The 219,578-nt window shown below is 44.5% G+C and overlaps 26 protein-coding genes across 41 annotated transcripts; 12 read left to right on the forward strand and 14 right to left on the reverse strand.

Annotated features, from left to right (window-relative positions):
- Positions 1-8,460: 8,460 nt before the first annotated feature.
- LOC134036519 (uncharacterized) lies at positions 8,461-22,851 on the forward strand. Its single transcript, XM_062481504.1, has 35 exons — positions 8,461-8,652; positions 8,921-9,150; positions 9,257-9,421; positions 9,585-9,662; positions 11,073-11,444; positions 12,624-12,977; positions 13,086-13,442; positions 13,521-13,652; positions 13,782-13,934; positions 14,057-14,173; positions 14,266-14,439; positions 14,602-14,806; positions 14,908-15,062; positions 15,233-15,345; positions 15,460-15,541; positions 15,632-15,769; positions 15,885-16,041; positions 16,333-16,448; positions 16,526-16,672; positions 16,768-16,881; positions 17,519-17,644; positions 17,879-18,037; positions 18,121-18,282; positions 18,377-18,539; positions 18,678-18,865; positions 18,963-19,055; positions 19,257-19,461; positions 19,616-19,803; positions 19,925-20,022; positions 20,120-20,310; positions 20,699-20,898; positions 21,044-21,206; positions 21,302-21,411; positions 21,500-21,625; positions 21,895-22,851. Exons 1-35 carry the CDS (start codon positions 8,502-8,504, stop codon positions 22,051-22,053), a joined length of 5,841 nt encoding a protein of 1,946 aa, XP_062337488.1. The 5' UTR covers positions 8,461-8,501; the 3' UTR covers positions 22,054-22,851.
- LOC134036965 (V-type proton ATPase subunit d 1-like) lies at positions 22,539-26,580 on the reverse strand. Its single transcript, XM_062482178.1, has 8 exons — positions 26,385-26,580; positions 25,681-25,852; positions 24,595-24,773; positions 24,122-24,201; positions 23,727-23,804; positions 23,273-23,449; positions 23,022-23,099; positions 22,539-22,852 (listed from the first exon to the last, which is right to left on the reverse strand). Exons 1-8 carry the CDS (start codon positions 26,512-26,514, stop codon positions 22,691-22,693), a joined length of 1,056 nt encoding a protein of 351 aa, XP_062338162.1. The 5' UTR covers positions 26,515-26,580; the 3' UTR covers positions 22,539-22,690.
- Positions 26,581-27,226: 646 nt separating this feature from the next.
- Positions 27,227-30,718, reverse strand: asip2b (agouti signaling protein, nonagouti homolog (mouse) 2b). Its single transcript, XM_062481217.1, has 3 exons — positions 30,459-30,718; positions 29,377-29,450; positions 27,227-28,915 (listed from the first exon to the last, which is right to left on the reverse strand). The coding sequence occupies exons 1-3, from the start codon at positions 30,568-30,570 to the stop codon at positions 28,748-28,750; spliced, it is 354 nt and encodes a 117-aa protein (XP_062337201.1). The 5' UTR covers positions 30,571-30,718; the 3' UTR covers positions 27,227-28,747.
- A 3,518-nt stretch (positions 30,719-34,236) lies between these two features.
- On the reverse strand, positions 34,237-37,021 carry snx16 (sorting nexin 16). Its single transcript, XM_062482411.1, has 8 exons — positions 36,881-37,021; positions 36,439-36,791; positions 35,787-35,873; positions 35,522-35,670; positions 35,330-35,399; positions 34,944-35,080; positions 34,623-34,784; positions 34,237-34,490 (listed from the first exon to the last, which is right to left on the reverse strand). The coding sequence occupies exons 2-8, from the start codon at positions 36,766-36,768 to the stop codon at positions 34,409-34,411; spliced, it is 1,017 nt and encodes a 338-aa protein (XP_062338395.1). The 5' UTR covers positions 36,769-36,791; positions 36,881-37,021; the 3' UTR covers positions 34,237-34,408.
- ipp (intracisternal A particle-promoted polypeptide) lies at positions 37,020-42,128 on the forward strand. 3 transcript variants are annotated; one of them, XM_062482403.1, is made up of 10 exons: positions 37,020-37,058; positions 37,744-38,197; positions 38,282-38,493; positions 38,690-38,909; positions 39,018-39,173; positions 39,332-39,499; positions 39,606-39,743; positions 39,986-40,108; positions 40,258-40,478; positions 40,682-42,128. In XM_062482403.1, exons 2-10 carry the CDS (start codon positions 37,834-37,836, stop codon positions 40,904-40,906), a joined length of 1,827 nt encoding a protein of 608 aa, XP_062338387.1. In that variant the 5' UTR covers positions 37,020-37,058; positions 37,744-37,833; the 3' UTR covers positions 40,907-42,128. The 3 variants fall into 3 exon arrangements, with proteins under 3 accessions (XP_062338387.1, XP_062338385.1, XP_062338386.1); XM_062482401.1 differs by having other exon boundaries at positions 37,028-37,163; XM_062482402.1 differs by lacking the exon at positions 37,020-37,058 and adding an exon at positions 37,228-37,380.
- A 92-nt stretch (positions 42,129-42,220) lies between these two features.
- On the reverse strand, positions 42,221-44,288 carry LOC134037097 (transmembrane protein 69-like). Of its 3 annotated transcripts, none has more exons than XM_062482413.1 (3): positions 44,196-44,288; positions 43,293-43,338; positions 42,221-43,139 (listed from the first exon to the last, which is right to left on the reverse strand). In XM_062482413.1, coding segments are annotated over exons 1-3 (756 nt in total). In that variant the 5' UTR covers positions 44,198-44,288; the 3' UTR covers positions 42,221-42,431. The 3 variants fall into 3 exon arrangements, with proteins under 3 accessions (XP_062338397.1, XP_062338396.1, XP_062338398.1); XM_062482412.1 differs by lacking the exon at positions 44,196-44,288 and adding an exon at positions 43,695-43,864; XM_062482414.1 differs by lacking the exon at positions 44,196-44,288 and adding an exon at positions 43,462-43,660.
- LOC134037093 (vasculin-like protein 1) lies at positions 44,023-51,317 on the forward strand. 5 transcript variants are annotated; one of them, XM_062482408.1, is made up of 12 exons: positions 44,023-44,261; positions 45,623-46,959; positions 47,524-47,638; positions 48,323-48,452; positions 48,635-48,966; positions 49,119-49,194; positions 49,318-49,505; positions 49,633-49,776; positions 49,953-50,102; positions 50,364-50,488; positions 50,594-50,696; positions 50,805-51,317. In XM_062482408.1, exons 3-12 carry the CDS (start codon positions 47,579-47,581, stop codon positions 50,976-50,978), a joined length of 1,482 nt encoding a protein of 493 aa, XP_062338392.1. In that variant the 5' UTR covers positions 44,023-44,261; positions 45,623-46,959; positions 47,524-47,578; the 3' UTR covers positions 50,979-51,317. The 5 variants fall into 5 exon arrangements, with proteins under 5 accessions (XP_062338392.1, XP_062338388.1, XP_062338389.1 ...); XM_062482404.1 differs by having other exon boundaries at positions 44,024-44,261; positions 49,950-50,102; XM_062482405.1 differs by lacking the exon at positions 44,023-44,261 and adding an exon at positions 44,605-44,665 and having other exon boundaries at positions 49,950-50,102.
- Positions 51,318-51,544: 227 nt separating this feature from the next.
- Positions 51,545-55,404, reverse strand: LOC134037095 (nuclear autoantigenic sperm protein-like). The gene is made up of 14 exons (XM_062482409.1): positions 55,248-55,404; positions 54,776-54,889; positions 54,527-54,607; positions 54,324-54,430; positions 53,947-54,207; positions 53,762-53,805; positions 53,581-53,660; positions 53,422-53,495; positions 53,118-53,306; positions 52,806-52,978; positions 52,548-52,607; positions 52,375-52,452; positions 51,905-51,995; positions 51,545-51,764 (listed from the first exon to the last, which is right to left on the reverse strand). The coding sequence occupies exons 2-13, from the start codon at positions 54,874-54,876 to the stop codon at positions 51,942-51,944; spliced, it is 1,302 nt and encodes a 433-aa protein (XP_062338393.1). The 5' UTR covers positions 54,877-54,889; positions 55,248-55,404; the 3' UTR covers positions 51,545-51,764; positions 51,905-51,941.
- A 7,170-nt stretch (positions 55,405-62,574) lies between these two features.
- Positions 62,575-65,284, forward strand: prdx1 (peroxiredoxin 1). The gene is made up of 6 exons (XM_062481849.1): positions 62,575-62,689; positions 63,444-63,557; positions 63,708-63,861; positions 63,992-64,114; positions 64,204-64,334; positions 64,583-65,284. The coding sequence occupies exons 2-6, from the start codon at positions 63,452-63,454 to the stop codon at positions 64,666-64,668; spliced, it is 600 nt and encodes a 199-aa protein (XP_062337833.1). The 5' UTR covers positions 62,575-62,689; positions 63,444-63,451; the 3' UTR covers positions 64,669-65,284.
- Positions 65,285-66,660: 1,376 nt separating this feature from the next.
- zte38 (zebrafish testis-expressed 38) lies at positions 66,661-69,787 on the forward strand. Of its 2 annotated transcripts, XM_062480761.1 has the most exons (12): positions 66,661-67,110; positions 67,408-67,552; positions 67,654-67,717; positions 67,816-67,852; positions 67,954-67,974; positions 68,164-68,190; positions 68,337-68,404; positions 68,498-68,646; positions 68,875-69,119; positions 69,224-69,272; positions 69,379-69,419; positions 69,499-69,787. In XM_062480761.1, exons 1-12 carry the CDS (start codon positions 67,057-67,059, stop codon positions 69,553-69,555), a joined length of 957 nt encoding a protein of 318 aa, XP_062336745.1. In that variant the 5' UTR covers positions 66,661-67,056; the 3' UTR covers positions 69,556-69,787. The 2 variants fall into 2 exon arrangements, with proteins under 2 accessions (XP_062336745.1, XP_062336746.1); XM_062480762.1 differs by lacking the exon at positions 67,954-67,974.
- A 133-nt stretch (positions 69,788-69,920) lies between these two features.
- On the reverse strand, positions 69,921-73,849 carry aldh9a1b (aldehyde dehydrogenase 9 family, member A1b). The gene is made up of 12 exons (XM_062480760.1): positions 73,707-73,849; positions 73,346-73,534; positions 72,904-73,049; positions 72,678-72,807; positions 72,289-72,423; positions 71,933-72,129; positions 71,697-71,837; positions 71,286-71,474; positions 71,048-71,135; positions 70,794-70,935; positions 70,556-70,668; positions 69,921-70,441 (listed from the first exon to the last, which is right to left on the reverse strand). Exons 1-12 carry the CDS (start codon positions 73,789-73,791, stop codon positions 70,347-70,349), a joined length of 1,650 nt encoding a protein of 549 aa, XP_062336744.1. The 5' UTR covers positions 73,792-73,849; the 3' UTR covers positions 69,921-70,346.
- Positions 73,850-74,033: 184 nt separating this feature from the next.
- On the forward strand, positions 74,034-79,666 carry uck2b (uridine-cytidine kinase 2b). The gene is made up of 7 exons (XM_062480763.1): positions 74,034-74,184; positions 76,179-76,338; positions 77,028-77,124; positions 77,467-77,609; positions 77,737-77,834; positions 77,958-78,006; positions 78,254-79,666. The coding sequence occupies exons 1-7, from the start codon at positions 74,080-74,082 to the stop codon at positions 78,388-78,390; spliced, it is 789 nt and encodes a 262-aa protein (XP_062336747.1). The 5' UTR covers positions 74,034-74,079; the 3' UTR covers positions 78,391-79,666.
- A 193-nt stretch (positions 79,667-79,859) lies between these two features.
- Positions 79,860-81,716, forward strand: czib (CXXC motif containing zinc binding protein). Its single transcript, XM_062481113.1, has 8 exons — positions 79,860-79,910; positions 80,004-80,087; positions 80,297-80,353; positions 80,593-80,674; positions 80,749-80,780; positions 80,984-81,061; positions 81,249-81,314; positions 81,436-81,716. Exons 1-8 carry the CDS (start codon positions 79,905-79,907, stop codon positions 81,511-81,513), a joined length of 483 nt encoding a protein of 160 aa, XP_062337097.1. The 5' UTR covers positions 79,860-79,904; the 3' UTR covers positions 81,514-81,716.
- Positions 81,717-89,510: 7,794 nt separating this feature from the next.
- Positions 89,511-92,465, forward strand: LOC134036520 (cytochrome P450 2J2-like). Its single transcript, XM_062481505.1, has 7 exons — positions 89,511-89,567; positions 90,996-91,112; positions 91,334-91,510; positions 91,643-91,726; positions 91,815-92,000; positions 92,102-92,243; positions 92,377-92,465. Exons 1-7 carry the CDS (start codon positions 89,511-89,513, stop codon positions 92,439-92,441), a joined length of 828 nt encoding a protein of 275 aa, XP_062337489.1. The 3' UTR covers positions 92,442-92,465.
- Positions 92,466-94,565: 2,100 nt separating this feature from the next.
- Positions 94,566-104,195, forward strand: scp2a (sterol carrier protein 2a). The gene is made up of 16 exons (XM_062480632.1): positions 94,566-94,742; positions 95,310-95,364; positions 95,470-95,541; positions 95,634-95,765; positions 96,072-96,136; positions 96,249-96,375; positions 96,458-96,521; positions 96,600-96,686; positions 96,805-96,955; positions 97,064-97,211; positions 97,339-97,446; positions 99,223-99,376; positions 100,259-100,358; positions 100,812-100,941; positions 101,975-102,054; positions 103,125-104,195. Exons 1-16 carry the CDS (start codon positions 94,590-94,592, stop codon positions 103,218-103,220), a joined length of 1,722 nt encoding a protein of 573 aa, XP_062336616.1. The 5' UTR covers positions 94,566-94,589; the 3' UTR covers positions 103,221-104,195.
- Positions 104,196-105,362: 1,167 nt separating this feature from the next.
- slc1a7a (solute carrier family 1 member 7a) lies at positions 105,363-125,562 on the reverse strand. Its single transcript, XM_062480633.1, has 11 exons — positions 125,032-125,562; positions 121,153-121,232; positions 114,666-114,881; positions 111,273-111,315; positions 110,721-110,955; positions 110,405-110,504; positions 109,936-110,169; positions 108,908-109,102; positions 107,958-108,092; positions 107,574-107,673; positions 105,363-107,360 (listed from the first exon to the last, which is right to left on the reverse strand). Exons 1-11 carry the CDS (start codon positions 125,170-125,172, stop codon positions 107,103-107,105), a joined length of 1,737 nt encoding a protein of 578 aa, XP_062336617.1. The 5' UTR covers positions 125,173-125,562; the 3' UTR covers positions 105,363-107,102.
- Positions 125,563-133,452: 7,890 nt separating this feature from the next.
- On the forward strand, positions 133,453-135,246 carry LOC134036633 (protein shisa-like-2A). The gene is made up of 3 exons (XM_062481635.1): positions 133,453-133,634; positions 134,240-134,376; positions 134,466-135,246. Exons 1-3 carry the CDS (start codon positions 133,453-133,455, stop codon positions 134,651-134,653), a joined length of 507 nt encoding a protein of 168 aa, XP_062337619.1. The 3' UTR covers positions 134,654-135,246.
- A 10,238-nt stretch (positions 135,247-145,484) lies between these two features.
- On the forward strand, positions 145,485-147,496 carry LOC134037058 (type III endosome membrane protein TEMP-like). The gene is made up of 3 exons (XM_062482351.1): positions 145,485-145,677; positions 146,122-146,291; positions 146,560-147,496. The coding sequence occupies exons 2-3, from the start codon at positions 146,129-146,131 to the stop codon at positions 146,949-146,951; spliced, it is 555 nt and encodes a 184-aa protein (XP_062338335.1). The 5' UTR covers positions 145,485-145,677; positions 146,122-146,128; the 3' UTR covers positions 146,952-147,496.
- Positions 147,392-149,047, reverse strand: tmem125b (transmembrane protein 125b). The gene is made up of 2 exons (XM_062482350.1): positions 148,452-149,047; positions 147,392-148,353 (listed from the first exon to the last, which is right to left on the reverse strand). The coding sequence occupies exon 2, from the start codon at positions 148,343-148,345 to the stop codon at positions 147,638-147,640; it is 708 nt and encodes a 235-aa protein (XP_062338334.1). The 5' UTR covers positions 148,346-148,353; positions 148,452-149,047; the 3' UTR covers positions 147,392-147,637.
- A 325-nt stretch (positions 149,048-149,372) lies between these two features.
- Positions 149,373-160,122, reverse strand: LOC134036270 (cilia- and flagella-associated protein 57-like). The gene is made up of 22 exons (XM_062481131.1): positions 159,929-160,122; positions 157,904-158,217; positions 157,551-157,822; positions 157,285-157,465; positions 156,922-157,074; positions 155,811-155,950; positions 155,466-155,631; positions 155,179-155,292; positions 154,837-155,049; positions 154,483-154,656; positions 154,183-154,344; positions 153,950-154,105; positions 153,738-153,831; positions 153,441-153,631; positions 153,159-153,332; positions 151,844-152,002; positions 151,381-151,524; positions 151,050-151,166; positions 150,771-150,905; positions 150,235-150,378; positions 149,852-149,981; positions 149,373-149,723 (listed from the first exon to the last, which is right to left on the reverse strand). Exons 1-22 carry the CDS (start codon positions 160,080-160,082, stop codon positions 149,542-149,544), a joined length of 3,669 nt encoding a protein of 1,222 aa, XP_062337115.1. The 5' UTR covers positions 160,083-160,122; the 3' UTR covers positions 149,373-149,541.
- Positions 160,123-160,962: 840 nt separating this feature from the next.
- On the forward strand, positions 160,963-168,642 carry LOC134036701 (E3 ubiquitin-protein ligase HECTD3-like). Of its 3 annotated transcripts, none has more exons than XM_062481748.1 (22): positions 160,963-160,979; positions 161,689-162,183; positions 162,290-162,450; positions 162,566-162,658; positions 162,824-162,959; positions 163,090-163,211; positions 164,031-164,141; positions 164,294-164,376; positions 164,601-164,766; positions 164,923-165,004; positions 165,172-165,354; positions 165,457-165,509; positions 165,612-165,676; positions 165,777-165,880; positions 165,987-166,100; positions 166,200-166,289; positions 166,414-166,620; positions 166,740-166,869; positions 167,012-167,086; positions 167,186-167,267; positions 167,364-167,435; positions 167,534-168,642. In XM_062481748.1, the coding sequence occupies exons 2-22, from the start codon at positions 161,833-161,835 to the stop codon at positions 167,628-167,630; spliced, it is 2,577 nt and encodes an 858-aa protein (XP_062337732.1). In that variant the 5' UTR covers positions 160,963-160,979; positions 161,689-161,832; the 3' UTR covers positions 167,631-168,642. The 3 variants fall into 3 exon arrangements, with proteins under 3 accessions (XP_062337732.1, XP_062337731.1, XP_062337730.1); XM_062481747.1 differs by lacking the exon at positions 160,963-160,979 and adding an exon at positions 161,056-161,248 and having other exon boundaries at positions 161,678-162,183; XM_062481746.1 differs by lacking the exon at positions 160,963-160,979 and adding an exon at positions 161,056-161,248.
- Positions 168,643-170,265: 1,623 nt separating this feature from the next.
- Positions 170,266-177,514, reverse strand: hectd3 (HECT domain containing 3). 3 transcript variants are annotated; one of them, XM_062481726.1, is made up of 22 exons: positions 177,429-177,514; positions 176,292-176,797; positions 176,032-176,192; positions 175,822-175,914; positions 175,518-175,653; positions 175,273-175,394; positions 174,929-175,042; positions 174,721-174,803; positions 174,040-174,205; positions 173,802-173,883; positions 173,452-173,634; positions 172,561-172,613; positions 172,397-172,461; positions 172,193-172,296; positions 171,973-172,086; positions 171,784-171,873; positions 171,437-171,643; positions 171,189-171,318; positions 170,947-171,021; positions 170,760-170,841; positions 170,590-170,661; positions 170,266-170,488 (listed from the first exon to the last, which is right to left on the reverse strand). In XM_062481726.1, the coding sequence occupies exons 2-22, from the start codon at positions 176,640-176,642 to the stop codon at positions 170,404-170,406; spliced, it is 2,568 nt and encodes an 855-aa protein (XP_062337710.1). In that variant the 5' UTR covers positions 176,643-176,797; positions 177,429-177,514; the 3' UTR covers positions 170,266-170,403. The 3 variants fall into 3 exon arrangements, with proteins under 3 accessions (XP_062337710.1, XP_062337708.1, XP_062337709.1); XM_062481724.1 differs by lacking the exon at positions 177,429-177,514 and adding an exon at positions 177,283-177,422; XM_062481725.1 differs by lacking the exon at positions 177,429-177,514 and adding an exon at positions 177,291-177,420.
- A 611-nt stretch (positions 177,515-178,125) lies between these two features.
- Positions 178,126-180,457, reverse strand: LOC134036616 (bestrophin-4-like). Its single transcript, XM_062481615.1, has 9 exons — positions 180,250-180,457; positions 180,042-180,136; positions 179,739-179,972; positions 179,462-179,616; positions 179,197-179,274; positions 178,968-179,120; positions 178,805-178,885; positions 178,577-178,704; positions 178,126-178,467 (listed from the first exon to the last, which is right to left on the reverse strand). Exons 1-9 carry the CDS (start codon positions 180,399-180,401, stop codon positions 178,191-178,193), a joined length of 1,353 nt encoding a protein of 450 aa, XP_062337599.1. The 5' UTR covers positions 180,402-180,457; the 3' UTR covers positions 178,126-178,190.
- Positions 180,458-182,298: 1,841 nt separating this feature from the next.
- si:ch211-106k21.5 (leucine-rich repeat, immunoglobulin-like domain and transmembrane domain-containing protein 1) lies at positions 182,299-187,516 on the reverse strand. Of its 2 annotated transcripts, none has more exons than XM_062481910.1 (2): positions 187,294-187,516; positions 182,299-185,278 (listed from the first exon to the last, which is right to left on the reverse strand). In XM_062481910.1, exons 1-2 carry the CDS (start codon positions 187,304-187,306, stop codon positions 184,035-184,037), a joined length of 1,257 nt encoding a protein of 418 aa, XP_062337894.1. In that variant the 5' UTR covers positions 187,307-187,516; the 3' UTR covers positions 182,299-184,034. The 2 variants fall into 2 exon arrangements, with proteins under 2 accessions (XP_062337894.1, XP_062337895.1); XM_062481911.1 differs by lacking the exon at positions 187,294-187,516 and adding an exon at positions 185,374-185,610.
- A 536-nt stretch (positions 187,517-188,052) lies between these two features.
- LOC134036309 (SUN domain-containing ossification factor-like) lies at positions 188,053-198,761 on the reverse strand. Its single transcript, XM_062481191.1, has 24 exons — positions 198,489-198,761; positions 196,386-196,497; positions 196,095-196,229; positions 195,750-195,946; positions 195,461-195,538; positions 195,083-195,218; positions 194,688-194,805; positions 194,438-194,562; positions 194,247-194,314; positions 194,055-194,162; positions 193,827-193,932; positions 193,412-193,432; positions 192,924-192,979; positions 192,076-192,158; positions 191,907-191,972; positions 191,732-191,794; positions 191,497-191,578; positions 190,071-191,348; positions 189,780-189,867; positions 189,501-189,605; positions 189,193-189,332; positions 189,011-189,102; positions 188,859-188,914; positions 188,053-188,697 (listed from the first exon to the last, which is right to left on the reverse strand). Exons 1-24 carry the CDS (start codon positions 198,548-198,550, stop codon positions 188,272-188,274), a joined length of 3,801 nt encoding a protein of 1,266 aa, XP_062337175.1. The 5' UTR covers positions 198,551-198,761; the 3' UTR covers positions 188,053-188,271.
- Positions 198,762-199,134: 373 nt separating this feature from the next.
- dnm3b (dynamin 3b) lies at positions 199,135-213,904 on the reverse strand. 2 transcript variants are annotated; one of them, XM_062480862.1, is made up of 21 exons: positions 213,601-213,904; positions 212,989-213,291; positions 211,478-211,551; positions 211,238-211,387; positions 210,816-211,019; positions 210,430-210,528; positions 209,944-210,104; positions 209,524-209,666; positions 209,299-209,434; positions 209,005-209,072; positions 208,756-208,894; positions 208,429-208,515; positions 208,225-208,295; positions 207,878-207,929; positions 206,303-206,416; positions 202,719-202,828; positions 202,311-202,425; positions 201,843-202,007; positions 201,401-201,633; positions 201,108-201,281; positions 199,135-200,778 (listed from the first exon to the last, which is right to left on the reverse strand). In XM_062480862.1, exons 2-21 carry the CDS (start codon positions 213,147-213,149, stop codon positions 200,736-200,738), a joined length of 2,499 nt encoding a protein of 832 aa, XP_062336846.1. In that variant the 5' UTR covers positions 213,150-213,291; positions 213,601-213,904; the 3' UTR covers positions 199,135-200,735. The 2 variants fall into 2 exon arrangements, with proteins under 2 accessions (XP_062336846.1, XP_062336845.1); XM_062480861.1 differs by having other exon boundaries at positions 201,108-201,284.
- Positions 213,905-219,578: the final 5,674 nt, after the last annotated feature.

A 219,578-nucleotide genomic window follows, 5' to 3' on the forward strand; every position in this document is an offset into this window, starting at 1 on the left:
TACATCCCTTTGGATAAAAGCATCTGCTAAATTTATAAAATGTAAATCTCAAACCAACACTATTTGATATAACTGTCTCTGCCCCCAGGCCCTGTTGGATATCCCTGAGGTGAGATCCAAGGCTCTGCTGGCTGGTTCCTCACTGGTCCACCTGATGTGCCTGAGGTCCCCCTGCAGTCACATCCCCCAGGTCCACAGCTTCCTGTTGACCCTGGAGGACATCCTGGAAACAGACTGTGGAGCAGAGGAACCAGCTCAGCTCACAGAGGTATCTAAGAAACCGTTATGAGGAACAGGATGTTGATGATGGTGTTGAAGATAAAGATGGTGGTGATGATGATGATGATGATGATGATGATGATGATGATGATGATGATGATGATGATGATGATGATAATGGTGACAATGACGATGGCGATGATGATAGAGGACCAGCCATGATGACACCAATGTACAGGAGGAGTCCATATAGATTCCATACATGCTTCCCATCAGGTGCTCTATGCATTGAAAGCAGTGGGGAACGCTGGCCTCGTTGCCTCAGCCCTCACCCCCCAGTTAGCCCGCTGTGCTCAGAGTCCCTCTGCAGCCCTGGACCTGAGGCTGGCTGCCATCCAAGCCTTCAGACGCATCCCCTGCCATGCTGACGTGAGTGATGCCAGTCTCGGCTCGTGATACAAAACTGAGGCCACACAATGTTGATTTGTCTGTTTTGCTTACTGAGAACGGTGGTAGCAAGGTGTTCCTACACACTGCTTTGACCTTGAGGTGAGGTGGAGACTAGAAGGAGAGGGTTGGCGTGCCTGTGATTGACAGCCGTTTCCTCTCCAGAGGGGCCCCTTGCTGCAGCTGTACCGCTCCTTACAAGAGGATGGGGAAGTGAGGATCGCGGCCTACCAGCAGCTCATGCGCTGTCCTGACCAGGAAGTGCTCCAGGTGGTAAAGAGAACCCTGAGCAAGGAGACCTCCAGCCAAGGTATGACCTATGAAAACGTATGAAAAAATTAATAAGGATTGGATTGTCCTATCGTTTCCATATTTTGTTATGCATATGACCAGAAGGGAAGTGACAGTCGTTTGTTGTGTCTAACAAGTGGGCTCCTTTGTGTGGAGTCACCTGACCCACATCCTGAGGACTGAGGACCCCCTGAAGCAAGCCCTTATGGAGGTTCTTCCTGATGACATCATCTCCAGAGACTTTGAGGCAGAACCTTGGAAATACTCCTCTTATTCAGACTATACTGCCGACTCAGGTAATGGAGGCCATATTGGTTCTGTTGCCTGATGACGTGTGGCTATTTGTTTTAGCTCCGTCGTTTGTAATGATTGTAGGAGTGACGAGAGAGTACATTTCTCTGTCATTTGTGGGCTTTGTTTTCCAGGATTTGGAGTTGCAAACATTGAGGGATCCTTGGTGTTCTCTCCAAAGTCTTTTGTACCCCGCTCTGCAATGGCTAACCTGACTGTCTATGTCCATGGGAGAGCCTTCAACCTGCTGGAGGTGAGGAAACAGAAGATTTCCTGCTTCTGTAATGGTTTCAATACTAAAGTCATTCATTATTATAGCGATGTGGATTTATGGAACTTTGTTCTTTCTGATGTTAGGAAGGGAAAATGTTCTCATCTTCCCACAGGTGGACCTGCGTGCTGAAAACATTGAGCCTTTTTTGAAGCGGATTTTCGGTCACCAGCCAACCTCTTCAGATCAACAACCCACCAATCCTGATGGAGAGGAAGCCGATACCAAGGAGAGGAAAAGAAGGAGGAGAACAGCAGAAGGAAATAAAGAAGAGATAGAAGACAGGAGAAAAAGCGATGAAGATGATGGAGAAAGCCAAGGAGGGACAGACTGTTTATCCAGCATGTACCATTACCTCCACCAAGCCAGGACAATGGTAAGAGGCTTACTTTCTTTGGTGCTTTCTGGCTGGAGACAAAACACAGTTTTAGTGAATGATAGTGAGTTAAAAATATAATCTCAAAATGTACAGTGCATTTCTTCAGTTAGTTCATGGCTCTCTTTGTTTCAGTTTGCCGTAGGAAAGCCGGAGGAGGACAGGCCCAGGTGTTGGGTCGGTGTTAAGGTGTTTGGTAATGAGCTGACCATGTTAACCTGTGATGACCTCTACACTCAAGTGAAGCAGCTGTCACTCAATATGGCTGGGATGGCAGTCAAGCTGCTAAAAGTAAGATTGATCAGTTTGAAAGATTTCAATATATTGAAATATATTTGCCATAGAAGTACCAGCACTGTCCTCTCTCTCTCTCTCTGTGGACCAGGGCCAGGAGGTGCAGCTCAACCACAGGGCAGTGCTCCTGACAGAGGAGCTGGTTCTGCCCTCCCTCTCGGGTTTACCCCTCAGCCTGTCCATCAACATGACCTCCCTCCTCTCCCTGCGCCTGAAGGGCAGCGCCAACTACAGAGACCCCGCCCACTTCTCCCTGGCGGGCTACATCAAACCTAAGTAGGTATATGTCAGCTCTCATTCACAGTCTCAAAAGTCCATGCACCAACAGACAGACACAGGAGACAAACACAGATGCACACAACCTCACATATTAGCTTGTGATGTAGTGTTTCACCTCTGCGTCTGCACACAGTGCCTACGTGGGCCTCTCAGCCAGGGTTGGAGTGGAGGGGGCCCTGGGTGCGGCTGGGGTGGAGTGGGCGGCAGAGCTGAGGACCTCCAGCAGCCTGGACGGTAGCGTACACCTGCAGGATGGACAGAGCCTCAGGGTGACCCTCAACACACCTGAGGACCTCATGGAGGTCATCTCGCTAAGGTGAGACATGTTCTACCTGTGGAAGTCAAATCATTTCTCATCACATATAGGTGGGAGATTCAGTTATTTCTTGCTGGTCTTTGATTGTGGAGAATGCATTTTATGTATCCGCCTGTCTAAGAAGATATGTTTTATTCCTGTATGGCACAGTTCTAGATTCTTCCATACTAGTGGAGACCATAGAGAGGAAATGAAAGGTCCAAAGAGCCGGGTGGAGAAGACCACCTGTACACCACCGAAGACATGTGAGTCTCCACTGGCAGATAGATGACAAAACTGAACTACTGTAGGCTGGGGACACTATGCTCGACCCCAACTGGAGGGCTGTTTGAGATAGTGGCAGGGAATCAACTTATTACTGTAAAAATATGTGTTAACTGGTTCTAAAATTAGAACAAAGCAAAGTTGTGTGAAGTTCCTCAAAGCAAAGTTTGAGAATCCATGAGCCTGTGAATTGGGGTACCCCCTAATTCAGCCTGACACTACTGGTCATCTGTGGTCTCACACGCCATATCTTATCATCGTGTACAGAGTTCCATTGCAAGAGCCAACATTTTGTGTGTCCCTTCCAGGGTCTAAGATGGTGGGATGGCAGCTGTGCTCCAACACCTCATACCCCATATCTCCCATGGGGATTAGTCTCCCCCCTCCTGGGCCTGCTCACCTCTCTCTCAGACTCCTGAAGCTGGACAGGGGTCTTCACCAGTACCTTCTGGAGGCCTCCTACTCTCTACTCCGTCAGGTAGGTGCCCATCCAACCCTTTATGGTATGGGCTTGAGTGATATACTCATATCTGTCTGACTCCTTGTGAGAATCCCATTGGTAATGTTGTTCTTCATGGGCTGCATGTTCCAGAGGGGCTCCTGGCTTCCTAGAGACGCCTCTCTCCACCTCCTTTTGGCCACCCCTCAGTCCACCATCCCTAGAGACATCTCTCTGGACCTGGGCCTCAGCCCCCAGAGGCTGGTCCTCAAGCTGACCCACCTCCAGAAGACCATCTACATCCAAGGTGGTTCTGGAGAAACGTACTACAGTGTTTTTCAGCTGAATAAATCAGTATGCAAATGCAAACATATGACATAAGTGTTGTTGATTCTTGAAGGACAACTGGATCAAGTGAGAAACATGCAAACTGTAAAGCTGGATCTTCTCATAGACAATGTTCATCATTATTATATCATGGTAGGAAGGTTTCGCTATTTCATTAAAGAGCACTAAGAATCAGCCACCTTTTCTTGCTACTCCAGTATGCATTTCCCTCCCATAGGGACTGATTGACACCCAGACCGTCCAATTGGAGCAAAGGCTGCGGTATCACATGGAGGCCAAAATGTCTCCTGACGGACGTCCAATGATTCTCTCAGCTAACGTCACTCGCGGCCTCGGCAGAAAGACCAGCTTGTCTGCTGCTCTGAAGAATGTGTTCAAAGAAACTGCTTCTTTCTCTGGTATCACTGGGCCATTCTGGTTCATTACTGAATACTTCCTCAAATGATTTAACACACCTTCAGTTTTGATACTACCCTGTTGGTGAAACAGTTGATGTTGTAAAGGTTTGCAAGTGTTTCCAAAAGTCTTGGGCTGATTTGGACCATATTTCCACAGTGGTGTTGGAGCGAAGGCTGGATCAGGAACGCAGGCAGTATTCCGTGGAGGCGGAGCTTTTGCTGCCTGGCGTTGTCGGCAGCAGGATCCTGGGACTGATGGAACAGAAGGGCCCACGGTGGAGCTCCGCGTTGAGGCTCAAATACGGCCTGCGCGGTGAGGGAGACCTACCATGCCAAGCACAGTGTCACCCTGACTGGAGCTCCTGCCTATGGCTCTAGATTCGAATTGAAATGCCATTATCGATCAACCTCTCCAAAGGCTCAGTGTGTGAAACTCTAGCTGTGGTGTGGTGGATGCCAGTCATTTTTTCATTCGCTGACCTTTGACCTCCATCACAGAAGAGTCTCGTCACCTGCGTCATGAGTGCTACACCTCCCAAAGCCTGAGGACCGACAGAGACGCCAACCAGACCTACAACATCCGGGCCGAGCACGAGTTCTACTGCTCCAACACGGCCCCTTTCAACCACAAGGTAACCATGTGGAAAGACCTCCATGATGCGGGCTGGGGACAACATGACTTGTGGCAGGCAGACAGACATGTCCTTGTCATGGATTGGTTCTTGTCGGGCTCTCCACACCTCCAGGTCCTGCTGAAGCACGAGGAGGGTCCCAGCCACACCAGGTCCAGTCTGGATATTAGCTACGGCAAACACTGGGACGAGATCAACAACAAACGTAGACTTCTCATCAGCCAGTCCTTCAAGAACCAGTCGAGACATACTCTCACCAGCTACGCCCTAGAGGTAACAGACAATCCATACATCTATAGACCTCAACTAACTGCTAGCTGTCTCTACTGTATTTTGTAAAGTGAAGTACATCATGATGTGTCTAAATGAATGATACTGTATTGTTCATTCAGCAGTAACAGACACTTGTTACCCACCATCCTCCCCCTGTCTGTTCCTCCAGTTCAGCTTCCAGGTCCCAGAGAAGCATCTGAACTACAAGACCCAACTGCTCCACTCTCACCTGAGGCAGAGGGGGGCAGAGAGCAGCACACACCTCAAAGTGAACTACAATGACCAGATGCCCCTAGTGGCTGGACTACACTGGAAGGATGCCTCTAAAGCCACGCTGAGGAAATGGGAAGGTAGCACCAGACCCAAGTCTTAACCCATAGCTGTATATCCTATATAAATAGAAAAAAGATAGTGTTTACAATAAATGTTATTGATCCATGGTACACTGAAAGTTTGGATATGCCAGCCATGTACACTAATGCATATCTGCCTGCTGCTTGAGCAGGTACGTTTAACATGGACACACCCTGGCTGTACATCTACACCACCCACAAGCTGAGCCAGCCCCAGCGACACACCCTGCAGCTCACCTCAGAGCTCACGGCCCGCAAGTTGCTGACCGTCCGCAGCCTGGCCCTGGAAGGGCTCTACACGTCCAGGAGCAAGGAGAGGGAGGCCCGCCTGCACCTCTACACACCCACCGTCACATACCTCAAAGTAAGGGTCAAGCCTTTGGATCTGTCTGTGGGAACCAGCAAGGTCTGTTGTAAGTCAATCCACCCAAGACACATACACCCACCTTAGACAGAACATGACTCGTCCCAACATGGTGAGATTGGGATGTTGACCAGTGGTGTAGTCTTGTATGAACTACTGCCCATACAGTCAATTGACCCCTGTATCCCAGGTCACTGTACAGTATAGTTGGCATATGGAAATGTCCTTGTGGGCATGCATTCTAATGTATCACTACACCACTGATGTAGACGTACCAGCAGATGGCGAGGATGGTTGAGCAGCTCTGTGTCTGTGTGTTCCTGGGGGTGCCCTTTCCAGGCAGGGGGCTGGGGCATGGTGGGGAAGCGGGGTCTCAAGGCCTCCTGCTCCCTGAGCTCACTGTGGAGCCCCGGTCTGAGGGGAGACCTCTCTCTGGAGACCACCAAGCACAGCCACACCCTGCAGATGGCCTCCACCTATGGCAAGCACAACCTGACCCTCACTGCATCCCTCAACACTCTGGACAAGGTAGGTGGGAGGCTACACTATATTAGTGTTGGAGAACTTGTGTCAGTGTGCTCATGGAGCAATGTGTGGAATGTTCCTTAGAATCTGAGGAAGAGGCTGGTGATGATGAAGGTAGTCTTCTCAGAGCCTAAGAGCCCACCTATGGAGCTGGAGTTTGAAGGAGGAGTGGAGGAGCTCTTGAAGGAGAAGATGATGTATCAGAAGAGAGCCATGCTTCTCCTAAGGTCTGCCTTTCATCTAAACCTGCCTTGCCAATGATACGACCAGAAAATAAGGACGATAACATGATGATAACGACGATTATGACAATTATTATTACAGACAGCCATTCCAGAACTTTCTACAAAGCCTGCAAATCCAGGAAACCTTTACAGTAGATCTCCACAAACGTCTCTACATCCTTGAGTCCAAAGCCTGTCTCCCTGGCAACAGAGAGGCCATCCATACCCTCACCCTTGGGTACCAGCAACCCCGCCCGTTTGTAAGCCAACAATGTTATCATTACACTTACTACGCTCACTTTGTGTTTACTTTGACTCTCTCACCTCATTCTGTTCCTGGGTGTCCTGTATCTGTAGGTCTGCTCCTCCCTGACTCACCCATTCACCTCTCACACCATTCCTGCTGACTCAGAGGTCTGCATCACCGTGTCCAGCAACCAGGTGGGATGCTAGTCTGAACAGATAGACTATTGAAGTGCTTGGAAACTGAAAGACATCCTAATATCTCTTCGATACTCCGTCCACCCTCGCAGACCCAGCGAGACGTGCAGGGTAGGGTTCGAGTGGGAAGCAAAGACAAGCTGACGTTCCTGGGTCAGGTCCAGTCCAGCCCCCCGGACTCACCCCAACATGGGCTTAGAGTCAGGGCCAGGCTCAGCCAGCTGTTTCAGGTAAACGAGGCTCTGCTTGGTGAATTCTGACAATCCCCATGCATAAAAGGAGCATGGGTAATGCAGTTTTGCCTGTGTGTTTCCAGCTGCAGCTCCCTTCGTCTGTGGTAATGGAAGGAGATGTGTCCTGGAATACGGACATCAATAGTAGGTTTGATTACCTGGCCAGAGGCAAAGTAGGACTAGGCCGTCAGTCGTGCCAAGTAAGAGGATCTTGTCAACGACTGTGCATCAACACTGTTTACCTTTGACTCACTGCTTCAGTGGAATCAATAGAATGTTTGTTTCTCCCATCAGTTTTCAGCGCAGTTCAATGGGTCATCAGACACAGTCGGCCTGTATTCTTCTCTCAGTCATCCCTTCAAATCCAAGATCCCCAAAACTTTAGAGGTTGGTTGCCACTGTGCTTAGCCATATGCTGTGACACATAAGTTTGAAGTTTATGTTCATGCTTACCTTTGCATGTTGACTAAATGATTGGTGGTATCTGGTCTCCAGGCTCAGGCCACTGCTGCGATGTTTGGTCTGAACGGCAGGGCGAGCGGCGCTCTGAGTGTGAGGGCTGATGGGAAGGACCGGGCCGTGCTGGAGGCCCAGCTGTCCCACTCCCTCCAGAGGGGAACCACAGCCCTGGGACTCCACGTGAACCTGACCCAGAGTCTCCTGCCCACTGCTGCTCAGCTGTATCTGAACATGTCCGCCAACATCTCCTCTCACAGGTGAGCGGGCAGTCCTTGGCGAGTCAGCTAGAATACACTGACCAGTGGATGGACTTTGTTACCATGTCGGATGTGTTCATGTTTCATCTTGCCGTCCATCCCTCTGCTCTCTCTCCAGCCTCTCCATGCTGGGTGCCTACAGGCAGGGCAGGGAGGAGATGTTGGCTCAGGTGAGAGGCTCTTTGGAGCACACCCCAGGGCTCCAGGTGGCTTTCTCTGGGGACCTGAGGCACTCCTTGCCCAGCCTCGCAGCTCTGCCCCCGGCTCTGGGGCTGGACGGGGCCCTGGGGCAGTCAGACACACTCACGGAAGGTAATAATCCTGCTGACAGAGCTGACTGTCCTCTTCCTAAAGCTGGGAAAATGTTGATTGTGGAAAGCGCTTAGTTTTGTGTTTGTGTGTGTGTGTGTTGCAGGACAGCTGCGAGTGAGAGTTGGTGAGGCTGTGTACAGTGTAGAGCTGAATCACCAGGAGGCGCCCATAGACTTCCAGGAGGCTGAGGAGGGAATGCTGGGAAAGGAACTTGACGGAGCCCGCGATTGGCTGTGTGCCCGTGCAGGGGAGGAGTCACTGTGTTTGAACATCAGCCGCAAGCTAAGAGATCAGGGAAGAGTCAGAGCCCAACTCTCTCACTCTTCCTCCTGGCTTCATGCTTCAGGTGATGTCTTTCTCTCTCCCTCTTCCTCTCTCTCTCTCTCTCTCTCTCTCTCTCTCTCTCTCTCTCTCTCTCTCTCTCTCTCTCTCTCTCTCTCTCTCTCTCTCTCTCTTCCTCTCTCTCTCTCTCTCTCCCTCTTCCTTGCTGTCTCGGTCTCTTTCATTCGACACTTTTAAATAACACTATCATACAACCTATCTAGGGTATGTCTTACTACAAAAAAAAGTGTGTCATCATTCCAGAATTACATCATTTATCTCCACGCCCATAGGTATCCCAGGTAACAGCAGTGCTCAGGTGAGCTGGACTCAGGAGGAGAGCATACTAGCTGTGTTGGCAGAGTTACAGGCTGGGTCTCAGGCGTTGACTGTTGAGTTTGAAGGGGGCAGGAGAAACTTGGCTGCCCCACGATGGGAGCTCTACTCCAGGCTACAGCACAAAATCAAGGCTCTGGTTCAAAGAGGCCTTCCCAGGTCTTTGCAGGCCAACGCACACTACCAGGTGTTCATTTCCTCATCCTCTTCTTCACCTTTTCGCAGTCCTTTCTTCCCCTAGTTGTGCATTTGTTCCTTCATCCCAACATGACACATACCATTTTATTTTCTAGATGGAGATCCAGGAAATGAGTACAGGGTTGTCCATTCAGGTTGAAGATCAGAGAAAAGTTGCCATCCTTGTGGTGGGTGGTAGGAGCAACAGCACTGCTGACCTAGTGCTGTCTCTATGCCAACAGCTGAGCCTCCTCAAAGGCCTCGTTCCATCCTCTCTACAGGTGAGGGCTTGAAACGTCTCATTTCACATAAGTAACAGTAGCCAGAACCAGCTGATTTGCAACTCTTCTGAGCTTAGCTCTGTGTCTTCAAATATCTTCCATGACCTTCCCCTGCTCCCTCTTTGGTAAACAAACCACGCCGGCGGGGGTGGTGTTTTCACAGATGAACTGCACAGGAGGCGTTGCTGAAGACCGCCTTTCAGCCCAGTGTTCAGGAAGCGTGGCCGGCCGACCCATGGAGGTACGAGCCTTTCGCTCCCACAGACCACACAGCAGGCTATGCTACAGCCTGGCGTTAGCTTCCTCTAACCTCAATACACAGGCCAAAGGCTGCTACAGCCCCACAGGTCAGACTGAGCTCAGGGCTAACCTCACTCACTCCTCCAGGCTTCTGCGGTTTACCCTGGGCCTGCCCTTCAACTCTAGCCTCAGGCTTCTGCTCCGGCCTGGGCCTACAAGGTGGGCCCTGGGACTTAGGTTGTCTGCAGGCCCCTGGAGGGGGGACCTGAGTGGTGGACTGAGGCTGGAAGCAGCTGGGCTGTATGGCTGGCATGGGCTGGTTCAGTACGGAAGCCCTAGTGTCTCACACAAGGCTGAGGTCAGAGGTCGGGTGAGGGTGGAGAGCCGGTGTCACCTCTGGGCTGACGTCAGCGGGGTGTGGGACTCCGTCAGCTCCAGTCTGGTGGTGTCGTCCAGGTGTGGGGGGTTGACCAGGGTGGCCTGGGTGAAGGTGTGGGATGGGGCTGCCGCTGGTCAGAGCAGGACCTCGCTGACCGTACTAGGCAAGGCTGGTACAGACGGACTCAAGGGCTCTGTGAGTCTTCAAAACAACCAGGACTCCCTGCACTGTCTGCTCTCCCTGGTACTGAAGAACCATAAAGCTGAGCTGGGATGGACCCTCCAGCACCAGTGGGCCTCGCTCTCCACCACCATCCCAAAGAAGGTGGACGTGCACGGGTCCGCTCAGCTCCAGGACGCCTCACTCTCAGGCAGCGCCAGGGTCTCCCTGGACTCTCGTTCAGCCCAGCTGCAGGTGAACGCGGCCTGGGCCCCCCATCTCTCCATCAGGGCCATCCTCCAGCACAGCCTGGCCGCCCTGAAGGATGCTGGGATACCAGAGGACGCCATTGTGAGTGTGTCGGTGGGGTCCAGCCAGGCCCAGGTGGAGCTGGAGAGTGCTGCCTGTGCCGTATTGGCCCACGGGACTCTTCGTAAAGGAGAAGGAGAGAAGAGGAGTTGGAGTCTGACTGTCCGTCAACGTTGTGTTTCCCTGAAGGTCAGACAGGAAACATGGGGGCAAAGGTCATCCTGGAACATGTTTCCCAGCCTGAGGAAGGGAGACATCTCATCTTGAGATGACCCTCCGCATTCCTAAACATTCACTCAGCCATTCACACCCTGCAGCCACAACGCCGCACATTACTTCATCACACTACTTCATCAATAAGTGCTCAAATGTTACGTTTTTCATTCAAGAAATGAAGATACATTTCTCATACATTTCTACAGTTCTCATACAATTGTCCATTTCAAATCAGTACTTACTTCTATATCAGTGAAAGGAGGAATGGATTTTTACTTTATTTATGGTATATAACATGCAGTCCCTTACCCCAGCTTGTGACAGCTTGTGTCTCTGGCTTCTCCACAGACTCTCCTCCCTCCTCAGTTCTCCATGAATGCCTCTCTGCTCCACGCCGGCTGCTCCACCCGTCTGGACACCCACCTCCATGCTGGGGGAGAGGAGCGGGGGGCCCTGAGCCTAGCCACATCCTGCTACCCCCACCTCAGCCTCAAAGGCTCCGCTCAGCATTCCCTCGGGGCCCTTCGAACCCTGGGTGTCCCCCCTCGCGGTGCATTAGTCCTGGCTCTCTCAGCCGAGGGCCACCCTGGTGTGGAGCTGGGGCTGGAGCTGGGCCCGTGCTACACCCGGGCTAGCGCAGGGGACAAAGGTGGATCGGAAATAAAGACAGACCACTCTACCTGGTTTGTCAATGTGACCCACTACTGCCCAGCCCTGCAGGTAAGGCCTGAGGGAAGAAAACTTCGAGAAGCACTCACTTATTATCATCACTCTTTATAACTGTTATCACAATGATCTCCAAAGCCTTCCAATAACCCTGGATGTGTCAGTGAGTAATGAGCAGGCCCAAACGTGATACGCTGGCGCAGAATTCCGATGAAAACCTGCAGATTTTCAAATAGAACGCATTGGTCTGAGGCAAAATGTAAATAAACTTCTCAACTCATATTACATTTAGTCATTTTGCGGACGCTCTTATCCAGAGCGACTTACATTAAGTACAGGGACATTCCCCCGAGGCAAGTAGGGTGAAGTGCCTTGCCCAAGGACACAACATAATTTTGCACGGCCAGGAATCGAACCAGCAAACTTCAGATTACTAGCTCAATTCCCTAACCGCTCAGCCACCTGACTCCACATTTACGTCTCTATTATTAAAAAGTTAGCCAAAAATTCTAAGAATTGAAAAGGAAATACTTATCGACCAAAATGACAGCAAGAGACAGGGCCAGGGAGTTTCCAGGCGATCTTTATGAGGATGGATCAATACTTTTTTGCAAAGTGTGTCAACATTCAATCGATCATATTCAGCGTCAAACTGTTCGCTTCGGTCGCTCTGACATAAAAACAGGAAGGCTAGCGGAAGTCCACGTATTACGTTTGGGCCTGGCAATGAGTTAGTTTCACCAGATAAAACAAGAACACACTCCACTCCTTTGCAACAGCGAATCCAGACCTCATTTTTCATTAGTGACAATCTAGAAAATCCTTCCATAGATTGTGTGGCCATGTGTGTCCAGTGCAGGCCTGGTATCAGGGTCATGTTTGTTTTAACAGCGAAGCTCCCTCTCTCTGATTGAGGCAAGGGTGTGTGATTGACAGGTCTGTGTGGATGCAGCTGGGCCTATGGGTCTGCTTTGTTTACCATCTAAGGTCAGGGGGGGGAGAGGGTTGAGTTAGGATTGGGAGAAGGGATAGGGAGGTGTTGATGTTATTGAAGTTACAGTGTCAATGACTGAACCAAAGAAATATATAATTGACTTATGTAACATATTTATTGTTCATTTGTACACACAGTGCATGTTAAATAGTGTCATTAAAGAGTCAGATTTGTATATACAGAGATCATAGATTATTGGGATGTATCACTGCTGTTCCTCCATGCGTGTGTTTTCACAGGACACTGTCCTCCCTGAATCTCTGGTTCTCCAAGGCCTCCTGTCTGTGGCCCCCTGCCAGCTGGCCCTATCCTCGGCCCTGAGGGTCGACCACCATGACCTGACCCTGGAGCTGGGCCAGTCCTGCAGGCCCCCTCGCCTCTCTGGGACCCTCACACACTCCTTTCCCGGCTTGCGTATCCGGGGCCTTCCTTTAAGGACCAGCTTGGAGGCGTCGGCCCCGGGGGGCGTCGGCCAGACTGGGGCCCTGCTGATCAAAGCTGGGCCCTGTCACATCAGAGCCAGAGGCACCATGGGGCCCAAAGGAAGGACAAAGTGGTTATGGGCCACTGAGTCAGAATGCCCATTCCTACAGGTACCGTTTACCTATTTTAAAAAATCAACCTATCCTGCAAAGGACAAAGCATAAGTTACACAAACCACTACTCCCCCCCCCCCCCCTTCCCTCCTCCTCCTGCCCCAGACTCTCGGCCTCCCCACCCAGGCCCATCTAAATGGTTCAGTGGGGCAGGATGACCAGAGCGTCTGGACGGCAGTAGTGGATGCAGGTGTAGAAGGGGAGCGGGGTTCCCTAAGCCTGACTGCAGGGGCCAGGCCTGGGCTGAGGCTGGAGGGAAAGCTCAGTCACAACCTGACCGTGCTCAGGACCATACCAGGCCATGGCAGGCTGCTGGTGACGGGCAGGGCAGGAGCCCAGGGCTACAACACAGAGGCTCAGCTGCAACTGGGCCGGTGTGATGTGGGAGCCTCTGGGACTGTGATGACAGGCCATCGTCTGCAGGGGGTGCTGGTGTACCACAACAACTGCACTACACTACAGGTGGGCCGAATACTGCAGTTCTATATGCAGTTAGTACAAAGTCGATGTTTTAATTTACACTCGGTTCTTGCCTTATAGGAATGGGGTAGTCCTGGTACTATGACAGCTTCGGGGTCACTGGTCGTCAACGTGACCCTCCTGGAGACGCAGGTCTCCATGGCGATGGATGACAAGGAACTGCAGGCTTCAATGGCAGTGAGGACGAGTGAGGTACTTACATACAATGCTATTCTCACAGGCCATGTGGTGTGCTGAGAGGAAACCTTCCTTTCCGCGTTCAAACCCCCAACACAGACTGCGGTGTTCACATGCACCAATGTCCCCGTCTCTGTGTGTCAGGGACAACAGGAGGTGTCTGCCCAGCTCAACCACTCTGTACCCCTGCTGACCAGGGCAGGGCTCCCCGTCAACGCTGCCATCGCAATGCTGTCTGAACACCATGGCAACGGCTCCTACCACCAACTCCTCCACTGCAGCATAGGAAGGCAGCAGGTAGGGGGTGTAACAGACTGACACAAGTTTTTGTTTTGAAGTGGGGTATTACTATTTGTGTTTCGGCTCTCCTTTAGTATTTGTTGAAGTGGATGTTGTTGTTTAGAATCCTTTTTTTGCAGTTAACTGAGGTCCTGACAGTAGAGAGGACTGCTTGGATGGCAAGTGTGAAGAGTTACCTCAATCACACCGTCAGCTACCTGAGGAACTGGGGGTTTCCTGAGAACAACAGGATCCAGGTTGAATCTTCTACTGAGGCCTTTAGACAGAGTTCCCAATAAAACTGTCATTTATCTGTTGGTAACTGTAGTGGAATGTACTGTGTGTTCAGCTCGAGGTTGGTGCTGGGGAGGGGAAGAGCTTGACCCTCCAGTCCCAGTTAGGAGCTCAACAGGCAGGCCTGGGGGTGCAAGTGAGTGGCCTGCCCCTGACCATGGAGCTCCAGGGACACTTGTGGCATAGCTGGCGCTGGCTACAGGAGAGAGGCCTGCCACTGACCATAGAGGTAACATCTTGGCCCTCATTGTGGGTCAGGCAGCTTGCCACCCTTTTAGACCAGAACGGATCAGTCAAAGTAAACCCAGACATTTCTCCAGCTGTAAAAATAGTGCTGTGTGTTTCAGGGTGTGACATTGAACTTGAAATCATCTGGTCTCCTTTCCTCCAGGCCTTGTGCTCCATACGGGGGCCCCTGCCCCAGATGCGGTCCAGGGCTCGCCTCTCCTTGGACGGACACAAGCTGCTGGCCTCCAGCCTGAACGTTAGTCTGGCTGATGGACGTCTGGCCATGCTGCTCTCTCTGACTCCTCCTGCCTCTTTCCCAACTGGCTGGCAGCAGAGTGTGGACACAACCCTAACTGCACAGCTTACAGGTTCATTGTAGGGCTTTTATGGAAAGAATGACAACAAAGGCTGGTTGGCCTGCCTCTGTCTTCCACTACTCCTTAGTGTTCTAACTCTCGTCCCTCCACAGGGCCTCTTAAGAGTGTGCTGGCAGACTTCCGCCGTGGGGACAGACAGCTTCGTGTGTCAGGGGACCTGAGGGGATGGGGGATACATGGAGGGTCTAGAGAGGCCCGAGTCACTCTGCTGCACAGCGTACAGGGACAGGCCAGCCCTGCTCTGCAGGTGGGCTCCCCCTCACACACACACACACACAGACACACACACACAAACATGCACACACATGCAGTATAATATACTGTGTATATACAGTATCTATATATATTGTACATGTTCTGAATCAGATCTTAGCCTGTGTGTTTGTGTGTGTTTGTGTGGTTGTGTGTGTAATGTAGGTAGAAGCTTGGGGTAGACTGACTGATTCTCAGCTGAGGTGCTCTATGGCTGTGAACCCAGAGCTCAGCTCCTCTCTGGCCCTTATTGTCCAAGGATATCACCTACAGGACAGGTACACACACACACAAGCACACAAACACATGCAAACACCCACATACACACATATGAACATGCATGTTCATGCACACAAAATATGTAGTGTGCGTTGACATGTGCTTTTGTCTAGTAAGGAGTTAATGGTGAAGGTGGTCCAGAACATTCCAGAGCTGCAGCCCTACTTGCCTGCTCAGCTCAACGCCAGATCTCAGGTAAGCCGACAGGTATGCGTGTAGTTTCTCACAGATGAGGGAGATTCTCTTTCTTCTGGAATGAACCGTTCCTTCTCCCGTTGTGCCTAGTTAAACCAGTCCAGCTCCACTGTGAGGGGACTCCTGGAGCTGGCTTCAGGCAGCAGGAGGCTGTGGGCACTGGTGGAGTTAGCTGTCCTGGAGGGGGGCTTCAGACAAGCTGTGGAGCTCAACCACTCCTTCCCACAGGTACTGTAGGGCCTCCCCTACCACTTCACCAGAGAGCACCGGCAAATACGCTCACTGTGTGCATCCACTGTCATATGAGACCGAGTTGTCACTCCTCTGGTGTGTCTGTCTCCAGCTGAAGCCCAGGACGGTGGCGGTGAGGACGCTGTATGAAAGGGGGAAGTGGAGCCACCGTCTGCAGCATGGGACAGTGTGGGGGGGCCAGGAGGTCCGTGTGGCGGGGCTCTACTCTGCCCCTCCCCATCTGGAGTTGGGAGACCACTCTCTCAATGGTACTACTGTACACCACCACTCATTATATACACCAGGGTCTCCCTTTTGGGGGAGAGGGGGGTGGCAAAGATCTTTTTTGTGGCATTTTCTGCGTGAAATTTGCCCAGGGACGGAATTGAACCCGGGCCCCTGCAGTAAGACCTCAGCCCATGTGCTATGTTCTCTACCCAGTAAGCCACCAGGGTGCCCAACCAAGGTTTACCTTAACCTACACCAACCAACTACAGTGAAATCAGTGAGACTGCATTGCATTGCACTGTACATAATCCTATATCTTTCTTTCTGTGTAGTCCAGATGGCCCATGTTCCCCGGGGGAGCAGTTTAGATGTGACACTGGTCCGTTCTGTCCAAGGCAGCCTGGACAGTGTCCAGCTGGGCTGGAACAGGCATGGACGTCTGGAGCAGGTCAGACTCACCCCGGTCCAGCTACAGTATACCAGGAAGTAGGAAATGGTGTGTGTCTGATAGTGTCCATCATTCAGGTCAGGGTTGTGAGCTCGTGGAATGGTACAAGTGAGACCAGTGAGACCAGACTGGAGCTGAAACAGCCCTTCATCTCGACACTCTCCCAACTCCACCTCCACACTCTCTCTCACAGCTTTGCCAGGGAGCAGAGGAGCACCCAGCAGGTACACACCAGCCTAAACATGGATACACTGTCTCACCAACGCAGACACACACACGTACAACCATACGTTTAATTGTGTGTGTCCTGTGTACCCAGACTCATCTCTCCTGGGACAGTGGAGTGCCTATGAACGTCTCCCTCACCCTGAACAGACAGTGGCAGAACAACTCCAGCAGAGGGCAGGCTTGTGGCCTCTTCTCACCTGGACTGGTACACGTGTCAGAAATATTAATCTATCAAGCATTGCAGTCAGTCGGTGAACAAGTTTAAGAAAGCTTTATTACTTGCGGCCGGCCCACAAGGAGACAAAAACATCACACATCATTGTGCTACAAAGTTTGTCTGCTAGCATGTTGTGCTAGCTACCTATTTAAGCAGCCCCGCTCTTTACAGTCATTGGTTAAAACAAAGGCATGCAAATGTCCCATGGCTCTTCTTCATTGGCTCCCTTGCATAGACCTGGCCCGCGTGTGTGCGTGGAAACGTACAGAGTTCTCTGACCCTAGGCTTGACCATATGATTCACTCAGCACAGATAAGGTTAACAAATGTATTGCACCTCTAGTAAGATAATGGTCAGCCTAGGTCAGTTTGTTTACATAAGCCTAGTGTTACACAGAGTTCATGTTGGGAGAGGGCTCTCTACTGACAAGGAATGCTGAACACAGAATCATTCTTATTACAGGATAACAGTTACATCTTTAACTTTTCTAACAACACAGCAGATCGGTCCCCCCACAGAATCTGTGTGTGCTAAGCTGTATACATGCACTCTTCATTTCATCGGTTGTTCTTAATTTGTTTTGTGTGTGTGTGTGTGGATTTTTGTGTGCGTGTTCGACCACCAGGAAGTGGTCCCCTCGCCTGTGAACGTTGAGGGCTGTGTGTCCGTGGCCCAGGAGGGGAACTCATATTCCCAGAATGCTGTGCTGAAATGGGGTGACAGGACTGTCAGACAAGGCATGAAATATCAGGTACGAACTCAGTCAGTCAACCTCTTCAGTCGGAATTCAGCGGTGACACTGCATCTCATGTTGAGGTTATTCCTGATTTTATTTCCAAGTTTTCCATTTGGATATCAAGTCATTAACCCTACTTGACATTTAGACATGCATCATGTACCTTTCAGACTAACGAGTACTCAAATAACGTTCAGGTGAGGGATCTCCATGTTTCCCTTCAGCACGTTCTGTACTGTGTCTCTACAGAGGGTTCCTGGAGGAACACACACAGTCCGGCTGGAGGCCGGAGCTGACAACGTCTCTCCCGGCCCCTGTTCTTCTCACGCTCTCCTGGCCCAGGTCCACACCAACCTCAAGGACAGGATAGAGCACCACCTCCAACTGGACCTGTGCCCCCCACACCCTGTAAGGCTGACGTTTGCATTTTCACCGGTTTGGACTGTATGTCCTTCGTTAAGGCTGCTTGTCATTGTCATTGTCATTGCCAGTCACTAGCCTGGTCTGGGGACCACAGAGTGAACGTGGGGGCAGAGCTGTTGTACAGTCAAACCCGCCTGTCTGTGACTGGACATCCCGCCTACTGCAGCTTCACCCTGGGGCTCATCAACTCCTCCAGCGCCCACTCCACCAACTTCACCCTGTTCACTGAGGTAGGGACGGCTATGATATAGAGTTACGTTCAGTTAGCAAAGTGGGGCCATTAACGTGTGTGTGTATGTGTGTGTCTCTGGGTGTGTGTTGCAGTCCACAGTGGGTAACTGGAGTGCAGAGGTGGGGGGCAGTGCCCTCTCCTCCCCCCAGGGCCCCGGGGTCCAAATTCAGGCCAAACTAGACGGCATTGAGCAGGTGTGGCTGAAAGGGGCACTAGAGGGCCGATGTCTACAGACTGCAGCTGGATACCACAATGGCGAGTGTAGTTTCATCCAAGTACATCCTCTTTATGAAAAAATGAATGCTAACCAATTGTGTAATCTGTGTGTTTACTGGGCTTTGGTGTGTGTGTGTGTGTGTGTGTGTGTGTGTGTGTGTGTGTGTGTGTGTGTAGCACAAGGCCCAGATGAAGACCTATCACTGGCTGTGTGTGTGGAGGGTCGGCGAAGGTTAACCCTTAAGTCCCTGAGACGAGATGAAGGCGCCGAACCAGTGACGCTCACGGCTGTCACTCTAGGGATAGCCAATCACAGTCTGATCTTCAGAGCGAGGGGATGTGCAGACGACCTATGGGAAGTGGAGGTAAGAGAACCGCAACCAATAGAAAATGACTGACCCATCTGACAAGACATGCAATGCTATCGAGCTAGTCTGATGGTTCTTCCATTCATCTCCATAGAATCAGGTCCACCATCTGGGCTCCCTGTTGAGAAACAAGCTGCTGGAGAGAATTCAGAAGTTACATCATGTCCTCGTAGAGTTCAGACAGCAGGTATTCACCACTGGTCTCCTGGACTATAGACTGTTTTATCCAATGTTATTTGCACGCTCAATAGAGATTTCTGAAAGTAACATTCAATTTGCAGTATGTAATGTAAATCTAATTCGCTACTTTCAATAGAGGGATGCTATGTGTTTAAAATCAGAAAGAGGTCAGCGTAATTTTTTTTTACTCGAATTCGGCTCTCTCCAGTCAAGAGCCAGTAAATTGCTCCAGGAGCTGAGTGCCGTGCCCCTGAGGCTGACCCAGAGAGCAGAGGCCCTGCTGGGCCAGAGGGAGGGAGGAGCGTGGGCCGTCTGGGGCTCCAGCCCCCTGCGCCACACCCTGGCCGACAGCCTGCCACGCCTGCTGCTGCTGCTGGAGCACATCTCTCGCCTGGGACAGCAGGAGCTCAAGAGTAAGGCTCCCCAGCCAGGACACTGGGCCTAACTGACCTCATCTCTACCTTCATGGTGGAGTGTTGATATTTCAGGGGTTCCTTTATGTGTAACTGTGTGCATGTGTGAGCAGGGGGGGGGATAACCGCGAGCTCTCTGTCCCTCCTCCCCCAGGACCCCTGGCCACTTTGGCAGGGGCGTACCATGATGTGACAGGCCAGAGGGTGGAGGCTGTATGGCGGGGGGCGGTGGAGGTACGGACAGCTAAACTGGTGGAGCTCCTGTCCCCCGTCCTGAAGAGCCATCAGCTCAGACTGCTGGCCCAGATGGGTATCATCGCCCTGGGCAAAGGTCTGGACCTGGTGGGTAGCTCTGCTGGTTCTGTCTAGGTACTGATCTGAGATGCACGGTACATGAAATCTATTTGTAATCATTGTGTCTGTAAAACATTCCTCTGTGTGTATGTGTGTGTGTGTGTGTCAGGTAAGCCAGCAGACTGTCCATTGGGTTGAGGGGAGACTCGCAGCCTCTCTCGCCGGTCTGAGGAGACGTCTAGCCTCCATCTACAGACTCTCCCCCAGGTACAGTCTCACCCACCCTGCCTCGACCTCTATCCCAACAACACCCGTTGGTGAGTTTCTCATGCCTGTCCCCCCAACCCCCACCCCCCTCTCCCAGACAATGCTCTGTGTCCGTGACCGTGGCCTTGCCCCTGCCGCCGGGCTCCTGGTCCAGGGTGGAGGAGGCCGGGCTGGTGGAGGTGCTGCTGGAGGAGTGTCTCCTCAAGCCCCTGCAGGCCCTCTCCTCCATGAGGCCCAGCGCGGAGCTCTACCGCCTCAAGAGGAGGATCATGGACAGCCCCTTTGGACGTGAGGCCACCCCTCTCGACAGCTGGGCGTCTCCTGGGCTGTGGCTCTTGACTGCTTGGAAAGACTTGTTCAGCAGTCATTCAGGCTCTCTCTGTCAATGTTTTGGTCTCTGTGTTTTTGGTCTCTCTCTTTCCCAATATCTCTCTCTCTCGCTCTGTCTCTGTTCTTTTTCTTTCTCTCTCACTTCTGTGTTTCTTAATTGTATTTGTGTTCCTCTCTCTCTCTCTCTCTCTTTCTCTCTCTGTCTTCTCTCTCTCTCTCTCTCTCTCTCTCTCTCTCTCTCTCTCTCTCTCTCTCTCTCTCTCTCTCTCTCTCTTTCTCTCTCTCTCTCTCTCTCTCTCCCCTCTCTCTCACTTACTCCACAACTTTCCTTCTCTCTCCTCATTAGATCAAGCTCTCCTGGTGGCAGATCAGTTTGTAGTTACGTTTGATGGCCACCTGTTTGAACTACCAGCCCAGTGCCCACTCCTCCTAGCCTATGACGTCTACGACAGCTCTTTCACTGTGCTGCTGAACACAGACGACTTCCAGCACACCCTGGTGGTGGCGTCCAACAACAGCACAGCCACCATTCATCAGAATGGACAGGTCAGGGTTTTTATCCAAGGGAGTATTGTATCATAAATATGAATGAAAAAAACATAGATCAACAGTGTTTTTTTATGTTTATGAAAATAAAGATTTTTGTTTTTCACTAAAATGGCAATCCCTGATTAAACTAATACCACTGCAGGTGAAGGTCAACTGCCACGGAATTCAAACATCCTACAGTGACAACGGATTGGTCATCAAGAAGGACTCAAACCTTGTAGAAGTATCCAATCAAGATGGCATGTCAGTGTCATGTGATCCACTGCTTGGCGTTTGCAGTTTAACTCTAGATGGCTGGTTACATGGTGAGAAAACGGTGTATCCTGTGTTTAGTTCATCTATGATATTTGCATGCATCAATGCAAAGCTAATAATATATTAAATTGTGTTTTTTTTGCAGGTGTGTCTTCTGGCCTCCTGGGAACCAATGATAATGAAGCAGGAAATGACTTAACTTTTCCTGATGGATTGCAGGCTGACAACATCGCTGACTTTGTACACAGCTGGCAGGTTGGCAAAGACTATTTCTAGAACATGCTCTGTGTGTTTATCTTTCATGTGCTTTCATTTGTATTGTAAAATATATCTGTGTCTGCAGGTGAGGCCAGAGTGTGGTGGTGAACTGACGTTAGCAGAGCCCTGTGCTAAAATGGCGTCTGACCCAGTAAGCTGTGGTTTCCTCTTCTCCGCCCCTGACTCTCCACTGGGCTCATGCTTTAGAGTGGTGAGTACACTAGTCTCTCACACTCATTACATTTTCATTTGTTCATTAAGCAGACACTTTCATCCAAAGTGACATATAAAAAGTGCATTTAGGAAGTGCAGCAAATAATCATGGAATAGAAGTGCACAGTTCTAACTGAATGTTCAACCAGGATGTCAAAATGAAAAAAAAGAAAAAAGAAAAGAAAAGAAAAGAAGAATGGCCCCTTTCATTTAACGTTCCCACAAATTCATAATCGTATTTCATCTTTGTTTCCTCCTCCTTCTCAGGTGGACCCGGCCCAGTTCCTACGGGTGTGTGAGAGGAGCCATTGTGGCCCTGGCCCTGGCCCTATCAGAGGCCCCTGCAGGCTGGCGGCTGCTTTTGTCCACATCTGCCAGAGAAACTACGTTCCGCTGGAGCTCCCTGTTCAATGCTTCGCACTATAGCCACCGTTTCGTGTTCCATCAAGAGCTAGCATCAGTGCCAACACAAGCTGCAGTACTCTCGTGTCCTTGTCTTAGACAGGAGGGAAGCAGATAAGGGGCTTGATGGAATCCAAACCCATGTTGAGAGAGAGCTTGGCCCTGGACTGTGACGAGGTCAGTTTACAGCCTGAGAAACACTGTCCCACAAAGATGCAGTGTCAGACCACTTGTACTCCAGGGCTGTACTGCATTAGTGCTTCACTTTTCATTCCTACCATGTTCGTCTGACCATACAGACTGTTGTTATTCATTGTTTTATGCCTTTGGCTGTGATGATTTGTGGAGAATAGCCAGTTGCTATGTGTGGTAGTAATTAAAATATTGATCTGAGATCTGAGAGAAAAAAGGTGTTTCATTTGGAAGGAGTAAGAAAACTGAATGGTCAGCAGAGGATAAAAGAAAAAAGGCAGATATTACACAGATACTTTGGTTGAACTTTAATGTGATTGTCTTGAAATTGTTTCTTACTTTTGTGACCATTTGCATATATTACAATCAATGTATTATGTCCATCAATGACCAGACCATTGAAATAAAAACTTGTACTTATTTGAAGCTACCGCTGGCGTTCCTCTCAAACACCGAAAGCATGTTGCCTCTAAAAGATAGGTATGTAGTTGTCGATCTTGGACTTCTGCCTCTGCGTGACACACTCTGCGATCCAGATGACGTTGCGAGCCTCCTGCTCCTTCAGCTGGACGTAGGAGTAGAACACGCCCAGGTGGAACTGCTGCAGGAAGGCCAGCGTGTTCAGCTTCACCTGAGAGAGAGGGCACCAGGAGGGGGAAAACACATCGGGAATTCCCCTTAATGCCATCATCTGTTTAACCGATTAAACCGTTTCGGTATGTATTTTAGTTGAGATGTTTTGGGTCACTCATTTCCATTTAGTCAGATCAGGAGCTTGACGGCAACAGCATAAAAAGTACCTCACGCTCAAAGAATCTGTCCTCCAGAGTCTTGGCTTCAGACTCTGCTTCTGCGTCATCGAAGATGAGCTTATACTCCTGGGGGATGGATATCAGCTCAGTTACTACAACGATGCAGTCCAAGTACTATTCGTCCTGCATGGATTTGCCAAGTTGAAAACCCACTTGGCTCCAATATGTATCGACAGATTAATGTTTCAATTCCATAAAGAACTGTGGCTGAGGTGACTGTAGGTTATCACCAGTCTTACATGGTAGTAGTCCGCCACAGCCTTGACTTGTTCGTAGTCCTCTGCCCTTGACAGCATCCGGAGGCCCTCTGGGTGCAGTGTCCCACAGGAGGGGTAGAGGGCGCTCCTCTCCCCCCCTCTCAGCTCCGTCCCAAACGAGTTCACTGTGATGATGAAGGCTCGACGGTCAGCCTCAAACTGCAGCATGCGCAAACGTGTGCACACATACAAACACACACACACTGGATAAATAACAGGATACACAAAAGTGGTAATACATAATCATACATTACATCTATAGAGTTGTAGAATTCATTTAAATAGGTACAGAGCTCACATAGCTTACAACAGACATGTGAAATAGTTTACTTTAAAACTGACTTTAATTAGATTTAAAATTACAAAAGTTTGGAACTATGTGTGACTAATTGCGAGTTGAACAGAGGAAGCTACTGATTAGGCCTAATTACAGTACCTCCAGGATGGGACACATAATATCCTCAGTTGCTCCGCCAAGCTTACTGCAAAATGAGTGAAACGACTCTATATATGCCTGTCCACAAGACAGAAAAGACAAAATAATGTCAGGTTAGGTCACTGTCCTCTCATTTGCTGAGAACCCCTGGTCGTCTTCTAACAGATTTGTGGAAGACCCGGACCTCGGATTCTCTAGAACACAAACTGATCCAGAAAGCTGCTCCATCAGAGCAGCTTCCCAGCTGCAGTGGCCTGTGTGTCATACTATCACAATGTACATGCAGCAAAGGTTGAAGACATTAGTTTGAGATTACTTTGACATGGTCACCCTCTTTCTTCACTCCATCACACTTATTGGGACGAATGCTGTTTTTCTTTCCTTTTTCAACTCACTTTGTAGAGTTTGTTCCTGAGGATCTCTGCCCCCATCTCATCCAGGTTAGACTCAGACACAGCATCCTGGAAAAAAGGAGCTGCCAAGACCAATAGACACATAGATGACGGTAAGATAAGTGTAAGATGTAGCATCTATCTATCTATCTCTGGTAGAGAAGGTACATGTTACTTGACAGCATTGACAATTTGATTCATACTGCATCCAGCTCCAGATTATTTTGTGGGCAGCCCAAGGCCAAACCTATACATACGGTCAGGATCAACACTAGTATGTAAGGCACTTCATGGTCTGCAGACGTGCTCACCATCCCACCACAGACACACTCGACACAACCAGTCTGATCAATGTCTGATGAACAAATCTGATGTTGTAGTATACAGATTTATCTAGATACTATTTGGTACCAAGTTTCCCTCTAGCCCCTGCCTCAAGTTTTGAGACTGGCTTGTCGTACGAAAGTAGCATTTACCCAGAGGAGTGTCCACCAGGATGGTCCAGTAGAGCTCAGAGGGGGTACGGGCGATGCCAACCGCTGCCATCTGGTCAAACACTCCCAACGGGTGACACCGTGGCAACAGCTCAGATACGTCTCTCTTCCTCAGGACCCCAGTAATCAGGAGCACCACATTGTCTATCATGTAGCTATACCTATGGCAACAGAGAAGGAGGGACTCAAAATCCTTCACAGCCTTACATTGTTATCTTTTGCCCACTAACTGTAATTCAACCCTTAAACTGCCAGTATTTGGTTGATATATAAATGGTTTAAGTGATGGAAATGTCTGTAGTCATAAAAAGTGATATAGGAGAGAACAGAAGGATGGATTTACAGACTATTTTAAGTGGGCTGTGTTGCTAGAAAGAGGGATTAAGCACTGACATGCAACGTACTAAGTAATGTGTAACCCCTTGGGGACTCATAGCTTCCTAATTATTTACAGAAGCTACAAAAAGGTCTCTATATTTGGATGTCTGTTTTATGGGTTCCAAAAAATCCCTAGATTGATCTGGAAGTATCTACTTTTTCAAGTGGAAAGAATGCAGTCAGGTATCTATGAATCACTCATAGTACAATGACAACTACAGAGAATGCAGGGAGGATGAAGGGGAGTATGACCTTGGAGTGCTTGTTAGTTCAGCCCAAACTGGGATTCCTAGATTCCTAGACTTTCCATGTGATTCTTATTAGAAATCGTGCATATTTGACATATTTTGCAATTATAACTGAACAGTTTTAAATCTAACCAGTCAAAAACACCTTTATGAAGTGTCCTTTTACATACAGCCTGCACACACACACTCCAATTTTGAAACAGAAAACATCTATGATGGATTTGGGAAGTAATACAAGGGTTTCACTGTGTTGTGATTTACGTCGACTGTTAAGAATGTGTGAAAGAAACCTAATAATACGGTAATCTGCTATGTAGTGTAGCAAATTATTATATATCATCATGTATGGATATCATCCATAAATCTTTCAGGTCCTTTGGGAGACCTAAACATTTCTTGCACTCAGGGGTGGAATAAGGGCAATGGGAGTGTGTTGTCTTACGTTATGTAATCCAGGAAGATGGACAGCGGTGGAACAGAGTGGGAACGCAGGCTGCGGAACTCTACCAGTAAGTTCTCTTTCAATTTCTGGTCCATGAGGGACACGGTCAGGTGGTCGCCGGAGGATGACCACAGCCTGCCGTAGTCAGTGCTCTGCAGATGGAGCTTCATGTCTACAACGATAGAGGAGAAGTTCAGGTCATTTCAGGTGTCGAAAATATCAGCGTCCACGCATGCCACTGTTACTGGGCATGAATCCACACTGCATCCTGCATGTGAAATGTAGCATGCCAAGGGGCTGAAGATGAATGGGAATATCAAGAGCAGTGGTTATGTATCGAGACCATTGCTTCCTGATCTACACACCCATGCAGGAGCCCATACTGGAGTCTGCTACATGGTAAAACAAAATTCCGTTCCTGGAGGAGGTCATTAATGTGAGTTTGTGTGTGAGTTACGTCAGACAAGTTCAGGTCAGGACTGGAACTGACCTTTGTCAGGCTGTCCATAACTCTTTGCATTCAATCCACAACTATGGTTATAGAAAACACACAAACCCGTTTCAGTTCATGGGATTTCTTAATACAAAGTACTAATGAACAAAGTTGATGTTTTCCTCCACAGAACAATGTCCGCTCCTGAGCAAAACCTGACGTTACTCTGGATGACAGGATGTAGTCACAATTGACTTCGATACTTACTTACCCTCCAGAGTGTCACATTGTGTCAGGTTATGATAATCGGAACAGGTCAGGATCCCTGCCTTCAGTCCTCGTACCAGACCCTCCAGATACCCATGGTCCACATTGAAGCCAAGCTCCGGACAAACAGACATCCTCTCAGGCGATGCGTCTCCTTCCAAGGTCGTTCTCGGTGTCTCCGCCAGACGCTTTGTGTTTTTTGTCAACCTGTCACTCTGGACTTTTCAGCTTACTTCCTCCTTTACTTCACTGACTGTTCCTCATGGGATCTCTCCTTCCTCTTTGACTCATCTGCTATTATAGTTCTCAAAACATCTGTACAAAGGCCACATTTGCCTTCAGGATTTGAGTGCTTTGTTATTTCAAATCATTGGGGCTACATTGAACAATCTGACAATAATCCTAAACACATCTTTAAGGAACGCTTGTTTATAACTAGCATTAAATGCAGATGAATCCAAGCAGCTCCACAAACCTGAATCTTCTCCAGATGGACCTCACATCAGCAGACCCCAGCGGATGCAATCAACAGACCCTGGGCTCTAGATGGACTCCATGGTGTATAAAGCATGAAATATGTCACCTGACCTCTGGCTCTGTGAGAAGACTTTATGTCAAGCGTATACCAAGAACATATGATCCTAAAAACACTCTGGGACCCCTGAGAGTGTCTCAGCCAAGGTACAACAAAGACTAACCGTGGTTCTGTTGGGAACTAGAATCATGGTCATTTATCTGACTACAAAGTTGATGCGGAGAAGAAAAAAACAACACATTATTAATTTCTTTGAAATAGCCTGTAGCCTGACACTGTGGCTTTCTGGCACCTTGAATTGTGCATCAGCTATTATTGTATTACAACTCATAATTGATGCATTCCTGCGTTGTGCATTCATGGTTTGAGAAGTTAGCTATGGCTCCCAAGACACCATGGATCTACAACTTGAGCAGATGAATTTGGGCCACAATGTGTAGAATCTACTTAAGTCTAAGTAACTTACAATCTGCTGTGGCTGTGGTCTTTGAATTCATGCATATTCCAATCCTCCAATGAGCATATTTCACCATGTGAGGGAGTGTTGAGAGGCCCCTGAGTAAGGCTGTGTGACTGTATGTGTTTTATGCCTATCAGAGAGTAATGCTCTGGACAACTGGATTTTCCACTTGTAATTTGATATGTAGAGAAAGGGGGAAGCACAGAGAAAATCTAAATATGTGTCACCTTTAACGGATTAATCATGACTCTTCACTTTCTGCATCTTTTGTTTAATTTGCTTGTATGCACCTTTTGTATATTTATTAACCGACTTTATTTCCATGTTAAACCCCATAAGCTTGGATTACAGAGAGAAGTTACTGTAAAATGAGCATCCCAGTGCAATATTGTTTTGCCAACAGCTCGACATGAGAGAGCAGCAATACAATGAGGATAACAAAGGGATAAAAGGATACTTATTGAATAGCAGAAGTAAGTGATGCAGGTCTTTGCTACAAGTTGTTATGAAACATGAACATGAAAACTTAACGCAAAAAAACATATCCACAATGCCTCCACTGTGTCAGTATATAAAAGATTTAATCAAATCCATGTATATCGCCCTATTTACCATTAATGTCACAGAGGGTTTTAAAGTATCCCACAGATATCAACATCAGCGATCCAACCTTAAAACATAAAAAACTCCCAATTAGCTGTACATATGTAATATACACAAAGTGTGTATGAGTCAGGTGTGTTGTGTATAAGTGTTTATCCTATGTTCTTGTGTGTTCAGCATGGTTTGGGATGGATCTGCATGGTAGTCAGAATGTGTTTACCAGTGTTCCTTTCAACAATCATTTTTTGGATTGAGTCATAATGGTAGTCTTTTTCCACAGTCTGACTAATAGTTCTGGTCCTTTTTAACTTCTTTGTTTTGCAGTATGACTTGGACCGTAGTGATGTCAAAGATTAACAAACTTGTTATAGTCATGAAGAGTTTTGTGTTGTAAACTTAAAATGAAAAGATAATGAGTAGTAGTTTTCCATGTTGATTTATTCCATCAGCATCAGCCATTTTCTTGACAGTAAGAACAGGCTATTTGATTAATAATGTTTGCTGACGAAAGTAACTCTAATATTTACCATTAAGAATCCCAAAACTTTGAGTGTGCCTGGGGTTCTGCCTGTACAGGTTTTGTTTGAGGTAGATGTACAGTGTGTGTGAGCTCTGTGTGAGTTGCTGATTGTAGTTCTTGGCTGTACTCAGATCAGCATCCAGCAAGCAAAGGTCTGTGTGTGTCTCTGTGCGTGCGTGCATGTGTTCACTTTTAGTCTGTGGACTTGGAATGAAGAAGTGAGTGTGAGACAGCAGTCTGTGGGTGTGTCTAGGACTTTTTAGGACAGTGTGGGCTGAGTCTCCAGCAGTGGCAGATGGTGTTGAAGAGGCGACAGCGACAGGAAGAACAGGGGTCACAGCAGGCAGTATGAGGGGAGCAGTTCTCTGTAACTCGAGCACACCGACGAACAGGTGGTGCAGGCTCCAGCTTCAGCTTCTGAAGAGAGATGGATGGAGAGAGAGAGGGTTAAAAGGACTGAGAAGAGAGATAGAAAAGAGAAAAGAGAAAGAAGAGCGAGAAAAAGAGCAAAAGAAAGATAGCTAAAAAGATACAGTATAGATAAACAGACAGACAGACAGACTGACAGATACAAAGATAGAGCTTTTATTTATTCCTGGTGGGGAATTGCACCGACCCAACACTTAAAGCAAGATTCTCACAGAATCCTACATCAATGCCACAATGAGAAATGCCACACCACGTTGCACTACACTCAAACTGAAGCCGTGACCAATGACCGGCTCTACACATTTTATACATTTGAAATAGATTTGAAGTGACACCACAATTCCTCAATTATAAAGAACCCTCTGAAGGTACAGTTAACATGATGTGCCAGATTAGCAGACTAGGATCAGTGATAAAGAAAGAGTAACTTATTGGAACAAAAAACTTACTGCAACTTGGTGACCGTGACCAAGGAAAGTCTGCCTCCTAGCGAAAAGACGCCTGGACTTCCCTTGATTCCAAACTACAGATGCAAATATCAAACAGGAAGTTAAGGGTTAATCCTCTTTAAATGTTGAAAGTCACTGAAGCTCTGGTAGGATATACTTTCAGAAAAGATTTATTGACCAACAAGATTCAAAACTGAATTGACTTCGAAAATTGCTTTACACAGACTACTTTGAGGGTTTATGAGCTAAACCTACAAAAAAATACAGTATATACTGATCATCCTCATTTAGTACACTGTTCCTCTTCTTGAAGAACAACATATTTCATGAGAAGCTAATAGGATTTCATACTATGCATTATGTAAGTGTGTCTAATATCAAACATACATTTTTCCTCAAGGCTTTTCTATTCATGCATATTTACTTTTGCTTGAAATGATATGATTTGATTAGGTAAGTCAGCTGAAAAAGATTATAATGTCTATCAAGTTATCCATATGACAAGAACACCAATGACGGGAATAATTATTATCTTTATGGCTATATTAAAACGTTATGATGCTTAACTAGACGTAAATAATTGTTTCTCACATATTATGAAAAATATTTTGACTTGATGGATGATTTGATAAGGTGTAAGCGTTTACAAAGAATTATGTAAAGATTTCAATCAGTGAGTCAATTTGAGTAATGCGTTTTACTTACTCAAACGGCATCAACGTTCGATTAAGGGACTTATATTTAAATGGTTGGAATCAATTGTAAGCAATTTTCCTAATTGTTTTATTTCTTTCAGCTCTCAGCTTGTTTTGAGACCATTATTGCGCCATATTCCTGATCATACTATATGAAATAATTATTTGAGTGCAAGTAGCCTACTGATAATTTCATCAACGAGGATGATTTGTGACATTGGCCTACATTTAAAGGAGCTATCTAAATGATACAGCGTAAAGGGCTATGTGACCGGTGCACATATTTAAAGTAACTATATCAAAGAAGTAGACCAACGGCTATTCTTAAACATATTTTTTTATGCATCCCAGACAACTAATAGTCTAGGCTACAGACATTACCCTCACCTGAATCATTCTCATGCTCCTTACTTTGCGTCTCCCGCTTCATGTCCTCAGCCAGAACTAGAGGGATAGCCACAAACAGGAGACAAATCCAGAGAAAGAATCTATCCATCATCGGTGACGTTGTTGGAAAGCTTCAGGTGAGACAATTGACGAGTTGCCCTACTCTTGTTCTCCACATGAAATAAGTACTTTCCTTTGGATTTCGTAAAAAACTATCGATCCTGCAGCTCCGATGCTATTTATGTTGTGAGTTTATGGGGAGGGGGGCAAAGGGGTGAGTGGAGCGGGGAGGGGGTTCAAGTTGCTTACTCCACGCCCACACTTTAAATGAGGCTTTCAAGATGAAAATGTAACAGCTATTTTGTACATGCCCTATAGGATCATAATTGACAAGCTGGTTCCACTACAAGTATAGTCCACCACAAAAGGTGTGTATTCTGAAAACCCATTGCTGACTATCCTACATCCAAAATAAATGTCACAGGCATTGTTCAGTGAAAAACATCCCAAAATACCCCACTGTACAGTTTTTAGAAGCAAAGTACTTTGTTCTGTTATTAGGGTACAGTTTGCAACATATCGTGTGGTTGGCTTACAGTCGACGCAAGTGATACCCATTTTGTATGAGATTTAGTGCTGTTAACATGGACAGTTTGGACCAGACTCCAACTCTTGAACTTGAACTGTTGTCCAACCTTCTGCACTGAACTGTGATCTGCCTGCTGTAAAGCTCCAACACTGATATGTATGATGTGGAGTTCACTGCCTGTGGGGAGCCATCTAAATGATTTAGAATCCATCATTAGTCTAGGCAGCCCTTATGTACACAATTTGGGAGTTGCGCTAAATCTCTGAAGTCCATTTAATGTATATCAACAGCAAGGGTTTGAGTCTGGCCAAACATCAAACAAGATATACTTAAGGGGTGTACTAAAGCTGTGCTCTCTGGTCCACATTTTCTATTTCAAAATGTGGAATTGTTCAACTATCAGTATTTGGCTTGCTAGATAGCAGTTTCTATGTTGTCCTGAGCAAGAGGAATCATCACTGTAGGCGTGGATTTAAGTAAAACAGACTCAGCTCCAATCAACAGGTGTTGTCATCACAGATAAAATGTGCAGTAACAACATCCCTCATCAGCAAGCACCAACAAGCCAGCTAAAAGCTAACCGCATACCTGCAAATATATCCTGAATAGTTATCTAAGCCTAAAACTAAACAGCAAAGTGGCAGAATGCATGATAGGAATGGCCTCTTATTAAACAAACAGCTGAAGGCTGAGAGTTGTTTTCATTTCCTTCAATGCTTCTGTTGCCTTATTTCTGAAATGTTCAATTCACAACTTGGTTACACCCATGGCCGACACTTGAACAAACTATGGGAGAAGGCATTGTCTTTCCTGGGATAAGCCACTTGTGTGTCTCCCAAGTTGTTAGCAGGGGCCCCCTTAGAGGCTCCATTAACATGCCTCATCGCTTGTTGTTCCCTTCAAGGAGGCTTTTCATTTTGAAGGATGTTTAAAGGATTTATCCACAACCCCCACCCTCGCCCATAACCCCACATTGGAATGCCAAAAACGTTATGTAATAACTGCCATAAATGAGCCTTGATGAAAAGCTCAATATCATTTTCTTTGAATTACGCCAACCTGTCACTGGTGAGACCTATTTCTTGGATCTTCAGGCTCACTTGCCCTAGTCTAATTGTTTAATGTGTCTCTTTCAGCTGTGTTTCCTTCATTTTGTTGGATGAAATGATACAGTCCTTGTCTCTCCGAGTATCTTGTACTTGTTGTAAATTCAGTCTTAGCCTGACACCAAGCTTTTCAACACAAATCAAGAACCTGTCACTTTCTTAAACATAAACCCTTGACAACCCCATTGTAAGTGTTAGGTTCACTAGGTTTCCTTCTAACTTCAAGTTGGCTACAGTAAGTTATTAACCTCTTAATTCGTTGTTTAAAGGAATGCCTGGCCCAGTGATGGATCATATACTTCAAACATTTGCTCTTGTTTATCTGGAGTGGGCTTGGGCTAACTAGGCAGAAGGGCTTCCACGAGCCAAGAGCCTCACCAACACCTCAGTTGCCTCCTGGAACTTTGTCAAGATGCTTACATCCCATTGGTTGATGACATAAACTGTCATATCTAGCCAGCCTACCTGTGTTTGTATGAGAGTTTAACTGCTGTAGAGCGCTGCTTCATTTTGATGATTAAAACTTGGGGAAAGTTCTAAACAACGTTGTTCCTATAAAGACCAACAACTGACCAGGTTCTGACGGGGTTAGCCATTGCCATCTTGAGCTGAACGTTCCTCTTTTCCAGAATTTCCTGCAATTGGTTGCATTAAAGCAATTAATAAAACACAACCAAATACGACCAGCAATTATGACAGGCTTGATTGGACAGAATTCAAGTAAAAAAATATTCAACAAGATCAGGCCATCAGTTATCTGTTCACATGGGAACCTGTTTTGATTTAATCACCCCTCAGTCCAATATCTTTGTTGCAGAGATTTTCAACCCTTCATGTAAAACTGTGCACCAGCTTACACTTCACCAACATATGGGTCTTCTCACTCTTGGGGAGAGAAAATAACGTACTGCTTGGACATTGTGTTACTTTGAAACAAGGCTATGAAAAGAGGTCAGGCACATTCCGATTTAAAATGAAACAGAGGCACCCTGAGGAGTTTGGAAATGAATGTCTCCCGTCAAAGTGAATGCACTGTCGTTTTTTTGTGTTCACAAACGCACATCTTGGGAGCAGTTGTTTGGCAGTAACTTTCACACTCTGGTGAGAAAAAATCCTGACCACAGTTTAAGTTTGTATTTACATGTGTGTGTTTCCCTGCGCTCTCTATTTTTCAGTTGCCTATCGTCTTCCCTTTGGAGTAGAAGAGTTCGGTTCTCAAACCCATGCAGAGTCTGCAATGTAAAGCATATGGAGTTTGAAATATTTATTTAGTATACGGAAATGATCAGCAAGGTTCTCTATTACACTTGGCCTCATTTCTTTTCTGAAAACAGGAAATTGCCGGATGTCTTTTTTTATATATAAAAGATTTGGTTATGCTGTGCATTGTGCAAGTGAAGCTGCTCACACCCAAAAGAAAACACATTTACAGAAAACTGAGATGTATGGCTATAGGGCATGAAATGCCTCTATAGACTTTATAACCCCACTTTTACTCCTCTTCCCGATACACCCCGTGTCCCTTGTCACCCCCAGTATTGGACAATTAAGTCAAGAAAAAGAATCTGAGAGGAAAATTCAACAAGGATAATAACCAACAGTGTACAGCAACAGATGCTACAAAGAAGAAGTGTAGGACAGTCACAACAGGCAGGACGCATGTGACAGATCAAGCAGAATCGAACAGACAAAGCAATCCAGGTAGATGCAACAAGACAGATCTAGGACAAACCGAGGACGTTTTATTTAGATCTGACGCTCCAATCACAGCTCCAGGACGTGGAATGCAGAACGGTGTAGCAAAGCTCATCTTGGCAGGGCTCTGATGTGTGAAAAGCGGTTTAGAAGGTGTTGAGAACAGGGAACAGAACCTCCTGTTCCCACTGGTTGTATCGCAGGCTGACACAAGAACAAACATGCTTGTATTGCCTCCTTGTGGCCAAATGAGGGAATGACGTGTTATGTGCCTCGCCAAGGTTTTTGAAACTGTGATGTGTGTTGCATGTGTGTGCTTGGGCCAAAAAGGTTACATTGGGGACTTTATTGTATGTACTGTAGCATGGCAAGAAAAAAATCCAACAAATAAACAAATATACATTTTAATACTAAATACTATTTTGTTCTTTTACAATGATGATTTGCAATTACAAACAGCAAGAACGAGCAGCAGTAAAGTATATCAATTGTCAGTAAATGGGTATGTTCAAGAAATGAACTGAGCTTGAAATCATGTTCTTCAAAAATCAGGATGGAGTTCAGGAGGGTCCTGGGCAACCATTGACAACTGGAGAACACCATTGAACTCTGTGACCTTTGACTGTCCGCTGGTCATCGCAGCTGAAGAAATAGGTTCAAGGTCAACATTGCAATTACAGGAAGAAGAATAATATGCCGTTGACTTTCAAGTGTTTCATGGTCAGTTGGACAGTCAGTTTACTAAAACACCAGACTAAAATACACTAAGTGTACCTTTCCCCACACATTGTTTCTGGCCGAGCCTCAAATTCGGTTGATCTTCGGTCAGTGTCTCCATGTCCATCTGTGCTGGTACTGGTTTCAGCACTCTTCTCACTGCTCTCTGTTAATAGTCTGCATGGACTCTCAGGGCTCTCTGGGTGGGGGGAGTCACCACTAAGACAAAGAGCAACATCAACAAACAGTTCATCTAGTGAGCTGAATTCTTATAGATAAATCACCAAACCGTGTTGACTTGGCACACAGAGATGTGCTTCCCCATTCCCTGTTCCTTTATGAACATGGACAGGAGCCATCTAACAGCTTTCTCCTCACCTCACCCTCTGCTCCAGGAGTGCTATGGAGACCTCCCTCTCCTCCAGAGCTCTCCTGAGAGAGTCAATCTCCTTCTGTTTCTCCTGGAGCTCCTTCTGCAACCGGTGGTTGGTCTCCTCCAGGGTTTCACAGAACGCCTGCAGACAGGGAGACAACAATCATTAACACAGGCTGTATGAACTCTTATTTGCTTAGTTGCGAATACACTGCGATACCCCCACTGTAATGTATTGGAATAAATGTCTGCACCATGGGTTATTGGTCCTCTTGCAATTTCCGGAGTTTAACAGGACCGTATGCGTTGATAGTTACTGGGGCCCCGTTCTGAGAGGCTGTTACATATTGCACAAAAAAGAAGATTTAAGTTGCGTGTTTGTGGAACTTACCCGGCTCTCCTCTAGGCTGTCGAAAGGACCTGGAGGATCATCCAGGCAAAGGAACTGTCTGACCACTGCACTGTTTGTGAAGAATGTGTGTTCAGATTTAGTGAGCGGCGCCGGTTTGCCTGCCCACACACAGGCGTGCACACACACACACGTACTCTCTCTCTCTAACACACACACACACCCTGTAGGTACCTGTTAATAATGTCTTTGTGTGCTATCAGGTTCTGTAGAAAGGTCTGTAGGCCGATCTGTCTCTCTTCTAGAAACTCCATGTCATAGTTATCCTTAAACCAGCGTTTGGGCGGCAGGGACAACCTGAACCTTGGAAACAACTCTTTGAGCTGCGCGCACACACACACACACACACACACACACACACACACAGAGAGAGAGGATTAGTAGCAAATACACAACAAAACAACTCAGTTGAAAGTTTTTTTTAAATTCCCAATCTCACCTTGTCATTGAGCCGAGAGAAGTCTGTATATCTTCTGAAGATCACCCAACTATCTTCTTGATTCTTCTTAACCAGGATCTTATAAACCTGCAAGAAATCCATTGACAAACACACCCACAGTCACACACACATAAACAGTTTGTGTGTGTATGTGTGTGTGTGTCACAGTTCCTGCGGCTTGCCTTGAAAGAGTGAGTAAGACTGTGGAGCAGCTGCCACTGCTAAGAGAAGGACACCCTTCAGACTTGTGACTGTGAATCGCTCTATTCCAGTGTAGCACACATACTGATCAGGGACATTAGTTCAACTCCTTAGAAAGGGAGCCTCAAGCCATTCAACACATCACACAATACAAAACGCAACTTAATACCATGTAGCCATGTGTCATTTATGTTCACCCACATGATCTATGTAACAAATACAGCAACTGAAACCAAACAAAACAGTCTACAGTCTAATTTCCTCAATAAGGAAATAACCTTGTAGTATATTAAATTCAGCATAGATACGGTTATATACTAGGTTACAGTGAAACAAAGACATCTTGTCATCAGTCTTAAATGTTCTGAAATAACTATGATTTTGGATTGGGTCACATGATATGTAGGTGAAACTTCAACCTCCAGAGCAATGTCCCCTCCTCAAACCTCACCGTGAACTTGGCCCTCTCCTCCATGATCTCATATCCCAGCAGGGTGGGAGTGCTCGGTCGTTCTTCCCAGTCATCTCTGGAGGTCCCATCTTCCTGGACACATCTCTGCTTCCCTCTGCTGGGTCGTCCATGTCCCTCTGTTTGGGGAAGACTAGGACAGGGTAATGTCGCTCCTAAACATCCTGTAGATCTCTCCCAGGTGGTCTTTCCCGTGGGGGAGCTGTCACATGGACTTCCCAAGGGAGAAGTCCTCTTGGGCCAGGAACTGCAGGTAACTGGTTGGGTCTGCTGCTGCATGGGGACTGGCACGGGGACAAAGGGAGTGGCCATCCTCTGTTATCTTGCCTCCTTTGCTGTTTTAAGATTGTTGAAAATCGACCATTAGAGTGATTCACTTTCATCTATTCAGTGGTTGAGATTAGATAATAGTAATGTCGCATACCTGTTTTCCAGGAACTTCAAGATTGTATGAACCGAAGCTGCTGTTGTATCCTGCTCACGGTGGTTACTGTTCCGTAGGAAACAGTTGAAAAAACTGCTCGCGACAACCTTTAGCCCATGTGACGACAGTGTATGTGCAGCACTTCTGCGGTTCTGGGAAGATATTAGGACAAGCAAATGTAAACAACATCATGTGCTCTGCTCGGCATGGTATCGATGTCACACGTTGGACATTTGTGACACTATGTTACTTCTACTGCTGCTTTAAAACGTATATTCAAACGGTAGCTAAATCAGTAAAACTTTCATCCGTCATCGTGTAGTTATACGTTCTTTAAAAAACAGACAGTTCGACGTTTGTTTAATAAGGTCTAGCAGCTGCTTTTCAGGGTGTGCAGACGATTAGGGGAAGTAGATTCGACTGTCAGTCTGCAGACGGAAGTTTGTTGTAGCTAGCTATCGCCACTAACCCAGACAACAAGGATTCAGCTATCTGTTCTGGTTTGTGTTTGTCCTTTCAAGTCAAATAATGATACGTTTCGAATATGGCAAATGGATTATGGTCAACAAGTTTAGCTGCTAGTCTATAATTGCTAGATAGTTACAACTGAAAGATAAAATCAGTCACTTAACATTGAGCTTCTACAGTAGTAACGTTATCAGTTTAGTGCATAATGCATGTACATGCAGTACCAGACATATGGTTAATATAACGTTATTGAGCCTGTTGGAAGGATTTTAAGCTACCACCGAATGCATGGTTGCCTGTTTGCGTGATAGACATGAATAGGCTATTTGTAGGCCATTTTCATTCCTATTCATTGTGATGGTTCAATGTGTTCCTTTCTCTGCACACTGCTATAGGGTCAGACCATGTGCCTCCTTGGACAATCCCGTGGCATGAAGCTGTAAAGTGAGGAGGGGGAAAGTACCCCTGTTTGCTACAGAACCACAATGTCCTCTCTGAGTCCTCCTCGATTACCCCTTGCCTCCACCTCCATTTCAGAATACAGTGGTTGTGGTTACATTGCTGCTGCTACAGTTCAGTCTGCTGAGCAGACCCTCTTTGGCTCAGATCGCTATGCCCGGCTCATCTTGGCCCAGATGAACAAGATGCGCCTGCGTGCCGACTTCTGTGACGTCGGACTGAGGGTGGGTGGACGAGTGTTCCGTGTGCACAGGCTGGTCCTGGCTGCCAGCAGCCCCTACTTCACTGCCTTGTTCTCTGGGAGGATGAGTGAGGCTGACAAGGAAGAGGTGCAGATCCTAGGAGTGGAGGCCAAGGTCTTTGAAGTCCTGGTGGAATTCATCTACACAGGTGCGGTCCTCTCGAGCGCTTTTCTTTCTTTGGTTTCTCAGTTTGGTTGAGTCTTGCGCTACTGAACACCCTGATCTCCTTCAGGTACGATCAATGTGTCGGTGGAGAACGTTCAGGAATTGATAGTGGCAGCTGACATGCTCCAGCTGTCTGAGGTGGTGTCTATCTGTGGAGAGTTCCTGAAGGGACACCTGGACCCCTCCAACTGTGTGGGCATCTACCAGTTCCTGGAGCAGATAGCTTGTGTGGACATGCTGGAGTTCACTGAGGACTACATCCATGTCCACTTCCTGGAGGTGCCAGCCTTTTCCTCTGTCTCTGCTTCTATCATGTCCGGTCCCCCACGTTCTCTCCTCACTCATCTGTCGGTAGATCCGTGTTTCTTTTAGCTCCACCTCTGCTCTCTTCCCTCTCTAACCCACATTCTGTTGGTTTGTGTGTGTATGATGAAAAATTTGAGGTCATGTCAGCTTTCCGAACCACCCTTGCTAGGTGTGCGTGTCGGATGAGTTCTGGGGCTTGTCCAAGGATCAGCTGGTGAAGCTGCTACGCAGCGAGGAGCTGAGGATCGAGGATGAGTACCAGGTGTTCACCGCCGCCATGGACTGGGTCCTCCAGGATGTGGCCAGGAAGAAGAAGTACGTGGTGGAGGTCCTGGATCCAGTCCGCTTCCCCCTGCTCTCCCCTCAGAGGCTCTTCAAGTACATCGAAGGTGAACAGTGGCAGCCATTGTCATGCTGATGACAGTACTTCATGTGTTTACATTTTGGTTCATGCATTTTTGCATACCTTGTACTGATCTTCGATGGTCTCACCCAAGGCATTTCAGACTTCAGCCTCCGGGTGGCACTGCAGACTCTGCTGAGGGAATACACCGAAGTCAGCAAGTCTCCCAAGGAGAATAAGATGTACAGTCTGTTACAGCCAGCCAAGATGAGGCCCAGGAGGAAGGCCAGGAAATATCTTTATGCCATTGGTAGAATTTAGTTTTTTTACACAGTATATTACCCCAATGCATATTAATCCCCCCAAAATTATGTAGAATTGCACACAATGCTGAGGTCTTCAGACAGCACTGTCTCAGTTGTTCTGGATAGGTTTCATGTACCTAACACTGGTGGCTTCTTATCCCAGGAGGCTACACTCGGCTGCAGGGCGGCCGCTGGAGTGACAGCCGGGCCCTGAGCTGTGTGGAGCGGTTCGACTCCTTCAGTCTGTACTGGACCACCGTGTCCTCCCTGCACCAGGCCCGCAGCGGGCTAGGGGTGGCCGTGCTGGAGGGCATGATCTACGTTGTGGGAGGTGAGCCATGCATTATGGCTAGCACTTCCCAAGCAACACAGGAGGTAGGAAATTAGACGGTGTAATGCTATGTTCTGTCTATATCGTAACAAATAAATGTCCTTAGGTGAGAAGGACTCCATGATCTTTGACTGCACAGAGAGGTACGACCCAGTGACCAAACAGTGGGCGGCTGTGGCCTCTCTCAACTTCCCTCGCTGTGGTGTGGGGGTGTGCCCCTGTCACGGGGCGCTCTACGCCCTAGGTAAACCCCTCTTCCCAGCTTAAGGCTGTGATCACATAGTTAAAACCTCATACACTTCTCATTGTACCTCTTCTTATTTGCTGAAACAAATAAACCACTATCATCTTTTAACCAATCCGTTGATAGACCGGAGCCATGTTTTAAACAGAACAGAACATTTGAGTTGAAAAGCCTTTTCATTGGATAACCGGGGATCTGATGTAAATGGGTCTGCCTGTGACGGGGCCCCGTGGTTTCTGCAGGTGGCTGGGTCGGGTCGGAGATTGGGAAGACGATGGAGCGCTACGACCCGGCCGAGAACAAGTGGGAGATCATCGGAAACATGGCCGTTCCCCGCTACTATTTCGGCTGCTGCGAGTTACAGGGTTAGTTTCGCCTCATAGAGGTGGCTGTACTGCCTAACTAGGTCTATCTACATCTACATGCATGCCTGCACCTCTGCATCCCAGAGAGCAACGCTATGAGGTGAAAGAACCCGCTGTATGGAGCTAACCCAACCGTGACCGCCCTGCAGGATTCATCTACGTGATCGGGGGGATCAGTGACGAGGGGGTGGAGCTGCGCTCGGCGGAGGTATACGACCCCATCTCCAAACGCTGGAGCGCGCTGCCCGTCATGGTGACGCGGCGGGCCTACGTGGGCGTGGCCTGCCTCAACAACTGCATCTACGCCGTGGGAGGCTGGAACGAGGCGCTGGGGTCGCTGGAGACGGTGGAGAAGTACTGCCCAGAGGAGGTGAGGAACCTGGGCCGGGGTAGTGGCACTATTCTGCCTCTGCTACAGTCCCAAAAGTTCAAATGGGTCACGTCTTGTTTAAGAGCCATTTAGATTATTTAGATGATTTGGTTGATACAGTTTAAAGTCTGAATATATTATGTATATAGTATGAACTCAGGGTGCCAAAGATTTTTTTTATTGTTATTTATCTCTTTTCTCAGGAAAAGTGGGTTGAGGTGGCCCCCATGGCAGTGGCACGGGCAGGGGTGTCTGTATCAGCAGTCAACGGTCTGCTATATGCCGTCGGGGGCCGGGCCTCCAGTAGAGACTTCTCAGCACCAGTGACGGTGGACTCGGTGGAGATCTACGACCCTCACCTGGACACCTGGACTGAGATTGGCAACATGATTACCAGCCGCTGTGACGGAGGGGTGGCCGTGCTCTGAGAGCCCCCAGTGGAACTGTTCCCAAGTCAAATACCAGTCTTTCTACCCACTGTTTCAAACATGGCCTTCACCAGCTTTCGGTCTGTGTGCCAGCCATTGTAGGATCTACATGTCCACATGCTACATCCCTGGCCCTTAAACAGAAACCCAACATTTATCAACACAGTAGCTTTAGTTAGTCTTGATCAGGGCTATTCAGCCCTGTTCCTGGAGAGCCCCCTTTCTCCAACCCCAGTTGTAACTAACCTGATTCAGCACATCTATATTAGAATAAGGTGTGCTATTTTAGGATTGGAGCGAAAGTTTACAGAAAAGGAGCTCTCAAGACTAAGGCTTGGAGAAGCCGGATCTAAAGTTAGTCAAAACTCTGTAGGCCTGGATTGATGGATATCAATAGTACTCTACATTGTTATTAAGTGCTTGTTTTACCTTTTCACGTCATAGTACATTGAACACTGAGCCAAATATGACTGGAAAACTGCCAACAAACTGTTCATTTAAACGTGTAATTTATTTCCTTACAAAAGACTCCCACCAAACGTTCCAGCTTAAAAGTGTATAATTATTTTTCATTGTTTACTTTATCTTATATGGATAAGACAACATTAGTCATTCTAGGATGTATGGTAATTTACTACCATGAGGGCATTAGAACTGGTTCTCTATGCCCTAAGGGATTTCCTGATTCCTGTACAAAGAACCTGTGAGTATGCTGATTTACACCATTTGCTTTGTGTATGAGGTGTGCTCCAGAATGTACGAGTGGTTGTCACTGTCTTATCTGATTTAATGCTGCTAACGGTACACATTTCGGAGACTGCAGTACGTTTTCAACATTACTTGAGCAAATGCTCTATATACAAACAGTATGCTTTTAATGCTAGTTAGACATTTTAATTTGAAAGGTTTCTGCTGTAAATGAGTTCACAACTATAAAAAACTCATGTTGATTGCAGAGGTTATGTCCCTCATTACTGTTTGCAATCAGTCATTTTGTTCAGCGTGTCTGTGTCTTTGTCTGCTGCTGATGGGCAACTGGTTTTTAAATATTTACTGTAAATATCAGTGTTGGTTGGTGTAGCCACCAATTTCAGTCAAGTATGGAACTCTTGTCACCTCAAGCACCAACATAGGGTTAGTGTGTTTTAAAATGTCAGCGTTCTATTGATGGACGACCATGTGTAGACTTTTATTAAACAGAACAGATATTTCACTGGTTTATTTTTAAACTTTAAACTTTTATCACCTTAAATGATTTAAACAGTATAAAAAATATATGGTAAATGAGTCCTGGTCCAAGACAGCAGCCAGGAAAATGTTTCATAAGCTTTATTCAGAAACTTCCCCATCAATATCTTTGCCATAAATTAACAGTCACACATAATCAGACACAGATGTCTTGGCTTGGTATGTCCAAACACCTGATCCAACATGTTTTTCACTCCTAGAGTGAAAAACATTTTTAGTGTGAGTAACTGTAATTCTTAGAGTTTTCCTCCTCAACTTTTGAGTATTCAGAAGATAGTCAATTCTCAAGTACCTTGATCTTCTTCTCAGGACAGAACTTCTTCAGAGTCAGTGTGGCCACCAGGGAGAATGTAGCCACCAGAGTGAGTATTGCCCGCATGGCTTTAAACCACCCAGGGTAGCCGGGCAGCAGGGTCAGATCATAGTGCAGGGAGAGGCCCAGTCCCATGACAACGATCAGGGCTCCCTCTGTGATATTGTCCCTACACAACAGAGCCACCCAGGCAAGCAGCGAGGGCACCACACTGTTGCCCAGGTTCATCCAGTCAGGCTGGGCTGGGCTGCCCTCAGGGAGGGTAAAGCCCCAGCGAACCCCCCCTAGAAAGGACACAATGGAAGCCCCATAAACCACCTGAGCAAAGGCTACCTCTGGATAGTAAGACTGGGTCACAGCCATCAGAAGAGGGGCTGCCAAGAAAGGGGCAAGGCCAGAGAAGCCGAGGTACAGCGCAGGCTTGGGTGCTGTGACAAGGGCTTTCAAACTGAAGCCATTCTGCCCCTCCACTTTCTCTGGGCCTTCAGGATGCCCCTGGCAGAGATAGGAGGTAGAACAACTCAGAGGCCTGTGGCTACCCAGCCTGGTGGAGGCTGACCAGGAGAGCACTGATGTAAAGCAAGTTGTGTGGGAACTGGTGTAAATGACATGTCTCTTTGCTAAGCAGTTGGGCACTTTGACATCATGATTGAGAGCTCGCCATGCTGGACCCTGGGGACAGGAAAGAGGTTGTGTTAGTAACATAGACCTAATAGATTAGTACTGATTAAAGGTGAAAACCATTTTCCCAGATAACAGACAACCTAGTCCTTGATATAACTTGAAAAAACAATTTGCTGGAAGACAGAGTTGAACACTTCTTACCCCTCCACTCAAGTGCCTCCTCAAAACCAATGACATCATTTTCAACCTAAGAGAGATAAGCATGACGACGAGTCACATCAAGTAATATATGAACATTATTGTTATTATAGAGCTAGCTTAGCTTTGTCGCGGTAAAATGCCTCGGACATGTCAGGAGTTTAAAGGATACCTTACTAATCAACATTTGTCTGCTGTTCAAGACAATTCTAGTATCAGTATGGTGAGGGGGTTGTACCAATGTCGTTACACGGACTAGCTGTAATATCTAGCTACGTTTGGTTGCTACCACCAGCACTACTACTACCATCACGAGTGCTAACTAGAAACTACCAAGCTGACCCGTTACTGAAAGCTAGTAGCTGACTTATTAACCACTAACTTGAGAAGGTCGTTCACACCTACCCCATAGGCTACGTGTTTGACTTAGCAAGTTGTGCTACCCATGCCATGGAAGTTATGATTCGTGGATCGATTAGTGGGCCTGCAGTGGCAGCGGTGTGTTCAAGAGCGCACAAATGGTTCTGTTCAGTCTATACAACGTACTGAATATATGACCAGGTTTATATTCTAAATACAGGATCAACACAAAAGTGAACATTTGTATTACAATATCATATTGAGTAGTAGGCTTATATTCCCGATGTGGCCCTGATTATTTAGGAAGCATCATTATGAAATGAAGAACACCGATAAAGCCGTCGTGAATATACCCCTGATAGCTAGGCTAGCTAGTTACCCTTATTTCTAGGGTCCTAGTACATCAGACGATTTCGCTACATAGTCCGATCTGTCGGGCTCCAGAAATGTAAATAACTAGCTAACAACAAATGCTATTTTTTAGCAAAAGACACATTAAATCTATGAAAGAGAATATTATATAATATAATATCGGTTATATATTACATATTAACCGACTGGTATATGTTGTTGGGTATTGATCGTTCATAAAGACCATTCTCCTTCGATTCGGTAGGTTTTTGACGTTAAGGAATCAATGCTAATGATTAAGTTAGTTTGACCTAAGCTATTATTGCTGGACATCAATGGACCGCAAAGCGTGTACGTTCGAATTTGTCATGGGGCTATTTATATAACGGACCATATAGAGATTTGGATGTATAATATATATATATATCGTTTGTGAACTTGTGTCAGATTTTCGTAATGGCTTTTGTGCTTTACTTTAACTGGACAACTTTAAAATTAAGCATGTACCTGAGCTGAACCGGCGAATGTACACTGTGCAGCCCAGACATTGTAAAACGAAGTGCAGAATCCCTGTGTGGCGCTTTACAGTAGGTGGCCATTTTGAAACTGTGTTGTTCTTCCAACGTACCAGGTCTGTTTACCTTTGCAGAAAATTGACAGCAATGGTTAGAGGCCGTATTTGCTATCAAATATAACATTATAACACATATATGAGCTACTTTTTATTAACTCTATTGGAAATGCAAGGAACTAGTGTGTCCCAATTCATGCAGTTCTTCCTATAAACAATATTAGCTAGTTAGCTAGTCACGGTAAGGAATATTAGTGGTATTTATTGCGCTAGGTAGCTAAATAGCAGCAGCGTGCATTACTTTTAATGTTATCAAGCTGTCGTTAGCTGGTTGTGGTTGCCATTTGACATGGTAATATAAATCCTAAAGGGAGTTATTATGTAGGCAGATTAGATGGGAGTTTCACTTCCCGTGCCTGATGCATGTCCTCGGTCGTTGTGCCATGGTCATGCCATGCACCATTTGGCTAGCTATGACCATTTGACAGTAATGTTTCTATGTTACTCACGGTTATCAGGATAAACTATAGTTGGTGTATAAAATATTGTTTGAGGACAAAGTTGCGTTAGTAATGTAGTATTGGGATCTTTATGTCTTATTATGGTGGCTCTTATTTGTATTTACGCTATGACACACCCTTACTGGACTTTGTTAGAGGCAAAGGAGTAACGAAGAAGCCTAGCTGTTCATATCAAGGTTAAGCTATATGTATTGTAAGAATATTTCTTACAAGCTTACTCATTGTTGAAACAGGGGAATCTGAATATGATATGTGATATTGCTTGTCCTCAAAAGTATCCGTTTCTTGTTTCTGCCATCCTATTAAATGTGAGTTTATATTTGGCTTCACTAAATGTGTTACGCAAGTTAAGAGACATTCACTTTTTCTTATTCTTTCTTATAGCTACAATGTGCTTATCTATAAGCAGGTGTGCACCTGGAGAAATAGAGGACTAGGTTATTTAGGCAATTCCATATGTTACAGTTCTGCTAAATGAACCCTACATTCAGAGTAATTGATTGTCTACTAATTTCCCCCCTTTTTTGCAGATCTCGGTCTATAGAAGCCCATGTTGAAAACTTGGAAAGGTCTGAAAATACTCGGATTAGTAGGGAAAAGCTCAGCCTATGGGAATAAGGAGTGGGTACAGAGCAGACACATTGTATCTCCCAACTCCTTTTCTGCTTAAAAAAAGGAAAACATTTTCATTAGTTTTTTTTAAAGGAGTCCCACTTTATGGAACAGTTGTTTTTCAACAAAGGAGTCCCAAATGTTTTAGGACACTGGCAAGGGATTGCTACTGTTAACTCACTCATCTATGAAATCTGAACTATTGCACCTGCTTACTGCAAACGGACAACCACGGCTAAATCCATTGGCAGCAAGCAAATGTAAATGCAAGGCAGATGATGAAAACACAAGACAAGGGCCACTGAGGGATGCAGTTGTCTTAAGCACACGTTGAATGGCAACTTCATCATGCACTGTCCTGCAGTATCAAAGTTTCACTGACTACAACTGAAGATGACAGCAATGTAACAGTGGGTTGCACTTCCTTTATTGTCATGTGACTTTGAAACCAGGAAACTGTTTTTCTTCGACTTGGGACAGCCTTTTCACCAGTTTAATGAGGTGAGCTGTGGTATTCGGTGATCTCTGTTGGAAAGTAAAGACTGTCTTGAAACAGATTCTTTTGTGCACGCAGTTGGGCAGAGACAAAAATGACTCGGTAAGAGGTGGAGGTATACAAGCTGGCACTCTGGTGTAGCTGAAGAACACGCTGGAACCTCCCTCTCCCCTGGACGTGAAGGTGAACCAGTCCTGTTCACTCAGACAGATAAATCAATGCCCCAGCGCTTCCACAGACTGCTCCCTCATTTCACCCAACAACCTGCGTGGGCCTCTCCTATTGGACCCGTCAATCAACTGTGCTTGCCAATCAGTACACTAAACGGCCTGAAGATTTATCCTGACGGCATTGTGTCCGCCTCTTGAGTTGTAACAAAGGAGTTGGTGAAGAATCTAGCTTCAAGACATATTCTGGGGGAGTCCGCAGGCTTCTAAACAATTACAAAACATCCCCTTACTTGAGCCGCTCAGTACAATACTCTCCACAACCTGTCAAATCAGCTGCCCCTCCACCCCCATTCCAAAGTCCTCTGGATCACTGTTCCAGACCATTCCTGCGATCCAGTAACCTGCCTACTAACGCTTCACCCTGGACGACAGGGTCTGCCTCTGGGGAAAGGGGCTGTGCTGTCCTGGAGGAGGGGCTTGCGGCGGGCAACTCTCCATCCGCAGGTGCACTCTGAGGCCAGGGTCTGTGGGAGCACATCCAGAGAGATCCAGAGAGGAGGCAGAGGACATCAGAGCCCCTGACTCTGGGGTAATTTCTCCACACTTCCTCACATGACCCGCTGGTTCATACACCTTTTGGGATGTCCTCTGCTTAACTGGGAGCGCACACGGAGTCAGTTGTAATGTTCAATGATTTTTCCCTCAGAGTAGTGGCCACCGCTATCATAGTGATTAGAGTTCCCTGACATGAGTTACTGAGGATGCTATTTATTCCAGGACCCTGACAGTGTAGTTAAATGTCATTTTCAACCCTGGGTTGGTTGTCACAGATACTGGTGTCTTGCTTCAATAGTTGAAGCAAATGACAGTAAAGCTGCTTGACACTGAGTTGTTAAACTCTCCCCCTCATCCTTGTCACGCAGCCATCAACCTCATAGGCACCGCTGCAGCAGAAGTTTATCTTTGTTGTTCGGAGGCTAAAAATACCTTGTGGGATATCTCTGGGGAGATGATTCTAACGTTAAGAATCTGGGGAAAAAAGAACAATACTGATCTTTTTATAGAGTTACTGAATGCGTTCAGTATCGTAAGTGAAGAATGCAAGTGCATATTGGTGTTAAGTTAAGTAAAAAACATTTTTTTTCACTTTTAGATCCTTGCCATGAGGTTTGATGCCTCAATCCACTGACCGGAAACACTGGACCTAAATGGCGCAGCATGACTTTGTCCCTGCCTGGCTCAACTTCTCCACACCCCAGCCTGCCAAGGTGAGCCCAGCTTGTGCATCTTACTGGGACTTATGTTGACTGTGTGTACTGTAGGTAAGGTGTGTGTGTGTGTGTGCAGGCCAAAGTGCCTGCATGATCCCTCAAAGGTCATTTGTGGGATCAGGGACAGGTTACCTGCACAAACCAACAAAGATCAGGAGAAGGTTGCACATACTCTCCCGGAAAACAAATAAGGTGACTTATTTTGGTCCTAAGTTTGATAACACGGCCAGAACATTGAGGTTTTATTAGCTATGATAATTCCTCTGGGTACACATCTAGTCTAACTTCAGGCTCTGAAGTTAATCTACTGCCCAAGCAGAGTGGCTGAAGGACGAGGAGCTTATTTTAAAGATGTGGTTGGCCTCTCCAGCTAAATGAGATCAGTGTTTATATAAACTGGGTGTAATCTGGCTGTCAGGGTGGTTACCAGGTGACCTGTCTGGAAAAGAGACTTCCGGACTGTGCTCCTTCACCTCCTCTCAGGCTCCATTCACACATACTGTCCTCCTGTCTAATCATTTAGTGTTTGGACTGGGGGAAAGGAAATGGGGAAGAAGGGTTGGTTGGCTAGGTTAAGAGATTCTTAACAGAAGGCACATTTGTTATATCAATCGAAGCCACTCAGGAACAAGATTTTTTACACTCCTTGACACCCCGTTGCTTCCTTCCTACTACCCATAGTCCCCTTCTGCCAGCCTTGAGAAGCATGGCGAGCCCCATCACCACCGGGATGGTCGTGTCTCAGTGAGCCGACGCAGACACAACTCCTCGGATGGCTTCTTTAACAATGGGCCCCTGCGCGCTCCAGCAGGTAACCCCAGACACTAGCAATCAATCACATTCATATTTACAACAGCCCTTTTTTCATTTTTAGTGTTTACAAACAATATCATGACCGGCTTGACAGTTGCCGACATGTTTCAACCTAAATCCCCACAGATATTAAGTGCCTCACAGGCGAGAGATTAATCAATGGGCTTCCTTCCTGCTCAGGTGATGGCTGGCAGCAGCCTTCTCTCCTCCTGAGACATGACTCTGTGGACTCAGGGGTGGCGAAGGGGGGGCACGGGGGACTGGCGGGGGGGTCCAGCTGGAAGGAGGCGCCCAGCTGGCACGGCACCCCCCGGGGGCCGCAGGAGAGTCACCACCACCACCAGGGACGGCACCCCAAACGAGGGGGAGGGGACAGGGACAGGCAGGGGGGGCACCGGCAACGCAACGGCAACTTTCATCCCCGCAAGACCACCGCTTTTCAGGACAAGTTCCCCAATGAGGAACGCAAGGACAGCAAGGAGGACAAGCTGAAGTTTGTAGAAGAGGACTTTGTAAGTACTTCCACCAGTCCCTGACAAACATGTGGTGTGTGTGTTCTGGCATGGTAGTGTTGACTATAAAACCAGTGACCACAGATACACAAATCATCATTGTAGAAGCTACAATTATTAATTTTTCTTCTGCATGCACCTCCTTCCTACAGCCCTCACTCAACCCTGAAACAACTGGAAAGCCGGGGACCCAGATGAGAGCCGTGCCTCCCCATGCAGGAGTGTGGGGTTAGTCTTCAAACTAGTCCTCAAACTAATCGCTGGGTTCATTTACACCGTCCCTTAGCCCCTGCCTCTCCCCCCTCCCCTCCTCCAGTCTGCCTAATCGGCTCGCTTTCCGTATTTCCACAGAGAACCCCCCCAGTGGTAAACAGATGGTGTCTAAAATGCTGGTCATCAAGAAGGTTTCCAAAGAGGACTCCAGCACCGCCTTCTCTGCAGGCTTTGCCAGTGCTGGTGCCCTTCCCTCCAACGGTAGCAAAGCACCCATTGCAGGCTCCAGCGTCTACAAGAATCTGGTTCCCAAGCCTGTCACCAAGGTAATAGTTGGCTCCTATGGTGTCCATTTAGCTTGATTAAGCTGGGACAGCCAGAGAATTCTCAATGGCTAAACCGTAAATCGTCCATTGCTCTGTCTCATTGGGACCTGTACGTTTCTTGTGTCAGAGCGCCCAGTGGAAGCCCAGTGGGAGGGATATCTCCAAACCTGGCCTCCACCTGGCAGGCCGAGAATCTGTCTTCACCAGCCCGGTCTCTGCAACCAAACCCAGCCACGCAACCAGCACCCCACCACACAACACCCCCAAAGAGGTGAGGGCAGCACACTTTTAGGAAGCAATCCTTCAGAAACTCAAAGGAATATGTGCGCATTGTCCAGCTGTTCAAAACATTACCAGCAGTTCAACACAAAAGCATGGCCTCACCTCTCTCTCTAATCTCTCCCTATCCTTGTTCCTCTGTCTCCCATCCTCTCTCCCTCACAGCAGCATCCCTCCAGCACGACACCTCCCATAGACATTGCCCCGTCACGCCTGAAGCTGATGCGTCGCGGTCCGGACCGCAAGAGTGAGTTCCTGCGAGCGCTGAAGGACGAGGGCACCGGAGAGCTGACCGCCAGCAGCAGCAGCCCTGGAGAGGTGAGGACCACTACTGACCTGTAGCTGCCCCTGTAGCCTGCTAAAGCCCCTCCTACCTTGACTATAGGGAGAATTGTTGGAGTTATGGATGTATCCAATCATTGCAAGATAGACATGTATATATGTTATTAGTTGCCGTAGAGAAAAAAACGTTTTCGGTGTATTCAACAAAATTAGACTCATGTCGTTTTTAAAATATAGTGTACCGGGTGGGTTTGAGTCATGAGGGATAGTGAGCTTTGTGTATGCCGTGATGTTCAGGGTGAAAGCAGCACCCCGGAGCCCAGAGGCGACAGCGAGGAGCTCTGCCACGAGAACGGCCTGTCCCATTCCCTTAGTGACTCAGACACAGAGCACCTGTCAAGCTCCCTGGAGGCAGAACACAGGTGAGTCAGCACACACACACAGAACTCTTTCTGGATCAGCTTGCTACTCTATGGTGTAAAACCGATAGTACACACACAGTAAGTTGTATTTATGGCCTATTACAGGTTGCTGAAGGCCATGGGCTGGCAGGAATACCCAGAAAATGATGACAATTTCCTGCCCCTGACTGAGGATGAGCTTAGAGAGTTCCAGACTAAAACGGAACAGGTCTGTCTTTAGGTCCATGTAGACCGTGTTAACATTCCAGGAGGACAGAAACTATCCATCAAATCTGTCTGTATAACCAGGCTGCTTTGTAACGGTCTGATTTTCCAGATGAAGAGGAACGGTCTGCAGAGGAACGGAGTTCTCGTCCCGAGGGCGCGGTGTGTAACCCTCCACTTCACCCCCTGGAGGAGTGTGGCGGAGGCTCACCTGGAGGAGGGCTCAGAACCAGACACCAGTAGCAGCAGCCAGACCTCCGACGATGACGACTGCATCCACACCTGACGTAGCTTTACCCAACAACACCAAGACACCCTCCTGCTTCAAGTCTTCTGTCAGCTTCAGTTTAATAGCACCATTTTTTTTTTTTTTGTCGTTCTTGCACAAGGGAAAACCAATCATATCCCAGTGAAGGGGGAGTCCTCCTCCACCAGACGTCTTTTTCCCTGCGTTTCCACCTTCACTGCAGCCCCTCACCTCCCCTTGTTTCCTCGCTTTGTGGAACTGAGTGTTCAACAAAAGGGCAACAAATGCACACGATTCTGCTTTCAAACAGACTAACTCATTTCATTGATGATGCTGATGACAAATTAAGGATAATAAAATTGGTTCCTGACAAGCTGAGTTCTTTCCAAGATGAATCTGGTTTTGTTTCATGTTTCATTTCTGGTTCTAAATGCAGAAGATTTCTTTCTTACATGGATTGTATTCAAGTGAAGTGGTTAAGTCATACTGAGGACATAACTGTTCAGGCTAACCCAGAAACCCTGATGTGCATTCTCACATTATTTGTGGACTACTGTTACACCACAAGCTGCTTTTCACCATTTACATCCTGGATGTTGTGTCTTACCATTTCTAAGCCATTATGTGATTGAAGCTAACTTTTATTGACATACAAATCAAGCATACAGGTACACAATAACAGGTATACAAAAGTGGTAACGTACATAAATGCATATTTACAACCCCACACAACAGTAGATCAGCATCAGTATGAACGGTGGGTTGGCTTGGTTTGTTTCCAGGTGGCTACAGGATGCATCACTGTGGAGCTTCAGGATTCACTGGCTGCAGGTAGGAAACAGAAAACACTCAGCACAGTAGCATGGGGATTCAGGAATCTTTTAAATGAAGAACCTAGGGGTTTCATACACAAAAAAAGTAGGTGACCAGTTAAGCTTTGTGATCAGGTCTAATCTAGGCCTCACCTATTCACATCCGTCTTCTCAACCACTTTTCTGCAGTTCACAGGGGCCTGTATTTCTTGACGTCCTTAACTGGACTTTCATCTGGTTTCCTCTGACAAGTCATACACAAAAAGACATTGAGAAAGCAGTCTGTCAGTCTCCCTGGTTGTATGTGTATACACAAGGCAAGGTCTTAACCCTTGTGTTATCTTCGGGTCATTCTGACCCATCGGTCATTGTGACCCACCGTCGTATTGCGACAACTTTACCGCATACAAAAGCAAAGTGAAGCATTTTCTTTTAACCGTTGGGCTGTCTCAGACACCCCACATTGTTAAGGTTAAAATACATTTTTTTTTTTTTTTTTTTGTATTGGGTAAAAACAACGACGGTTCATTATGAACCTTTGGGTCATGTGACCCGAAGGCAGCACAACAAGAGCAGCTCATCGTATCCTCGACTGGCAGATCCACCACGTTATATGTACTCACCTTCTTCCTGACTAAGTGGGAGATATCAGATGCTGCTGACTTTGCGGGGGCATTTCCATTGGTGAATTTGACTGGGATCTGATTGGTGGAAAAAACAGGCAGAGACATTAATAGAGATTCCAGCTTGAGTGAGTGAAGAGCAGGGGTCACCTGGCAGGGAGGGTCTGACTTACCACTGATGCTGTGGCTGTGCCGTTTTGAGCACTTGGAGCTGGAAATGGTGATTCACCCGACTAAAAGAAAATGGAACAATCATTGTGACAGAGCTCTCACATCCACATAAGTCAAAACTCCCTTCAGTTTAGCATTCCTGTCACAGCTGGCACTTACAATTGTGTTATATACACTTCACCGCTAAGACCTAAGCAATCATATGAAGAGGTACACAACTCTGGGTGGAGCCTTCCCCCCCCCCCCTCAACTCAACTCACCAGTGCTCCCTGGATGGCCTCCGCTGCAGTGTTGCCCATCTTCAGGCCCTCTGACGCATCCTCAATCTTCTCCTTGATGTCGGGCAGCAGAGCCTTGAGCTCCTCCACCTCCTTCCTCTCCTCCGAGGCAGCCTCCGGTCCCTCGGCCTGCTCAATCACCACCTGGAGCTTGGCTGGAAGACACACAGCAGGCGTTAGCAAAAACAGGTGACACTTATCATGAGCCTTTGTGCCGTTCAGAATATCGACTAGCTGCCGTTTGTACGCCAATGCTGTGGTTTGTTCAAGAACTCAAGAAAGGAAGATCCTCACCCAGCCTGCTATTGATGACTGCAATGGAGCTGTTGAACTGCTCGATGGCCTGGCTGTACTGGTCGGTGAGGGTGAAGTTCAGGCCCAGCTGGCAGTGGGTCTCAGCCAGGAAACGGCTGTCATTGGGCAGGTGCTTCTGCTGCAGGGCCAGACACTCCTGGAAGTCCTCCACTGCCTGTGAGTAGTTCCCTGGGACAATCAGAAGACCAATGGTTAAGAACCAAGCTGTAGGAATATGTGTCTGAGTCTTCGAAAACAATATTTGACATCAGTAGGAGGACATAGCTTGATTCTAAAAGTATACCTGATTCAGCAGCAACTTCCCCAAGTTTTAGATGAGCCTGGGCTGCCAACAGCTGGTCCTCTTTACTTTCTTTCCTTTCAAACAAAAACAGGGATATATCAAACAAGGCAAGGTTTCACTAGTAGTTAGAGGCTGAAAGGTAGTAAGCTAGAACAGTACCTCTTGTAGATGACTTTGGCTATCTCCAACATCTCCCAGGCCAACTGTAGGTTGCCCACTTCCTCCTCATCATCACTGTCCTGATAAGAGTGGTGCATGATTGGTTTAGTATCATGACAACAACTGGACTACACAACAGGACCATGCCCGTGTTATTAGTTGAGTGTGTGACATGTCTTACTTTAATGTCTTCAATGGCCTCCTCTTCTGCTTCTCCATCCTGACCTTCAGAAAGACAAAATTAATTGTGGGTTAACCATCTGTGAACCATTGGATATGCATTTATCCTGTTTTGTATTTAAAAATGAATGTGCTATTACAGAGGCGTGTCCAAACTGTATGTAGGTGAGAACAGAAGTCCCTTACCCCCTTCCTTATCCTCCTCCTCTTTTTCTTCCTCCTCCGGGTGTTCCGCTGACGACTTCTCTGTAACACCGTTCAATCTATTTTGTTTTGTCTGTCCATCAGCTGGGGCTGCTCCATTAACGTGGCCGTTTGTCACTAGTTCCTTCTCCTTCAACCCACTCCCCTCTGAGTCTTCCTTTACTGAACTCTCCTCTGAATCCTTCTTCTCCTCCTCTGCCATGGCATCATAGACCTGGACCCTTAGCTCATCTCTGGTCTTCTCTGTCAAAACCAAAAAGACATGGCTAGGTTGGGGCATGGGGGGGGGGCGCCCCCCCCTAATATAATGGTAGGGGAAACACTGCACACGTCACATGCTAAATCATTTAAATGGTTACCATCAACATTTTCAGTGCTCTCAATGTTGGAGTCTTTGGGCTTCTCCTCCTCTGCATCCTCCTCAGGTACGCCCTCTAATGCGTTCCCCAGGACAGTGTTCTCCATCCTGTAACAACACGACATGGTTGTACCTTCTATAGCGCTCAGGTCCTTTGGGAAGATCAAAGTGTTGAGCACATCAAGGGTTCTCAAGACAACTCACCTGGCCAAATTCAGGAGAGCTTTACCACACAGGAAGAAAGCCTCTCCACACTCATCAGCAGTGTCTCCATATTTCTTGGCTCTGGAAATCACAGGTTGCAAAACAATTCGCCATTTCAACATTTACAACTCTTTCATTTCAAGGCCTTGTTGTGTCAACCCTGGCAATCTTGGGATGCTGTTGCACAACACAAACTATCCTAAATAAGTCCTAAATGAATTAATGCTACGTAGTTTGTAAAACACTCACAATATGCTACAGGCGTCCTGAAGAACGTTGACCGCTGATACTGCATCTCCCATGATGAGATGTCTCTTCCCAGTTCCAATCAATGTATTTGCTTCCTCCATTGTGTAGTTACCACTGAGGATTTAAAAGAAACACTCATTCCCGTTTCACGGTATCTTCATTGTCTATACTATGCGGCTGAATGAGGGATAGTATCTTCGACCTTAATCTTTGGACTTTGTCTGATTTTCCAGACGAGATTACGTTTCTTAAATGTAGATTACCTGGCTACTGTATCATAACGGTATCTAGCTATGCTACGATACTGAGAAATCGCACTATGCCTACAGTACTTAGTAAATTAGCTAGCTCTGTGATAGGTAGCTAGAGCTACCTAACACACAGGCTTATTCTACGCAGAACAAAAGAAAGCGATTGAAAAGTTTACATAGATTTAAAAGTTGACGAATATTAAATATATATAAATGTATACATACCGGATTTATAACAGAAAGTCTAATGAAAAAGTGCAATCACACGGTCAATATAATTCTGGATACACTGACTGCCTTCTTGCTACTCGACTATGCTTGTTGTAGTTTTTTCAATTTAGCGCGAAAACCTAGTTGTGGTTTCCGGTCTCCTTCGGGTCGATATCTACTTTGGAATACGTGGACGGTCGGGGCAATGCCAAATTTGTTTCCTTACTTGTACTTTGGGTTCACAGACATCCCAACCTTCAAAAACTAATTTCAGGGAGGTTACATAAGGCAGTGGTTCTCAATCCTGGTCCTCGGGACCTCGTGCCCTGCATGTTTTAGATGTTTCCCTGCTCCAACACACCTGATTCAAATGAATTTATATTATATTATTATGTATAATATATATAATATTAATTTATAGTAGCCTACCATATTATGTGTAAAATGTGATATAAAATGTGTTGTTTGGGGGTACCAACTCCCCAAAAGGCTAGGTTAATTTCACAGTAATTAATTGTAACATTGAAATCATATTGGGTGATATGATTTTATGAAAACCTTTACTTGGCTAACCATTTTTGTAAAGTAAAGGAAAACTGCACAGCCCAAGTTCAACGTTGTCAGACATTTTTGACACGCGTCTATGTTGCTTCACTCAGTGTATCGGCGCCTCGTCCATTACTGTTTATAACGTTAGCAGAACTACTTGGTTGGTGTTGCCATAGACATAATAATAATCTTTATTGTCTATGGTTGTTGCCTTCTCAGCGTGAGAAATACAACGTGTGGCGTGAGAGCGTGTGAACTGGTTGAAAAGCGTGTGTCTCACGGCCAATGCGTGAGTGTTGGCAGCTCTGTCTCAGCCTGGAAGACAGTACATCTTCATTGCGAGGAATGACAGAGTGAGAGTGTAGAATGATGGCCTGACATGCACTGTGGACAAGCTATTCAAGCTCAACTGGGTATGCAACTTGACTTATCCACCACAGCTCAGCAGTGTGTTCACCTTCTTTGAGTACATCTATTATTTGACCATTTCACCAACAGGAAAGCCAAGGTACTAGAGTTTATCCCAAAGCTTCAGGCTGCCCAGTAAATCAAAGGAGAATGTCTGACATCTGATTAATCAAATGAACTAAACTTCAGAGCCATAGCAACTAGGGTGACCAGAAGCATGACCATGACCACTTGGGTCCAAAAAGGAGGACAAAATGTCAAAAAGGTGGACAATCCCAAAAGGTTGTTGACCGGGGGGGTGGGGGCCATGAAATTAAAGATCCTGTAAAGTGGAATTTAAAATGAGTTTTAAGTTAATCACACCACAGAAGAATATGTTGTTAACTACCCATCCAAATTTGAAAAAAATAAAACAACGCCGGACGAAATCCAGACGTCTGGTCACCCTTTGCCCAGATGCTGCTCAAGAGTGGATTGGAGAGTGGCCACACCAAAAAAGACCGGCCAGCCCTGCATACAACTTTGCAATTCCAATCCAAAGTTTCAAAATCCAAAGTTTATTGTTAATTTGAATGAAATTGTTATTGTGTAGTCGCTAATCCTATATTTTAATTTTGAGGAAAATCAAATTACTATAAAGAGGAGTTGTATGCCAGAGATAAAGTTTTTATCACAGTGTTCCATGTTTCTCCAGACAAAATAAACCTGAGAAACATACACCTCTCACCAAATGATCACCATTACATATGCAGAGTGGATATTAGGACAGACAAAAGATTTCCTTTATATGTAAAATCTGAGTTCTCATTAACTTGGAGCTGTTTCCTCCAGATCCCCCATTGGCCAACCATACTTGATCGTGGGCGGAGACTAGACAGAGAAGACATCTTATGGCTCCAGAGAGACTCAATCAGAGAGATTACAGAGAGAGACTCAACCAGAGAAAGCAGTTCCCAGTGAGAGGATCAACCAGAAAGAGCAGTAACCAGAGAGAAACAAGCTTCTAGAGACTAGATCCAAGACAGAATCTAGAGAGACCAAACAGAGAACAAAGAGAGACCAGAGTTATGGAGACACATCACTGCGACTCTTGTGGGAAGAGCCTTTCCTCATACAGTAGCCTCAAGAAACACATGATGATCCACACTGGAGAGAAGCCCTACAGCTGTGACCTCTGTGGTAAAACTTTTAGCCAGGCTGGTACTCTCAACGTTCACCGCAGGATCCACACTGGAGAGAAGCCCTACAGCTGTGACCTCTCTGGTAAAACATTTAGCCAGGCTAAAACTCTTAACAGTCACTGCAGGATCCACACTGGAGAGAAGCCCTACAACTGTGACATCTGTGGTAAAACCTTTAGCCATGCTAATACTCTTAACAGTCACTGCAGGATCCACACTGGGGAGAAGCCCTACAGCTGTGACCTCTGTGGTAAAACCTTTAGCCATGCTAATACTCTTAACAGTCACTGCAGGATCCACACTGGAGAGAAGCCCTACAGCTGTGACCTCTGTGGTAAAACCTTTAGCCATGCTAATACTCTTAACATTCACTGCAGGATCCACACTGGGAAGAAGCCCTACAGCTGTGACCTCTGTGGTAAAACCTTTAGCAATGCTGGTAATCTCAACATTCACCACAGGATCCACACTGGAGAGAAGCCCTACAGCTGTGACCTCTGTGGTAAAACCTTTAGCCATGCTAATACTCTTAACATTCACTGCAGGATCCACACTGGGAAGAAGCCCTACAGCTGTGACCTCTGTGGTAAAACCTTTAGCAATGCTGGTAATCTCAACATTCACCACAGGATCCACACTGGAGAGAAGCCCTACAGCTGTGACCTCTGTGGTAAAACCTTTAGCCAGGCTGGCCACTTAAGAGGTCACAGCAGGATCCACACTAGGGAGAAGCCTAAAGCTCAAAGAGACACCTGAATATCCACAATAGAAAAACCCCAAAGCAGTGATGTCTGGGCCCAAGCTATCCCAGCAGTCACCACCTGAGAACATTTCTGTATGACCCACAGCTGGAAGAACTACTGGCCTACACCTACTGGGACAGCACATGCAGTAACACCAGATCTACAGTCCAACATGACTGCACACACACAGGAAATGATACTCTACCCCTGTAATGACGGAGGGAAGCTTTGTCATACTGGGTAGAAACCTGATGAACTCTGGCTGACCACCTTTCTGTTCTGAAGCAATTGAATTCAAGCACCTGGAATTTTCCGTTGATGATCTAATATTGTAAATATAGGAGGTGTTGAGGGGCGTGTGGGTCGTTCCAAACGCAAAATGACATGTATTAGCATTTCCTGTGATAGTAGACTTGGTGGTTCTGATTTAGAGGGTTACTGTGTCTCTCACCAAGTGATCATTTGCTATGGTTTTTCAGACCATATTGAATATATTTCAGACAATATTGACTGATTATGTTGAATCTGTCTATATTTACTCTGACTATATAGATGTCCTGTTGTTCTATGAACATTTTTCTGCTGTTCTTTATACATACCCTAGTTGTTGCTTTGGATAAAAGTGCCTGCTAAATGAATATTCATTGATTCACATCGATACTTCATTATCACTTGGTGTCAGTTTGTTAGCTTTGTTGGTAAATGTAAAGCATTTTGTCAAACTTATTTGAAAAGTGATATACAAATAACGTTTTCTGAAATACCTTCTCTATCTTGGTTGATTTGTTTTGTGACAGTTCACCTAAATTGGGTGAAGTGTGTTTCCAAAATACTTGTGAACATAGGACAGAAGTTATTGACATGTTTACAGAAGTATGTTATTCTCAGCATTGGATGTCCATTCTGCTCATGAACAATAAAACACCATTTAAGCTTACTTAGATGGGCTTGTAGATGTGAAGGAATTCACCTATACACTTCAAGTATCATAGAAATCTATTTGCTCAATTGGATACCAAAATAGGCAGAAGCTATTTCAATAATTACTTGTCCGAAACAAACATCCTGAATAATGTTGCTGATGACCAGTCCAATGCACACTGATCTTCATCAGAGTAGGGACACACATTCTCTGTATTTACATTCGCAAGTCAAGGGTCATGAGACTGAATGGTTGTAAAACAAAGGGGTTAATTGTCCTATTTACCAGATGATAGCCTGATAACAGGGCAGTTTACACATTTCTCTCCTACATCACTGGAATCTTCTCATACAAACTGTATTTTACCCTCCAAGTTAGTTTAGATTTGATCTCATTAGACTATTGCATAACCTTCTGTGTGTCTATAATATAAACGTAGATAAAGTTCCTCTTTGTTTGGGTTAAATGAGTGTCTTCAGATGTGAAATTTGCATCCGGGACAGAAGTTACTCACAAACAAGTGGAAACTATGAAAGTTTTCTTATTTGAGTCAAGTTCCTCTAAGGATACAATGTTTCTCCTTATTCAACTGTCTATGGCTGTCTGCCTTCTTGTGTGTATGGAGACAAAGAAGACTGTGGAACAGAGATGTGTTAAACACCAACTTTATGGAAGAGTTCTGGGTACATTGGGAGCTTTTATCATCAAAAGGGCAAAGCTGCCTCAATTAACAGGGCGAGGGAGATGGCCATAGGCCTAGTCTAGGCATGTAGGGCAATTGACAAAAACAGACATAACAGCAATGCTGTTCATTAGCCAAATTGGATGTGGACCAAGTGAAGCCTTTCTGACAGTAACCATTGGTCTGTCCTCTCAGCAGGAGCCATCTCAACATCCAAAAAAGAATGTGGCAGCAATTAAAACTGTATTTGGACAAAAACACTGTAGAACATCTTTGTTTGGATGGGGTCAGATGGCTGAGCGGTTAGGGAGTCAGGCTATTAATCAGAAGGTTGTTGGTTCGATTCCCGGCTGTGCAAAACGACGTGTCCTTGGGCAAGGCACTTCACCCTACTTGCCTCGGGGGAATGTCCCTGTACTTACTGTAAATCGCTCTGGATAAGAGCGTCTACTAAATGTAAATGTAATAAGACAACTCTCCCCGGTCCTGCCCTGGGGGGAGCCTGTGGCCGAGCCCTGGGCAGCGGTTGTTTTATCTTCCGCTTTGTTGTGTTCAGAGCAAAAAATGATGTTAAGGATGAGTGCCCGGCAGAACTAGCATTATCCTTGTGCCGTTCTGTAGTAGGGTGACCAGACGTCCGGATTTCAAATTTGATTGAACTGCAAAAGCATTACAGATACATGAGATGCAAGCCTCTGGCCTACAGAGTGTTTAATCTGAGTCTACACACTTTGTATTGTGAAGCCGTTGGGAAGCTTGGATCATTTATATACATTTGCAGGATGTCCCATTTTATATATTATGTGTAAACGTATATTAAACTACATGAACATAAACTCCATTATTAAACTCTACACACCTGCGTCCAATTCAGTTATTTTAGACAACCCAGCCAAGCTACTAAGATCCCCAAACACAAGCTGACAACCCAGGTAACAGAGAGCCTCCTTGCTGTCAGTGCCTGCTGTGAGGGGACTGATCATGTGAGCCTCCTGCTGGCTGGCGCACTGTGACAGCCCTGTCTCTGCAGGCCTGGACTTGGCATCCAATCAAGCTCACACTGAGACTGATTACACTCTTGATCTTCCATGCTTCGACAATGCACTCTGTAGACCATATACATCAAGCCTGAAAATAATATTCTCAACAGTGTTGAGAATATTATTTATTCTTATTTTTATATATATTTTATTTTATATTTAAATTGTTGTATTCTTAGATTGTTTAGGTCTTAGAAATAGTTAAACTTTTGTACTTTTACTTAATTTAAGATCTGTATATGTTTAGTGTTTTGCACCTCCCTGCCACAATAAATTCCGTGTTTGTATAACATACATGGCGAATAAACCAAATTCTGATTCTGATTCAGAATGTCTGTTCAGTTGTAAATGCATTTGTTTGGAGCTTTCAGGAACAATTGTGTTATTCTTAAGAGGAAAATGGACTTGTGAATGTCGCAGTGTGACATTTCCTGTGTGAATATAAGGTTTTTCATATTGATTTCTTGTCCCCCCCAAAAATCCTCACAGGAAATTGAATTAATTTGCATTTTTGTGTAGGGAGGCTTCCTTTTTATGAGGGCAGTAAAGACAGGATGCACACAAGCGCTCTTCAAAGAGCTAATTACTGTGGAATTAGTGGTGGGCCTGATGTTGTATTTATGGCTATGTTGTGTGTTGAAAGATGAGCACAGAGGCAGCAGGCCTCGTTTGATCTGAACCTCACCGCTGCAGTTTTAATAAGAGCTTATTGTGTGTCCCCTCTTATCAAGCCCTTCATGTGGTGTCCATAGCAACAACACGCAAAGACATCACTGGGCGACAGCAGGCAGAGGTGGAGTGGCAAGCCCATGCCTAACAGTGTGCTGCAGATGACAATCAATGCGCTCTTCCAGGTCCAGAGAACATAGAAAAGTACACTACCCATTCTATACTCTTTCCAGAACACAGAAAAGGAATGGCAGGACCGTTTTTATTTTAGTAGTGCAATAAATATTAGGTGCAGCCGTGAAATCTGGAGTATTGTGTAATGTACTTGGGTGTGTTGGCTTAAAGGGCTTCTAACCTTCAAATACCAAACCAGGGAACAAGGAAGTAGACCAGAAATATACTACTCAGTGTACTGTGTTGCAACTATGTACCACACTCCATGTGAATCGCTCCACATGAAAGGAAACAGTTTCGGCTATTGACACATTACTGGTATTCCCTAAAGGAGAAATTAAAACCTATTTTTTTCTTTTTCTGGATTATGCTTCTAACACTGTAGTATGAACTATCATTCAAGGGGAATAGCCAAAACACAGATGGTACATTTTGAGCCTTTTCACTATTGAGTGGTAAACAAATATTTGCTGAAGTAGAATGTCTATATTTGAACGGCATAACCATAATACTTCACAAACAACTTTACATGAGAGGGCATGTCATAAAGTGGATTAGTTGAGATGGTTTAAACTATCTTTGTGGGTCTGTGAGTCACATGCTGCTGAACCACATGCCTCTGTGACCACTACATGGCTATTGACCTGGATTAGGATGGGTTTTGTCAAGGGTAGTTTATTGTTCTCTAATTCAAAACATGGCTATGTGAAGGTAATCATTTATTACTGGGCAATAAAGTGATAGAGACTGACTGTTGCAACAATCTTAATTTATATGACTGTAACAGAAGGCTATCATTTTGATGGTTGTGAAAGTCATGGTTTGGACTAACTCATCATACCACCACCCATGTCTTGATCCTGGTGAATTGAGAACACTTTTTACACCACTGGAATGTTGAGAAAATGTGCTAAGTCATGCTTGTATGAGGTAGCCGAATAGTCCAATAGACTGAATGAGTGTGGGTCGTGGCTATGTCAGGGTTCTATCATCGCGAGAATTGAACTGGTCTTATATATTTTAAACCGATTCCGCCCCTTTCTCGTACTTCTTTCCAAAGCTACAACTGACGGACAGAAGCTGAGGTAGGTCACCACACATTCAATTTAAAAATAAAAAACATAAAAATAACATGTTTTAGATATATTTATCAATCAATACATTTCGTAATCAGACTAATTGTGTACGTGGAAGCAGCACTTCCACGTACAGCACTACACATCTGTCAATTTCATGATCATTTGAATAATTTTTGTGCAGCTTCTGTAAATGGCTTGTTCTCGGCATTTCCTTTTCTTCGTACTCAATGGAATGGTAACTTGTTGCTTAGAACAATGCTTTTCGCTTTCACTTGACATGCAGGGTTCAATTTAACTCAGTAGCCTATCATAAGGAACATGAATTATCTATTTATGTCTAGAAAATAAAGTTTTGCGAAGAATGTATACAATTATGCGATACCACGGATTTATGAGATTCCAAAGTGCAGTCAAGCGATTCAATAGGACCTTGAACATTGAACGCAAGTAAGTGCAGGACTTTGGTTCTCATCAGTTACCTTTGCCGATGTCCCCCAATTCTCAGGGTAGACGAGATGTCCTATTGCTGAAATGGGTTCCCCTTCCTTCGTCAACAAACATCAGCGTGTGCAAATTAATGTCTGAGTGAAACTTGCGATGTTTTCAGTTCACTTTCAAAGTCTTCCTGATTTGGGCAATACAGCTCCCAGATCACCTAATGCAGAGCTTTTCTATGTGTAGATGGAAAATCATGTAGTATTACACTGGTGTGCAGCCTAAACTTGTAACAGTGTTATTAAATAGAAGGTATTGTCCCCAGAGTCAAAAATGGCTGCAGGCAATGCACACATTGGAAAACTGGCACCTGACTTCACAGCCAAGGCAGTGATGCCTGATGGCCAATTCAAAGACCTCAAGATCTCCGACTACAGAGGTACCAAACAGCATTTAATACACCAGTTGGATCCACATTGTACAATGCAATATGCTTGAATGTGTAATATGTACTGTAAAAAAGCACAGGAAGGAGAGATGTGTATTTTGCTGAGAGATGTGTATTTTACATACTTCCCTGCTGCTGCAGGGAAGTATGTGGTGTTCTTCTTCTACCCCCTGGACTTCACATTTGTGTGCCCTACTGAGATCATCGCCTTCAGCGATGCAGCAGATGAGTTCAGGAAGATTGGCTGTGAGGTCATTGGCGCCTCTGTGGACTCCCAGTTCTGCCACCTTGCCTGGTAATCGAACCCTGATACTTTAATCAAACAGCCTTGACGCAGACTGTTATTGCCTGTAATGTGTGTCTGAGTATTTAGAAATACTGAGCTATGACAGTCTCTGCCTTTTGTGTGGCTACGCTTCTGACAGGACAAACTTGCCTCGCAAGCAGGGAGGTCTGGGTCCCATGAAGATTCCTCTGGTGGCAGACACACTGCGTTCCATCTCCCAGGACTACGGCGTACTGAAAGAGGACGAGGGGATTGCCTACAGGTGGGGATCAGAGTGTAGAATATAGGCTAAACTGCACTCTGTGTGTTTCTGCAGCCTGACACTGTTATAATATGTCCCTGTATTTGCAGAGGCCTGTTCATTATTGATGACAAGGGCATCTTGAGGCAGATCACCATCAACGACCTTCCAGTGGGGCGTTCAGTAGATGAGACCTTGCGTCTGGTCCAGGCCTTTCAGTTCACCGACAAGCATGGAGAAGGTAGCTTTAATCTTTAATCTCTGCATTCATTCCATTATTTTAATACTGACAAGCCACTATCTATCTTCAAACCAAAAATCTCTCACAGAATAGACTTGAATGCAAACTCAAATATAGTTACAACTTTTTAGCTAAACAATTCAATTGTGGCCTACATTCATGTATTCTCTGCCGGCAAGAGATGGGAACAAAGTGTGACCTGCTATCAAAGCCAAAACATTTTACCATTTCATGTTTGCTTGTTTCAGTCTGTCCTGCCGGCTGGAAACCAGGAAGTGACACCATCAAGCCCGACGTCCACAAAAGCAAAGACTTCTTCTCCAAGCAGGAGTAGGAAAACAAGGGTGTGCAGCGTACTGTAGGAGAGATAGAAGTTATATTTCAAAAGAACATCATTAACAGTAGTGTAGTCTATTCTATTATAACCTCCTTGAGTTTACCACTGTGCCTGTCGGGCAAGGTGGGAATATGGCAGCATCTCTTTATTTGTCATTTATTTTGGGTGCACATTCTGATCAAAGTTAGAAAAGTATGTTGGTGTATTCCATAGACTGTACAAACAAGGTCTATTCTGTTGCAGTATTGCAACATTTTTGTGTATTTGTTTTTGTGTATTTGACTATCTGTTTTGTTATCTCATATAAAAAATACCAGTCATGTTTTTTTCATTTGCAGCCTTAAACTTGAAACATTAAATGTAATTCGTAAAATAAAGACACTTGACAAAAAAAAAAAAAACTCCCATTTTAATCATATGTTTTGCAGAATGTTAAAATGATATGGTATTTACTCTATCCTTTGTTGTCTGTCAATGCCAAAATCCCATAATTTGATCATTTTCTCGTGTAGATGCTGAACAGGCTACAACTCGTGTTGTTTTGGTTACCTAAAGCTTTTAGTTTATTCAAAGAGTATAAGCACTAGAAGCTGCTTGTATTCTATGGAGGACCAAACCTGCCATATTTACAAATGAATGAATTAATAAATAAATATCCACATCCATGCATTTAGACAGAAATAAACGAATATATGTATTAATTAATGCACAATTGTCAATCAATAGTTACATATATTTTACATTTATGTATGTATTTATTTTTGTATTCATTTATTTATTCATTTATTGATTGATTGATTTATTCATTCATTCTTTTATTTATTTATTCATTTATTTATTCATTCATCTATTTATTTATTTATTCATTCATTCATTGTTCCCAATATGATAATGAGAGGAGGCCAGTAGGCGTGGAAACTGACGTTCAGACATTGCAATCAATCCAGAGCCATAGATTCAATCTAGCTAACGCCTGGGACACACTGGCTGCGAAGCGGATATCGTTTTTATGGACAACATAGCCTACATGGCCAGGCTGGCCGACCTCGTTGAAAACAAAGATTCAATTCACCATATGATATTTGGATAAACAAACATGTTATAAAGAATTGACTACGTTAGTTGTGGGCTATCACTTAACACCCAACTTCACTACGCTAAACATTTAAAAATAAAAAATCCTGATTGTTGATTGTCAAACCAACATTTTTGTCCTGTGTGTAAGAGCGAGATAGACGATCTGTCATAGCCCCCAATCAAGCAGAAGAGACATTTGTGAAGATTGACGACACAAAGTTAATCATCGAAGATGAAATGTAGCTTAGTCCTACATGGAGTTGTATGCCCCACAGCACGTATTTTACAAAGACTACGGCAACAAAAGCCAAACATTGCCACGTTATGTTGGGACTGGGATGCTGTTGCGACGGTTGTTGGAGCAACAAGTTGCCTAATTAGCCTGTAGCCTATTCCATGTTTATGTACAATGTCAGCTTTATATGTATATAAGGAAAGCTCAGAGAAGGTGAAAGGCTTGGTGACCGGCGTGGAGAAATGCGCGTCTAGTGTGAACAGCATCGCGTCATTCGTAGCAGATTGTGGCGCTTCAGGGCGCTTCGCAGCCAGTGTGTCCCAGGCGTTAGCTAGATTGAATCTATGGCTCTGGATTGATTGCAATGTCCGAACGTCAGTTTCCACGCCTACTGGCCTCCTCTCATTATCATATTGGGGACAATGAATGAATGAATGAATGAATGAATGAATGAATAAATGAATGAATTAATAAATAAATGAATAAATCAATCAATAAATCAATAAACGAATACAAAAATACATACATAAATGTAAAATATATGTAACTATTGATTGACAATTGTGCATTAATTAATACATATATTTGTTTATTTCTGTCTAAATGCGTGGATGTGGACATTTATTTATTCATTCATTCATTTGTAAATATGGCAGGTTTGGTCCTCCATAGTATTCAACTAGATTATCACGTAGGCCCTATGCATCAAATCCGTCAGCTGATAGGCCTAGCCTACATAGTTTGACGTTGTGTGTCAAATGAGTTCGTCTCAATAAATAAGGGTTTTCTGAAATTACACATTTATGCCCATATGTTCTCATGGTTATGACAACATTTTCCTCAATTTCAATAGGTAATTTAATTTAAGATTCTGGAAACAGCGTTCCCAACTGCTACGAGTTCACGTGATTCGCGCCGATAGACTTTTTCTGTTGCTTTCATACCTCAGTGTTTTTAGCTAACCGGCTATAATCAAACTAAGACTAAATTAAGCTATTTGAACACCTAACTGCACAGTTAGTTGATTTAATAAGGTAGGAAAGCCACTGTGAATCAGTTAGATAAGAATTGCAATGATGTCAAAGTCAAAGATGTGCAACAGACCGAAAAAGCAAGAGACTGCCCAGGTACTAGTATGAACAATGATCGACTTTGGGCTGTGCAGTTTTGAGGAAATATTTCTCATTCTCTCCATGCGGCATATGTGTATATTTACTCCTGGGAATTTAGTTTTTCTGCTTGTTTTGTTTTTCTGCTTGTTTTGTTTGTACTTTTCTTCAAGATATTCAAGTGGAAGTCAATTGATTGTTGTATAGTCCGTTTACTAGGTTAGCCTTGTCGACAGCACACTAGCTAACTCGGGTCAAGTAGCGCCCTCAGGCGGTTTCTCTATTGTGCAATTGTGATTTTCATTTCTGTTTTAGTGGACGAAGTTATTTGAGAACGACTTGAAAACCCAAGAACAGTCAGAGGTCTTCGTAAAACGAATGATGGCCCTGGCTGTGTCCTCCATTACATACCTCAGAGGAATATTCCCAGAGGACGCCTACAAATCTAGATATTTGGAAGGTTGTTTTTCCTGTTTTGAAAATAATACAAGGACAAACTATGAATATTTTTAGACATTGTTTTTCACAATGAAATAACTTTTAAAGATATATGTTTTCCAGATTTATGCATCAAAGTATTACGAGAAGATTGTGCAACACCAGGTGCACGCAAAATAGTGAAATGGTAAAGATCTAAAATATTTAAGATGCAGTACTTGATGAAATTGTGGTCCTGATAACACTAAGTAAGGAAGGTTTATTTTGACATCATATATTTACTAGGATGATGGGCAGCTTTGACGCATTACACAGGAGATATGTAAGTGCAACATGAAGTGCTTTTTAAGTATTTGTAGTGTCACAATTTGTCTGCATTACTTATCACTAAAGGTTGATGTATATTTAAAATCTATTTCTCAGCTTCAGGTTGCGTTTATTGGGGTAGGTGACTCTTTCTTTACAACATCCATTGTATTAATATTTATTACAACATTTAACTCAATAATAGTTAAGTACAGTAGAAGTATAGCAGTCCTCAGTCACCATTTATTTTTATTTGTTCCATCTAGAAACTTTGTTTTTATTTTAATCAAAATGTTATGTTTTTCTATCTGTAATGCGTAATTGCAGGTCCACACTAATCCAGATGACCCCAATGTAAGTCCTCTGCTGAAAACATACTGATTAACACTCACTGGATATATATTCAGGAAAAAGTTGTTTCCATTTTACAGACTCCAGAAAGTACTCTTTTCGCTGGAGTGCCATGAGTTAACCTTGTCATCTACTGATCTCTTCTACAGTCCATCATTGAGTCCTACCAATTCAAATTCAGATACACAGACCAGGGCCCACAGATGGACATACTCAGGTGATACGTTATCTCCCACCCAACTGCCACTCCTGTCTCTCTTTCACTCCCTCCCTCACTCCTGACTGCTTCGATTCCCCTTCAACTCCACAGCAATAAGGATGCGGAGATGAAGGTGACCATGGAGGACACCAAAAAAGCATCGGTCCTCCTGACCAGGAAGTTGTTCCTCCTCTTGCAGAACCTGGACATCCTCCCCAACGATGTGTGCCTCACCATGAAGCTGTATTACTATGACGACGGTGAGGAAACCCTGTCGCTGACGCATGTTTCATTTCATTTGAGGTGACAAACCAGGGCTGAATTTTTTAAAAGTATTGCGGTCATCTGCTGTATAGTAGGCGAACGTTATTACCAACAGAAATTAACAGGAGCAAACGACCCACCCTCATTCAATGTACTACAATGAATTCCCCACTAAGCTGGAGTTTGGAAACTAGGCTCCTTCAACCATATTTCCTATATTCTAGTCACCCCAAGCGACTATGAGCCTCCTGGCTTTAAAGAAGGTGTGTGTGACACCCTTTGGTTCGAGGGCATGGCCGTCCACTTCCGGGTAGGTGAGGTGCAGACCCCGTTCCACACCCTGAAGGTGCGGGTGGCAGCGGAGCAGGGCCGCGTGGAGAAGCTACAGGAGGGGAAGCACCTGAGGGAAAGCGAACGGGCGTCAGCTGAAACCCAAAGCACTGTACTGGAGATAGCCGCTCAGGCTGGGGTGCGTTCACAAATACACTTGCTCTAATGTGAATTATAAGGAAATTAATGAATCATGTGTTGTATGGACACAGAATCCTTGTGTTTCATGGTGCTTATTCACAGGCCTCTGACCCTGAGGGATTACGAGAGGAGGATTTTCCATCTGAGGATGGTAAGGATTCATAATCACTCAGGCAAACCCAGCTTCATTAACTCACATTATATGAGGTGTGGGTAGCTTGAATTGAAGTTTACATGACATGTTTACTGTTTTACAGAGTCTGCGCAATTCAAGAAACCTCAAAAAGCTGCAACAAAGGTACAGTATACTCTGACTAAACAGCGTAATGTGCATATCATAATTTGGAATATCACAACATTTTTTCAATTGGGTGCAGAGGAAAGCAGGTGCCAACAAGCTCTCAAGAAGGAAAGGAATGAGAACTGAGCCATGAGCCTTGAGCATGGCACCCACTAGTGTTGTTAAATGTTATTCACCAAACATGTTCATGACTGTTCCAATTCTTATTGACTGGCCACTACTCATTTAGTTTAAGTATTATGTTGGTTGAAGTTCCTTTATACCAAACGGCTATTGTATTATTATCAAACTAATGAAACTGATGTTACAATTTTACTTGGCTATAAAACATATTTGTACTCTACTATTCAAGACCATCACCTAATGAAATAGATAAAATATTTGTAATCCATTTAACTAGATTTTGTATATGAAATGAATGGAATAAAAGTATTAAACATGATATCATTCCTGTCCATCAGTAAAATAAATAGTTATGAAAAAAGACACATGTAAAAGTATTTTGTATGTGGTATATCATTTGTATCAAATACTGTACAATTTCATAAAAAAGCTATTAAGTAATGATGCTTCCGTCAGGAATACTGTTAATCACTTGCTGCCAAGTTCCCTGGCTCTCCACCACTTGGTGGATAGATTTGAGCAGCTACCTAAGATTTGACTTAGATGTACAAATCACTGGCTACAATATTAAGGCACCTTCATGACGATTCAGTTTGGCACAGTTGGTCATTTTCTTAAATTCCCCTTATAATAATTTGCATCAAAAAGCAGAGTTGAAGTCTTAGCTAACAAAATCTGACTCACAGCCTTCATTCAAATACCAGAGTAAGTTTTAACATTTCTAGAACCTGTTCAGCTATTTGACTACAAGCCAGCATATACCCTTCCTGGAATAGAAGCATCACTTCCTTGGGGTTGTCTTCAAAAGAGGCTGTCCACGTCACTCATCTCAACAAAGACAGTCTTCAGTTGGGAGTAGAACTCTATGGTCACCTGACCGTTCTCCCTCCCAATGCCTATAGAAAGACAAAAGTGACACAGTGTCAAGTGTCTAGTATATTACTGTGCATTGTTCCGGTGCCATCTTGAGGAGGACACGTCATTTTCCGTGTGAGTTATGGATACAGTACCGGACATTTTGTACCCTCCAAAGGGCACCTCCACAGGAGTGATGTTGTAGTTGTTAATGAAGCATGTGCCGGCGTTCAGATGCTCCACCACACGATGGGCTCGACTTACATCCCTACAGGCACACACGCACAAAGCTACTCAATACACAGAAACACATTGTTTTCCGCAACAGTCAACAACCTGTTAAATGTTGGTTGGTTCACCGATTCCAGTGACAGCCATTTATGACTTGACTACCTGGTAAAGACACCGGCAGCCAGACCTAGGGTGGTGTCATTGGCCCTCTGAAGCACCTCCTCCTCAGTCTCAAAGGACAACACAGACATGACAGGCCCAAAGATCTCCTCCTTCACACACGTCATCTCATCCCTACAACCGCCTTAACAGAGCAGAGGTAGGGCCAAGCAGTGCCTTAAAAAGATGGGAAGCCCTTCCTTAACAACAGTGTTAAATGTGTCCATAGATTTCAAATGGCCCTGGGGCCAGCCTACCCAATACACAGGGGGTCATGAAGTATCCACCCCTGAGTTTAGGATCTGCTGGAACAAATGGCTCGCCTCCACACAACACGGTGGCGCCCTAGTTTAGGAGTTCAGTGTTAGTCAGCTCAGACTGGGCCAACAGCCATGTCAAATTTACCACAACCGATTTATCCCAACTGGTTTGATTCCCATCTACAATATTCCTACTGCAAAGGGTGATTTAATTAGCATGTAACGACAGTTGAACCTCTTTCCTGGCCTGATCCACGAAGCCTAGCACTCTGTCCAGGTGTGGCCGGTTGACCAGTGCTCCCATACGGGTGCTTTCTAAGAGAGGGTCCCCTATCTCAATGGCCTTGGTCCTCTTCACAACCTCCTCTAGGAACTCAGGTAGGATCTGGCTCTGGACGAAGACTCTGGTTCCGTTGCTACACACCTGCAAGGGACAAAGTAGGAATATAACCTAAAAGATTGGTTTTCCTCCTACCCAAATGTCCACTTGCTTCATAAAGTTCAAGTGATATGGAAGTTGGTCTCATAAGTTTTGAATGTCAGGGTCTTACAAATTCCCTGCATGTGCTCAAGACATGTTTTTTAGATCAATTAAAACACATTCAGACCAGCCACCGGGCTGTAAAGTTTCAATCATCACACCCACCTGTCCTTGGGACAGGAAGTTAGCCATGAGAGCCCCTTTCACTGCATTGTACAGGTCGCTGTCTTCAAAGATGACCAGTGGAGACTTCCCACCCAGCTCCAGAGTCACTGGCTTCACACCTTTGGATGCCATCGCCATAATCTGTGGGTCAGGACAGACTTCATATGAAAATCTGATGTTGTGCCACCAAATCCAGGGCTCAGTGTGAGGGTAATATTATTTCTATAGTACTTTACCTTCTTGCCTGTGGGCACACTACCAGTAAAGGATATCTTTGCCACAGTGGGGTGGTGACAGAGAAGGGTGCCCGTCTCCTGGCCGCCCTGCACTACATTGAACAGCCCCTCTGGTGCCCCGGCCTTGGCATAGATCTCAGCCAGCATCACAGCTGTAACCGGTGTCACCGGGGAGGGTTTAAACACCATGGAGTTCCCTGGAGGAACGAGACACGGCAATGAGGAAGTGGGTCAGCAGTCTTTTTATATTACAGTTGTCTATAGTCGATAATTAAAACAGTTATAACTTTGTATACACATAGTAGTTATACTGTATATAAACATTTGCAAATATAACTACAAGGAGAGTTTTGTACCACAGGCCAGAGCTGGGGCGGACTTCCAAGCTGCTATCTGGAAGGGGTAGTTCCAAGCACCAATCCCAACACAGACCCCCAAAGGCTCCCTCCGTGTGTAGGCGAAAGAACCCCCTGGTAGCTGCACATGCTGACCTTGAGGAAAAACACAAAGTGAGGACCACCATCATCACAATCTTCAGGCGGAACACTAAACAGCCTCATTAAGGTAAGTGTACCGTACCTATAGACCTATAGACCTGTAAACTTTAACATGTTACACAGCCTCTGAAGTAAAGATGTAAAATTATGACAAACCCAGATTCATGCAACAGTCAAATAATCTCCCCTTTCAACTTCCCCAATGTCAACCCTATATTTCCCAGTGGATGTAGGATGAGCTTGCTAACCTGCCAGAGTGCTGGCCACCCCTGCATAGTACTCTATACACAGCCTGGCAGAGTCCACATCCAGACGGGCTTCTGTGATGGACTTCCCGTTGTTTACAACCTCCATCTCTGCTATCTCCTCACGCTTATCCTGCCACAAAATAACACAGCACGTCAGAAAGTGTTGCGCTTCCTGTAGACTCTACGTCTTGGCATTGTGGATGTACTAACTGTCTGGGTGGCGTACCTCGATGATGTGAGCAGCCTTAATCATGACTCGTGATCTCTCCATCCCTGACATTCGGCTCCACTCCTGGAAGGCAGACTGGGCGTTCTTCACAGCCTGGTCCACCTCCACTGCACCACAAGGCTCCAGTTCACATAGGACCCTCCCTGCAAGCACGGTACAGTTCAATGACAGTGGAACAAAGTAGGGTCTGCTAGTGAAAACACATGCCTCCATTTTATAAGGGGATATGCCACATTTCCTCCCTGACAGTATTACATTCATTGGTTCATCAATCCTTCAAATATGATTTGCTGAAAGTTATGACTGGTTTGAAGTACATTATTTTAGATCATGACAATTAAAAGCCATAGTCAGACAGGAAGTAACTTCCGACCAAAGTCTAATTATGTGAAAAAAATTGCAATCAATTTCTGCAGTCAATTGTTAAACTTTAGACTACCAGTGGCAGGCTCGTAAACTCGTGTAGTGTTCGATGCATCCCTGATCCTCACGCGGTCTCCACACCAAAAGTTGAGAGGAACTGTTATGTCGAAGGTCCCCGTTGAAGCATATTGTCTCACCGCAGAATTAAGAGCACCGGGTTTGAGCTTCCGACATTTAATAAATCTTAGATACATTACTTCAGCCCCTGCAACATAAAAGTAGATAATACATTCACGTAAACATCCAACTTGACTCATCGACATGTTATGAAGGTAAACTTCAGCAAAGATCCAACAACCATACGCCTCGAAAAGCAAAAAAACTTGCATTTGGTGGGCCACTGCATGGCACAACAGTCTTTTATCAATTAAACTTACTCTTAGGACGTTTTTTAAAGCCGATGTACGTCTTGATATCACTAGTTTCACAAACTGTCAATTTGCAATGTAGCCAACTAGCCATAATAGTAGGCGTCTTACGTAAACTACGACACTCACTGGCTACAAGCGATTGGTTGTTTGCGCGATCATACAAAGAGGACATGGGTTAATTTTGTTGTAAAAAAAAAAAATATCTACGGATTATTTCGGCCATTAAAAAAATGTTGTACATAAAAAATATCATTAATCCATTTACAAAAAAAGAAACAAAATCGGATGCGAAAAAATAGGCTAATGATGTAGCGTTATAGATGGGAGGAGCAACGTGTTAACACCATCCCTTGCCTGACTTGTTAGGCATATTGCAAGCATGGCCGGGGACAGTGAAACACATCTAAGGGACCACGGCGAAAATGAAAATATTGTTCGACAACCTTTCCTTATCGGTGTGGCCGGGGGCACTGCCAGTGGCAAGGTTAGCGGAAGGACACTTTTTTTAAATGATCTATAATTTCATTACAGCTTTAGTGAAGGAATTTTGGGAGTCGCTCATGAGCTCATCGACCGCGTGGCTCATGTCAAACTTACTTAGCGGCTTGAGTGACATCCACTCTACCATCTGTTAGCTAAGCCGCCATCAATTTAAATCTTTACACATCATTGCATTTTTAGCTTGTCATCAGAATATTAATAGGATCTAGATCAGATTGCGTCTTTAATTTCCGTTTTGAGGTGCTAGCATCACAGGCAGGAAAAATACAGGAGACAAAGACGTAATGTATGTGATAAGGTTAGGTAGCTGGCTACCACCTTAGCATAAGAATATACATTGTGTCGGTCGGTAGGCTGATACTGAGCAATCATTTCAGTTGTATTCGTCTGCTTGATGCGCAGTGTTGGCCCGACAATGACATACTGCCAACAAACCAAGTGTAAGTTACAGTATAAACCAAGAATAAGAACATGTTGTAATTAGCAACAAACGCTTTTTGGGGGAGTAATTAATGTTGTATGAAATGGGGTTGATATCTGTATAGAATGATATTAATGTGGGTTGCTAGCCAGAGCCCTCGACAGCAGTTCCTTTGTTTAAATTTCCTCAGGATAAGCCGATTTATTATCAAAAGGAACCTCTTAAATGTCAGCAACAATTATTTCATCAGAGTGGTCAAGACGTATGTTCTACTTAAGAAATGATTTCGAATACAATCGGATTTTGATCAATTATTTCACTGTTGATCGATAATTCAACGAGAGCACAGCCATAGCGTCAAACTAGTTACTGAGTCAGTTTATTCCAGCACACAGCCAATGAATAATCTCATGACGTAGACAAACAAATGGTTCTTTGGTGCGCACGTTTGGGATCCCGGTGTTGCCCGAATGGGAGGAGTTTCCACTCTTGCTGCCACGCGCATTCCTCTAATGTCGTTCTGCAGGTCGTATAGATTTTTAAAGCGATTCGGAGTAAAGAGAGTACATGGCTGCTAACGAATTACAACTATTGTATTTTTTTTGTATTTTTTGTATTTATATTGTATTTATTGGCTGGGTTTACTCTTCCAGTCTGCTGCAGTTTGATAACAAATTTGAAGCAGTGATTGGAGCAGTGATTCTGCAAAAAATACCTTCTAAAAGAGACAGTGGTGACATCCCTAACAATACATTTGATAATTTAAGTTGATCTAATATAACGTCATGTGTTCTCCCATTACCGTCCTTCCTTGATTTGACCCAGATATGAGCTAAGTTAACTGTTGGCACAGAGCCATCATCTGGCTCCCTGAAAACCCCTTACAAGGCAGGGTGGGAGGGGTGGAGAACGTTTTTTTAAATGCAAATCAGTGGTTGGTCAGGTGTTGCCAGGAAGTTAGTTAACTAGATTGCTCTCTCCCCTTGACTGCTGCAGGTATTGGATCCCTCAGTTTATGTTGAACCATACATCACTTCTGATGTAATGTCACCCCATCTAAGTGCAAGGCAATGAAAGTATAACTGAGCTGGGTATTTAGTTTTGTCCCCCATTTAGGTGCATCATTGTGTGTATGAAAATTATTCTTTCTACTTAGTAGTCCAAGGCCCTGTGTCCAAATTGAGTTGCGTGGTGATGTGGCCGCCTCTTGCCGGCATGGCGCATGCTGACACGACCTCCTGAGTGGGCGTTTCACTGACACAAAAGAACCATACAGAAGTCTGGGTACGGAGAATGTCTAGTCAGCACTGGCAAGAGACCTGGTATTCTGTGGGCGGGGTCAGTGAGGACAGAGATGGTGGGCAGGTCATCTGAGTATGTTGCTACTGCTCCAGGCTCTGCTGGTGGACAATATTATAACTTATCCAACAAAGCTCCGAACAGGAAGTGGATCTTTGACATCCTACTGCCTACATTTGCTCTAAGCATTCACAATAATGATACATGATGCACTGGAATGTTGACCAGACTGCTCTACTACCTGCCTGTCTCTGTAGTCGTCTGTATGTGGGAAGATCATGGAGCTGCTGGGCCAGAACAAGATCGACCGCCACCAGCGTCAGGTAGCCATCCTCAGCCAGGATAGCTTCTACAGAGAGCTCACCCCAGAGCAGAAGGCCAAGGCCCTTAAGGGCCAGTTCAACTTTGACCACCCAGGTACCCCGCCTTCACATGAACACTGTCTCTGCAGATTTAGGGGAAGCACATGCAAGGACAACCACCTGAGCTCTAGACGAGTTGTTGGTTGTATTTTATGTGTGGCATTTTCAGCCAGAGCTGCACTCAATGTGCCATTCCTAATGGAACGATCCACAATGGCTGGATACTAAGATATGCAGACACATATAGGCATGTCCCTTGTAGTAATAAATGATATTAGTACTACAGGGGACACATAACGAATGCTGTGCACTACCGCCACGTTGCGTGTATCGGTCCCACGCACGTTCTGACCGTCCATATTTGGGCGTCTCTTGGTCACCCCCCCTGGCCCCTGCTCCCTATCTGACGATCAGAAACGCCCCTAGTCAGCAAGGCCTTCCTCAGCTGCTGTGGCGCAGCGGGACAGGACCTGACAGCTGTTAGGAAACAGGAATTGTGGGTCAGAGCCCACATGTAGCTCATATCCATAGGGATGGAGCATCAACCATATAGATTTGTATTCTTTTTAATATATATAAATATAATCAGAATCAGAATTCGGTTTATTCGCCATGTATGTTATACAAACTCAGAATTTACTGTGGCAGGGAGGTGCAAAACACTAAACATATACAGATCATATACTAATATAAATTAGTTTTCACACACTGATTCATTGATTTGTCTGTCTGTCTGATCCTCAGATGCCTTTGATAATGAGCTAATCATGAAGACACTCTGGCAGATCATGCAGGGGAAGACCGTCCAGATCCCAGTGTATGACTTTGTCACCCATTCCAGGTGAGCCCCCCCCCGTCTCCATACAAGGCTTGGAAATATTCAGCTTGGGCAACAAGCACCTTGTACCGGTTCAGCAGGTTACTGGCTTTGTTCCTTATCCATTCAGGAGGTTTTCTCAGGATACCTCCCAACAAAAGATGGATGAGATATTCCAGACCTTGGTATTGATATTGAACAAATGGATTAAGTACAAAGCAGGTGTACGGTTGGTTGAATTACAAGGAAACTTGCTTAGGTTCAGTCAAGCTTCACACCTTTACCTAAAGGTGCCAGACAGAAAATTCTGCATATTTATTCAGTGTGGTGACCTCAATGTCTTTTCCTCTTGTTTCCATCTCACAGGAAGGATGAGTTTGTGACTGTGTACCCTGCGGACGTGGTCCTGTTTGAAGGCATCCTGATGTTCTACTCGCAGGAGATCAGGGACCTGTTCCAGATGAAGCTGTTTGTGGACACTGATGCAGACACTCGGCTCTCCCGCAGAGGTGTGTGTGTGTCTGCGTGCTCACTTGCACGCTCTTATTTCCTCGTGACATAAGTTAATAATCATTCAAAGAATTATACATTTTTCTTTAACATTTCTGGTGTGTGTGTGTGTTTTGGGTGTTCCAGTGCTCAGGGACATTGGTGAACGTGGCAGAGAACTAGAGCAGGTGCTGACACAGTACATAACGTTTGTTAAACCAGCCTTTGAGGAGTTCTGCCTGCCAGTAAGTCACTCCACTCTCCATCTGCCCTCCCTTATTTTCAAGCTGGATGGTCCATCTGTCAGTTTGCCGAATACCTCAGAGGTTGCCAATACACGTTGCACTAATTCAAGTACTGTTTCTTAGACCAAGAAGTATGCTGATGTGATCATTCCGCGAGGAGCAGACAACCTTGGTAAGCCTTATTTAATATGTCTACCTGATACATTCTGATATCTGAACTTGTTCCTTTGTGTTGGAACAAGATCCTTTTTCTATTGTGTCACACGTGTGTTTACAATGCTAGACTTCTGGCAAGGGCTGGAGGATGTGTGTCACATCCTGGTTAGGGAGTTCCACGGAAAAACTGAAGAAAATCAGCACCTCTGTTTCCTTGTAGAAATGTTTCCAGTCTATTAAGGAAAAACTCTGTCTCCCTCCAGTGGCCATCAACCTGATAGTGCAGCACATCCAGGACATCCTGAACGGTGGTCTGACTAAGCGGCAGAACGGCTGCACAAACGGCCACAGCACGCCGAGGCAGAGGCGGACCTCCGAGTCAAGTAGCCGGCCACATTGACCCCACCGTGCCTTCCTCCTCGGGCGAGGGGGGGCGGGGTCAGGGCTGTAAATAAACTCCTGTTGTATTTAAGACAAATGGGGAAAGATGCAAGAGGAACTGCAATGCCTTTATTATCATTATTATTACACTCATTACAGTTACTTTCAATGTAATTGTTGGACATGATTAGTTTTTTTTTTTCAGGGGGACAAGCTAACCTCCTGCTTTTGCAATGAGACCATGGGTTTAAAAATGACCCCTTTTTATTTTCAGTTATTTGATGTTTTGTATGTCCCCTTCTGCTTTTTGGAAAGACCTTGCAGGTATGAATAAAGATGGGGGGAGAACTGTATTGTCTGGTGAAACTTGAACCCCCATGGCTTGGGCTTGAAATGGGGGGAAAACCCTGACTGGAAACTGACATAAAGCCTCAGGATTGTTTTTATGTATTTCTCGATGACAATCTTGAAGCAATGTTGACTAGAGTTTCTTTTAAGCATTGTGGTTTCTTGTTTGTATGACGGTATCTAGCACTCCTCATTTGAACGGTTCTACACTACATCGCAGTTCAATAAGATCATCAGTTTGCAAAAAGTCCTAGCCACTTAGAGTCCAGACATTATTACCAGGGGTGTGCATGTCAACCATTGTGTGACTGTTCACATGGGTCTGTTCTTTATAAGTCGTCATGGAGGAAGGTTTTGCTGACCGAGTTGAGTCCAGAACCCAAGAAAATAGAGATGCTATTCCAACACAAACTCAAAAGATAACATTTTTTGTTTGTTTTCCAAGTCCCTAATAATAAACATGGTTTGCAGTTATTAGCATTAGGGGAAACAATGGCTCCCAATTTGACTTACTCAGTCATTACTTGGCAATGGCACTTGTTAACCCAAATAGACCATGATACAAATAGGGGTGTTCTGCTGTATCCACATGTTAGAATATAACACTTTAAAATGCAGAGCAGACAAGCTGGGATACAATGCTTTGATATACAGCAATACAATAATGCCAGCCTACTAATGTCAGAAAGACTCAAGACATGACCTACCACACTGCCTCTGTCAATCTGCCTCAGGGTCATGTGTAAGTATCCACAATAAAAAAACGTATTCCATGATTAAGCAAAGTGTATAACATTGTCTGTTAAATAGCTTTTATATGTCAGTGATTTAGTCTGCATCATCCAAATGGTTGAATGGAAATTGATTTGTACCTTGACATTTTTGAGTGATTGTTGAATTGAAGTGTTGATTGAATGTTGCAATAAATGCTTTTGCATTATATGTGATTCTGGAGTTCAGACTGGATAAATACATGACTGGAGCGTGTCGTGATTTTTTACATACGTAACATTGTGATATTTGGAATTGCACCTGTAAAAATTATTTCAAGAATGTTCAACAACAACCAATAATGCAAGAAAATAAATACTCATGCTAGTGAGATGTGTACGGTTTCCACTAGAGCGCGCTCTTACCACAAAACAAGACTACGCATGCTTGCATGTTTACGTGGAATGAATCAAGATGGTGGTAAGACCAGCCGTAGCGCGAGCATGCTAGCATGTCAATGTTTTACTTTTTTCAGTGAGTAATGTTTTTATTTATTTTTTTGACCTGTGACAGAAATTTGGTCTGCAGTTCAAGGCGACATTGGAGAATGTCACAAACCTACGGCCGGTAGGAGAAGACTTCCGCTGGTTTTTGAAGGTATGCAGGCTACTATTACATTCTTTTCCATTTGTTTCCATTTGTTTGACATATAACGTTACTCCATCTAAACATCTTTCCTGGCTTTGCAATATTACCTTGCTTCCCTTAAATGCTGCCAGCATCCAATACATTAAGCAATCTTAGCAGTTCTGTATAACCGTGTTCTGAACCTAAATGTCACATATCAACTACATTTCTTCATACAGCTGAAATGTGGCAATTGTGGAGAGATATCAGATAAATGGCAGTACATAAACCTTATGGTAAGCAAATACAAGCATTGTCTGAGTTTTTTGTGTGGTCCCTTTCAGACCCAGTGTGTCCAGGGGCCTGTTGTGGAACAGTCCAGTCTTTATTCACAGTAGTGTGTCAGATGTTCACGAGTCATTATTTCTTTGTTTACATAGAATGTTGACATTGAACGGTTTTAAGAACAGGCCAGGAAAGGATCTAAATATAAGGATGTCTTTTGTATAATTTATTGTGCACATTCATTGCCCAGGACAGTGTACCACTGAAAGGAGGCAGAGGTAGTGCCAGTATGGTGCAGAAGTGCAAACTCTGTGCCAGGGAGAATTCAATTGGTAAGCAGCAAAACATCACAAACCTGGAATCGATGATCATCATATGTTGACACTGAAAGAATGTTTTCCCACAGATATATTGGGGGATGCCATCACGCCGTATAATGTAAGTAGCGTTACACACTACGTTCCTTTCTTCCTCCATCCTGTGAAACTTAAGTTATAATCAGAATACCCAAAATAACAACCGAAGACAGTGTTGTCCAAAGATTTCTGGTGCAAACGTGCTCTTTACACAAGTGTCTACATAAAGTAGCATACTCAGATATTTTTATTGTCTGATATAGTGTCTTGTGTGTGTCTTGGAAGGCTGAGGACAGTGAGAAGTTTAAGACCATGGTGCAGTTTGAGTGTCGAGGCCTGGAACCTGTAGATTTCCAACCCCAGGTGAGAGCTGCCCTTGTCTATAGTGATTCTGCAATGGGTAAAGTGGAATTCTCAAATAAATACATTTCTCCAATAAATGCAAATTGCACCAAATTATTATTAAAATAATGTATTTAACTTGTACTTATGTTGTTAGTATTTCACTGTCATTTCCTTTTTATTCTGCTGAAACACAAATGCTCTCCAGGCTGGCTTTGCTGCACAAGGGGCAGAGTCTGGAACTCAGTTTCCTGAAATTAACTTACTAGAAAAAGTGAGTGTTTTTTTGGTTGATGAAACTTCATCTTTTCAAAGTTAGGTCCATGGTGAGGAGATTCACATTTCATGTGTCAATGAAGAATAATATTACTGTAATAGTGTTTTTATTATTTCAGGACTGGACGGACTATGACGAGAAGATCAAAGAGTCAGTGGGCATATATGAGGTCACACACCAATTCATCAAACGCTGATAACCTCAAGTGACAGGATCTTAGCAGCCAAAAAATAACCAGATGGATGTTTACCGGGTAAAGGACAGAACCGTTGCTGACTTGACAAAGTAGCTGTGTGGAGGGACTTGTTGGAACGCCCAACTGAATCCTCTGGATTGGAAGAGATTTGTGGCTATGCATTTTTTCACAGCCTCAATAAAGTTGATAAGTGATAAATGGAATTATCTTAACTTACATTTTTCCCCCCATAAAATACTGTTAACATACACAGCCCGTATGAGGCATGTGCCTGATTGTGTACTCTAGAACACGACTATGCAAAGTTCACTTGACAACATTTCCTTACAAATGCCATCACACCATTCCAGTTTTAGGAGGAATTTAGCTGTCTTATTCACACATTAACCTACACATTTCATAACCTATGCCATCACTGTGAAGGGCAAAGCACCCAAGTGTCACCTACACTACAAGTAAGAAATTATTTTCCTCATTTGTTTCCAATAATATATTTCCCATATTCGGTCACTGTACGACTCACAATCAAGCCCTCGCACCTTGCATCGAAGGCCCCGGTGGATCTTGGGGATATGTGGTTGCTGATGTCGTTTTTCCCATTGAGACGGTGTCGGTCCCCCGCCCTTTTTCCAAAAAGTCTCGGCCTTCAATTGTTTATTTCGTTATTTTTAATTTATTTAACCTTTATATGTTAGGAATTATACCAATTTAACTTGTATTCAGCCTTGCTCCCCCGTTGTCCTAAATATCAGATCCCTATCCACAAAAGCCGTTTTGATTGATCTGATGTCTGAATGCAGCCTGGACCTGATTCGACTCACCAAAACCTGGATAAAACCTGACAAACTTTCCCCTCTGAATGAAACATCGCCTCCGAATTTCGGGTACTCGCACATTCCTCGTGTCTCAAAGAAAGGTGGTGGTGTTGCTATGATGTATGAAGCCAGATTCAACCTCAGCCTAAAATCTGTGAACACCTTCAAAACATTTGAAATAATTAGCATGAAACCACCAACTACATTAACCCTTGTGTTATCTTCGGGTCGTTCTGACCCATCAGTCATTGTGACCCACCGTCGTATTGCGACAACTTTACCGCATACAAAAACAAAGTGAAGCATTTTCTTTTAACCGTTGGGCTGTCTCAGACCCCCCACATTGCGAAGGTTAAAAGAAAATTATTTTTATTTGTTTTTGTATTGGGTAAAATTGGGTAAACACAACGATGGTTCGTTATGAACCTTTGGGTCATGTGACCCGAAGGCAGCACGAGGAATAATGCTACTACTCCTGTCCCTCCCCCCTCATTTTGTATAGCCACTCTGTATCGCCCCCCTGGCCCGTATTTCCTCTTCCTAGAGGAATTTGCAGATTTTAGTGCTGATCTAATAATAATAATAATAAATTGTATTTAAAGGCGCCTTTCTCGGCACTCAAGGACACCGTACAGGATATAAAATACATTTAAAAACAGCAAAAACAAAGAATACAACAACATTACATAACAACAGAAGCAGGCAGCGTAATTAACATCAAATGGAATATGTAGTTTTAAACAGATGGGTTTTGAGTTCCGATTTGAAATGGGGGAATGAGTCAATATTTCTTAGTTGGGGTGGTAGTGCATTCCAGAGACGGGGAGCAGAGCGGCTGAATGCTCTACTCCCCATGGTAGTGAGACAGGCAGAGGGGACAGACAGGTGAATGGAGGAAGAGGATCTGAGGGAGCAGGAGGTAGTGGGACCCTGGAGGAGATTAGACAAGTACGGGGGGGCGAGGTTGTGGATGGCCTTGAATGTAAACAGGAGGATTTTGAATTGTATACAGGACTGAACCGGAAGCCAGTGGAGCTGTTGTAAGACAGGAGTGATGTGGTGGATAGAGGGGGTGCGAGATATAATGCGGGCAGCTGAATTCTGGACCAGTTTATGGAGTTTTCTGAGGGAGACCAAAAAGGAAAGAGTTACAATAATCGAGACGGGAAGTGACAAGACTGTGAACAAGAATGGCGGCAGTGTGGGGAGTAAGGGAGGGGCGGAGACGATTGATGTTTCGTAGGTGAAAGTAGGCGGACCGGGTAATGTTATTGATATGGGGTTGAAAGGATAGTGTGCTGTCAAGGATGACACCCAGACTCTTAACCCCTGTGTTATCTTCGGGTCATTCTGACCCATCAGTCATTGTGACCCACCGTCGTATTGCGACAACTTTACTGCATACAAAAACAAAGTGAAGCATTTTCTTTTAACCATTGGGCTGTCTCAGACCCCCCACATTGCGATGGTTAAAATAAAATTATTTTATTTGTTTTTGTATTGGGTAAAATTGGGTAAACACAACGATGGTTCGTTATGAACCTTTGGGTCATGTGACCCGAAGGCAGCACAAGGGTTAACCTTGGGGGATGGTGAAACGGAGGAGTTGTCAATAATGAGAGAAAAACTGTCAGTTTTGGATAAAGTGGATTTGGTGCCAATGAGGAGAACCTCGGTTTTATTACTGTTTAATTTGAGGAAGTTTTGGGTGAACCAGATTCTTATTTCAGTGATGCAATCAGTAAGGGAGGTGGGCGGGAGAGTGGACGAGGGTTTGGTAGAAAGGTAGAGCTGGGTGTCATCAACATAACAGTGAAAGTGAATGTTGAATTTGCGAAAGATATTGCCAAGGGGAAGGAGGTAAATGATGAAGAGTAGGGGCCAGGACAGAGCCCTGGGGCACACCTGAAGTGACAGAGGTGGGAGTGGATTTAAAAGACTTGAGTTGGATGAACTGAGTGCGGTCAGAAAGGTAAGATGTGAACCAGTTTAACGGAGTGTGGGTGATGCCGATCGAAGATAGCCTGTTGAGGAGGGTGATGTGACAGATGGTCTCAAAGGCTGCATTCAGGTCGAGGAGGATGAGGATGGTTAAAAGTCCAGAATCAGCTGCCATGAGGAGATCGTTAGTGATTTTGAGAAGTGCTGTTTCAGTGCTATGGAGTGGGCGGAAATTTTGTGACATATACTGATAACATCCTAATTATGAGTGACTTTAACATTCACGTAGGTGACCCAAAAGATCCTTTAAGTAAGGCCTTCACTTCTCTCATTGATTCCACGGGCCTCACACAGGTGGTTTCCAAATTTACCCATTTTCACTCGCATACATTAGATCTAGTTCTCACACGGGGAATTGAGATTACCGACCTAATTGTCCACCCCCACAATCCTACATTATCAGACCATTGCCTGGTGGTTACCTTCAAAATTGAAATTTTCTAGAATTCTTTGACCACAAAATCTTTTCATTTAGGAACAAACTGCAGACCAGCCCTGGACAAATGGCCATGAACACCGAATGCACGCTGCATGTTGAGGCTCTCACCCACTTCAACCCTATTTCTATGGAAGCATTCATAAAGATGATAGATTCATCGAAACCCACCAGTTGCCTTCTCAACCCCCTTCCTGCCAAACTTCGTAAGGAACTCCTCCCTTTTATTGGACCACCCATGCTGAGTATTATTAATGAATCTATCGTAACTGACCAAGTCCCTGAAGATTTTAAACAAGCAATTATTAAGCCCCTACTTAAAAAAACAAACCTGGATCCCGGATCTCTTAGCAACTACAGGCCAATTTCAAATCTGCCATTTCTCTAAAATATTCTAGAATTCTTTTTGGTATAACAGAACACCTTTCCTCAAATCTGTTATATGAACCTCTCCAGTCTCCAGATTTCGTCTTCACCAAAGCACTGAAACTGCATTAGCCAAGGTAGTCAATGATCTAGTATTAGCCTCTGACGCAGGCTCTACCTCTGTCCTGGTTCTCCTCGACCTAAGTGCAGCATTTGACACTGTGGATCACCAAATTCTCCTGGAGCGTATGGATAACTATGTTGGGATTTCTGGTACTTTACTCCAGTGGTTTAGATCATATCTATCTGACAGATCACAATTTGTCCACTATGACGGCCGTTCATCCAGGAGCTCCACTTTTCTAATATGGAGTACCACATGGTTCTGTCCTAGACACTCTGCTATTTTCTCTCTACATGCTGCCTTTCGGAAACATAATTAGAAGCTCTGGAGTACATTTTCACTGCTATGCAGATGACACCCAGCTATACATGTCCCTAGAGCCTGGAGAACTACCACAAGTTCTGGAAAAATTGTTTCTGGGATAAGAACTTGGATGACAGCCCCGATCAGGGAATCCGGTACCCCGTACTCCCGGAGCACCCCCCACATGAGCCCCCGAGGGACATGGTCGAACGCCTTTTCCAAATCCACAAAACATGTGTAGACTGGTTGGGCGAACTCCCATGCACTCCTGGTCGCCAGTGGACATCGTTCTGTGATAGTCTGCCAAAGCTGGATCTAATCGCCAATTGGGTTGGGTATCATTTGGATTTTTACGATTCCGATGCCGAACCGGTAGGCCTACTTTTAAAACGATTCCGATTCCTATTCCGATTCTTGAAAAACGGAAAAATGACATAAAAGAAAGGCTCTTTTCTAAGTTTTTTTTTTTTTATGGAAAATTATTTCATTTAACAATATATTAACGTTTTAAAGTAGCCTACTAAGCCTCCTATATAGCCTAATAAGTAAACCTAAGTCACCTAACACACAACTACAATGATTTAAAAATAAATAACATACACTATTAACAAGTATACAACAAAATAAATCTTGAGTTGGTATACTAACTAAACCAGCTTCAAACTTCAAAACCAGTTCTTTTGCAGAAAAATGACGTCTTCTCTGGCAAGATACAACACCTCTCCTGACTTATGGCATGTCCTGCAAAGGAGAAAACTCTGTCAGATAGTGTCGAAGAGGACTGTTGCCTACACCAGTGTTGCCAATTTACCGACTTTCTCACTAGATCTGGAAACTTTCTAAAACCAAATATCCTAAACTTTCTTGGCCAATTTTTTTTTCTGTTGAATGAGCCGGCTCTAACAGTGCGTTCACACTGCAGCGGAGCGGGCGGCGCGTGGCGTCGGCTTCCAATTCATTTTCAATGAAACCAGGCGTTGACGCTCGCGTAGGGCATTGTGGGAAGGCGAGCGGAGCGGAGCGGAGCGTTGCAATTTGGATTTTCTCAACTTTATGTAAATGAGGAGCGTGAAAACGCTAGCGTTGGCCAATCGGATTGTTTTCTTGTTTCTTGTAACGTAGCAACCTTTGGTCATGATAAACATTTCTAGGTTTCACAATTTCAAGATGGAGGAGAAACTTTTCGTATGTGTCTGCACACCCAGTTCTGTTCAGAACAAAGTTACTATTGTGACGAGCCTGAATTTAAAGATTACATTAAACTAATAATGCATGGTGCATGGTTGCCGATGTCGTCATTGTTCCTACTGTGTTTTTATAGCCTACTTTTAAATTCAGTCTCGTCACATTACGTGACTGTTCTGTGCCACTGCTAGCTCGCTAGCCCAGCCTACAAACGACTGGTTGAGTGACCGGTGGCGTAACATGTATTCTACTGTAATCTTGCACTAGTAAAATCTTGCATTTATATAAATGTTGTGTAAAAGTGGTATTTTGATCGATATTGTGAGTACATGAACCCAAATCTGCACGCTTGGCCATGACTACAACAGTGACCTTAGAGAACTACAACTCTGTATTAACTTGTCTAACACGCCCCCGAGCGTGGTGTACTGTGGGAAGGCAAGCGATGCAGAGCGTTAAAAAACGCTGCAGTGTGAACGCACTGTAACAGTGCGTTCACACTGCAGCGGAGCGGGCGGCGCGCGGCGTCGGCTTCCAATTCATTTTCAATGAAACCAGGCGTTGACGCTCGCGTAGGGCATTGTGGGAAGGCGAGCGGAGCGGAGCGGAGCGTTGCAAGTTGGATTTTCTCAACTTTATGTAAATGAGGAGCGTGAAAACGCTAGCGTTGGCCAATCGGATTGGTTTCTTGTTTCTTGTAACGTAGCAACTGTTCGTCATGGTAAACATTTCTAGGTTTGACAATTTCAAGATGGAGGAGAAACTTTTCGTATGTGTCTGCACACCCAGTTCTGTTCGGAACAAAGTTACTAATGTGACGAGTCTGAATTTAAAGATTACATTAAACTAATAATGCATGGTGCATGGTTGCCGATGTCGTCATTGTTCCTAGTGTGTTTTTATAGCCTACTTTTAAATGTAGTCGTCACATTACGTGACTGTTCTGTGCCACTGCTAGCTCGCTAGCCCAGCCTACAAACGACTGGTTGAGTGACCGGTGGCGTAACATGTATTCTACTGTAATCTTGCACTAGTAAAATCTTGCACTTACATAAATGTTGTGTAAAAGTGGTATTTTGATCGATATTGTGAGTACATGAACCCAAATCTGCACGCTTGGCCATGACTACAACAGTGACCTTAGAGAACTACAACTCTGTATTAACTTGTCTAACACGCCCCCGAGCGTGGTGTACTGTGGGAAGGCAAGCGATGCAGAGCGTTAAAAAACGCTGCAGTGTGAACGCACTGAGTGAACCTCTTGTTGGTGAACGTCGGGAGCTGGCTCGCATATCTGAAGAGCCGACTCTATAAAAGAAAATATAGCCTATAGAAATTAAATGATTATGTAATAATGAAATAATGAATGATTTTAATTGTATTTAAAATAATTGACTAATTCAAAGAAAAACAACAAAATAATTATATAGGCCTAAAGGTGCACACACATTCGACTGTCTGATCAGCCAGAAAGATTTGTTGGTCTGATGTCAGTAAACAGAGAGACCCAGATACTGCGCTTAGTGTTTTCACTAAACTGTTAGTTCCAGTTATGGATAAACATGCACCTGTCAGAAGGCTAACTGTTAGAGCTATTAGGGCTCCCTGGGTCGATGATGAATTAAAAGAATGCATGGCTCAGAGAGGTGATGTAAAAGGAGTGGCAAAAAGGTCAGGCTGCACATTTGATTGGCAAGTATATTGTAAACTTAGGAACTATGTCACTAAATTGAACAAAAAGAAGAAGAAATTATTTTACGAATCCAGGATTAATGACATAAAACATGATGGAAAGAAACTCTGGAGCACCCTAAATGACATCATGGGCAGAAAGAGCAACCCGACTCCATCTTTCATTGAGGTGGAAGGGACTTTTTTAACTAAACCTGTGGATATTGCCAATTATTTTAACGATTATTTTACTAACAAAGTTTGTAAACTCAGGCAGGAAATGCCAACACCACACTATGAGCCATTGTATTCATGTATACAACACAAAATAATGAATGACAAGAAGTGCTCTTTCGAATTTTGTAAAGTGACTATAGAAGAAGTGGAAAAATTGCTATTGTCTATCGATAATGAGAAACCACCTGGTATTGATAACCTGGATGGGAAGCTACTGAGGATGGTAGTGGACCATATTGCCACTCCAATATGCAACATCTTTAATCTGAGTCTTGACAGTAATATGTGCCCTCAAATCTGGAAAGAGGCTAAGGTAATTCCTATACCGAAAAACACTCGTGCTGCCTTTACTGGCTCAAACAGTCGACCAATCAGCTTATTACCTGTTATGAGCAAACTGTTGGAAAAAATTGTATTTGATCAGATACAATGCTACTTCTCAATGAACAACTTGACAAGCATTTACCAGCATGCTTACAGGGAGGGACACTCAACCTCCACAGCGCTCACGCAAATGACAGATGATTGGTTAAAAGATATTGATCAACAAAATATTGTAGGAGCAGTGCTATTGGATTTTAGTGCCGCCTTTGAGGTAATTGATCATAACTTGCTACTGGAAAAACTCAAGTGCTATGGCTTTACACCATCTGCCGTAGCATGGATCGAAAGTTACCTAACCAATAGGACACAAAAGGTTTTCTTTAATGGAAGCCTCTCAAACCCAAGACATTTACAATGTGGAATTCCTCAGGGATCCTCATTAGGACCATTGCTCTTCTCGATTTTTACAAATGATCTCCCACTTGTTTGTAAAAAAGCCTGTATGTCTATGTATGCAGATGATTCAACACTATATATGTCTGCACCAACAGTTAAAGAAATCACCTCAGCCCTCAACAAAGAGTTGCAGATGGTATTCAAATGGGTATCTGATAACAAACTGGTCCTTAACATTTCCAAGACTAAGAGCATTGTATTTGGGACAAAGCAATCATTAAGCTCTAAACCCCAGCTGAACCTGGTACTGAACAATGTTGCTGTTGAGCAAGTACAGGAAACAAAGCTTCTGGGTGTAACTTTAGACTGTAAACTATCATGGTCAAGACATATAGATCTACTGGTGCAAAAGATGGGTAGAAACATATCTGTGGTTAAAAGATGCTCTTCTTTTTTAACACCTCATCTGACCAAACAGGTTCTGCAGACCTTGGCACTGTCACAACTAGATTACTGCTCGGTAGTCTGGTCAGGTACCACAAAAATTAACCTAGGGAAGCTTCAACGGGTACAAAACAGAGCAGCTAGGCTTGCCCTTAACTGCACACCAAGAGCAAATGTAAATAACATGCATGACCGACTCTCCTGGTTGAAAGTTGATGAGAGGCTAAAAGCATCACTTCTGTCTTTCATTCCAAAAATTAACACATTAAAAACCCCCGACTGTTTTTTTAGGCAGCTCACACTCAGCTGTAATGTACACACATACCCCACCAGACATGCTACCAGGGGTAACTACACAATTCCAACAATTAAAACAAACTCAAAACAACGTACAGTACTATGCAGGGCTATGGTTGAATGGAACTCCCTTCCAGATCACATCTCAAAAACCCAGAACAAAGCTAGATTCAAAAAACAAGTGAAGCAACACCTCATGGCTGTTTGCACTGGATACTAGCATGTATTACTAATTTGTATTTATCTACTTATTTATCCTTTTTCCTATTTGCCATCTGTTGTCTTTGTGTGTTTATGGTTAGGTTATTTAGTCTTTTTTGTATTTTTTTTAATCTGGTGTTTGTATGTTGATTTCTTTTTTGCTATATGTTTTTTTTCCTTTATCTGTTGTTTGTATGTTGATTTCTTCTTTGTTATATGCTTTTCCTTTTTTATCTGTTTTTTGGTACGTTGTTTTCTTGTGTGGACCCCAGGAAGAATAGCTGGTGTCTTTGGCATCAGCTAATGGGGATCCGAATAAAATCAAATCAAGCCTCACATTCTGTTCCTGTCAATCACACACGCGGTGTCAACCAATTCTACTGCATGAGGGAGGGCCGAACCAACTCACACACACAGACATTGGGGTTAAGGTAGAGTATGATTTCATTTAATAATTTAGTTAGAATTGTTTTCACACCTATCATAGTTAAAGTCATAGTTAAAACATTTATTTTCTAAAGAGCCGTTTGGGAGCCAAAAGAGCCGGCTCTTTTCAGTGAGCTGAGTCAAACGAGCCGGCTCACGAAAAAGAGCCGGAATGCCCATCACTACTCCACACAAATAACATGTAGCCTCTTCAGGTGAGTACCTAAATTAGCCGTGCTGCCTGTGTACTTTATAGCAGCACGACATATCTTTGGTGTTTGGGAAGCTATTCGACTACGATGACATTGATTTCCAGAACCTTCTGCAACTTAGCCAAGAATCTATTCTACTGGCAGGAACACCCCTTGCTCAGGTGTGACATACAGTTTGTCAAGTTGTTGAGTTCCAAAAATTACCATAATTATATGGAGAAAATCTGTGCTATAACATGATAACAATTACTCTATACCTACATATCCCCCACCATAGTAGCTGGTGGGGGATATGTACCATGTAACATGGTCACTGTCTGTTGAAATCTCTATCAGGTATGACTGTGTTTATCTACCAGGATCCTCTCTGTTCTCTCCTCAGATGTATGACATATTCCCATGGCTCTTCAAATGTTTACCTGGCCCCCACAACATCATCTTCTCCAACTACGCCAGGCTCATATTCTTCCTGAGAAAGGAAATAGAGAAACACAACAGGGACTGGGACCCTTTTAACCACAGGGACTTTGTTGACACCTACATCGCAGAAATAGACAAGGTTACTGAATAACCATGTCAATTTTGTTTTATGCATTGTTCTTTAAATACCTAATATTTTATAATCCCTTGGATTATACAGAGAAAGAATGACATTGAGGCTGGGTTTAACTCATAAAACTTGGCGTTCTGTACTCTGGACTTGTTTGAGGCTGGAACGGAGACTGTCACCAACACCTTGCTCTTTGCTCTACTTTACATGATGAAATACTCAGAAGTGCAGGGTAGGTACTCACCATTTGGCTGACTAATTTCCATCCATCCGTCCGCTAGACCTTATCCCCTACTCTTTCATTTCAACAAAGAAGGTCCAGGACGAGATAGAGCGTGAGATTGGACTGTCTCGCCAGCCTTGCCTGACTGACAAAATCAACATGCCATACACTGAGGCTGTAATTCACGAGACGCTAAGAGTGGCTAACTTAGTCCCGCTCAATTTAAACAGGATGGCTAGCAAAGACACCACTTTGGGAGGATATTTTATTCCGCAGGTAAGATAAATCTTTTTTTTCTGTCATTTTAAGACTTTTATGCCATGGTTGCTATGACATGCCATGAAGTGTCAACATAAATGGGTGTTCCTGCCTCATAGGGAACTGTGCTTATCGCCAACCTTTCATCAGTGCTCCATGATAAGACAGAATGGGAGAAACCAGACATGTTTTACCCCCAGCACTTTCTGAATGAGCATGGGCATTTCTGTAAGAGGCAGGCCTTTTTCCCTGGTTCTGCAGGTTGGTGATAACCTCTAATACTCTAATAGTCATAGACATTGCCTAATTTCTAACCCTCCTGGTAAAATGACATTATAAATAATATATCATTTCACCTGACAACCTCCCCTCCCCTCCCCCCCTTCAATCACAGGAAAGAGGATGTGTCTAGGAGAGCAACTTGCCCATATGGAACTCTTCCTCTTTTTTTTTTTATGATTACAGTAACTGAATATGCAACACGCATTACCCCATAAAGGACACACAGTTTAAGGTTTCTGTACTACAGTAATTTGATGCTACTCTTTGATTTTGTCTTCTTTTAGGAATAAATAAAGAAAAGAAACCCGAAGTGGCGCTGTGGAGCTGTCTTGTAAATGCCACAAGACTATCTGGTGTACAGCTGATTCGTCGCCATCTTGGTCCAGACATAAACAACACTAGTAGAGTCGATGGCGATTTGATAGCTACTGAGTGCTGACATCTTGAGTAAAATATTTGAAATTAACCAATAACGTTCATGGAGAGGAAAACTAAAGTGACGTTGCATTGTCTGCAGACCTTTTTTGGAACGTAAACAATAGCAGATCAGTTTAGAACGTAAGGCCTGTCTACGGAGAGCAGAGGTGTCAAAAGTATTCACATGAAGAAATGGCAAGAAAATGCCATTAAGGACAAAAGCTTAGGCCGCACCACAGGGGCCTATAATGCACGACCCCACCTCCCCCCCAAATTTTTTTTCTAAAACCCATAATGACTATAATGTTATACTGAAATGTTAATGTTGAAAAATGTGGGCTGCACCTGTTTATTCCCATTGAAAATGAATGCATTTTAGTACAATGCAAATACATTAAAGAACCATGTGTAGGCTACTACTTAGCATTAACGTGTTTCATGGAGCGGAAGATATGATGACTAGTTGCCTATAAGTATTGTAATGGTGCAAAAAGTAAAACTTCAGAGACATGTTATCAATAGCCTTTATTCAAATTAGACTGCGAGTTTTTGAAAGCCATTAGCGAAAAATTCTTGTGGGATGTAGAAGGGTTTGCTGACGTGGCGATTTTAGACTCTTTTTAGGGGTGCTCAAGCACACCTAAATTTCATCTCAGCACCCCTAAAACAAATTAAAAACGTTTTTACAAAAATTTAATTTTTATGAATTATTATTATCTTAAATAAGTTTTAGTGCTCTAACATAAGAGTTTGAAAACGTGTCTGTTAGTGACAGATGACAAACAATTACAGGTTCAAAGGGCTTTAAACAAGTCTAATATCCAGTGTCGCCATGCACCTTGTGTTATCTTCGGGTCATTCTGACCCACCAGTCATTGTGACCCACTGTCGTATTGCGACAACTTTACCGCATACAAAAACAAAGTGAAGCATTTTCTTTTAACCGTCGGGCAGTGTCAGACCCCCCACATTGCGAAGTTTAAAAGAAAATGCTTTTTATTTGTTTTTGTATTGGGTAAAATCGTTGTGAACCTTTGGGTCATGTGACCCAAAGGTAGCACAAGGGTTAAGAAGAGGAGAAGTACATAGTTAATTTCATGGCACAGATGTCCCATTCTCATTGGGGGATGAGTCCCCCTAAAGGTCGACCCTAGAATCGCCCCTGTGGAACGTCCCGACGATATTGAAGATATGAAGGCCGCTATCACTTTGGAAAAAATAAAGATCAAGAATACCCACTCTTATGCTTGTAGTTCTGAGGATGGTGGTGTTTGTGATTCTTCCCCACTGTAACAGAATGTTTCAAAGAATAAGAGAAGTGAACCTTCTTTGTGTGAGGTAGGCCTACAGGATAACATTATCACGATATAGTTTGGTTGCTAAGCTGTAACTTTCTACCCACCTAAGTCGATCCAGTTTGCTTCGACAACAGACGTGGAAACAACTAACGTTATCATTTCAAATGATATCTAGTCAATCTGTTGAAAATAGTGTTGTGTAGACACAATCGATTCCACCTTCTCCACCTTGTTTCAGTGAGTGCTGTTGCCCGTGTTGCGTCTTTGCTCCACAGCGTCACTCGTTGTAAACCAACCAATCAGCGCGCAGCTCATCTATATATTCATGAGCATACCATAAAAGGAGAAGACCTAGTGTTTTTCCCGGGAAAATTTCAGAGGATCTATCAGGGGGCATAGAACAGCACCCGGGCCATTTTCAACCCAACCAATGTTACATACCCTATTCGGAGACCTTAAGGAACAGTGTGAAATACCCCAAAAACCCAGTCAATCACCCCTCAGCTGATATTATCGGACATCTGCGACTCCAGACCATTCTTTCTAGAACACAGACTTGTGTACGCACCTAATGTCGCTAACCCTAACCACGAGAAAAGCATTGTGGGTAATGCGAGCAAAGGTAGCCATCAAGCAGAGTAGGATAAGGAAACCTGACATCTTTCCCTTGGTTCACTCACTTTCTGGAACCTCTTGTCGAAGGACACCGATCATGGCACCTCAAAGGAACAGGGTGTTTGTCATTGGAGTAGGAATGACAAAGGTAAATCGTTTGTGCATGTCGTGAGCTAATGGATTCATTTGAGTACTGTACTGTCACAGTAGCTGGCTAACTAGACTGCTAACCATTGCAGCTACTGTTCTAGCTTGCTAGCTGTCAGCTAAGTTAGCAGTTAAATAGTGGTTTACTAGCTCACTAACTCTTTGCACTTTCTACAATGCAACTGAAGCGTTATTTCTAAATAGGTAGGCTAGTATTTTCAAATGCCATGCCAAGTTTTGGCATGGTTAACGAGTCATCTTTCCTTGGATGGACATGCGAGCTAATTCGACAACAATTCGACAACAATACAGTACGACCATGGTCGAAATTAGCTCGTTAGCTTGTGGCTACATATTTTTATATATATATATATATAGTAATGTCTCAAACTAAATGTTGCCAATACAAGAATTGGCTACTAAGCTTATCACAGTCCAAAACTCCATGGTCATTGTTACTGTGTTAAGGGTCATCCAGTAAGGTACAGATAAACTAAATGCTACATTGCGTCCCCTAGTGTCGCTGTCTGTCACTGTGGTCCAACATATTCTTCTCTGCGTTGTCTAGTTTGAGAAGCCTGGATTGGAAGACTTTGACTACCCAGACATGGCCAAGGAAGCAGGTGTTTGTAATTTCATTACTTTAAAGAGAGAAACGCTTCTAGCTGCTCATGTTTTGTCTAAATGCAGTCCCTCAACTTTGAGTCATCGTCATTCATTTTTAACAGGTCAGAAGGCCTTAGCAGATGCTGGGATACCCTACTCTGCCATAGAGCAAGCTTGTGTGGGCTATGTGTATGGTAAGTAAACAGACTACAATAACTCAGTGCTGTGAGATGTTTCAGTGTGTAATCCTCCTGTTCCACTCGACCTCCCTTCTGTCTTTCTGCAGGTGACTCCACCTGTGGCCAAAGGGCCATCTACCATGGCCTGGGTCTGTCTGGCATCCCCATCATCAATGTCAACAACAACTGCTCCACTGGCTCCACTGCCCTGTTCATGGCTCGCCAGCTGGTGCAGGGAGGTCAGTGGTACATAGCATCCCCTTTGTAATAGTGACTAAGTGAATGGTAGTGAACCAAGAAACCTGGCTACTAAGGGACATGGTTGGTAGTGAACCAAGAAACCTTGGTTCACATGGCAGGAGTTTTATCCAGACCAGGTGGCATTAGCCCTAGGTGTCCTTTCGTTATTCCATGGGTAGATATGAAACCTCAGGCCAATTCCAAATAATTTGCCACAGATAAACATAATTCCCAGAGCATATATGGTATTCACTGTTTTGCTGCACTTTATGTGTCTGATGAATTGTGTTCAACTGGCTTTGCAGGACTGGTTGACTGTGTGCTAGCTCTTGGGTTTGAGAAGATGGAGAGGGGTTCCTTATCCTCAAAGGTACAAAATGAGCACTTAAGGAAAATGGCAAATCATAATACTTAGATGTAAACAATGTGCAAAATGGGAATCATTTATTGATATTGACATCATTTATGACTTTGATGTGTAGTACATGGACAGGACCAACCCTATGGATAAGCACATGGAAGTGATGATCAACCGCTATGGGATGGTGGCTGCCCCGGCTGCTCCCCAGATGTTTGGCAACGCCGGCAGAGAGCACATGGAGAAATATGGTAGGACGCACCGACGTGGCATTTTTACCAAAGCTTTTAAATCTGTCTGGTTGGTTTCAGTTAATGTTTGTGTTTCTTCCAGGCACTAAACCAGAGCACTTTGCCAAGATTGCATGGAAGAACCACAAGCATTCCACCAACAACCCGTAAGGCTTATTCATTTCAATTTACATTCAATTAAATTACATTTTTGTATTTTAACTTGCATGTCTTCTATTGAATAGGTACTCCCAGTTTCGAGATGAGTACAGCTTGGAGCAGGTCATTAATTCCAGAAAAGTGTTTGAGTTCCTCACTCTTCTACAATGCTGGTAATGTATTCATTTAACAGATGCTTTTATCCAAAGCAACGTACAGGGACCCAAGCGTCCTGATTAGTTTCTTCTCGAACTGCAAGCCTAAAAACAGTCCAACTGGTTCTACTTCCAGCCCCACGTCAGATGGTGCTGGAGCAGCCGTCCTGGCCAGCGAGGACTTTGTGAGGCGCCACGGTCTGGAGGGACAGGCGGTGGAGATCCTGGCCCAGGAGATGGTGACGGACCTCTCCAGCACGTTCGAGGAGAACAGCTGCATGAAGATGGTAAGGAAGAGACTCTGTGACGTTGGGCCTTGTCTGAGATCAGTTTGTTCCAGTCTTTATTGAGCTCACCAGAGAGGACAACGGTTGCTAACGGTTTGTTTTCCTCAGGTGGGGTACGACATGTCAAAGCTGGCAGCTCAGAAGTGCTTCGAGACGGCCGGCCTCAAGCCCAGTGACGTCGACGTCATCGAGCTCCACGACTGCTTCTCAGCCAATGAGCTGATCACGTACGAGGCCCTGGGACTATGTCCCGAGGGTGAGCATGGAGACCCACAGTCAACTCAGCACGCATAGAACGAGAGCTCCGAAAGCACCGACACTGATCCATTGCCCTTATGATGCAACATCCAAGTTTGTTTCCTGTCTGGATGTGTTGTGTACAGGGAAGGCCGGAGAGCTGATAGACAGGGGAGACAACACGTACGGGGGCAAGTGGGTGGTTAACCCCAGCGGAGGGCTCATCTCCAAAGGACATCCTCTGGGAGCCACAGGTACACCCAGCTTGCTAACCTCTGACCTCCACAACTCTGCTCACGAAGGCCTACAATATATGCTATTGGCATACACGACCTGGAAATATTATTTCTAAACATTTCAATCAACCCAGAAGAGAAGGGAGTACGTCATCCTATAAGCAACTCTTGAAGTTTATCAGAAACAGTACTTAGTTTTTCGTCTCTGCGTATTTTTAATGGCCACTAGAGGGCTCTTGTCTCACAGGAATGGAAGCAAGCTTTTTCTGTACTAAGTTTGTGTCGATCCATCCATCCGTGTGTGTGAGTCTCACAGGCTGTGGACTTGGCAGGCTGTCTTGGGTAGTCCCTAGACAATGCTAAAATGGGAGGGCCAGAGAAACACTTAGCAAAATGCTCAGTTTCACAGCCATGTGAAACAACACGTTTCCACTTTTCTCGTTCTCTCTAAACTTTCTTTGTTTGAGTCGCTGCTCGGTCGTTGCCGTGGTAATATATTGTCTAATTTCTCAGCCTTCGGGCCCCGGGGGCTTTGTAATGCCCAGTCTCTCACTGCTTCTCTGACTCCTGATCCCTGATCTTGCTCCTAATCCTGGCGCTAATGCGCTAACCCCTGGCCTGGATACCGCGTGAGATCCTCAGTGCTCTAGCGGCTTGGCCAACCTGGCTGCCCCACACAGCCACAGCCACGGTTTAGTGTTTAGAACTCTGTATGTTGCACAACACGTTGACTCTCCCTACTAGGGGTTAGCGGCTTCTTCTACCATGGTCACAGTGTGGCCTTCACAGCGGGAGTGGCCTCAAGACAAACACACTCCGTTTTTCCCTTATGGCTATGTGCTCGTCCAGAGGCTTGGGGTTTTTGTTGCTGGGGGTTAAAGCTGGGGGCCAGAGAGATGGTTAGGACCAAGGAAGCAGTGGTCCAATTGCCGGTTAACCTGACTACTCTGTCATAGCAGCCGTCATAAGGCCTTCTACACATTCATCCAGAATGAGAAGAACCCTACAGATTGGAACGGTTGCGCTCAGGGTAAGAGCGGCTGCATGAAAAGGTCTTTACCCTTTTTTAAGTCCTTCATCTTGCTGGGATAATAGGAAGGCATCAAAGCCCATTAGCGAAATGGGATGAAATGCTTAGCTTTAATGCTGACACAGGAGTAAGGGCCCGGCGAGATTAAGGAGGGGTGTTAAGTTGTCACCCTTTTTCCACTGTGGCAGAGCAGACGGAGATGAAGTCCCGAGGATGTTGTGTAAACACGCACATCTGCCCCCATCTGGTGCCAGGAGCTCTTCCTAGATATACGGTGTGTCGCAGAGATGGACAAATACACTGTGATGTGGTCTCTGATTTTTTTTTTGTATCTATTTGTGACTATCATCAGTTTTTTTCTAATTGCTATAGGAAAGTATGTCATGTCAGGGTTTTTTGGAAGGGAGGGTGTGATCTGGACGGCTGTGCTTTTGGGTCCATCTGGCCAGTTTGCATTAGAAATCAGGTTCCAGCTCTCGGAGGACTAGGACTGTGTGATGTACCAGTGTTTCTGTTGAAGCACGTATTTGTCCTGTTAGCGGACTCATACTCTTGGACACACACATTCAACTGAATATACTAATGTATATTGAACGTGGCCTGGGCAATAATTGGTTTGATGTGAGTGTGCGCGTGCCCACATACTCTTCGTCAGATTTCTCAGTATGCCGATCCCGTTCCCTTCTCCTCCTCTGTGGTTGATTACTCAGATATGGCCAAGTATACTAATGTTCTCGATGCTATCTGTATGGTCGATTGATCAGGTCTGGCCCAGTGTGCTGAGCTGTGCTGGCAGCTGCGAGGGGAGGCAGATAAGAGGCAAGTCCACAAGGCAAAGGTCGGCCTGCAGCATAACATCGGCCTAGGAGGAGCCGTGGTCGTGGCTCTTTACAGGATGGGGTTCCCTCAGGAAGACAGGTGAGCCTCTGGCAGCTAGCCAGCGCAAGCACCAGCAAGCATCATGTTAACCTCTTTTTAGAAGCCAACTAGTTAGAAGTAAACTAGTCTGGTGTCCACACACACACACACACACACACACACACACACACAAGCTTAAGAAGGGACTTGTTATACCAGATTTGAGCTGCTTATCATACCTCTAGTTTATTTGTGCTGTTTACAACTAATACATGATCTATTCCTAAAAATGCGGTTTCATGTGACAAAGTAATATTCTTTACCAGAGGTTGATTTGGCCTAGGACATAGTGTGCATGTAATCAATTATTTAAACAAACATTTTTGCTAATGATCTGATCCTCCCTGGGCTAGGGAGCACTCTGTGTACTTTCACTTCTTTTGTACACAGCTTGTACTTTGAAAGCGTGTACATGATGTACAGTGCAACCACCCTTGTGCATTGCGCATCAATTCAGTGACTCATAAGTGGTTAAATAGGGCCGGTTCCCTCTACTCACTTAGTGTTCCTGGAAGAAGACCATGACGTGGATCTCCAATTATGTTTTTAGTCCAGAATTAGGTTCAATTTAGGCTCAAACCAGACAGATGTGTATCTTGGTACAGTCTTTCTGGATGCATACCAGAGCTAGCTACAGTATCACTCAGAATGCTAATCTAGAACAGTGTGTCTCAGTCCTGCCTTTACAGAATACACATGAAAAAGTCAGTTGAGATACTAGTAAGCACAAAAAAACGGTATTTAGGCATGCCCAGCTCAAAACAAAAGCATCTAGTCAAATAAATGTGCATTTACTCGTAATCAAGTGGTCCCCAGAGGATAGACTGTACTGTAGTTTTTGGAATGCTGATGTAGAAAGACTTGTTTCTTGGTGTGCTGCAGCTCTCCGGTGGCAGCGGTGCCTACCAGTTCCCCCGGTGGTGGTCTAGAGGACTTCAAAACCTTCTCTGTCTTTCAAGAGATCGAGAAGAAACTACAGGAGGTACCTGCATCTCTCTCTCTCTCTCTCTGTCTCTGTGTATATACATAATGTATATACAGTTTTATACCAGTGTTTCCTTTAGGATTTTTTTTTAGCAGTGGGGGCAGGTTTGTCCAAACAACAATCCGGACGCATGATGTACCCCCTAAACCAGCACGTACCCCCCCCCCTCCCCCCACCAGCCGAAACAAAGTTCTAACCCTATATTTCGGTGCAGGTTCGACTCACCCTGAAATGAGTCTAAATAACTTAACTTAATTTAAATGAGCACAATTTTAATTTTGCTGTACAAGAACTGTATCTTTACCAAGGTACAGAGAAACCTAGGATCATGATACCTTGAAATGCGTGATTTGTGGATTGATTGAAAAACTGACAAACCATTGAAATGCTCTTCAAGTCCTCTTTCTCACTTTTTCCTCTCTCCCCCTCCTTCTCTCTGTCCTTCTACAGGAGGGTGAGGGGTTAGTCAAGAAGATAGGAGGTGTCTTTGCGTTTAAGGTGAAGGATGGGCCGGAGGGGAAGGAGGCTCTGTGGGTGGTGGACGTGAAGAATGGCAAAGGTTCCGTCAGCAACGACACAGGTGTGCCAACACACTTCACTAGAGGGCAAGGTCTTTCACAGTTTTAACATATGCGTGGCGACCTGCGGAAACCCGTCGGATGTTGCGGCCGCTCATTGTTGGCTATAAGCCATAAAAAATCGAAAATCGTTTTCTGTCCAAATTGAGATTTTTGATGTTTTGTATAGTTAACAACCGGAACTTCATTGTAATGTACAAAAAGTATGATTACTTATGAAAAACTGTTACTTTCAACGGTTTTTGGACATGTCAGCTAGCAAGATTTTCAAGCCATGTCAAATCAAATGCTCAGTTTGCCTGCTCTTTTGAGTGCTGCAGCAGCCCCAAACAACTGATCAATGAAGTCAGGCTGTTTAACTTAAAAATGACTTGCTGAGAAGTTATTAAGTTAAAACCTATAGTTAAACTGACATTTACATTCACAACGTGATTACGAACAAATTGATTTCCTTTCCATATTCGCCACAGAATTAGAATGAAACGGAGTGGAATCTTTGAATGCAGTTTTCTCCCTTATCACTTTTTGACACAGGTCAACTTTAAAATGATGTAACTTCAGTTGTGATAAAGATATCTGAGTGATTTAAACAGATTTGTATTCAGGGGACTTTGAAGTTTCCAAATATGTATAATGCCAGAAAGTCAGTCAAATTTTCACCATGTGAAGGGTTTCCCCAGGCCGCCACACATATTGTCTTTGTTGAAAGGGGACTAAAGTCGGTCTTCAGTTATACACTTGCTTAAATGAGCTCTTGTCTGGAGGTAGAAGACATTTATCGAAATAAATTGACAAGTTTAAATAACATGGACAGTATACCGTTTCAGAGAAGAGCTCATAGATTCCCTAGGGATGGTAAGATTTACCGATTCGCATCATTGCACAGGCATAAAAGTTGACAGTTGGAGGGCCCCTATGCCTTTCATTATTTCGAAATGTGGCCAATAATTTGCAACCAACTGTAGAATTAGATCGATAGATTCAAGGCCACTACTTAACAAAATGAATAATTGACTGTAATGATCTGGTTGTTAGACAAGAAGGCAGACTGCACCATAGCCATGGGGGATGAGGACCTGATGTCATTGATGACTGGCCAGATGAATCCTCAGACGGTAAGTGTGTGGAATATGATTAGCAGGGCCTCCTGTTACCAGGCATCACTCCATGTAACATGACTCAGACACCTTTAATATGATGCTCTACACACACTAGAGTACTCTGGTTCTCCTGTATGTACGTGGATGAAAGCACCAAGATGTTGAGTACATTTATGCATTTAGCAAATGCTTTTATCCAAAGCGACTTAGTAGGGAGTTGGAAGGACTTTATATTTACGGTTGTCACTGAAGAGGATTATTTACAGCTGTAGCTCTCTTTCTTTCTCTCTCTCACCCCCTCGCTCGCTCTCGCTCGCTCGCTCGGTCGACTGAGATTTTGTCCAAGGTCTCCAAATGTACTAAGTGCACTCTGCACATCACTAACAAGATACTGCTTACGTGATTGTTGGGGTGACCACAAACCACTTACTCAAGCATAAGCACACACATACTTGCATATCCTAACTTCTTCCTTCTCAAGGTTTTATAACTCTCCAGGGTGAACGGGGACAAAGGTGGGGGATTTTTGGGGGGTGGCGGGATCATCCATCTTCACCATTGCTGTGATGGCTGTGCCATTCAGGGACTGGCTGGCTGGCGGGTTGGCGCGGTAAACCTGCTGTGGGTTACACAAGGGGCAGGCTGTCGGTCAGCCTAGGGCTGACACCGATGCCCGCTGATGCCAGCTCCTGTCCTACTTTTCAAGCCCTGCAATTAATCCTGCAACTAGGGTAACCTGAACCCTTTAAAAAGCCCTGTAGGAGGCCTGCCAAGGATTCAGAGATGCTGAATGCCAACCCAAATCTGGACACTAATGGTGGTATCTACTGAAACTCCCCATATACCTCCTCCCAGTCATGCCCCTATGTATGGTTTGGCTGTTTAAATAGATGCTGTCTTCTAAAATCAAGAGGTTACGAATATGGCAAGCAATCACTTGCCGTAGACCAGCCTATTTGTGTTTTCAATGTTTTTATTCACCACAGCTATGGGTTAGTTTAAGTGTACTTAATGGTTTGTAACTTGGTCTGTCTCTGTCTCTCTCTCCGTCTCTCTTTCTCTCGCCCCTGACCTCTGCCTTGCAGGCTTTCTTCCAGGGGAAGCTGAAGATCACTGGGAACATGGGCATGGCCATGAAGCTGCAGAGCCTTCAGATGACAGCTGCCAAGGCCAAGCTCTGAATCACCTCTTTTGTGGATTGCTCCTTTCTCAATGGCGCAGTCTTGTCCTTTTCCCCACTCCTTTTCCTTTATGAACCATCCTTTCAAGCACTTACTTTCCTCTCTGGCTCTCTTTCTCTCTCTCTGGCTCTCTATCTCTCTCTCTCTCTCTCTCTCTCTCTCTGGCTCTCTCTCTCTCACCTTCTATTGTCCTGCTGTCTGTTTGCAGTCTTTATGAGAAACATAGAGACTTAGAGAAATTAACCTGATCCCTAGAAATTAATCTAACTCTTCCTAATGAAGCCTACTTTATTGACATTTAGTTGACTGAATAATTAACTTGCATTATTATCATGAAATCCGGTCCCTAATGTTTCAGACATCTGAAGTTGAATTCAGTCAAACTAATGTTAACTGTCCTCATTCTGACAAGCTGCTGTTATGAAGATAACTTGGAGATGGAGAGATAATGGCAGTCGAGAAATCCAATTAAGGTTTCTTTTGGCCTGAGCTCTGGCTTTAAAGTGCTTGTGTTAGAAGGGGGTGTACAGATTATCTTTAAGACTGATGTGATCTTTGACACTTTGGGAATGAATAATACTCAACTGGAACTGTTCTCTTCTGTACATCGCTACTGTAGCATAAGAGGAAATAACTCACAGGGGGAATAACTCACAGGCAAATATCAACATATACATAAATATTAATGTTACAATTGCAGTTCAATCCATAGCATAGTTTATATTTCTGTTCTAATGTTTAATAATGATGTAATGCCACTCAAGACCACTCAATGTGCCTCAAATGCCACTCTTTCTGAAATTGCATTTTTAATGAAAGACTAAAGATAATGTGAGAGCAACATTTTGTATAAATGTATGTAATTTTTGCTAAATAATTGCTATATTGATGGATGGATGAATGTTTCTGTTTAAGTGGTATTTGTAATCACTTTCAAATATTCAAAATAAAACATTTTAAGAAACTGTTGGATTTTGTTGTTATTCATGAGCTCCTGTCTGGCCAAAGTTCAACATTCCTTCCAAACTTTGTTTGATTATGAGTTGAAGGTTCAGAGAAAGTATGGTTTCACAAGTTGAATGTTACCCTGCATTTCTATCTTCTGAAAAATTAAGCCTATGTATGTTGTGTGTGTGTGTGTGTGTATATATATATATATGTCACTTTCCAATGATTGTATATTCTCTCCAAGTTTCTATTTAATTGACTTGCATTATTTAGAGACATGCTTTGTGGTCTTAACTCAGCGTTGTAGTGTTTTCATTATTCTGACTGCATACAGTGAGGTCAAAGGTCATGTTTTTCATCGATTAATTGGTTCAAGCTTTTGGGAGTGTCCTCACTCATGCCTACAAGCACACCCACAGGCAACAGGCAGTTTTTCTCTGTTAGAAGAACAGAAACAGCTGAGTGGGCCAGGTAGAGAGATGGCTGAAGTGAACATAACTCTCAGTGTCTCTAGCTAAGAAGTAGAGGAATGATTCAGAGAGACTGTAGCCCGCCCCTTAGTTTCCCCCATTAAGCCCCATTTGTTCGTGAATCTAAATGGATAAAATTGACAATTTGAATGGTTTGTGTGATTCCCTGTTTGGTCATCCGGTGCCCTTTTTTTAATTTTTTCAATTCTAATTTTTGTATTATTTATTTGTTCTTCTTTTTGAGCTAATCCAGACCAGATCAGACATGCCCCTCTTGGCTTCAGCTTCCACTCCCACCCCAACCCCATTAGCTCTCCCACCTTATGCCACATCCAGCCTGTGCCCTTAATCGCACCCCTCCCTCTGCTCTCCTGCCGTATGCCATCCACATCCTGCCATCCCCTACTGGTTGACTTTTAGCATTTAGTAGCTGGGTTGGCTAACCGTGTGGTTAGCCATCAGTGGTTGTCTCATAGCTCCTTAACAGGCTGGGATCGGGGATGGATCCACAATTAATGGGATCTGGGTTATCCTCACATGGCTCCTCATGACAGATGATTATCATACAGATTGTATGGGTTAACCAAGTTATGCAGTCTTGTAGCTGGCTAAGGCATTGTTAAACTCTGGCTAGGACATGCCAATGAAGGAGGACAACTTAAAACAAGCTACTTAAAGCTTTTCAAAGTGAACGGTGGCTGATTTTGACTGGGTATCCACCTGGTTTGCAAACTCCTTAGAGTTGTGAGACTGCACACTCTGCACCCCTTTGAACCTGTCTGTGAAAGTCGTCCAAAGTGAAAGAACGTGGATTTGTTCAATGACAACAAATCAAAGCTGGCAGCCATTCAAAATAACCTCCCTGAATGTCCTTCTTACCTCTGTTTTCCTCTGCTTATCAGTCTGTCAGTGTCCACGTAGTCCTATTAGTTTGTGCGGTTGCCTTGGTATCATGGCTGCTAGTTACAGTCCAAAGCTTACTTCTCCACAGTCATAACTGCCTCTTTGGATCCCCAGCAACATAACATTGATTTGATAATTGTTTTGTTTTTTACCAACAGGGCTGTTTAGCATTCCTTCCCTTCACAAAGGGAGTGGTTATTAAATTATTTATTAGTCCTTTTAGACAGTCACATTAAAATGTTTTCATGACAAAAAGTGTGGGGACTGCTGAAAGCTTCTGTCATGGTCATGCCAACTCTAAAATATATTTGTCGGACATATACTAGTACAGCATGTAGTATGTCCATCTTGGACAATGTCAGGAATAGGACTGTTCTGTTGAAGCCGTCTGGTTTGTACACCCGACGGTATCTCCTTGTCTGCTTCTCCTTTGGTCATTAAGGCAAAGAGAAAACCAGGGCAATAAAATGGATACAACTTTAAACATTCAGCAAAGACAACAACAGATTTGTTTACTTTGTTCAGCTTGTGTGTAAACACCAGAGGTACGGTAGAGTAGCTACTTATTAAAACAGGAATGGTAACAAGGAGGAGAAGACAAGCAGGGAAAATTGGAGAATAATGTAAGCAAAACAGATTGGCATTTTGCTGATTTTGCTGGGGGCAAAATCTGATGATGGGATAAATCCTTCATATCTTAAAACAGTCTTAAAACAGATCTCAACAAAATTAACCTACAGTATGGCTATTTTTTTTACCTCCTTGTTTGAAATTCAACCTTGTCGTTATGAACCTGTTTGTTTTTGGAAAGGAGGGGGGCATATTATATATATTATCTGTTGACAACATTTCATGAATGAGACATGATGACCCTGACGGTAATCAGCTGAATGTAAAACCAACCACAAGCCTGCATCCATCCTGCATGGAAGGGGCTTTGAGGCTACTTTACCTTCAAGAATTAGATGATGTTGTTCCAAAAGAGAAGAACTGAATGACAAAAAAATTATAAAAAGAATACAAATGAAAATACCCTGTCCCAAAATACCAAACAAATGTTAATATTAGACCAAAGCAACAACAAAAAAGAAAACAAGACCAAGAGCAAGCTCCTCCTGTTTGTCCATAAGTTGACTGTTTCACAAACACCTGACGGCAGGAGACAGACTCACATGGACGTGTTTGGCCATTTAGTTTGATCGTTAAGCCACAGATGATAGGTCAAAGTACCAGCTCAGCTGTCCCATAGGCAGCTCCAGTAAATTGCCAACCTTTTCCACAATCCCTCCCTTTTTACCCGTTTGTTATATCCAAAAAGTCTACCAGCATGCTTTTTCTCCCACACTGCTGGTGCAAGTTAAATATATCAGGTAAATATATACACAAAACCTAAACAATCATATGTGGGTCGTAAAGCAGATTAAAGTCTGACCATCAGGTCCTCTGTAATCCACAGTAGGTGGGTGTCACCTTGCAGGGTGAGAGAGGTAAGCCCAGCACTGACCCATGCCTCCATGTCCCTGTGGTGTTAACTATGTGGGTGGCGGGGTGGGGTAGTGTTCTATACGTTTGTCTCCAGCCCATTCATGTCTATGGAGCAGTGTTCCTTATCCTTGTGCTCCCGTCTGTGGTGGGTGTGTTTCTTCTTCTCAGCTGGCCGGACCCCCTCCTCCAGCTGGATCAGACGGGCCACATCAGGGGACAGGTGGTCCTGCTTGACCCCCGGAGGGGGGGGCTGGTAGCAGCCGTTCTTCTGGTTCTGGTAGGTCATCATCTGCTGGATGCTGATCATGGGCTTGGTCTCGCAGATCAGAGGCACCTGGTCCACACAACAGCGTAAGAACCCATCTGTGTGTTAGTCAGTTGTTACAAAGCATACACAGCCCATCTCTACCCAGAGTCAAGAAGCTATTTGTTGACATGCTATACTGTTGTATGTCATGTCATGACTCATTTCACCAAAAAAAGTCCCTTTTACTAGTGTAGATGACAATATAAAGCTTCAAATGTGAAATGATTGATCTCAACTCACCTGCTCCCCCTCTTTCACAAAGTCTTTTCTACAGATGTGAGCCATAATACCCGTAGCCAAGGCGTCCCCCATCACGTTCACCATGGTGCGGAAACGATCCCTGGGACACAAAATAGAGGGTCAGTTTGGGGCTGCTTCCCAGCTACCTTAGAGTCACTCAGATGGGGCTGGGGCATCCATACATGTCCTGCCATCATTTGTGCCACATGATACTTTGACCCTTTCTGCCCTTTTTCATTTTATAAAGGTTATTTTATTTAATCAATTCAATCAAAGACTCTTTACAAGCACTCTAATTGCTTGTAAACATATGTGCTTTGCACCTGTAATGGTAAGGCATTAAAACACACCACTAAGATGAAAGTGTAACATGAGCGTACTTACAAAGCCCAATCCACGGCAATGATGAGCGTGATGTCATCAGTGGGCAAACCCACTGATGTTAGCACAATCACCATGGTGACCAGGCCTGCCTGTGGAATTCCTGCAGCACCAATGCTAGCAGCTGTGGCCGTGATGCTATAAGAAAGATAAATTATTAATAATGGACCTTGACAATTTCTTTAATTCAGCACACACCTGAATAGTCTTTGTTGAGGTGAATGAGGACCAAAACCACTCCAGATTTGAATCTACAAAATGTGTGTGTGTGTATGGGAGAGAGAGAGCTAGCTACATATAATACTTATACAGCCACCACTCACATAAACACACATAGGAACATTGGCCCTATGTGGGTGTCCTTTGTGGGATCTGGGGAAGTTAAGGAGCTAGCATGCTCAGATCTGCTGGGATGGAGTTTCAGAGGAGGAGTACACACAGATCCACCTCCACTGTGACAGCGCACCACTACACGTCAATCAAAATGCAAAATGATGCAGAGGCGTGATGAGGGACTAAGTAATGCAGGTCATATGGGTCTTACCGCCTGGGGATTAGGGACTGGGCACAGTCGGTGACCATGAGGATAGGTCTGCTTAATGTTATTACAATTTACCATGTCATTAAATCAGGAGAGCGCAATGCCATTTTTAATGGACCTGGGTAGGAACTGTTTAGCAGGAAATGGGGGATGGGCCTGTTTGTCTCTTCTGAACCACTGCGCTGAGTTAACTGAGCTCAGAGGGGGGTAGATTAAATGATGCTGTTTAGTCAGCTAGTGCATGTTACTGTACCTTAAATGACATGTCTCATTTCATTTTAGAATAGTAATTAATTCAGGTTTAAAATGAAAGATGCCACAGCAGATTATTTTATGTGGCACACTTAAGAAACAACATTTGTAAGTGCTTAAGTTTGGACTGGGGTTTAAAATGAACTGTGTACATGGGTACCTGATGGTGATGATCTGGCCAAAGTCCAGCTCATAGTTGTTGACCTGGGCAATAAATATGGCCGCCACAGCTTCATAGAGAGCGGTGCCGTCCATGTTGATGGTGGCGCCCACGGGGAGCACAAAGCGGATGATGCGCCTGTCGATGTGGTTGTTCTCCAGGAGGCACTTGAAGGTGATAGGCAGCGTGGCGGAGCTGAGAGATGCAAAAACAAGAACAAGAATCTCCATGTGACAAGTTTATCTTAGAACGTATTTAAGTTCAGAATTGCGACTGCAATCTCACACCTGGCTAATAATAATGGGTTACTCGGGTACAAAGACCAGTCCAATTTTCTGTTTGTAATTTGTCGTGTCTCGAAGAAGAAAAACAATCCAATGATATCAAAATCAATAAACCCAGCAACTGTTATTGTGAAATGGTGTCTGCATGCCCCCTGACAGGTCATCCGACAGGAGAAGTTCTCAAACGAGGGTTGGCCAATCACTCAACCACATTCCTGGCATTTCAATTACAGGAAAACAAACATGACAAAAGCCTCATTCAGACAGACATGACAGACTCCCACATAATTGGAGATTTCTTTTAAAGATATGCATTCTAATATTTACGCCAAGCCAGGGGGGTATTCCAGAAAGCAGGTTATGCAACATAACGTAAGTTAACCCACCAGCTGATTCACAATGTTGCAGCAATTTACTGGCAATGTGTCAGCTGGGGAGTTAACTTACCTGGGTATGTCGCATAACCTGCTTTCTGGAATACCCCCTAGATGTCATCCTTGAAAGTGTCCACATAATAAAGACCATGATCAGCCCCATCAGTTCTGTTGGAGAAGAGATTGAGCCTCCAAACAAATATAGACCTAGTATGAGATGGGGCCTGGAAACAATCAGTGGGATCAGAAAATAAGGTAGGAGAGAACATGAAAAGGAAAGAGCTCTAAGGTGACCAGTGAGGGTGGGGGGGGGGGGGGTGGTGGTGACAGTGTGAACAGGGGTGAAACCTGGGTTAGCTGTGGCCTTCACCTTGACGACGTGGCGAGGGAGATAAGCAGAGCTTGCAGGATGCCCCTGATGTAGACGATGGGGCTCTTCTTGGTGATGAAGAAGTACATGGCCGGCAGGATAAAGAGGCCATGCAGTATCAGGCCCATCACCACCGTGATGGCGTAGAAGCCCAGCTTCTTACCCATGGCAGACGGGTCATCCATCTCCAGGATCTTCCCGGCCACCAAGAACACGATGCCGAAGGGGAAATACCTGCCCGCGGGAGGACAGGAAGTCGTGTTTAGCTGACACCTCTCATTGTTAGTCAGAAGACAGCTTTTTAAAATGTTCTTTATTTCGATTTTTTTTTTTTTTTTTTTTGACAGAATGAGGTTGAATGGGAGTCCCTATCCCTTTCATCCCCCTTTTCTCTTAGCTGACAGTGAAATAGATGATTGTGTGTCATCTGAAGGTTTGATGTGGGTAGCTGTCACATCACACCTCTTACCAGATGACAATGGCCACAATCTTCAAGACGGCTTCATTCAAGCTCTGACAGAAGTTGACCAAGGCGCTGCCGTTGGGCCCCATTCTACCCAGCATGATGCCTGGAGAGATAGATCACAGAAGATATCAGGGATATTCACTTTGTTCACACCACGCAATCACACTGCCATGTCAACAAAAGGGTTGAGTGAGTAGTGAGTGAGTAGTTAGTGAGTGAGTAGTGAGTGAGTAGTGAGTGAGTGAGTGAGTGAGTGAGTGAGTGAGTGATTCGGGCAGCGAGGGATTGTTTGAGTGAGTGTGTGTGTGGCTCCTCTCACCCATGGTGGCGGAAAAGATGACGATCCCCAGGACGTTCATGCCGTCGCTCGTGCCAGGGAGCGTACGCATCAGGATGTCCGGCGGGGGCGTCAGGTCCAGGGAGAAGTTCTGGATGTCGGTGCCGTTGTCGTCTTGGACACCGTAGATGAAGACCCTGCGCGTGGTGCTCTCTGTGAGGTCCTGTCCCACCGTAGGCTTGGGAGATTTCATGATGGGAATACTCTGGGTTCGGTACTACAAGATAACAGGGAGATACATCTCATTATATTGGATTGATGGAACCGACTGTGTTGCAGTCACTGTGACAGTATAAGTACAGTTATACAGTTATTATATGTTATTATATGTTTAATGTATGCACATTGCTGCCACAGAAAATTACTTGTCTGTGTGAACTTTCATGGCGAATAAATCCAATTCTGATTCTACTGTATTCAGTTGTAACAAGGTGATGTGTGAGTTATTTATATCGCACACACACACACACACACTGCAAAGATTCTCCTTCAACCACCCTGTCCCACTATATATGATAATTCTGTTATATTTACCTGTTGAAAAGTAGCTTGAACCAGGTTGGCTGGGAACATGTTTCTGGAAAAGAACATTTGAGAATTGTTATAATCCTTAACTGGATGAAGGGTTTAAAAAATGAAGAGGGTAAAATAAGAGGGTCAAAAAGCAATAAAGTTTAAATGCCTTCTAGAACTAGATTTTCTATCATTGCGGCCCAGAATGTTGCAAAAGTGCAGCTAGGAAACTTTGTCTATCCAACATGCTTACTTGAAACATTTATTCATAGTGTTTCACAGCTTCTTACAACATGTCCTTTTAGTAGTAGTGTCACAAAAAGTCTTTCTGATGTTGTAATCCCTGTGAATTTGTCCCTTCCCTGCATGTTGTGTTTGAGATTATTTTGTTCCACTCTCTGGCAGGGGACTGCACCCACAAAAGGGTTTGATATTGCTCTCATGGCTGAGCTTGTTGTACTATACAGTCATGGCCATGAGTTTTGGCAATGAAAAATGTTGTGTTTTTCAAAGTTTGCTTGTTCAGTATTTGAGGAAAATGTTTTCACACGTTTCTATTGAATACTGGAATCACAATAAGGCACATTTCATATTTTTTTAAGATTTTTGGTGGCAAAAAAAAAATCAATATATGCAAATACTCCCCTCTTTTACAGCAGTCAATCTGCTCTTAAAATCCAATAAGAATGATAGAGTGATTTCACCTGGCTAGAACTAGTTCACACTTTCCCCTGTGCTGATAATATGACTTACTGAAATTATGTTAGCAGTCATTTTGTGCCAAGACCCAGCAAGCTTTGCAAACACAAAATGTATGTCGCTCCCAAAACCTTTGGCCATGGCTGTACTCCACAGCAATTGAGATGCTATTTTTGCACATTATTATTTCTGTTTACCGTGCCTGGTTGTGGAGATGTTGCTAGTAAATACAGACCATTCCTTGATTCTGACTCCTGAAATACTCTAGAACTGTGCTTCAGGTGCACTTCTTATCCTTGATCTGCTGTACCATCACACAATATATATATTGTATATACACAATTTGTACGTGCTTTGGATGAAAGCGCCAAATAAATAAAATGTAAACATAAATTTGGGACTTATTGAGAGAAGCATCTGGCATCACTTGATTTCATCAATCATGGTGCCTCAAGATCAACACTGTCCTCTGTCATTTGTTTCTGATGAAGTAGACCAGCTTGACTGATGGCATACAGTGTGATTGCTATTATTTTAGCCACTAGAGTTTTATGATTGCAAGTCCAGTAGATGCATGGATGAACTAGGTCCTTTAATGGACAAGTAAAACGTTGCAAGCCCCCCAATACATCGTTTCTCTGGTTCTTTGTGGCTCTGCTCTGCAGCATATGGTACTCAGCTGCTAAGGCAAGATGAAGATGAAGGACAAGCCGTAATCTCCTCCTCTTTAACTCCCACAATTAATAGAGAGGAAGGAAAGGACTTGCTGTCTCGCCCGGTGGCACATAGCCACGCAAAGCTACATTCTTCCAACGACAGTTGGGGTTAGGAAAAATGTCTGTTCACCTGACAATACCTCAAGACAAGAATGTAATCTTCTGGGTGTAATAGGGTCTCCCACGTCTGGAACACTAATTACACTAAATCCTGTGTTTCACAGTTTTTCTTCATATATTGAAAAGGTTGATACCACAGGTGTGTGGATATGCAGTAAATATCCAGGTTTTAAAGAATATCAATTTGAACAATGTGGCGGACAAAAACGATATCCTGTTCGCAGATCAATCGTATTTTTAGACATACAGTAGATAATCCATACAGACCGTTAAAATGAGGACAGGAGTCAGTGATGACATAACGATTTTCATAGAAGCCTCACACTGTATTCAGTCAGTAGTAGGTTCTACAGCTCTGTTCTCCAGCCCAGTCTTTAACAGTGACTGTGAACAAAGCAGGCTAATGAACCATTGTTGGGATTAGAACTGGACAGTGCCTTATATGCCCATAATTGACTATGAGTGCATTAAAAACACACATACATACTGAAGTCATTATACTAAAAACACAAGTACAGGCACACGAGTGCACATATACACTGGCATGATAGATGGACCTAAAGGAGCTTTGCGAGATAAATCCTACGCACAGCTGTGCACTGGAAAACACACACACACACACACACACAGGCAGCACATGCATGCTACAATCCGCAGGTCAGCCTTGTGGGAGCTGCTGTGTAAGTACTGGATGTGCATCAGGAGTTTCAAATGTTCCCAGGTTTTAGTCATGGTACATTTGAGATATGAAGAGATCTAAATCACAATACAGGTTGGATTTTTGAATCAGTAAAATAATACAACCTAACCTGGTTAGGTCCCTGTTAGATAGTGTTTAGGACCAGAAGGGTCATGGACACGGCCATGCCCTAGTTTGTCCCTTGTGTTTTCCCTGTTTTACCTGTCGGTCTCTGTGTGTCTGTGGTGTGCACGTGTCTGTCTCTCTAAGCTCTCTCCCCTGGTTCCTAGCTCCACTAACAGATCAGCTCCTTGTCTGTAATAGCTTTCCATATGTACAGATGTTTTTCCCCCTTGTGTAGTCTTTGACTGATCGTTAGTCTTTTCTGGTTCTGTTCCTGTGTGAGTTGTCCTTTCTTGTTCCTGTGTGAGTAGTGGTTCCAGGTGTGCTCCTGTCCTACGTGCTCCCCGTAGATTGTTTGCTGTTTGTATCTGAGGTTTCGTATCTTTTGTGTTAGTTAATACACCTTTGTGCCTTTTGATCCTACTGCATTTGGGTCCACTTGCTTTACTCCCCTGACAGTGAGTCTGTGAATATGTGTCAACGCAGTGGGCCACTTCTCTAGTGCTACATTGACGGTTGTTGTCTTTGACCAAAGTTTAACCCCCCCTCCCAGCCTCTCTCTCTCTCTCTCTCTCTCTCTCTCTCTCTCTCTCTCTCTCTCTCTCTCTCTCTCTCTCTCTCTCTCTCTCTCTCTCTCTCTCTCTCTCTCTCTCTCTCTCTCTCTCTCCCTCCCTCTCTCTCTCTCTCTCTCTCTCTCTCTCTCTCTCTCTCTCTCTCTCTCTCTCCCTCCCTCTCTCTCTCTCTCTCTCTCTCTCTCTCTCTCTCTCTCTCTCTCTCTCTCTCTCTCTCTCTCTCTCTCTGTCTCTGTCTCTATTTCACTGCCTCCACACCACTCCCAGGCTAATTAGCTTAGCTCAAAAACACCACAGGGATAGGATTTACCCTTGGATCTAACAACTTTCTGTGACCAAACATGACAGGGCACGGTCAAAAAGGCTGTGGTACTTGTGGACACAGCACTGTGGAGAGTACGTTTTGGAGTTAGAACATCATAGAAACTATAATGATGGTGTGCAACAAAAACAGTACAACAGTGCAGGCAGGACACGGTCAGGGTGGGATGGATTAGGCTCCTACCGAATGAGATCCAACAGGGCATCAGCGGAGCTCATGATTGGCTTGCTGCTTTCCTCGGATTCCTCCTTCTGGGCGGCGCCACCTGGGTGGATGATGGAGACCATGACAATGCCAACCACCACCGCCACAAACGTGGTCCATAGGTAGTAGGACACGGTCATGATGCCCAGGCGGCTGGAGCACTTGGCATCTAGGGCTGCCAGCCCTGACATTAAACTGAAGGAGAGAGAAACAGACAGAGAAAGACCAGAGTCAGGGAGAGAATATAGAGAGGGACCATGCAGCTTAGAAGGTCAGTGAAGGTCAGCACTCAGAGCATCAATATTTTGCTCCCTGGTTCCTGTTAGTCAACCTTCCTCACGGAGTAAGAAAGCACTTTATTATGTAGCTAGGACATGCTCTTCTTTGGTTGGCCAGCTGACTCTGGTCTCAAGCACATATTACATTGAGAGAGATACATTTTACATCAGAGTTTATTTTGGATTTTTCACCCCCTGAGGCTATTTCAACACTATACAGTTCACGAGGACGAGATGCTGAAATCCAATCAATTGTGCTCATGAATCATTTCTCTCCAACAACCTCCACAAAGTAATTATTTTTCTGATTGATCTGGTATGACAGGAATGTATGGCTGAGAAAGCAAGCTGCACCACATTTAGTTTAGCATGTTAGGCTTGAACGTGGCACCTGCCTCTCAGTGCAGGACTAATAGACAGAACACTGAGGTCTAGGGGTAATGCCCTGCCGGCCCTCCACTGACCCTGTCATCATGGGTTTCCGAGATACATGTGACATGGTGAGCAAAGCCCTTCTTAAAGATCCATCAGCTTCTCGCATAACAGACAGGACTTCAGAGCAGCTGAACCGCTGTTTGTGGGCACAGAACAGATAGTAGGTTGGAGAGTTGTACACACAGGGCTGCAGGAGAAGATGGCACAATTAGCATGCCTGGGATAAAAAACGTTTTTTAACTCTCCTACCCTGGCAGACTAAGGTTTCTCACGGTAATCTTACTCTCAGAAGCAACAAACATAAGATCATGTATGGCCTGGTGGATGGTGGATGGTTAATGTTGGTAACCTCAAGCAACCTGCTAGTAAACCAGAGAAGCCTCTTATGTAAGATGTTTCACCACAGATGTTTCTGAGCTGAGGCGTGACTGTCTTAAATTGTTTTATATTAGAGCGGACAAACAGACTAAGGAGACACCCTCACCCTCACCCTCTTCACACTCAACAGTAATCCACATACACATACACATACATGCACACACACGGTCCAGCCCTTGTGCATTGCCAAGGTCCTCACACACACACTTATTAAGATCAAATCTCCCCACAATATGAAACTATGCTAGACAACTTAATCTTGCACTAGTGTAATGTAGCCCATAGATAAAAAATCTACATTTACAAAAAAAACATCCTTCACCAATCCCCTGTCCCATTTTTGTGGTTCAGTGCATCAATGCAGAGGAGGATACTAGACATGTGTATCACCATCTTATCTCTCATGACACTGGGCAGACCAAAACTACCCAGAAACCCTATTTAATCTGACTTCTTGGCCAGCAAGTAGGATCAGTCACAGCCTTTTTCCACAGTTAATTGGCCACCTTCCGTCCCAGACTGCAATCTAAGATGTGGTGGCTGGCCAGGAGCCCTCCTACTGAGTTTGCATTCTCACAGAGGCTGGGGAGGCTTTTGGGAGACTTAAAGGCTCTGATCTCTGCAAACTCTTGGCAGCCCAACAGGAGTTGGCTGGTTGGCAATCACAGAGCGTAGTTTCCACAAAGGCCAGACGTACAGAAACCACAGGGGGGGACACAGGTAGGGAGGAGGAGGGGGGAATGCCAAGGCAACTACGCCAGTGTCGAGAAGCACAGCACTAGCTAAAAGCTGTTCTATAAATCTAGCTTGTGAAAAAAATTTTTTAACCTAAATGATTGTTTCTTTATTTTTTCACTGCTTGTGTGTGGGTTGAATTCAGTATCTAATACTAGCATTTATATGTCTTAAGGTTAAGTACTAAAATGAAACTACTGTGGGACTAAGATACTGTTAGGCATCATAATGGGTGTGTCTCCCTTCTATTTTTGACAAACCTCCACCCTTAAATGCATCACATGCCAATCAATGTTTAAAACAACCTGCATAATTCACCTGTTTATATAACTAAGGAAATTTTAAAAATATCAGCCCTTAGAAATAATTGAGTTGGTCAAGCCCCTATATGCAGGACGCATCATTTGTAGAGATCTGTAAAATCCACATGTTGAGGATTGAGGAGGGGGGGGAGGGTTCAAAGATAATAGTTGGCTCACAGAAGCTGGCTCACAGAAACCCACACAACTCCAAGTATTAACAGACATTCACTGTCATTCTTCCTGTGTATACGTACACAGGAAGAACAATCTGTTAAGCAGCGCTATTAGGGATTGTTGTGACTAAATATTCAAAAGTTCATTTTAATTTCACGGTCAGGAGTGGCTATTGATCTTGGTTATAATTTTCTCTGGTTCAATTCGGGCTTCTCATTGCCGAACAAAAAATCCTGCTCTGTTTGTTTGCATGTGTGACAGCAGCTGCACCGATGTCTGTGTGTTTGTGTCTTCATATGGACACATCCGTTTATGTGTGTGCGTGTGCGTGTGATTGGAGGGATTGGGCTGGGGTAGAGTATAGTAGGGATTGCACACACGCCATGTGAAACAGAGGAGGTCACCGTGTGGGTGACAGAAGGGCATGGGACAGCAGGAGTTTAGGGCTTACACTGCAGCACCTTTTCTGTACAAGAGCATCAGACTAATCCTACCTTGAGATGTGAGACTGTTTGTTTGGCTCCAATGGAGAGTTCTTGCTGTTAGGTGGTCACCAATTACACAGGTTAACGTCTGTGTTGTGGCTTGCTGATACATGAAGCCCATCGTCAAACTGAACATGAGATTTAGGTCCCTGATGGACATGTGAGGGCAAATAATGTGTCATGCTGTCCTTTGTAAATAGTCTTGAGTGACTTAGCCTTAGAAAGCTCAACAAGGCCGTATGTTAACTATGGTGTCACGGGGTCAGGAAGGTTTCTCAAGACCAAGGCTATTCATAGAATCAGTGCCATGTTACAATAGACTTCAAATGGGAACATTTGCAAGTGCTGAAGAGGACATGTGAGAGATGGGTGATGCGCTGTGCTGGTCCAGGCTGCACACACAGGGGTGAATGCTTGGCTGAATGACATTGCAACTCCTTTCTGCTGCCTCAACTGTGTGTGTCTCCGGTTCATGACGGTTCCCTGCTTAGATGATCTGCAGGGCACTGTGCAGGCAACATGTCTGTCTACACGGATTAGGATAAACAATTCTCTCTAAAGTCATGCTTATCCGACTTCAGTTCATTGTTTGACCAGCTCAGTTGAAGTAATAATCAGTCAGGATTTCTAGGCTTTACTCTTCGGAGGGTCAACAGACATATACTGTAGTCACTGGGAAAGACTGCAGGCTTGGATTCAACAACAACAACAGCTAATCTAGATATGAAACCACCCACAATTGAATCATAATTGTAAATCCAAATGCAAAGCAACTCACTTCACTTAAACAGAGAATCTACAGTATATTAACCTACAAGGAACATCACTTAAAAGTGCAATTACATCCACCCACAAATGTAATAATTGTACATCCACCTGACCATTTCAAACTCAATAAGAAGGTTCAGGAGGCAAACAGTCATCTCCACAGGGGCCAGGCATGGAGGGTGAGCAATCATTCTGACTGTAATGAGACAGCTTTTGATTTATAAAAACTATTCATATAAACAGAGACAGATAGATAGATAGATACTTTATTAATCCCGTGGGGAAATTCAGGTATCTCTCACAGCTCTCATACCAACAACAACCACAGACAATATGTCTGTGTTTTCTAACTTGTAAGTTGTTTAACTACATGCTCTTGTGGTTCTTCCCTTTGGCACTTATTTTGGTTGTTCACAATATGTGCTTCATGTTTTGGCTACCCGCAATGTTTTTGGGGCTATCTTGTTGTTATTATCAGTGACCTATGCACTTTGTAAAGCTCTCTCTTGGAAGTCGCTTTGGATAAAAGCGTCTGCTAAATGAATAAATGTACATGTAAAACACGATACAATACAAACAGACAACACAACACCAAGGCATGTACAGAGTAGATAAGATAAAAACGTAGAACGTAGGGTGCTGAGCTGCCCGCTACGGAGGCTGCTGGACTGTCCTGCCAGGACACGGCGGAGGGGATGACCGACACCGCCCACGATGGCCGTTCAGAGAAATTATTTATCCCGGCCACACAGATTACATTGGGATTGTAATCAGAGAATAATGGCACCATCGCGGTATCCAACACAGATCAAGGGCGAAAGATAAGGCAAGAGTTTTTGGAATAATGAAAATATAATCCCCGCCACCACATGCTCTGTGTGAACTGTGAACTGAGCAGTGTGCCATTTCAAGTCCTCCCATATTAAACACTCACAAATGTGCTTGCACACAGACACTGTGCAGAAACCTGATCATCTGATCTCCATGGATGCTTGGACACGTGGAGGCCTATGAACACAACTGGTAGGCGTCCACCCGGTTCACCACAGCCCCAACTCTGGGACTGAGAAGATTAATGTCCATTCTCTTTACATCACTACAACTGGGACTGACCTTTGAACCCGTGGTCCCAACGGCAGGCCATGTCTGAAATAAGCAAGTCCAATATCTTTGGGACTACACTGTGATTGTGATTAGGTACATTGTACTGCATGCCCAAAAGAAATCTGGTTGTTTCCGGTCACGGACCTTGTAATCCCATCGATTCAGAAAACCAGTGGTAAATAGAATGTGAGCTGAGGAGGCAGCAGGGTTTGCTTGTGCATGACGTGTTCATGAGATAATCTGGTTTCTGCTTTGGCTGCTGGGCAGATGGTGCTGGAAGAAATGGGGACAGACTACAGGCTTGTATGTCCACCAGATAAACCCTGGTCTACTGGCCGTAATCAGTAGCCACTCGGCCTTCCCTGCTTGCCTACCTGTGCATGGAGGACATTGAAATGTTATTTTCCTTTGTGGCTTGAACGAGAGTGAGAGAGCGAAAAGGAGAGACAGACTGGGATTCCAAATCAGTCTTGATGTGGTTGTGGATCGTCTCCACAGGGGTAACGTCATTCCAGCAAGTCAAATCCGAATAGTTTCGTAGAACCTTCGTTCTCTATCTCTCTCTCTCTCTCTCTCTCTCTCTCTCTCTCTCTCTCTCTCTCTCTCTCTTTCAGTCATTTTATTCCTTAACGTCAAACTCTGCCAGGTTCAAGTACATTGTTTGTCATCAAGCCTGCTTTTTTCTTGATCTGTTACATCTAGAAAGCCAGCAGGGTAGCAACAGTATCTGCCACCTCTCAAAGACACAGCGTGTATTCCATCCAAATCATTTGTCTGGCCGACAGGTGCATGTTTCCTGATTCAAATGGAAGTGGGGCAGATGAAGGCTGTTGAGCTTGGCTAGCCATGGCCTGCTGCCAGCATCCAGCATTCTAGATTAGTTGTAATTAACGTTGCTAACTCTCACGTGCCCAGCGGCCTCTGTAGCAGAGGGCATTGCGTGTACTCGTGTGAACTTCACCTGTGCACGTGTTAAACTCGGGGACTGGAGCACAGACTGATCTGACCTTAAACCGGAGGAGAGGCGGGGCGAAATGGAGGGATGGAGGGACAGAAATAACACTAGAATCGAGGGATAGAGAAAAAGGGAAATAAGGAGAGACAGGGTTAAAGGGAGAGACAGGAGGCAGAGGGGATCAACTTCTCATCCAGTCTTTGCTGTTGCATGGATTGTAAGTAGCTTATTGCACAAAGCGTCCTGCGTGTAATCAGTGTTTGCATGATTTGTTATTTAGTTCTTTTGCATTGGACAGGACCACCCTTGGGTGCACAACTAGAAGCAGTCAAAGCAAAACTACAACCAGCCATAAAAAGACTCCAGATTTTCAGCCTAACAGATAAAAAAAGGTTCCCCAAAATAACACTCATCTGGTCACTGGTGCCAGTCTCAACATGGAGCTATGCCAAAGTATCAGAATGTATCACCCAACCAAAAACATGCATGTATGCATGGTATACATGTCATGTATGTCTTCTAAACTATATGTTTACGTTTATAGAGGGTTTATAAATAGCTGAAAGAGAAGAGTGGATATGAAGTTTGGATCATTCCACAGATCTCATAACATTAAAACTGCATGCTGTGAGAGAATAACTCCATAATAACTCTAATAACACTGTGCAACCAGTAAGGGAGAGAAAAAGGATCTAAAGGTTGCATGTAGGGCTTCAACAACAAAGACAAGGACCACATTATTTTCGAGGAACTGTAGCTCAACATCTGGAGTAAAAACTTGGCATGCTCTTACAGTATTTCATCTAAAGGGTGACCTTTGGGGGTGGCAAAAAATGAATAATTCACCCGTACCTGGAAACGACCAGTGGAAGAATCAGCATTTTCAACATCCTCATAAGAAGCTCTCCTGGAAACTGGAAGTATTTTACCTCCTACATGGACACAGGGGAGAGTAAAATAAAACCAGTAAATTAGTGCTTTGGTATGCATGTGTATATGTGTGTTAAAGACAGAGAGACACAGAGAAATAGGAAAGAGGACAGTAGTCCTGTTATTTCAGCAGACATCTGTACTAAAAAGCAACTGTGCAAGAACAGATCTATTTATCTTTCACAGGGATACTACATGACATATACTATCTCTGTGTGCCTGTTCCTCTGCCCCCTGTCCATTTATCAGCTGTCCCTGTGACCTGACATCTTCTGGGACCTTCCTAGAACCCTGTGTAACTTTCCAGCTGGTCACATCAACACCGGTGATGAATGTGCATGTAATGACATACGTGTATTGATGGTACCAGACTTTCAAAAAACAAGCAATAAATCATCTTTGCAGAGGTATTTCGGAGTCATCACCAACATTGTTTAGTTTGTGTCAACCCAATCCCTCCAGGTTGTATCCAGTGGGAGGAGCTGGGTGTTTTCTCAGTTGTGCACAGTTAACGAATAAAGACCTTTCAATGACTCAACATGCAAAAAGTAGAAATGCAAGAGAAAAGTAATACATCTAAGGGTGTTGTATTAGGATTGCCTGTATCAATTGTGGTGTAGATTGTTGATATAATCTGCAAGCACCAGATGTAAACTATTTTTTAATTGGACACACAACAGATCAGGAAGCAAAGATTGAAGGTATTGTAGCTGCTCTACCTCCCCAGGTTGACTGAAACATGCCGAGAAATTAAATATGTGTTTGCCATGCAGTCTTTATTCCTATATCTAGTTTCTCATTGGAAAAGTAATTGGACCCTAGGCTAACACAGCTGATATCCACAGACTGATTAGCAGTACTGGGGGCCCTCTGACAATTGATTGAACTGAATAGAAATTATTTAACTGAAGGATTACCTTCTGAATCTCTCATCAACTAATTGCCTAGCCAATTTGCAGGGTAAGGTTGGTGATGCATTGTGGGATGTGTAGGATGGGACATTAGATTCTGGGGAAGAAGAAGACAGTTGCCGAGAGTGAGTTACGAGGGGGGGGGGGGGGGGGAGCAAAGGAGAGCTGAGGGAGACAGAGGGAATGTGAATAAAAATAGGAAAGGACAGTTGAAGAAGTGGAGGAAGGAATAGTCAACCGAAAATAGAGTAGAACAATAGCTAGCAATCATGGTAACAATGATTGGTGAGGACATGGGGATGATGGAGTGTGTGATTTAAATGAGAGAGATCATGTCACACAGCAGCAGAAATCTGACCCTAGCACCTGCCAACAGAGTAATTGTGGCACCTCACTGCACCAATTATGTCCGTTTGGGACAAATATTAATTAAATTGGTCTAACTCCAGCAGGCCTACTGTAAGATTAAATTTGTTTTTTAAATGACCAGTGTGGTCATTCAAATGCTGATGTCTTGACTACAGTGTATTGCATGTTCTGATTTCATCATTACTTCTGGAACAGGAGTATCATCTGAGCTTTCTGCAAGCTTAAACAATGGTTCTCATACTGAGGCAGGAATAATAAACTCCACTTTGTAGTTATGGAGAGACCACAGTCGTCGGGGAAAAAATCATCGCCCGCCATTCTGCCATTGGAATCCTTTCTATCTTCCCATCTGTTTACTTCTTTGTTTGTGTCACGTCAACATCAAAGAAAATGACACTCCATTACAGAAGGATTCTTTTTTGAGTTCTTCAAAGCTAACAGAGGAACATGTTCTCAGAATATATCTAAGATTAGAAGAAAAAGCATGCTTTTGTTCTTTATTTTTCCTCTCAGTTGGCAGTGTCACAAGCAGGGGTGAGCTGCTATTGAAAGTCCTGGCCCTCTGGCGCCTGGTTCCTGTCTTTTCATCTCTACTGGGGCCTTGAACAGATGTATTGGATGTATTATAACACAATAGTCTTATAATTTCTATGTACTACATGGAATCCATGAATATTATTATTTTGTATTACAGTTTTTCTCAATTGCGTTGGCTCATTTTTTGAATCGTTTACATTCTGTAAACTATAAGTGCAATCGTCACATCTGTTTAATGGGACATCACAACTGCATGTCTGTAAAAGGTAGTTTCTCAACCAAAACATTTTATTCATGCTTCAAAACCTAGTTCTTGCATCAATGAATTGGCCAATGCCACCAAAATTAAAAGTTATTTTGTCATTGTGTGAGCCGTACTGGTCAAAATGTTTAGATGGTTTTTTACCATGGACGTTAACCATGGAAATGTTTGTTGTAAACCAATTTAATTTTTTCTACTTTTTTTGTTCACACTGTCAGATTATTGTACTATTCAATAAAGTCAGGTTTGTTTAGCTGAATGCTATTGTGCATCACAGTGAGCTTTTTAGATAACTGTTGCTACAAGTTTACTGGAAAATGTAAATACTTTACAATACTGTAGTACACAGAAAAAAATATGCATTTTGTATGTATACAGTACATTTGTTTCTGTAGAAATGTGTTACATGCTAACAGAATATTCACATTGGCATGCACATTTTTACACATCTTACATGTAAAGGCACATTGAGTGAACAGAAAATTGCCACAAAATGACATCCATGCAAAAAAGGAGAAATAAATGGGTTAATTGGTAAGATTGTCATTCCTATTTCATTACTATGTCACCTGGAAGGTAATTTGACAATTTGGCAGACAACATCAACATTCCATGTTCATTTTTGGGGAATATACATATATGTCTGACAGATTTAGATTATTGAATCACTGTAATCATTTAGCATGTAATGGCTCACACAATGAAAGAATGTTCAGAAGTTGTGAAGAGTATGACTGTCACTGAGAATCAACACATCAGTTTTGATAAGCATCCATGTGCATGTAGTTATTTTGCCCAATTGTAGACAATTGTACTTACTCTTTTGCATACGTGCCAAAACACATGCAAATTGCTTAAATTAATAATAAATCTGGTGTGAACAATAAACTAATTGTTCAGAGATTTGAATTTATTGTTTGGAAAAAAATAATTCCCATTCGAGAATTGAATCAAAGCGATTGAGAAAAACTGTAATCCATCTATACTTACAAGCCTTTGAAGCTCATTATGAGGTTACATAATTTCCCAATATATAGAAAAGATTTAAATGTACATTTAGGCTGCCTCACTAACATGCACCAACACACACACATATTGTCAAAAAGAGGAAATTATTTCATTTATCATTCAATTACTCTCAGCCAAGGAAGCCTGTCAATATGACTGATCCCTAATCTCAAGCGACAGTTGCTACACAAATATTTTATGCAGCTTTGTCTGAGTCTGATGTGACGTGCTTGGCATTTGGAACAGACAAATCAATAAACTACTGCATTCTGCCTTGTATCATCAATCCAAGCAAATGTTGAGCACATGTTGATATAATAAAGGCAGAGTTCTCCAACTGACATCTTGTGTCTAGTTCCTAGTGAAGACCAAACACCTGAGGTCCAGGATGTAACACACCCTTTAGAGAACCCTGTGCTCTACAGGGTGAGGTTGTTCAACCACAGAGGGTGTGAAGACGATGCAATCGTACTGGAAGGATAATTCTAGCTAGTTTGAGGCACAGTGAAGGCTGGTTTGCTACCTCGTAAAAAAAAGGGACCAGGAGAAGACAATGAGAAGAGGTGGAAATTGATCAACTAGGATGCCATTATAATTTCCAGGTGAGGGACAGGTGGGTCTGGGTCTGGGTCAGGGTTTGGGTCTGGGTCTAGAAAGAGGGGAGAGCTGTGTAAGGGTTGGGATGAGGAGAGGGGAGACAGATGAGGGACTGACCTGCTCAGAGAGCTGCTTTCCCCTGAGGAAAAAGCCCAGTAGACAGCCGATAACCACGGCCAACACGGACAGGATGAGGAGTCCGTTCTGCTTGCACACATTCTTCACCCGCCCCCAAACTTCATCCAGTGCCACGGCCATTCTGGTCCTAACCTCACAGACACCCCCTCAGTCCAGCCGGGCAACCTTGCTCACTCGGCCATAGAGAGCCACAGACTCAGACAATGGACGGATGAATGGAGAGGAAGTGAGGGAGATATAGAAGCCCGGTGAAGATCAAAAGAAAGACAGAAGGATGGGGGGGACGAGGGAATAGAAGACCCAAGACAAATGCAAATGAGGGGAAAGTGAAGAATGGAATACAAAATCAAAAGAGGGAAACAAAAGAGTGAAACTGATATCGGTTTGCAGACGAAGACACAAAAAGAGCCCAGGTAGTTGGCCGTTTGTCCTCCTTGAATATTTTTTTTTTTTACTGCTCTACCGACTTGCTCGCTCTCTGTCACTCCACACGGAACTAAGCATCCCACACTTTCGAAGCAATCTCTCTTTTTCACCCCCTCCCTCCCTCCCTCTCTCTGCCTTCTGCTTCATCCCTCCCTCCCTCCCTCTTTCCCTCCCTCCATCCCCCAGTTCCACAGGCTGACCAATAGGGGGCTCTGTGACAGCTGGTGGTATTGTCATCAGGGTTAATACAGTCGATCCTATTAGGCTGCACTGCATTACTGGGATCTAAGGCAGGATTAGAGATCTCCGAACAATTGGACTGGGGATTGTTCGAGACAACCAAAAAGATAACGAGAGAAGGAGAGAAAGGGGACGGGGGTAGTTTCTCAGATGGTGTGGATAATCAGGTGCCAGGAATCCATATAGATCTTTGGTCTTGTTCAACCAAGTGACAACACAGCACTTGACCCCACCAAAGCTGCTAGGAGGGTTTAAAGATGCGGCTCTTGGTTAGAACCACAAGAATCAGTAATTGATGTCTTACAAGTGGAACTCCAATTCAAAGAAAACTTAAACCATTCAACAGTGACTATCAAGGCATTGTCTCTATGTGTGTGTAAAGTACATTTACATTACATTTACATTTAGTCATTTAGCAGACGCTCTTATCCAGAGCGACTTACAGTAAGTACAGGGACATTCCCCCGAGGCAAGTAGGGTGAAGTGCCTTGCCCAAGGACACAACGTCAGTTGGCATGACCGGGAATCGAACTGGCAACCTTCGGATTACTAGCCCGATTCCCTCACCGCTCAGACACCTGACTCCCTGTACATGTACATGTGACAACAAAATACACACTTCCATACACACACACACACTGATAAAAGATTCTCTGTCAGCGTGTGAGTTTGCCGAGGTGAGATTGCCGTGACATACTGAGATACTTTCTAATCCTAATCCCACATAACCATTTCAGGCACAGGGTTGGGCACACCTGTTACCATGCAGACAGCAACAGACAGGAGGGCCACTGTCAACCTCTATTACACAAACACAACAAGCGCTTTCTTAATGTCAACGTGCACACATGCAATCTGACAGAGTTCGTTCTTGTACAGAACAGACAACCTCACAAAACCCTGTCCGTTTCACATCGTAATACATACACACCGACACACACCTGAGAATTCAATCGTCAGTTTCTGTTTGATATTGTCTTTGCAGTCTTGCAATTCCGACTACACCTGTACAATTCTACAATGTCTTAATTGAGACATATCGTAGTTGTTGCACTGTATTGTACTAAGGATATCATTGTTTTTGCATGTTCTATTCCACAGTTTGTAAATCACTTTGGATAAAAGAAGTGTCTACTAAATGAACAATTGCAAATACCTTATAGAGAAGCCTTATTCAAATTGTATGACAATAACAGTGATCTAATGAACAAAATGTGAAGAACATGATTTTGACAGGCTGCTGACATTCTGCTAATTTCATCCCATTGGTCATTTTATAGTGACATTCTATCCTCATATCCTATATTTGAACGTCAGTAATATTAATAATAATATAACAATTACTTTCCCTTCAAGAAAGATAGAATTAAATACCAATGTCAGTCTTGCCATCATCTTGTCTGTACTTGAACGCCAAGTGGAAAAATGCTTGCCTGCCTGCCTGCCGAGATCTATTTTAGGTGTCGTACATTTTTGTGAAACCAGTATTAGTATGTTGTCGTCAAGTGTTTTTTTTTTTCAAAGAATCTCTTGATTATGTTGTAGCCCCTAAAACACTTGAAAATAAGCTCCTTCTATAACATATGAACAGTATGCTCAAAATAAGCACACTGTCTGATATTCATTATCTGTTTATGAAAGCTACATTGTCATGCGTGACATGCAACTTCAACACTGTAACCAACTATGGTGGTGTGCAGGCACGTGCTGTTGTGAGCAAGCATATTTCTGTGTTTTGTGCCGCATGTTCATGGTCTGATAGACAACCTGATGATCCTAGCACCTGATTATCCATTTATGAGTTTCGGTAGAATAAGTAGCCTACAATGTGTGCACTAAAATCCAGAGAAGAATACATTCTGACTGGAGGACAAAAGAACAACCACAGCAGTGGTGAGAGCGAGCGCTAAAGTCAAGGGCTAAGTGACCCCTGCTTGCCCTGCACTATACAGGTCTGGTCAAGCTGGTGACCTAGAATTTGACATCACATTGTTGAAATGATGAAGATAGGTTATGATTAATGGTTTATCTGATTTAAAATGAAACTCTCATCCATCTTTTTAGTATATTCTATATTACTGGAAACCATATGTTAAGCTGTTGACTGATTATTATTAATACTACAAACCGGTAGAAGATGAGAAAGTGAAAAGATCTGGATATTAGGGGCTGAGGAATACGGAAAAATACCACTTGTAGATATGCTTCCACTTTTACAAGCCAGAGGCCCCCAGCTATGAATCACGTGGCACGTTTAAGACCCTGCGCCCACACACTTGTCTACAGCTGCAGAGTTCAGGGCCAGTACCACTAGCCGTAAATTGGGAGAATTGTCATAGGGCCAGTACCACTAGTCGTAAATTGGGAGAATTGTCGTTGTATAAAAAAAAACACACTGTCATCTGAAACCCCAGGACAAGGGACCAATAATGAGAGGGTGCATAATGTATCTGTGACCAACTGTACTGTACCAATAGAAAAATTGACACCAATAATAGGAAGAAAATTATATAAGGGATTGTCCAGAGAGAAACGGGCAGTCTGCTCCTGGGAGCACACTCACTTTGTTTGGATTATTAGTCACCCTGTGTCCGAATAAACCTTTGCATCAGACTCTGAGTTCCAGTGTGTCTGTTTGGATTTAGGATTCTAGCCCTACGCGACACTTAGAATCATTTTCAACTTTGGGACTTAGTCTTATTTTTCACTTGTCAGGACTTAGAATTTTTCACTTCGAGACTTGGAATTATTTCACTATACACTTACAAAATTATTTACGACACTGGCAAACATGTAATTCAGCAGTGACTCATATCAGCCAGTGCCAAAGGCATTTCTCACAAATCCATTAAATGGAGAAAAGAGAGTTATTACAGGACAGGGGGTCTTCACATCCACTCACAATCCACACCACGGAAATAGTCCCTTTCTTTTGCCAATTTTTCCCATATTCCAGGATTGGATTCACACAGATTATCTGGGATTAAAGCAACCAATGAGGACTAGTGTCCTCTTCATTCATTTACAATCAGTGACATGTTCAGGATCCCGCACATCCTTCCTTTAGATACTGCTGCAATAAAAGTAATGTGCTAAACCATAACATAAAATAAATGGGGCTGTCAATGCACAGGAATTATGCCTTGTAGAGCAGACCACAAATGTATGTTTGGGGATCATACTAAACAAACTGTATTTATTGATCTACCCATTGTATCAATTGGCCATACAGAGGTCACATGTTTATTTGTGTGTGCTTTTGTGTCAATGTGTGTATGTGTTTGACAGTACAACACCTGAACAAGCTTTGTGGCCATGTTTGCTTTATAACAGTGACAGCACATGGTTTCAGAGCAATCATACTTGAAGGGGTCTGAGGGAGGTTATGGAGATTATAATCTCCTTGATGAATGGAGAAACACCGCTGTCCTATATACATTCACCTCTACCCAAGCATTAAAACGGAATGGTTATCAATAATCCGCTCAAAGTCTTTCAACCGTAGTTTGTTATTTTTAGCTCTGGCCCTAAATGACAAAAAAGTCCAACTTTCGATTGTATTTAAAGTATACACACTTTTGCAGTTCCAATTTTTGCATCCCAAACACACTCCCTCATTTCGCACACATATGTTTGAAGCCTTCCAACCAAAAGCTCTGTTTGACCCTTGACATCCTGGTGTGGACGAGCGTTGTTGCGGCAATCTCAATCCAGAGATTCCGGGCCCTCGTCCAAGACAACACAGCATAGGGGAAATGTCCAACAAAACCTCCCTGACAAGCTATCTGTGGACGTCTGACGAAAGGCTCCATTGCCTGCTTTACATCCATTAATTAGCACAGCATCCACTCTCAGGTGATGCTACTTTTTTTGGGGACCAAACAATTGAACACACGTCAGGCAGGGGACAACAAACAGAGGGGAAGATTGATCAACAGGATGTCTTCTGCTCGTTCAATATCTGTCCAGAGAGTCCTTAATTAAAGCCAAAGTACTGTCAGGTCCCATCTGGTCGCCAAAGTCTTCAGAGAAGGCCGTCCAAGAGAGCTTGATGGGAGCAGGTGGGGAACGAAAAGCTGTCTGGAAGGTAATGCTGTCAGAACTTTATATGACAAGTTTACAGACCTCAAAGCAGCTCACACATGTTGGGCAGACTTAAGAAGCCAAGTGCCAGTGTTGGGAAGGTAATTCAATCTAAAAGTTTTTAGACCAAACCTGGACTAAAAGCTCTGACTCTCTATACTGTAGCTTTAAAAGTATCACCCACTTCGTGTAATCATTGAACTAAAATAGATCATCTTTATGATTGATCAACACAGACATTTTGACTCCTTTTATTTATTTAGTTCACAAAATCAATGGTTTAGGCAAGCCTTCATGTAATATGTAGGGAGTCAGGTGAATGAGCGCTTAGGGAATCGGGCTAGTAATCATAAGGTTGCTGGTTCGATCCCCGGCCCTGCAAAATGACGTTGTGTCCTTGGGCAAGGCACTTCACCCTACTTGCCTCGGGGGAATGTCCCTGTACTTATTGTACGTCGCTCTGGATAAGAGCGTCTGCTAAATGTAAATATGTGTTTTCATAAAACAGCATTCCAGCAGTTGTCCTCCTATTTTGCAATTCCCTCATTTAGTTTAGAATTAATGCATGTGAGATTGCTGATTGCTGTCACTGGCATGTTTCCATTAGGAAAACACTCCTGTCTACTTTTTTTCCTGGAAAACAACTACAGTTCCCGAGAAACATGAATGGAAATACTGCAGATGAAACAAACAAATCATCTGAAATGGTTTCAGATAATTATATTTGAAGAGATTTCTATGAACCACTACAGGAACCATCTCCGTAATTACTGAATGAACAGATGCTGCTGATGTCCTTGCTCTAATTATTTCATTCTCATAAAAAATCGAATTATTACAAATTATGAAACATACTCTCTGATAAAAATATATTATACCATGAAGATGATTTTCCCTTTATGTTCATTTATTAGATAAATTGCTGACTTTATGAAGTTAGAAGAACACAGCAACTTTAAGCGCTGTGTGTCAACATCAATCACACATTGTGGAGATTTCTCTCCAATATGGGGTTTGAAAGACTGGCCTGTAGACCAATGTGTAAAATGGAGTTTGAAAGACTGGCCTGTAGACCAATGTGTAAGTCCTCTCCACTCAATCCCCTGTCACTCAGGGATGCCACAGGGAAGTTCCCACTGCCACTTGAGATGGCTACCCAAGAACTTTGTCAGTCATGCTGCATTTGATTGTCTCATCTGGATGTAATGCACACACTGTCATGCTGCTGGCTGGAAGTCTGGTTTGATATGGAAACAGAGGGAGAGAGGTGTTAAATGAAAGCCAGTATGCGGGGAATTGGCTTAACTCTAGAGATCAGAACAGCGTTTCATTTTGCTTTGGATGATCTAATGCTAAATGAGCTTATGCAGAATGTGTAGCTACAATAATGGCCTTGATTATCAACTTCTCATGGAAGAAATTAACGACTATCTATGGCAGGCTATTGGCGGATAAACACCATGGGGTTTTTTTCAAAATGTTTACAGGTTGTGGGTTTTTGAGGTACAGTATATTATCTACAATCAAAATGCTATTTATTGAGTTTTTAAAACTGAATTTTAAAACTGATCGAGAATCAATTAGTGTGCTCAGTTCTCGAGCTTGCAGTATAAGAAGTTACTAACTGGTGTTATGCTTGAATTGATGTCATGACTGTGGGGAAAATGTATCATGTAATTTATAATCCCTCTTACTCAATAAACTGAGGTTCTAAAATGTCTGTTCTTTGCACACCCAACAAGTTGTGGTTGAGCAGCATGACTGTTTGGTTCCAGACACATTCTGCTTGATTGAGACAGGCTATGCTGTCAATAGTAACACAGCGTTCCAGCTAAGAAACCTACACCTGCATGGAGTAAAATGGCTGTCAAGGAGATTTTTTCCAGTACACAGCTATTAATTTCATGATCACTGCCATGCCCTGGTGTTTCTTTTGTGTTTTCCTTTCCCATTTTCCTGTCTCTCTGTCTGTCTGTCTGTCTGTCTGTCTGTGTCTTGTCTGTGTTATAGGGGTTTTGATATTTGGCCAGACAACCAAATTTATACCTGTTGATCTAATAGAACAGGGATAAACTAAACAGTGTACGCATATTAACCAAATATGTTGGAATTGCAGTTATTTGACTATGCGTTAAAACAGAGCAAGAAACGTCAACGTAAAGTTAAATTACATGTATATATAATAACATTGCTAAATGAATTACATCAATTACAATCAATTACAATAAAATATGACCTACCCTACCATGATTATTGTAAATCGGAAAAGATAAATTAAAAGGAGAGCAAAGAGAAGGAGTAAAAGAAGGAGAAGCCAGATCTGAGGAGATTCTCTATCCACTCGCTCTGCTCCCTATAACAATTAGGCTCAACCTGTTTCCCCACTCCAGTCATTCTGATCTTATGTCTACCACGGTCACATAAAATAATTGTTTTGGTTTTAACAGTGGGCTTTGTGTGAATGCTAAATGATGACGATTTAAGATCCCGTTGTACCCGTGGGGTTTTACATAATCACCCACAATCAATGTTTGCTTGGTAGGTATATTTATGTGAGTATTGGATGTTTGTCAAGACTTGTTTGGTGTCACTTACCAACTATGCAATACGTCAGTCAATCACATCACATCACCTGCACTTGACATAGAGATTTCCATGCAGTTGGTAAGAAAGATGGTTTGTATTCACTGTAAAGGAAGAGTTTATGTTTTAAACTCACAACCATTCAGACAATTTCCTTAACCTTATCCCTGGAAGGTTACCTACGCTACCATGATTATTGTAAATCAGAGAGACATCAAGAAGTGAGCAAAGAGAATGATTACAAGGACAAGCCAGAACTGAGGAGAAAGTCTCAGGAGATCAAGAATCCACAGTACAATGCTTCACAATTTATACACAAGAACAACCAATCAGACCACATCTTGACCCTTACTTATCAACATATGACTAGCAATGCTACAGTAAGTTACACAATGAGGTGTGAGAGCCATCAAGGAGAGACCCAGTCCAGCAACTCCACATTTTAGCCTATGAGAAGTGGGGGCAAGATGACACGATAGATGATGACACCCAGCCTTACAGCACCTTGGACAGTTCCACTGGCCGTTCCGTTGCATGAGCTCGACTCTGTTGGCAACTACACAATGTCTCACTAATGTCTCACTAATTATTATACAACCCAAAATGATTTGGGTTGTATAATAATTAGTATGCCATTGTAACAAAGAAGGTAACATGTTTTTGAAAAGCCTTTATAAGATGTATGACACCTTTATGGTGAGTCTTCCAACAATAAATCATCATTATAACTATTGTTAACTCTCTTCAAAAAACAGTAAGCTTCCTCTAAGAGCTATTTGCTCTCTGTGCGTCAGTGCGCTGAATGAAGAAAAACAAGTGTTGGCGAGTTTGACAGACCGAGAAGAAGGTGGAGGAGGGGCGCAATAATAAATGAAATTGCATTGTATATTTAGTCTATGCCATCCGCAGAGCACTGCACTAGTCTGTTGGATTAAGCTGCAGCAACTAGTATCACTGGTAGTTTTGGAAGAAAGGCTCATTTTCGGGTCACGCTGACATGAGAGCCTAATGCTACTGCCCCTCTGAAGTACATTTCCAGGCAGAAGAAGTACATTTCCAGGCAGAAGCATGAGTGCAGTCTGCTCCAGCTACTACAGCGCAGAGAACGTGTTCATGAACGGCTTCTCGTGTCCCAAAAGCGGGAGTGACGCTCGTGCGGGGTTCTGTTGTGGATTTAATGATATTAAGTACTGCTGTGACGATCCCAAAAGTTTTTTTCCTTACGAGTATGGGTACATGTGGTGGCTGAGGTAAGGGACCGTGGGTTTTTAATTGGCATGGATTCCTGTTCAGTGTTTTTCATGTCTGTTTTGGAAGCTGTTTCCTAGCATACATTTGGAAATTATTTGTTTCCATCAAGAATTCTAAATGCTGTTGTTACAACTGTTTACTGTTCTTCTTGCTGCTATGGAGTGCATTTGTAACTTTATAAATAATTTAGCTTAAATAGAGGTAGTCATGGTGATATCACTGTCTCTGTAGGGTGGGGAATTATTTTCTAACCCTACTTTCCAACAACCAGTGCTTAAGTTAGCATTCAGAGTCCAGTCAGACAGTTTTGGTGTCTTTAGTGAAGTTTGGATCATGCTGAAGTTTTGTTTATAACTGCTTTTGTACTAGAAGGCTCTGGATATTAGAGATCCTCTAACTGGAACAATGGAAAGGATCTTATTCACCAGGTGCTAATATAGAGATGACTAGTGTGCAAGGTTACCTTTCATGATTGTGTAGTAAAGAATGGTGCAGTGACATGTTTGAGACATTGAACATGTTTGATTGTTTCTATCACCAATTACCAACCCACACACACCTTCTCTGCTACCCCCCCCCCCTCCTCCACCTCTCTGTGCTCCAGTGTGGGGGCCCTGGTGGGTCTGTCCATAGCGGCGGTGGTCCTTTTGGCCTTTCTCATTACCATCTGTGTTCTCTGCTACCTGTTCATCGCCACCAAGCCCAGTCGTCTTGACAACGGCCTGCCCTTGAGAGCTCCAGGTACAAATTGTATCATTAAATTGTTAGACATCCGGGTCCCCTTAGCGTAGTATGAATCTGATTTGTTTTGTGTTTTGCTTGTGCTTTAGTCATAGTCCCCAGTGAGGGGCCCAGCAGCTCTGCTTTGGCCCCTGCCACCAGTGGACCACAGGGCTTCAGGAAGCATTTCATGAGCAGGAAGTTGGACTGTGACAACCAGCCACCTGACCCTGAGCGTCTGTTCCAGAGGTGCTTCATGGCCACTGTCACCACCGTGAAAATGGAAGGTCCCTCATAGGGCCCTCTGAGGAGGGTTATACACATACACACTCTGGTATGAATGTGTGAAGGACAAGAACAAACCAGAAACCAAATCTGAACCATACACTGTGCACATTAAAAGGTTTACATGGATGCACAGTTTGGCAGAGCGTCATCCATTTGGACAAACTCCTAGCACCCTAGCAAAGCTCTGAGGTCTTAGTCAAATTCTTAATGCATATACCTATATCTAACAGTGGGTGAACAAAAGGAATGTTTATTAAACAGTTTTAAAAGCACAACCTCCATACAGCAAAGCTTTCAAAAACTTGATAAGTAGAAGTCAGCATCTCAAAGGCAGAGATGCATAACACCCCTTTTACCTGCTAATGATGGTTTGTTTACTGTAAAAATAACTTGTTTTTTTTAACTATAAATAACTATACTTGTTGTGTTTGGCTGTCCACAAGGGAACGTATGTACTATCATTGGGTTTCTACAACAACTGAAAACAACTGATTACAAGCTCATCATTAGGTATTGGAGTTTGACACACAAAGGGTGCACTGAGGATAATGTGCCAATATATATTTTTTCCTGTGAAATGCCCAATTTAGTTTGTGTTTCTAGATTTAACCCTTCTAAGCCGGCCCATTCAAATATGGGTCTAAAAAGACCCATAAGACCCGCCTTAATATCTTTGCCGTCCAATCACCGATTTTATTTCTGAAAACTGCCAGATACTCATGACAAGTTAAGCTCAAAGTACATATCATTGGTTAAGGGGTTACTGGGAGGGGAAAATAAATGTATCGTCTGCAACGGCAGCCATTGTTTTTCGAGGCGGAATATTGTCAATATTGTCAATTAGAAGTCTAAACTTTTTACTTACGAAGAATTTGTTTGTGGGAGTGACGCGAGTTTTTCCTGCCGTGTCCGGCAGGACAGCCAGTATTGACGTTAGTAGCACTGTTTAGCCTCGATTTGAGCAGATTTCTAAAAAACTTAGAAAAACAACATTAACTAGCTAGATTATATACACTGTAAGCTAAATGTACATGCCTTGTTTGGCCAATTCGGTCGATTGTGGAAGAAACTCCAACGTTTTTAGTTATCGAGAGGAGTATCCAGCCATAGCGCTAGCTACTTTTGGGGCAGAGAAATTTCGGTTTCCCCCATGTTTCCACGTGTTTCCATGTAGTCACTAGAATGGTCATAACTTTTAATCAAAATATGATATTTCTAATCTGTCTTCTGTTCTACATTGCCCACAGATTTGTGGATATTCCACCTGCTCAAAGTTTTCCTCCATCTTGTAATTAAAGTGGTTAAAAATGAAGTTGTCTGATGAGGTATGGTGGATGGAGAAGTTTTTGTAAAAAATGGCTGCCTGAAATCACCTTGATAAAATATGATTTGCCTTAAGTAATCATATATTTATTCACATCATAAAAATCCCCTAGTTCTCTTCTTCAATATGGTATCAACAGTTAAGGTGTATGATTTAATATGAAAATTCATAAAATTTGAATATTAATATGAATATCATATTTCAACAGCATATGGAATGTTTGGAATGTTGGCTTAGGCAGAGTTTGTGAATTGTACCTAGGTTATATTTAATTGTTGGGTTTGTCTAAAATGAATAATTATTGGCTAAATGTGCCATTATTTAAAAATATTTGTGAGTTTCATGGCAATTGTCAATTCTCTATTAAATGTGCTAAACATGTATCCAAAACATTTTGAGGAATATCTTTATTTTTTATGCTGTCTAACAGAATTACCATATCGGCAACAAAATCACAACACATTATTATACATTTGATAAAAAAAACTAACATGGATAGATGTCACATGCAGTACAGACTATACTACAAAGATTTAAAAAAAACACGAGGCTATAAGATAATGAGGTTTGTATTGCTGTCTAGCCACTTTGAAAACACGAATCTAATAGTTGATTAAATCAAAGAGCAGGTGTAAAAAAATAAACAGCAGAGCTGTCTCGAGAAATTGGGTATAAGTATACAGAACACATGCAGATCAAGAAGCCGCAGGTTCTAATCCCATGTACGGCTAAATAGGTCTAGCATAACATTAAAGATGTGTACTGTATGCATGACAATAAGGCACAATATGTGATAGCAAAAACAGTATGATGGGTAAAACCACACAGTGCTTCTAAAACCACCATTCCATGTTCAAAAACTACTGTATATGTTTTGTTATTTTACTTGACTTGACGAATTATTAAAAGAATAAATGAAACAATCAATGAATGATCCAGGCGGAAGACTGGGTGTTGTGGCTGACTGGGTTAAGTGATAGGGCTAAGGTGAGTAATTGATGTGATTGGCTGATGGTCTGATGGTCATCAGGAGTGCGTGGTCATGGAATGGCAGATGGAAGTTGTGGTGTGATCTCCTGGAGATATTACAGTGAATGTGTGGCTGGTACAGAATCATGTTATGTTTTTACTTGGGGCATTTCATCTCAGCACTTGTGCTTTGAAAGCACTATTGATTCTACTTCTCATTTACACAAGGCATTGCTCAGAGACACATGTCTATTTATTTCCATTGTCCGATAGGCTGAAAAACACTGAATGCTCGCCCTGCTTGTTATTACGTAAAGGTTTGAGAATGTCCTCTTTTTTCGAGAGAGAGAGAGATGAGCCACAGCAATCGAGAAGGAACTTTTCATTTTGGGGGCACTGACTATTTATATGAGAAAATGATTTGGTTTTGAAGCATGGGTTAACTGTTTTGGGTGAGATATGACCTTTTGAAGGTGATCTATGTAGTTGTGCTGAACCATATAGGCCATTTTGCCAAATGCACTTAGAGCTTTGAGAATGTAATTTCTGTTTCAAGAATTGAGCCAAAGCAATGGAGAAAAACTGTAATGCTTGCAATTATAATAGGCTACTATGACGGCTGGAGACACATTAGACCTATACTCTACAGTATTTGTACTAGTTGGTTCTGTCACGGCGGGTGAGGTGGACCCAAAAGCAAGGAGACAAGGCAGGACTGCAGGAACAGACTTTACCATGACTTTTGGTAAAACAAAAACACGGCTGGGATAGGCTACTTAAATACATTTAGACATTACAGTTTTTCACGATTGCTAAAACACATTTCTTGAAACAGTCACCCATTTTCTCAAAACTGTAAACACAAAATCTCATCTTCAAGCACTATTTACAAAACCTCTGAATCCTCAAAACAGTTTTACCTGTGCTCAAAATCAAACACTGCTCTCAAATCATAAACAAAGTAATCAAAATGATATACACTATCAAGCAGTCACTAAACAATACACCAAACAATAGAAAACACATTGTTCAAAACATATAGTTCTCAGGGAGAAGTAATTTTTTTTAGCCTGACGTTGTCATACTCATAATTCTAATCAGAATATGAGTCTGATACCGCTCTGTTGGGCTGTGAGTATGGGGCGTGTTTCAACCGAACCCGGAAAAAAATGCCTCTTCACTCAATTGGATAGACCTACAACCAATCAGAGCAATGTAGTATGTTGTTTTCTTGAAAACGAATTCAACCCAAGTGCTCTTTGGTGATGTGGTTGATTACGTTACTGTTGATCATCTGTCCATCATCGTATAAAGCCCGCCCTGACAATTTGATTGGTCCGAACAGCTCTTGTTCGGACATAGTTTTTCCCCAACCGAGCGACCCCAGACCCAACTTCCCGACCAATTTTTTTGTGGGCGGGCTAAGTTTGGCTGGCACCCAGGCTAACATTTTTTATCCCAAAACAAATTTCATATTTATCCGTCATTGTCTTTTGATGAACAAAAACATGTTCTATCATAGTAGCTCAAAATCAGAAATTACTATTCTGCTTTGCTCAATTTTTTTTGTTCTTTCTCCTCCTTGTACCCCTATACAGTACTGTACCCTGCATCTCATTACTCAAAACTCACTCTTGTTCTTTGTTGATATGAACCTGCAACCTGTCAAAATCTATTGAGCAGTCAGTACTGTTACTGTAACAAATGGAAAGCACAATGTTCAGGGGCATACAATTTGTTCATTGTACAGTATACATCCTACAATGCACTGGCCCGTTCGTCGTAAGGGTTGAAGCTAAGTTAATCAATTGTCCCTTTAGCCCGTTAACATTAGCGAGATGAGTGAGAACAGCAAATATCGGTTCGTCAACGGCTGATCCGCATCCAAATCATGTGGTTAATTTCAATCAGGCTAAACTTATCAGGGAAATTGCACGTGCACGTCCTACTTCAAAAGGCAGGAAATGGTCGATCACCAAAACCGTGATTTTCTAACGGTATGATGGCGGAAAATACGAAAGAGAGCGGTGATAGGCTATTCTCGCCATCCGAGCAAACAATTATAATGAGTCTCTATAAGACAATAAGCATATATTATCATGGCTAAGTCAAACACCGCCACCGCTGCCAGAGCAAGACAAGCAGCTTGGCAAAAAAAATTGCCAATAAGCTAAATGCGAAAGTTTTGGGGAAATGTATAGGCTCATCTTAAGTGCCTCATTACCCCAATCAGATCACATTTCTTTAAATGTGCCTGCTGGTATAGGCTTAATGGAAATTAATAATCGAATGAGATCTTGCTAGCGAAAATAATGATCTCAACTCTTTCAGAATAAGTAGGCTAGATAAAAACAAGGCCAAAGAGTATCTAATTGATACGAATTCATAGACAATTATGAGGATATATGTAGGCTACTGCGCTTATATCATGTACTATATATGTGTATATGCATGTAGGTCTATGTGTAAATCCCTCTTTGATTTCATTGACTGGGACATGGCCAGGGAATATGATGAATTGATTCATCAGCTGGTTAAGCGCCAAGTACACTTTTCTTACAGCAACGCATGCTGCGGCTTTGCCAATGTTTTCTGCATCGCCTATACTGTATAAAAATGTAGCCTATAGCCTACCTGACGCAAAAAAACTCAAGGCTATGCAGTCTGAAGCACAGTTAAAGTTTCAAGTAGCTTTATTGTCAATTTCTTCACATGTCAAGACATAAAAAGGAATCGATATGACGTTTCCCACTCTCCCACAGTGAAACATATAAAAAGCACAGGCACAACAGATAAGACAAGACATTTCGTAAAACATAGCGTTACATATTCACATACAGCAGCATAAGCGCATAATAAAGCATAAAGCTTGCTGCGGCGTGTGATATTTGCAATGTACGGCCCGAGAAGGTCTTGCAAATAAATGAGTCCTGTCGGCTGAATCGATATCGCTCAAACAAGAACTCATCCGTGTGAAACAAAGGATCTTGGCAATCGCGAAGAACTCTATTGGTATGGAAAGCTAATCGAACTAAAATATAGCTCCTTGGTCTGGGTCTCTCAAAAAGGGCATGTTATTTTCCGGGGGTGTGGCAAGCTTATCCAGCTACACTTACGTTAGCGTGCTCTGGAGCAGGTTAGTGCTAATTGATTATGTTACTATGGTGATTTATCGAAAGTTGCTTCCACGAACCAAAAAGAGGGGCGTTTTTTATCTTAGCCTGAAAATTAGCTCGCTAAACCGCTTAGCGAGCTACGACGAATACCCCCCTGTTCTACAGTATACAATACTGAAAGGGACAAAAAACAAAGGAGTAAACATGTGATCAATGTGCTTCTTCTTGACTTTGGGCTGGGTCAGGCCAGTGCACTTCGTCGACATCACAACCAATATTGGCCAGGTTTCCCAGATTCGTTAAGAAGCTCTTCGTTAAGAAGCGAATCTGGGAAACCCGGCCAAAGCCTGTACACAAAACAGAGACGTAAACACTAAACCAATCAAGACAGGTGACAACACGCAGAACAATTAACAAACTAACAGGTGAAAACACTCTGTTCTAATCATTAAGCTGACAAACACAGGGCAGGGTGAATTAATCTAACAGGGGTACGGCTGTGGCCTTTATCTTCCTTTCTTTGATTTAAAATGTCAAAGCGTGACGGGGTTCATAGTAGGCTATGAGGGATTTAAAATCCACATGGATCGGCGACTTTGAGCACACCTCACAATCATATACAATTTCCAATCTGTTAATTTAATTCGAATTTGAAATCCTAATGTTCCTCCAATGAAAGGTCATGTCACAATGTTCTTTCAGCGCAGCGTGTAACCCGACAGATACGAGACAGAATAGGCAGCAGTATGTATCCAGGGGCCTGTACTACGAATCAAGATTTGGCGTTAGCGAGGTAACTTCAGGTTCAACCCAGGGGTTTCTACGACGGTGGATCACTTGTTACCGGGGTAGCTCTCCATGGTAACACATGCTGAGCGCCTACTTCCAACTTAACCTGCTCCCGACCAGGTTAAGTTGGAGATCATAGATCAGCCGGTATAAAAGCCCCGCCAACTAACTCATTCTTGAGGATGCTGTTACCGTTCATAGAAGATCCTGTGGAGCTTGGTGCGCGGATAGTGAGAGGTGCGCTCAGAAGAGCCAGAACATTTAGTTAGAGACCGACAAAACCCTTTCGCATTCCCTCATGAGTATGTTTATGAAAGATATAGATTCTCAGCAGAGGGAATTACGTATATTTGCCAGCTTCTTGAGCCGTATGTTGCCAATGCGACACATCGAAGCCGTGCGCTCACATATGCATAGCGTTTCGCTACGGGTACTTTTATAGTGTGGGTGATGCGGAGAACCTGAGCAAGAACACGGTCTGTAACGCGCAATTTGCAAAGGATTTTCTTTAATGGCTGTTGCCACCATATTCTGATGGAGTGATGAAAAAGAGATATCCAAAGTGCCCTTCGTAAAAACTTTGGACTCTAATATGTTGACAAAGTGAAACAAGTCAGGTGGCTGAGCGGTGAGGGAATCGGGCTAGTAATCCGAAGATTGCCAGTTCGATTCCCGGTCATGCCAACTGACGTTGTGTCCTTGGGCAAGGCACTTCACCCTACTTGCCTCGGGGGAATGTCCCTGTACTTACTGTAAGTCGCTCTGGATAAGAGCGTCTGCTAAATGACTAAATGTAATGTAAATGAAATAATTTATAATTTCCCTAAGTAATGAAAACAATATTTGACCTAATATTAGTTATCATCTGGGGAGGTTTCATGTTGATATGTTATCCCTATTCACTGGGGTGTCTCTCCCCTTAACCCTTGTGTTATCTTCGGGTCATTCTGACCCATCAGTCATTGTGACCCACCGTCGTATTGCGACAAATTTACCGCATACAAAGACAAAGTGAAGCATTTTCTTTTAACAGCTAGGCTGTCTCAGACCCCCCACATTGCAAAGGTTAAAAGAAAATTATTTTAATTTGTTTTTGTATTGGGTAAAATTGGGTAAACACAACGATGGTTCGTTATGAACCTTTGGGTCATGTGACCCGAAGGCAGCACGAGGGTTAACCCATTCTGTTGTCGTTGGGTTGCTTTGAGACATTTTCTAATCATTTCCATATCAAAAATGTGTGTTTCTTTCAACCAAAACATTTCAAACCAAAAAGAACAATGTGTATGGTACCATACAATGCTCTGCACAAGTTAAATAAATGATCATTTCACTACTTTGGTTTGCTCTGGATAAGAGCGTCTGCTAAAAAAAAATGACTAAATGTACTTTCATTGAATTTGGATGTTTCATTCACTTTTACAGCATTTTTCAAAAAGAATAAATATGACATTGAAAGAAAGAAATGGTGAAAACCCCCACAAAAAACTCAAAATGCACAACAAAAAGGTATAAAAAGACCAAAACGTCCCTACCCTAGGAACACGGGAAAGCCATCCTTGTTTTTTTTTATTAAAAGCCTCTTACTCTATATCGAGCCTCTTATACTCTATATCGAGCTCCAGGGTTCTTTTATACAGGGCCCTCACATTGTCTGCTCCAACCTGAAACAAATAAAGAACATTGTCCCTTTGCAAGGCACACTTGGAGAAAGTTGAAGGTGTCCATTTGACTACTGTGTTTCAAGGTGCATTGCTTATACCTTGTGTCTTTGTCTTAGCCTTGAAGTGGAGGCTCTAGGCTCAGGGGGAGTTGCTATAACGCCATAGCAATTTAATCAATTGAGTCATATTTGACATGAGCACTTTAAAGACTTCAATCACAGCCACACTTTCACACACTCTCACCATCTGTGTTGCAAGTGGTAAATATAACTCAAAAGTGTACCTCCAAAATGCTCTCTGAGCAGGCAGACACAGTTTCCTGATCATCTAGGACCTCCACTTGAGAAAGTAAATGGCATATTTAATCAATATTCAGCAACCACATATGGCATACATACTGACGTATGACTATTAGTTTCACTGTTACCTCTGTATGGCACAGTGGGACAACAGTGGGTGGTGGCAGCAACACCACTGTATTTCCTGTCACTGCAGAGAACAGTAATACATTTCACTCCTACAATATTCATAAATAATTGTTGAATGAACATGGTTACTTTTGAGTTTTATTGTTCTCAAAGCTTGACCCCGCCTCAGCGGACCACTATGGCAGCAGCTCAAATTCAAAGATGGACGATCATTCTCTCAGCATATGACTACAGTATTGAATACTGTGCTTCAGAGAAACACAGCAATGCGGATGGACTTTCAAGAGTACCTTTGCCTGACACAGGCGACGCAGGCACAACAGCCATATCAGAGAGCATTCACGCGCTGCTGACTGCACACTTAGAGCAGGCGCCTTTGAATGCTGATCAAGTGGCGTGCACATCACGTACAGACCGTGTGCTGGACCAAGGTTCTCAGATATGTTATGACGGGATGGCCTAATGAGGTGGACCAAAGTCTGAAAGCCTTCCACACACGCAAATGTGAACTGTCAGTTGAGCGTGGATGTGTGCTTTGGGGCACTAGAGTAGTGTTACCTGAAAAACTGACAAGGACTGTGTTGAAAGAATTGCATTCTGGTCGTCAGGGTGTTGTTAAGATGAAAGCCCTGTGCCGCAAATACGTTTGGTGGCCTAAGATTGATTCAGATGTGGAGCAGATATGCAAAGTCTGTGAGTCTTGCCAGATGGAGCAACGGATGCCTCGACAGGTACCATCGCATCCATGGGAGTTTCCAGGTCAGAGCTGGAGAAGACTGCATATAGACTTTGCCGGCCCTTTCTTGGGGCACACCTTCATGATAGTGGTGGATGCGTACTCTAAGTGGCTGGAGGTGTTCAGAATGCCCAGCCTCACCTCACAAGCCACCATCACTAGACTAAGGAGACTGTTTGCAGCATACGGTCTTCCTGAGCACGTTGTCACTGACAACGGGACACAATTGACATCAGAGGAATTCAAGAACTTCATGCGTCAGAATGGAATTCGTCAGAATGGAATTCTGCACTCAACGAGTGCCCCTGGCCGCCCTGCCAGCAATGGCCTTGCCGAAAGGTATGTACAGACATTTAAGAGTGGTATGAGAAAGCTTGGACAGACCACTATGGACATAGAGGACAAGATCTCTGTGTTACTGATGCAGAACCGCTGTACTCCAAATTGTACCACAGGTCAGTCACTTGCGGACTTATTCTTGAACAGACATATGCATACTCGCTTGGAGCTGATTGTTCCTGACACCGCGGTTACTGTGCGCAAGAAGCAATATATGCAAAAGTTCTATCACGATCAGCGTGCAGTAAACAGGTCTTTTACTCTGGATGACCCTGTATATCTACAGAATACAGCGGGGGGAAGAGAAAAGTGGATTCCGGGTGTCATAGCCGAGCAAACTGGACCAGTGTCCTACAGAGTGCAAGGGACAGACGGTGACAGCACATACAGGAGGCATGGTGATCAATTGAGATCCCGTGTCCCAACCGGGATGTATCATGGATGGCGATGTGAGTGATGTGCGATGGGAAGAGGAAGGAAATACTTCCCTATAATGTTCCCTACAATATTCCTTATTTACCCCCTGATTATTGCTCGATATACTGTCACAATGTCAAGACTAAAGATGAAAAAAGCTCCCATTACGCTAAGATGCAATAACATCTGTGGGGAAGCAGAGCACAGTTCCATTAGCCAGGCGCCGTCTGTGAAGCACATAACCTCCTTTCCGGGTCAAAAAAATTGAACTTTTAACCCTCGTGCTGTCTTCGGGTCACATGACCCAAAGGTTCATAACGAACCATTGTTGTGTTTACCCAATTTTACCCAATACAAAAACAAATAAAAATAATTTTCTTTTAACCTTCGCAATGTGGGGGGTCTGAGACAGCCCACCGGTTAAAAGAAAATGCTTCACTTTGTTTTTGTATGCGGTAAAGTTGTCGCAATACAACGGTGGGTCACAATGACTGATGGGTCAGAATGACCAGAAGATAACACAAGGGTTAATGTAATGATAAATGAATGCCCCCTAACTATATGATGGTAGAAGATTGCTCATGCCATCCCTATGTCACATTAGAGAAGAGAAAGAAAGAAAACCTTTTTTCATTCCTTTAACAACTGCTGGCAAAGAGCTTTATTTATTTTTTTACATCACTGACAGTGACGCATTGACTCCAAAGGAAGAGAAAAAAACCATTAAGGCCTAATGTGTTCTGTTGGTGCCAAATATATGCTGTCGCATGGGGGAAATTGGGGGGGTGTAGGGGAGTTAACCGAGTTGAGATGACCAGTGAACAGGTTAAATGGCCAAGTGATTGAGAACACTGCCACTAACTGGTCAAAATACTGAAACGTAGTGATAGCACAGTAAAACAATTCACGCTGCTATGTCATGTATCTGTAATGAATGTCCTTGCATTACCTTTATCCAGTAGTAATTTTTTGGGAGAACTGTTTTTAGAAGTAGGCAACGGTTGTATCTATTTTGGGAACTTGCTGTCTCAACATTCGTGAGGCTTTAATACATAATTGAGGAGGAATGAATGACAGGCCTTGTAATACAGTTACTGATTAACTTACCCTCCTTAAGTGTATGGTACAGGTAGCGTGAAACTTCCTTCGAACTTTGCTCAACCAGTGCCTTTGAGACCAGGCGGACCAAAGCAACTGTCAATCTTCAGGACTCGCATATTATATCTGATTATCAACAAACACTGTCCGTCAGGTATGTACAGTAAGTTATGTGTAAATATCAGTATGTCTTATATTGTTTTTTTAGTCATGAATTTGATGGTCATATGACCACACATGTTGAGCTAGAGAAGGCTTGTTAAGGAATGATCACGAGACCCAACTTGAGGCTCAACTTGAATGTTGAGATTCCTTTTCAAGACAAATCGGGTTGTTTCTATAGTTTTTTGTTATTTTTCAACACAACAGCTGATACTACAGTAATAGTATTATGTAATTGTATTATTACAAGTTTAAGAAGAAATAAAGTTAAAAGTTAATCCAACTTTTAGTATCAAATATGTCTACTAGAATAGTGTACTTTTTATTGAATCATCCATCTCAGTAAAACATAGTATTTTTTTTTATCAGCATATAACATGGAGTCATGTTGATTTGTAACTGCTTTATCTATCCTTCTTCCTTCGTATTTATGTAGATGAGACATGGGGCACTTAGGCTGTACTGTCATTATGGCCTTGTCTTTTGGGGGTGCTCTCATGACAGACACCCATCTGCCTGAATTTCTCCTTGGAGATAACACAGGATTTCAAAGAAAACTCCTTGTAGAAGATGGTGGGTCAATCAGTAAAGGAACAGCCAACAGGTGTAAGTTAGGCTTCTTTGAAATATGATTCTGAAATTTGCTCAGAAATTGGACTGAACAATTTGTCATTGTTATTATGTTATTCATTCTTAACTGACATACTGTAAGTGTACTGTAGCAACTGTACATGTCTCAACATAATGCTTACAATAGTATGAAATATTACAGTAGTGTGAATGCATATGCTTACAGTAGTGCAGTATTCAGTTATGCCCCTTATCATTGAATTGCTGAATATTCTAGCATGTCTGATATTTCTGTGCATCACAGCTTTGGGGAAGGAGGGAGAAGGAGAAGGAGGGAGCTCCCAGACATGGCCGTACCTGGCGGCAGGCCTGGCCACTACCCTCACCATCTCCGCCTTCATCATCCTGGCTGTCAAATGCCGCCTCTTCCACCGCTACCTGGCCAGCTACAGGCACTACCTTCTCCCAGAGGGGGACCTGGCAAGCCAGTACAGCCCAGAGGAGGGGGCTATCCCTGGGCATGGGATGGAGGGTAGAGGGGGTACCCAACATGGGGTGGATGAGGATGATGATGGCTTCATTGAGGATAATTACATCCAGGCCAGTGAGAGAGAGAGGGCAGAGAGACACATCAGCAGAGAGGAAGAGGAAGGGATTGAGGATAGCGATGATGACTTACAGTTTACCATTGGGTGATAGCAAGACACTCTTTTGAAATGAAAATGTTTGTTTACAAATGTAACAGCAGAGAGGAAAAAACCATTTGTCCAGAGCATTATTCAGGGTCAAGATAGATCTTTAGAAATATTTTCTTTTTATATAGAAGAACTTTAGGAGATTGAAAGCAACACTTGAGCCCTTCATTACATGTATTTCTTTCTGAATTAATGATTAATAACGTTGATACCAAAGTTACTGTTGGATATACCCGTTTGGTTCTGTGAAAAAAACATTACTGAACTATATGTAAAAACAACAAAAAACATGTTGCTGATCTATTTAGAATGTTAAAAATTGTCATATTTTCATTGCTTGTGTGAAGATATACTTCAACTTCTGTTTCACTCAAGGTTTTGTAAATCATTTTTGTTCACAATCTATCATGTTTAGAGTTATGTAGCAACTTATCCTCTTGTATTGGACAACCATTTGAAAACCCTTGTGAATAAATTCTTAAAGATACCTGGATACCTTCTTAAAGTTACCTTTGTACACTACAGTACACAGCTACAGATGACCCAGACAGATACAAATGTGTCAGCCGTTATCGACTGACACCACAACAGCAAACAATGAATAAACCCATTGAGATCTCCCAGATCCTCTCACTGCTGGATCCATGCGTCTTCTCCCTACATCTCTTCTGACCTCGCCTCTCTTCCTCAGATGAGGCTGATTCTGCTGGAAGAGGCTTCTCTCCCAGCCAGGTTCATCTGACCTGAGACTGTCATCACCCTGACAGCCCTGGTCCTCAGCCTCCCAGCCCTCCTCCCCTGTCCCACCCTCCTGTCCCTCCTTTCCTGTAGGTAGACCACCAGCAGGTACCCGCCCACAGCCAGCTCCATGGACCCTCCAGCCCCTAGCAGGACCATCCCAGACAGGAACATGTCCCTGAGCCTCTGCCCAGGCTGGTGGTGCCCACTGGCCAGCGCCACATGCATCAGCACCCCGCCACAGAGCAGCAACGCCAGCCCCGTCACCAGGATGAGCACGGGGTCGGCACACCCGCCGCTTTTCAACTGCTCGATACGCCGCCGACTGCGAATGCAGTTCATGTCCTGCACGGCAGAGCTGAGCAACTGTTTGAGCAGGACAGCCAGAGCCAGGAGGCAGAGTGTGGTGCCAACCCCCAGACGCCACTCCCCGGACAGGCTGGTGGTGGTGGAGAGGAGGCCGACGCCACCGAGCCCCAGGCCCAGGACCAGGCCCACTGAGGTGCAGTAGCACAGCAGGGAGCGCAGAGGCTCCCGGAACCACCACAACTCCACCTGCTCCTCCAGAGCACGTCTCTGGATCAGGACCGGGTCCAGCCGCACACGGAGCACTCTGTGGCCATGCCGAGCTGGGGAATAGTCCTCCATCTCAGACATGGCTGACACTGGGAGGGTTAGAGTGTTGACAGAGAAAGTTGTATAAATGGTTACGATGTTATGATAAAAAATAAAGTTCTTCTGCCATATTCTGTAAGTCACTCACCTAGTCAAGACAGGTCTGTTCCTCTGGTTCATCTGTCCAATCCGTGTAGCTGCAGATCCTTCGATCAGAGAACCAAGATGTTTATCAGTCATCCAGGAGGCTGGTCGATAATGAAATCCAAAGTGTCCATCTCTAGTGCTGTAAAGACAGGTGGAACAGCTGCATTATTGCAGTTTCCTGGTCAAAGTCCATGTCATGACAGGTTTGCAGTGCTGTCCAGTCCTCTGTGTGATGAGTGTCTCAGGGATATCCTGGGAGCCAATCCTCAACTGTGATGGGATCCACTTGTGCTGAGCTCTCTCCTCTTGGATTCCCACACTCTTTATTCCCGATTCTGCCTTTCAGCCAGTGTCAGGCCAGAGTCCAACTAGGTGGGATTCCCTGGGAGAGTGGCAGTGCTGCGTGGAGGGTGACAGTAGGCCGGTCTGACGAGAAGCGCGCTCAGTTCAACCCACACAAGTCTGATGCAACACTGCCACCGTGACTGGGTTCTGTCAAAACTGGCATCGCAGGATCGCTCGAGTCCGCTCCTCCACAATGGCAATAAAAGCGAGGACATACAAATGCAGACACGTCAACACGTGTACTAGTGTCCACGAAGGGGGATTGGTGTCATCCTCCAGTGTTTTGCAGTGAGACACCAAGCAGACAGACAATGGGGCAGCTTCTGAACACAATGACTGGGCTGGAGAGAACTAGGCGGGGGGGGTCCACACGCTGCCAAGTGCGGCTGTGATGTCAGTGTCCCTAGATAATGGCTACACTGTCCCCCCCAGTGTGGCGTCATTCACATGATCTAAGATGGCCTCTCGTGTGACAATAGGAGATCTCAAAGCAAGCTTACACTAGATTTTAAATAGCAGACTGGAAAAAAGTCAAAAGGAAAAGAAAATTCCACATATTTCTTGACACATACTCCAAGAAAGCCTTTATTGACTGTATATCATACATCCACCGAACACATTTGGTCGAGCCTGTCTCCGATCATAGGTGGTGGTGTTTCGAATGCATCCTTTCACAAAACCCAAACTTTATGACTGAACCGAGGCCCGAAGTCTCTGCCCTCCTGCCCTGGGTCACCGCCTGCTCTTCAGGTAACGATAGCCGGCAGCTTGGCGGTGGAGGGGGGCCGCAGGCAGTGGGTCTGACCCAGGATCTCTTGCCTCAGCCTCTGGATCTCCACGCGCTGCAGCTGGATGATCCGCTCGGCCTCCTGCTCAAAGTTCAGACGCACCACCAGACTCGCTGGAGGTGACTCCCCTGCGGTCGGCGCTGAGGTGACACGCACACGAAAAAGGACACAAAGAGAGGGTATAGATCAGGAGGCATTACAGTCCACCTGTTCTCTTTGAAAAAAACGGTGGTAATATCGAGGGAGGTGTCGACGGCTGGCTGTTCACCTCTGAGGTCGGCGGAGCTCTTGATCGTCTTGTTGATGGCCGTCTGGCTCCGGGGGTCTTGGACCTGACCTCTGGTCAGACGCAGCTCCCGACGCAGCTCATTGATCTCCTTGATCAGAGACACGTTCTCCTGCACAGACATGAAATCACCGCAGGCGAAGCTCAACTGAGGTGAACTAAATCAACACGTGCATCGTTCTTCTAGTTGTATTCAGAGGGTGATCGTTCACAAGTCTTTGTTTCTTTCTTTAACAACCCTCGTGGTGTAAATTGCCCAATGTTAGCTAAATGTTCCCGCACGGTTTCCACAATGGAGCGTGATTGGAAATGGTGCCTGAGGAGTGCCTCACAGGTGAGCTCGGTTCATGGTGAGAAGCTTGTACCTTCATGATCTTGACGTTGTCGGTCCTGTGGACCTCTGTGTCTTTGGCCAGCTTCCTTTTCAGAGACGCGACGTTGTGCTCCAGGTGTTCCCTCTGACGGCTGAACTCCCTCTGGATGTCAGCGTCCATGCCAACTATCTCCACCTGACACACACACACAGTACACACGTCTCATGCTATTTGTATAGCTATATAAATGATCAGTTTGCCAAGGACTGCCTGGAAAATTTAGTTGGGAATACATGCCAAACTGTCCATAATCCCAAGAGAGATCTTCTCTCCAACAACCCTAATTAACATCTATGTAGTCATACTGGCTCTCTACAGTTTAACAGTATTCCTAATCCTTACTTATGTTGCTGGAATTATTAGTGATTTGATCATTACAAGTTTACCTCAAGATGGATTGATCTTTCATGTTAATTGATTATGAACGATAATGCGACTACATGGTGTGTGTATGTGTAAACATACTGACTACAGTATATATATATATCTCTGTGTGTATGTGCACATGGTGCCTAGGTCTGCCTCACCACATCGCTCTGCTGGATGTAGCGGCTGTAAAGCTCTCGTATGCTGTTCTTCAGTTTCTTGGGCTCCTGGATAAACCCCACACAGTTGTGGAGGTCTATCTTGAACCTGCGAACCAGGGCCTCCACATCCCTCACCTGGACACAGAGAAAACACGGACGGTCAAAACCACACATGATATCCACCTGATTCAAAACACTGCCGAGACGAGAGCAGAGAAAGCACAGGACAATGGTCCTGTGCTTTCCACTTTCCATGTTTCATTGGAGTAGAGCTCTTACCCTCTGCGTCCCCTTGTTCAGTTCCTTCTCCGCAGTCTTAAGCTTGAGTTTCAGGTCTGTGATGTTCAGCTCCATGTGAGAGTTCCTCTTGTGGAACTGCTCCAGCTCACCCTCCATCTAATCAAACGGAGCCTCGACATAGTCAAGGTCAATTAGCTTAAAAGGCTACAGCATGGTTACTTATCAAATATCTGATACATTCCACCTAAAGGATTGAGACCCGCTCGCTGTATGATGAATGTTAATGTGATATGTACTTTTTATAGATTCTTTTTTATTTATTTATGTGTTGTCCAGAGGGTTGAGCTGTTTGATCTACATAAGGACTCGCCTCCTGGATTTGCTCTTTCATGTCCTTGACGTCGTTCTCCCTGGGCTCGATCTGCTTCTTCTGCTCTTTGATCTTGTAGTCCAGCACAAACTTGAACTTCTCCAGCTCCTGGATCTTTTTCTTCAAATCGTAGATTCTCCTCTCCTGTGGAGAGGGAGGAACCGTTAGTCCTCTTTTGAACTTCCACGTGTTTTACGTACCTGGTGAACACTGGACGTTTTTTTGATGGAACTAGGGCAGCGCCTGTTGACGATGAATGCTAGTGTGGAGCCCGTTGGTGGCAAACGTTTTTTTGGGTTGATATCCAAGGCTCCATCGCTAAGTGCAGCTCAACATGGCGTTGAACACAATGACATTTATTTCTCACAAGCTGGTCATCCAAACAACTTCACAATGCGACATTGCACATCCTTAGCAATACAGGACCCAAGGACACCCCCACCACACACACACATACGTCTACCTTGTCCTGAATGGTCTCATCCCGTTCCTGGATCTCCTTCTTCAGACCCACAATGTCCTTCTCCAGAGACCTGATGACGACATGCAGCTTGTGCTGCTCCCCCTTCAGCCTCTCGATCTCCACATTCCTGTCGTCTATCTCCTTCTGCAGGCTGTTGAACTGTGGGGTCGTGTGACAGGATTTTAGGGCATATGTACAATGTCTGTGTTCTTATAAGTGGTCACCTGTAACCTCCTTTGTTCATTGATAAAGGACAGCCAGAGACTAGTTTAAGTAAGGTCAAGAGGATGGGTGTAGCATCTTATATGGCTTTCTATCTTGATAGTGAATGAAGTCTGCTTGTCTTAAGGTATTTATGACCTGAGATGGGGAAGTTATTGAAAGGGTCGATTGAAGACATACAGTAAGGTGCTATTGCAGCAGCTGTTTGAACTTTTGCTATCGAGACCTTTTCCTGTTTCACTGTTTGTATTAATTAAATCGTTTGAAAATTACCACACAAAGGAAAGCTGTCCATTTGAATGGTCAGCTCCTGTAGCTTTATTACCTCTGGTAATAAAGCTCCTGACCTGGAGAGAAATGTAACATCATAAGAGACATGGGACAGCTACATTGATTGATTGTTTTGTGATGGCCATATGTTAGAAGTTTATATAAGGCTCTGTGTGAATTGTAAACGGGACCACTCCTTCCAACGACTTGTAGAAATACGTGTCTTCCGTCATGACTGGTCGCAGAGCGCTCTGTTTGCTCATGTACCGTACATAATAAATAAATTGGATTAAGCCGGCATCTTGACTATTCAAAGTACACAGTATCGTCAGAATTTCCACCACAGGGGGTATACATTAGAAGAGACAGAGGAGCTGTATTAAGAGAAAGGGGTGCCTTCACAATGAGCCGACAGCCATTTAGTTCTGTAGTAAGTACAACGGAATGAGAATCAATACAGTGGTGGAATACTGGACTGAATAAATTGGATGGAATCCAGCTGGGAAATGAATATCCACACTTTTGAGTCTGCCCTTAGAGAGCTGACATTTAATCACCTAAGGGAACACAGCTATCAACAACAAGAAAAGCAATCAAATAATGGATTTCATTTTCGTATTACATTATATATTCCAATGTGACTACAATAATTCAAACTTCAACCAAATGGTTCAACAACATTGGAATCCTTTGGTTTAGTGGTTTAAATTGACTACTGAAATTAGGTGCTGTGACATGTAATGACAGTTCTGAGACAGTAATTTATTGAGTGTGTGCAACAGCAGGAACTGGATCAGGGTGACTGGGAGAAGGGGTGAGATACCTTCTTCCTCATGATGCCCGTCTCTCCCTTAAGCCGCTGGTTGACCTCCTTCTCCTCCCGTAGCTTCCTCTCATATCTGATGCGGATGTCCTGGATCTCCATATCTCCGTCCTCCTCCATCTGCTTCTTGGTCTCGTCAAACGCCCTCATCTGCTGCTGGAGCTCGTCCTGGCTCTGCAGGCACAAACACGCACCAGACACCAGCTGACAAAAGGCCCAACATGCCTATTAGTATGGAGCCCCCAGCCCCCCCCCCACCCCCCTCACCCCACTCCAACTGACCTGCCCCAGAATGAGTATTTTCTCCTGCAGCTTGGACTCGTAGAAGAGGGTGAGCTCCTCCAGGGAATGGCTCTGCTTCTCCTCCAAGGCCTTTAGCTGTCTCTCATAGTCCTCCTGTATGTTCTGGGAATTGAGCTGCAGTTCCTGGTACTTCTCGTACTCCAACATCAGCTTCTGGTTACTGGTCGACTCTGGAGAGTTGGTTCGGGCAGGGGAATGTCAGTTGGACTCTACAACTGCTTTACATATTCACACAAATGCATACTCATGTGGTAGTGTGCTTGTGGGCGACCTGACCAAAGTCCTGCAGTTCCTTGGAGTGTTTCTCCATAACTTCTGCCATTGCTTCCCGGTGGATCTTTTCCTGCTTCTCCTTTTCTGTTTTCATAATCTGTAAAAAAAAAAAAAAAAAGGACACATTCTCAGGTCTTTCTACACACACTGTCAGCCTGCTCAAGGACTAGGCAAAATCGGAGGTGTGGAAGGTGTGTTGAATGTGTGTTTTGGACCTGGTCCTTGGTCTTGAGAGACTCAATTTCTTGGTTGGACTTTTCCGAGAGCTCCTCGATCCTCTTGTTGTAGTTCATGTCCTTCAGGCGGAGCTGGTACTCGTTCTCCATCTTCAGCTCCTCCACGCGTGTCTTCAGCTCCAGCATGATCTGGTTCTGTAGAAACCGGGTTGAGAACATCCGACTCACATATATTGAAGTCCACCTGGTTCCCCAGTCCTCCTCCCCTGTACCTTCTCCTCCAGCTCGGACTTGGTGACGAGAATCTCCTCTGCGTAGCTGATCTCCTTGTCTCTCCTAAGACCTCGGCCCTCCTTGTCGATGATCTTCCAGATGAGCAGACAGCCGTCCTCTGACACCGTCAGCAGGAACTGGTCGTCAAACGTGATCACCATCTCAACGGGACAAACAAGAACCGTTGGTCACAACAGCTAAACCCCAGCACACGCAAACACAGTCTTTTTCTGATTTGACTGTCTATGTTGCTGATGAACCTATTTCATAATCTTGCTTGGACCAGACCTCAACCCCACCTTGGTTACGGGGCCTGAGTGGGCCTGGTACTCGATCCAGTCCTTCTGCATGGGGAGGGGGTACTTGATGGCTCTCACTGTGCCGATGGACGTCCCGGCGAACAGCACCCTACCCGAGCGGGACATGGCAATGGTGGTGTAGGTCACATCATCTGCTGCCACCTCCCTGAGGATCTGACAAAAGGCTTCTTATTGGTCCACGCTACCTGTAACACTCCACACACAGTAAACAAACCAATATACATTCATGATGGCAATTGGAATGAGTGTGGACACTCCTAACAGACTATTTCATACAGTTAGTGATAAGACAGACAGATCGTCGTGTGTATGAAATGGCCCGGCCCCGCCAACCTGACAGTCCTGGATCTCCTTCAGGGTGCAGTCAGTGCCGACGGCGAAGATGCTCTTGGCATCGGGGGAGATAGTGACAGCAGTGTAGCTGCAGGACTTGAGCACGTTCTCGGACTCCCGCTTGCTAGTGAGGCTGTTCCACTCGTACACGGCACCGTCCATCCCGCATGACACCAGACGGCTGTCATCGGTGCTCCACACAATGGCCCTCACCTGGTGGGGCCACGACAAGGGTTTAGATGATGTGCCCCTCAACGTGCTCAACATCCTCAGGCTGAAGATGGGAGTTTTCCGAACCGCTTCTCTAGGCACTGGGCGTGCATGATCTGTACTTCATCTCACCTTTCCATTGTGACCTTTCAAATTGAGAAGGTTCTCAAATGTGGTCGACGAGTAGATGTGGATGATGTTGCCGTTGACCGCAGCAAACATGTGACCCCCGTGACTGAACGCACACTGGTGGTAAATCCATGGATGGACACACATTTACATTACAAATTTGATACAGAAGCAACAGGCCCCCATAAAAACTGAACATTCATTTGCATTTGGTTAACAATAGATAACATCTCCACACGCAAAAGCACTGCCCCCCCCACCCCCCACCCCCCCAACACACACACACACACCTCTCGGCAGCCCCGGATGGTGAACTCCTTGAAGGTCCGGATGTCGTCCATGAGTAGGTTCATGAGCCGCAGCTTGTCAGAAAAGCCCACAAGGAGGAAGAGGCCAGAGGGGTGCAGAGCCACACTGAAGGCCTCTTCCTGGAACTCCTTAGACAGCTCCAGCACGCTGACCACAGGCAGGCATAGGAAAGCTGTCAGTCCACACTCAATGCATGCATGTCTGAATTTATAGTAATTTCCTATCTGACATAAATTGACTAAGTGGTAAATGCAAGATCGATGAAAATGGTAAAACAGTGTCTCTATAGCAAAGCTTGCTAAGTGTTCATTCTAAGGCTTTCTCACTTGTTTTCAAAGTTCCAGATTCGTACAGAGTGGTCCAGGGAGCAGGTGGCAATGAGGGGTTTGCGGATGCAGATGGACAGGCCAGTGATGACGTTGGAGTGGAAAGAGTGGGACAGGAACTCAAAGTGGGCTCGCTCCCCCTGGTGGACACAACAGGGAAATGAAAGACAGAAGTTTGACTTACAAAAAAACAAACACATTCTCTGAACAAAATTATCAGTGGCCTAAACTCTTTTGTCGACTCGGTCAATCTTTTTGCAAAAACTCTAAACACACTCTCACTCACTAAAAACTTTTTGCACTGTGATGCACTTGTAGTGCAAAATGGTAAACATAGGCGGCAAACAGAAAACACATATACAACACAGTTGTCATCTGTAAAACACAATGAACAAAATTGTTCACACTTGTTTCTAATGGTGGTTTGGGACAATGTCAGCTTTCACCGTGGTGTCCGTATACGAGAATGGTTCAACATCAACCAGCAACTTTTACTGTAAATGTTTGCCTTCCAGCATACAGCCCTTTTCTCAACCCAATTGAAGAGTTTTTCTCTGCGTGGCGGTGGAAGGTCTATGACCGAAACCCATATACCAGGGTAAATCTCCTACAGGAATTGGTCTGTGGTGACATAGGTGTGGAGTGTTTTCAAGGCTGGATCCGGCACACCAGAGATTTTTTACCCCCGTTTTTTCTTTGTTCTTTGTTGACAGTACTAAGTTGTGATGGTTACTGTAATATTTTCTTTATTGCAAAATGCATTTTCTGTGTATACATAAACAAATTTTTCTTTACACGTGCCCTGGATGCTGTGTTCTCAATTTGTTTGTGTTGTGTCTAATGATTGCTCCATATTGTTTACATATTGATTTCCTGTGTTTACGATCTGAGAGCATTGTTTAATTCTGAGCACAGGTTAAATGGTTTAGGGAAGAGTGCTTGATTTTGCCAGAAGAGTCAGAGGTTTCGTAAATGTAGTTAGGAAGATTTGGTTTTGTGTTTGCAGTTTTGAAAAAAAAAATCATGAAATGTCTTTTAGCAATTGTGAAAAACCGTAATACAAGTTTCAAGTTCTAATGTGCTGGCCTACATTAGTGCCGGTGTATACTACCTTGCTCATCTCCGCAGAGGACAAGGTGATGCTGTACAGCTGACCACGGTCTGTACTGGTGACCAGGATCTCCTCTGAGGGGCTGATACACAGGCTCACTATCTCCTGACGCTCCGCCAGGCTGGGCTCATTGCTGCACGGGTCTGGGGGTATCTGGGCCACACACACACACACACAAAACAACACAGGGCAAACACACACAAACAGCACCCACACAAATACACAGAAACACACACACTGAATCATGCAAATATACCCATGTACTGTCTTTACTGCACATGCGCATGATCACACGCAGACAAGCACATGTTCCAAATGGGCCACTGCTTTTCTCGTGTATCCTGTCATCCACAGTGGAGTCACCTGTATCTCTCTTGTCTTCCGGTATACGTCCTTCTCCTCAGTCTTCTCAAACAGACAGACGGTGCCAAGGCCGGCAGAGCAGACAAAGCCCTTCGAATAGGAGGTGATAGCGGTGACTCTAGGTAAAAAGGCTGAGACTCCCTCTGTCTTGGAGTCCTCTGACTTCCTCTTCTCCATTTGTCTAAGCCGCACAAAGACATTGATATGACGTTAAAGGTCCATTTCACATTTGAGTACCGAACTTGTTTGTTTTGTGACCTCCTGACCTCTCTGCGGACCGCTCAGCGTCCTGTGCCGTGGGCTTGGTGATGACGTTCATCTCCCAGCGCAGGTCCCCGGACTCAAACACCATCAGCTTGCCCGTATCTGTCCCGACTATCACCCGCTCCTCAGACATCCAGGTGTGGGACAGGAAGTTCTGGGACTCCAGTTTAAGGAAGTTGGACTGCTTTAAGGCTCCTTCAGCATAGCGGAAGAGCTTGAACACCCCGCTGCCACTCACGCATACCTGTGTGTTGTCTTGAGGGTTGAAGCTGACCTGTAGAGCAGAAAACAATGTAAATACAATGCTGTTTGAGCTATGTGTGTGTGTGTTAGTGGGGAGTTTTGTTAGCAATACCTGATTAATGGGATTGCTGACCCCAGTGGCCTTCACAGTGGCCATAACCTTTTGCTTCTCCCACATCCAGTAGAACAGAATCCAGTCTGGACCCCCTGCCTGGCCTATCAGGTACTTGGAGTCAGGGGAAAAGGCCATGCAGACAAACTCCTGCACGGCCACGTCTCCGCCACTCAGCACCTTCCTCTTCCTGCTCTGCTCATGCTGCAGGTCGTACACAGTGATGGTTCCCCTCTCACCACGCTCCGACACTGCCAAATAGCGCCGGTTGGCACTTATAGCCAGAGCCTGCATGCCCTGACTCCTCTCTGTGCCTAGAGGGAGATTTAGAAAAAGGTACAGTGTGAATTTAATACAGTAACAAAATAAGGGTGTCCTGTTTGATGATGATCGTTGATGGTTGTAGTCATGCAATTAGATGAAACAATTATTGCTATAGTTCATTTGTTCAGAGCATAGGCAGTCTATGGTTTAGAGTTGTCACATTGAGACCTAGCATTAAGGGGTCCCATTATCGTCCACCTAGCTCTCGACGCTCATCATAAATTTTACGAAAATGTCGATATAATACAAATAAAAACGTTATGTCACAGCATTGTACTTTACACCACGTTCCAAATTATTATGCAAATTGGATTTAAGTGTCATAAACATTTATTTTGTTGTTTTTCAATTAAACTCCTGGATGGTATTGTGTCTCAGGGCTCTTTGGATCACTGAAATCAATCTCAGACACCTGTGATAATGAGTTTGCCAGGTGAGCCCAATTAAAGGAAAACTACCTAAGATGGACTAAGCAGGCCACAGGTTTCAAGCAATATGGGAAAGAATAACGATCTCTCTGCTGCCGAAAAGTGTCAAATCGTGCAATGCCTTGGACAAGGTATGAAAACATTAGATATTTCACAAAAACTTAAGGGTGATCATCGTACTGTGAATAGATTTGTGGCTGATTCAGAGCACAGATGGGTTCGTGCAGATAAAGGCATAAGGAGGAAGGTTTCTGCTAGACAAATTCATCGGATTAAGAGAGCAGCGGCTAAAATGCCATTACAAAGCAGCAAACAGGTATTTGAAGCTGCTGGTGCCTCTGGAGTCCCGTGAACCTCAAGGTGTAGGATCCTCCAGAGGCTTGCAGTTGTGCATAAACCTACTATTCGGCCACCCGTAACCAATGCTCACAAGCAGAAACGGTTGCAGTGGGCCCAGAAATACATGAAGACCAATTTTCAAACGGTCTTGTTTACGGATGAGTGCCGTGCAACCCTGAATGGTCCTGATGGATGGAGTTAATAACATTTGAAATTATACCCTAATGGTCGATGATTTGAAAATTACTGTCATTTGCATTGACTATTTAGGAAAATCTGAGAAAGATATAATTTGCATAATTTGGAACGTGTGTAATATATGGATGAACACCTAATATTATAACATTCCGATTTTAAAATACAATAAGGATATGCCTAGAAATTGTGTTTTCCTAATTTTAGTAGTTAGCCAGGGGGTCCCATTATTGTCCATCCAACCACTTTCAATGGAGAAATTAACGGAAGAAACGGCCGTGGACGATAATGGGATCTGGAACGTTGGCGAGTTTGAATGGACGATAATGGGGCCGCTTACAGTGGCTATTTTAGACCCTTTTTAGGGGTGCTCAAGCACCCCTAAATTTAATCTCAGCACCCCTAAAAATAATAATACAAAATATTATTGTTTATTATCATTTGATACTGGTAGTTCATGAAGAAAGGGACATCCTTAGTGTTTTAATTCATTCAATATTTTGCCTAATAATAAATAAATGTATAAATTGTTATCCAGTGAAATTAGGGATTTATTAGCAAGGGGGTTTAACACTTGCAAGGCACTGTATTCATGTCACATTCTCTTTGGGGGATGAGCACCCCTAAAGGTCATTCTAGGACTAAAGGTAGACTCGCCTCTGGCCGCTTACATACTGTACTTTCCCAGCAGACCCCGGTAATTACAAGCAAAATATCTACTTAAATATGTAATAAATACCTGGAATAAATCTCTGCCATCTCTGGTCTATGTTATAGCGGACACAGTTGTTTCCACATGGGAAGATGACAGTTTGCTCATCGAAAAAGCAAAGATTATTGGCTACACCTGTCCTCAAACCGAAGATGTAGTGAGACTGGGCGATGACTGCCATTGCTTGCCAGAGCCGAGAAAACTATTTTTTGTCTGTGAAAAAAAAGCAAAATGTACTGTCATAGTGCACTGCAGAAACTATGATCACAAACCAATTCCAATGTCAATCAATGACTACGTAGTAGCCTAGATATACAGTACTGGGAAACTTAATTTAACGCCAGCGAAGCAAGCTGGCTGGCTAGCTAGATAGCTATAGCTACTGTAGCTACTAACGTTACAATAGTTAGGCCAGTGGTGTACATTATCTAAAAGGCTAGGCTACATATTAAAACTGTCATTTAAACTAATCCGAAGTCAGATTTCAGTTACTTCTATCCGTACTGTATCTTTCCACAAACACCTTCAGCTTGAATAATGTTTTGCAGGATGTTTTGGTTCAGGGTCTGTAGTTACCAAGGATACATGAAGCCAAAACAAAACCATAGCAACGAAAATTCCCCATGCTGGACCACTAGTTGGCACATCATTATTTTGCACTGATGAGCCCAAACATTGTTACCAACAGCTTTATGCTGTTGATCCTTTCTGTGCTGCCAAGCCACCGCAGACCCACCGATGCATGGTCCATGGACTCTACAAACCCTGAAGGTGTCCTGTCCTTGTGATATCTCTCACAGTATAGCAGCAGATTATTAAAGTGTTATTCGGTCTCAATTAATACCTTAAAGCGATGGAACGTGGATAGAAGTAGCTAACTGAAATCTGACTTCGGATTAGTTTAAATTACGTTAGGTTACATGCGCATTAAAAAGCAAAACTGATGGAAAATGTTTGGTGTGTCAAAAATAGAAAACCTATAAATTGCAAGGTGGATCTGCCGTTTTGCGGACTCGAAATACCATCATCATTCGCATGAATGGGGTGTAGCTCTATCTGTTCCTACTACGATGTTTAGGTAGGTGGCACTTGAAGTACATGACCCTACACATCATGACACTAAAAATCCCGCCCACTTGAAGAACATTATAAAGCTAAACGAGATCCTGTGATTTACGATGATCTGGGTACTTCCGTATGGTAGCTATAGCTAGCTGGTCAGCGTAAAGTATATGCTACCAGTACAGTAATGCCAAAACTGTCCGTTTTTACTTAACTACAGTACCGAGGGAACTGATGAGGGAAACTACTCTTCCAAGATTGCTAGCTAAATAGCTAGTTGCATAAGTGAGTAACGATAGCTATTCATTTCTCAATTGTGCGGTATATGACTTGCTAATGATACCTTCTGGTAGTATGTCGATCTGATTAGCAGCAAACTAGCACTGCAATGTAACGTTGTGGCAAGCTATGTCATAAAAGACAGATGTATTGTATTGGTTTGCTAGCTAGTTCTACCCAACTAGTGTCAGCTTTGATCTAACTTGCTAAGCAGAACCACCCAGTGTGACGCTGTATGCCATGTCAAGAACCCTTATCCTGATTCTGGGACAGACTGGCAGACATGATAGTTAGGCTGACACACCCTTCTGTCCCTGGCTAGCTCGTAGGAGCCAGTTTGTTTGATAGTCGACAGCTGAAGTGGTGAGACTGGAGTGGCATGTTCTGTTTTGTCTGACTGAAGTTGTGGCTTTGCTTTGTGTGTCATGTTTGTAGGAGTATTGCAGCGTCAGTACAGGAAAACAAAGGGAAAACCAAACTGCTCACCATAATGTCAGGGGGTGTTCCTTAAACTCTGGAGGCATTCACACATCTCACCGACTGTCACTGCTGCTACGCCTGCCTAGCTGTGAGCTGAAACACAGCTGGAGATGTCACGTGGAGACAACCCTCATGTTCTACTAGGAAGAATTCGCTTCCTAAACAAGTGCATTGAATGTTTTAAGAAGAATGAATTGGTGCCAGAATGTCTGTGTTATGTCCCAAAGGAGGTTTGCTATAAAATCTGCAAAGATTCGTTATCAAACTCAACTGCCTTGTCTAGCTCTTCCGCCAACATCTCTGCAGGAAAGACCCTTGTGTCAATTTGGGAAAGCCCCCATCAAACTCCACATAGCAAGAAGTTATACAAGTATAACATTGAACTAAAGAAAGGGGCAATTCTTTGGACTACTGGGGAAGAATACTGCAACAGTCAAGGACTATGGGTCAAAATAAACAAGGTAGGATTTGCAGATCCAGCCATTAGCCTACAATACACAGTAAATGAGTCTCCAACATGGTTTTTATTGTTTTGTTCATGTGTTCTGTGTGTGTGTCGGTGTACAGGAGCAGTTGGAGGAGCACCGTGTAGGACAGGAGCTGGAGGAGGGCTGGATCCTGGTGTGTAAGCACACAGAAGGAGGGGACAGACTGGTGCCTGTAGAATCCCCCGACACTGTCAACAGGCACAAGCAGCTATTTGGCTACGATCACAAACCTTGCGACAGGTGTGTGTGTACACTCACGGTACACACTATCCAAAGATGAGTCTTGCCAAAGAAACCGTAACAAGACAGGCTTATGAATACGTGTTTGCTTACCTTCCTTCTCTCCCTGTCTCAGGTGGGAGCAGGTGGTGGACATAGAGGGCTCCCTACATCTAGGCTCTAAGCCTAAGATCGCTGATTGTGATGAAGCTGCTGTCCAGAAGCTCAGGTGAGAGAGAATGCTTCAAGCAGAGCGAGGAGTTCCTGTGACGTAAACATATTTTTCAGTCCCATTTGGGAAAGCTCTCTATGTGAATCAGGGTTCACTTTAAAGCAGATCGTATGCATTGCTCTTAGTATGCATCAGTCTTAGTGGACTCCTCTGTTTTGCCAGACACGTGCCGCCCACCTGGACATTTGAATGTGACGAGGACCTGGTGCACTACTTCTATGACCATATATGCAAGGAGGATGAGAACATGGACAATTTGAAACATTGTGTTACCAGCATTGAACTGTCATCTTGTACAGTGAGTAGATATTATTATTTGCGTGCGTGTGCCTGCATTTGTTGATGGATAGACTGTGTGTGAGCACGACAGCCACTATTTTCTCCTGCATTTTCTGATTGTGTGCGTGCGGGCGTTTGTGTGTTTGCAGTCGGACCGCAGTATTGCAGTGGCCCATCTTACTGACGGAAACTTAGGCACTTACTGGGAGAGTGAAGGCATTTATGGCAAACACTGGATACGCCTGCACATGAAGAGAGGCACTGTAGTCAAGTAAGGCTGTAGATTACAACATCCTGTGTGACAAACAGTCAGATGGGTGTTGTGACGCACACAATTTAGGAGGTCAGAGGCAGAAAACGAGGAATTGCACTGCCGTGTTTGATTAACAGAAACAACGTTCTAACTGAAAAATCACCAGGACTCCTCAGGGCTTCTCATCAGGGAGCCTCACTCCACCCGGGTAGGGCCGCTCAGGCCTGTCCCTAAAGCACAAAACTCAGTTTTCAAAGTTATCATACAGTGATATTTGTGCAAGGACTGGCTTTCGCCCTCTTCTTCTGCCTCTAGTCTCTCTCCCCCTCTGAGTCCCGTCGGCCCCGGTTTCGTGGATTGGCGTGGTGATGAGCGAACGTGTCGCAGCCATCTGGCTCGTCAACTGAGTGGGGAGCGGGAAACAAGGGCGTAGCCACGGGTAGGCCTGGGTTGGCACAAGCCTACCCAATTTGTTCTAAGGCCTACCCAAAAACGAAAATATCTCTGAAGAATTATGAACCGGGTGCACATCGCAAAGTAAATAAGTAAAAAAAAAAAAACGGGAAAGATGCCTATCCATATTTTTCTAGGCATACCCAAAAAGATTATTTTGGCTACGCCCCTGGCGGGAAATAGTCAAGTGTGGCCGCTGTCCCTGGTGCTGGGAGGCCTCTGATTCTGACCTGTCAATGTAACTATTAAGTAATTTGAAGTTAGTTAGAACTAAACTACTATTTAAATTACTCTTATTTAACAAGTTTGAGAAATACATTTGAGTACACTCACAGGTCAACTTTGTTTCAAATTATATTGGAATGTTTCTGTTTTTTCCTGTAGTAAGCTGATCTTGACCTTGGATTCGTCAGATGATGGCATGCCCAAGAGCATCACCGTATTTGGGGGAGAGAGGGACAACCTGAAGAGGCTGAATGATGTCACTATAGATGAGTAGGTCACTCCTCAGACGATGGACGATGGCGATGAAGATGATGACATGTCACAAACAAGTAATTTGTGTGTTAGCTTATCACAGGCCACAGACATTAACGGTAAATCTCGGAACAACACAATTGAAAAGTGTTCATTTCTTTCTCCTCTAGAAATCTGGTTGGAGAAGTATGTGTGCTGGAAGACATGACATCCCACCTTCCTGTCATTGAGGTTCGAATTATAGAGTGTATGGGTAAGAGGTCATCCAACTCTTAATATTCTCTTGCTTAACCACTTCTCCTGGTTAGAGCCTAGAGTCTGAAACTGCCCTGTTATCTCAACTGGGAGTGGCTCAGTCGCGACTAACAGTCATTAGTTATAAACTTGGACTTTGGAAGTGGATAAAATGATGTATCCATCTTTGGCTCTTGTCATTTTCCGCTTGCCTCATGGCCTGTGTTTGCTCACCTACTGTAGAGGAGGGCATGGACACACGGGTCAGAGGTCTGAAGATCAAGTCGTCCTGTGAGAGAGACCTGGGCCTCAGCGCTGATGTGTTCCAGTCCCCAAACCTGGTGCGCTACCCTCGCCTGGAGGGGACCCCAGCTGACGTGCTCTACCGCAGGGCTTTAATCATCCAGAGGTATGGAGGAACCCTCCCACCCTGGCAAACTGCAAAATGTACCCAGTATATTTAACCAGTTTCTTTCATCTGGTATTTAAACTGGTTCTTGCATTCATTCATTCATTCACTCTCTCTTTTAGCCTGACTAGCTTTCTATGTCTTCATACTGTGCAGATTCATCTCTCTCCTGGACAGTCTACTGCCCCACCTGGTCCCGGCCTGGGACTACAGTCTGGGCACCTTCAACCAGATCAAAGTGAGATAGCAGTTTTACACCAACTGTCTATCATAGCAGGGCCTTGAATGATCTTTATCATGCTGTTTTTTTATCTGTGGTTTAATTACGAAATGTTTGTCCCTACCCATTTATCCACCTTTGGCTGTTTTACCATAGTAACTATTGTGTGCACTGTCGCCCCCTAGAGTATAAAGCAGTACCTGCTGCTGTCCAAGCGTCGCTCCGCCCTCATCACCCAGTGCCTGAAGGACTCAGAGACCAGTAATCCAACCTCCATGCCCTGTCTCTACATCAACCGCCGACTGGCTGTGGAGCACAAAGACAACCCCTCTCTGGACCCCAGCTGCAAGAAGGCCGTCTTTACACAGGTTTTTTGTTTACATAAGCATTTGTGTCCTGTGTCACCCCCATTCATCCCAATATTACTATAGGTGATTGAAGTGTATACTTTTGACTGCATGTCTTTGCAGGTGTATGAAGGACTTAAACCGTCTGACAAGTATAAGAAAACCTTGGACTACAGGTAACATCCTTTATTTCCTTTGGTTGACCCCAGGTTCAATACGACCAGAGCTTTGCTTCGTACACACAGCATTTGGTTCTGCATTTTTATTTTCTTCCGCAGATGGCCTGCACAATATGATCAGTGGTGGGAGTGCAAATTTGCTGCAGAGGGAATCATTGATCAAGGTGAGAGAGGAAAGACATCAATAATAAAACGGGTGCTTGTCATCCATCTTCTAAGAATACGTCAAGACAATATAGCCGACTCTGCTGTTTTGTCCTGTAGGTGGTGGATTCCGGGACAGTCTGGCAGATATGTCAGAGGAGCTGTGCCCCAGCTCTGCAGAGTGTCCCATGCCCCTGCCTTTCTTCACCCGCACGTCCAACCAGGTAACAGACCGGTACATTCTCTAGCCCTGACTGTTCTAGTACCTCACCTTTCTGGTGGCGATTCATTTGAAATATAGTTGTAGTGACCGCCCTGTACTTTTCCCAGGGTACTGGCGAGGCTAGAGACTACTATGTACCCAACCCGTCCTGTAAAGAGTTCCACAAGTATGAATGGATCGGCCAGCTCATGGGAGCGGCTTTCAGAGGAAAGGACTTCCTGGTTGGTGACATCACTTCCTCTCCAACCCCCACCTCCTTCGCTCAATCTATCCATGTCCAGTGGAGAGTGCTAAACCCCTCTGCTGTGCCTCTTGTTTAGGTTCTGGCCCTACCTGGCCTGGTTTGGAAGCAGCTCACTGGAGAGGCAGTCAGCTGGGGCAAAGACTTCCCTGCTGTAGACTCTGTCTTGGTGAGCAGCACTTCAGCTAGTGTTCAATTAATCACTGTCCTGCTTTCAAATAGTCAAATGTACACTGTGCTCAGACACGGGTATCATGTCAGCGAGCGGTCACACAAATGACCTGTGTGAGCAGGTGAAGCTGCTGGAGGCCATGGAGAACATGGACCTGGAGACGTTTGAGTTCAAGTTTGGTCAGGAGCTGGTCTACACCACTCTGCTGAGCGATGGCCAGCTGGTGGACCTCATCCCTGGAGGCAGCAGTGTGGTGGTCCGCTACGAGGACCGCCGGGAGTTCATCCGTCTAGTGCAGAAAGCCCGTCTCGAAGAGTGCAAACAGCAGGTACTGGAACTAAGTTGATTTGAACTACAGATGAAATGTAGATGTTTGATATTGGTGAGAATAACTGTGTTTTTGGAGCGATTTTATGAGTGCAAGTATGAGTATAAAGTGTGTCCCAGATTGCAGCGATGCATGCGGGGCTGGTGAAGGTGGTGCCCCAGGCTGTCCTGGACCTGCTCACCTGGCAGGAGGTGGAGAAGAAAGTGTGTGGAGATCCTGAGATCACGGTGGAGGCCCTCAAACGACTTAGTGAGTCTGCCGTTATGGGAGCTCAGCGATGCTCTCTGCCACCAGATAAGCAGATAGTTCATGATGTGATAGATATGTTATAATATTTAGTCCATCCAATTTGTATTTTTGTTGGATTGTACCATTTATTCCCTGTCCACAGCTCACTTTGAGGACTTAGAACAGACTGATGTTCAAGTGCAATACTTTTGGGAAGCCCTCATGAACTTCACCAACGGTCAGTTAAATGCTGATTGTCTTTCGCCAATGGGGGTTAGGAGACTGTCGGGCACAGATTGGTATCTGTCCTCTAATTTTTACAATTACATTGTTTTAGAGGATCGTAGCAGGTTTTTGAGGTTTGTGACAGGGAGAAGCCGTCTCCCAGCACCTATGGACATCTTTCCAGAGAGACAAAGGTATGTACTGTAAAGGCATTGTTCCAAAGAAGATACTTTGGATAGCCCTTAATTACTGCTGCATGAATTTGTTTGTAAATAAATGTTCCCTTCTAGCTCTGACACCACTGATGGACTGCCAAAATCCTCCACGTGTTCAAGTACTCTATATTTACCAAACTATACTAGGTCAGTACTACTTTTCAAATCATTCTTAACCATCATGTATTTTAAAACCACATGATATTCCCCCCATTTCCCTAACTGTGTGTCCCTGATTCCTGCAGTGCAAAGATCTGTGAGGAGAAGTTGCGCTATGCTGCCTACAACTGTGTGGCCATTGACACTGACATGAGCCCCTGGGATGAAGCCTTTAGTAACTGATGCACCCCATTAGAGAATCACTGTTTAGCAGGAACTATAACAGGAACTATTGCATTACTGTATCTTTCCAGTTGCAAATCAATTACAGCTCACATAATATTATGTGTGAAATAAGGCAGACTTTTATCGTCTTTCTAGATTTACTATATTAAGGTGGATCAAAATGACTATAATGCACAAAAAAGATTGTCACATTATTGCTGGACCTTTTGGTTGGCTATTTTGGGGATTAAAATTTAATAATAAAATTATCCTTAAGGAGGGGGTCACATTTAACCTGGTACCAGAGTACGTCCTCGCTAATGTAGCTCAGAGGGCTGTCTGTGGAGAGATGACAATGCTTATGTAACTGAAACTGCTTGCACGTCAACAACAACTATCTTGAGCAGGGAAAGAATTGCACTAAGGAAAGAATTGCATTGCATTTGTAACTACCTCAAGAAGCTGGTTTAGGAAATGCGAAAAGTGTGCAACAATGTCAACAAGGCAAAGAGTGGCTACTTTGAAGAATCTGAAATAAAATAAATTGATTTGTTTGATCCATTTTTGGTTACATGATGTATAAGATATTATAATACGGGTGGTTGAAATCAAGCATTCTGATTGGTTGAGAGTGAGTCACGGGGTGTGCTTTATTGAGCATAAAGTACTGTACGGCGTACAGGTGTTTACAGTACGCCTGTTTACGTTTGCCTTAAAATGGAGCGTTCCATACTAGTGCGCACTCAAAATAACGGTTACATTTTTGGTTGTCATTGGTAATTTTCGTTGTCACTTGGTTGTCGTTGTCATTTTGTTGTCATTTCAAGATTAACAGTAAGCAAACATGTTTCATGTTAACTTCGATCTTTTGGGGGGAAGAACTTTTGATGAGTGGTTAGCCGAAGATGAGAGAGCAAGAGTGAGCAAAAGTGGTCGAAAGCGATGTCATCAGAGACGAAGGGGACATGAGAAACGTTTTCAATGGATGCACAATTAGTGGAAATATCCAAATCAATATAAGCAAAGCGTAACATGTTTAGACCTAATGTTTAAAATAAATATTATTTTATTGAAAGTGTCCCATTGTCATTGTTGTTATTTTAAAGGCAGCTTTTATGAAATGAGCAAAGTCAATTGCGAGATCTAGCTAGCTAGCTAGGCTAACAAACGTGAAGTTCACAATGCTGTTTGTCCGTTGCATAGCAACAGCCACTGTTTACAGGGACTATTTTCTCTCGGCTACTGAAATGCGATACACAATGTTTGTTGTCTATAACTATTTTGTGCTGAAAGGCAGCTTACTATTTATTTACTATTTATAATTTCGCTGGCAACCGTATTATAAAAGCAATAAGGTACGAGAGGCAGTACTTTATCGCCAATAAAGTACGTGTTCCAGGGTTTGCCGGCCCTCCGCTGCGAGTCGGGCCTAACAACACCCTTGAACACGTACTTTATTGGCGATAAAGTACTGCCTCTCGTATCCTATTGCTTAAAAATGAGTTGTCTGTACGCGAACGTCAAATTACACATTATTTTACACTTGTATGGGGTACAATCAGTGCCCAAAAAGTCGATGCTTTTGCATAATGCATCTTGGCTATTATTTGACCAATTTTACTCAAAGTCTAAATAGGCTATATTGGAGTAATTGGTGCATTGACGTTTTATTTTCATATTTTCTGGATTAATTTGGTGTAAGGCTGGGTGTCACCCTGCCCTCACCTCTCATATGCCAAAATCTGGAGTTGCTGGACGGAGTCTCTACTTGATGGCTCTCACGTCTCATTGCGTAACTTATTTCCACATTGCTAGTCATATGTTGATAAGTAAGGGTCAAGATGTGGTGTGATTGGTTGTACTTGTGTATAAAAGGAATTGTGAAGCATTGTTCTGTGGATTCTTGATCTCCTGAGACCTTCTCCTCAGCTCTGGCTTGTCCTACTCCTTCTCATTCCTCACCTGTTTTCTATCTCTGGTTTACAATAATCAAGGTAGCGTAGGTAAGAGTTAACCTTCATATTTTAACATGTTTAAAATTGTAATTGATTTCAGTCATTTGCATATTTAAACCCATAGAGTCAAATAACGAAATCCATTGCTATTGGCATACTTTGGTTAATGTTAATACACTGTTCACTTTTCCATCTTCCTTCAAACATATGGGATTTAGATTTGGTTGTTTGGCCAATATCAAACCCCCTACAATGGCAAGGCAGTACTTAAATAGAAGACAGCTTCATGGGGACATCGCAACCATAGTAGACTATCTGTTGGTTTGGACCAGACGGGAAAGCCTTTGTTGCCCTTTCACATTGATGAGCCTTGGGCAGCCAATGCCGTCATCGGGTTGTGGTTAGTCCATCCTGGGACACTGTCGGTAGGTCGAAGTCATCACTGCTGACCAGGGGCCTTGCTGTTTCAGAGATGCTCTGACTGATCTCTCCACTGACAGCCCATGACAGGCCTCTGAGCTACCTCAGCAATGCTCCAGGTTGAAAGTGACCCTTGAATTTAATGACAGCGGAGTAATCTAATTATTTCATTTTGATCCCACGACAGCCTACCACCAGATCCAGCAATAATCGGACACAATCTTTTTTGGTCATTTTGCTCCACTGTAATATAATAAATCTATAAAGACAAAATCAGCTTTATGGTACTTTCACATAGTAATTTATTATGTACAGCTGTAATTGATTTGCAATTGTGTAGATGCAGTGATGCAATAGTTCCTGCTTAACAGTGATTCTCTAATGGGGTGTATCAGTTCCCAAAGGCCTGTGTAGAGTCACTCCTCCCAGGGGCTCATGTCAGTGTCAATGGCCACACAGTTGTAGGCAGCATAGCGCAACTTCTCTTCACACACCTTTGCACTGCAGGAAACAAGGATACACACTGTTAAGGAAATGGGGGGCTTATCATTTGGCTTTGACATCGATGGCGTTTAAGAATTATTTAAAAAAGTAGTACTGACCTAGGATAGTTTGGTAAATATAGAGTACTTGAACATGTGGAGGATTGTGGTAGTGCATCTGTGGTTTCAGAGCTGCAAAATAAATGTATTTACAAACACAACTTCAGCATTTATGCATAGCAAGTGCTATCCAAAGTATATTTTTTGGAGCAATGCCATTACAGTCGTACCCTTGTTTCTCTGGAAAGATGTAGATAGGTGCTGGGAGACGGCTTCTCCCTGTCACAAACCTCAAAAACCTGCTACGATCCTCTAAACATAAAAGCAAAGTAACTGTAAATAATCAAGAACAAATCTCTTACATCTCTGCCCAACAGTATCCTAACCCCCGTCAGTAAGAATCAGCATTTAACTGACCGTTGGTGAAGTTCATCAGGGCTTCCCACAAGTATTGCACTCGAACATCAGTCTGTTCTAAGTCCTCATAGCGAGCTGTGGACAGGGAGTGGGAGCATGAGTCAGCATTTCCCATGAATGGAGTAACCCAACAAAAATACGAATGGGATGAACCAAATCTTGTAACATATCCATCAGGTCATGAACTATCTGCTTATCTGGTGGCAGAGAGCATCGCTGAGCTCCCATAACGGCAGACTCACTAAGTCGTTTGAGGGCCTCCACCGTGATCTCAGGATCTCCACACACTTTCTTCTCCACCTCCTGCCAGGTGAGCAGGTCCAGGACAGCCTGGGGCACCACCTTCACCAGCCCCGCATGCATCGCTGCAATCTGGGACATACATTATACTCATACTTGCACTCATAAATTGCTCCAAAAACACAGTTATTCTCACCAATATCAAACATCTACATTTCATCTGTAGTTCAAATCAACTTAGTTCCAGTACCTGCTGTTTGCACTCTTCTAGACGGGCTTTCTGCACTAGACGGATGAACTCCCGGCGGTCCTCGTAGCGGACCACCACACTGCTGCCTCCAGGGATGAGGTCCACCAGCTGGCCATCGCTCAGCAGAGTGGTGTAGACCAGCTCCTGACCAAACTTGAACTCAAACGTCTCCTGGTCCATGTTCTCCATGGCCTCCAGCAGCTTCACCTGCTCACACACACACACACACACACAGGTCATTTGTGTGACCTCTCGCTGACATGATACCCGTGTCTGAGCACAGTGTACATTTGACTATTTGAAAGCAGGACAGTGATTAATTGAACACTAGCTGAAGTGCTGCTCACCAAGACAGAGTCTACAGCAGGGAAGTCTTTGCCCCAGCTGACTGCCTCTCCAGTGAGCTGCTTCCAAACCAGGCCAGGTAGGGCCAGAACCTAAACAAGAGGCACAGCAGAGGGGTTTAGCACTCTCCACTGGACATGGATAGATTGAGCGAAGGAGGTGGGGGTTGGAGAGGAAGTGATGTCACCAACCAGGAAGTCCTTTCCTCTGAGAGCCGCTCCCATGAGCTGGCCGATCCATTCATACTTGTGGAACTCTTTACAGGACGGGTTGGGTACATAGTAGTCTCTAGCCTCGCCAGTACCCTGGGAAAAGAACAGGGCGGTCACTACAACTATATTTCAAATGAATCGCCACCAGAAAGGTGAGGTACTAGAACAGTGAGGGCTAGAGAATGTACCGGTCCGTTACCTGGTTGGACGTGCGGGTGAAGAAAGGCAGGGGCATGGGACACTCTGCAGAGCTGGGGCACAGCTCCTCTGACATATCCGCCAGACTGTCCCGGAATCCACCACCTACAGGACAAAACAGCAGAGTCGGCTATATTGTCTTGATGTATTCTTAGAAGATGGATGACAAGCACCCGTTTTATTATTGATGTCTTTCCTCTCTCACCTTGATCAATGATTCCCTCTGCGATGAATTTGCACTCCCACCACTGGTCATATCGTGCAGGCCATCTGCGGAAGAAAAAAAAAGAGAAATGTTTGCAGTGTGTACGAAGCGAAGCTCTGGACGTATCGAACCTGGGGTCAGCCAAAGGAAAGGAAGGATGTTACCTGTAGTCCAAGGTTTTCTCAAACTTGTCGGACGGTTTAAGTCCTTCATACACCTGCAAAATGACATGGCGGAAATTCAAGTGGCACTGTGTAGATCTGAATAGTCAAGATGGCGGTTTCAATATATATATTTATATATATATATATATTTATTTAGTTTGTACAATTTAAGAATTAACAGAGTACTCTGGACCGGTCATAGCGAAAGACATGCAGATGTAACCTACAGGTCGTCCGAGAGAGTGGTGAAGAACAACCCTAAAACCCTGCCTTATATACATTTTGAACAAATGGTTCTTCTGATGGTCAATCCATCAATATAGCTGTCTCTGTGATTGGCCAGCACTACTCAGTGACAGTTTGACTCCACATCAAGTGTACCACAGTTCTTTGATGTCCCAGCTCCCTCTCTAAATGAGGAGATGGTTAATGATACACAAACAGGACACAGGACACAATCTCCTTGGCCAAAAGGTTAGGTCAGCTCGCTCAACTGAGATAACAATCTCCCCCAACCCCCAGACCTAACTAAGGTCTTAGTTAGGTATCATAAATACCTTAATACAATCTGAGTGTCCATTCTACAGAGTAAACGACACCACAGAGCCTCAGTTTCTTACATTCGTCTGTCTATAACAAAGGAACTTACTTTTTACCGCTTAAAGAAACATAGATATTGTAACTATGTCAAAAACTGCCATAACAAAAGACATGCAGTCAAAAGTATACACTTCAATCACCTATAGTAATAATTGGATGAATGGGGGGGTGACACAGGACACAAATGCTTACTGCACGCTCTGCTCACTAACCAGACAGAAGTACAGAAATAACTCAAATCAACCCAAGAACATTTAGATTATATGTAAACAAAAAATCTAAAGTGTAAACCTGTGTAAAGACGGCATTCTTGCAGCTGGGGTCCAGAGAGGGGTTGTCTCTGTGCTCCATAGCCAGTCGGCGGTTGATGTAGAGACGGGGCATGAAGTTGGGCTTACTGGTCTCTGAGTCCTTCAGGCACTGGGTGATGAGGGCGGAGCGACGCTTGGACAGCAGCAGGTACTGCTTTATACTCTAGGGGGCGACAGTGCACACAATAGTTACTATGGTAAAACAGCCAAAGGTGGATAAATGGGTAGGGACAAACATTTCGTAATTAAACCACAGATAAAAAAACAGCATGATAAAGATCATTCAAGGCCCTGCTATGATAGACAGTTGGTGTAAAACTGCTATCTCACTTTGATCTGGTTGAAGGTGCCCAGACTGTAGTCCCAGGCCGGGACCAGGTGGGGCAGTAGACTGTCCAGGAGAGAGATGAATCTGCACAGTATGAAGACATAGAAAGCTAGTCAGGCTAAAAGAGAGAGTGAATGAATGAATGAATGCAAGAACCAGTTTAAATACCAGATGAAAGAAACTGGTTAAATATACTGGGTACATTTTGCAGTTTGCCAGGGTGGGAGGGTTCCTCCATACCTCTGGATGATTAAAGCCCTGCGGTAGAGCACGTCAGCTGGGGTCCCCTCCAGGCGAGGGTAGCGCACCAGGTTTGGGGACTGGAACACATCAGCGCTGAGGCCCAGGTCTCTCTCACAGGACGACTTGATCTTCAGACCTCGGATCCGCACATCGATGCCCTCGTCTACAGTAGGAGAGCAAACACAGGCCGTGTAAAATGGCGATTAATGGGTCATCATCAAGCTCTGCAGAAGCCTTATAACGACCATTCGTTTTAGTCATGAATTTTGGAGCAGGGAAACATCTAAAACATCCAGAAGAGTGGACCCTGAGGATCAGGGTTGAAGATAGGAATAGTGCTCCTAGAAACGACAATGACTTGGCCGAAAACCGAAACCAAATAATTTTTTAAAACTTTTTTTCCATATTTTTGTATTAATATATATATATATATATATATATATATATATATATATAAATATTTCATATAAATATATATTTAATATCATTGTATTAATATTCAATTTTTTATCAGCACCCTACCCACTGTTGAAGTTTCTGCTGAACCAACACTGCAGATTGCAAATATGAATCCTTATCAGAAACTCTGAAGTATTTCTACACCGCTGACAGGATCGGCTTGATTTCAAATTCAAATGACTATAATAATATTGGATGTCAGAGTTGGGAACCTCTTACCCCTACACTCCTCAATTCGAACTTCAATGACAGGAAGGTGGGATGTCATGTCTTCCAGCACACATACTTCTCCAATCAGGTTGCTAGAGGAGAAACAAATTATGTTGTTCTATTGTTGTTCAACATTTACCATCAGCGTCTGTGACATGTAATAAACTAACACACAAATGACTTGTCTTCCCACCATCGCCCACCGTCTGTGACCTACTCATCTATAGTGACATCATTCAGCTTCCTCAGGTTGTCCCCCTCTCCCCCAAATACGGTGACTCTCTTGGGCATGTAGTTGTCATCTGTCGAATCCACGGTCAAGATCAGCTTACTACAGGAAACAAGAAAAAGAACATTTAAATCTAATTTTGAATATAATGTTGAAAATGAATCCACTTAGTACAGAAAACTATAGCATGACATGTGAGTGCACTTGAATGTATTAATCTAATGTGTTCATTGAGGGTCATTTAAATACTAACACATTTTGTTTTAATTTTAAACAAATGGAAGTTCATTTAAAGGGTCATACTGACAGGATGTTCTAATCTACGGCCTTACTTGACTACAGTGCCTCTCTTCATGTGCAGGCGTATCCAGTGTTGGCCCTGCATGCCGTCACTCTCCCAGTACGTGTCTGTGTCTCCGTCAGTAAGACAGCTTGCACCACCACTGGGGTCCTCCTGCAAACACACAAACGCCCGCACGCACACTATCAGAAAATGCAGGAGAAAATAGTGCCTGTGCTTGTACACACATCAACAAAAACACAGGGATGCGCACGCACGCAGATAATATCTACTCACGGAACAAGATGACACGTCAATGCTGGTGACACACTGTTTCACACTCCCCAGGTTCTCATCCTCCTTGCCTATATGGTCATAGAAGTAGTGCACCAGGTCCTCGTCACATTCAAATGTCCAGGTGGGCGGCACGTGTCTGGCAAAACAGAGGAGTCCACTAAGACTGATGCATACTAAGAGCAATGCATATGATCTGCTTTAAAGTGAACCCTGATTCACATAGAGAGCTTTCCCAAATGGGACTGATGAAAAAAGTTGCTACGTCACAGGAAGTCCTCACTCTGCTTGAAGCATTCTCTCTCACCTGAGCTTCTGGACAGCAGCTTCATCACAATCAGCGATCTTAGGCTTAGAGCCTAGATGTAGGGAGCCCTCTATGTCCACCACCTGTTCCCACCTGAGACAGGGAGAGAAGGAAGGTAAGCAAACACATCTTCATAAGCCTGTCTTGTTACGGTTTCTTTGGCAAGACTCATCTTTTGATAGTGTGTACCGTGAGTGTACACACACACACCTGTCGCAAGGTTTGTGATCGTAGCCGAAGAGCTGCTGGTGCCTGTTGACAGTTTCGGGGGATTCTACAGGCACCAGTCTGTCCCCTCCTTCTGTGTGCTTACACACCAGGATCCAGCCCTCCTCCAGCTCCTGTCCTACACGGTGCTCCTCCAACTGCTCCTGTACACCGACACACACACATGAACAAATCAATAAAAACCATGTTGGAGACTCATTTACTGTGTATTGTAGGCTAATGGCTGGATCTGCAAATCCTACCTTGTTTATTTTGACCCATAGTCCTTGACTGTTGCAGTATTCTTCCCCAGTAGTCCGAATACATGTCCCTTTCTTTGGTTCAATGTTATACTTGCATAACTTCTTACTCTGTGGAGTTTGATGGGGGCTTTCCCAAACTGACACGAGGGTCTTTCCTGCAGAGTTGCTGGCGGAAGAGCTAGACGATGCAGTTGAGTTTGATGATGAATCTTTGCAAATTTTATAGCATACCTCCTTTGGGACATAACACAGACATTCTGGCACCAATTCATTCTTCCTAAAACATTCAATGCACTTGTTTAGGAAGCGAATTCTTCCTAGTAGAACATGAGGGTTGTCGCCAGGTGACATCTCTAGCTGTGTTCCAGCTCACAGCTAGGCAGGCGTAGCAGCAGTGACAGTCGGTGAGATGTGTGAATGCCTCCAGAGTTTAAGGAACACCCCCTGACATTACAGTAAGCAGTTTGGTTTACCTTTTGTTTTCCAGTACTGGCGCTGCAATACTCCTACAAACATGACACACAAAGCAAAGCCACAACTTCAGACAAAACAGAACATTCCACTCCAATCTCACCGCTTCAGCTGTTAGCTAACAACAAATCGGCTCCTAAGAGCAAGCCAGGGATAGGTGGTGTATATTTTCAGCCTAGCTATCATGCCTGCCAGGCTGTCCCGGAATCAACACTAGGGTCTGACATTGCAAACAGTGCATGCCTCCGTCACACTGGGTGTTTCTGTTTAAGAAGTTAGCTCAAAGCTTGGAGCTTGTTAGGTTGGACTAGCAAGCAAATGCTAGCTAGAGCTATACTCGTATCTGTCTATTATTATCCAGCAAGCACACAACGTTACACTGCAGTCCTAGTCAGCTAAGCTACAGTCAGCTCGACATTCTACAGTATGTGCTATCAAAGTATCATACGTTGAAGAAAAAAAACTCACTAGCAAGTAGAGCTATCATACAATACAATACAACAATATTAGCAATCGTTACTCACTTACCCAACTAGCTATTTAGCTAGCAAGGTTGGAAGAGCAGTTTCCTTTATCAGTTCACTTGGTAGTTAATCGGTCTTTAATCGGACAGTTTTGGCAATATACTCAACGTTATTCAGTTAGCTAGTTATCATACGGAAGTACCTTTGATCACCGTCAATCACTGGATCTCGTTTAGCTTTACAGTGTTCTTCTAGTGGGCGGGACTTTTAGTGTCATGATGAAGAATGCTCCGCCCGTTGAACGTATGACCCGTCTATACGTGGGTATATTTGATTTATTTTTCGTTTGTGTATTAGGTGTAACTGTGCACATAATTGTGCATTATGTGTAACTGTATTTGATGATTCCTGGTCAAAATAATTTAAATAATTATAATGATATATATAACAAATTCCTGGGGATTTTTTTACATTAAATTACATTTACATTACATTTAGTCATTTAGCAGACGCTCTTATCCAGAGCGACTTACAGTAAGTACAGGGACATTCCCCCGAGGCAAGTAGGGTGAAGTGCCTTGCCCAAGGACACAACATCAGTGGCATGACCGGGAATCGAACTGGCAACCTTCGGATTACTAGCCCGATTCCCTCACCGCTCAGCCACCTGACTCCCTAGTACAGGGACATTCCCCCGAGGCAAGTAGGGTGAAATGCCTTGCCCAAGGACACAACGTCATTTTGCAGAGCCAGGAATCGAACCGGTAACCTTCAGATTACTAGCCCGACTCCCTAACCGCTCAGCCACCTGACTCCCGGTCAATTTACTTTCAGTGATTCTACATTATTCTGCAAGGAGGATAAAAAACAGTCCAACGGTAAATAAACCAGTTTTAATAGAGAATAAAGAACATTCAAATGCTTCAAGTGGTCAAAAAAAGAGGATACAATTAGCAAACTTGTTTCAGTAGCAGGGTGGATCCACTACCACTTTAACTCTCCCCAACCCTTGTAAATTATTCTGATTGGTGGGTTTGTCTCCCTCAACAAGTTTGCTGACTTCCTTTCTATTACACTCATCCCCAATGGTGTGCTCATCCGAGGACAGGCTTCCCCTGTGGAGTGGGACTAAATGCACACTCTGGCTCCCTTTGGTATTGGTCCCACATACATCACCAACTGACCCTCTAAAATGTTGGCCTAAAACAAGGGAGTCCACTGATTGGTCCTCATCACTCATCCTGTAGATGACAAACAACCAATTACAAACACAATAATGTTGTGGGCATGCCTCTAAAACACTGTAGTGGTCTCTGGGTTTACGGATCACAACTGTGTCCTCCATCTTACCTCATGTCATATGTGGAGCCCTTGAAAACCGGTTTGAGCGTCTTGGAAAAGTATCTCTCTTTCCAGAACTTGTCCTTCTCAGTAGGAGGCAGGTTCTGGTGCATGTCATCCACAGCCAGCATGGACACCTATGACCAGTTGAAAGAAATTAGGTTATTCATACTCTGGAACCCAACCCTGAAGTAATGATTGGAATAGACACCAGCTGAATTATAATGTAGGGTATACCTGAATATTTCGGTCTATAAGTTGGTTGGTCTCAAAGTCGTCATCGTCTTCTCCAAATGGGTTGATAATAAGCTCTCCCACCTACAGAAAAAAAGAACATCACAACATGGAACCATGTTTTTTTTACAGTGCCATACTTAACAATGACAAGTCTTTATCTCACCTTGAGCCAGCCAGCATAAAAGAAGAACTGGAGCAGAGTGAAAACTGGAATGTACAAATCCAGTTTATGGCCTTTGTATTCCTTCTCTGGATTTAGAAATTGACGCCCGATCAGGCAGAAGCCAAAGTAAGAGTAAACGGCAAGAGTGACTACCTGCATGGATAGATGCCCAACACAAGTTATTAAACATTCAAATTCATGAATTTCACTGATACATTACTAACCTTACCTGAGTGTAGACCAGAGGGATGCTTATCCAGTCATAGTGGAACAGCAGGCTGCACTTGGCCCTGTAGTTGTTGAGCTCCTATACACACAAGGATACATGATTTACACACTGGAATCACATTGGTGGAGTGGAGTCATAAACTCAGGGTGGTGGAACTGGCCATGGTGACTAAGTTGGGGTTCTCCTTTGGGTTGGCCTTTCTTTACTTCTTTAGCATTGGCTTGGCAATTTAAATATTTGTATGCTTTGAAATAAAACAACTCACATCCATGAGTAGCCTCAAAGCAATGTCATCCCTCACACGGCCCTCCTCTCTTGCTATGGAGGCTAGATTTGTGAACCATGTGAGCGGCATCCAATACTTGTTGAAGTCTGAGTACAAACCCTCTATCTTTAGGTGCTCTTGAGACGTCATAAACCCTGATAAAAAAGGAGAGAACGTGATGCCATCAAAATCCAGACAGAGTAACACCCTCAAGCCATGGCACTGGTCCTTGTCTTTGTGGTGTTGCAATTTCACTTATTATTTAATATTTCTTTACCGGCATCCACAACATGTTCCAATGACGGGAAACGCCTATGCACTCGAGTGCTTATGGAACGCAATATCAGAACAGAGGAAAGGTTGGCGTATCTCATGAGCGTTCGTCGCAGCAAACGTCCCCTTTCATCTGCCCCGTGGACATTCCCAGAGACCACCATCATCAAGTTGTCAGGCAGCGGGAAGCTTGTGTACTGACCCCACCAACGATTGAAGGCCAAAGTGACGTAGAATCCTGTAGAAAGTATGGCTGACAGAGGCTGAATAAAAACACACAATGAAAATGTAAAGGTGCAAGACTTACCTAAGACGAAAGACATAGGTATAAGGTTGGCATACTGATCACAGTAAATGGCTATGAGTTCAAACAACTCCTGTTGCTTTGGTGACAGCAAAAACCTGTAACAATATTATAACTTGATAACATCAGGACTCCATAGATAAATCACAAATAAACTGGGTACAATGTATGACAGCTCATTTAAAGTTAATTTACAGTTTAATCAATATACCTGTAAAATATACTGAAGAAGGAGTACATCACACAAAAGACAAGGAATTCCTTAAACAACAACTTGTAAATGCTCCCCTTCCACCTAAAGAGCAGCTTGGTGAAGCCAGCAAACTTAGCATTGGCAACTTCAAGGGTGTAGGAAACCGTCATGGTTTGTTTTGAAGTATGGCACGACAAAACCAGACACTGCCTGTCAGAGAAATAAATATACAGTGACTGTTCTCGCGTTTTCTAAATGTATTTTTTCACATGAAACAAACCATGGTAAAACCTCATCCTTACCTTTTAAGAGGCTTCACCAGCTTGTGTCCAGTTCCACAGTTGTGAGTGAAAAAATACTTCTCTCGTCGTATTTTAACCCTTCATATTGGACTGTTAAAATCCATCATGCTTAGGATTTATTGGTGGAATCCTACTTTAACCTGCAGCCCAGGATTGTGTGAAAGACCAGAGTTCATTGGTTATGAATACCTGTGCTTTCAGCATGCGTGTGCGCTTCACATGCAACAAATAGGGAAGTACATTCTTTAAATCAATCCTAATCACTGACCAGCTATGTGTGATAGAAGATAGACAGTTTAGAGAGATTGATTGACTATTTAGATAATTTGTCAGTAGTTCTATGCATAAGTCTGGGACAACTAGACCAGTGGCCCTCTGTATATTTCTCTCTGTGGGGATGGCAGGAGACAAAAATACTGTAAATTACTGTTACTGTACCTTTTGATGCTCAACCCTTTGACCTGCTTAGCTATATTACATTTACATTACATTACATTAGCTCATGTATTTGTTTTTCACATGAGAATGTGTATCAGCCAAGAGGGACAGTAAATCAGCCTCTTCTTCCAGGGACTTTTATCCTCCTCTCCTGTTTACTCTTTCCTGGCAGCATATTTATGGACTTGTCTATCCTAGAGGAACAACATGGTCTTCCACATCAACTCCTCTGTTCTCTCAGTGGACTATGTCCTGCCCTACAGTCACAATGACTCAACTGGTGTGCGAAGTCCCATTTGATTTATAAATGCAGAAAACTGAGTACTTAACTGCATTCTTTTGAAAAGCATATATGTATGCAGGGGCGTTGCCAGCGTGGAGAAAGGATGAAAGGTTTTGTGGGGCCCCACTGTTGTGAATTTCCATAAGTAAACTGTGCTATTCTGAAACTTTGGAAATGTCTAAATCTTCCAGGATCCAGTATTCTTTTCAACACCTGTGGTTATGTTCTGCAGAGATGGACTCAATAGCCAGTTCACCTGAAGCTGTTTTTTTGTGACGTTTTTATGATGTGCAATCCCTATTACTAACACTGGGTGATGCTCATGTAGTTTCTTGTGGACCTTGTAGTAGGACCAAGCCAATGCCAATAGATGAGGAAAAATCCCAACCCATAATATTAGAACTATTTATATCCCAGGACAATTTGAAATTGATTTGAAGCAGCAGGCTATACAAGAATGTGAGATAGAGCTCCCTGACCTCTTGAAGGTCATTCCAGTTTATTGGTGTTTATAAAGCCCTGCTCTTGAGCATACCACAGCCACCAGACCAGGACCTAAGGTTTGTTGGTTTAAGGTGTCCCAAGCTAACTTCCTGTCTGTTAAACAATGCTCTTTTGTGAAGGAAATGCTGGTCTTTAAATGTTTTCACAGATATTTTCCCCAAATATATGATAAATTATAGAAATTCTTGTCTGGCAATGAAAATGTATCTTGTTTTGTTCAGTTCACACTCATCAGAAATAGACACAATAGATAAACAATTAAATACCACCCAGAAAGACCTATCAAACTAAATTAGATCAATTGATATTTTCCTAAAATGACGATGATTTGACCTCCACTACTCTAATACAGGCAAAGATTTGCATACATGGAGACCGTGTTTTCTGCTCTGTCATTTCCTGCCGAGGGTGAGAGGAGCTGCTGCTGGGGCTAAGACCTCTGAGAACCGGACAGAGAGGGCAATTCCAGGGTGATTGCCTGCGTAACCCAATGCTTTAATTACAACCTCCCACACCGAGTGAAATCAGAGCTCGGTACCACAGATATTGAAGTGGGCTTTCAGGTAGCTAGAGAAGGCATGGGTCACTGTGGGGACAGAGTAGGTTGAGGCCAAAGAAAGGCTTCAGGCAATGTAAAAAGGTTAAAAGTTGGTTAGTAATAAAATGAGGGAAATAAATGTAAACACATTTATTTTTCGTGGACTAACAGTAGACAGAGCACTAGAAAATTGACCAGATAACAAATATATATGTTGTATATATTATTTCTATGCACATACATGTATTAAATCAGTGCTTTTTGTGAGGAGTGGTGACCTGCTGAAAGATTAAGTGACATTGTGACATTTCTTATGGTTGCCGTTGTTATTACAGTGAAAGAACTTTGTAGTAAACATTTTTCCTTTCTATGATCTATCTTAGTAGCTGATGCACGTAAATATCTGGAATAGTTTAATATTAAAGTCTATTATAGAGGTACTTCTGATTTTTCAAAGGCTTCACTTCAATCAGTGGTTTTGTCATTGAAGGTTTTGTTTTTTTTTGTTAACTGAACATAAAAATGTGTAAATTGCTAAAGTAAAGTTGACACCTTCAATGGAAAACATGAGAGTTTACACTGAAACTTGATCTGGACAATACACTTCAGTTCATTTATAAACTCCAGGAAGTTCCCCACCCTCTCTCTCAATGTGCATGGGGTAAAATCAGCTTTCAATGGCTAAAAGAATGCATTCAAAGTATGTGTTACAGACTATTATATTTACAATGTGTAATATAAAACTTCTTTGTAACCAGAGAGTTTGGAGTAAAAGTAGTGGCCTAAAAGTGGAGGCCTTCACCAAGCTGAATGCACCATGGTGATGTCTGAAGGACCTTTATGTCCATCTTCACAGTCGACATGGCTCAGTGAGGAGATGCTATCTGAAGACAGAAATTAGGAAACCTGCTTAGATAACATGACATGACTCGGCATAATGATGTTTTAGGCATTTGTATCTACTCATTTTAAAAGTAGCTTTATCTCAAGCATCATAAACATTGCACATGAGCGACAGCCTAGACATATACAGGCTTAGTTTTCTGGTTTAACTCAATGTTTAATTGTTCTCTTTAGTATTTAAATGGAAAGGGAGGTAAGGGTAATTAGGTTTGGAAAAAGCATCTGTAACAGGTCCAACTGGAATGAAATGGAAAGTTTCAGTACTGCTTATCTAGGCATAATATACTGTATGTGGGAGGGAAATGTAGCTCAAAATAGTGATCTACAGTGCTCACAAGCAAAAGGTGTCAAGATGTCCCACATTATTTACATTGCTGCACCGCATAATGTCTTACAAGACTATGATTGATCATTTAAAAAAATATTTAAATAAGTTTTAGTGGCTTAACAGAGTCAGACATGGTTGATTATGATCTCAACAAACCACATACATTCACTTTGGACCATAGGTTTGTTAATATAACACTAACAGTTTATCTGTAATGTTGAATACAAATCTAATTTGTAAAATGTATGTACAATTATGGGGAATATATAGTATTGTTTTGGAAAAACCCCTGTCAAATCCCTTTTCAAAAGTCAGTCATGTCAGAAGATTGAGTGGAGCTAATGTTCCTTTACAGAAAGTTCCACAGTTCCCACAGGAAATACTCAGGATTACATCACTTCCTCATACATGATTGTTGTGATACTGTAGTGTCGTCCCCCCCCCCCCCCCCCCCCACACACAATGTGCACAGATACACCACTTCTCTCTGGTCGCCTGGTTTAGGTGTCACGAGAGGTCTACACTCTCATATTCTCCATGGTCTGAGTCTTCCAGGTCGATGCCGGGCACTAGGCTGTAGTATTCTGTGGACTGGGTCAAGTAAGCTTTCTCCCTATCTGCAGAATCCTTCATCACCTCCGTCACACTCACAGCATCCAGTTCTTTCTTGCCCCCCACCTCCAGTCCTTCTCCGGCCCCCTGGGCGCCCTGCCGCCCTGTGCCCCCCTCTGTGGAAGATGAGTAGTGGGAGGGGGCTCGAGGCAGAGAGTCCACAGAGCCTAACTTGATCTCCACTTCCTCGTAGATATCTCTGGTGCTGCCAAGGAGGGTGGAGGAGGGGCGTAGCAGTAGCTGGTTTTTCAGGATTTCTACCCTTCCGCCACCCTCCTCCACCTTGGCCACCTGTCTGCCTGGGTGTTTGGATCGATGCTGCCTGTGCCCATTGCAGTCTGGGTGAGAGGCCTTGTTCTTGGAGGAGCCAAATGTGAGGGTCTCCTTTCTCTTCTTTGTCCTCCCGCAGCACCAACAGAGCACCAGGGCCAGGAGGATGAGGAGGGGGAGGAGGATGAAGAGGGCGGTTAGGCCTGGGGGACGGCACACATCACTCCCCCTGACTGACCACACACTCTCACCTACCAGGCTCTTGGGAGAGGCACAGGTCACGTTACCCTCGAGGCTGCTGCTGTTCCCCTGCCCTCCAGCCTTCAGGATCTCCACCAGGGAACAGGAGCAGTCCCACGGGTTGTCAGCCAGATTCAGCTTCAGCAGGCTGGACCGCTGTAGTGCAGAGGTGGGGAGAGAACGCAGGCAGTTCCCCTGTAGATCCAGATCCTGGAGCTCCTCAGAGCCCTGGAAGAAGCCTTCAGGCAACTCCCCTAAAAGGTTCATGCCCAGATCCAGCACCCTGAGACTGGTCTGAGTGGCCAGGAAGTCTCCTGGCAGCGTGGTTAGTCTGTTATGTCTCAGGTAGACCACCATCAGAGGTGATGAAGCCCAGGTAGTGCCCACCTCAATACGGCTGATGTTACAGTGGGACAGATCCAGCATCTGTAGATTGGTCCCATTGCTGAGTGTGGGCCATAGCACATGGTTGAAAGAGGAGCCAGAGTAGTTCAGACAGCAAGACTCAGTGGGCAACTCTGGTGGAAACTGGGCCAGAACGGTTGCTCCAGGGCATGCACATCCCTCCACAAGTTGGTCTCTTATAGGCCAAATGCACAATAACAAGAGACTCCATTGGCAGAAAAATCCTGAAAAACACATCACAAGACACAAATAAATCAGACTGGGGGATTAAGTCTGTTCTACTATGTCAGTTTCCTTCTATCTTTTTCTCTGTCTTCACTTTCTCTCCCTCTCCCTGGAGGGATCTACTATCAGTCCCACAGAGGTCTATCGAGGCCCTGGCACCTAGCAACGTTGCTAGAGAGTCCTGGTTGTTTGACCTAAGGCAGGTGTTGGCATGGTGATGCAAAGGGCTTGGGATCAGGAGTCCAGTTTACATCTCAACAAGGGATTGATGATGCATTCAGTAAATACAGGAGAGTCATCGTATAAATGCACTTCCACATGTCTGTGAAGTACAGTATCAGAGCAGAAATAAGAAAAATGGATGACTTGCAAGATTATGATTTTCCTGGAACTTAAACTGGAAAGCTTGAGTTACAGTTTATAAGTATACAATACAAACACACTATGGTATCATGGTGACACATAGAGCGTGAATACCAAGATAATTCACAGACAGTTTGATAGACAAAAGTATTCTCAAACTGGCATTAAACCATAAATGTTTTGAGTCAGGAAGAGGGCTGTCAGTGTGTGGCTCTGACATCACACTTCCTCACCCTCCACAATAGGGCTGGAAAGCTCCTCTGCAGCGAGGCAGGAATGTGCTAACTCCCCAACTACACAGCTAATTCACCACCAGGCCCATCAGCTGAACATAGTGCCTGGTGTGGTCACAAGCAGCTGGGACTAGCAGCTCGACATTTCAATGTCTCTGCATCAAACGGTCGGACGTTTTCTTTTACGAATACTTGTGACCAATAGAGTGCAGTATAACATAATGTGTGGAGGATTGAATGAGTTGGAAGTAGTGAGAGGGGCTTGCGAGTCAGTGGTAGTCACAATGTCCTAAGAACATGGCTGTTTCCATCATGACATGTGTTAAAGGGCTTATTATTTGTCCGATGATTTGCTTCTTTGGGCACATCAGTAAGGACTTTTAGCCATGTAGCTAAATGCTCTTGTATTCATGTCATGTCGGTTATCCAAATTCAATTTATTTACTGAAGTTATTTAAAGAAACAGCACAACGTGTTTACTTAGTAGGATTGTCCAGGGCAAGGATTTTTGTGCTCTGAGCATTTTCCTAGATTCTACTGACAGTTGTGTGCATGGGATTTTAGTTTATTGCAGTTGGACCACTGGATCATTTGGATCATGGAAGAGCCTGAAAATTGATGTTCATCAGTGGGCGGTTCAGTCAAAGAACGTTCTTACAGTTTCCTCTGAATCAAACACTGCAGAAGATGTATTAAGGCTACTACATTACCATAAAGCTGTTTGGTTCACTTTGGGGAGATTTAAAGTGGAGATACTAAGCAGAAATGAGAGACAACATTGTGCAACCGTGGGTGACAGACGGCTAAATCAAGACAGTCAGATTCTTGAGTACCATGTTTGGATTTCAATAGTCTAAAGGTTGCCCAAGATATCTTAATATATGGGAGGGAGGATAACAGGATAGCATACTCTTGTTTAAACCAAAGCAAACATTTAGTAGACATGCTGATAAATTATCTATTCATCTTGAACCAACAGCCGTAAAATGCCCTCTGGGGTTAAAGTGCATGGTGATACCTCCATGCGCCACTGAATAACACTACATTAGCAAAGAGCCAGTTTGGCCAGCTAAGATTATCTAAACACGGTTTCTTGGGAATGTCTCCTGACGGTGTGTATACAGTGAGGGAAGAGCAAGGTTTATTCTAGAGCACATAGATGATGTCACTCAACCACAATGTGAGCTGCTACATCCTCCCTGGAGTTTCCTTAGTGATAACCGCCTTACTTTTCGTTGGCAACGTGACCCCATATCCTTGATAAAAGTTCACGGACGTCTAACCTTTTTTTTTGTACTGCGAATAACTCAAATTACAAATAATAATTTAAAAGACAAATATGAATAGATCATTCTTTTACTAACAGTTTCTTTAAAAAAAGAAGTAATGCCTTTATTATTCTGTGATAATTCTCTTACCTTTTATTGCCATGGCTGCAACCTGTTGCGTTCTCTGTGCCCATAGGGTTAAGGTTATAACATTGTCCCGACCTCCCGTTCAAAACGCTTGGACTCTTCGCATCCCAATCTAAACTTTTCTCCTGAATCTGTTTGGGTGTGCCCATCCGCTGTTCAAGTGAAAGGGGAATGTTGAAATTCTGTTTGCTGTAAGTGTACGAGCGCGTCGCTCATTGAAACCTTTACAGGCACAGCGCAAAAACCTTTCCGTCACGCCCCACATTTAGTAACGATAGTGCGCACTCTGGTGGTAGTAGTGCATTTTCTAACTACAGAACTTTTTACGCGATTTCATGCATGCATGTTCTAGTATTGTCATTTTACCATGACATTTTATGAACACTGCTTTGGCTACAAGAAAAAGACTGTCAACTAATAGGTTCACAAAACTTCAGATGCATCTTACTCAGGGTGCGAATTACGCGGGGGTTTGGGGGGGTCTGACCCCCCTAATTAAGACCCCCCAAAACAGGTAAAAACAACAGGTGGGGGCGGTCATTCACGCCCTGAGAAGAAGTTTACCCCCGATTGTCTTTGTATAATTTGTACTCTGATCTTACTGTATCATACCAACTTGACTACCCACCAAAATGTATCCATTACTTAGCAAAGGCTGACTCAAGTCAACCATATGGTTAATCTAATCATACAATTTAGCTTCAACTCTGAATAATGCTGCTAAATCTGATCTTAAAGACAAAAGAAAAAGGACATGTCATGGAAGGGTGGAAAATATTTTCTTTGTTCAAAGCAAAACAAATATAAAAGCTTGAAAATAACATTACACACTAAGGGGATTGTCGTATTAAGGTCCAAGCTTTAATCGTCCTGTTTGCATACAGGCGTACCTGTCCCCCTCAAAGGGGCTGGGGGATGACAAAAGTCTGTTTTAGGGAGGACATGGGAGGCAGGGGAGCCCTTATTGAGTCCAACAGGGCCTCACAGTGCTGTGACCCCAAACGTCCCTGAGCGCAGCTCCTTGTTACCCCTCATGAGGTCCTGCAGGGTGGGGGTGGTGTCTCTGGTGTCCTTCCGTGGGGCCTGCAGCAGGTCCACCACCACACAGCTGGGCTCGGAGCGCCGGTGCTTGAACGCCCGCCTCTCCGCCCTGTTCTTGGGCGGGGGCAGGTCGTCGCAGAGGCGCGTGCAGGTGGCGATGCCGCAGAAGGACGGCTCGTCCGAGTGGGAGGAGCCTTCGGAGCTGCCCTCGGACGGGGAGTCCATGAGGAGAGGCCGACTGAGGTCTGCACCCCTCGGGGCTCCGTTGCATATAAGGGCACCGTTAGCCACGGGTGGAGAAACGACGACAGTCGACGGCTTTGGAGTCTCCGCCTTCTCGCTGGGCTTGACTTTACCTCGTTTCTTCTGGAGGTGGAAGGATTGGGAGTGGGAAAGAGAGTGGGGACATGATTCAGTCATAAAAAAAAAGGTTGATTATTTAAAACTTTGAAAGTACACTGGGTGGCAGGCTTGATTGCCCAGAAATCCTTCCAAGTCACAACCACTTCTACACAGTTGCTCCATACCTTTTTATTAGCAGGTACAAAAGTCTGTGGCTCCATCATGTGCAGGGATTCTGGACCTGAGAGCAACAAAGCAGCAAATGCTAGGTCATCATCTTAGTGGCTGGAATCAATACACAGACCGTGAAGCCCAGACACAGCTGAGTGTAACTTGCTTTCGGTGGAGGCCAACTGGCACGAATCAGAGAGCAAGAGAGGGTACGAAGCCCGTCTCTTCATGCTTGTGTCGTCCCGCAAGGAGAAAGACCTGGGAGAGGGAGAAGACAGCGTTGTTGAGGCTAACTTCCTCGAGAAATAGAGTGACGCTACCGGGGGGGGGGGGGGGGGGGAGAGATACCTGTCTGGGCTGCTGTAGCTGGGGGGCTCCTGGTCGGTGGTGGGCAGGCTGGATATCCGGCAGTGGTGAGAGCACAGCAGCAGTCCCAGCAGCAGACACAGGACCAGACACAGCAGGAGATAGCTCTGCCTGTCGGACACCTGAAGCACACGCACAGAACAGAATCACCGACTGCAGACAGAGGGGTTGAGAGAGGTGGTCAAAACATCGTCCGGAGGGACCAGAGACGACGTTCGACGAGAGCGATAACAAAAGCACGTGATAACACCATCTAGTGTTCAAGCTCATTTCTATTCGAAGGTGCTGACCTCGCTCTGCAGCTGGAGGACACTGACAGACAGGTTGAGGACCAGCTGGGTGATGTTCTCCAGCTGTCCCTGCAGGGTCTGGATGGACTCTGTCTGACGCTGGTCCTACAGGGACACAGGAGACAACCCTGCTGAGCCACTCAGAAACAAGTCAAAACACTGGCTTCTCCTATTCATATAGTGCAGGACCTGTACTGTACATAGAGACCTCCTCTATACCCGCTGTAGCACACTGGAGTAAAAGGGACTGCTTGGTATCCCGTCGTTGTTCTTGCTCACCTGTTCCTCTGCTATCCTGGACGTGTTCTGGAGCTTGATGATGGTCATGTTGAAAGCTCTCTGCATCTCCTCCATCTGCTTACGGTACCTTCAACAAAGCACCACAGACACGCTCACTGTCTGATTTCCTCCCCCCCGCAGAACTTATTTCACAAAAGGTATTTGGTCAAGAGCATTGCAAGCGCAGCGCAGATAGTATGGAGCTTTGGATGAAATGAATGCTAAACGAATATGTGGAAGTGGATTTCCTCGGCGGGGTGTCCGTGGTGTTGAGTGTGTGTGGTGCCCCACCTCTGGCTGAGCTGCTCCAGGTAGCGTCCGCTCAGGGACATGTTCACCTCCAGGGCCTTGATGCGGTTGTTCAGCCTCATGAAGACCGACTCCTTCTGGCCGGAGCCGTGCATCTGGCTGCCGGTCTGCTCTGTGACGTTGTGCTGCTCGGCGTAGAACTCCGAGTGGGAGGGCGTGTGGGACGAGGGGCGAGGTGGTTGCCCGCTTCCGTCGGATGAAGTTAGGAGGATGTCGTCCACCGGGTCCTCGCCCTTGGTTTCTGGGGGGGCGGTGTGGGTGCGTGGGGAGGCTGTGAGGTCAGAGTCGGGAAGGGAATCCTCGGGCGGGATGTTGCCCCTCTCCGGCTCTGATGGGGGGGCGGGAGGCTCTGTCGGGGGGGGGGCGGCAGGGAGGGGCGGTGGGGAGGGATCGGCTACATCAAGGGGGTGTGGAGAAGCTACCGGCTCCTGGAGGTCAGCCCCCTCTGGGACGGGCCTCTCCTCTGTGGGGGGTCCCCAGGTCTGGTCCTCTGGGGCCCTGCTGCTGGAGGTGCTCATGGTGGGGGTGGGTCTCCCCACAACCTGCCCCTCCTGGCTCCTCTCTAGGAGGGCCTGCACATCAAGGGTGGAGGTTTGGGGCATCTCCAAAACCAGGGTGGGCTTGGAGGCGGGGGTGTCTGAGCAGCTGCTCCCGGCCAGGCTGGAGGTCAGGCTGGGCTCAAGCTGAGCCGGCTCAGGCCCGGCCTCTCCCTGCTCCGCTGGGGGCTGTGGGGCCTCCGTGGAGCCTGCTCCCCCCTCGCCCTGCTCAAGCGGAGCCTCTTCAGGCTGCTGCTCCTGGGGGGGTGGCTGCTGGGGAGTGTAAGAGACAGGGGGGGTGAGGGGCAGCAGCCAGACAGGAGTGTAGGTGTGGGGGGGGGGCTCTGGAGTCCTTTCTGTCTCGCTGGGGTTCCTACGTGGGGCCGAAAGAGCCAAACACTGTTGGTGGAGGTACTCCTGGAGAGAGCAGGAGCAGGAGGAGGAGCGTCCACAGTAGTCCTGACTCTCCTGCTTCGCCCTCTCCCTAGTCCTCCGCTCCTCCTCCTCCTCCTCCCTGTCCAGCAGGGTGATGGTGGGCTGGGGCGGGTCAGCCTCCTCCTCCTCCATCAAAGTGACCACCATGTCCCCCTCAGGGGGGGGCTCGAGCTGGGGGGGCTCTATGGGGGGGTCCTCAGGAATGAGGGGGTCTACAGAAGGGGATTCTGGGACAGGGGCATCGGGGTCCACCTGGATAACACGCTGGTCCAGCTCTTCGATGCCTGGCCTAGAGAGAGGGAGAGAAGGGGAGAGAGTTAGAGAGAGAGAGAGGGTATGAAAGTGAGAAAGGATGAGAGGGATGAGAGGGAACAAAGGGATGAGAGGGAACAAAAGGAGAGGATGACTGTACTGTTTGACAAAGGGTTGTTACTTACACAGGGGTGAGGAGGACCTCAGGGTCCAATTGAGATGAGCTGGATGAGTCCGTCACGTTGACAGTCTGGCCTGTAAAGTTGCCTGGGTGGATAAAGAGAGAGAGTCCCTCCAAAACTTACAAGAGAAAACAGAGCTCTAAAAGTCTCATCAAAACACCAAAAATATGTATTCACTTCTGTTTGAAATCATTGCGTTTCTCAGTAGCGAATGAGGGAGCAGGATGTTGGGCCCTACCGTCCAATGAGGCGCCTGCCCCGAGAACGTCCGCGATGTTGTTCACCATGTTCAGGATGACGTCTGAGAACACGAGAGAACCCCATGAGAACCCGGTCTCTCCCCAACCATCCACTCAGCGCACGGCCTTTCAGGCACACTTCACACGTGGGACGCACTCATCTATGTGACTCACCCGTGGCTGATCCAATCAGGTTGTTGGATGACTTGGCTTCTTGGGGTACATAGCCAGGTGGGTAATCTGTAGAGCGCATTAAAACAACAATGATCCAACGTGTATTGAAAGCAAAAGCTATCCCTGGCAACTTAAGAATCAGTTAGTTAGGAGAGTTGGAGGTCGTCACCGAAGTAGTCATCTTGGTCGTCTGGTCTCTCAGAGGGTTCGGCTATCTCCTCGTACTCCTCCACCATGCTGGTTCCAAACACCCTGGAACACAGTAGGGCCGACATGATGGTCAGTTCTCCTCTCAGTACCATGCTTGGCCACCAGGAGGCATACAGAGCCACAGAACAGTAAGGAGCACAGGCTTCAACATGAACAGTAACTAGTAAGTAATGCTATACCAGGTATGCTGAACACGCTGTTAAATAAAGGGGTCTAACTCAGCATGCACGGCTGTGGACCATTTATCATTAAAAGCCAATGTGTTCCAATCTACAGTTCTATACAATGACCTTCCTTTGGACCCTAGTGGTTGGCAGACATGTAGCAGTACACTGTGTTCCACAGACTTTTTTTTTTTTTTGGTATAATGTTCTTATAAGAAACATACATAGGCTGAGGGGAGTGGCCGTACGTTTTGAAGACAAAATGTTCTGCAAACTCCAGGGCTGCCCCCCCGTCACCAGATGGTTTATTTATTATGGCACTGGAGTGAGAGTGCCAAGCTCAACAGGACTGGTGGCTGCATGTTACAGTCTGCATCAGGGCCTAACAGCCTCACCAACTGTTTAATGGGGGAGGGGGACATTAGGCACAGAGCAGGGTTTATCTGCCCCCCCCCTCAACTTTAAAGAATGACATAACAGCTGCATGTCTGCAAGATTTTGGCATCGATGATTATGAACGATCTGACGCGGCACACAAACGCTCATGTACAGGAGCTCCACGGGGACATATACGCCAGATCTTTAGAACTGGGGTGCGGGTAGCTACATTCACCCTGGAGGTGTCCCTGCGTTCAGGACTGACCTTATGAGACTGAGAGGACAGAAGTGCTCCGAGCCAAAGTGGGACAGCAGCTCCACCTGAAACACACAGACACGGGTCACTTCCTGCGGATGCAACATGGACCCACTCCACACCGCAGCAGCAATCAGGACAAACGCACACTCGGCATAAACAAAGCTGAAATCTGGCCTGGTAATCTGTCATTTCAAAACTGGTTTGACGGCTGAAATTCACATGGTTAGTATTCACAAAGGATGATTGTATTGCCGTTTAGCGAGATAACATGTATTAGATGGAAGGCGCGCTTTAAAGCTTTTGATCTGCACACTCCAATACTTGAAGAAAGCTTGCGATGGACTTCTGACAAATGATGATCCTTGTTTTGTTTTCCATGGTTACTGCGCTAGCTGCGACGAATATGTTAGCAAGCCTCTCCTGTAGTGAGCACCACCAAAGCCTCATCCCTCCACCCTCTCCTCCACAGACCTCTAAGACAGAAAGGGGCTAACCTTTATGTACTTGGTGAACATCTGAAGCAGGAAAAACAGAAGAGAACAGCATTAATAGAAGGGGAGAAATAAGTATTCAGAACAGAGACCAGGCGAGTGCTTGCGGGTAAGTCCCTGCTTAAGACTGCTGTCGTCGTCTTGGTAAACATGATGACGAGCAGAAGAAGGGTTTCAAACGTTTGTCATTTGTTTTTGTTTAGCAAAGAAGCACTCTGATACCTCTCATGGGTGAGCTCATTTTAGAATCAGAAAACTAGCATGGAAACATGATCAACAGCACACAGGGAGTGACTATGAGACCCGAACAGGACTGGATAGAGGAGGACTCTAGTCTTCATTGGTAGAGTAGGAACGCAGTAGAGAACAGATGGACTACAATGGGACCAGAGTGAGTCAGAGGCCATCCGGTACACACCTTGACGTATTTGGCATACAGGTGCTCGTCCAACGGAAAGCTCTGGACCGTGCGTTCGTCCCGACCGTGAAAGGTTCCCAGCTTCAGCCATTTGTTGGTGGGGTACCTGAGGGAACATTGTTCAGCAGACACGCTCACTGAGCTGCCCACTAGGCAGAAGAACCCTTCTTCCAGGTTTTGTTTACTTTAGCGCAGTGTCACCATTCGAGATCTATTGGGGTTTCAAACCTGTCACTGATGGAGACCAGGAAGTCTTTGGGCGTGGAGGAGAAGAGCTCAAAGTTAGCAATGTCCAAACGCTTCACCTGGATGGGCTCGCAGAGCTCGATGACAAACCTGTGGGTGGAATGGAGACGGATCAGAACACCAATACACACAGATGTAAAGACACACACACACACACATCTTAGGAACACTCACCAGATCTTGTTGCTACAGGGGTTCAGCATGTAAAAGTCCATGTTCTCCATCAATATAGCGCAGGTGCTCTGAGACAACAGAATCAACCGGTAAGAATCTACTGACACAGCTCTGGCCAAGACAACAGACGGGAAGGTCCACAACAGACCCAGCAGGGAGCTTCCATGTTGGAAGACAGACAGTGTTTATACCTTAGCCTCTGGGTTAGCCCCTAGGATCTTGGCCCCACACTCCACCGAGGCATAGTTGTTGAAGTTCTTCTGAATCTTCTTCACAGCACGGGAGGCCCCACTGGAGGAGGTGTGAGTGGACTGGACTGTGAAGATGAGTGGTGGTGTTGGCCGGGGGAAAAGAAAGGATGAGGAAGAGAGAGAGCTCTCATGAAAAGGGGGACGTTCCTGGGAATATTCAAAAGAACAAGCCAGGGCCACCGGCTCTTACTCTTCTCCTTCTCCACCTCCATCATCTTCCTTTTCCACTCGTCAAACGTTGGGATGTCCTCTGGGTCCTTGGAGGCCAAGCTGGGATCCGTTTCCGTGGGAATGTGAGAGCTCAAGCCCTATCAACACAAATTCCCGTCAGGACACGATGACACACTCGCATAACCCATCTGCATGAACATACAATAATAATACATTTGATTTGTATTGCACTTTTTATCAAAGGAATCTCAAAGTGCTACAGAGCATATAATAATGCAAATTAAAAAGAATCAAAGTTAATATGTATATATATATATATATATACATACACATGAAGTCAGCAGAATAAATTGGCCATTCTTTGACACACCACACATATGCACGAACACACAGACCAGGATTGAGATCCAGTACCTGTTCTTCCAGCAAATGGGATGTGTTAGTTCCCAGAGCTGAAGAGTCCTGGCTGGTCTGGACTAGTGGCGGCTCCGTGTGGCTCTTGGTCCCACCACCATGGACATTGGACGTGTTCTCCAAGACCACTGGAACACTACAGGAGGAGGGCAGAAGAAGTACGACAAACTGTCAAAAGATATTTACATCTGGATCGAATAGTTAGGGCATAGATAGATTGTATTTGTATTGCACTTTACATTTGAAACAAATCTCAGTGCTACAGTTAAAATTGTAAAAACAAGGGAAGAACATATATATAAAATACAAATAGATAATGAGTATAATTAGGGCACCCTGTATTCAGGTGAGAGAAAGAACAGGAGAAGCTGTCCTCACCTGGAGAGGTCACAGTCAGCCGAGCCGGCATCGCTGTGTTCAAGTAAAGGCGTATCATCCACAACATCACCGGATACCCTGGAGAGGAGGAGAAGGACACAGAGAAAGAGAGAGTGACGTCTTTTGCAACACTTAAACCAAGTGACCAACTCATGAAAAACCCAACCAAATTCATATTTTGGTTGTTATTTTGCAGCTTCCCAGGAGAAGAGCGATGAGTGTAATAACAATCATCCATGTATCCGAGCAAGCTGGCAGGGGGACAGGTGGAGTATCTTGGCATGCTTACATATCAGAGGAGGAGGAGTCCTGTGCTGAATGGGGGGTGGAAGGCTCCTCAGACACAGGAACAGAGGGGGGAGGGGGGAGGTCAGAGGTGGGAGAGGGTTCCTGGTCCTGGGCGTTGGAAGCTTCCGGAATCAGCTGCTCCATAACTGGCTCAGGCTCAGGCTCGGGCTCAGTCACCGGCTCCTGCAACTCCCAGGCCTGACATGAAAGAGATGTAGAAAGAAATATCAAGAATCAAACCAATACACGGGTTACCTCTGATAGGTAACCCTAACTGTCTGGTCTGTTACTAAACACAAAGACCAGAAGGTTCCGCAATTACGGTTTTGTCTAAACCGGCACTTACCCGTTCCTCTACCTGTTTCCGGTCCTCTATAAAGGCCAATTCCATCTTCTCGTCTTCTTCATCTTCAAGCTTTTCCTCTGTCAGCAGGTTGTCCTCAGACAGGGACTGGAAGTCTGGCACCAAGGCCAACTCAACCTGAGCCACACCCACACAGTACAATTAGTAGCAGTACAGTACTTTTGAAGTTCTTTTTGAGAACGGAACCATCAACAACATTATCTGTAAGGTTTTACATTGCAAGGACCGTGCCCAGTGTGAGACCAGGAAGTAACAGGTTGTGTTCTGCAGTACCTGGAGATGATGTAAGCTCTTCCCTGGGTCTTTATTTGTGCTGGTTTCCTGAGCAGGCGTGTTGGGGGCCCCTGGGGGCGGCTCTGTGCAGACAGCATACCCACTGCAGGGCCTGCGGGACATGGGAGAGGACGATGTGGGTCGAACAGCAGACATGTTTGTTTAAGTCTTCATTTCAAATAACCCCTCCGTTTGTCAAGCCTTGTACCGTCAAAACTTTCACAGGTTTTACCAGGTGTTTTCAATAGCAAGCAAGGACAACAATCCTGTGTACCAACGGTGAGTAATTCTGTACACAAACAGAGGAAGCCGCCTTGTGTCCAGGCTGATGTCATGAGAGAGAAACCAGATGTCCAAGATGCGTAGGCCCACACGTGGTATCTTATCAGTCCCAGTGAGGGAGAGGTCAAAGTCAAAAAGCAATGCCATGTGACAGCAAGGGAACGTAGTAACCACACACCATCTGGTTACAGAGTCTGGGAAATTGTCATTGTCACAGCTGTCCCACCCCAGGTAGAACTACAAAAAGGAGCGCCAACCACTAACTATAGCTTTCAATAGTTACTGACTCACAACAGTGTCACATTCCAATGGGTACAAAGGTCTCTGTGTTAAGATGTTTAAAAATGCATCACCAACCTGACCTTGTAAAAAGTCTGGATGGATTTTAAGCTCGTAAAATAAATTGTCTACTTTCACAGGCATGAGTCACACGACACAAAGCTAGGTGATTAGAGGGGAACAAATAGGCCAAGCCTTGACTGCTAACAGTTTCCCTTTTAATTGAAATCCATTTTAAAGCATTTATGAATAATATATATCAAAGGAATATAGTCAAATTCAGGTCTTCTTAATTAGTAGCAAATCCATAATTCAACAGTAAGATGTGTCTGGCTGTGTGGTGGTCGACAATCTGACACAAATGTAGGACAAACGCCCCATGTGACCCACTGGAAAGCAGTAGGAGTCATTTACAGAGCTGGGCTCCACTCCATCAAGTCTCATTTTAAATCCAGGAGGTGTGTCTGTCACTCATGCAATGGTGCTCCACCTCTAACGTACTGAACCTGCATATCTGCATATCAGGGAGTGGGCATGCCCTGCAACCACAGGAAATTGACATTCTCTGACTGTGCAAAGATCGAAAGATACCTTACACATCATCACACCGTCCTCCAGCTCATTTTTGACTCATTCATGTGGCTGTCCAGACTAGCGGTGTGTCAAAGTTCAACCCTTGGAAATCGACTAGTCCTCTATAACCTCTATAAATAACAGGTGTGAGACAAGGCCTTTACAACAATAAACATGAAGTTATATGGGGTACATTTCTTGCTTTATTCATCTTGAACTGTAAAGTATGTCAACTAAAAGTAGGCCAGGTTAACATCCCACCCATTTCTCAGTTTAATCCAGTAACATCATGTGTTTGGGGTCAAACAGCAGCAATGACCCACTTGAGCTCTCTGCTCTCAATCTCCTAACACTATAATGTCCTGAACGTATTGCACCAGATGCACTCACTTTACCATAGTCACATCCCGCTCTTGACCAACAACTGTAGCTAGTAGCTAACTAGCTAACAGGTTTACAGAACTCCTGGTCAACCAGCTTGAGTGACATGGTGCGTGGATAGGATCAAATGTAGGCTAATCCTGTGCCAGAGCAGAGGAAAGAGAAGAAGTCAAATCTGTTACCCTACATTAGTTGTCATGGGAGATCATGTTTTCTTCCAGTGCCATTTGGATAAGTACAGTCAGACAGTCACCACCTAGCTGGGTTGAAATTCACCAGCTCCTATAGCTAGCTACGCTAATCGAATTAGCTATACAAGTGTTTGGCGCACAGTAGCGAACAATGAGTGTCATCTAAAAGCTGAAAGACAGCCAAGTGCAGCAAACTACCTGTACATAACCATTATTATTATTGTTGCAGTAGTAGCTACACTATAAGTTAAAGTCACGTTTGACAATGTCTCTTCCAAAACAATGCGTCTACTTCTTGAATCTTGCTTGGTATGTGACACTTCTCGTTGTTAGCAAGCTGGCTAGACCAGCTATCTAGCCACACTAAAATAATATCTCGCACGTACTGTAAACTCACCAAAACAGTGCAGCTACAATGAAGCACACTGACACCACTCGCCACAGTCTCTTCTTCATCATCCTCCCGCTGGGACAAACATTCTCGCCGTCGATGTGAAAAACGTTCAGTCTGCCGCTGTATGATAAACCTAGTTTTGTTATCGTGTAAATGTCTAACTTTTTCTATGAGCCCCGCTATTTCCTAGCTTCTCGCCAGGACATTGTTGACAGTGTTTAACGGCTCAATCTGATTCCGGGTACAGTTGTCAAATCACCACCAACCTGCTGGCTGTTATTACGTGTTCCTGTTCCGTCCAATGACAATGCAGTAAAACGGTTGCGCAGATACACCAAGATTCAGCATGGAAGACTGTTCAGAAATGTGTACTGGACTTTCGGATTCAACACGTGTTATGTAATAATAATACCAGAGTATTGACACGATTATTACATGAATACATGTTATGTAGCACTTCATAACTCATAAGAAATGAAATCATTTTAGTATGGTAATTTGGCTTCCTACCGAAATAAGTCTAAAAGACAGTGAGTGATATGTCACTAGCCCCATCTTCTGGTCGAAATGTGTAGTTCCAGTTTCAGTGAAAAAGTACTCAATGTGCCTGTGACTAAAACAAATATCAAGAGAAACCATGAACAAAGAATGAGGGAGAGTAAATAAAGTTTATTTGAGAGAGATACAGATACACAGCAAGTTACAATTGATTAATTTCCCCCAATTCAAAGTAATATCTATGTCCTCCTTAGACAATCTCATCATATAACTAGGAAACATGTATGTTGCATGACACTGTATGACTCTTTCTATAGTTAGCTTTGGCAATACGTATCCATGCCAATAAGGCAGTCTAATTTAGAGAAGAGAGTGTATCAATAGAGACATAGAGAACAATAAGCACTAGATCTTAGTGAGGTCATTATAGTCAATAGTTATACCTCCTTATTAATATCTACATACAGCAGAACAGTGTTTCAATAGAGGACAGGCTCACATACACATGAACAAACTGACAGAGAGCACTTTACACTGACGAAACCACCTTAAGCTCAGACACATAGGCTGACTGGACCCATAGCTCAGAAGTGGTGGAGGGCAGGGGGTTATAGATTGGAAAGAAATGGCTTGTGATATGCATCCAACCTGAGGAAAAAGTTATGTGGACTTCTTACAATGTTTCTCACACAAAGAGACATTTGTATCCTGCCATGTTAGAAGCAAGATCAAAATTCTCCTTTTCTTGAGGTGGCCGGAGCATTTCTGTCCAGTTAGCGAGTGTGAGTTTGAGCTTAAGAGTGAGAGATTTGCAACTTGACCAGTGACACAGCACAGGCATCCACATATGATAAAATGCATTATAAATGCATTGAAATGCATTTCTTCTTAAAGACATACTGAAGGTGCTTCCCAGTCTTGTTATGTGCATATGGCTGTTACTACACACAGAAACTCACAAAAATCCTACATCAAATTACTCTCAAGGGTCATGATTTATTAACAGCTTTGACCATGAAAAGAAACACAATAGAAACGTCAACAACGTGCAGACAGACGATACATGCACATGTGTCAGCACACACTCACCCATACACATATCATATATATGTATAATTATACTGTATATATTACACACACACCCGCCCACCAACACACACATTCTAACACAAACCTTTCATTGCTAATTGAACATCAAGTCAATAACACACATATGGGGCGTTGTATAATATATGTAATATACTAAAACAAACGTAGCCTACTTATAGGCAAATTAGTCACCCCCCCCCCCCACACACACACACAGACACACACACATACACACACGCACACACACACAAACATGCAATAAAAGCAGCCTATGTGCCATGCTGCATTTTGGAATAGTGTAGGGCAGTGCCACTGCTGAGAGATATGAAGAAGCAGGTTGGGTCAAGGTTAGTGTAAAGGGGGAGGGGGGGCAGGAAACAATGGCGGGGGGGCAGGGCTGGTACTCAGAACTGGATTTGCTAAGCAATCCTGGGTCACAGGCGAGCACAAGCGCACATAAAGATACACCACAAGACAAGCACCATACTGTACATAGACACGTGGACGTCATCACCTGGCTGGGAGGGGGGACAGTGGTCAGGGGGCAAAGGGGCTCAGTGTCTACATTAAGGGACTAGGGGGTAGAGTATATTCGATATGGGGGGCAGGGGTGAGGGACAGAGAGGGAGGGCAAAGCTCACAAGAAAGGACCCCAATGGACGATTATGGGGGAGCTTGTCTTGTTGGAGAGGGTGGGGGTCGCCGACTAGGGGGGGAGGATGAGTAGCAGTTTAAACAAACAAACAAGGAGGGGCAGAGAAGGAGAGGAGGAGAGGTGACAGATGAAAAGAGGGGGGAGAAGAAAAAGAGGTGGTTAGCATTCATAGAGGGCCGAGAATAATACGCTGTACGTGAAGAGTTAAAGAGAACGAGAGAGACAACGTCAGCAAAGGAGAAAAAAGGGAACCTATTTTGGAAGGTCTAAGAGGTTTCGCTCTAAGACTTTACCAGATGTTGTTCTGGTTTAATCTTAAAGTAAAACCTAGAACAGTGTGCGTCTTGACCATTCTGCACGTCCATCTGGAAAGGACTCACCTCGGGATGCTGGGAGGAGCACGGTTGGGGCGGCTGGGAACCTGGGGGCTGTCAGCGGTGTTGTTGAAGGGGCCCAGGGGCCCTGGGCGGTTGGGAGGGAGTGGGGCCCCTCGAGCAGCGGGACGCTGGCCCGACGACATCCTCCTCGGAGCGGTCGGGCTGGCCGGGGGAGACCTGGAGAAGGGGAAACGGGGCGTTTTCAGTTCTTTCGTGAATTGCCATTCCGAAACAGAACAGATACCGTGGAAGCAACACCTGAACGCCCCCGCGGATGTGAGAGAGATCAGGCTCACTTGCGGCCGGCTGCTGAGGGACACCAGGAGTTGTCCACGGGCGGGGGCAGTGGCGTGGAGATGGTGGTGGTGGAGATGTCTCCTATGATGGCCAGGGCCTCCTTCAGGGAATGGTGGGTCCGCAGCACCTCATCCCTCCTCTGGGCCGTCTCCTGGGACTCGTCCATCAGGGCATTCTGGTCCCCGGCCGAGTACAGCTGGGCCAGCAGCTCTGCGTTGATGAAGTCCTTCACCTAGTGGTGGAGGATGGTATCGCAACAGCTGAAAAAGTGCTTTGTAACCTTTTTTTGTTTTTGCTACATGTTTAGAACTCCATATCTGACTCTTGTTACTTTACCTCTTCCTGTAAAACTTACATATGCTGTGTATGTCAGTGTCCATGTCGTGTGCGCGATACTAATGCGTCGGACATGATGACACCAGCGCCACCGTCACCACTCACATTAATGATCATGAGGTGCATAATGGTCTTGGGCATGAGGTCACGAATGCACTTGTTGACGATGGCCATGTAGGAGTCCACCAGGTTACGGATGGTCTCCACCTTCCGCTCCAGCTGGGGGTCCATGGAGAAGTTCTCCGTGGTGGTGGTGCTCTCAGTGTCCACCTGGAGGGCCGAGGACGAGAGGGGAGACACAACGCAGAGGTCACAGCGGACAGGGATAGCAGGAGAAAGAAGGAGCCAATGGGAGCGTGAGCTGAGGTAAGAAAGATTCCAACTTGGGGGGTTTCACGCTATAAGGGGTCCCATCCCCCACCCACCGTCCACCATAGGGACCACCCAAGAGCTCCCAAAATAAAAGTGAGCAATGATGTGTAAGTAATATCTTGTATGAAAAGAGGAAAGGGGACAGGGGGTGGCAGTAGGTGACATATTTTGATGACGTATCAGGAAGTGAAAAGGACTTACGGTAGCAATCTTCTCGGGGTAAACTCCCGCACGCAGAAGGGAGGACTTCCAGCTGTCGACCTCATCCTGTGTATCACAGGCCAACTCCAAGGAGCGATTGTCCTTGTACACGTTCCTGACCAACCCCAGCACAGACAACAGTGTTAAACTACTTTCAAGTCACTCAGAGGGACACATTGGGTTGTTTAGCATGTCTACACTCACAAACAGACATGTACAACCACCAGCATAAGTGGTTTCTGTCTCCCTCTACTGTTTATAATGAATATAGTAATTGACAGAAATTAGTAATCGTGGAGATAGCAGTGGTTGCTACAACACTACGACAGCAAGTTGTGTGTGGTATACACCTAGCGGTTGTAGAAATGGTTGTTTATGGTTAAATTAGGTTAGGTCAGTTTAACTAACCTCGACTCAGTGTTGAAAATGCAAAAGATGTGCTTGCTGGACATGAAGCTCTTCTCAATGTCGCGGACCTTCAGGTTGTCGAGAGGGAGCATGTATTTCTTCTCCTTCTCCTGAGAGGCAGAGAGAGAGAGAGCAAGAGTGGCCAAGAAGCATGAGGAGGGGCACTGGGTTGCAAGGTAAAACATTCTCTAGATAGAACGTACTCAAATGGCTTAGCCATGATATCAACCATGAGTTAGCTTTGTTGGTTTGTTTACAAGAGCGCCTGGCGTGATGATGAAGGGAAATAAATATCGATAACTAGGGGAACACATATAGGGGAAGAGGGGGAGCAAGGAGGGGGAGATGGGAGGAGGAATGAGGGGAGGAACGAGAGTGGGAGGTAGACGGAGGGTGGGCGAGGGAGGGAGGGGGAGGGAGGTAGAGTGGAAAGGGAGAGATCCCACATGTGGAAGTCATTACTGTGTGGGTCAAGACATAGTCGTTGGCCACGGTGAGTTAGTAAGAAGGAGGGGGGGTGGGGGGGGGGGCGGGGGGATGGAGCAGGAGGAAACGTTCAGGGTACGGTGAGGAAAGGGGAACCACAGATGTCCAGAGACTAGAGAGGTATGTGTAAAACCGGCTCTGAGTGCAGCAACAAAGGAGGTTGCTCGTATGGCGCAGTGAACGCATGATAGATTTGAAGTGCGCCTACAAGGAGTTGAAGAGGGGAATAAAAAAATCAAATAAAACGCTTCTCTCCATCTCTCCATCCCACCTTCCATCTCTCTTCCCTCTCTCTCTCTCTCTTTCTCTCTTTTATCCCTCCCCCTCTTTATTTCTTCAATATTTTTTCTTTCCATTCCAGAGGGGCCCACTTCCTGCCTGATTTTTGGGAGAGAGAGCGAGCGGGGAGCGAGAGAGGGAGAGATTAAATGACAGCTTGGCGTTAAGACTCAACATCTGGTACTGCTTAACAGCACGCAGACACAGAGAAGCAGGGAGGGAGGGAAGGAACTTATGGAAAGGGAGGTTTGGAGAACGCGAGGGAGAGCTGAAGAAAGAAACACAAGATGGATTTGCAAAAGTGGCGCTCCTATCCTCCGATCATCTCTGCTCGGATGTCCCCGGAGAGCTTTTGGTAGTCTCGCTAGGATCAAAAACGAAAGAATGGGGTGAAAGAGAGAAAGAAGAAGTAACGTTGTAGACCTTTTTGGGTTCTGTTCCCCCATGGGGTCACTTCATCCCATATATGGTCACATGTGTCCCTCCCTCTTCCTCTCTCTCACTCTTTCCCTCCTCTCTCACACTCCTTCTTTCGCTCTCTCTCTCTCTCTTTCCCTCTTTTTTGTAATATCCCCTCCCTGAACGTGCAGGCAGTCTGTCCCGGTCGTCTGAGCGAATGTGCCACGTCAAAGCTGGATACTCTACATGGCCGGCCTGACCAGCGAGGAGCGCGAGGGGAGCGGGACCCGAATCAACAAACAAATAAACAAAGCAAACAAGCAACAGAGAGCACCAAAAGAGCCAAAGCGGACAAGACAAAACCCAGTTTTGGGGGGGTTTGAGATGAGAGGGAGATTCCAACTCCTTGATGCCAAAATGGAGAAGAAGAAAGAAGGGAGGGTGCAGACCGCAACCCTGTAAGGCACCTACTCAGGAACGGTTGAGTCCCCACCAGGCCGGACTCCCACCGACTCCGGCTCCGTCCACCCAGTGTTCAGACTACCTGTTCATTGTCATACTAGTGTACAGTAGTCTGCACATTGGTTAGACTGAGCATGGAAGCTCTTCTCTTTGGGGCTGCTCTGGAAAGGGCTCACATATGGTTTGATGTGTGGTCACTGGTTCTTCGAAATGTTTCACTGTGTCTGTTTTGGTTTTCAGTGGTCTCAAAGCAATCTAATATCTCTTTTCCATATCTCCTAATGATGTACTTTCAAACACATTACAAAAGCATTTTGTGGAATAAACTTGTATATCTACGACTGTCGACACTAACTGTAGACTTTGAAATTGCTGTGAAAAAAAGCGTGTTTTGTTTAATTTCTATCCTGTGTGTCTTGTAAAAGTAATCTCGTAAAATGTATTGTGCAACAGCTATGTGCGAGTGTTGGTCTGGAGCTGGGATAAAGATGTGGTGGTCTACCATGGAGAGGGAGGAGTAACGGACAAGCAGCCAATCAATCAACTCATATTTCAACTAATCAGATGCTTTTTTGTGTGATCTTTTGCTTGACTGGAAGAACACAGGAAATACTGAGAAAATGGTGATTGTGTCCAACATTAGTGTCCAACACAAGGCAAGGGGCTGGCAAGAATAATAGTTTAGAATTAGTGTAATAAAAACAGCTATTATAAAGTGTAAACTCAGGTCACTAAATGTTTGGGGGTGTTTGGCAGAGTTCTAGTCTAGTAACAGTGATGATGCTGACAGTAAATCGAAAGACTGGTAGTGGAGTAAATCTTGAACAAAAATTAAGATGATATTAGAATCTGTAGTTTTGGATTCAAATTCTGAGCTATAGTTCATGTAATCAAGTTGGTTTTAAAATAGGAGAAAGAGCCCTGCCATTTAACGGAGTGTTTCTCCTCAGCAAATCAGTGGAGGCTTATGGCTGTATGGAAGTGAAAACCTGTGATTTTACTCTGAATAATTCTGCTTCCAAATGCACCATGAAAAAGAGAGGAACTTGTGGTTCCATGGTATTCATAAGTGTGTGTGCGCTTGCGTGTCACGTCAATTGGCCTGTGTGTGTGTACATTACATTTGGGTCATTTTATATGCGTGTGTGTGCACATTCTAATTAGTATGTGTGTGTATGAAATGTACAAGCTGAAGTGCAGAAATGTTTATGAGGGTATCGAAGATTTATACCAATCCTCATCAATACTAAGGGACCATTCAGAATAATTAACACAAAATACTGGGATGAACTATTCTTTTGTGTACCCCCTGCATGAGAATATGTAGGGATGTTGGTGTGGGATTTGGAAATGTCCCAATTGTGGAAACAGAACCACATTGCCAAACCCCAGGAATGAGAAAGGAGATGTGGAGAGGGGAAAAAAAGTAAAGAAAAGAAGGGAACTTCAGTAGAAGACAAAGTAGAAAGGTAGCACAAAAAACATTCTTACACCAGAATGTGCACAGATTACAATTAACCCATGATTTGTGTGATGTCAACCACTGACCAGCGGCTGACCGGATTGTCTGAGGGAGTTGCCGTGTGTCTGCCTGTCTACACTTGCTGTGCAGAACTTCCTGGAACCTGTACAGCAGGCACAGACAGGCAGACAGACACCAGCCCGTCAAGTTATAATGGACACAACATCTGACCAATAAAGAACCAATGTTACCTCCTTGAGAGTGGAAACACCAAAAGCCAACCAATCAGGGGACAAGACTCAGACGCTATGACTCAGAAGCTAAGCGGGTATGGATGATACGATGCCCAACACTGAACGATTGCACCAATGAATGTTTAGCCTTGGAATTTATAAACCCATAACCAGCTGCAATCTATCAGTTTCTGGTCACATGTCTCAGCAACATATGCCTAACGAGGACTGGGTACATTCTGTAAACGGTGGGCGGTCCTCACCTCGTCATCTTTGAACCAGGACAGGCTCTCGGCAGTCAGCACAAACCAGTACTCCTTGGCTCCTCCCTTGATGATGCTGATGTTGCTGATGGTCAGCCAGCCCTTGCGGATGACCTAGGATGTGGGGGTGGGGGTGAGGGGGGATGGGGGATGGAAAAGGGCAAAGGTCAGTTGTGAACACAATAGCAGCACTATGCAAAGAAGGAGGAGGCACTGGGGAGAGTATAGACAGGAGTGTTCCATTCCACCGGAGTGTTCAGCACCTCATCAAACCATTTCATTCAAGTTCACAAGTCTTATCGATCACAAATCATTGATGGCTGACAATAAAAAATGCGATGAAGGGTGCCAAACTCCAAGTTACTGTGTGAGTGTGTGTTTCATTGTGAACAAACCAGACCCTGAACATGTCACTGAGTGGCAGTGTGGGCTCACACAAGGCACTGTGCTGACAGCCACAAGCACAAGTCTGATACGGTGTTAGGTGACCTGTGTGTTAGGTGCTTACAGCTCAAACCCACCATACCCCAGAGAGAAGTGCTACAAGTTAACTTTGTTAGGTGTATCAACCATTTACACACACAAGCCAGTGGCATAGAGTTAGGTGATTCATTTGTTAAGTGTTTTTGGACAGCCCAAGATTCACTAAGGGGGGTTACCAAAAAAAGAGAGGATTGTATTGTTTGTCAAACAAATCTAAGATTTTTGGCTAAATCTAGCAGGTAACCCCCTATGGTCAAAGGGCCTTCTGCAGTGGTACAACTTAAACTGGTCTCTTACTATCAGGCCTGAGGCAGGAGGAGAGGAGGCCTAGAACAGGAAGGAAGTGAGGCATTAAAACACCTAGGGGCTGGGTACCATTATGCACACAGGCACCACGTCTGATACAACCTCGGGACTCAAATTTGTGCCGTACGCAGCTAGCTAAAAGCTGCAGCGGTTAGTTGAGATCATGTTTGCATTCCTCAATAGAAGCCAGAGATGTGGAAAAAAAAGCAGAACACGCAAATGGCACAATAGAGCACCACACTATGGGCAAAAAGTGTAACTGCAGGCAACCAACCCTAAAGACAAACCCCCCAGTAAGGAATACTTACCACCAGACGCCCACTACAGGGCAGCTCAGAATCTCACTAAGGGATTGGGATGAAATGCATGGGGGCACCTTGGTGACATAAAAGGGGTTTAAACAGAGGGAGATGTCTCAACACATTGATGATGTAAAAAATAAATAAATAAATAAATAAGGTTTTAAAAAATAAATAATAATGAAATTCAAAAAAACTTACAAACATGAATTGAACTGAAATAACAACGAACAAACAATATGCACACAAATTAACTCGAAAAGGGTACAACGTGCAAAATAAAAAATTAAAACCCTAGGTGTGTGTCTCTACATGTGTGTGTCTACAAATAAATAGCAGACCAATTAATGCAGCGCAGTCACCATATCTGGTTCTATTCAGTAGCCCTATCGCTTCTTAGTAGAACAACCAGTAGCCCTCAGTGCCCCTAATTGTTTGTGCCCAACCTTCTCCCTCCCCTGAGTGTGAAACAGGAAGAGTGGCTCACCTGGTTTGTTGCTGAACTCTGCTTGTTGGTCTGGCTGCTCCTCTGCTGAGCACTGTGGAGGAGAGCATGTGTGGGAGACGGTGAGGAAGAGAGAAGATGGGGAACGTGGAGAGATGAGTAGCCAGGCAGGCATGGGTAAATTGAGCGAGACACCGAGTTAGAGAAAGAGAGAGTAGTCAGTGAAAAAGAGGTTAAGAAAATGAAAGGTGTCTATACAGTATGAATGTGTGGTTCTAAATGGCTGAAGCAATTTTCGCTACCTCCTATGTGGTTCTACTGCACTTTGCATAAGTGAAAAATTAGTACATTATGATGAGTACCATACTGGAAAGCCATTAGACATTTACTTAGCAAAGCCAATGAAGTCTTCATGGTTGGTATTGATGTAGGAAAGCTGGACATCAATCAGCAACAAAACCTGTCATGGAAAGGACACACAGTAACACATTTAAGTGATTCATATATACACACATTTACAGTCCACGAGAGAGTGTGTGTGTGTATGCTTGAGTGTATGCAAGTGTGTATGAGTATGTGTGTGTGTATGTTACCTGGTCCTTGGCCCTGCTCTCTCTGTCTCGGATGTGAGAGGTCACAATTCTCTCGGTTTCCTCTCGCAGCCTGGGGAATGACTCCAGCTGGAAAGCAACAAAAAAAACGAAACAGTTACTGTGCGTGTTACTCCTCGTCTATCTGCAACACAACATCCATCCATCCATCCATCATTTCCCCAGAAATAAAAAACACTCTTGAAAGACACCATATGATGCCATGTTTAATATAATATAGTATATTATATTATAATATTTTATATTATATTATATATTATATTATATATTTATTGGATTGGATATTGTATTGTATAATAATGTGTTTACCTTGTTGGTGCACTGGCGAACAGTATTGATGAGCTCCTGGATGACCATATCTACACACTGGATGCAGGGCTTCTTCAGTTTCACTATCTGCTTCTTCACTATGGCCTCGAAGGCCATGTCTGGAGTGAACAGGCCAGTCCTGGAGAGTCAGGGAAGAGGACAGCAGTGAAGACAAGATGGCCGACACAGGGGAAGGGAAGTGTGTGTGTGTGTGTGTGGATGTGGAGGTTAGTGCCAGTAAACACCCACCTGATACCATGGATGTTCTTAATGGCGTAACTGATTTCCCGACGCATCTCTTTCTCATCACACTCCATCTGAGAGGGAGAGGGGGAGTATGAGAGAGGAGAGAGAAAGACAGAGAGGAAAAAGGAAGAAAAAAGAGAAGGAGAGAAAGCGCAAAGAGAGAAAATAAAACAGAGATAAGAGAGAGAGAGCAAAAGAGTGAGACCCTTTTGAGTGAGAGAAAGACTGAGAAGAGGAAAAAACCACAAGAGAGCGAGAGAGGCCAGTGTGGTGAGGAGAGCGCTGTGACGGAATCACCTTGACCAGCTCAAAGGGGAAGCGCTCGTGGAAGATGCGGTTGATCTTGGCTCCACCGGACAGCTCCACCGTGTCCACCTGGTCTCCTGAGCCCTCGATCCTCTTCTCAAAGTCCACGGAGAACTGCTGCACCATCCTGCAGCGGCACACAAGCAGAGCCATCGCAACAAAGGGAGTTTAGTTCTGGGGACTTGCCTGTTGATGAATGTGGGCCGGCCTACTCACTGCAGAAGGGCCTTGGTCTTGCGGGAGGGGTCGTCTGGGCGGAAGTGGCGGTATTCCTCGGCCTCCTTGTCCAGAGCCAGGAGCTGGGTCTGCAGCTTGCTGCGGAACGCCGGCAGGGTGTCTCGGATGTGGTTGGTCAGTTGCTATGGAAAGGCCACGCGCACCAGCAAAATACATCAATTTGACATTGCTAAGAAGATTAAGGCTTTGAGTTTTTTGTTGCATTGAAAGGTTGCATCATCCAAAGGAGGGGGGGGGGAGGGTGGAATTCTTTGTTCTAGGATACAATAAACTAAAGACAGTTAGAACATTGTGTCAACATTTTGGCATGCATCCTAAAAAGGAGATGTACTCTACCATTGAGTATAGACAGATATGAAGAGGTGACTGGTTCAGTGCACTGAGAGAGCGGCCCCCTACCTGGTTGAGTATTTTCTGCAGGCGAGGGGTCCCCATGCCGTCAGCCATGTGCCTGTAGGACGGGTGAGACAGGAAGAACTTCCTCTCAGCTGCCAGGGCTGCTTTGATGTCCTTCCGTCCATCAATGTCCTTCTGACTGCGGTTCACCACGCCGATGTAACCTGAGAGCCGCCCACCCGAGGGAGAGACAGAGAGAGGGGTAGGGGGGGAATTAAAAGGATAACACCGAGGAGATTAACTCCAATATTGTATATTGAGGACATATTGGGACATTGATGATAGGGTCTGTGACTGAGAGAGCGGGGGTGAGATAGAGGGAGTGCACAGACAGCTGAAGAGAAAAATACAGAGAGAAGAGAAGTACAAAGAGAAACGAGAGAGAGAAAGAGAGGGAAAGACAGAGGAAGAGAGCGATGGAAAGCGATATAAAGGGAGAAAGAGAGAGAAAGAAGAGACAGAGAAGGCGTGAGGCTGTGCGACTCCCACCTCGACGAAGAGGTAGCAGCTTGTTCTCCAGAATCTCCCGGGCATCCGTGCCCTCGTCCATCAGGTCCAGCTTTGTGATCACCCCAATGGTCCTCTGGCCTGGGGAGGGGAGAGAGGCAGGAGGTGAGGGGTGGGGAAGTGAGGGGTCAGGACCTGAGGCTAATAAGGTTGACACCAAAGCTTTAAGGCTAACCCAAATAACTAACCATATCTCCTCATGTCTATTTTTCTATGGGACATCACTCCCAGTGGCTCATACACCTACATTGTTCCATTACGGTGGTTCACTTGCAAAGATGAACGTAAAACAAATTAACCACAGACGATGCATATACAGGTGTATGCTGTATAGGCTTGTGTTTATAGTCCAGGGTTTTTTCACTCACCCTGGGGGTCCACATCTTTGGCCAGTTTGAGGGCGTCCGAGTTGGCCAGGTCGCTGTTGGCCGGGGTGACGGCCAGGATCAGGCAGCTCTCCCTGCAGATGAACTGCATGATCATGTCCCTGATCTGCTGCTCGATGTCCACCGGCTGGTCGCCCACTGGCACCTTGGTGATGCCGGGCAGGTCGATCAGGGTGAGGTTCAGCACTGCAGCGAGGGAGACAGAAGGGGCACACAGCTCCACTGAATGAGCGAACTCATCTACCAGCTCGGGAGTGTTGTGTTTAATCCGGAACGGCACGGGCACCAGTAGACACGTGTGGCTCCTGGTAGTAGCAGTTTGGTGTAGATAGAGATCCGATAGGGATGTGAGAATGTTCGACTGATAGTCATTGGGGACAGTCAGCGGAGGGGAGCTGTCTCACCGTGTGGAGAGTAAACACGCAGGTTGATAGGGACCGGAGAGATGCCCTTGTTGGCTCCGGTGATGCGGTCGGTCTCCGCCTCAATCTCCTGGCGAACCTCGTCAAAGTCTGTGAACTTCTTCCCTTTGCAGTGTAGGAACTCGGCCCATTCTGGAAAGATACAGCAACAGAGCCATGTTGATCTCTATGGAAAAGAATGTGTGTGTGTGTGTGTATGTATGGGTATGTGTGTGTATTCACCTGCATTGGCGCTGATGAGCTGCAGGACGAGGGGCCTACGGGTGACAATCCCAGAGCCACGGGGCAGGAAATCCCTGAGGAAAGACAGCCAATCAGGACACAGTGAGGAGGAGGGGTTTAACTGGATATGAAAATGGAGGTTGCGATGGCTATGACATTTTAATGAAGATGCCACTTGCTAACTTGCTTCTGGGATGTACAAATAATTGTGCTTCCAAACAATCAAATGACATGCCTTTGCTATTACACTCTCCAGACCTGATATCACTTCATCACCTTTCATGTAATGCATCTCATGAGTAGATTTTGCTACTTGGCCACTAGGACACACCAAATGTCTGACATACCTGATACTGATGCTTTTTAATGTGCACATCTGATTGACCTCATGTATGAAAGGTCCAAATTAAATGGTGTGTTATGACAGGACAAGGAGTATAATTTACAAACCACGACCTTGATCTATACATATCTTACTGCAGTGATGTGTGTGTGTGTTCCTAATGTGTACTTTTACATCAATTCATACATTCAGGCTCTCTGCCACACCTCACAGCTTGGCTAATATTAACAGCCAAATTGAAACAGCTCTAGATTAACATATATTGATCCAGAGGCCTCCAGGGTTTCCCCCCCAAAAAGATGGCTATTCAGCTCTGTGGGGGCCGCTCTAGACAGATGGGTCATTACTCAGCATCGCAGGTCTCTGGGGTGACAGGTCCCTGACTGATGATGCTGACTGAGTCTGTGCATCAATCTGTAACTATAGATACCAGGGATACCCTCCCCAGTGCACCCACGAAAGAGGATGTGTCTCCTTACATACGGTAGGTTAATCTACAGAACAGGTTATGGATGGATGATGTTTAACTTCATGATCTTAAATCTACTGATTTCTTAACTTTCTTGCTATACTTTTTTTTTAAATAAACATCTCAAGGAACTGTAGATTACATACATCATGTTACAGCAGTAAATGCACAACATCTGTAAATATGAAATCAAATGTACACACCTAGTCGTTTCACAAAACTTAATGCATTTCAAAGGATATATATCTGACATTTAAATTATGTGCTAGTCCATATGGGAGTAAGCCTATTGTTTTGCAATTCTACTTCTGCAGTATAGTTTTGAAATAATAATGGAGTCCTGTGTAAACCTCATATACCTAGATAGGCCTACCTAAACATTTAATCACGAAAATTGACATTTCAGGGGTTGATGTGAGCGTGAATGGGCTACCCGTAGGGGTTGCTGTAACCCAAATACCGGCTCCCCTGTCATACATACGTTAAAAGTGTGTTAAAAATAAGATGGTGACTACACCGGCGAATGAGAGTAGAATGGGGACACCGAACTGTGCGCGTCATCATAGCAAAACCGAACATAATCAAATGAGTAATAAATGGTCTACAACTGTGGACGAACTGACACGTGCCACGACAGCCCTTAGGCTTACAAACAAGGATTATCTATTTATGGTGGTCAATTATGCGTTGCTCACTTACCTGCCTACAAAGTTCTCGAGCACAGAGCTCTTGCCAGCGCTCTGTCCGCCAACCACTGCGATTTGAGGCAGATCAAGATTGCAGCTCTGACCAATGGTACTGAAAGCATCCTGGAGCTTGTTGACCATCGGGATGAGGTCCTCCATTCCACGGTTACCCATGGTGTCTGCAGACTGGGGACTCGAGATCAAAGAATGGAGATCGGGGGGGATGCGGTGCTATATTGTCCAGGCTACCGTACTTGTAGATGTTGTGAAGTCATCTAGCCGCGCATTGCCCCGAGCCAAGCAAGGGTCGAATTGACTGAGGAGAGAAAAATGTTGAGAGCGAGAAGGACAGACTATTGCGCAGTTTGCTTGCCACTACCGCCAGCACACACACCAACACACCATTATTTTCAAGGGCATTTGTAGTGCAAATCCTTGTTACAACCCAGGTCTATATATACATCTCTAAATCCTTGCGTTCGAATTTACAGCCTACAGGCTACGTGTATGAGGTTGAAATGATTTGTGTCGCTTAGAATACAGTGGTGCCTAAAGGCAATATAGTAATAATTAGATACAAACGAAGAAATCGTCTTTAACATAATCTATTAGAATTTGGCATTACCCTTTCTCAAGGTTCCCTTGGCGTTTTCAATGTCCAAGCAAACCAGTTACTGTCGCTGTCCAGTTCTGAAGCGGCAGGAAATAAGCAACAGCGCCAAGGTCCAGATCCTGCGCGATGTAAGCGAGGCTACCAGCACCACCTGCTATCACGGAGCATCGGTTTGATAAATGCTCTATGCAATAATCATCTTTTCAAATCGTTCGTTATGCTTAGATGGACGTCAGTGCCTCATCCCGAGCCAAATTCGCCTCTGACAGATTAATCTTTTTTTTACGCAGCCGCGATAATTGCGAGGCAGCGCCGCGCCTCGCCGTTTAATCGACAATTCAACTGTCCAATGACAATCGACAAGCAATGTCGTGGCTCACAAACTCGGGGTTTAATAGGCAGAGAACCGACAAGTTAGGCATAGCAAACCCGCCTCCTGTTTACATCGTGCCATCTCTGCCTTCGTGACTCATGCGACACGGGCTGCGTATCACCGCACCAGTCAGGATTTGATGCGCTTTTGTATACCCCTGCAGTACAAGAAACATTTTGAACATTTGGAGGAATCCTACCCCGATATGGGTGACAGGTGGAATGTCAATGCTAATGTCATGCGTTTTATATTGCTCTCTAAGTCTAATAAACAACATCGGACTGTCATTAGGCATTGAGCACATCATTGGTGAGAGACTGTATGTCACTGCAGGCCATGGACAAGGAACCCACATCCACCATTACCTCTGTAAGCCAACACCTAGGCTGTGTCAGATACAAGCCATGATGACATTGTATCCACCCTACTGGTTATGAACAATAGCCTTATTAATTTTTTATGTTGTGCATCTCTGTTGTGATTTGAGGAAATCTGGTTGGCCGCCTCTAAATTGTGACTCTTCTCATGGAAGCAGGCCAAATCGAAGCAGAATGCTCAAGAATCCTGTCTGCATGCCGTGGATAAAGTGGCCTACATCCACAAAGCTTTCTGGGAGGCCCAAGCTCCATAGGCGCCATTCCCTTTCACCATCATGGTGGAAACATCTTGATTAGTGCTGGTACACATATGCTGCTGTTTTGCAGACTCCTCACTAGGTGGCAGTAGTGACCTAAGTCAGTACTTTTAGGCCCCTTAACTGTCCTTTATGGAGTTGCATTATTAACCCAACCTCTGGTTCTAAACCAAAGGCCAATTTTCTGTTCCTTGCAGACTTCACAAATGTCACATTTGATGTTACTTAGCAGTGGTTCTCAATCCTGGTCCTCGGGACCCCCTGCCCTGAATGTTTTAGATATTTCCCTGCTCCAACACACCTGATTCAAATTAACAGGTCGTTAAGGACCAGAATTGAGAACCACTGACTTAGAGAGAAATGTAAAAGATCCATTCAAACACATTGTAATTACATAGAAATGACCTGATGATTCTGAAACTCACAACTGACAAATCAATCTTTAAACCTCTCCTAAATTAGCATTCAGCGGCATGTTGTTAATTGATTGACTGACTGGTGCCAGCAATGTCAAGTTCAACCCTGTGACCCTGCCAGTCTGTCAGAGAAGTCTGTCTTAGTTATTCAATGATCCAACCACATGGGGTTCTTTCTCTGTTACACTCACTCTCTCTCGCTTTCTCATCCACACACACACACACACGCACACTGCAATAAAGGATGATTAAATAATTAAATGTATAGACATTCTAAACAGACACAGAACAATGGAAATCAAAAAATCATTCAACAAATCTTTCTGTCAACCACAACACATTTTCCGGACAAGAGGATCTAAAAGGAAGGGTTGTTTTAGATTATGGTGTATGATGTGGTTATGACTCTAACCACACATATCGTATTTCTTGAGGTATCTGGAACAGTCAAAGGATTCGGGTCTGAGTCAAATGTTTACTAGTGAGTTCAACTGTGGGTGGAACTGTTTTTAGACCCGAAGTTAGCCGGCCTCTGCTCTGTGCACTGTGGACACCCTAATAGGTGTCTTCATTCCTTGGCTTAGAGTATCATAGGGTTAAACAGAAAGGATACGTTCTCACCTTTTCGCCTTTATTTGGTGAACAGCTCTCCAGAACAGCCAAAAGTTCACAGGGTTTCACCTTCTGTACGTTCTACAACAACAACAACCACATGGCATAGAACACGCCACAGTCCCAGTCATCACACAGAGTTACCGCTCTGCGTCCCACAGGAAGGACAGATCAGGGGTTTTCATCCCTAACTTTTGTCTGTTTGGATTTGAGCCGATATTTCTTTCTTTTTAAAGGCTGGTTTCATTGGCTTTTGCTCCGCTAGTTTGGAACGTTCAGCACTCAAAAAGTCAGTCACTTTTTATTTGTGGCTCTTTTTTTATTGCTGCCTGTTATTTTCCTTGATAAACGTTCTTTTCCGAAATATATAAGCCATGCCTGGAACTTTGTAAAGATGTCAAAGTATAATCTAAGAAACGTGTGTCCGTGGCCTTTTTATGAAACGGTGAATTGACATAACCTGTCATGTGCATTGCCTCTCTGTTCTTGTATCTATTCAGACACAGTGATGTTTTTGCATTGTTTTTGATGACATGCATGTTTGTGTGCACTAAAACCACATGTGCTCTTTCATGCAGTTTCACAATTATAGGATTTCCTGTTCACATACTCTAACTGTTTAGATGCTAGATCTCGTGTGTCCAAGGATGTACACGTGTGTGTGTGTGTGTGTGTGTGTGTGTGTGTGTGTGTGTGTCAGGACAGATGACAAGAACCACTGGTCGCTGATGAGTGAAGATAGCTCTCGGGTTTCAGCTAAGGGTTAAGGAGAAGCCAGCGAGAGGAGTTCTCCTCAATTTCTCTCCTTCTATCCCAGAACGTAATTCTCTTGAGGCACCCATCACCCACGCTTCACTGCAGCGCTGTGTTTGGACAGAGGATTGGAACGTCTGCTGGGCTCATCAGAGCCGCAACACCTAACATCTCACGCCAGCCAGTTCAACTCTGCGGTTGCTGCACTGTGTGTGAGACATCTGGATATCCAATGACTGATATCTAACAACAGGTCTGCTGACATGATTAAGTGACTGAAAAGATGTGACACTGTCAATATCCAGGTGATGTACAGATCAATATGCAAGTTATGTGGAATGCACATTATATTTAGGATATTTTGGAATCTGCTTCATGGGCCCAAAGACTACTTGGGCCTACCACTAGGAAAGAGAGTTATGGTACCTTATCTCTTTCCCTATCCCCTCTCATCCCTCATTTCTTTGATGGCAAAGCCTCTCATTCCTGGCCCGGCTCCACCTGAGGGACGGAACCCTGTTATTAAACTGTCATCAATGGTAAAAACAGTTGTCTCTTACGTAACATGCACATTACACCTCCACATCCATCTACTGTACACTGCCAAACGTCCATAACACACAGACAACTACATAGTCTCTGGTGGAATTATGGAGGTGTGTCGCTGCATGGCGTAGTACGGTAGGAATTTATTGAGGGTTTTAAATGTACAGTATTATGGCCAGTGGAATTCCATGATACCTGCACTTCTAAAGTAATATGACCAAAGGCTGATAATTCCTGACAATATTACTGGAATTACAATGGAAAGGAATTTCTATTTTGATGTTTACACTATATATTTAGATTGCGGAAGCCAAGACAAGACAGGCACACAGACAGACTAAGTGACTAAGAAAAAGAGTGTCAGAAATAATATACTGTAGACTATACTATTATCTTGATATAAGATGGCTCCTGACATTCAGTAACAAGGTTTTACCAGCAACGATCTTCGAGCACAGTGAGTGTGTTTTGAATATGTCTTTAGTGACTAAGGGGACTGTGTCCAGTGGTGTGTTTGTACAGGGGCCTGGTGCCGTGTGAGCATGTCTGCATCTTTAATGAGAGCTTGTGAAGTGAAACACCTGCATTGAGCTGGCAGGGACTCAACAACACTTACAGTACAGAGGGCATGTAGAGCCCGATACACAGTGATTACAACAGAGTCATGGCAGACAGTAGACGATTTTAATCCTTTACAGAGAAAAAACATCTCTTCCTGCTCCCTGAGGGCCCAATTAGCCCTCTACAAACATCTCCGTGATAGCCAAGGACTTCTGCTCACACTGAGGGTACTCAATAAATAATGTTCACCTTTTCCCAAAATGTGAATGAAACTTGATGACTCTTTCAATCTGCTTTTTTGCGGCTATATATCTACATTGGCACATAGATGGCAAACAAAAGCAACTTCACACAATGGTAGCACTAGCTGCAATAAGTCATATATTAAAGATATAAATATAAACATACACTGTAACAAACATAATTTATGTAGAATGTCTGGAGAGAGTTCAGTTGTTGATGCTCCAGTGTGGGCGGCTAGAGGTCATGAGCTGGGTGGGAGTTCCTGTGTGGGGTGCTCAGAACTGTCTGCACTGTCTGACTCAGGGAGCCAGACCTCACTTCCATGAGGTCTGGCACCTCATGGAACTAGCCATTACACAATGTTCACACCTTTGGATGCAAGTATGTGGACTGTGTGGGGTGCTCAGAATGTGTAAACATTCCATTTCTTTCCGTGGATAAATTCTGTGATATTCTATCATTAGCAAGCAAGATTTGTGACTAACCTATCACAATATATGACAGATTTTGCACATATCCTTATATTTCCCGAATATAAAATAATGTTTAGTTTTACACAGAACATAACAAATAAGAGTGGGGAGTTCATTTACCTATGTTAAAAAAAAGTCCCTTAGTTTGTCTGTAGACTGACTTACTGGCAACGCACTGGAATTTTCCAGGCACCGGGGAGCTCAAGTATTTTGTCCACATTTTACATTTTACTGCCTTGGATCCGTAGTTTGACTGCATCTGTTGATTTTGTGATTATGTAACTCTGAATTAACTTGTAAACTGTTCCTATGAAATTCTAATACATTATTGGATAGATCTTTTAACTCCACTTCTCCACCCTCTAAATCAATCACAGCCCATTTTCCTGACTCTACTATGTTTTTGCTAATATCACTGAACACAAAAGCCTTCATGAATGAGCATGCTGAGCAATACACGGGGAAGTCTGGTATCTCAATGGACTCCGGGTACCGGCTGCTCACTTATTCAACAGTCAACTGGTGAGCTGACAGCTAGGGATGTTTGCTTTACAGTATGTCCAGCCCAAATCTCCAGGGTCATTGTAGGAGCTCCAAAGTATATGAGCTGGGATGAAGCAAAACAGGATGTCAGGACCTTGATGTTATGTAAGAAAACCCTGCTTGAGAGGTGAACGCACAGGGGGACGCTGTGGAATGTAAGATTCGAGACACCAGGAGGTTTGTTCTTGTGGAACAAAATCTCAATGGTGCACATGGAGAGGGAGGAGGGTTTGGAAGATAAATCATTTCTGAAGCTGTGTTATGAATTGGAGTCAAGCGTGGCTCAGCGCAACACAAATATGCAAAAACCATTACTCTGCTCCCTGAGGGATGAGAGGCAGAGTCCTTAAGCCCCCCCCCCCCCCCCCAGGATCTCCTGCTGCTCCTTCAGACTTCCTATCATTTGTTTTTTACTTAATCGACGTGCCTTGGCCATGTGACTGGAGTGAGCCCCCCCCCCCCCCCCCCTTCTCCAGTCAGGAACACTGACTGAGCGCTGCACACACCTGCTTAAAAATCTAGATCCAGGCCCAGCTGGGAGGGGACCTGAGGAGGGGTGACTTAACCCTCGTGCTGCCTTCGGGTCACATGACCCAAAGGTTCATAACGAACCATCATTGTGTTTACCCAATTTTACCCAATACAAAAACAAATAAAAATACTTTTCTTTTAACCTTCGCAATGTGGGGGGTCTGAGACAGCCCGACGGTTAAAAGAAAATGCTTCACTTTGTTTTTGTATGCGGTAAAGTTGTCGCAATACGACGGTGGGTCACAATGACTGATGGGTCAGAACGACCCGAGGAGAACACAAGGGTTAAACCGACTGACAACATA

Source organism: Osmerus eperlanus, chromosome 16 (assembly GCF_963692335.1).
Source record: "Osmerus eperlanus chromosome 16, fOsmEpe2.1, whole genome shotgun sequence".
NCBI classification, from domain to species: Eukaryota; Metazoa; Chordata; class Actinopteri; order Osmeriformes; family Osmeridae; genus Osmerus; species Osmerus eperlanus.

Coding starts and splice junctions, on each gene's coding strand:
- LOC134036519 (XM_062481504.1), top strand. CDS start 8,502: ATGCTGGGAAAGGAACTTGACGGAGCCCGCGATTGGCTGTGTGCCCGT. Junction 17,645..17,878: donor GACAAGGCATGAAATATCAG/GTACGAACTCAG, acceptor GTGTCTCTACAG/AGGGTTCCTGGAGGAACACA. Junction 18,866..18,962: donor ACGACCTATGGGAAGTGGAG/GTAAGAGAACCG, acceptor TCATCTCCATAG/AATCAGGTCCACCATCTGGG.
- LOC134036965 (XM_062482178.1), bottom strand. CDS start 26,514: ATGTCTGTTTGTCCGGAGCTTGGCTTCAATGTGGACCATGGGTATCTG. Junction 24,774..25,680: donor ATCTTCCTGGATTACATAAC/GTAAGACAACAC, acceptor CTGTTGCCATAG/GTATAGCTACATGATAGACA. Junction 23,450..23,726: donor TTATGTGTCCCATCCTGGAG/GTACTGTAATTA, acceptor CGCATGCTGCAG/TTTGAGGCTGACCGTCGAGC.
- asip2b (XM_062481217.1), bottom strand. CDS start 30,570: ATGATGGATAGATTCTTTCTCTGGATTTGTCTCCTGTTTGTGGCTATC. Junction 29,451..30,458: donor GGAGCATGAGAATGATTCAG/GTGAGGGTAATG, acceptor TTGCATCTGTAG/TTTGGAATCAAGGGAAGTCC. Junction 28,916..29,376: donor GTCACGGTCACCAAGTTGCA/GTAAGTTTTTTG, acceptor ATCTCTCTTCAG/AAGCTGAAGCTGGAGCCTGC.
- snx16 (XM_062482411.1), bottom strand. CDS start 36,768: ATGGCCACTCCCTTTGTCCCCGTGCCAGTCCCCATGCAGCAGCAGACC. Junction 35,081..35,329: donor ACAGCCTAGAGGAGAGCCGG/GTAAGTTCCACA, acceptor CCCTGTCTGCAG/GCGTTCTGTGAAACCCTGGA. Junction 34,785..34,943: donor CTCCTGGAGCAGAGGGTGAG/GTGAGGAGAAAG, acceptor TCTTTGTCTTAG/TGGTGACTCCCCCCACCCAG.
- ipp (XM_062482403.1), top strand. CDS start 37,834: ATGTCCTCTCTGAGTCCTCCTCGATTACCCCTTGCCTCCACCTCCATT. Junction 40,109..40,257: donor CGGCTGCTGCGAGTTACAGG/GTTAGTTTCGCC, acceptor ACCGCCCTGCAG/GATTCATCTACGTGATCGGG. Junction 40,479..40,681: donor AGAAGTACTGCCCAGAGGAG/GTGAGGAACCTG, acceptor CTCTTTTCTCAG/GAAAAGTGGGTTGAGGTGGC.
- LOC134037097 (XM_062482412.1), bottom strand. Junction 43,140..43,292: donor GGAGGCACTTGAGTGGAGGG/GTAAGAAGTGTT, acceptor TCCTGTCCCCAG/GGTCCAGCATGGCGAGCTCT.
- LOC134037093 (XM_062482404.1), top strand. CDS start 47,579: ATGGCGCAGCATGACTTTGTCCCTGCCTGGCTCAACTTCTCCACACCC. Junction 48,453..48,634: donor GCCCCTGCGCGCTCCAGCAG/GTAACCCCAGAC, acceptor CTTCCTGCTCAG/GTGATGGCTGGCAGCAGCCT. Junction 50,103..50,363: donor GCAGCAGCAGCCCTGGAGAG/GTGAGGACCACT, acceptor CGTGATGTTCAG/GGTGAAAGCAGCACCCCGGA.
- LOC134037095 (XM_062482409.1), bottom strand. CDS start 54,876: ATGGAGGAAGCAAATACATTGATTGGAACTGGGAAGAGACATCTCATC. Junction 53,661..53,761: donor AGGCCATTGAAGACATTAAA/GTAAGACATGTC, acceptor CACTCTTATCAG/GACAGTGATGATGAGGAGGA. Junction 53,496..53,580: donor GCCAAAGTCATCTACAAGAG/GTACTGTTCTAG, acceptor TTTGTTTGAAAG/GAAAGAAAGTAAAGAGGACC.
- prdx1 (XM_062481849.1), top strand. CDS start 63,452: ATGGCTGCAGGCAATGCACACATTGGAAAACTGGCACCTGACTTCACA. Junction 63,558..63,707: donor CAAGATCTCCGACTACAGAG/GTACCAAACAGC, acceptor CTGCTGCTGCAG/GGAAGTATGTGGTGTTCTTC. Junction 63,862..63,991: donor CAGTTCTGCCACCTTGCCTG/GTAATCGAACCC, acceptor CGCTTCTGACAG/GACAAACTTGCCTCGCAAGC.
- zte38 (XM_062480761.1), top strand. CDS start 67,057: ATGATGTCAAAGTCAAAGATGTGCAACAGACCGAAAAAGCAAGAGACT. Junction 68,405..68,497: donor CCACAGATGGACATACTCAG/GTGATACGTTAT, acceptor TCAACTCCACAG/CAATAAGGATGCGGAGATGA. Junction 68,647..68,874: donor GCTGTATTACTATGACGACG/GTGAGGAAACCC, acceptor CCTATATTCTAG/TCACCCCAAGCGACTATGAG.
- aldh9a1b (XM_062480760.1), bottom strand. CDS start 73,791: ATGGCTAGTTGGCTACATTGCAAATTGACAGTTTGTGAAACTAGTGAT. Junction 73,050..73,345: donor AGTTTACGAGCCTGCCACTG/GTAGTCTAAAGT, acceptor CCGTGCTTGCAG/GGAGGGTCCTATGTGAACTG. Junction 70,442..70,555: donor TGGAGGGTACAAAATGTCCG/GTACTGTATCCA, acceptor GTCTTTCTATAG/GCATTGGGAGGGAGAACGGT.
- uck2b (XM_062480763.1), top strand. CDS start 74,080: ATGGCCGGGGACAGTGAAACACATCTAAGGGACCACGGCGAAAATGAA. Junction 74,185..76,178: donor GGGGCACTGCCAGTGGCAAG/GTTAGCGGAAGG, acceptor CTGTCTCTGTAG/TCGTCTGTATGTGGGAAGAT. Junction 77,835..77,957: donor TTGAGGAGTTCTGCCTGCCA/GTAAGTCACTCC, acceptor ACTGTTTCTTAG/ACCAAGAAGTATGCTGATGT.
- czib (XM_062481113.1), top strand. Junction 81,062..81,248: donor CTGTAGATTTCCAACCCCAG/GTGAGAGCTGCC, acceptor AATGCTCTCCAG/GCTGGCTTTGCTGCACAAGG. Junction 81,315..81,435: donor AAATTAACTTACTAGAAAAA/GTGAGTGTTTTT, acceptor TTATTATTTCAG/GACTGGACGGACTATGACGA.
- LOC134036520 (XM_062481505.1), top strand. CDS start 89,511: ATGTCTGCACCAACAGTTAAAGAAATCACCTCAGCCCTCAACAAAGAG. Junction 89,568..90,995: donor TCAACAAAGAGTTGCAGATG/GTATTCAAATGG, acceptor TGTACTTTATAG/CAGCACGACATATCTTTGGT. Junction 92,001..92,101: donor GAGGATATTTTATTCCGCAG/GTAAGATAAATC, acceptor CCTGCCTCATAG/GGAACTGTGCTTATCGCCAA.
- scp2a (XM_062480632.1), top strand. CDS start 94,590: ATGCGAGCAAAGGTAGCCATCAAGCAGAGTAGGATAAGGAAACCTGAC. Junction 96,687..96,804: donor CTCACTCTTCTACAATGCTG/GTAATGTATTCA, acceptor TTCTACTTCCAG/CCCCACGTCAGATGGTGCTG. Junction 102,055..103,124: donor GCCAGATGAATCCTCAGACG/GTAAGTGTGTGG, acceptor TCTGCCTTGCAG/GCTTTCTTCCAGGGGAAGCT.
- slc1a7a (XM_062480633.1), bottom strand. CDS start 125,172: ATGGCCGTGGCACTGGATGAAGTTTGGGGGCGGGTGAAGAATGTGTGC. Junction 109,103..109,935: donor TCCCTCGCCACGTCGTCAAG/GTGAAGGCCACA, acceptor TGCATCTCTCAG/CTCCGCCACGCTGCCTATCA. Junction 107,361..107,573: donor TTGTGAAAGAGGGGGAGCAG/GTGAGTTGAGAT, acceptor TGTGTGGACCAG/GTGCCTCTGATCTGCGAGAC.
- LOC134036633 (XM_062481635.1), top strand. CDS start 133,453: ATGAGTGCAGTCTGCTCCAGCTACTACAGCGCAGAGAACGTGTTCATG. Junction 133,635..134,239: donor GGGTACATGTGGTGGCTGAG/GTAAGGGACCGT, acceptor TCTGTGCTCCAG/TGTGGGGGCCCTGGTGGGTC. Junction 134,377..134,465: donor CCTGCCCTTGAGAGCTCCAG/GTACAAATTGTA, acceptor CTTGTGCTTTAG/TCATAGTCCCCAGTGAGGGG.
- LOC134037058 (XM_062482351.1), top strand. CDS start 146,129: ATGGGGCACTTAGGCTGTACTGTCATTATGGCCTTGTCTTTTGGGGGT. Junction 146,292..146,559: donor TAAAGGAACAGCCAACAGGT/GTAAGTTAGGCT, acceptor TGTGCATCACAG/CTTTGGGGAAGGAGGGAGAA.
- tmem125b (XM_062482350.1), bottom strand. CDS start 148,345: ATGTCTGAGATGGAGGACTATTCCCCAGCTCGGCATGGCCACAGAGTG.
- LOC134036270 (XM_062481131.1), bottom strand. CDS start 160,082: ATGGCAGTCATCGCCCAGTCTCACTACATCTTCGGTTTGAGGACAGGT. Junction 153,832..153,949: donor CTCTCAAGACCAAGGACCAG/GTCCAAAACACA, acceptor TTTTTTTTACAG/ATTATGAAAACAGAAAAGGA. Junction 152,003..153,158: donor CGGGCATCATGAGGAAGAAG/GTATCTCACCCC, acceptor ACGACCCCACAG/TTCAACAGCCTGCAGAAGGA.
- LOC134036701 (XM_062481748.1), top strand. CDS start 161,833: ATGTCACGTGGAGACAACCCTCATGTTCTACTAGGAAGAATTCGCTTC. Junction 165,881..165,986: donor TCACCCGCACGTCCAACCAG/GTAACAGACCGG, acceptor TACTTTTCCCAG/GGTACTGGCGAGGCTAGAGA. Junction 166,870..167,011: donor GGAGGCCCTCAAACGACTTA/GTGAGTCTGCCG, acceptor CCCTGTCCACAG/CTCACTTTGAGGACTTAGAA.
- hectd3 (XM_062481726.1), bottom strand. CDS start 176,642: ATGTCACCTGGCGACAACCCTCATGTTCTACTAGGAAGAATTCGCTTC. Junction 175,654..175,821: donor GCTGCTGTCCAGAAGCTCAG/GTGAGAGAGAAT, acceptor CTGTTTTGCCAG/ACACGTGCCGCCCACCTGGA. Junction 171,319..171,436: donor TAGAAGAGTGCAAACAGCAG/GTACTGGAACTA, acceptor TGTATGTCCCAG/ATTGCAGCGATGCATGCGGG.
- LOC134036616 (XM_062481615.1), bottom strand. CDS start 180,401: ATGACGGTTTCCTACACCCTTGAAGTTGCCAATGCTAAGTTTGCTGGC. Junction 179,973..180,041: donor ACCTATGTCTTTCGTCTTAG/GTAAGTCTTGCA, acceptor TACTTTCTACAG/GATTCTACGTCACTTTGGCC. Junction 179,617..179,738: donor GGAACATGTTGTGGATGCCG/GTAAAGAAATAT, acceptor CTTTTTTATCAG/GGTTTATGACGTCTCAAGAG.
- LOC134036309 (XM_062481191.1), bottom strand. CDS start 198,550: ATGATGAAGAAGAGACTGTGGCGAGTGGTGTCAGTGTGCTTCATTGTA. Junction 195,539..195,749: donor GACTCCTCCTCCTCTGATAT/GTAAGCATGCCA, acceptor CCTCCTCTCCAG/GGTATCCGGTGATGTTGTGG. Junction 191,349..191,496: donor GAGGTCCTCCTCACCCCTGT/GTAAGTAACAAC, acceptor CCCTCTCTCTAG/GCCAGGCATCGAAGAGCTGG.
- dnm3b (XM_062480861.1), bottom strand. CDS start 213,149: ATGGGTAACCGTGGAATGGAGGACCTCATCCCGATGGTCAACAAGCTC. Junction 209,073..209,298: donor TCCCCTTTGAGCTGGTCAAG/GTGATTCCGTCA, acceptor TCTCCCTCTCAG/ATGGAGTGTGATGAGAAAGA. Junction 208,895..209,004: donor AAGAACATCCATGGTATCAG/GTGGGTGTTTAC, acceptor CTGACTCTCCAG/GACTGGCCTGTTCACTCCAG.